This window comes from Bos javanicus, chromosome 7, assembly GCF_032452875.1.
Source record: "Bos javanicus breed banteng chromosome 7, ARS-OSU_banteng_1.0, whole genome shotgun sequence".
Taxonomy (NCBI): Eukaryota; Metazoa; Chordata; class Mammalia; order Artiodactyla; family Bovidae; genus Bos; species Bos javanicus.
In genome coordinates, this window is record NC_083874.1 from 29,642,969 (window position 1) to 29,931,326 (window position 288,358).

At 37.9% G+C, this 288,358-nt stretch overlaps 1 protein-coding gene and 1 long non-coding RNA gene across 10 annotated transcripts; both read right to left on the reverse strand.

The window, feature by feature from the left end:
- Window positions 1-27,729: 27,729 nt before the first annotated feature.
- On the reverse strand, window positions 27,730-117,512 carry LOC133251008 (uncharacterized). The gene is made up of 10 exons (XR_009737482.1): window positions 114,567-117,512; window positions 114,329-114,454; window positions 99,450-99,548; window positions 93,657-93,827; window positions 91,581-91,669; window positions 83,056-83,172; window positions 80,724-80,850; window positions 68,503-68,563; window positions 35,592-38,257; window positions 27,730-29,384 (listed from the first exon to the last, which is right to left on the reverse strand). It is a non-coding gene; the product is annotated as an uncharacterized LOC133251008 (long non-coding RNA).
- A 4,170-nt stretch (window positions 117,513-121,682) lies between these two features.
- On the reverse strand, window positions 121,683-237,700 carry CSNK1G3 (casein kinase 1 gamma 3). 9 transcript variants are annotated; one of them, XM_061422940.1, is made up of 15 exons: window positions 237,612-237,695; window positions 231,795-231,977; window positions 208,522-208,946; window positions 198,724-198,764; window positions 192,958-193,027; window positions 179,197-179,345; window positions 177,136-177,370; window positions 164,073-164,158; window positions 163,872-163,956; window positions 157,556-157,704; window positions 152,372-152,464; window positions 148,685-148,780; window positions 138,643-138,749; window positions 138,113-138,136; window positions 121,683-124,111 (listed from the first exon to the last, which is right to left on the reverse strand). In XM_061422940.1, exons 3-15 carry the CDS (start codon window positions 208,697-208,699, stop codon window positions 124,057-124,059), a joined length of 1,368 nt encoding a protein of 455 aa, XP_061278924.1. In that variant the 5' UTR covers window positions 208,700-208,946; window positions 231,795-231,977; window positions 237,612-237,695; the 3' UTR covers window positions 121,683-124,056. The 9 variants fall into 9 exon arrangements, with proteins under 9 accessions (XP_061278924.1, XP_061278926.1, XP_061278927.1 ...); XM_061422942.1 differs by lacking the exon at window positions 231,795-231,977 and having other exon boundaries at window positions 157,556-157,701; window positions 237,612-237,700; XM_061422943.1 differs by lacking the exon at window positions 231,795-231,977 and having other exon boundaries at window positions 148,691-148,780; window positions 237,612-237,700.
- Window positions 237,701-288,358: the final 50,658 nt, after the last annotated feature.

Genomic DNA, 288,358 nt, shown 5'->3' on the forward strand with positions numbered 1-288,358 from the left:
ATGCTTTCAAAGCTTAATCAGGCTCTAAAATTAGCCCCTAGACTTGCTGGCAAATTACCAAATCACTAAAGTCCTGATTCCAGGACAGAAATATGACCTTATTCAATCATTATTTACAGAAAAGAACATTTCATGCTTTGAAATGCACTGGTGGAACATTTTTCCATACTCTATTTAGTCTCAAAACAATACTTGGCCAAGTGATTTTTTTTTAATCTGCTAGTATGATAGTTCTTATTTTTACAGGCCACTCTAATCATCTTTTTTGCCAGCCTGGGGATTAATGACTGTGTGTGATGTTTAACAGCTATCCCAAACAATCAGGATAGCTGGCAATAACTTCACAGTAATTTAGATGCCTTGAAATCTCTGACTTATGAAACCATCAGCTCATCCAACTCTGACATCATTAAGTAGGACCATTCTTTTTATCTGTAAATTCACTTGGTTCTTTCCAGGCTCTGCCCTTCCAAGTTCTGCATAAAACATTGTTTAAAATGTATGAATTATTACATTTACATGGGATATTATGATCAAATAATTAAAAGAACAAGCAGTCTCTTATATCCTACCATTCCCATGACTTACCCATTTTTGAATTAAGTATTGAATCTTTTCACCTTCATTGATTAGGTTTATATGGAACAGTCTCTTCATCAGAGAGGAAAATCTAGTTCAGACAATGACATTTGCTCATCAATATGTGGGTTAAAAAAAATAAGAAAGAAACAGTTTGAGCCTTAAAATATAACTAAATAAGCTGAAGCCTAAAATGGTATCACCTAAAAGTCAGAATACTAATTCTTATTAAAATCCACTATGTTTAAAATTTGAGTTAAATCAGGTACACTCTTGTAATTTCCTGAGCATTTGTCTCGAACACTAATTAGAAAATCTGGAGATAGTACTTGATATTCCTAACATGTCCCAGAAGCCTTTGTGTTCATTCTTTCTATTCCAACCTCTCATTTGGAAGCAATCCAGAATCTCACAATCAGACAAACTTGACCCACCAAGATTCACTTTCTCAGTGTGTATCACTCAGGGAGACCATGGGAACAATTACTTAGTGTATGAGTGAGAGATAGAAAGTAAGAAAAGGTCTTCTATTACAATGACATATAAAACAGTTTTCCATCAAGAGTATATTCAGCTCTTTATAAAACAAAGGTGTTGTTTCTTTGCTTTTGTACACAGATATATCTTTAAACATGCAAGAGAAACCACACAGAATAAGTAACTGGAAATCAATCATGTCAGCATTATGCTCTGCTTATTTCTAAACCATAGGCTGGAATTGAGCTGACCTAAACTTTGATCAATGTCAATATAACCGCTGGCAACATAATTTAAAAAAAAAAAAAAGGACTCCAAGAGTAATGAAAATGAAAATATAACCTATGACACTGATTTAAGTTTTGACAGACATTTTTGGTCAGCATAACATATGAGCTCAGAAACGAAGTTCTAGCCATGTACCTTTCAGAAAAGACTTCCTCTGTAAATAAAGTTGTTATAGGAAATGACTAGCAGCATCATACCCTAAGCATCTTGGCCAATAATAAACTGAACATTAATGGAAACTGACTATTCCTTACATGTCCCAATGAGCTAATAGACTAAACATCCAAGGCATCTGGAATTACTTGCCCTGTTATGGGCTGTCAGTTTATCATCTCAGGACCTATTTGATGTGGCTGGTGCTCTTAAAAGCCTCAGTAATTCTGCTGTGGAACTAAAATTCCACCTTGAGTAGCCGCAGGATTTGTTGATCATCAGGACAGGTGGAAAGAGAAGGAGCTTGATGAGGAGGGCTTATCAACCTCCAATAACATGTACACAAAGAAGGGGACCGATGCATTATTTTTAAATTGTGTCTGGCTGGCATGTCAGGATTGATTGAAGAATCCAGCAAGAATGAAAGAGAGTCATGTCTGCATTCAGACATGAAGAGGCAGTTACCCACTCTATTTCTTGTCAAGGCTTAGATCAGTCTCTCATTTTTAGGACAAATAATAATAAAAACCATATAGAAAATGTCAATTCCACCCTGCCACAAACTTTAAAATATAAAATTTATTTTAGCTAATAGCCTTCCTCCCTTGCCTCCTGTACAAAGCCAATCTGATGTGAAAACGTTCTCTCCTAAGTGATGGAATGCGCAGTCATGCACCAGCAAACTCGGTGCAGAATATCAACGTGCCTGTTCTGGAAGAAACCGCTAAGGGGTTAGAGGGAGCACACTGTTGGCAAGAGAGGCACTTTCATGCAGGAGGGCAGGTCCCACATCTATTTCAGAAGATGGAGGTTTATCTTCCAATGGAGGGCTTTGATGCTATTCATATGCTAACAATATCACCATTTCCTCACAGCACTCAATACACAGGGAATAAAAGACATCATTTGCTGACATGGGGTGCAACACTTTCTGTTCAGCATACTGATCAAAAATCTGCATTCAGCTTCCATGGCGAAGCCACCACATAACCTTTAAATCGTTCTTTGAACACTTTAAGATTCTGGTCAAAATAATTTCCCATTTTAGAGAATAAAATGATGAAACAAAGAACTCTAACTGTATTTTCCCTCCACTCTGAACGTGTAGCTTTAGTGCCCCGAGGGCTCTTTTCATCTTGTCTAAGTGCTGGCATATGATGTGATTGTTAACAGAGCTGGCCACCAGATGAAGTGAATTATCTCAACTGCCAAAGTTCCCACTTTCTTTCCAATTTAAACATCGGTTTAACACAGAAACTGAAGGGTATTATGAAAGCTTTAATATGAACAAATTCAGACATGAGAAAAACAATACTGCAAGGCTTTTGCAAACAGCCAAACAAATACGTAATTTTTTGAACCTGAAGATGAGTCAGAAAAATGAGTGGTGCAGCAGAGCAGACAGAGTATGTGCTTTAGCTGGCAGCAAGGGAGAAGGACCTCTTTGTCTTAAATAAACATGTTTTATAGAACAGGGCATGCTTTTACTTAAGAGAGTGAAATCGTGAGGTCATTAACAAAATACAGCGATCAACAACAAAGACTTCTGATTTAAAATATTTCAAAATGCATATAATCAACCTGGACGATCTGGAATGTTTTCAATAGGCTCCTCTGGATTATTAGGGTCCTTTTCATTAGACAATTTGCCTTTCTCATGGAAATTTTTCCTCCATTTGGATCACTAGCTGGTAACAGAATGTGCCAGCATATGTCCTGAATGGCTCCTTGAAAATGAGACTTCATAGCTAATTTATAACCATAAAATTTGATGCTTTCTCACACAAAATAAAGCTTTTCCTAGTATATGCTTTAAAAATTAAAATATACACACTGAAGTCAAAAAAATATGAATTATCACTAATCTTTAATCTTCTTAAGCTTTCATAATAAAATAGTATTAATATGCAGATTGTATAAATAATTGTATTCACAATTAGGGAAATTTACCCTTATCAAGATATGAGCTTTGAAGAATTGAAATAAGATTTGAAAAGTCATATTTAAGATTTAATAATATACAAGTTAAATACATATGATTTTGCTACTCAAAAATATTCCTAAAAAGTTAATAACATTATTACAGATTTTTCCCTGAAAAATACTACTCCTTAGGGTCAGTTATCTACATAAGTAAATAAAGTTAGCCCTTTTACTATACAGAACTGTTCTAATCATCATTTCCATCTTAAAAGTATAACTTGGGAAGGTACAAGACTAGGAAATACATGTGCATTGATTGTACAAAACATTAATTACACTCTATTAAAAGTGCAAAAGGGTATCACCATATAAGGATTGCATGGCTGTTCAATATGGAATGCACATTGAACATTATTGACAAATTCAGAACAACCATATGCAATGTTCAATGGCATTTCCAAATATAAAATACAAATACAGTATGTAATACACAAGAGCATGTTGCATACCAAATGATCAAGCAATTTACTGAAGATTAGCCTTTAAGAAACAAATAACACTACAAATACCATATGTACCTGATAGTGATTTATTTTTTACATTGGCGACATTCATCTGATTGATCTTAAGTTAAAAAGAAGTTTTCACAGAATTCTCTGGCTGAGCACTCTTTGTAATAAATTAAAGGAAAATTATAGAACCAGTTTGCCAAAAAGGACCTTACTACTACTACTACTACTACTACTACTACTATTACTACTACTATGTCGTTTCAGTCGTGTCTGACTCTGTGTGACCACATAGACGGCAGTCCACCAGGCTCCCCCGTCCCTGGGATTCTCCAGGCTAGAACACTGGAGTGGGTTGCCATTTCCTTCTCCAATGCATGAAAGTGAAAGTGAAGTCGCTCAGTCGTGTCCGACTGTTCGTGACCCCATGGACTGCAGCCCACCAGGCTCCTCCACCCATGGGATTTTTAAGCAAGAGCACTGGAGTGGGGTGCATTGCCTTCTCCCTTAGAGATTATGTAATCTTATTTTTAAATGGAAAAATGGAAACCTCAAAACATCAAGCTGCTTACCCAAAATTACAAAGCCCATTAATGGCAGAGTTCCAGGTCTCCTGGTTCTCAGGCCAGGCCCCAAATGAAAGCTATCCTAATTCATTCATATTTACTCAAAACACGCATATACTTACTTGTAAACCTCTATAAGCTCACCATGTTGTCCAGTGTATTATATACAGGAACACCCAACTCTGAGTTGTGACAGGGCAACATCATCTATTCCCCGTGTGATTTTCATTGACAATGACTCATTCTTCCCTTGGATTCACTGGGGAGCAGGAGATGATGACCTCAATAGGAAAACAGACATGGCTCCAAGAAAGTCATAACAGAGCCTCAAACTGTTTAATCCTGAAATGGGTTCTGCAGAGAATGCTTTCAAGAGGATGTTCTGTTCTTCCTCCAGAGTGCTTTAGGAAACACCAAACGTGTGCCAAACCTCCCCCCTCACGGCCATCAGTCAGAGCTGTTAGGCAGAGAAAAAGCCTGAAAATTAAAGAAGAATATGTGGCTCCCAACTGCACACTTCAGCAACATGTACTTTCCACCCCACCTCCCTCGACAGCCTAGCTCCTCCAGGCATAGCAGAGAAGAACCTCCCCCAGAGCCCACCACCCATGAAAAGTGTTCAGTCAAATCACTCAAGCAAATTTTCAGATATATACCTCGATATAAACTACCAGCTGTAAGGAGATGTGGTCAGTCACTCAGCATCCACTTTTTTCCCCAACAGAACCCTGGGAACTGTCTTAACACTGAAATGTCAAATACCCAGACAGATTCTTAGTAACAGGGGAAAAAAACAAAAAACAGTGCAACAACTATTTCTTCCTGAACATCATCTTTTCCATTTCCAGGTGAACAACTCCAGCCTACACCATTCCCTCAAAACCAGGATTATAATAGGAATTTGGTGTGATGCAATGGAACACCCTTGAACACTCATGCCAGAAAGCCAACAGTCTAGAAATGGTGAGGAGGAGGGGGAGGGTCAGTGACTGGGGGAAAGTTAATTTTCAAAACATTACCAAAACAGACCATTTTTATGTCAACCACCAAGTATTTCACCTTCTGTGGGCTGCAGAAATTGGAGTCCCCTTATAAGATCTACAACAATACGTGAACAGTGAAATTCCATATGTTCAATCTGGTTTTAGAAAAGGCAGAGGAACCAGAGATCAGATTGCCAACATCCGCTAGATCATCAAAAAAGCAAGAGAGTTCCAGAAAAACATCTATTTCTGCTTTATTGACTATGCCAAAGCCTTTGACTATGTGAATCACAATAAACTGTGGAAAATTCTGAAAGAGATGGGAATACCAGACAACCTGACCTGCCTCTTGAGAAACCTATATGCAGGTCAGGAAGTAACAGTTAGAACTGGACATGGAACAACAGACTGGTTCCAAATAGGAAAAGGAGTATGTCAAGGCTGTGTATTGTCACCCTGCTTATTTAAATTTTATGCAGAGTACATCATGAGAAATGCTGGACTGGAAGAAGCACAAGCTGGAATCAAGACTGTCGGGAGAAATATCAATAACCTCAGATATGCAGATGACACCACCCTTATGGCAGAAAGTGGACAGGAACTAAAAAGCCTCTAGATGAAAGTGAAAGAGGAGAGTGAAAAAGTTGGCTTAAAGCTCAACATTCAGAAAACAAAGATCATGGCATCTGGTCCCATAACTTCATGGGAAATAGATGGGGAAACAGTGGAAACAGGGTCAGACTTTATTTTGGGGGGCTCCATAATCACTGCAGATGGTGATTGCAGCCATGAAATTAAAAGACGCTTACTCCTTGGAAGTTATGATCAACCTAGATAGCATATTCAAAAGCAGAGACATTACTTTGCCAACAAAGGTCTCTCTAGTCAAGGCTATGGTTTTTCCAGTGGTCATGTATGGATGTGAGAGTTGGACTGTGAAGAAGGCTGAGTGCCAAAGAATTGATGCTTTTGAACTGTGGTGTTGGAGAAGACTCTTGAGAGTCCCTTGGACTGCAAGGAGTTCCAACCAGTCCATCCTAAAGGAGATCAGTCCTGGATGTTCATTGGAAGGACTGATGCTAAAGCTGAAATTGAAATACTTTGGCCACTTCATGCAAAGAGTTGACTCATTGGAAAAGACTCTGATGCTGGGAGGGATTGGGGGAAGGAGAAGGGGACAACAGAGGATGAGATGGCTATATGGCATCACTGACTCGATGGACATGAGTTTGAGTGAAGTCCGGGAGTTGGTGATAGACAGGGAGGCCTGGTGTGCTGTGATTCATGGGGTCACAAAGAGTCAGACACGACTGAGCGACTGAACTGAACTATAAGATTTAAGGGGATTCCCAGGTGGTACTAGTGGTAAAGAATCTGCCTGCCAATGCAGGAGAAGTAAGAGACATGAGTCCAATCCCTGGGTTGGGAAAACCCTCTGAAAGAGGCTACAGCAACCCACTTCAATATTCTTGCCTGGATAATCCCCATGGACAGAGGAGCCTGGCGGGCTACAGTCCATAGGGTCACAAAGAGATGGACATGACTAAAGTGATTTGGTAAAGCATCTGCCTGCAATGCAGGAGACTTGGGTTCGATCCCTAGGTCAGGAAGATCCCCTGGAGAAGGAAATGGCAACCCACTCCAGTTCTCTTGCCTGGAAAATTCCATGGACCGAGGAGCCTTGTAGGCTACAGTCCATGGGGTCGCAAAGAGTCGGACACGACTGAACGACTTCACTCACTCACTCAAAGTGATTTAGCAGGCACACATAAGACTTAGGAGGACTTGTTACTGAGTTTTAAAGTCATTCTACAACCATCAAATTTAATAATTCAATATCTAGCATTGTTCATAAAATTCTGAGCATTGCCACTAACCAGACAGATAAATCTTTGCCCATATTCATCACTCTACTTCCTTTTCAGACTCAGTAAACCCCAACTCTTGTATTGATCCAACTATAGTGGGAATTACTCTGTGTTATTTTAACTTTCAGTAAGACTTATTTTTAAATAGAGTCTATGTAGTACATAGAAATGTCTTTATGAACCAAACTATTTACTATCCATGTTGTATTTTATTGTCAGTTTCCTTAAAAAAAAAAATCAATCAATAAAGCTGGGGGTGTAGAGATTATACAACTTAAATATGTACTCACCTTACTCACTACTACAGTGCAATAGCTTCATAAACCAAATTTAATATTACTCATCAGTAATGGCACCCAACTCCGGTACTCTTACCTGGAAAATCCCATGGATGGAGGAGCCTGGTAGGCTGCAGTCCATGGGGTCGCTAAGAGTCGGGCACGACTGAGTGACTTCACTTTCACTTTTCACTTTCATGCATTGGAAAAGGAAATGGCAACCCACTCCAGTATTCTTGCCTGAAGAATCCCAGGGACGGGGAGCCTGGTGGCCTGCCGTCTATGGGGTCACACAGAGTCGGACATGACTGAAGCAACTTAGCAGCAGCAGTATCAGTAATGAGACGTGGATCAGCTTAAAAAACAATGGCACTATTGAAAGGCATTGCAGTCTAGGCCCAGAGGTTTCACTGACTACTGATAGTTGTTATGTCTCTTCTTGATATTGTATATGGTTAGTCATATTGTGACTTCTTCAAAGTCCATCAGGTAACAGTGAGATTAAAGGTTTGCATTTCACCACTCTGAATACAGCTGGTCAAGCAGTGATAGATGACACCATCCCTGACAGAGTTACTACGTGGAGATAAACATCTGGGTAAAGAGAGGGAATCATACTTTCATTAAAGTGTAGCCACAAATATCTTCATAGTGCATTCTATAGATTAATTTTGATGCCCCTTCAGATTAATGATACTAAGGATTTTCTTGAAGAAATACTGACCTATGATTACTGCACTGGCATGGAGAATTGGCAGTTTAGAAAACTCTGAAATAAGACCCAAGAAGAGAACTGCTGTAGACGAACAATGTCTCCCACCCATCATGTTTATCATCAATCTGTACTATGGTTTGATTGACATCATATTGCCTCGAGATAATTCATTCTGCATATTGTTATAATAATTGAACTTTTATTTCTATAGACTATCATGGGATATAGAGAAGAGAAATCTTAAAATTCAACAAATTTCTTAGCAAAAGAGAAAAACACTAGCTAACCTGGGTGCATTCATGCTAAGTCACTTCAGTCATGTCTGACTCTTTGTGACCCCATGGACAGCAGCCCACCAGGCTCCTCTGTCCATGGGATTCTCCAGGCAAGAATACTGGAGTGGGTTGCCATGTCTTCCTCCAGGGAACCTGGTTGGGCTGTATCTAATTGCCTAGTTCTTTGTTACATGAAGTATGTGTTCAGGGATCAGCACTATGGTCTCCACTGGGAACATGCTAGAAATGCAGAACCTCAGATGTCACGGGGCCTCTTAGAGCAGCAACCATATTTTAACAAGATCCCTGCGGGGGGTGGTTAGATGGACATTAAATTTTGAGAAGCACTACTATAGTTATGTTTATGATGATAGAACCATAGAGAGAATGAAACCCAGTGTATTCCCTGTATATCTTTCCTGTAGCCCACAGAAAATGTCAACTTGCATTTGATATACATTGTATAAAGTCTCAGGGCTAAACAACTAAAGGCCAATGAATCTCCTTGACACAACTTGGAAAACATGTTTTCTCAAATCTTTGAATCATCAAATATTTTGAAACAAAAATTAGAAGGATAAGAATCAACACATCCAATTTCTAGCTCTTTCTTGCCTTCATTTGTGTCCTTGGGTAAATGAGTTTTCATCTCTGTATTCATTCTGTGCTCCACACTGTGGTGGGTTGTTGGGATTTAACACTGGACAAAACAGACATGGTTCCCTTAACTTCAGTTTCCTATGGATAAATGGAAGGGCATTTTAGTCAAAAAAGTCGCACAGATATATAAAATTTCACGGTGATTTGAAAGAACAGTGAAAGTGAGCAGTTTGCTCAGTGTAGGCCAGGATATATGGTGAATACACTGGGAAGAGAACGTGACATGAGTATGCTTTCTTTAGGGTTTGGTTTCATGCAAAGGTTAGTCATCACAAATGTTGGGAATGGGAATGACATGAGCCCTGATTTTAGAACTACTTCCCTGGCCTCGACTGGAAGAATGGATTTAAGAAAAAAGAGGCTGAATACAGGAATTCTGTTAAAAGGTCATTGAAGTCATCCAGTGATGAGATGATAAGAAACTGAAGTGCTAGGAAAGGCACAGACAGAACAGGCACAATCTCTAAACCAAGAAAAATGAGTGTGTGTCCCAGTGGTGGGGAGGCAGAATGGAGAAATATAGACAAAGCTGCAACTAATTCCAAAGTGTCTAGTTCAGTTCAGTTCAGTTCAGTTCAGTTCAGTCGCTCAGTCGTGTCTTCCGACTCTTTGCAACCCCATGGACTGCAGCACACCAGGCCTCCCTGTCCATTGCCAACTCCCAGAGTTTACTCAAACCCATGTCCATTGAGTCAGTGATGCCATCCAACCATCGCGTCCTCTATTTTCCCCTTCTCCTCCCGCTTTCAACCTTTCCCAGCATCAGGGTCTTCACAAATGAGTCAGTTCTTCGTATCAGGTGGCCAAAGTATTGAAGTTTCAGCTTCAGCATCACTCCTTCCAATGAATATTCAGGACTGATTTCCTTTAGGATGGACTGCTTGGATCTCCTTGCAGTCCAAGGGATTCTCAAGAGTCTTCTCCAACACAACAGTTCAAAAGCATCAGTTCTTCGGCGCTCAGCTTTCTTTATAGTCCAACTCTCACATCTATACATGACCACTGGAAAAACCATAGCTTTGACTAGATGGACCTTTGATGGTAAACTAATGTCTCTGCTTTTGAATATGCTATCTAGGTTGGTCATAACTTTTCCTCCAAGGAGCAATAGTCTTTTAATTTCATGGCTGCAGTCACCATCTGCAGTGATTTTGGAGCCCCCAAAAATAAAGTCTCTCACTGTTTCCACTGTTTTCCCATCTATTTGCCATGAAGTGATAGAACTGGATGCCATGATCTTATTTTCTGAATGTTGAGCTTTAAGTCAACTTTTTCACTCTCCTCTTTCACTTTCATCAAGAGGCTTTTTAGTTCTTCTTCGTTTTCTGCCATAAGGATTCTATCATCTCCATATCTGAGGTTATTGATATTTCTCCCAGCAATCTTGATTCCAGCTTGTGCTTCATTCAGCCCAGCATTTCTCAGGATGTACTCTTCATATAAGTTAAATTAGCAGGGTGAAAATATACAGCCTTGACATACTACTTTTCTGGTTTGGAACCAGTCTGTTGTTCCATGTCCAGTGTTAACTGTTGCTTCCTGATCTGCATACAGATTTCTCAAGAGGCAGGTCAGGTGATCTGATATTCCCATCTCTTTCAGAATTTTCCAGTTTGTTGTCCATGCAGTCAAAGGCTTGGCATAGTCAATAAAGCAGAAGCAGACGTTTTTCTGGAACTCTCTTGCTTTTTTAATGATCCAACAGATGTTGGCAATTTGGTCTGGTTCCTCTGCCTTTTCTAAATCCAGCTTGAACATCTGGAAGTTCTCAGTTTATTCTTGAAGCCTGGCTTGGAGAATTTTGAGCATTACTTTACTAGCGTGTGAGATGAGTGCAATTGTGCAGTAGTTTGAGCATTCTTTGGCATTGCCTTTCTTTGGGATTGGAATGAAAACTGAGCTTTTCCAGTCCTGTGGCCACTGCTGAGTTTTCCAAATTTGCTGGCATATTGAGTACAGCATTTCACAGCATCATCTTTTGGGATTTGAAATAGCTCAACTGGAATTCTATCACCTCCACTAGCTTAGTTCACAGTGATGCTTCCTAAGGCCCCCTTGACTTTGCATTCCAGGATGTCTGGCTCTAGGTGAGTTATCACACCACTGTGATTATCTGGGTCATGAAGATCTTTTTAATATAGTTTTTCTGTGTATTCTTGCCACCTCTCTTAATATCTTCTGCTTCTGTTAGGTCTATACTATTTGTGTCCTTTATTGTGCCCATCTTTACATGAAATATTCCATTGGTATCTCTAATTTTCTTGAAGAGATCTCTAGTCTTTCCCATTCTATTGTTTTCCTCTATTTCTTTGCATTGATCACTGAGGAAGGCTTTCTTATCTCTCCTTGCTATTCTTTGGAGCTCTGCATTCAAATGGGTATATCTTTCCTTTTCTATTCACAGCTATTTGTAAGACCTTCTCAGACAACCATTTTGCCTTTTTGCATTTCTTTTCCTTGGGGATGGTCTTGATCCCTGCCTCCACTACAATATACAAAGTGTTTAGTAGGGCAGTTGTAAAAAGTGATGAAGCTGTTAACTGGGAATGATACCATAGTGGGAGGAGTGAGTTTGGAACAAGGAAAGAAAAGAGATGATGAGTTTTACTGAGTATGTTTGGTTTAGAGATCTGAGGATATTTAAGTGGAGACCCTGACAGGAAGGAATGAGGATCTGTTCTTTGGACAACATGACAGCTTAAGGGCAAACTAGTCCTCTAGTATCAAAATGGATTTTGCTAACATTTTGAAGGACATAGACATCCAGGAAAAGACTTTTGATGATAGTGTATGTGCACAAACACTTCAGAAATAACATTTAGAAATGCAGTTAGCATGGATTATTTTAATTCTAAAATATCTTTAATCTTTAAAGCAGAGGAGACAGAGGAGTAAAGTCAGAAGTAGAGAGACAGTTTTGACAGCAGTAAGTTACTACTCCACAAACTCCAAAAGAAAAAAATATATATGTTTCATGGACAAAAAGAGGGGTTTATGGAAGGTTTTTGTATATATATAATCAGCTTGACAGAAATCTGTGTTTTTGTAATTTCTACATTTAGGGGGTAATAACTGCAATATGTCTCACCCTTCAAACTTTTTATTAGTGATTAAATATGTTTAGAATGCCCCAAACTCTCATTCCCCAATCAAGTGTCCTATCTGTTAGCTCTCCCTATATTGACTGACATTTGTCCCTATGAATACTAAACACGCATGCACTTCAGTGCATATCAATAACTAAAGGAGAAATGGGAGAGTACTGCAAAGTGAGACTGGACTCTCTTCCCTCTCTGGTCCAGACATGCACTTCTGCCTCACTGTGTAGCCACAATAGGAGAGCCAAATATTAGAATCTTTTACCTATTTGATGTGGAAATTCAAAGGTAAACCCACTTTAGATAACCTGATGATCTTTCCAGCTGCTCACTGCCTCCTTAGTCACAATTTTCTGATGGACAATTAAAGGTATGGCAAAGACTAGAGCTGTACATTTTTATTTAAAATAAGCACTATAATCAGTAATAGAGAGTGTGCTTGCCTTTGTAAATCAGCTATCTAAATGTGCTTGCCTCTGGTTGAAGCAGCCCTGGACTCCCCACTCTTTAGAGAGTGTAATGCGCCCTCCTAGGACAACAAATCCTGACTTCAAAGACTCGGCAGGAATAAATGACTTAAACGGACTTTGAGAAACATGCCATGTTTTATCTCTTGCTTACCATCATTCGGGGTCTGCTTGGACTCTCAAGTAAGAAATGGGTATGTTGTCACTCACCACAAAGCGTTGAGGGTATTTCTGATGGGTAAACTACAGAGAAGACAGTGCAGTGCAATCTGTCTTTCCCTTTCTCTCTCTCCTTCTCCTCTTTCTCTCTCACTCACTTTCTCTCTCTCTCTCTCTCTCTCACACACACACACACACACACACACACAAACACACAGTAAAGAGGGAAACCACAGGAAATGATGAGTGTACAATGTAAGTCAGAGTTAGCTGCTTTAACCTGCTATTCCTGAGAAGGAGCAGACACAGCGAGGGGAGAGAGAAGACAAGAAGACTGAAAGGGTAACAAACAAGTGTGGTGAAAGCAACTGGGAGCAAAGGAGGAGCACAGCAATACCAGGACCCTGAATTCGGGCCTAGTTCAGAAGCAGGGTCATCGTGGCTTAGTGTAGAAGAAAGGGGCTAGAACCCATTGAGATAAACACTGACAAAATGTGAAATCAAAGTCAGCAATGAAACTGGTGGAAATCAATTCAGCAGAGTATTTTTCAGTCTGACACAAAGCTAAGCAAAGGAGCCTCCCTCCTCACTCTGCCTGCCTTTGTCTTCCAGTAAACCCTGCAGGCTGATATGATTTCAACAGAGCCCTGGAGAGAGAGGGTGGGGTGAGAATGGACAGTGGAAGGAGGGCGGGCACGCAGAGCTGGTTCCTAACTAGCATTCGGCATCAGTTCCTTACTAATTGCCATACCCCGGGGGGAACCAGCTCAGCCCTCAGCCTCATTTCCTCACTTGTAAAATGGAGATGATTACGGTACATTCATCGTAGATTCATTGTGATATTTTCACAAGATAATGCAAATGATATTCAGTCCATTTTAACTACTCAATCAACAGTAGATATTATTAAATATTGTTAATTATTATTAAAACCATGGAAGTCAGAATCCAAAATAGCTTACATTTAATCTGTGAAAAGGATAGATCCTTAGAATGACCAACTCATTTGATCCTTAGACTGACCTTTCCACAGATGAGAATGCTGAAGCACAGAGTGGGTAAGCATAATAACAGCTCTAAGAACTTGAACCTCAAGAAGTTAGATCGAGAATCTTTGCTCTTAAAATTATGCTATATTACCAAAGTGTCCTTGGAAAAAATCTGTTCAACTGTTGCATTTTATAGATGAGAAAACTGAGTCTCACAAAGGTCATATCATTTGTTTTATGCTACACAGCCAGTCAGCCAATCAGCCCATTATAGAATTCTGAGAGCCTATTTCCATTGGAAACAGTCTTCAACCCCAAATGTATAATCCAGAACCTGCCCTGGAGGTTGAAATGCTTGTTACGTTTCATTCAGTTACTTTCCTCTATAAAAAATGCAATGAATAACATTATTTATTCATATCAGATTCATAGTGGGGAAGGCATCTTTGTAACAAAACTTGATAAATTTGTAACTGTTGATATTTGTTTGTGTGATGAATGTAAAAAAATAGGAAGAGAAGAACAGAATCAACTTATATTAAGTAATCACTATGCTTGGCACACCACACACCATGAAAACTGACAAGCAACATCTGATCCCACAGATATGCAACAGGTCCTGTGGCCAGAAGGGTCTAATAAGAGTAAGAATAAGATTCTTATTTTAGAAGCTATAAATAAAACAAGCATTTGTACTGATGTTGAAGTAGAAATCTGATTATCACAGCCTTTGGAATTCACTCAATTTGTTGGTATTTGTTGATTTGGTAGGTGATGAAGAACAAGCTTCCTTGGTACCTGGGCAAGTTTCTTCATATGGAACACGCAACCTCAAGCCACAGGAACTCTACCTCAAACTAGCATCCCCTTCCTGGGGTGTTCTCAACGTCAGCAGGAGAACTTGCTGCAGGTCACAACGTAGGCAAAAGGTCAGAGAAAGGAAACAGATTGATAGAAAGAGTTGTATGTCCTAAAACTACCTTTGGACAAACAACACCAAATAAAAGATTGTTCTCTGCTTTAAGTCTCTCCTTCTACTACTACTACTACTAAATCGCTTCAGTCGTGTCCAACTCTGTGCGACCCCATAGACAGAAGCCCACCGGGCTCCCCTGTCCCTGGGATTCTCCAGGCAAGAACACTGGAGTGGGTTGCCATTTCCTTCTCCAATGCATGAAAGTGAAAAGTGAAAGGGAAGTCACTCAGTCGTGTCCGACTCTTAGCGACCCCATGGACTGCAGCCTACCAAGCTCCTCTGCCCATGTGATTTTCCTTTTCCTATGTCCGTATAAATCAATACCCAGAAGAGCAGTGCTGAACCCTCTAAGATGAAAATAGGATTCCCCAAGACAGAGGCACCAAACTTTAATTTCAGATAGTCAAGCAGTACTTCTAAGATGAAGATTCCATGCTCTCTGAACAAATCTTTGCTGGTGTCTTCATACTCAATAGCCCAATCTCACCATTCATCTGGGTCATAAAAGTATCACAATGTTGTAATACCATTCTTCTTCTTTTTTTTTTCATTAAAAAAAAACTTTTTTGAGGTATAGTTGACTTACAACATTGTATTAGTTTCTGGTATATAGCAAAGTGATTCAGATATATATATATATATTTTTTTTCATATTCTTTTCCATCATAAGAAATTGAAAATAGTTCCCGTGCAGTAGGTCCTTCTTGTTTATCAATTTTATATATAGTAGTCTGTGTTTGCTAATCCTCAGTTCCTAATGTATCCCTCCCCCTCCCCTTTCCCCTTTGGTAATCATAAATTTTTTTCTACGTCTGAGTCTGTTTCTATTTTGTATATAAGCTCCTTGTATCATATTTTAGATTTCACATATAAGTAATGCTGCTCTGTCTTTTCCATTCACCTGAAGTGGACACTTTCCCTCCACTGAGCTAACCATTAAAGCTTCTCGATTTCAGTTTATAGGTAACAGCAGGGGTAAGGTGGAAGCAAGATTATAGGTATATGATTCACCAGTACGCTAGGTCTCTACCAATACAGAAGCAACCAATAGGGACTTCAGCAAGGATGCCCTGTAAAAAGAACAGGACAGCTCAATGGTATATGTCTTCTGCACTCTCACACTCTACACCCTGTGTCTCCTACCATGGATGGCTGTCTGTAGGGTTTCTAAGTGCTGACTCTGCTGAAGCTAGAGACCTCAGCGGGACAAGTGTTATGGAGAGTGATTGATTGAAATTCAGAGCACTTTGCAGAATGATTTGTTTGACATTCCCAGTAGGAAACTCTTGTTTGTTGAACTTATTATTCATTCATGTATTCATGAAAAAAATACAATAAATGCATAATCTCTGCATAGTGCCTCAATGATCACATTGAAATGAGCCCAGAGCTTTGCAGTGCTAAGCAAGGTCTTTAGTTTGCAACAGAACAGTTTTACATGGCAATATCATTAACTGTGTCTAGAGTTTACATTATGCTTATAAATCAGCCAGGGAAATTTAACCTGCATTGTAATTTAAGGTTATACAGAGAATCAGACATTAAAAATGCATATGCATAATAATAACTCCTTGTGTGACTTTTTTTTTTTTTTTTGGTTTTCTTCCTACTGAGTGATTTAACAATTACCATGTTGAGATGCAACTGAGTCTGTTCAGCTAGTGTTTGTGTTTTGACTTTTTGACAACTAGAATATAGGCCAGGGGAAATGCAGAAAGTATTTCCAACATCCCTGGGTAACTTGGGAAAATGGCTCTTTAAATAAGCTATTAGAGTAAGGGAAAACATGCTACATTATTTGGAAAACAACTCCTGTTAAATGTTGTGCTTTAAAACAACAGCTATTACTAGACTTAAAACAGTGAGGTCAGAGTACTGTAACGGCACATTGTCGGTCTGGACCTTAATGTTGTATTTACCATTGCTACCGTGACTGTCTCTGGCCTTTCCATTGAAAGCAGGGTAGGGAATACAAGAAAGGACCATCAGAGCACAGGGCCGTCCCTTCAGAACTGAGTGTTTCTGCTGATTATCAGAAAACAAAAAGGAATTCAAAAACTATATCATTATTCTCTTGCCCCTAAGTTCCCTGATAAAGATACTTTAATTTTCAAATACCCCTAAGTGAACCATATTAATCTCCCAGCACATTAAAATTTTTTTAATTTACCTGACCTTTCTCCCACTCACATGGTATGAGTCTCCTGGAAACATCGGGACTCATTCTAATTTCAGAATTGAAAGGAGCCAAGACAGCTATCAATCACATAAAAGTGCTTCCAGAAGCTTAGGGTAGCCAGACCCCTGAGGTCATTGGTGACCTTGATAATGGTCCAATATTTTATCCATGACTCTAGAATGTCCGTAGAACTTCTACACTTAAATATCTCACACTAACTACGCATCCAGAGTTGACTCCATCTAGATCCTCACATCCTCCATTAGGCATCTTTACCCAATTCTTTATCATTATTAATTATACCACTCTCCAGTTCTCAAAATCTTTTCCACTTTGTGGTGTTCTCCTTTTTAAAATTTCTCTTCCCCACCACTGAAACCACACACATCTATTCTCACATGCGTGGTTGTTCAGTCTTATGGTCCTCAATAATCATTTGGGGTTTGTTATTCCATTTTCAAAATAACTCATCTAAATCAACCTGTGTTATCACCTGACCTTCTGCAACAACACCCCAAGAAGATATTTCTGTCTTCAATACCTGTACATGTCAATACACCCAAAGCTGCTGAAAATAATTTCTTCAGTATATGGTTATACTGAAGCTTGTAAACATTGTAATGGTTTTCACCATCTACTGTTTCAACTCAGAAGTTTCTTGCCTAATTTTTAGATGTTTGTCAAAACTCTTCACTTCTTCCCTTCTATCTCATTATCCCACATAACCTTCCATTCTTGCCAGCATGTTTTGCATGTGGTGTCTCTCTCTGCACATAATGCTGTCTTCTTTCCTCAGCCCTTTTATTTTCCTAACCTTCACTAAAAATTTCCACCTACTTTAAAAATAATAAAATGTATTATTTGAAAGAAAAAATAGGTGAAAATTTGGCAAATACACCCAAAAATGTTAAACAAATTTTAAAACATTAGAAGTGAGAAAGGATCATAAATAAGTGGGGAAATTTTCCAAGCAACAAAAGAATTACAGATATAAATATATGAGTACATTTTAAAACCTAGATGAAATGAAAAATATTTAGTAAAATGAAAACTTAAAAAGAAAAGCTCAAAAATTCAAATGTATCAGTCCATATGTACATATATATATATATATATATATATACACACACACACACAGACTCAATTTGTTCCATACAGAAACCAATACAACACTGTATATAAACTAAACTTAGGTTAAAAAAAATTTTTAAGATAGTCCATGATATCAAACCCCCTCCACCCCCTAAAAAAAGCGTTTGATACAGATATCTTTTGGGAAACCTAAGACACAATGTATAAATTCAAAGTTTAAAAAATTTTTCAATAACATGTAAAAAAAATTTTAATGTCCTAAATAAATTTGCAAATTACCAGAACTGATATTAAGTCAAAGAAAAAAAGGATTAAAACATTATATGCAAACCTCACTTATGTATGCAAATATAAAACTCCTAATTAAAATATTAGTGGTATTATCCCAAAATGTATTAAATGAATAATATAAAGCAGGATTTTAAATATCAATGTCACTATTAGTAATGAAATTCACTACATCAACGGAATTAAAAACTAGAAAGAGAATTTCCGATTCTGCAATGAAGGAGTAAACGGTGGCAGACTTGCTGCCCCCACTATAAGTAAATAGAAAATGGGATAATTTACAAGCAGCAGCTGTTTTCAGACATTGGGTACCAGGCAGCACATGACTGTGATCCCCAAAGAGAAGGAAATTACTGAGGCAAGTCTTACAGTCATACTGTCTTTCTGGCTGCAGACCTTTAAAAAACAAAAATCATAGTTCACAGAGCAGGAATCCAAGCAAATCACATTAAGTGGCCCGGCAGTAAAGAATCTGCCTACAATGCAGGACACGTGCGTTCAACTCCTGGGTTGGCAAGATCCCCAGAGGAGGAAATGGCAACTCACTCCAACACTCTTGCCAGGAGAATCCCATGGACAGAGAAGCCTCCAGGCTTCAGTTCACGGGGTTGCAAAGAACTGGATATGACTGCACACAGGCACACATGTTACAAAGCCAGGAAGCAAAGAATTATAGGGAATTTTTAATCTAAGCAATCTCCAAGTTCACACAGAGCTGAGAGTTATGTATGTTCTGCTAAGTCATAATGAAGAGACCTCACTGATAGCCCAGAGTATTAAGGAAAGATCTTCAAAGGGTTGTTTGAATAGCAGAGTCAAATCAGCTAAATAAAAAGAAAAACATCAGGAAACTTGAAAACATAGAGTTGCTAATTATCCAAACTGAAACACAGATGAAAATTCAGAACTAATTATACACTATTAAAAAAAACCAAAAAACTATGACTTTAAATAAAGTTATAGAATGATTGGAGATGAAACAATGGAAATAAATAAGTCAAAATTTAATCTAAAATAATGCTAGAGTAGTAATATCAGAGAAGGCAATGGCCCTCCACTCCAGTACTCTTGCCTGGAAAATCCCATGGACGGAGGAGCCTGGTAGGCTGCAGTCCATGGGGTCGCTGAGTCGGACAAGACTGAGCGACTTCACTTTGACTTTTCACTTTCTTACATTGGAGAAGGAAATGGCAACCCACTCCAGTGTTCTTGCCTGGAGAATCCCAGGGACGGTGGAGCCTGATGGGCTACCATCTATAGGGTTGCACAGAGTCGGACACAACTGAAGCAACTTAGCAGACTTAGCAGTAATATCAGACAAAATAAATTTCCAAGCAAAGGATATTACCAGGAATAAAAAAGATTATTTCAAAAGATAAAGTTGAGGAATCGAGAGGATAACAATCCTAAATTTTATGTCCCCAATAGCAGAGATTAAAAATACATGAAGCAAGCATACATAGAAATGGAAAAAGAAATAGAAAAATCCACAACTATAGACAGAGATCTCAACACCTTTTTCTTAGTAAGTAGATAGAAAAGAGTAAGTAGATAGAAAATCAGTAACGATATAGGATACGTGAAGACTACTATCAATAAACTCAAGCTAACTGATATTTAAGGAAGATACCCCTAATAACAGCAGAATATACACTGTATCCAATTTCACACAGAATACTTATTAAGATAGATCATAATCTAGACTACAAAATGAGTCAATACTTTGAAAAGAATTCAAGTCGTACAAATCATGTTTTCTGGCAAGACAGAATTATATTAGAAACTGACAAGAAGAAATCCCCCAATATTTGGAAATGTAATAGCCACATTGCTAAATAATCCATGTGTCAAAGAAGAAATTACGCAGGAAACTGAAAAGTACTGATACCTTGAACTGAATGAAAATACAACATATCAAAATGTATATACTGCAACTAAAGCAGTGCTTAAAAAGTAATTGATAGACATAAACTTTTATTAGAAATAAAGTAAGCTAAGTTTCTACTTTAAGAAAATAAAAAAGAATAAATCAAACTCAATATAATCAGGAGAAGGAAATTACAAAGATAAAAGCAAAAATCAATGAATTAGAAAACAGAAAAACTAATAGAGAAAAATGAATGAAACAAAGCACTTTTTCTTTGAGAAAATCAATGAAATTAATAAAACTTTAGCCAGGCTGGTCAGGGAAAAAAAAAAAAACAGCTACCTATAGCAGGGAGAAAGAAGGGACATATCTACTAACATTAGAAAAGTAATAAAGGAATATTATAAATAATTTTAAGTCACTAAATTTGACAACCTAGATAAAAGTGAACAAATTAACTGAAAAACAAAAACTATGAGAGCTTACTCAAAAAGGATAAATAAGTCAAACAGTCCTTTATGTATTTTTTAAATGAATTTGTAGTTAAACATCTCACAAAGAAAATCTCAGGCTCTGGGTGGCTTCACTGATGCAATCTATCAAACTTTTAATGAAGAAATAATATAAATTGCTTGCAAACTCTTAGAAAATTAAGAGGAGGTAACATTTTCCAACTCGCTCTATGAGTCCAGAAATACACTATTAATAAACCAGATGACAATATTAAAAAAAAAGGACAATCACTGAACAATACCCCTCAATTATATAGAAACAAATTATTAAAAGCTTAATAAGTTGAATTCAGCAATATACAAAAATAATAAGAAAGTATAACCAAGTGAAATGTATCATGGGAACATAGAGTTGCTTTAAGAAAATTTAATTAATCAGTATAGCTCACCATATCAACAAATTAAAAGAGAACAATCATATGATAATCTAAATGCACATAAAGCATTTGACAGAATTCAAAATTCACTCATGATAAAAAAAACTGTATGGAAATTAGGAAGAGAAGGAAACTTCTTTAACTTGATGAAGAGCACCATTTGAAAATATAGAGTTGAATTCACACATAATGGTGAAACAGAGCAATTTGCCCCTAAAAATAAAGGTGTACGTATTTATTAGAGGTCTCAACAAGATAATAAGGCCATAAAATACTATGCATGAATATAATCTGTATTACAAGTAATATACAACAATATAAAATATTTTAATATTCTTATGTTAGAAAAAGCTTTGCTAAGAAAGACATACAGAGAAGGCAATGGCAACCCACTCCAGTACTCTGGCCTGGAAAATCTCATGGACGGAGGAGCCTGGTAGGCTGCAGGCCATGGGGAATCCCAGGGAATGGGGAGCCTGGTGGGCTGCCGTCTATGGGGTGACACAGAGTCAGACGTGACTGAAGCGACTTAGGAGCAGCAGCAGCAGCAACAGGCAAGACATAAAGTCTAGAAAATTTAAAAGAAAGATAGATAGCTTTCCCTACTTAATTTTTTTTGTTTATATAATAAAGGGTGTGATCAAATGGACATTTCCATAGACCCTAAGTGAAGATACAAATTGGTACTGTTTAAAGAGTTGTTTGGAGAATTGTCCAAGCCAGGCTTCAGCAATACATGAACCATGAAATTCCAGATGACCAAGCTGGTTTTAGAAAACGCAGAGGAACCAGAGATCAAATTGCCAACATCTGCTGAATCATCGAAAAAGCAAGAGTTCCAGAAAAACATTTCTTTCTGCTTTATTGACAATGCCAAGGCCTTTGACTGTGTTGATTACAATAAATTGTGGAAAATTCTGAAAGAGATGGGAATACCAGATCACCTGACCTGCCTCTTGAGAAACCTGTATGCAGGTCAGGAAGCAACAGTTAGAACTGGACATGGAACAACAGACCGGTTCCAAATAGGAAAAGGAGTACGTCAAGGCTGTGTATTGTCACCCTGCTTAACTTATATGCAGAGTACATCAGGAGAAACTGTGGGCTGGATGAAGCACAAGCTGGAATCAAGATTGCTGGGAGAAATAACAATAACCTCAGATATGCAGATGACACCACCCTTATGGCAGAAAGTGAAGAGGAACTAAAGAGCCTCTTGATGAAAGTGAAAGAGGAGAGTGAAAAAGTTGGCTCAAAGCTCAACATTCAGAAAATGAAGATCATGGCATCTAGTCCCATCACTTCATGGGAAATAGATGGGGAAACAGTGGAAACAGTGTCAGACTTTATTTTGGGGGGCTCCAAAATCACTGCAGATGGTGACTGCAGCTATGAAATGAAAAGACGCTTACTCCTTGAAAGGAAAGCTATGACCAACCTAGATAGCTTATTAAAAAGCAGAGATATCACTTTATCAACAAAGGTCCATCTAGTCAAGGCTATGGTTTTTCCAGTGTTCATGTATAGATGTGAGAGTTGGACTATAAAGAAAGCTGAGTGCCGAAGAATTGATGCTTTTGAACTGTGGTGTTGGAAAAGACTCTTGAGAGTCCCTTGGACTGCAAGGAGATCCAACCAGTCCATCCTAAAGGAGATTAGTCCTGGGTGTTCATTGGAGGGACTGATGCTGAAGCTGAAACTCCAATACTTTGGCCACCTGATGAGAAGAGCTGACTCATTTGAAAAGACCCTGATGCTAGGAAAGATTGAGGGCAGGAGAAGGGGACGACAGAGGATGTGATGGTTGGATGGCATCACCGACTTAATGGACATGGGTTTGGGTGGACTCTGGGAGTTTGTGATGGACAGGGAGGCTTGGCATGCTGCGGTTCATGGGGTCACAAAGAATAGGACACGACTGAGTGACTGAACTGAAAGAGTTGTTTGGTAGTGTCTACCAACATTTTAAAATGTGTATGCATTTTGACCCAACTACTATACTTCCAGATATCAAAATATAGAAATAGTCTAACATGTACACAATAAGAGGAATTACTGAGGTCAAGTATACCCAAGGATCTACAGTATGAAAACTTTAGATTCAAATCCTACTTCCAACTCTGTTAACCCTTGGACTCTGAGTATGATGCAAAATCTCTGAACCTCACTTTCCTCATCTATTAAACAGAGGTAATAACAGGACCTATTTTACAAGTTCATCAAAAATAAAGAATCAAATATTTCATGTGAAAGGTTTAACACATGGTATGGCACAACATAGCTTTCAATTAAAAATTTTGTCTTTGCTCTCTGCTGTATTTCCCAGAAATTAAAACAGGTCCATCGTATCACAGCAGCTTCATAAATACTTGTTGAATGAATTTCACATTAGTACTTCACCAGCAGGCCTCAATTCCTCTGGGAAAGCTCTCTGATGGACCCTGTCATCTCTCTGATGGCCTCTCAGCCCCCCACCCTCCAAGAATGAAACACTTATTACTAACACGTTGGGAGTGCAGCCAGCAGTCCACTGTGAACCCTTTCAGGAACTGCCTTAAATGAAGAGAGCCAACTGGTCCGGGGACACACCGCGTTCCAGGGCAGTCCACATCAAGTGACGTGTTGACATGAGGACTGAAAAGCCCAGACGCACCATCCTAACTTAGTAGGGCTTTGAGAAGTCATCCTATCTTCAGAGGATCACCTGAGGTGTCTACTGACACAGCATTGCGAATGCTGCCAAATCTTGTCCTGCTAAATCCCACTTCCCTTCCTTCCCTCTCAGGAGTTCATCCCAAGAACATGCCTTAATAAATGCCCTATATGCTAATCTTTGAAATGGCTCTTCAAGGAACCTAATCTGTGACAGTCTCTGAAACCTAAATATAATTTAGCACAAAATCCTCTTTTTTACTGTCCTAGTGTTTTTTTTAATCACAATCTGTGAATAATATTAATAAAAATAAAATAGCAATTTTGTGATTATTTAATATCTCCTTAGTGCAAGCTAAGCACAGAATCTGCTTTTGTTCAAAATGTCATATTTTATTATAGAGTTTTAAAATTTTATTTTTTAAGTATATTAAAATATTATTTATCTTGATTGCATGAATGCTCAGGCACTCAGTCACGTCCAACTCTTTGTGACCCCATGGACTGTAGCCCACCAGGATTCTCTATCCAAGGGATTTTTCAGGCAAGAATACTGGAGTGAGTTGCCATTTCCCCTTCCAGGAGATCTTTCCAATTCAGGGATTGAACCCATCTCTCATGTGTCTCCTCCATTGGCAGGTAGATTCTTACCACTGAGACACCTGGAAAGTTCCTTGTCTTGATTCAGTTCAGTTCAGTTGCTCAGTCCTGTCCAACTCTTTGTGACCCTATGAACTGCAGCACGCCAGGCCTCCCTGTCATCACCAACTCCCAGAGTTCACTCAGACTCACGTCCATTGAGTCAGTGATGCCATCCAGCCATCTCATCCTCTATTGTCCCCTTCTCTTCCTGCCCCCAATCCCTCCCAGCATCAGAGTCTTTTCCAATGAGTCAAGTCTTCGCACGAGGTGGCCAAAGTATTACAGTTTCAGCTTTAGCATCATTCCTTCCAAAGAAATCCCAGGGCTGATCTCCTTCAGAATGGACTGGTTGGATCTCCTTGCAGTCCATGGGACTCTCAAGAGTCTTCTCCAACACCACAGTTCAAAAGCATCAATTCTCCCACGCTCAGCTTTTTTCACAGTCCAACTCTCACATCCATACATGAACACTGGAAAAACCATAGCCTTGACTAGACGAACCTTTGTTGGCAAAGTAATGTCTCTGCTTTTGAATATGCTATCTAGGTTGGTCATAACTTTCCTTCCAAGGAGTAAGCATCTTTTAATTTCATGGCTGCAGTCACCATCTGCAGTGATTTTAGAGCCCAAAAAAATAGTCTCTCACTGTTTCCACTGTTTCCCCATCTATTTCCCATGAAGTTATAGGACCAGATGCTATGATCTTCATTTTCTGAATGTTGAGTTTTAAGCCAACATTTTCACTCTCCTCTTTCACTTGCACCAAGAGGCTTTTTAGTTCCTCTTCACTTTCTGCCATAAGGGTGGTGTCATCTGCATATCTGAGGTTCTTGATATTTCTCCCGGCAATCTTGATTCCAGCTTGTGCTTCTTCCAGCCCAGTGTTTCTCATGATGTACTCTGCATATAAGTTGAATAAGCAAGGTGACAATATACAGCCTTGACTTACTCCTTTTCCTATTTGGAACCAGTCTGTTGTTCCATGTCCAGTTCTAACTGTTGCTTCCTGACCTGTATATAGGTTTCTCAAGAGGCAGATCAGGTGGTCTGGTATTCCCATCTCTTTCAGAATTTTCCACAGTTTATTGTGATCCACACAGTTAAAGGCTTTGGCATAGTCAATAAAGCAGAAATAGATGTTTTTCTTGAACTCTTGCTTTTTCGATGATCCAGCAGATGTTGTCCTGATTACTGAGCTTAAATTTTGGGCCTAAGACAAATGGCTCACTCACCTCAGCCTGGTTCCAAATCTGGCAGGAACCATATATTTTTATTATTGTTTATTTTGTGTTTTGTGTTCCTTTTTTCCATACCTAAGATGCTATCTGACATGTAATAATCCAAAAAATATTAGATAAATAAATTAATGAATTAACTGCAAGGATTTTCATCACAGTGCTGGTTGTGATAGAAAAGTATATCAGTAAATGAAAGTTTTGATTATGATACATTCATGCTATGTAAAATTTTTCAAAAGGATAAAACACATGTATACATATGCTAACATGAGAAAATTTCTCTAATACATGTTGACAAGTTAAAAGTCATATTCAGAATAATGTATATGGTATATCATAAAACATAGATGATAGATAAAGAGATGTCTGAATAGACAAATAGTGCATTACATAGTAAATGCTAACAGAAGTTATCTTTGGATAAGTAAGTGGAATAGTAAGTTGGAGGAAAGTTATGAGAGAAAATTTACACCCCATACTGTATGTAATTCTGAATTATTTGAACTTTCAGATCACTTGTAATGATAAATTATTTTTTTAAGCTTTTTAGAAAAAAATTTCAAAAAAGTTTACCACCTCCTGAAGCCCTCCTTGATAGAATACTGTTGAATACCACCTCACTGTGAGCCTCCTTAGCCTGGTGCACTGGGCCTCCACTTATCTGCAGGGTGAATTGTAAAGTTCAAGAAACTCACATCTATATATATTCTATCTCACCCACCAGATTGAAAACTCCTTTGAGGATGAAGCTGATACTTCTGTTTCTGATGCCTTTCCAATAAAATATCTCAACAGTATTCTATCCAGAATTGTATCTGACTACCTCAAAAATGTGAGGCCATGTGGGTCTTGTTCACTGTATTTGTATATGGCACACACATTGATGACTATGGGATTTCCCTTTATATACATGCATGAAACTAGAGTGTGTAGGCAGATGAACCAAAATCATAAAAACATTTAGGAGCCATACTTAGATATTCTGCAGGCTACCTTCCCATAGCAGTTTCTAAGCACCAATATTACTTATGCTAAAAGTAATACCATATCATAGGACATAACTTAATGCCAAACTTTAAGAGGAATGACTCTGACACAACATTCAATCTAACATGTTGTCAAGCAATTTCTATTACCTGTAAAATGTTCCTGAAAGTACTGAATCAGATTAAAGAGATAATAACTAACAACAGATTTCAAAGTGAGGTGTCTGGTACAAAGATTTAATCTTTCTTCATCTAATTCCTGACTCTAGAGATCATTCAACACGTTCCTTGGGATCCTGGAATTCCAATGGGGAGTGGATAAGTGATGCCAGTAGGCATGGCTGTGAAGATCTGGAGGAGACAAAGTTCTCAAATGAACTCCAAAAAACCGGGTCCATGGAGGTTTACCATTATGTTTCTCTTTATAAATTTCCTGCAGCTTGTATCTATACTGGATTACATTATAACATATTCAAAGTTGATTTGTGTTCGTGCACAGCCTGAAGTGAATGGAGTATGTGCTGACATGAGTTTAAATCTCTAGATGTGGAACAATTCAATATGTCAGCCTTACTATAGTATTACCTGCTGACACCGCACTGAATTCAGTGATCAACTGCACTTAGAATTTCACTGTTCTCATGCTTGCATTCAGATTTAGAATCTAGTTTTCTCATCTACAGATTGCAAAACTATTTGGATTCTAAGATCTGGTTAGTAGGATGGGGAGGAGGACAAGTGCATTTAGAAAAAGTAAGTGGATATGGGGGAGGTTTGGGAATCTGACATCTGAAACTGATATATTTTAAAAGCTCTTAACTTCCAGCTAAAACTAATCATCTTCATTTAATGCTCCTATTAAAAATGAATGTGATGTAACTGCAAACATGTTAAGATTAACCGATACCTAGGAAACAAAACGGAGAAGGCAATGGCACCCCACTCCAGTATTCTTGCCTGGAAAATCCCATGGATGGAGAAGCCTGGTAGGCTGCAGTCCATGGGGTCTCGAAGAGTCGGACACGACTGAGCGACTTGACTTTCACTTTTCACTTTCATGCTTTGGAGAAGGAAACGGCAACCTACTCCAGTGTTCTTGCCTGGAGAATCCCAGGGACGGGGGAGCCTGGTGGGCTGCCGTCTGTGGGGTCGCACAGAGTCGGACACGACTGAAGTGACTTAGCAGCAGCAGCAGGAAACAAAAAGGAGCTTCCCAGGTAGCACTAGTGGTAAAGAACCCGCCTGCCAGTGCAGGAGACATAAAAGACACAGGTTCAGTCCCTGGGTTGGGAAGACCCCCTGGAGGAGGGTATAGCAACCCACTCCAGTATTCTTACCTGGAGAAGCCCATGGACAGAGAAGCCTCATGGGCTACAGTCCATAGGGTCGCAGGGTCAGACATGACTAAAGTGACTTAGCACACATGCACACAGGAGATAAGAAACATAGTCACAGTTTTCTGGTTTACAATGAAATAAGTATGCTTCAAACTATTCTTTTTTAAAAGAAAAATTATAACTTGGCACTTACCATTTGTTCATTATCCATCTGTCAATACTTCAGTTGTGCTGTGCTGTGCTTTGTCATTCAGTTGTGTGCAACTCTTTACAACCCCATGGATGCAGCCTATAAGGCTCCTCTGTCCATGGGGATTCTCCAGGCAAGGATACGGGAGTGGGTTGCCATGCCCTGCTCGAGGGGATCTTCCCAACCCAGGGATCGAGCCCAGGTCTCCCACATCGTAGCCAGATTCTTTACTGTCTGAGCCACCAGGGAAGTTACTGAGTAACCTGAGTTACTATTTCTCAAATAACCAGAATTTCTTTGTATATTTTATATTTTTTCCCTGAAGGTCATTGAAAATGCATATGATAAGTCAATACACACATAAAAAGCACAAAAAGATCAAATAACATCTAACATACTATTTAATAACCAACACTGCTTGGGACATTTTAGACCTGATGTCAGCTCAGAGAAATACTGATTCATTTTAATAAGATTCAGTGCACAATAAGGCTGGAAAGACACATGAATCATACCAAAAATAAGCACAATATTAATTAACAAACTGGAGACATTCATATCATCAAACGCAAAGGCTGAAAGGACACATTTTGGATGAATCTGTTTTACAGGAGAATAGTCAGTTACTTAAGGCTAGCGGTCCTAGTTTAAGACTGAGGGCTGTTTCAAGTGTCTTTTCCCCTAGAAAACTTAAAATAACAACTGAGATGTTGAAGGTTTCCACCCACTGGGAAGATAATAAGGTCAATAAACAGACACATAAATAATAATACAGGTGAGAAAATATTTCTGAAAACTTCTTCCTCCCTCCCTTCCTACAGAACCCTTAACTTAAATCCAAAAGAGTTACGAATGACTTCATCATATCATCAGAAGTGAATTCTAAGTGCAGAGTAGTATGTTTCTTGAATGGCAGTTCTCCCCCTCCACTTACCAAAATCATTCTGGAAGCATGATGAGAATAAGGGCGGGCTTTGGCATCAGAAAAACATATTTCTTTTCTTTTCATCTTCTTATTTTTCAGCCAGTTATTCACTTTTGTTGAGCCTCAGTTTCCTCATCTGTAAAATGGGGACAGTAACACTTTACTTACATTTAAGGATCAAATGAGATGTCTATACAGCAAAGCACATATGTTGACCCTGTACATGAGGTTGCTCAGAAGGCTTACTTCTTCCTATTGTTTTCATTTTATATGATTGTGTTTTTTCACAGTGGGGCATACTTTATTCATAACAAGGACACCAGTAGTCTCTACCATACTGGGAAATCTTCACAGGTACGAAGGGGCATCTCATATTACTACGTTAACGAATTATAACTCTGAATTACCAAAGAGATGAACAAAATCATTCACTTAGTGAGGATTCAAGTCTCTGAAACCATATTAATATTTATCTCTTCTATTATTAAATAAGTAACTAATTGCGTAAAATGTTGAAAGAAAAGAAACTGCTATTAAAGACATATCATTTTGATCAAATGAACTGAGCTTTCATGATTTTTACTTTATTATGATGTATACGAAATACACATGTCAGTGATTCAGTGTGAGGTTCCTTAATGTTCTATTTTGGAGAGGTTTTTTTTTTTTTTCAAGTGTCCCTTCCTTACAAAACTCTGACTGATTTAAGCTTGTTGCTTAGAACAAAATATCAGAATGACAGTTAAAATACTGAAATTCTTCATATATTAGGAAGACAATAAATACCAGCAACAAATGTATAAATAATACAACCCAGAAAATATTTCTGAAAATTTCTTACTCTTCCCATTCCCACCGAACCATCAGCTTACTTCCCTGAGGCATTTGAAAGAGTGACCAGGGTATTAAAAGTGAAAGTGTAGCAAGGTAAGCAAAAAAGAGACAGCTGATTCCTCTGGAAGAAAAAAAAAAAGGTGTCAGCACTTAACCAAAATATGTATCCCTACGTATGCACACAAAAGCAGACTTTTACAGGGTTCTTGGCTTTATAAATACTAAAAGAAAGGGGAGAAAGCGTGTAATAACTACAGCCCTCTCATTAAAAACGGTTTGGCAGAGAAAAGATGAGTCTCTGCTAAAATAGCAAATAAGACCTTTTGGGGCCCAACATCCAAAGCCTATCTGACCCGAAGGGTGACAGTATGCCACTTAAAGCGATGTGCTTCCTGCCTAGGAAATGATACGGATGGCAGTACCTGACTGAGTGTAACACTAGTGTAATGGCAGGCTCTGAAGGCTGCTTTATTTGGTAATTGTTTGGGAATAGGTCTCTATACTAGCTACATAATTTCTCACAGGGATGCTATATCATCTGAGGGCTTCAAGTTCTATTCACCTGGAAAATGTAATCTACAATGAGGGGGAAAAGTGTACAACAGCACGACTATGATGTCTCTACAAGGCGAGAATGCCTGCAGTAAAGAACAGCACGCTGATTTAACTGCTGCTGTCAACACTGGCTTCCCGTAGGCCCCAAGGACTAATACACTCTTGCAGGGAAGCAAATTTGGGTCTTACAGACGGGCAAAGCTCCTAGAACTGATTATTCAGTCAAGTCCCCAGGAACTCTTAACACATTTCATATTTTTCAATTTGAAAGAATGGTACTACTTATCTAGAAACCTCCTTTCTCCCAGAAATATAATCCATCAACAAATATATGACATCAGCAAGAAAAAAAAAAGGAGAATTAGATGTCTTCTTATTTACTGTTTCCTTTTCAGCATCCCATACACAGATATATGTCTAATAGCCAGCAGCCTGTCTAAAAAAACTTGATTACTTGGCCAGACTATTCTTGCCTGACCCAGTGAACACCTCAGTAAAATGTTGCTCAGTTGAGGTCTCAAACCCTATCAGTTCTGATGACAAGCTTCACAACAGAGTTCATCCCCAGGCACTCTGATTTTAGAAAACTGATTTAAAAAAAAAAAAAAAAAAACAAATGTACTAAGAGAGGTGGATATAAAAATTGAAGTTATTCAGATGGGATTTAGCTCTGGTTAAAAGTTCTGATGTACTGGTAAATTTACAATTTTCACCATGATATTATCACGTGTGATTTAACACATGTTTTAATGCTATAAATCGTCCTGAAACTCTTAGCCAATGATTCCAACTAGGCCAGAACTAGAAGGAGCCTTAAACAAATTATCACTCTTTGAAACTGATATATATACCTAACTCTACCCATTTCCATAAAAATTTCAAAATTCTGAAGCAGATAAACAAAACTCAAAGATTACACACACCAAGCGAAGTAAATCAGACAGACAAAAACAAATATCATATGGTATCACTTATACATGGAATCTAAAAAAGGATATAAATGAAATTATTCACAAAACAGAAGTAGACTAATAAACATAGAAAATAAACTTATGGGTATCTAGGGGGAAAGGGGGAGAGAGATAAATTAGAAGTTTGAGATTAATAGTTACACACTAGTATATATAAAATAGATGAACAAGGACTATCACAGGAAACTATATTCAATATCTTGCAATAACCTAAAATGGAAAAGAATATGAAACTATACATATATGTATTTGTGAATCATTTTGTTTTTCACATGTAACTAATACAACATTGTAAATCAACTACACTTCAATAAAAAATGAAACATAAAATACTTACACATACAAACTGAAGTGAGAGGAAGTTGATTAATCATAGAACACTAGCCTGGGTCATGGGAAAGCTAGTGTAGCCCAGCTAATTTAGGCAAGCTTCTATCTCATTTTACCTCACACACTCTGCTTCCTTGAAGCTCCAGACACTGTGCCAGGCCCACAGCTACAAGAGTGAATAACACCAACTCCTTGCTCTCAAAGACCTCTCTGTTAGTAACTTTCAATTAAATAGAGATAAAACACAAACCTTTACATAACTCATAAGAAGGGTACTAAGTGAGGAGTATATGAGTAGTAGGGGATGGAGAGACACAGGAAACTGACTCTCCCCCCAGATGACCTTGGACTGGTATAAAGATTTAAAGACATCTCAAGCACAGAGGAATTCACGCATCTCATGTCATGTGATAAGTGAAGGTTCTGGCCCCGGAAAATTGATAAGGGGATCAAGTGATGTCATTTGTTGCAACAGATAAATAGATCACTCATTGATTTAAAACTTGTGAACATTTTAACCCATAACATGATCAGATTTCCTGAGAACAGGATGTGTGTGTATATGTGTGTGTGTGTATGTGTGTGTGTGTAGGTGCTCAGTTGTGTCCAACTGTGTGAACAGGATAATCTATCCCAATCCATCCTCTATACTCGTGTGTGTGTGCTTGCTAAGTTGTTCCAGTCATGTCCAACTCTTTGCAACCCTGTGGACTGTAGCCCACCAGGCTCCTCTATCCATGGAATTCTCTGGGCAAGAATACAGAGTGGATTGCCAGGTCCTTCCCCAAAGGATCTTGTCAACCTAGGGATCGAACCCAAGTCTCCTGTGGCTCCTGCACGGCAGGTGGATTCTTTACCACTGAGCCACTGGAGAAGCCCCCTCAACACTATGCGGCCTGTCAAACAGATGCATTGTCACCATACGTGGTTAAAGCACACTGAGGTGACTCCCTGTATCCACAGTGGACACGGAGGGTGTACATTTATGTGCACTCAGGGAAATAGAGTGATTCCATTAGCCAACGCCAAAGGCCACCAAGACTGCAATGCTGCAGGCAGTAGACTCTTCATGAGATGCTGATTTCTCAAACATCATGGCAGTAATCTTATAGGGTAGAGAAATTCAATGAAAGCAACTCTTTCCAACTGAAGTTATTGTTCAAGGTATTTATGCCCAAACTTTCTTTTTGACTCTCCTAGATAAATGGTATTATCTGAACTCGTCAGTGCTTTTTGTTTCTCCCCATGATTTTACACCCAAGAGCCATTATCAAATCACAAGAAGCAGAGTGGAAATTCAAAAAACCCTTCAATTCTAGACCTGAATGAAATCCTGAAGGACAATGTCCATGAGAGTTTCCTAAGGATTGTGACTGCTACCATAGAGCACACCCATCGCCCTAAACTTCCCTCCCTACATGCCGATCACTCCCTTCCAAGACAACCCCTATAGCATTATGATTATATTTCTTAAAAAAAAAAAGAAACAGAAAGTAGGAGTAAAAGTCACTTAATACCCAATCAATCAAATTTTATCCTTTCTTTCTCCTCTCCCATTCATACTTAAATGTTACCACATAATATCTATATTTAAAAGTTTATGTAATGGTTCCTCTGGTATCTATTACTGAAGTGAAACAATTTTTTCTTTTAACTAGAAAAGATTCAATTCATGTAGTTATTGTTCTCAAATGAGGTATTATAAAGTCTCTCTGACTCTTCAGAGACATGGGCTACCTCTCAGAAAGAAGACAGGAAAACACTAAAACAGCTTTAAAGCCCCCAGTTAAAGTCCCTTTATTGAGAAATCATGTTTGCTTATGTTCTACACCAGAAATGCCTTTTGAATATTCATTCATTTACCTATAAATTTAAATAGCTACTATGTGCTATTCTACATGCACTGTCCTAGATGTTTAGCATACATCCGTGAACAAAAAAGACCAAGGTCTTTGGCATCATAGATCATACACTCTAGGGACTTCCCTGGTGGTCCAGTGGTTAAGACTCTGCACTCCCAATGCAGGGGGCATGGGTTCCATTCCTGGTCAAAGAACTAAGATCCCGCATGCCACACGACATGACCAAAGGAAAAGAAAAATCTAATGTTCTTACAGAATGATACCGGGTTTAGGATAAGAGTGATATTACAAAGAGAAAAAAGGATAGACCTGTCAGTAGTGTTTGGGGCCACTGTTCATCCATTTGCAATAAAATAAAATTAGATCTCTACCTCACACCGGACATAAAAATCAGTAATAGGTAGAAATTTTTTAGAATAAAAGACAGAAGAACATCTGTAGGAACTTAGAAAAGAATTTCATAAAAAGGACATAGAGTAAAATCTACATGGTTATATTTGATTATATAAGTAAAAGCTTTGGCAAACAACAACAACAAAAATGGAGCCACAGTTTGGGAGAAGGCATACAATCAAGAAGCAATTTGTACCCAGGATTCACAGAGCGTTCCAACAAATTGATGGAAAGCAAAGACTGAAAAGTCTAGTTTTAAAAATGGGTAAAGACTATGAGCAGCAATTCATAGAAGAGAAAATCCGGATAGCCAATTAATGGAAAGGTGTTCAGCCCCCAAAGTTACACGGAAAATGCTCATTAAAATACTGAGATACAATTTTATGCCCATTAAAGTAGCAAATATTAATATTTTAAAGTCAGACAATATCAGGGGTTGATGAAGTAGTATAGCACTAGGACTTCTCATTCACTGCTGAGGAGAGAGGAGCTTGGTACTCATGCATTATAGAGCAGCTTGGTAATATCTAGGAAACCTAGATTACATGTGTACACAAGGAGACTTGTATGAGAATGACCCTCATATATTACTGTGTGCAAAAGGAAAAGCTCAGAAACAAATTCAATGCTCCGTTACAGGGGACTAGAGAGACTGTAGCATATTCAACAATGGAAAACTGCAGCTGTTAAAATGAATACATGGGGTTTACATATAATTAGCATGGAGAGTTCTCAGAAACAATGTTGGAAAAAAAAGTTGCAGAAGGAAACACACAAAATAACACAGTTTTAAAATCCACAAGTATTTGTTAAACAGTCATGGAGGTTTTGGAGTAGGAAATGGCAACCCACTCCAGTATTCTTGCCTAGAGAATCCTATTGACAGAGGAGCCTGGTGGGCTACAGTCCATGAGATCGCAGAGTCAGACACAACTGAGCGACTGAACATGCACACACACACACACGGAGGTTTAGATTTGTACAAAAATATTTTAAAAACCATCAACATGAAAGACATTAAATTCATGATAGTAGTTATTTCTGGAATGGGGCAAGAGAATAGAGTTAGGGAGTATTCTTAACTCTAATTTTTTTTTTAGTATCTTCAGTAAAGATGGCAAAAATCTTATAATTTCATAAACATGAATCTAAGTGTTCACACTAAACTCTATAATTATCTACAAATGTAAAGTATTTTATAATAGCATTATTGATTTTTAAAGCAGAGAAAAAAATAAAATTAGATGAAATTTGTTCCTTTATACATAATATAAGACAAAAAGAATTTGAGATGGTGGCCTCACATTATTGTCTCTGAAAAAAGAATTTAAAGAATGGAGCCACACTCTTGCCATTTTCCACTTCCCCCCACCCCCACTCCCAAGGTGACACACTCACCTGGTTGTCCCTGCAGTGGTTAACTGCTGGCTGTTAATTACATGCAAAATCCTTTTGCTATTGCCCCCACCACCTAGGATTGTTTGAAACCATGGAGAAGCCCACCTTCAGGAAGAGTCTGGAAGCAGGACAGAAAATACTCAGTATTGCAATCAATAGGGAATAAACTAATAAAATTCACTGATCATTTTCCATCTTTTGATATCTTTTTAGTTTCCACCTGGTAATTAAAAAAAAAAAAAAAAAAAGAATCAAAGTGTGGTTTTGTCCAGAGAGAATAGATATCACTAAATTGTGTTGCTGTTGTTTAGTCATTAAGTCATATCCAACTCTTTGTGACTCCATGGATGGTAGCCCACCAGTCTCCTCTGTCCATAGGAAATTTCCAGGCAAGAATATTGGAGTGGGTTGCCATTTCGTTCTGTAGGGTGTCTTCCCAACCCAGGAATCGAACCCATGTCTCCTGCATTGGCAGGAAGATTCTTTACCACTGAGCCACCATAGACTAGAAATACATAGTAATAATATTAAATCATTATTCCCCCAACTTTTTCCTCACAGGAATGTTCTTAACCCTATCTAAAAGGTTTTTTAAAAACAATGGTCTAATTTATTCAACTGTAATTTCTGTAGTTAATTGCCAGGAGCCAGCGTGAAGAGCTCCGCCCGTGGCAAAGGTTATGAGGAAGGAGGCTTGGCATACGCAAAGGCGGGATCGAGCCTCAGGAGTCCCCCTGGAAATTTTCGAGCATCTACCCCCAAAACCAGAGTCTGCCTACTTTTTGCTTTGTGTTCTCACCTACACCTCTGACTTTACGGGAGGCTGTCCCCCACTACCTCTCTCTAAAAAAAGAGTTAATTTACAGCTCCAGTTAATAATTCCTGGGTGTGACAGTGTTTCAACCTACAAACTCCTTTGGAAGTCCTCTAGCCTGCCTGAATAGGTTTTTCCGGCCACATGTGATTGTTCAGAGCCTCCCAACTGTGAGAGGCACGAGATGTTCTAAACTGTCTAAATACAGATTTCTTTGAGCAGTTAAAAGATTGATTAAAAATTGTATTGGTGAAGGGTTTTTCACCTGTTGGGCCAATGTTTGCTGCTAAGTCTCCATATCTCTTACCTACTGTGTCCCTGGCAGTGTATTGATTGATGTAATTGGTGTATAGAAATGTAAGTAGTAGCTTTAATGTTTGTAATCTTGGACACTTGAGTTAATTCTTTTCTTGATTTAGCCCACCACACCTTTGCCCTATAGGAATGCAACTTTATCTAATGCTTTTGGAGGCTGGCGACTGACTTTAGAATAATCACCTTTAGAAAAAAATAAGTTTCTTAAAATGTTAACAGGCCTCCTGGCCAGAAGATGATGTAAATCACCTAAACTTTTACATATGATAAGTTTGAAAGCCTGACTTCGATTAGGATCAAGGACTGCTGTTCTTGCATGACTCTACCCCTTCCCCCATTATCCTCTATGCACAACTGAAGGTATAAAACTACTTTGGAAAATAAAGTATGCCCTTTTGTTCACCGAAATTTGGTCTCCCCATGTCATTCTTTCTCTCACCTTCTGGCTAAATTTTCCTCTGGGGCGGGGAAGCTCGTCAAGCCTACTAATTTTGCCTGGGCTTCTAAGATCTGACCGGGGAGGCCTTAGTGTCTCCTCTCCTTCGGGAGAACGGGAGGATGCCTGCGGCCTATGTAGGTGATGTAAATTCCTTGCTCTGGAATTTTATTCAGCCTCTTTTCTTCACTGAATTTCTTTGCTGAGCTATCCTTATTTCACCACTCTTTATATCCTTAATTAACGTTTAATTAAGCAGTTGTTTCCTGATCCTCGCCGACGCCGTCCCCGCTTCGAACTCCCTGGATCCACCAACCCCTGCAGTTAATACATTCATGTGTCATCTTGTTTTAGGCACTTCACAGTACTTCCTTTGTGAAACGACACCATCCTCACGACAGTGAAAAAGATGGTGACAAGAAGAAATGACATCATCTTTACCTTTAAAGAATTTAGTACAATCTTATTTCCCACATTATACTGATCTCGGCCAATATAATCTAAGGTTTTAAACATAAATTGTTTTATTACACTTTTACATTACAGATCATATCTTTCAAAGATGATTTTTAATGCTCAAGGATTATCTAGACATCTCTATATGTTTAAATTGTATTAATGGATAATATAGTCTTTTTATAGTCAGGCTTCCTCTTTCTTTACTTCTTATTTTTGACTTTTGATCAGTAAGAGCCAAGCTTTCCAAACTTTAATATGCATATCAATCACCTAGGGATCTTGTTAGAATGCAGGTTCTAATTTCCAGAGGTCTGGGGAGGGGCTTGTGATCCTGCATTACTAACAAGCTCCCAGGTGATACAGATGCACTGCCTTTGATCAGCAAGGAGCCCAAGTAAATTTTTCAATGATGTATGGGTAGTATGTTTTCTGTGTCTTAGCATATTTGAGAACGTTTTCCTATTGTCTATACATATGAATAACATTTTCACTAGGAAGAGAATACTTGAAGCACAGACTTTTATCACAAACCTCTTTGATAGATGCTCTATTATCTTCCAGCACTTTGCGCTTCAGGGAGTTCTGAGGCTTACCTTATTTGAGCCCCTTGAAATACAGCAGCAGTTTTTTCCTGCTAGGAAGCTTGCAAGAGATTTTCAATATCATGCAAGTTCAAATTTTCACCACGAAAAAAAAAATAAACTAGATCAATTTGTATTTACATTTAATTTGGTTTAAAAAAAGTGAGCACTTTTAATTGAAACGTAAGTTTTTTAAGCTTATGAAAAAAATTTTCATTTCCGTATGACATTTGCCATATATTTTTATATTTATTTATTGAGAATTCTTATTTTCCTTATGTTGAATCATCGCCTTTATTCTTTGTACCTATTTATTTCATCAATTATAGTCAGAGATTTTAAAACCCCACTTTCAATACTGATAGAAAGATAGACAGATAGTAAGGATATAATGATTTGAATACTGTTAACCAACTTTATGTAATTGACATTTATACAATGGAATGTTATGCATTCTTGCTATTAAAAACATTTGAACAATGAAAATAAAAGAACTGTGGCTACACTTGTCAATAACTCTTAGAAATAAGGTTGAGGGAAGGGGAAGGCATTTTATAAACAAATACCTTCACTATAATATTGTTTTTGTAAAAACAAGCAAAACTAAACAATATGTTGCTTAAGGGATATGTATATATGTATATATATTTATATATAGACAGATCATGAAAAGCAAACAAAAGAGAAATACAACAAAATTCATTATACTGTTTACTTTTTGGAGAAATGAATACACATACATTTAAAGTTCTTGAATGTTCTACTTTTTAAAATAAATAGATCTATTATTTTTATTTCATTATTATCATAATCATAATCAAATATTTACAATTCCAGTCACAGAACCAGATCCTACAGAGGCTCAAAAACAGGTGGAGTTCCCTGTATCCAGGTATCAAGTGAAAACCTCTATAAATCTACTTCTACATAATAGCAGCGAAAACCTAACAAAATTTACTTGAATTCAATAATTTAAAACAATAATAAATTCAGAACTCTAAAATTTAACCAAAGGTTTCAACAATCTTGGAAATCTCTATTAAAGAAATAATGCCAAATCTCAGTAAAAGCAGAAGACTTTGGGCATTTTAACTTGACCTACTCCCCCAACCTCCTTCCCAAGCTCCATCAGAGTGTGCATGCATGCTCAGTGTTGTCTGACTCTTTGTGATCCTGTGGACTGTGGCCTGCCAGACTCTTCTGTCCAGGGAATTTTCCAGGCAAGAATAATGGAGTGGGTTGCCATTTCCTACTCCGGGGGATCTTCCCAACCCAAGTATCGAATTCATGTCTTTTGTGTCTCCTGCCCTGGCAGGCAGATTCTTTACCACCACACCACCTGGGGAGCCCCCCTAGCTCCATGGGAGCCTTGAAAACCAGCAATCTTTCAATTAACATCCAACAATAGCCTTACAGAAACAAAAGAAAGCACATTAGGTTTGAAGAGCCTCAAAAAGCCACATCCCCAGAGCATTGACACTATTTGACCTCACAGCAAATTTAAAAAGTGCCAATTTGCTGTGTGTTTTTATTATTTGACCTAATTAGTAGCTCATTCCAAAGGAAAAGACCTATCCTTATAGTGTTTGTCAAAAACAATCAGTGATAACTATTTACCATTACAACTTCCTGAGGCCGTGATACCCCTTTGAGCAAACAAGAACCTGGCCAAAATTTTAAAAAGATCTTAGGAATGAGATGTCTGGTGGTGGGGGGAGGCAGGCACAACAAACTTTGACATATTTCTGAGGATTTAGAAAACCAGAGTAATGTGCAGGACTATGCACATGCCCAGAAAAGACCTATTCATGCACCTATCTCTTACCTCTGGCTGACCTTGAGACCCTCTGCAGGAAATGAAGGCTAAGGTGAGAAATGTAGTTGAATAAGGGTTGATGGTGTGGGCCAACACACACACAACTCCTCAACAAAGAGTGGAAGACTTATTGCTCCAAGTCATTTAAGGAAATCTCTAAGCAGTCATTACCTGACCACTAAGTTAACCAAGCAAAGACTTCAGCAGTTGCATAAAACAGGGAATACATACCTTACAGAATTAGTTTAAGAAAGTTGCAGAACAAACATATAAGCAACAACAACAAAAATACAGAAAGAAAAACCCTTGGGTGGCAGGAGGTGGGGATGGAGATGTGATTTCCAGAGTTATAACATTATGTTATCTAAAATATCCAGGTTTTAACAACAAAATTGTTTTTGTTGTTAAATAGCAAGACATGCAGAGAGGCAGGAAAGTATGGCCCATACACAGGAAAAATAGCAGTCATTGGAAACTGATCTGAAGAGGACCAAATGCTGGACTTACTTTATGAAACTTTTCATTTTTATCATCATTAATCATTATAAGTATGTTTAAAACACGGTAATCCCTGTATAAAGAAATGTCAAGAGAATAAGAATATAAACCGAAGACTACTAGGAGAAAATGGTCACAAAAAACATATCTGATAAAGGAAATACATATCTGATAAAGGAATATATCTAAAATATACAAAGAACATTTAAAATTCAACAATAAGAAAATGAATATTCCAACTGAGATTAACAGTTGATTTCCACCAGAAAGACCTCAAGTCAGTGGGTTGACATAAATAACATGCTAACAAAAGGATTTAACCAAGAATTCTGTATTCAGAAAAATTATCCTTCAAAAATGAAGGAGAAATTAAGATATTCCCAAATAAACAAAAACTGAAATAATTCATCAACATCAGATCTGCCCTACAAGTTAAGTTAAAAGTTAAGTTAAATGAAAAGACACAGGGGAGTACTTGAGTCCAAGTGAAGAAATTTAAAAAAACCAATAATCACATAGATAAATACAAAAAGTACAAATGTATTTTTGTAACATGTTTCCTATCTGATTTATAAGAAAAGTTCATAAAGTAATAATTATTCATAATTATTGAATTGTATTGAACTGTATTGAAGTCTTCACAATATGTGAAGATATAATTTGTTAACCAGTAATCACACAAAGGAGCAGGAAGAGAATGAAATTATACTAGAGCAAACTTTTGTGTTCTGCTGAAATTAAGTTGGTACTAACACAAACTAGATTGTTTTTAGTTATGATATTAATGTTAATTCTAGGATAACAACTAAAAAAAACCTCAAAAAAATTAGTAAAAGAAATAGCAAGGTCAGAAATTGCAGAATGGATTTTAAAAATAGGCTCTAACTATATGCAACACACTTCAGACTGAAAGACACAAAAAGTTGAAAGTAAGAGAGTGGAAACAATACCATGCAAACAGGAATCAAAAGAGAACTAGAGTGACGATACTACTATCAGACAAAATATGGCAAAAGTTGTTAACAAAGAACAACATTTATAATGATAAAATGGTCAATCTATCAGTAAAATATAACAATAATAAATGCACACACCTTACAAAAGAAACTCAAACTATGTGAAGCAAAATTGAGAGACCTGAAAAGACAAAGAGCTTAAAATAATAGTTGAAGATGTCATAACTCACTTTTAAGAACAGGTAAAACAACTGATCAGAATATCAACAAGGCTACCAAGTAATTGAAAAACACTATAAGCCAATTCAGAGAAGGCAATGGCACCCCACTCCAGTACTCTTGCCTGGAAAATCCCATGGGCAGGGGTCCCTAAGAGTCGGACACGACTGAGCGACTTCACTTTCACTTTTCACTTTCATGCATTGGAGAAGGAAATGGCAACCCACTCCAGTGTCCTTGCCTGGAGAATCCCAGGGACGGGGGAGCCTGGTGGGCTGCCGTCTATGGGGTCGCACAGAGTCGGACACAAGTGAAGCGACTTAGCAGCAGCAGCATAAGCCAATTAGACCTAACAGACATTCCTAGACCACTCTACCCAAAAACAGCAGAAAGCACATTCTTCTCAAGTACATGTGGAACATTCTCTAAGATAGATTATGTACTAGGTCATAAAACAAATTTAAATATATTTAAAAGGATTGAAATTATACCAAGTATATCCCCTGATAAAAACAGAATTAAATATATATCAATAGCAGAAGAAAATTGGGGAAATTCACAAATATATTGAAATGACATACTCCTAAACAACCAATGAATTAAAGAAGAAATCACAACAGAAATCAGAAAATATTTTGAGATGAATTAAAACAAAACTTAACATATCAAAACTTATTGGATACAGCCAAAACAGTTCAGACAGATAAGTTTTTAACTGTAAATTCCTATATTGAAGAAGAATAACTACATGAATATTTATGAAATATTAATCAATCCTTGGGTTGCTCTTAGTTTTTACTTTATCCTTAGGTTTCCCATCACCCATTTCTCAAGGCAATCAGGCCATTCTGGATTCATCATCTTATCCTTATTAAATCATTTCATTATCACAACCACCCTATTATTATATTATTATAATAGCACAATAATAAGTGCAATTATTGATTCCAATTAACAAGTTATGGAACTGAATCCCAGAGAAGTTGGGTAATTTGCCCAAGGTCACAGAACTTACAACTGATAGGGAATGAAACTCAGAAGTCTGGCATCAGAGATAGGATGAGAGAGTCAGAGAAAGGGCTCAATTACTGGCTACTGAACTTCAAAAACAACATTGAAAATTTTGTACTATATACTAGGAAATGGGAAACATCAGTCCCTGGCCATTTTATATATGGCCGATGAGTTGGGAATTTTTAAATGGTTAAAATTTTTGAAGAAGAATATTTCATAACTATTGAAACTATTGTCAGTTCTTTGCATTTTGTCAGGATAAAAGCTGAATATTCCCATTTGTCATATCATACAGCAGTTTCATGGCTTAGCAAGATAAAATTTTTGCTATTTTTTGAGCTCAAGGGCAAGACTGAAATTTTTCTGAATGAGAAAATTGCCTTCAACTATGATTATTCAATACTGAATGGTTTTAAAATTAGTTTTACTGAAAACTCAATAATGTTTCCAGACTTAAAAGCTTTCCTTCAGATTTCTAGCTCTGGCTGTGACAAGGTAGATGGTATTGGGCTAACCCTCCTGCTGAACATAGTTATGAAAGCTGGACAACATACTTTAAAAACGTTTGAAGGCATATAGAGAAGCCAATGCAGGCAGTGTTTAAGAGGCTTTGTGTTTCTTTAGAAAAGAGAAACACAGGAAGTGAACTCTACAATCACCTTGGCTGTTTTTCCTAAGAACATTTTGAATTTACAGAGCTGGGGAATGAAGGAAACCCAAACAAAAACAGTGGTCGTGCTGGGCTGACAAGGCAGAGGTCCAAATTGGGCAGCCAAAGAGGCTAAAACGTAAAGGCAAAGTCTCAGAGAGCAAGGAACCACAACTCTTCTAAAAATGTGCAAAACAAATTTCTGTTTGGTAGTCAGCTGACAGCTAGGGTCTGTATGCCTAGGATTATAGTACACACACAAAAGCAAACCCACAAAGACAGCAGTTAGGAGACTAGAAGGCTAAGCACAGAAGTGAGCAGCTTCCTGGTTCTGGGGAGACAGGGATTGGACTGCAAGGTTCTAGCCAAGTGAGAAGGACTGGAATTTCTGCGTACTTGGAGAGGAGCACTCAAGGTCAAAGGACTACCCCCTAGGATTAAGGGAAAAAACTTGGGCCCTAACAAAAATGATTTGTTATACTCATCTCTCTGCCAAAAATATTAACCGTCCTTGGTACATTTTTTAGCCCATGGTCTATTTTGGTATGGTCTATTACAATTGTGTGCAGGTAAAAGTTTCACAACTAGCTCTCCAAGTTTTGATTTATAGCATCCGTTTATTTCCACTGTGAACTTATTCCCACCATGGCCAATTTTAAGCTACGAGTATGATATTACTGAACACAGATCTGTAAAGAGATGTGTACAACTGACTCATCAACTGGTATGAGAAAGCTCGAAGACACCCCAGGAATCATGCAGCCCAAACCCTCCCCTTTACATCTTTAAACTTTATATCTTTACATCTTCATATCTTCAAACTTAAAAAAAAGGAAAGAATAACTTTAAACCCAATTACATGTCATAATTTAGCATTTGTTTTAATATTTGAAAATGCAGACTTATTTGAATAATTATTTGTTTGGGGGGATTTTCTTTTCTATTAAGATCAGACTTATAATACAGTATTATTCCTGAACATAATTTCTCTTTTGGGGCTGAAGCATGAGTCTCTCTCATTCAAAGACAAACAAAGGTGGCTTAAACACCAATGAATAATTTTTCCATTGATTTGCCTTTAATGAACATTTGTTCATTAAACATAGTTCGATTCAACAAATACTCATGGAGTGTGTACTCAAGGCACTACTCAAGGCACTCTGCAATGTAATGAAAAGTCCCCCATGCCTTCCATTACTCTTATCAAAACAAACATTCAACAGCCTAAAAGAAAACTCTTTGGAAGAGAATATTTCTCAAGATTGAATGGGAGTGGGGAGGAGAATACCTAAAGCAAAGAGCAGGAACATAAAAGCACACATGATGAGGCTGAAAGATTAGAAAATAAAAATATGATTCTAAGTCTCCATTGCTTGTCCTTTTAGGGGCATGGGAACTCAGTCTGAAGTTATCCTCACAATGACCCATGATGGAAGGGGACACATTTCCATCCTGACTCTATGACTTTGGGATCTTATCACCTTTTTTGTGGCTCTACTCCTGGCAGGGAAGAGTCAGCCAAGTTCTTTTGGGCTGTTTACATGTGTCTAAATCACTTGTTTTCTAGCACTTAGGAAAGCATTCTTTTTCTTCCCAAACCCTTATCTTATAATGAATTTACGCTACAACATAGTATCTGTTTGAAGAGGAAAAATCATCTTTGATCCTCTAGAGGTGATGGTTTCACTTCCCTGTGCATCTTGATATATAAAAATATATATTCTAGTATTATATTACCTATCCTGTAGAAATGCAATATGATGCTTGCCTTGGCTTATTTGATCCCTTTTGTGCCCCCTTATGCTTAGCTTTTAAATTTAGTTTATCTGACCTAGTAATGCCATCTAGTCAAGGCTATGGTTTTTCCAGTGGTCATGCATGGATGTGAGAGTTGGACTGTGAAGAAAGTTGGGTGCTGAAGAATTGATGCTTTTGAACTGTGGTGCTGGAGAAGATTCTTACAAGTCCCTTGGACTGCAAGGAGATCCAACCAGTCAATCCTAAAGGAGATGAGTCCTGGGTGTTCATTGGAAGGACTGATGCTGAGGCTGAAACTCCAATACTTTGGCTACCTCATGCGAGAGTTGACTCATTAGAAAAGACCCTGATGCTGGGAGGGATTGGGGGCAGGAGGAGAAGGGGAGGACAGAGGACGAGATGACTGAATGGCATCACCAACTCGATGCACATGAGTTTGGGTTAACTCCGGGAGTTGGTGATGGACAGGGAGGCCTGGCATGCTGCGATTCATGGGGTCGCAAAGAGTCGGACACAACTGAGCAACTGAACTGAACTGAATATAGGAAAGAATGCTATGACTCCAATGGTAAAGAATTTGCCTGCAATGCAAGAGACCGCACTTCAGTCCCCTCAGCAAGGGAAAGGCAATTCACTCCAGTAGGCTTGCTTGGAGAATCCCATGGACAGAGGAGCCTGGTGGGCTGCAATTTGTGGAGCTGCAAAAAATCGGACACGACTGAGTGACTAAACACACACGTTCATCAGGATAAACCGAGATAAACTCCTCAGCTTAGTCATCTGATCAGCAACCTTAATTCTATTCACAACTTTAATCTCCCCTTGCCATGTAACACAACATATTCCCAAATATCAGGGATTAGGACATGCACATTTTAGGAGGGCAATTATTCTGCCTACTGCAGAAGAGGTGGAGATAACAGAGAAAAGTCAAATAGTATGCAGAACAATTTTACAAGTCCACTTGCTCTCAAAAAACACTGGCACATTGTCATTCTAAAACAAAAATACGTAATTTATAATGATCAGTCACTCTATTCCATATGTGTTTAGTTGAGGCTTACTCTCTTTGCAAATGAAATGCACTTAGTAGAGTCTGCATTTCTACACCAGAGAGGTGCTTAATCTATGGACTTTATCTCAGACATTGGTCCAAATGTCTCCAAAGTAGCACAAAAGTCACTCATTTCACAGATTAAAGACTGAGGCCAAAAGAGGTGATATAGTTCACCCACGTTTTCACACTAAGCAAACCAAAGACCAACTTAGACACCAGGTCACTTGACTTCCAATTCAGGACTCTTTTCCTACACAAAGCTACATGCCAGTGACTGAGGGTCCTTGATAACTTTCTTACTGTCAGCATTAGAGAGAAGTTAACTGTAGAACTCATCACTCTAGGAAGTGAAATGAATCTAATCTTTCTAGTGTGATGAAAACTCATCATACTGTCATCTGAATGCTAGGACAACTTCAAATACAATTTACTGCTGCAAGGGGACCAGAACCATAACTTAGTTCCCAACATTCCTCTGGCAGACAATATTGTTTGGCTTACTCCACAGTTATGCCAAATCGTCTCACAAGGAAGAGATTCAAACACACAAATACTCCTTTTTTCCTCTAGTATCCAATGAGAAAAAATAACTCTGCTAAAGAGACAAAAGTTTTTCTGGGCAAGATTGTGTCTTCATGATAAATGAACAGTCAGACCTTGGTTATGTCTTCCTTTTTATTCCTACTCAGAGAACAAGAATGTTTTTGTTTGCTGCTCTGTCTCCATAAGAACAGTACTTGTTCTCACAGAACTAGAACAGAAAATCTAAAATTTATATGGAATTATAAAAGCCCCAGAACTGGGAAAATTTGGGGGGAAAGAAATCCTGAGGAAAAAGAACAAAGCAGGAGGTATAACCCTCCTTGACTTCACACACTATTACAAAGCTATAGTAACCGAAACAGCATGGTATTGGCCCCCAAACAGGCATATGGATCAATGGAACTGAAAAGAGAGAGTCCAGAAATAAACCCACACATCTACAGTCAATTTATCTTTGACAAAGGAGGCAAGAACATACAATGGAGAAATGACAGTCTTTTCAGCCAGTGGTGTTGGGAATGTTGGACAGCTACATGTAAATCAATGACGTTGGAACACACCCTCACATCTTATACCAAATGAACTCAAAATGGCTTAAAGACTTAAATATAAGACAAGACATCATAAAACTCCTAGAAAAGTACCTAGGCCAAACATTCTCTGACATATGTTTTCTTAGGTCAGTCTCCCAAGGCAATAAAAATAAAAACAAAAATAAGCAAATGGGACCTAATCAAACTTACAAGCTTTTTCACAGCAAAGAAAACCATATACAAAACAAAAAGACAGCTTATGAAATGGGAGAAAATAATTGCAAATGATGAGGCCGACAAGGGTTTAAATTCCAAAATATACAAACAGTTCATAAGAGAAATAATAAACAATTCAATAAACAATAAGAGAAAAATAAACAACTCGATCATAAAATGGGCAGAGGACCTAAATAGACATTTCTCCAAGGAAGGTATACAGATGGCCAGTAGGCACATGAAAAGATGCTTAACACCACTAATCATTAGAGAAATGCAAACCAAAACTACAGTGAGGTACCACCTCACACCCGTCAGAATGGCTAACATTAAAAAGTCTACAAATAACAAATGCTGGAGGAGGTGTAGAAAAAAGGGAACCTTCCTACACTATTGGTGGGAATGTAAGTTGGTTCAGGAACTATGGAAAATAGTATGGAGGTTCCCAAGAAAGCTAAAAACAGAGTTATCATATGATCCAGGAATCGCTCTCCTGGACATATATCCAGACAAAACTCTAATTCAAATAGATGCATGCACCCCTGTGTGTTCACAGCTGCACTATTTACAATAACCATGACACAGAAACAACTTAAATGTCCATCGACAGATGAATGGATAAAGAAGGTATGGTACCTATATACAGTGGAATACTACTCAGCCATAAGGAAAGAAATAATGCCTTTTGTAGCAACATGGATGCAACTTGAGATTATCATACATTATCTGACTTATCAAGTAAAGTAAGTTAGAAAAAGACAACTATCATATGATACCACTTATACATGAAATCTAAAATATGACACAAATGAACAAATATGAAATGAAATTAAGCAAAAACAGAGTCACATATAAAGAGGAGAGACTTGTGGTTGTAAAAGGGGTGGAGGTGGTGGGAGAGGGATTAACTGGGAGCTTGGGGTTAGTAGTCTAAATTATTAGATTTAGAATGGATGGACAACCAGGTCCTAAGGTGTAGCATGGGGAACTATACTCAATGTCCTTGGATAGACCATAATGAAAAGAAAAGAGTATAAAAAAGAACATATATATGAGTGTATATTATATACACACATGTGTATATATATATATATATATATAATATTGAGTCACTTTGATGTAGAGCAAAAATTAACACAACATTGTGAATCAACCATACTTCAATAAAAAATAAAAGTAAATAAATTAAAACAAACAAAAAACAGTGCCTGGAATATACATAAATATTTGTTGAATAAATAAATATTGTTGAATGATGCCAGGAGTTACAGCAACTACTTGAAACTTGAAGGTAAAAATCAGAAGAATTCCAGAGACATAATCCTCGGTGTTATTAATATCAACAGCTCCTCCCTCCAGACTTGTTATGTGACAGCTTAACTCTACTTGATATTCACTGTGTGTCAGATTTTCTGTTATTTGTGGCCAAAAGCATCACTTATCTATAAAGCTGCTTTGTGTACCATGACTTTGCAAATCAGACAAATAAAAAGAGCCTCCTCTCACTTTTGGGGAAATTTTCTAGGGTAGTAGTAACATTTAACATCTTGATAGGAGTGATAATGTTCAGCATCTTGATAGAGATTCAAGCAAGCATTCTTCAAAACTCGGTAGATTTACACTTTTGTTTTTGCATTTAATTGTATCTAAATTTTAACTAAAAGAACAAATAGTGAACTCTGATTAATGAGACGCATGCCAAAGTTTTCATAAGGAACTTTCCTGATATCTGGAATTTACACTAAAATGCAAAAAATAAGATATGAATTGACAGAGGATTGATAGATACATGATAAAGCAAATAGAATGTTTGAGGTAGAACAATGCTCATCCTCAAATATTTTTTAACTTTTCTGTAAATGTTAGAAACATAAGTATTTCCATGTTATAAATACATATGCCAGACATGGAGGAAATGATGACTTTGAAATTTTTATTTATGTGAGATAGAGTAGCTCTCTGGCTATGAGAAGGGGAGATGACTGGAAGACATCTCCTTAAAGTGCATAGCAATCCTAGCACTAATCCACACATAATAAAATTTTCAATGGCACTTTCTTTCAAACTTGACAAAATTAATACTAAATTTCCTTGGAAGAATGAACAGAAAGTAATAGTTCAGAATTAAGAAAAAAAATGAGTAATAAGGAGGAATTTATTCAGCTGCATATTAAAACAAAATAGGAGGATATAAGAAAGCATTTTCCCTGACTGAAATGTAATATGCTCCATTTCGAGAATTATGGTATATATGACACATTTTTTTTAAACCTCCTGGAAATGCTGGATTAAATCTAACTAACATTCTTTAACAGGGATAGTTGAGATGTGAAAAGAGTAAGGGAAGTCTCCAGAGGCCAAAACTCCAGACTTGAACTAAAAACCATTTGCCAACTCCCCCATCTGACATAGCAGAACACAGTGGACCATGATAAAGTGTGAGAAGAGAGACAGCAAAAGAGGAATTATAAAGACAAATAATTTCATTATATAAGTATTATATCAAATATTTGAAAAACAAGTACAGCTTTATGGCCAAGCATCACATGATCAGGCTTCCTAGGTGACTCAGTGGTTAAAGAATCCGTCTGCCAATGCAAGAACTACAAGAGACATGGGTTCAGTCCCTGGATTGGGAAGATCCCCTGGAGGAGGAAATGGCAACACACTCTAGTATTCTTCCCTGGAGAATTCCATGGACAGAGGAGCCTGACAGGCTACAGTCCATAGGGTTACAATGAGTCAGACATGACTGAGCATGCACATACAGGGGTTAGAGGTACAGAAGATCATCTAAATAAGTAATCTCCAAAATATTTCACATAAGTTTAATCAGGAAAAAAAAATAATTGTGACAACTGTGTCTGTCGGGGACCTCCAAGCAAACAGAACAAATAGAATATGTAATATATAGAATACAGAGTTTGGTCAGAAGGGCTTGGCTTGTGCAACTATGGAGGCTGACACGTGATACAATCTGCCAACTACAAGCTGGAGGCCCAGGAAAGCTGGTAGTGTAACTCCAACCCAACCCCTGAAGCCTGAGAACTGGGAGGCCAATGGTCTCCCAGTCCTGGTCTAAGTCTGCAGACCCAAGAACCAGGAGTACCAATGCCCAAGGTCAGGGTAGGATAGATGTCCCAGCTCCAGCAGAGAGCAAATGGATCCTTTTCCTGCCTCCATGTTCTATTCGGGCCCTAAAAGGCTTGATAATGCCCACCCACATGGGCAAGAGCATCTTCTTACTCAATCTAACAACTCAAATGTTAACCTCCTAGGGGACCACCATCACAGACACACCCAAAAATAATGTTTTGCCAATTATCTGGGCATCCCTTATCCCAGTCAAGTTGACACATATATCCATCACAAATTGTTATACATGCTCATTTATATATTGTGTGCATGCTCAGTCGTGTCCAACTCTTTGCAACTCTATGGACTGTAGCCCGCCAGGCTCCTCTGTTCATGGGATTTTCCAGACAAGAATACTGGAGTGGATTGCCATTTCCTTCTCCAGGGGATCTTCCCAACCCATGGATCGAACTTGTGTGTCCTGTATCTCCTGCATTTATAAGCAGATTCTTTACCACTGAGCCACTTGTGAAGCCCCATTTGTGCTAGCATATTATATATATTATAAAACCATACACAGAAATATATGTTTAAAACATGAGTTTGAGTGTGCATTTGTGTGCATGTGTACACATGTTCTAATATAGATTATCTTGAACACCTCCTAGAGTACTCACCCAGCTTTCTCACTTTGGAAACAAATGGTCTATATGAATCTATATCATATAAATTGAAAACAAGCTTGTTAGAAAGTCCCACGGCCTTCCTCTATCTCCTGGCTCATGACTGAATTCCTAATCTTTCCTTTAGTTTTAGCTTTTAGCATAAATAACTTCCAGGACCCTTCCTGAGAACACACTTAATTACAGAAAGTGGAACAAGAGCATGAAGGCAGCAGTTAACTCAGGGGGGCAACAGATCAATATGGAAGGCAGAGGGGAGGGTCAGAAGTCAGAGGCTTGGATAGCAAACATCCCTCTAAGGGATATGAAGCCATTTACTCAGAAAGAATTCACTGCATGTAATTAATAAAACTGGAATATTCTTCAGCTCTCACAAATTTTGTTTTTAAATGAAATATTTAATGACTAGCCCACTTTCTTATTTCAGACACTGTCTGCATGGGGGGATCTGTGCAGCGGGCTGGTAGGACCAGCTGTCTCCCGCCCTCGTCTCTCACATCCTCCCCACGATGTCAAAGAGAACAGCCCCCAAAAGAAGGAAGAGGTTCTCTGGTGAAGAACTTCTGAGTACTGTGCTTCTTTCACACTAGCTGAATTGAGGACCTGGAATATTTTTAATTCTGGAATTTCCCATGCCTCTAATCCTCCTGAATTAAAAGCAATCCTTTAAAAAAATCTTTGGACCACTTCAAATCTACATTCTTGCAACTGTTTTAGTTATTTTCCACTACTCATTTTATACACTTGAAGGTATACATACTTTAGTTTTGAGAAAATGCCTTAAATAAAACTGAAACTAAAACTCAATAATTTTTCTTAGTTTTTACAGAAAATGAAATTCTAGCTAACTGAATGAGGAAAGGAACTGGGGTGGTATGGGTTTTTATTTAGCTTTTTGTTTGAGAATATATAGAAAACTTGTATTCCTCTTTTTTTTCTGTTCTTTTTTTTTTAACTTTACAATATTGTATTGGTTTTGCCATATATCAACATGAATCCGCCACAGGTATACACGTGTTCCCCATCCTGAACCTCCTCCCTCCTCCCTCCCCATACCATCCCTCTGAAAGCAGTCTTCTTACCCATTGGCACAGGCCTGGACTACAGCTGGACTGAGTGACAAACTCAAAGCTTCCATTCCAATGAATCCACACATCTCTAGACCAAATATAAGCCCATGAGTTATAGTTTTCACTCTCCTTCTTAAGAAAAAACTGCTCAGGAAGCTAAGTTTTGCTTATAAAGGAGAATACATCAAAAGGTTTTTAATTATTTACTTATTTATTTGGTTGGCAAATTTTCCAAAATGGGTTTCATGTTCTTAATCAAAAGATAGCAATCATAATTGGATTTTTCTTGGTAAATTCAGGATAATCATGATGAATATCAGTTTCTGTACTCACTCCAGTCACATGTGTTTTTGAGTTCACATTTACCTTCTTTTTTATTCCTGTTACTTTACTTCCCTACAGCTCTCACACTGGAGGTTTCTTTTGTTATGAAACTCCTTGTAGTCAATGTATTTAACTGCAAGAATTCTCTTATTAACCAGAAATCTGGACCTTCCTAATTGACCACATCTTAGAAAATAGAAGCCTCCTTATTTTAAGTGGTAGTGTAGAGGCCTCACAGGAAAATCTGAAGGATGTTCCTATGAAAAGTACAAGATACATGGAATACTATTCAGTCATAAAAAAGAAAGATGTTGCCATTTGCCTCAAAATGGACGGATTTGGAGAGCATAATGCTAAGTGAATAAGTAAGACAGTTCAGTTCAGTTCAGTCTCTCAGTTGCATATGACTCTTTGCGACCACATGAACTGCAGCACGCCAGGCTTCCCTGTCCTTCACCAGCTCCTGAAGCTTACTCAAACTCATGTCCATTGAGTCAGTAATGCCATCCAACCATCTCATCCTCTGTCATCCCCTTCTCCTCTCGCCTTCAATCTTTCCCAGTGTCAGGGTCTTTTCAAATGAGTCAGTTCTTTGCATCAGGTGGCCAAAGTATTAGATTCTCAGCTTCAACATTAGACCTTCCAATGAATATTCAGGACTTATTTCCTTTAGGATTGACTGGTTGGATCTCCTTGAAGTCCAAGGGACTCTCAAGAGTCTTCTTCAAAAGCATCAGTTCTTCGGTGCTCAGCTTTCTTTATAGTCCAACATCCATACATGACTACTGAAAAAACCACAGCTTTGGCTAGACAGACCTTTGCTGGCAAAGTAATGTCTCTGCTTTTTAATACACTGTCTAGGTTTTTCATAGCTTTTCTTCCAAGAAGCAAGCATATTTTAATTTCATGGCTGTAGGCACCATCTGCAGTGATTTTGGAGCCCCCCAAAATAAAGTCTCTCACTGTCTCCATTGTTTCCCCATCTATATGCCATGAAGTGATGGGACCAGATGCCATGATGTTAGTTTTCTGAATGTTGAGTTTTAAGCCAACTGTTTCACTCTCTTCTTTCACTTTCATCAAGAGGCTCTTTAGTTCTTCTTCACTTTCTGCCATAAGGGTGGTGTCATCTGCATATCTGAGGTTATTGATATTTCTCCAAGGAATCTTGATTCCAGCTTGTGCTTCCTCCAGCTCAGCATTTCTCATAATGTACTCTGCATATAAGTTAAATAAGCAGGGTGACAATATACAGCCTTGACATACTCCTTTTCCTATTTGGAACCAGTCTGTTGTTCCATGTCCAGTTCTAACTGTTGCTTCTTGACCTGCATACAGATATCTCAGGAGTCACGTCAGGTGGTCTGGTATTCCTATCTCTTTCAGAATTTTCCATAGTTTGTTGTCATCCACACAAAGTAAGACAGAAAAAGACTAATGTTGCACAATATCACTTATATGTGTAATCTAAAAACACAACCAATTAGTGAATGTAACAAAAAAGCAGCAGATTTATAAATGTAGAGAACTCTAGTGGTTACCAATAGCAAGAGGGAAGAGGGGAGGAACAATATATGCGTAAGGGATTAAGAGGTACAAACTGCTAGGTATAAAATAAGCTATAAGGATATATTGGACAACACAAGGAATACAGCCAATAATCTATAGTAATACAAATGAAGCAGAACTTTTAAAAATTATATATTGTTATGTTGTACACCCTATAAATTATATAATAATAAAAAATGCAAGGTGCTATTACTCAATTTGGTTATTTATCAAACTCTTGGTTATTTATACCTAGCTTTCAGATGTAATGTCATATGTGAATGTTAAATAAGTAAAATACCACTGAAGGACTAATCCTCAAATACTTGCGTAGCAGCCCAGAGCATGTCAGTATTTCAGTAGAAAAAACAAAGCTCCAAGCAAAAATGTCTTTTCCAGATGACACTAAATCCATCAAGGTACTGTAAACTAAATTTCATTGTATGCTAAACAGATCTATTCCAAGTTGGTGATTAACAGATACTCGAAATTCTGATTATGTATTACCCAGACTGCTAGTCTAAGCCACAATCTTTTATTTCACTCTATGCTTGCAATTTTATTCCATTAAGAGTTCGTTAGACATGAATACAGTGCCAGAAATCCAGAATGAGTGCAGGTCAACCCCTAAAATGCAGATTTAAACAAAAGGGACAAAAAGCAATACACACAACTAGGCAGAAATAATCATGTGTCCTTGAAACCAAAGTTTCCTTTCAAAGGTTAAAAAAAATTTTGTTTTGTTTAAATTGCCAAGATCATAACTCCAATTCTTCACTTGTTTTTACTTAGCCAAGTTTGGCTTCAAATTTCATGGTATTGATGTCAAACATGCTAAAGAGACCTAACATAAAATTTAAGCATCAGAAAAGCAATATCACAAGTAAGCAAAAGGGAGCAAAACAAAACCCCAGCAAAAACAAAAAACAAAAAAAAACCTGTTGTACATTCCCAGGATTTCCAGAACACATAATTAGTAAGCAATTAGAAAATCAGAGCATCCCCTCTGTATGGCAGAACTTTTTCCTCTAGATGATTTCCACACATCAAAATAACCCACACGACAAATTAAGACAATAGAACCAGGTTGCTAAATTGTGTAACAGGCAAGAAAGCATCAGGCATCATCTATGTCATTAAGATATGCAAGTTCTTGGGACTGATAATTCTGAACTTTGACAAATGTGTTTTGTTATTTCCATCGCTTTGGTATCGTACTATGTCCCTAACAAAATGCAAAAAAAAAATTCGTATTTATCATTTTTGAAGCCCTAACTTCTGGCACAGAAAAAGCACCTCTTTGTTGTAGGAAAGCAGATGCTGAAGGGTATCTGTTTACATAGAGAGTGGGCCTCAGCCTAGGATGGAAGAACTGCCCATTGAAAAACATATATTGTATTTCTAAAAAGGTGTTCCCACATTTTTTAGAACAAACGTATTAATAATTTCAACTCTGTTCTGCATAGTCTTTCATGTTCTTCTTTCATGACCCAGCTCCCTTTCCCACGCTGCAATAATGAATACACTAAATGTAAGAAAACCATATGGGAACAGAGATGAGCAGGATCAAATAGGTCTAAGAAAGCACAATGGCTGCATTTCAGGAGGTTGGATAATTCAGTTACAGAATATTTGCCTCTGCTTCCCTTCTGCAAAGGGAAGCCAGCCACTTTGTGAAGCAAACCAAGTAAGACCTTTCCTCCTCAAAGAGACTGTGCTGGGGGTAAATCTATTACAGGGTTGGAGTTTCAGGGGGGGAAAAGATGCTTTTCCTAAGTGCTAAAAAACTAAGTGATTTATACATATATGAACGACCCAAAAGAAAAAAGAACTTGGTGGACTCATCTCTGACAGACGAGGAGAGCTATATACAACAATACTGTATTAAATTTGTATTGTGATATGGTAACTAGACCCAAATGTGGAGTACAAACCCCTTGCTCCTCAGGGAGGAGGTCTTTTATTATTAAAAGACCCTTCCCTCTTGGCCAGTTGTCAGTCACCATGCCAGGGGGTGGGACTTTTTGGTGATAGCCTGTCCCTGCCCCTTCTATCCATTTCAGTGTATATCTTTTATCCTTTGTTGTGGAGGTGGTTTTCAGGTTCTTATCAGAGGAAATTGTTTCATATGTAGTTTTATGTGTATTATGTCCACACGAAGAGGTGAGTTCAGGGTTTTCCCATGCCATTATCTTACTTTAGTTCCTAGGTGTAAACTTTGACTCTTTGACCTACTGTATTAGCTAGAATTTACTGAATGCTTTACATATACCCAAAACTGCCCTAATTAACAAACTATAATTCAAAAAGATACGTGCACTCCTATGTTCATTTGCAACCCCATGGACTGCAGCACGCCAGGCCTCCCTGTCCATCACCAACTCCCTCAAACTCATGTCCATTGAGTCCGTGATGCCATCCAACCATCTCATCCTCTCATCCCCTACTCCTCCTGCCTTCAATCTTTCTCAGCATCAGGATCTTTTCAAATGAGTCAGTTCTTCACATCAGGTGGCCAAAGTATTGGAGTTTCCACTTTAGCATCAATCCTTACAATGAAGATTCAGGACTGATTTCCTTTACGATGGACTGGTCGGATCTCCTTGCAGTCCAAGGGACTCTCAAGAGTCTTCTCCAGCACCACCATTCAAAAGCATCAATTCTTCAGCGCTCCTCTTTCTTTATAGTCCAACTCTCACATCCATACATGACTCCTGGAAAAACCATAGCTTTGACTAGATGGACCTTTGTTAGTAAAGTAATGTCTCTGCTTTTTAATATGCTGTCTAGGTTGGCCATAACTTTTCTTCCAAGGAGCAAGTGTCTTTTAATTTCATGGCCGTAGATACCATCGGCAGTGATTTTGGAGCCCAAAACAATAAAGTCTCTCACCGTTTTCATTGTTTCCCTATTTATTTGCCATGAAGTGATGGGACCAGATGCCATGATCTTCGTTTTTGGAATGTTGAGTTTTAAGCCAACTTTTTCACTCCTTCTTTCATTTTCATCAAGAGGCTCTTTAGTTCTTCTTCACTTTCTGCCATAAGGTTTCTGTCGTCTGCATATCTGAGGTTATTGATATTTCTCCCAGCAATCTTGATTCTAGCTTGTGCTTCATCCAGCCCAGTGTTTCTCATGATGTACTCTGCATATAAATTAAATAAGCAGGGTGAAAATATACAGCCTTGAGGTACTCCTTTTCCTATTTGGAACCAGTCTGTTGTTCCATGTCCACTTCTAACTGTTGCTTCCTGACCTGCATACAAATTTCTCAAGAGGCAGATCAGGTGGTCTGGTATTCCCATCTCTTTCAGAATTTTCCGCAGTTTATTGTGATCCACACAGTCAAAGGCTTTGGCATAGTCAATAAAGCAGAAATAGAGGTTTTTCTGGAACTCTCTTGCTTTTTTGATGATCCAGCTGATGTTGGCAATTTGATCTCTGGTTCCTCTGCCTTTTCTAAAACCAGCTTGAACATCTGGAAGTTCATGGTTCATGTGCTGTTGACGCCTGGCTTGGAGAATTTTAAGCATTACTTTACTAGCCTGTGAGATAAGTGCAATTGTGCAGTAGCTGGAGCATTCTTTGGCATTGCCTTTCTTAGGGATTGGAATGAAAGCTGACCTTTTCCAGTGCTGTGGCCACCACCGAGTTTTCCAAATTTTCTTGCATATTGAGTACAGCACTTTCACAGCATCATCTTTTAGGACTCAAAATAGCTCAACTGGAATTCCATCACCTCCACTAGCTTTGTTCATAGTGATGCTTCCTAAGGCCCACTTGACTTTGCATTCCAAGATGTCTGGCTCTAGGTTAGTGATCACACCATTGTGTTTATCTGGGTCGTGAAGATCTTTTTTGTACAGTTCTTCTGTGTTTTCTTGTCACCTCTTCTTAATATCTTCTGCTTCTGTTAAGTCTATACCATTTCTGTCCTTTATCGAGCCCATCTTTGCATGAAATGTTCCCTTGGTATCTCTAATTTTCTTGAAGAGTTCTCTAGTCTTTCCCATTCTATTGTTTTTCTCTATTTCTTTGTACTGATCACTGAGAAAGGCTTTCTTATCACTCCTTGCTATTCTTTGGAACTCTGCATTCAAATGGGTATATCTTTCTTTTTCTCCTTTGCCTTTCACTTTTATTCTTTTCATAGCTGTTTGTAAGGCCCTCTCAGACAACCATTTTGCCTTTTTGCATTTCTTTTCCTTGAAGATGGGCTTGATCCCTGCCTCCTCTACAGTGTCACAAACCTCTGTCCATAGTTCTTCAGGAACTCTGTCTGTCAGATCTAATCTAACAGTCAAGGCATGGAAACAACCTAAATGTCCACTGACACAAGAATGGATAAAGAAGATGTAGTCCATATACAATGGATTATTTCTCAGCCATATAAAACAAAGAAACAATCTCATTTTCAGCAACATGCCTGGACCTAAAGATTATCATACTAAGTGAGCTGAGTCAGAAGGAGAAAGACAAATACTTTATGATATCACTTATGTGTGGAATCTAAAATAGGACACAAATGAACCTATCTATGAAACAGAAATATTCTCGCAGAAATAAAGAACAGACTGGTGGTTGCCAAGGAAGAGGGGTTGGGAGGGGAATGGAGCAGGAGGTCGGGGTTAGCAAGTGAAGCTTTTATGCACAGAATGGAGAAACAACAAGGTGGTACTGTATAGTGCACAGCATTATATTCAACATTCTACGATAAACCATAATGGAAAATAGTATTTACAAAGAGTACACAATATTATAACTGAATCACTTTGCTGTACAAAAGAAATTGATGCAACATTGTAAATCAACTATATTTCAATTTTTAAAAACCAGTCTAATTAAACAAAACAAACATTATTTCATTTAATATTAGTGTAGTCTAAGTATCTTCATTTTACAGGTAACACAAACTAAATCTCACAAATATGATAAAGCCGTATCTAAAGCCACATAGCATTTCACAAATTACCACCAATGAATAATCAGCTACTTCAAGTGATTTCTTCCTTCCTCGTCCATTTGGCAGTATGATACCACACAGAGAAGATTGCTATATGCATTACGCATGGGAAGGAAAGAAGAAAATTCATCTCAGCAGAGCTGAGATTCTTCTTTCCATAACTAGAGTTTGCTTTCCTTGCCTTTTTCTTAACAGTATTTCCAACTTTGTGGCCAGAGACACGGTACAGGAAAAAAAGAAAAAATCCATGTATGTGAACCTGGATGAAGTGGTAGTTTCTTTAATTAGACATGTCTCATATCTACTTCCTAGACTAGCTCATTATGTGGCTAATTCACACGAAAAGGAGTGAATTCTTCCTAAAGCAAGAATTATATAATCAATATACACATTATTTAAAAAATTCTAACATGATGTGATCTGGGTGTGCCATAAAGCTTAATATAAAAGAACTTAATTTTCCTACCATCTCTTGGGACTAGGCCTGGATTCATTGTTTTTCAATGTTCTCCCTTAGAATCCACTCAATCATTTCTATTCCTTCACAGTTCTGAAAACCTTTGCCCACAGCACTTGAATCAGATCACACAGGTTTATAGAAGATACCCGATGCTGGATAAACCCTGCCCAGCCCTGTCATGGAAATTTCATTCTCTGGCTCTTTGACCAACAAGCCATCTCTGAAGCTGAGAAGGTAGGACTGGGTGCCAGCCATCATCTATGAGTCAGAGAGTTAGACTGGCCCAGGCTCAACAGGGAGCCCAGAAACCAAGCTACCTCCAGCCAAGCAGCACCTAATTTCAGTTTGACTGTCCTGCTGAGAGTTTTTAGGGCAAGACTTGCCATGGAACAGGTTCTAGATGGTTGTCTCCATAACTTCTGTGGCCATTGTCAGACTGATGAGCTAGGAATTTTCTCCCAGACAACCAAAAGCATATTTCACTCCAACTTATACATTATTTCTGCATTCAAAAAAAAAAAAAAACCCACAGGAATTCCTTAGCATGTCTTACTTGCTTTTGTTTACTCTCAATCAGTTCAGTTCAGTTCAGTCGCTCAGTCGTGTCTGACTTTTTGTGACCACATGAGCTGCAGCACACCAGGTCTCCCTGTCCAACATCAACTCTCGAAGCCCACCCAGACTCATGTTCATTGAGTTGGTGATGCCATCCAACCATTTCATCCTCTCTCGTCCCCTTTTCCTCCTGCCCCCAATCTTTCCCAGCATCAGGGTCTTTTCAAATGAGTCAGCTCTTCGCATCAGGTGGCCAAAGTATTGGAGTTTCAGCTTCAGCATCAGTCCTTTCAATGAATATTCAGGACTGATCTCCTTTAGGATGGACTAGTTGGATCTCCTTGAAGTCCAAGGGACTCTCAAGAGTCTTTTGCAACACCACAGTTCAAAAGCATCAATTCTTCGGTGCTCAGCTTTCTTTATAGTCCAACTCTCACATCCATACATGACCACTGGAAAAACCATAACCTTGACTAGATGGACTTTTGTTGGCAAAGTAATGTCTCTGCTTTTTAATATGCTGTCTAGGTAGGTCATAATTTTCCTTCCAAGGAGTAAGCGTCTTTTAATTTCATGGCTGCAATCACCATCTGCAGTGATTTTGGAGCCCAAAAAAATTAAGTCTGTCATTGTTTCCCCATCTATTTGCCATAAGGTGATGGGACCAGGTGCCATGATCTTAGTTTTCTGAATGTTGAGCTTTAAGCCAACTTTTTCACTCTCCTCTTTCACTTTCATCAAGAGGCTTTTGAGTTCCTCTTCACTTTCCGCCATAAGGGTGGTGTCATCTGCATATCTGAGGTTATTGATATTTCTCCTGGCAATCTTGATTCCAGCTTGTGCTTCTTCCAGCCCAGCATTTCTCATGATGTACTCTGCATATAAGTTAAATAAACAGGGTGACAATATACAGCCTTGAAGTACTCCTTTTCCTATTTGGAACCAGTCTATTGTTCCATGTCCAGTTCTAACTTGCTTCCTGACCTGCATACAGGTTTCTCAAGAGGCAGGTCAGGTGGTCTGGTATTCCCATCTCTTGAAGAATTTTCCACAGTTTATTGTGATCCACACAGTCAAAGGCTTTGGCATAGTCAATAAAGCAGAAACAGATGTTTTTCTGGAACTCTCTCACTTTTTCAATGATCCAGAGGATGTTGGCAATTTGATCTAGAGCCTGAAATACAGGAATTATTGACTAAATGCTTATTGAATGGATGAATGATAGAAATAATCAGAAAAGCAAAGATGACTATGTAAAAATAGGTTTGATTCATGATACTGGATGCTTGGGGCTGGTGCACTGGGACGACCCAGAGGGATGGTATAGGGAGGGAAGAGGGAGGAGGGAGGAGGGAGGAGGGAGGAGGGAGGAGGGTTCAGGATGCAGAACACATGTATACCTGTGGTGGATTCATGTTGATATATGGCAAAACCAATACAATATTGTAAAGTTAAAAAAAAAATACCTCAAAAAAAATTTTTAAAACAGCTATTCTTTAACCTGACATCACTGTCTACATGCCAAGGAAAGACTGCCAAAGGTCTCAAACTTTAGGCACTTAATAATCACCTGGGCATCTTGTTATAATAAACAACTTTTATTCACTAGGTATGTCATTGAGCCTGAGTTTTGGTATGTCTGAAAATCTCCCAGGTAATCCTATTGACTGAAACCACATTTTGAGTAGCAATTTCCTAGTCAGCATCAACTAATTGGTCTTGCCATCACTAGAATCTTGGTAAGCTTCAAGGGTCAGGCAAACTTATCCATGGTTAATAAAATAACATGTGTGTCTTGGTACACAATAAGCAATCAATTCTAAAAATTCAAATCATAATTTCATCAGAAAGATAATAAATTAGATTTATATAAGGCACAGGGAAATTTACCTAAAGAAAACTTACATCAAAAATCTTCCCATTCCCATACTGCAGAATGAATTTCAGAATTTTCTATCAGGTGAAGTTAGTGTGGTCAGCTTTGAACCATAGCTTAAATTCACCAGCCAAATCTTCAGCTATAATATGTCTTCAGATCAAGGTATAATTCTTCCAAATTTCTTTATGAACTTCATTCTCATGAAAAATGGAAAAAACAGTGAAAAGTTGATCACTATTCCAGAAGTTTTGTTATTCAGTAACAAAACATTTGTTATTGATTTTTAAAGGGGAATAAGAAAGTAGAGAGCAAAATCAAACTTATATTGAGTAAAGTGACAGATGAAGTTGACTGTGGTATTTTACAAACTAAAGCCTTTGAGACCAAATGGAAAAGACAACATATCCCCATTGATAATTTAAAAGTGTGATTTTGAACAGTGGGTGGGAGTGGCTTCGTGGGCACCATGGGGCCGCGCTCTAGGCTGTTCGTCTGCTTTCTGCTCTGGGGAAGCACAGAGCTCTGCAGCCCCCAGCCCTTTTAAAAAAATAAAAAATAAAAGTGTGATTTTGGAAGAAGATAGTCATTTGTTTACAGTGAGGACTTTTATTGGTATACACTGCTTCTACAAATTAAATAATTACTCAAAAGTCTCTATGTAGAGTTTCTTTACAACCAATATTTAAAATAGTGGGTATGCTTAACTAAGAGCTAGCATGCAAAGTAGAATCTTAATAGGAAGGACTTAGAAAGTAAACACATAAACTAGAACACAAAGAACTGAATTGGCTGGAGTCCAAATTCATGACACAGCCATTCAACTATCCATGCAGGGTTCCTGTTTTGCTTTATTTTCCCTCTAATCTTCAATCTCCATTTCTAATCCATTCCTCCACCTGTAAAAAATTACTCTTATTACATTTAGCACCTTTCCTAATAATGCAGGTATATTTGAAAAGTGGTACTGTTTTGTTGTATCTTTATGTTTTAAATTTGCCAGCTATACCATGTTAGAGGTCTTCTGTTATCTTACATTTTCCTCTCAACACCATGTTTGAAAGATTTCTCCACATAGCTCTGTCTTTAATTTGTTACCCCTGTGAATATCACAGCATTTCTCCCATCTGCTCCCCTAGAGATAGATCAGAGAAGGCAATGGCAACCCACTCCAGTACTCTTGCCTGGAAAATCCCATGGACGGAGGAGCCTGGCAGGCTGTAGTCCATGGGGTCACGAAGAGTCGGACACTTACTGAATGACTTCACTTTCACTTTCATGCACTGGAGAAGGAAATGGCAACCCACTCCAGTGTTCTTGCCTGGAGAAACCCAGGGACGGCGGAGCCTGGTGAGCTGCCATCTGTGGGGTCGTACAGAGTCGGACACGACTAAAGCGACTTAGCAGCAGCAGCAGAGATAGATACCTGTGTTTTTGACAATGCCTTGTTCTACAAATCATTTGCAAGTAATCAAGCTTATATATGCCTCCTTAGAAACTAAAAGTTCCACAGGAGTGGAGTGGATGGGTCCTGGGATCTACACACATGAAATTAAACTAAGTATCTCCAGACTATTTTCCAGAGTAGTTGTTAGAATCTATAGTCTCTGCTTTAACCATTGTTCTGTTAAGTTTCTTCTTCTTCTTCTTCTTTTTTTTTTTTTGATCGCTTAGATCCTTTATTTTTTTTTTAATTTTTTTAATTTTATTTTTAAACTTTACAATATTGAACTAGTTTTGCCATTTACTAAATATTCTAGATATCCCTTCTCAGTTTTTGAGTTCTCAGATTAACTTCTCTCAGCCCATTCTCTGTCAGCTGACTTCACTGATGGTTCCCTTCATTGAACAGAAATTTACAAATTTTTATGTAGTCAAATTTCCAAAAGTTATTCTTTCCTGAACTATTTGTAGCAGATATGATTCCCCTATTTTTTCCCAGCTAAAGGAACACAAACATTGTAGCACACATAAATCTCTGATTTCAAGGAAAATTCAGACTCTCTCTCTAGCCCTAGAAGATGAATCTGACTGATTCAATCCAGTCATAGGAATTGCACTTCCTCTACCAGTGATTTCCTTAGATATCAGATATGACACAGTTCTGGACAAAGAAACAAAATAGGGCACATGCTTGGAGTTTCCCTTCCTCTTACATAAGTATCTTCACTTAGGGAAAGCCTTGCCCACTCCTCTTCCTTTCCTTGCTCTAAGTGATAGCATGAGATAACTACCATGTAGCGAAAAAGGCACACTAAAGACAGGAGAGAAGAAAAAAAGTTACAAAAAGCTAGGTTCCAGGTGGCATCACAAAGCACTTGGATTAATCCTATCAGATTTAAGCACTGTAATTTTTGTTGTGTGACAAAAGTAAACCACTATTTCTTTAATCAGGGCCGAGATTTTTTGTGACTTGAAACTTTATTTATCCTATATTATACATTCTTGGAGAAGGCAATGGCAACCCACTCCAGTACTCTTGCCTGGAAAAACCCATGGGCGGAGGAGCCTGGTGGGCTGCAATACATGGGGTTGCGAAGAGTCAGACACGACTGAGTGACTTCACTTTCACTTTTCACTTTCATGCACTGGAGAAGGAAATGGCAACCCACTCCAGTCTTCTTGCCTGGAGAATCACAGGGACAGGGGAGCCTGGTGGGCTGCCATCTATGGGGTCGCACAGAGTCGGACACAACTAAAGTGACTTAGCATACATTCTCAGTCTGATATGAGGCTTCCCAGAAGTAGACCCAAAGATAAGGATTCAAGATGTAAAAATACTATAAAAAATACTAGCAAAGTACAAAGATATTTAAAAAGGATAATATGTCAAGATCAAATCTGGTTTGTTCTAGTAATAGAAGGCTGATTTAACATCTGAAAATCAATGTAATTAACTACATCAAAAGATTAACTTTGAAAAATCATATGATCATCTCAGTAGATGAAGAAAAGTGATTTTATAAAATTAAGCATCTATTCATGATAAAAATTGCTACTATACTATAAATAAATAGGCACAGCTTATTGTGTAAAAGGTATCTATGAATCCTACTGAAAAAATTATACTGAATGGTAAAATAATGAAAACTTTAAATCCAAGAATAAGGACAAAATATGAATGTCTGCTGTTACCAATTCTAATAACACTGTACTAGATATTGCAATAAGGTAAGGCAAGAAAAAAATAAGAAAAAGATTGGAAGAAAAAAACAAAACTTATTTTCCAGGTAGTATAATAAGTATGTAAAAAGTCCAAACAATTCTACAGATAAACTATTAGAACTAATACATGAATTCCAAATAATCACAACTTTTAAAATCTATTCCATGTCTAAATATGGATAAGAAACAGAATTTAAATTTAAAAATTTAAATTTAAAAAATATTTATAAGATCTTTAAAACACCCACCAGCTTGGAAAATATCTAATGAGAACTATGTAGAAACCACAAAATATTACTAAGAGAAATTAAATAAAGAGCTAAATAAACAGTGAGATGTAGTATTTTCACATATTGGGAGTTCAAATTATAAGGATGTTAGTTTTCATGCGTTATCTAAAGATTCAAGGAAATTCCAAACAAAATTTCAGCAGATGTGTGTGTGTGTGTAATCTATGTGTACACATGGAAACAAGCTAACTTGAATACTATATGGAAATTTAAAAGATTAATAATAACTCCGACTTCATTAAAAAAATTGGAAAACTTACACTACTGGATATGCTACTCTAATTAAGACAGTGATGTATTAAAAAATAACAGAATCAAGAATAAGAATAATTGAGAGCAGAGCAGAAAGTCTGATACCCTCTTTCCCCTCAGGGAGACACTAACCCAACAACAATACAGGAACCAATTCCCTTTGTGAGAGACCAAGAAGCCAATTAATCAGATCAGATCAGCCGCTCAGTCGTGTGCGACTCTTTGCGATCCCATGAATCGCAGCACGCCAGGCCTCCCTGTCCATCACCAACTCCTGGAGTTCACTCAGACTCACGTCCATCGAGTCAGTGATGCCATCCAGCCATCTCATCCTCTGTCGTCCCCTTCTCCAATGAGTCAACTCTTCACATGAGGTGGCCAAAGTACTGGAGTTTCAGCTTTAGCATCATTCCTTCCAAAGAAATCCCAGGGCTGATCTCCTTCAGAATGGACTGGTTGGATCTCCTTGCAGGCCCAGGAACTCTCAAGAGTCTTCTCCAACACCACAGTTCAAAAGCATCAATTCTTTGGCGCTCAGCCTTCTTCACAGTCCAACTCTCACATCCATACATGACCACAGGAAAAACCATAGCCTTGACTAGACGGACCTTTGTTGGCAAAGTAATGTCTCTGCTTTTTAATACGCTATCTAGGTTGGTCATAACTTTCCTTCCAAGGAGTAAGCGTCTTTTAATTTCATGGCTGCAGTCACCATCTGTAGTGATTTTGGAGCCCAGAAAAATAAAGTCTGACACTGTTTCCCCATCTATTTCCCATGAAGTGGTGGGACCGGATGCCATGATCTTCGTTTTCTGAGTGTTGAGCTTTAAGCCAACTTTTTCACTCTCCTCTTTCACTTTCATCAAGAGGCTTTTGAGTTCCTCTTCACTTTCTGCCAGAAGGGTGGTGTCATCTGCATATCTGAGGTTATTGATATTTCTCCCAGCAATCTTGATTCCAGTTTGTGTTTCTTCCAGTCCAGCGTTTCTCATGATGTACTCTGCATATAAGTTAAATAAACAGGGTGACAATACACAGCCTTGATGAACTCCTTTTCCTATTTGGAACCAGTCTATTGTTCCATGTCCATTTCTAACTGTTGCTTCCTGACCTGCATACAAATTTCTCAAGAGGCAGATCAGGTGGTCTCTTGTTCCCATCTCTTTCAGAATTTTCCGTAGTTTATTGTGATCCACAGAATCAAAGGCTTTGGCATAGTCAATAAAGCAGAAATAGATGTTTTTCTGGAACTCTCTTGCTTTTTCTGTGATCCAGTGGATGTTGGCAATTTGATCTCTGGTTCCTCTGCCTTTTCTAAAACCAGCTTGAACATCAGGAAGTTCAAGGTTCACCTATTGCTGAAGCCTGGCTTGGAGAATTTTGAGCATTACTTTACTAGTGTGTGAGATGAGTGCAATTGTGAGGTAGTTTGAGCATTCTTTGGCATTGCCTTTCTTTGGGATTGGAATGAAAACTGACCTTTTCCAGTCCTCTGGCCATTGCTGAGTTTTCCAAATTTGCTGGCATATTGAATGCAGCACTTTCACAGCATCATCTTTCAGGATTTGGAATAGCTCAACTGGAATTCCATCACCTCCACTAGCTTTGTTCTTAGTGATGCTTTCTAAGGCCACTTGACTTCACATTCCAGGATGTCTGGCTCTAGGTCAGTGATCACACCATCGTGATTATCTGGTTCATGAAGATCTTGTTTGTACAGTTCTCCTGTGTATTCTTGCCATCTCTTCTTAATATCTTCTGCTTCTGTTAGGTCCATACCATTTCTGTCCTTTATCAAGCTCATCTTTGCATGAAATGTTCCTTTGGTATCTCTGATTTTCTTGAAGAGATCCCTAATCTTTCCCATTCTGTTGTTTTCCTCTATTTCTTTGCATTGATCGCTGAAGAAGGCTTTCTTATTTCTTCTTGCTATTCTTTGGAACTCTGCATTCAGATGTTTATATCTTTCCTTTTCTCCTTTGCTTTTCACTTCTCTTCTTTTCACAGCTATTTGTAAGGCCTCCCAGGACAGCCATTTTGCTTTTCTGCATTTCTTTTCTATGGGAATGGTCTTGATCCCTGTCTCCTGTACAATGTCACGAACCTCATTCTATAGTTCATCAGGCACTCTATCTATCAGATCTAGGCCCTTAAATCTATTTCTCACTTCCACTGTATAATCATAAGGGATTTGATTTGGGTCATACCTGAATGGTCTAGAGGTTTTCCCTACTTTCTTCAATTTAAGTCTGAATTTGGCAATAAGGAGTTCATGGTCTGAGCCACAGTCAGCTCCTGGTCTTGTTTTTGCTGACTGTATACAGCTTCTCCATCTTTGGCTGCAAAGAATATAATCAATCTGATTTCGGTGTTGACCATCTGGTGATGTCCATGCATAGAGTCTTCTCTTGTGTTGTTGGAAGAGGATGTTTGTTATGACCAGTGCATTTTCTTGGCAAAACTCTATTAGTCTTTGCCCTGCTTCATTCCGTATTCCAATAGACTTCTATAATTAATAGACTTCTATACAGCAGGAAAGGGGCTTCCCTGGTGGCTCAGAGGTTAAAACGTCTGCCTGCAATGTGGGAGACCCAGGTTGAATCCCTGGGTCGGGAAGATCCCCTGGAGAAGGAAATGGCAACCCACTCCAGTATTCTTGCCTGGAGAATCCCATGGACAGAGGAGCCTGGTAAGCTACACTCCACAGGGTCACAAAGAGTCAGACATGACTTCACTTTCACACAGCAGGCAAGCTCAAAGAGGGAAGGAAAACTCATGGCACTCACCATAATTCTTCCCCCTGGTCAACATGACACAATCAGAAGATTCCCAGATCTCAGCTTCTCCCTGGTGAGAGAAAGAGAAGACTGAAACATATGTCTCACATTTAGACTTTGGGTAAGGGGGCTACCTGAAAGACTGGTTTCTTGCCTTAATCTAAGCACTGTTAAGAAAGAGCACCAGACTGGAAGTCAGTGAGAATAAAGGCACTGTTTTGAGGCACTCACTCCCCATAGACCATTCCCCAGCTCAGTGGATCATGCAAGGGGTGGGTGGGGGGAGGGGGGGGACAATTCCTGACTTCTCCCTGGAGAGAGAGAGAGTTGGAACATACATCCAGCATTCCATCTTTTCTGTGGGCTGCCTGAGGACTGGTATCTCTCTCCTGCCTCAGAGCACTGATGGGACATGATATACTCTAGATCTCTAGATGCCTGGGGTTTGCTGAACAATACAAGAGAGCTGGGCAGCACATTGCTGCTCCAAAGTACCTGCAGAACAGCAGAAAGAGAGAGGCTGATACAGCTGCACACCTCTCCCTCCAGGGAAGGAGAGAGGAGCATGTGCCCCAAGACTCTTACTGAGAACTGAAAGAGAAAAAAAAAAAAAAAACTGCCAAACAAGAATACTACATCCTGCAAAACTGTGCTTTCCAAATGGAGGATAAACAAAGCTGAGGGAATTCATCATCACTGGGCTTGTCTTACAAGAAACGCAATTTCTTTTCATTTATTCATCTAAGGTAAATTTGTACCTATACACAGTAAAAAGAAAATCACATAGGAAAAAAATAATTTTCATGACATTATTCATAAAATTTGAATAAAAAATAAGAAGTTGATAAAGAGTAGGATGGGTAAATCATAGTTTATATGATAGTATACTGGTGAAGGTTAAATAGGAGAGTGAAAAACTTGGCTTAAAATTCAATATTCAAAAAACTAAGATCATAGTAACCAGTCCCATCACTTCATGGCAAATAGATGGGGGAAAAATGGAAACAGTGACTTTATTTTATTGAGCTCCAAAATCACTGCAGACAGTGACTGCAGCCATGAAATTAAAAGATGCTTGCTCCTTGGAATAAAAGCTATGACAAACCTTGACAGTCTATTAAAAATCAGAGATATTACTTTGCCAAAAAAAGTCTGTATAGTCAAAGCTATGATTTTTACAGTAGTCATGTACAGATGTGAGAGTTGGACCATAAAGAAGATTGAGATGCTTTCAAATGTGCTGGAGAAGACTCTTGAGAGTCCCTTGGACTGCAAGGAGATCAAACTAGTCAATCCTAAAGGAAATCAGTCCTGGATATTCATTGGAAGGACTGATGCTGAAGCTGAAGCTCCAATACTTTGGTCACCTGATGCAAAGAGTCAACTCATTGGAAAAGACCCTGATGCTGGGGAAGATTGAGGGCAGGAAGAGAAGGGGGTAACAGAGGATAAGATGGTTGGATGGCATCATCAACTCAACAGACATGAGTTTGCGCAAACTCTGGGAGATAGTGAAGGACAGGAAAGCTGGGCGTGCTGCAGTTCATGGGGTGGCAAGGAGTCAGACACAACTGATCAAATGAACAACATGATAGTATATTACATAGCAACAGAACTGAGCTTATTATTCTTACATGCACCATCGTGGATGAATCTTATAAATGTAATGTTGATTTACAATAGCCTGACATAAAAGAATGATTTCTGTATGATTCTGTTTTCATAAAATTCAAAACAGACAAAACTAATCTACAGTGCTTAAACTTAGTCATTACCTTTGGAAACGTGACAGGAAGTAGTGAAAGAAAGGGGCACAAAGGGAATTTCTGGTGTCAGGTCATATCCTAGCTTTAATCTGAGTTGTAGTTATGTAGGTGGGTTCATTTTGTGATAAGTCATCAAGATATATGGAGAAGGCAATGGCACCCCAGTCCAGTACTCTTGCCTGGAAAATCCCATGGACAGAGAAGCCTGGTAGGCTGCAGTCCATGGGATCGCTAAGAGTCAGACACGATTGAGCGACTTCACTTTCACTTTCATGCATTGGAGAAGGAGATGGCAACCCACTCCAGTGTTCTTGCCTGGAGAATCCCAGGGATGGCGGAGCCTGGTGGGCTGCCGTCTATGGGGTTGCACAGAGTCGGACACGACTGAAGCGACTTAGCAGCAGCAGTAGCATCAAGATATAAATTTATGATTTGTAAATTTTCCTACGTCAAGAAAAAGGAATACACTAAAAGGTATTCCTGCCACTACTGACTCTGATCCACTGAGCACCCATATCTACAATTCAACCCAGGATAATCACATTTTTCTATTTGGCTCCCTCTGCATTGTTGTTTTATATTTTTTAATTAAGCTTTTTAAATGTAATTTTAGGGCTTTTCCCTCATAGCTCTGTTGGTAAAGAATCCGCCTGCAATGCAGGAGACCCCAGTTCGGTTTTGGGTCAGAAGATCCACTGGAGAAGGGATAGGCTACCCACTCCAGTATTCTTGGGCTTCCCTTGTGACTCAGCTGGTAAAGATTCCACCTGCCATGCAGAAGACGTGGGTTCGATCCCTGGGTTGGGAAGATCCCCTGGAGAAGGCAAAGGCTACCCACTCCAGTATTCTGGCCTGGCCTAATTTTAGATTAACATGCAGTTATAAGAAATAATATAGAAACATCCAGTTTTCCCCAATGGTAACATTTTGTAAAATTATAGCAATATAGTAACCAGGATACTGACACTGATACAGTCAAGATACAGAACAGTTTCATCATCACAAAGATCCCTCATGTTGACTTTAATAATCATATCTACTTCCCTGCTGTCCCAATGCCTGGCAACTGCTAATCTAGTCTTCATTTCCATAATTTTGTCATTTTAAGAGTGTTATATAAGTGGAATCATATAGTATGCAACCTATTGAGATGGGTTTTTTTAGCCGAGCATGCAAAGTGAAACTGAAAATGTTAGTCGCTCAGTCATGCCCGACTCTTTTCAATCCCATAAACTGTAGCCCGTCAGGCTCCTCTGTCCATGGAATTCTCCATGTGAGAATACTGGAGTGGGTTGCCATTTCCTTCTCCAGGGGAACTTCCTGAGCCAGGGATCGAACCCTGGTCTCCTGCATTGCAGGCAGACGCAGGAAATGCATCCAGGTTGTAGTATATTACCAGGTCTTTCCTTTTTACAGAAGAGTAGTATTTCTTGGTATGGATATTCCACAATTTGCTCAACCTATTGTTTCCAGTTTGGGGCTATTACAAATAAAACTACTATAAACATTTGTGTACAGATTTTTATGTGAACATAAGTCTTCATTTATCTGGTTTAAGGGTCTAGGAGTATAACTGTTATATCACATGGTAGTTGCATATTTAGTTTTTTTAAACAAACTGTCAAAACTACTTTCCAGAGTGGTTGTACCAGCTCACATTTCCATCATCAGTGTATGATTGATCCAGTTTCTCTGTATTCTCCTCAGGATTTGCTGCTGTCACAATTTTTTATTTTATCCATTCTGACAGGTGTATACTGATATTATCATGTGGTTTTAGTTTGAATCCCTCCGTTGTCTACTGATGTTGAACATCTTTTCAAGTGCTTAATTTGACATTTGTTTATCTTCAATGAAATGTCTATGCCTTTCGTCTTTGTACTAACTGGATTGTTTGGATCTTTTTTACGGTTGAATTCTGAGAGTTCTTTATATATCCTAGATACTAGTCTTTTGTCTAATGTGTGGCTACTCCTTTGTCAGAAACATGTGTTTTTTCCCATTCTTGAAAATGTCTTTTTATCTTCTTAACAGGTTCTTTCAGAGAGCAAAAATTTTTTAATTTTGATAAAGTCCAATATAGCAATTTTCCCTTTTGTACATTGCTCTTTGGTGTCAAACCTACGAACATTTGCCTAGTATCAGGTCCTAAAGTTTTCTATGTTTTCTTGTAAAAGTTTATAGTTTTATGTCTTATGCTTAAGCTTGTGATTCATTTTAACCTTTAAAAAGTATGGGGCTTAGGTTGAAGGTTTTTTTTTTAACCTATGGATGTCCAATTGTCCCAGGACTATTTGATGAAAATTCTATCTTAATTCTGTTGTTTTTGCAGATTTGTCAAAACTCAGGCATGTTTGTGGGTATTTCTATGTTCTCTATTCTGTTCCAATGTCTATGTCTATCCCACCACCATTACCACATAGATATTATTATTTTAGTTATCAGTCAGTTCAGTTCAGTCACTGAGTCATATCTGACTCTTTGCAACCCCAGGGCTGCAGCACACCAGGCCTCCTTGTCCATCACCAACTCCCAAAGTTTACTCAAACTCACGTCCATTGAGTTAGTGATGCCATCTAACCATCTCAGCCTCTGTTGTCCCCTTCTCCTCTAGCCTTCAATCGTTCCCAGCATCAGGGTCTTTTCAAAGGTCTCAGCTCTTCACATCAAGTGGCCAAAGTATTGGAGTTTCAGCTTCAATATGAGTCCTTCCGATGAATGTTCAGGGCTGATTTCCTTTAGTGTGGACTGGATGCATCTCCTTGCAGTTCAATGGGACTCTCAAGAGTCTTTTCCAACACCACAGCTCAAAGCATCAATTCTTCAGCGCTCAGCTTTCTTTATAGTCCAACTCTCACATCCATACATGACTACTGGGAAAACCTTAGTCTTGACTAGACAGACTTTTGTTGGCAAAGTAATGACTCTGTTTTTTAATATGCTGTCTAGGTTGGTCATAACTTCTCTTCCAAGGAGTCTTTTTATATCATGGCTGCAGTCACCATCTGCAGTGATTTTGGAGCCCAAAAAAATAAAGTCTGACACTATTTCCACTGTTTCGCCATCTGTTTCCCATGAAGTGATGGGACCAGATACCATGATCCGTTTTCTGAATGTTGAGCTTTAAGACAACTTTTTCACTCTCCTCTTTCACCTTCATCAAGAGGCTCTTTAGTTCTTCTTCGCTTTCTGCCATAAGGGTTCTGTCATCTACATATCTGAGTTTATTGATATTTCTCCCAGCAATCTTGATTCTAGCTTGTGCTTCATCCAGCCCAGCATTTCTCATGATGTACTCTGCAAATAAGCTAAATAAGCAGGGTGACAATATGCAGCCTTGACGTACTTCTTTTCCTATTTGGAACCAGTCTGTTGTTCTATGTCCACTTCTAACTGTTGCTTCCTGACCTGCATACAGGTTTCTCAAGAGGCAGGTCAGGTGGTCTGGTATTCCCATCTCTTTCACAATTTTCCATAATTTACTGTGATCCACACAGTCTAAGGCTTTGGCATAGTCAATAAAGCAGAAATAGATGTTTTCTGGAACTCTCTTGCTTTTTCGATGATCCAGCAGATGTTGGCAACTTGGTCTATGGTTCCTCTGCCTTTTCTAAAACCAGCTTGAACATCTGGAAGTTCACAGTTCATGCACTGCTGAAGCCTGGCTTGGAGAATTTTGCATATTACTTTACTAGCGTGTGAGATAAGTGCAATTGTGCAGTAGTTGGAGCACTCTCTGGCATTGCCTTTCTTTGGGATTGGAATGAAACTGACCTTTTCCAGTTCTGTGGCCACTGCTGAGTTTTCCAAATTTGCTGGCGTATTGAGTACAGCACTTTCACAGCATCATCTTTTAGCACTCAAAATAGCTTAACTGGAATTCCATCACCTCCACTAGCTTTGTTCGTAGTGATGCTTCCTAAGGCCCACTTGACTTCACATTCCAGGACATCTGGCTCTAGGTGAGTGATCACACCATCGTGATTGTCTGGGTCATGAAGATCTTTTTTGTACAGTTCTTCTGTGTATTCTTACCACCTCTTCTTAATATCTTCTGCTTCTGTTAGGTCCATACCATTTCTGTCCTTTATTGAGCCCATCTTTGCATGAAATGTTCCCTTGGTATCTCTAATTTTCTTGAAGAAATTGCTAGTCTTTCTCATGCTATTGTTTTCCTCTATTTCTTCGCACTGATCTCTGAGGAAGGCTTTCATCTCTCCTTGCTATTCTTTGGAACTCTGCATTCAAATGCTTATATCTTTTCTTTTCTCCTTTGTTTTTTGGTTCTCTTCTTTTCACAGCTATTTGTAAGGCCTCCTCACAGAGACATTTTGCTTTTTTGCATTTCTTCTTCTTGGGGATGGTCTTGCTCCCTGTCTCCTGATCAATGTCACAAACCTCCATCCATAGTTCATCAGGCACTCTGTCTATCAGATCTAGTCCCTTAAATCTATTTCTCACTTCCACTGTATAATTGTTAGGGATTTGATTTAAGTCATACCTGAATGGTCTAGTGGATTTCCCTGCTTTCTTCTATTTAAGTCTGAATTTGGCAATAAGGAGTTCATGATCAGAGCAACAGTCAGCTCCTGGTCTTGTTTTTGCTGACTGTATAGAGCCTCTTCATCTTTGGCTGCAAAGAATATAAACAATCTGATTTCAGTGTTAACCATCTGGTGATGTCCATGTATAGAGTCTTCTCTTGTGTTGCTGGAAAAGGGTGTTCGCTATGACCAGTGCATTCTCTTAGCAGAACTCTATTAGCCTTTGCCCTGCTTCATTCTGTACTATAAGGCCAAATTTGCCTGTTACTCCAGGTGTTTCTTGACTTCCTACTTTTGCATTCCAGTCCCCTATAATGAAAAGGACATCTTTTTTGGGTGTTAGTTCTAGATGGTCTTGTAGGTTTTCATAGAACCATTCAACTTCAGCTTCTTCAGCATTACTGGTCAGGGCATAGACTTGGATTACTGTGCTGTTGAATGGTTCGCCTTGGAAATGAACAGAGATCATTCTGTCATTTTTGAGACTGCGTCCAAGTACTGCATTTCGGACCCTTTTGTTGACTATGATGGCTACTCCATTTCTTCTAAGGGATTCTTGCCCACTGTAGTAGATATAATGGTCATCTGAGTTAAATTCACTCATTCCAGTCCATTTTAGTTCACTGATTCCTAAAATGTCAACGTTCACTCTTATCATCTCCTGTTTGACCACTTCCAATTTGCCTTGATTCAGGGACCTAACATTCCAGGTTCCTATGCAATATTGCTCTTTACAACATTGGACCTTGCGTCCACCACCAGTCACATCTCCAAGTGGGTGTTGTTTTTGCTTTGGCTCCATCTCTTCATTCTTTCTGGAGTTGTTTCTTCACCGCTATCCAGTAGCATATTGGACACCTACCGACCTGGGGAGTTCATCTTTCAGTGTCCTATCTTTTGCCTTTTCATACTGTTCATGGGGTTCTCAAGGCAGAAATATTTATTTTAGTTAAAAATAACTCTTCAAATAGGAAAGACAGACTCCCTCTCACTTTAGTCTTCTTTTTTCAAAATAGATCTAGCTAATCTAGTTCTTTTTTCTTTCCATGTAAATTTTGGATAATATTGTCTGTGTCTATAAAAGATATTGCTTGGATATATATTAAGCCTTTCATCAATTTGTGAGAATTGATATTTTTATTATGTTGAGGCTTATAATGCATGAATGCTGCTGCTGCTGCTGCTGCTAAGACACTTCAGTTGTACCTGATTCTGTGCAACCCATAGATGGCAGCCCACCAGGCTCTTCTATCCATAGGATTCTCCAGGCAAGAGTACTGGAGTGGGTTGCCATTGCCTTCTCCAATAATGTATGAATAGATATTTCTATTTCTGTACAAGTTCTTTCTTTCATCAGCATTGTATACTTTTCAACATACAAGTCTTGCACAAGTTTTGTTAGATCTATAATATAGTATTTCATTATTTTTATGTGATTATAAATGATAGTTCAATTTCAGTGTCCATGTGTTCATTGCTAGTATATAAACATATAATTGATTTTTATATGTTTATCTTGTATCTTGCAACATTGCTGAACTCAGCTGTTAGAACTTCTCATGTTATATTTGTTTAATCTCACATTTTCTTCTCATTTTTTGATAGTTAAGTGCTTAAGAATCTAAAATATGCTACTTTTATAGTATAAATTTCACATGAATTATATCTGAACCTTTTGAGGGTTAAATTTTACTGACCACTGATTCTTACACATGCATGATTATTTCCATGTGTGTTTTATATTCTGGAGGTTACGATGTCTTTACTGACACATTATAAGCAGAAATTCAACATACCCTTGTGTGCAGTTTATGTGATATTACATTTTCTTCTGAAGCACTCAGGGATAGTATTATCTTAGGACTGATTTTTATGTCAATTAAAAATGTATAGCTGCATTGGGGCATACTCACAAATTAAGAATTAAATGATAAGAATCTTTTCTACTATGAAAAAAAGTTTTTGCTCTATGCTGATGAGATAACAAAGGACTGGGAAAATGCCAGAATTTTTCTGCTCCATTTTGCACACAGCATATAGTCCCTTGAAGGTTTAATATCAGCATCTCTGAGTTCAAATTTCCCACCAATGATAGCCTGTTTTGTTTGACTACCAAGCCCCTTGGTCATTAAAACTAGTATCCAGTCTCTAAGACAACTACAGTGTCAACTCAGATTTATTTCTTTGGAGTTCAATAGCCCTACGCCCCTCCATTTTGGATCATTACTTAATTTCCTTTACTTCTTTAAAGTTTAGTGGTACAATCGAGGTGATTTATTATACTTTTTCTGCCATAAGGGTGGTGTCATCTGCATATCTGAGGTTATTGATATTTCTCCCAGCAATCTGGATTCCAGCTTGTGCTTCTTCCAGCCCAGCATTTCTCACGATGTACTCTGCATATAAGTTAAATAAGCCGGGTGACAATATGCAGCCTTGACATATTCCTTTTCTTATTTGGAACCAGTCTGTTGTTTCATGTCCACTTCTAACTGTTGCTTCCTGACCTGCATACAGGTTTCTCAAGAGGCAGGTCAGGTGGTCTGGTATTCCCATCTCTTTCAGAATTTTCCACAGTTTATTGTGATCCACACAGTCAAAGGCTTTGGCATAGTCAATAAAGCAGAAATAGATGTTTTCCTGGAACTCTCTTGCTTTTAAGATGACCCAGCTGATGTTAGCAATTTGATCTCTGGTTCCTCTGCCTTTTCTAAAACCAGCGTGAACATCTAGAAGTTCATGGTTCATGTATTGCTGAAGCCTGGCTTGGAGAATTTTGAGCATTACTTTACTAGCATGTGAGATGAGTGCGATTGTGTGGTAGTTTGAGCATTCTTTGGCATTGCTTTTCTTTGGGATTGGAATGAAAACTGACCTTTTCCAGTCCTCTGACCACTGCTGAATTTTCCAAATTTGCTGGCATATTGAGTGCAGGACTTTCACAGCATCATCTTTCAGTATTTGAAATAGCTCAACTGGAATTCCATCACCTCCACTAGCTTTGTTCGTAGTGATGCTTTCTAAGGCCCACTTGACTTCACATTCCAGGACATCTGGCTCTAGGTGAGTGATCACACCATCGTGATTGTCTGGGTCATGAAGATCTTTTTTGATGACACCACCCTTATGGCACAAAGTGAAGATGCATTAAAAAGCCTCTTGATGAAAGTGAAAGAGGAAAAAAAAAAGAAAGAAAGTGAAAGAGGGGAGTGAAAAAGCTGGCTTAAAGCTCAACATTCAGAAAATGAAGATCATGGCATCTGGTCCCATAACTTCATGGGAAATAGATGGGGAAACAGTGGAAACAGTGTCAGACTTTATTTTTTGGGGCTCCAAAATCACTGCAGATGGTGATTGCAGCCATGAAATTAAAAGACGCTTACTCCTTGGAAGGAAAGTTATGGCCAACCTAGATGGTGTATTAAAAAGCAGAGACATTACTTTGCCAACAAAGGTCCGTCTAATCAAGGCTATGGATTTTTCAGTGGTCATGTATGAATGTGAGAGTTGGACTGTGAAGAAAGCTGAGCGCTGAAGAATTGATGCTTTTGAACTGTGGTGTTGGAGAAGACTCTTGAGAGTCCCTTGGTTTGCAAGGAGATCCAACCAGTCCATCCTAAAGGCGATCAGTCCTGGGTGTTCACTGGAAGGACTGATGCTGAAGCTGAAACTCCAATACTTTGGCCACCTCATGAGAAAAGTTGACTCATTGGAAAAGGGATTGAGAGCAGGAGGAGAAGGAGATGACAGAGGATGAGATGGCTGGATGGCATCACGAACTCGATGGACATGAGTTTGGGTAAACTCCAGGGGTTGGTGATAGACAGGGAGGACTGGCATGCTGCGATTCATGGGGTCGCAAACAGTCGGACACCTAAGCAACTGAACTGAACTGATTATACTTTTTCCAGCATTTTGATATATTATGTAGTATGAATGTTTTAATTCTACTTAGATATACATAGTAATATCAGCTATTACTTCATTATTATTAGACTTTAATATTTTACTTAGATTCTATTATTTAGGCTCATACATGAAATAGGCTTATAATTTTATATCTTATACTTTGTAACCAAGGTGATAGCACCTTCTAAATAAGTTGGGTGGATTTAATATTTTTCTAATTTCTAGAACAATCTGTATAATATAGAGAGATTCTACTACTTAAATTTTTGGTAAATTCTCCTATAAAATATTCTGGGTCTGAGACTTTACTGGTACGAGGTCTTTGATCACCAGGGCTGTATTTTTTTTTTGGTCAGTAATTATTGGCCCACTCATGGTCTTCCTTTTCCTCATACAAATTTTGGCATTTCAGAAGTCATCCATTTCATCTATGCTTTAAATCATTTGCATATATTCCTTTCTAATATTTTTATTAATTTTTAAACCCTTTGCTACCAGTCGTGATATGGAAGTTTTTTTCTGTATTTTGTCTTCTCTCTCGTCTAGTCTCTATCAGTGCTGGTAGAGGTTTATTTGTCATAAAGCATTTAAACCAGCTTTTAATTTTGTTCTTTATTTAATAAATTTAGATACAAAATAATAAAATTAATGTCTTTCAGACACATTGGTTTGGAGAAGGCAATGGCACTCCACTCCAGTACTCTTGCCTGGAAAATCCCATGGACAGAGGACCCTGGTGGGCCGCAGTCCATGGGGTGGCTAAGAGTCGGACACCACTGAGCAACTTCACTTTCACTTTTCACTTTCAAGTATTGGAGAAGGAAATGGCAACCCACTCCAGTATTCTTGCCTGGAGAATCCCAGGGACGGGGGAGCCTGGTGGGCTGCCGCCTCTGGGGTTGCACAGAGTCGGACACGACTGAAGTGACTTAGCAGACACATTGGTTATAAAGATACTTTCTATAGCTATAAATTCAAAATGCTACATGCTAAGTCGCTTCTGCCATGTCCAACTCTTTGTGACCCCACAGCCTGTAGCTTGCCAGGCTCATCTGTCCATGGGATTCTCCAGGCATGAGTTTTGGAGTGGGTTGCCATTTCTTTCTCCAATAAATTCAAAATATAAAGTGAATCAAAAATTTATTTACATTTAGACAGTGCTCAAAATCAATGATTTCTTTCTTATTACAACCAGTATTTTCACTTGTCTAGCCTTCTTGCACTAATCACCAGACTCTGATCATCCATATGACCCATTGCCACGATGAACAATCCACTGGAACACTCAAAGCATGTGAATTGCTCAGGCAACAGCTTTATTCCAGCAGTTAGCAGATCAGGACAAACAGCATTTTCCATAATATAAACCACGCTTCCTAAGCAAAAACAAAAGTCATATCCACTTTCGTTGATAAAAATGTATGCTGTGGGAGAAGGCCCTGTACTCACTTTTTTTTAAAAAAAAAAAAAGGTAGAAAGCAAGGTGAATTCTTTCTGAATTTTTCCACAAGGGAAATGAAACTAAGAAGCACAGGATTTTAAAATTAAAAGTGACCAGAGAAGTCAAACCATTCATCACCCTCATTCTGCAGGTGAAGAAGTCACGGCCTAGAGAATTGACACATATTAATACTAGATGACACACAAAAACCAGAACTCAGTCAGATCAGTGACTACAACCTGATAACAAAATGAATATTTTTCCCTTACTACAACTTACCAGGAAAGAAGCAAAATTCCAGGAATGAGAAACTTGAGAATGATGAAAGGAGGATGGAAAATGGGAAGTGCAAGATGGAAAACTCTTAGGGAAGAGTCCTACTAAAATTAAAGAGGAATTTTAACAAGGACAGACAAATTTGAGAACACTAAATTCCCACTTGATAATAAATGAGAATTGACTTTTTTATTCATGTCACTTCTATAAATCAAAGCCAAAGGGCCCATTTGTATTTTGTTACTCAAATTGGTATTACCGTTCTCATTGTTCAAACACTGACTGAATATTTACCTGCAAGTTATCTTTGCAGTTATGAAGGACGTGGCACAAGAAGAAAGGCAAACAGAAAGCAAGCATCAATGTTTCTTTTATTAGGAAATGCTAAGTTGTGCCAGTGTTTCTTTGTCACATTTGCAATCTAGGAGGGAGAGGGAAAAAACATATTGCAATTTAAACTCAGAGCCTGATTATCAATGACCTTTAAACTCTGAAACCAGTGTTACTGCCCACATGGTAAATGCAATTATGAAATTTGATTTCCTATATGTTGTAGGCAATGAAACGTTTTAATTGACACTGATATATATTTGTAATAAGTTCTGTATAAATTAAAAATCAATGCCAATTTCAACTCCCTGGGTAATTTTTTATTGAATATGCAAAGATTTCATGGGGGCTGGACATTTGCAAATAGCAAAACAACAAAAAACAAATTTGACACAGAACTCAACTATTCTAAACCCAGAAATGGTATCTGGCTACAGGGCTTACCAAAACCATTAAGCAAACTTGCCAAACCTAAGTTTGCCTCATAGTTTCGGGAGATTCCCACAATGTTATAGCAGGTAGGAGCCCTCAATTGCTTCACTATTTCTCCACTCACAGTCAGACTAAACCAGCAGCACAACCTGATTCCTTCTCTTTGCTGAAACCCTTCTATTCTGCTTTAACTGAGACACTGCTGAATGTAATGGAGCTGCCTTCATTGTAGTCAGGCTGGGTACCTGTATTCAGAGACCACACACTGTCTGAGATGCGTCATGCCTAAAACACTGACCCAAGTTCCTGTGACCAGGGTTTGATGGAACTACACTAACCAGAAAACTCAGCATGCATGGAACATGTTTGAACATGCATTCATCCATGCAAGAACACCCACACATATGCGTGCACACGTGCTCATCAAGTAACTGGTAAGAGGGCTGCAGTTGAGATTGTTCTGACTTCCAGTTGGCATTTCTGGGCAGGCAGTTCTCAGCACCTTCTGGCACCAGTGAGGGTGACAGCATTGTGCTGGGCTCTCAGGGCTTCAGAGCACAAAGTGGAAACAAGGCTCTCCTGAAAGGCAACCAGCCCCTCTCTAGTGCAGCCACTCAAGCGCTTCCTTCCTTTCTCAACTTTTGGCTAGAAGTGAATAGCACATTACATACAGCAAAGCTTGAAGACTGGGAGAGCTGTCAGGGCTATTGTTTTCTTTCTCTTTTCCACATTGATTTCATCTGAGACTGAACATCACAGCAATTATGCCTGTCAGCTCTAGACCTTAACTTCCTATACGATTTTGAAAATGTCCCTGTTAACATGAGGCCATCTGGAGATGGGTCCTCTTTATGAATTCCCATATGTATGCAATCAGACCCAGTGGGTGACTACAGTGGTATCATTTAAATGTTCTTTTTCCAGGGGTCCAAACCAGGTAGCATATCTCATAATGATAAATCTGAAAATGAGGATTATGTGCTTATGTTAAAAAGAAAAGGCATATAAGTGAACTGTGTAGCAATAGAAACTGTGTCTGACTAGGTTGTGAAAACCTGTACAAGACTAAGGTATGACCTAATTTCTATAACATTTTTATATTTATTTGTGATATATATACATATTTATGACTATAACACTCAATAAAGGCATAGTAAGATATAGGTTTTTATTTACTTTTCACATATCTATATTTTATAAGCTTTCTTCAGTAATTTTGCATTATTTTTACTATAGAATCTTCTTTTAATTTTAAGCTGGCATGAGATGAGCTACAGGAAGTATGTATAAGGAACATAAGTCTCCTTTTATAGACGCAGAATATCCAAGCATATATAAACAGAAGGAAATGTACAATTGTATGTAAGTAAACATACATAGAGCTCAGAAAATAGAGTTAAGCTTGTGAAAGTAGCAGAGCTGGAACTGCCTCCCCAGAATATTTATATGCACCCACAAAGATATTTATATAAACTCACCATCCATCCACAACTTCCCAAGTTACTTTTTTGTCATTTTTGCAGTCCTGATGGCTCAGCAGAGTCCCTTTACAATACTGAGTACCGTATCCTAACTCTGACATATAAATTCAGATGGCAAGGAATCATCATATGGGGAATCTTCTCTGGTAAAAGCTTGAAAAACAAAATGCCTATCAAACTTTTCCAAATGCCATGATTTTTTAAGAGAAACAAGGAACCAAGAGAAAACAGGCAATGGTTAAAACAAAACAAAAAAATACTATTTTCTTCTTTCGAGTCAAAAGTGCTAAATCGTAACTGCCTTGTAAATCTCTATCAATTTGTGCTCCATGTAAATCTCAAACGGGAATTCTCTTAGAAAACCTTCCCTAGAAAGTACTTACCAGGATGTTTATACAGTCATTACTGGTAGGTTTTTCTCGGCAGGAAAAAAGTCACGGTTGCAGTTCCAATCTTTAGAGGATACAAAAATGTATTTCAGGAGGCAGTAAGCCTTTTCACTAAAAAAAAAAAAAAAAAAAAAGACTTCAGTTCTAACCATAATTATATTCTCACAAAGAAATTGAGAAATGGGATTTTTCTTTATTGGTAGATCAATGGCTTTATCCAAGCAACAGTTCATGAATAAATCTCTTTTTAAAGATCTAAAATGTGACACAAGCTCATTATTAGAAAATATTCAAATAACTAAGCAGATAGCTTTAAGGGGGAAAAAACTGTATTCTGAACCAGAGCTGCATCCTCAATGATGTATCTTTTTTTTAACTATTGGGAAAATACATTTTTGGTTAGACTAAAGTGTATCCTCTTCAAGATCACTTTCCCTACATATTCCAACTGTAACAAAATAATGCAACACTAATCTGTAAGACTTTTTTCAGTAATAGATGTTTTTCTTCAGTAAATCAATGCAAAGGCTAATTGGGGTGGAAGGTGACTATCTCTCTTGGTTATAAATACATTTGCATTGCTATCAATCTTTTCCACTACCAATGTTAAACGAGGCTGAACAACCTAGGGGAGGGAAAAAAAAAAAAGTTCAATGTTAACATGTAGTAAATGCTGCCATCAAGTGGCCAAATAGAGAGTTGCTCTAACAAAAATAAAGTCAGCTAAATTACTAACACAATGTTTAAAACCTGAATCCAATCTTATTTCGAGTTTGACAAGTATTTTTATCATAAAGAGGGGTTTTATAGTAAAAGTGAAGGTCGTTTAGTCGTGTCCGACTCTTTGCGATCCCATGGACTATATATACAGTCCATGGAATTCTTCAGGCCAGAATATTGGAGTGGGTAGCCTTTCCCTCAGAGAAGGCGATGGCACCCCACTACTCTTGCCTGGAAAATCCCAGGGACGGGGGAGCCTGGTGGGCTGCCATCTATGGGGTCACACAGAGTCGGACACGACTGAAGCAACTTAGCAGCAGCAGCAGCCTTTCCTTTCTCCAGGGGAATCTTCCCGACCCAGGAATCGAACCCAGGTATCCTACATTGCAGGCAGATTCTTTACCAGCTGAGCCACAAGGGAAGCCATTTATAATAAAGAAGTACTTTAAAACTACTACCTGAGGGCCAAAAGTGGCCCATGGTCTGTTTCTGTATGGCCCACAAGCTAAAACTGTGGCCTGCAAAAATCTGAGGAAAAAAAAAAAAAAAAGATTACAATACCCCCTGTAAGTGAACATTCTTTAGTTCTGGGTACATTATTACTAAATCATATATCCTTAACCCAAAGCCCATCTATGATGATACGCTGGTGACATTGAACTTGAACTATTTAATGTTAAAAGTCACTGAACTCTATTTTCTCATATTTAAAAATGTTTTATCTAAAAATCTTAGCACCTTATATGTGCAAGCTTTGTTTTAATAATTCACACTGTCCATTGCTTAAAATTAACTTTGAAGTAGATACGTCTGAGTCATGAGAAATAGCTTCCCTAGCACAGAGCATGAAACTTTCACATATTAGGCTATGGAAAGCACAAATTTTTAACTTATTAAAGATTGGTCCCCAGATCTGTAAGAGTAATTATTTGGTGTTGTTTAGTCTCTAAGTTGTATCTGACTCTTTGCAACCCCAGGACTGTAGCCGCCAGGTTTCTCTGTCCATGGGATTTCCCAGGCAAGAATACTGGACTGGGTTGTATAATGTCAACTGATTTCCATTTTGCATGGCAGAGAATAAAAGTATAGTACAAAGATGAGAATTTTTAAAAATGTATAGTTTTTTTAATCAACAGATGTTAATGATGTGCATGAGAAGCTACTTTTTCTTTCATTTCCATAATGGTAGATGTGAAAACACTGGGCCCAAGTTAGGATGTTTATTCTCACATTTTAAGTGAGGCAGGTAATTAAACAGCTTATCATTGCTCAAAAAACAAACACATTTTAAATATACATTTAATAATCAATAGAATTTTACAAATGGCAGCTGATGAGGTTTTCAAAGTTCTGTGAAAACTAAGATATAAAGTATTCCTTAGAATATGGTCAACAGATGACCCACAACAGGATCATGTAAAATGCTTATTTTAAAAATCAGATTCTTAGATCTGATCTTGGACCTATTGAGTAAGAATTTCAAGGGAGAGACTGAATTTGACTCTTTAACAAAACTCATAGGTAAATTCTATGACCTTAAAGTTTAAGAACCTCTTCACTTTAGTAAATGAGAAACAAAAGTAAACTCATTTTCTTAAGATCACACAGCTAGGATTAGAATCCGAAATAGAAGACTGCCTTCCTGGTCTCCAGGCTAAAATTCATTATCCTATACTATATAAACTGGAAAAAGCTTTCCCATTTCAAGTCTCAGAATCCTTGCAGTATGATTGGGAGCTATTAACAACAAACAGAAGAGTCATTTCTTATGTTAAACCTTATGGTCTTTAATAAGCAAAAAATACAAGGTGCTATATTATTATAAATAAGATATATTAATATTAATCACCATTAAAACTAATAATAGCTGACTTCTTATAAAGGCAACAGTGTAAAACTGTTCCTTTCTTAACCATTAAACATTAAACCATTAAACGAAAATAGGGTGAAGAAACATAAATCAAAAAATGAACCATAATGTTTACCCAAATAGAGGAAAAATATTAATAACTCCTTCTATAACTATATGCCAGTTACAATGCAACTTTGCCACCTCTTGAAACTGGATTGGTCTTCTGACTTGCTTCGAGTAATGGAATGCAGCAGAAATGTTGCTATGAGACTTTCTAGCCTCTGCCATGAGAGGTCTTGCAGCTTCCTGCCTTCTGGAACCCTGAGACCACCATGCTATGAAGATAGCCAGGATGAAACCACATGGAAAGAGAGACCAAAATATCCCAGTTGTCTCAGCCATTGCAAAATGAGTCACCAGCTGACTGAAGCCATGTAAATAAACCCAGATGAGATCAGCAGAACTGCCTGATCAACCAACAGAGCTGGGAGAAGTAACACATTGTAGTTGATTTAAGTCACCAAGTTTTGAGGTGCTTTGTTCCATAACGAAAGATAACTAATACACTTAGAAAGCACCACAACCATAAACCACAACAAATGAAGAAGCAACCACAGTGCTAAACCGCAATGGCTGCCAAGTACAGTAAAAACAACACAAAGACAGGGGAAAACTCCACAAGAGACAGAAGCCACTTCAGGCCCTGAGCACAGTGAGGCGTTCGCCACTGTAGGCGGGATCTGCCAAGACAAAGAGAGTCCTTCTTCACTTGAACAGCCACCTGGGTTTCATGCAGGAGCTGTGGAGCTCTCAGTAAACCTCACTTTATACCGTGGCAGACATTGCCAAGCTGAATATGAAAGCATTCAGACATGTCATCTTTCCATAAGAGTTGCTGTGAGTGAAACATGGTTGTAGAGAAATTATCAGTGGAAGTAGCCCTTCAGAGAATTAGGGAAAAAAGGAAGAAAGGAAGGGGAGAGAAGGGAAAGAGAGAGAGAGAAAGCTAGAGAGAAAAATGAGGGGAGGGGAAGGGAAGGGGACGGGAGGGGAGGGAAGAGAAAGAAGGAGAGGGAAAAAAGACAGAAAGAAAGAAAGAATGAGCTTATGGCTTCACTAGGTGCCAGAAAGACTGCTAGGTTACACAGAATTTGGTTTACTATATACTTAGAATGCTCATGGAAATATGTTCAAAATCCTTGGTCTAAAATCCAAACTTCCTGCTGCAGTCTAACTCTCCTCTATACTATCAAACATCAAACAGCTGATTCATATACATATTAGAGGTAAAAAATAGGAAAAAAAATCAGCTGGGACATATATAAAAATAGTACTAAAAGACTAAGGAAAAGAATATGACAAGCAGAAGGCAGATAAAAATTTCTTAAGACTATAACACAAATCAGGCCAAAAATTATGAAAAATATAGTATTCTTTAAATAAAAATCATTTCAAAAATCACAACCCCTCTGAAACAAGAATCCAGATAAGACATAGTAGGCCTCAAGAGAAAAGATCAGAAAACAAATGTAAAGGGCTGAGTCAAAGTCCAGAAAAAGAAGAGAGAAAAATAAAACTCTACAACAATGAAGTTTACATTAAAGCTCTCAGAAGGAAAAAACAAACCGTTTCCAAAAGCACAAAAATATAGAACAATGACATTTAAGTATCTGAAAGAACAGTACTCTTATGGAGCTAAAGAAGAGGCAACATGGACACAGTTGACGTTCCTAAAGAAGAAATATAACAATAAATATCCAAATATAAAACAAAAGAACATTTCTTTGAAGTAAAGGAAAAATCAAGCATATAGGTAAAATGAGTTCATTGTGTACAGGTAAAACGAGTACACTGTGTATCAGAAAAAGTTGCTTTAGAATGATCAGCACTTAACCTGAGAAACTCTCTGGAGCTTAATGACAGAGCTTTGTTGGGGGCGGGGGGGGGGGGGAGGGTAGTGAGGGGAAGAAAGAATCAATTCCCCTATTAAAAAAAAAAACAAAAACAAAAAACGACTGACTTCAGACTTAAAAAAAAAAAAAAATTACTGTAGGAGGCAATAAAGCAACATTTACCAAGTCCTTGGGAAAGGAAAATATAAACCAAGAATGTTCAATCTGAACAAGTTATCAAGTATAAAGGTCATTGACAGATAATATCAAACATGCAAAAACTCAGAAGCATAGCTTCTTTGAGCCCTTCTTTAAAACAACTACTGTAGTATGATATCCCATAAACTTAGAATTAAGTGGAAAAATCACTATAAAGACACTATTCACCTGTGAGAATAAGTGGAACAAAATATAAATGTTACAGACCATAACAATTTAAAAGATAATAACATAATCCACCTCTGGTGATATGAGAAGGAGAGGAAGTAGAATAAAGATAAAGCATACTCCTATCTACATCACCCAGACATCAAATAAGATTCTTCAATCTTATAGAGATAATATTACATCATGACTAGTATATAACCACAAGGAAAAAGATAAACATCTCAGATATTTAGTAAATAAAAATGATTAAAAACTAAAAGTATATCATAAAAAGCAACAGGTTTAAAACAAAAATTGTTGTCAAAACACTAAATGCAAAGGAGCAAAAAACCTTCCATACGTATCTAAAGCCCTCAGATTAGATTAAAAAGACAAAGTCATCTGCTATATAACAGAGTGATTCTGAAAGTCTTGAAAAAGATTAGGCAAAAATAAACCAATAGGCAAACAGATCTGAAATTGCTGGTTAAGGCTGAGCCAGCCCACATTTCCCTGTAAAGACAAGAGTTTTAGTCTTCTCTCAATCATGATGAGGGCAATGAAGCCCATTCCTGCCTGCAGGAGGTACACTATCTAAAATGAAAAACCAAAATTCCACAAATAATTACAATAAATCATAACCCAATTTCAAGATACCTTGCTGTCTCATTCAACATTTATTGAATAACATCGACAATTATCTAAAACCTTTTAGGCATTTGTATTAGTAAGTATTTTTAAACTGAGAGTTTAGATGGGTCTATTCTAAATTTTTTAAAGATAGCTTCTTTTAATAGCTATGTTTTAGAGTTGCTTTTACAAAAACAGTGCTTCCCCTTTTTCCTGTACTTGCGGTTTTATAACAATCTTTCATTTCACTGGCACATGGGCCAAAAGAGAGCAGAGAAAAATGCAGTTTATCTAAAAGATGATGATGTAACACATCAAGTTTGATTCTCTTTCTTTCATGTAGGAATAACTTTCACAATATGCTTCTGATGCATCTTCCCAATGAACTAAAATGGTTTAACAGCCCTGGAAAGCTGTATCAGAGTCCTCTAGGAAATAATACCCCAATTTTATTCTAAGCAGCTTAGAAGAACTATAATATTCAGAGAAACTATTAATATTAGCTGTTCCTGACACTAAGAGAATTGTGGGACAGAAACAGCTATTCCACTCTCCACCAACTGTGGAGCTGATGAGTAGAGATGACAATCTGTGCCATAACTTAGAGCCAGAACAGGAAGCTACTAGGATGCAAGCAAGGAAAATTTTCACGGGGAGGCAGCAAGTTCAGAAGCAACCATGATTATCACAGGGCTGGATGTACTGGTGAAGAAAGAAATCCTGGGCAGAAAATACAACATACCAATATGCACTATAAATGCCCAAAGATCTCAGTTGATTTAAATAAATAAACAGATATTAAAGTTACAGATACCTGATTGTGAGCTCTTAAAATTATTTCTAGTTAAGCTATACCATTTGAAAGTGGGTTCACTTTTAACCTTTTCACTAAACTGGATCAAAAGGTTTGGGATGAGTGCTTCAGCCAATGAAACAAGGATCAATCCCCAAGAAAACTACTTTCTCAGGTTCTTCTAATAAAATCATTATACAGTATTCACACGACTTTTCTGAGCTGATTAATCATATCTAAACAAACTTTAAAAATGCTTCTCCTGGGTGTTTTCATGTGTGAGACTAGCTGGAAACATGGCACCAATGGCTGTCTCAGGAACAACTGAAGTGGTGCTCTACAGAGAAAAGTGGCTGCAGAGAGAGTAAGGCAGAGAGTAAGACAGGCTTTCCCTGGTGGCTCTGATGGTAAAGAATCTGCCTGCAATGCAGGAGACCCAGGTTCAAACCCTGGATCAGGAAGATCCCCTGGAGAAGGGAATGGCTACCCATTCCAGTATTCTTGCCTGGAAAATCCCATGAACAGAGGAGCCTAGTGGGTTACAGTCCATGGGGTCACAAAGAGTCAGACATGACTGAATGACTAAGGCAGAGACAGGAAAGAACAAAAAGCTTAACACTAGATTAACAGTTTATTTTCCTTATAGTCTAGATGTGCATGGAGCCAACAATTCACTTTTAAGCCATTAACTCTCTTAGCAGAATCACCTACTTGAGAAATTACTTATACCTTAACTTCTTGCAGCTTATCAGACAAAAATGGTAAAGCTAGTCACATTTCACAGAGATTTCAGAACCTCCCTGCCCTCAGGAAGGAGTTAAGAGGTTTTTGTTTTTAAATCCTAAGGAAAGTGGCCAAAAGTGATCATAATGAAAACTTAACCATACTTAACAAGCTCCAGACTTCTCACACATGCTTTCATGTAATCTTCAAGACAACCCAGAAAGATAGACAACCCAGAAAGATAGGTGGGCCCATTTCTCAATGTTTTATAGAAGAAGAAACAGGCCCAAAGATTAAATAACTTCTGTAGTCCCACAGCTACAACTGCAAACTTTTGACAAACCGCAACTCTTTCAAGATTTCCCTCAATTCCTCCCCTCCCTCTAATTAGATGGAGTGGAGTCAGCTAGGCTCCCTCAAGACTTCAGCGTTCCCTTAACACTCTAAAATGTAACTAGCCTATGTGCTTGATCGCCATGCCTACCCTCCCAAAACAGCGTTGAAGGCAGTAATTATGCTTCACTGATCTCCACATCTCTAGAAGAACGACATAGTGGGGTTCAATAAATGCCTGATAAATTTAAGATCAGGTAAGTAAGTATAAAATTGCCCAAGGGCAGAGGTTATCTTTGAGGGCTCATCCACCAGTCCAGGTGTGGTATTAGGGATCTTCTGGTCCTACTACAAGTTCTTATGGCCCCGGCCAGTCTTCTTACTGGGGAATGAGCCTAGATAGTATACTTTAAATCCAGGAATCAGGCAGAGATTTATACATATTGTTGTTGTTGTTCAGTTATGTCCGACTCTTTGTGACCCCATGGACTGCAGCACACCAGCCTTCCTTGTACTTCACCATCTCTAGGAGCTTGCTCTAACTCATGTCTATTGAGTGAGTGATGCCATCCAACCATCTCATCCTCTGTTGTCCCCTTCTCTTCCTGCCTTCAGTCTTTCCCAGCATCAGGGTCTTTTTAATGAGTCAATTCTTCACATCAGGTGGCCAAAGCATTGGAGCTTCAGCTTCAGCATCCATTCTTCCAATTAATATTCGGGATTGATTTCCTTCAGGATTGTCTGGTTTGATCTCCTTGCAGTTCAGTATGTGTGTGTATATATATAAGTGTGTGTGTGCTAAGTCACTTCACTCGTGTCCAACTCTTTGTGACTCTATGGACTGTAGCCCACCATGCTCCTTTGTCCACAGGATTCTCCAAGAAAGAATACTGGAGTGGGTAGCCATGCCCTCCTCCAGGGAATCTTCTCGACCCAGGGATCGAACCTACATCTCCTGTAGCTCCTGTACTGCAAGCAGATTCTTTACCACTGAGCCACTGAGGAAGAACACACACACACACATACATCATATATTTATATTTCTATATCTGATTCTTACCTTCAGTTGTTTTTAGCTAATACTGTGGCTGAGTACAAAATTACATAAATTTGTCCTCCTGAACTATCCCATAATAATTCTCCATGTTTATCTAAGGGAAAATACACCATTTCTAGATAAAGTACTTACACTATTCTTTTGACAACCTACCTTGTTGATAATGTTTCCAGTCATTAATTTCAGACTCAGGAAGAGGGAACTCAGCCATTTTTCATAGTCCTGCAAAAATCATCCACATTCTGCTGAATCAAACACAGGATAATACTGTAAGATGCACTCAGCTGAAACCCATCACCTCAGCCACCATACGTTACTAACCATTAAAACAAAATGGGAATCAGTTTTTCCACCCAATAGTTTACCTAAATCTCTCTCTTAGGCAAGTTTGACCTTTACAATACAACTTTCATTTTGCTGTAAGCTCTTACATTTATATTACTGCTTAACATGCACTCTTCATAGAAATCTGCCCGAACAATTTCTAACTGTATTTATTCATGCTGAGCATTCTGCTTAACTACTTGCCTAAAATGCAATACAGTTACCAGAGAAACAGTATTTCCTGTTATTTCAGGATGGTGAAGGTCAGACCAGTTTCATTCAAAGGGAAATGAAATGTTTTGTGTCTCTAGGCTGTGTAGTATAATTTCAACGTGCTTTCTTGCTGTTTCTGGTAGAGCCTTCGACTGTTCTTCATTTTACTGTGATCACCACTGTTATCCCTGCCCTCTCATGCCTTTTTAACTGAGTGAGGTTACTTCTAACATTCTACCACCTATAGAAATTGTGTAACATGCATGGCATTGAAAATTTAACTTAAAGGCAGCCTGTCTTTGTGACCAGAAAGCAAGAATTATATTCATTAGGTGCTTCTGCAAAATTCTTTAATCAAGTAATTAATCCTCTGGATAAAGTAATTTATTTCATTCTCCATACTATTTTGAAGAGTCAGATGATCTCACAGAGATTGCCTATTTTAGCATTTTATTAATCTGGCACACAGAAGTGACATAATCCCATCCCTGGTTCAAGTGGCTGCTTTCCAGTGGAGCCTTACAGCATAGTGGCTAAATGTTGGGCTTTGGAGTTAGAAGGATCTGGATGTGAAACTTTGTTCTACCAAACATAGGCGGGTTCCCTAACTTCCTCAGCTCTGCATTCAACAAACTGGGGGCCACTGTTCTATTATCACTACTTGTTTACGGAACTGCTGCAAAATGAGTCTAGGTACAACGGCAGAATTTGCAAGTATATTCTTCATTGAAAATGCAGTGTGTACTGAAATCATTCCAGGACCCCCACAATACAGCTGTCAATGTGTCAAACTGATGGTCAAAGCAATGACCAGGCAATGTGTCAAAGTGTAGGCTCACATGGGTGAACAAAGTAAAACGCAAAAAGAATAGAGCAAGTTTAAATGAAGCTGGGGATGAGTATCAACGTTAGGGGAGTTCAGCCTTGTGGGTAAGGCACAACAAAAAGTAAAATCCTGGTAATATTCAAAGACAGACATTTAAGTGGCCTTATGACCATTCATTGATTTTCAACCACGACTGCAATAATTCAGTACGTTAGAGGTGAGTGGGCAGGAAGGAGGTGGGATTGTAGCTTTAACTCTTTGAGAATCTCACATACATCACAGTTTACAATTTTTCTATATATCAATTCATTACTGATGGACATGTATGTCTGTCACACATGAGAATATTCTCCAATACATGTTTCGTAAATGTAGTGGGTTGAATGACAGCCCCCAAAATATATATCCATGTAGAACCTTTGAATATGGCTTTATTTGACAAAAGGGGGATGTCTTCAAAGATGTATTTAAGGACTTCAAGATGAGATCATCCTGATTAACCAAATGGGCTCTAAATCCAATGACAGTGTCCTTGTTATGGACAGAAAAGGAGAAGAGAGAGGCATAGAATAGGCCATGTGAATATAGAGGAATAACAACAGGGCCCCAGATGAGTAGCCAGGTTTGTAGCCTGGCCTGGCCCTTGTCCTAGAAGGGAATCAAAGCATTCATTCATTCAGCAGCTGTTTTATATAGGGCCAGGATCTGATGGGTATGGTCCAATCATAAAATATAAGCTGGGTAGTAGGAAGGTACTTTTGCAATTTGTCAGCACCTGAACACCTCGGGCTTATCCTTGATCTGTGGACAGCACTGCTAACTCCAGGTCTTACCAACCAATGGATCTGGGGCTACTAACATCTTACCTTGTTCAGGATTGTCTCAGGAACCAAGGAAGTACAGATTATTAGGAGAATACCAGTGGCTATCACTGTGAAAGTCAGTGCCTGGAGAAACAAGGCAATACTTCTTCCCTCTTCAATTTCTTCACCCTTCAGGCAGCTGCCGCTCACGCTTCTCTGGCACTTTTCTATGTCCTTCAAAACATGATGAAAATAAATTTGGACTCTGGGGTTTCTAACTTCAAGCGTCACCATGTCATTAACTCAGTATCTTCTTTCTAGAAGGTGACTGACAGTGAGAGAGCAATGCTTAGTCCAGAGGAATGGCTTTCTCATATGACTGTTGTCAAGATGTCTAGTTAACGTGGCAAAGCCTAGGCTCTCTTCTTTGATACAAAGACAAAATGACAAGGTGAATAAAAATGGGAAATATGAAATATAAATGGAAATACAAAATACAAATGTGTATATGTATGTAGCCACAATGTGGAACCATACTTTAAGAAGCCTGCCAAGTACAATGAGTATTAGATCTCACTGAGAAAGCTGAGAGCGGATTATTCACATCTCCAGATGACAGGAAGAGCACCAGATGAGAAGTGAAAGCAAGAAGTCATAATTCACAAAGGCAAGACCTGGGTACATGGCAGAGCACTTCCAAGTCCCTATAGCTATCTGATCAGCAACTGTGGCAAAGGAGATGGAACCACATAAGGGAAAACTGACATGGGGGAAAAAAAAATTCACCTGTTGGGTAAGAAATGAAAAGAGAAACGGAGCTCTTGGCAAGGTAAGAACTAAACACTACATCAGTACATTAAAAAAATCCTGAAACAGGAATTTTGAACGTGACCCAATATGAAGTTCTACTAGATGACAGCAAAATCCAACCTACAGATGAGGTTTTTCCTTAATTTACAAAGCCTACAAAAACAATTAATCCATTCGCTCTTAAAGCACTTCCACTATACTTTATCTTAAGGAAAAAAAAAAAGCTGGTCCACTGAAATAAGGCTTTCCAAGTCTATTCTTCTCATTGCTGACTCTGTTTTCATACTGTTGATTTGTTTTTCTCTCCCATTTGTTTTTGAGCTCTACCAGTTCACTATTCATTTCTCTGTTTCATTTTTCCTATGTACTTTTTCATCTCTTTTCAATGCTCTTATTTCAAAGGGCCATATCTTCTGTTATTGTGACAAATGACTCAGCTTTCCCTCCCCCCTTTTTAAAAAGTCTTAGTTGACTCATTGGAAAAGACTCTGATGCTGGGAGGGATTGGGGGCAGGAAGAGAAGGGGATGATAGAGGATGAAATGGCTGGATGGCATCACCGACTCGATGGACGTGAGTTTGAGTGAACTCTGGGAGTTGGTGATGGACATGGAGGCCTGGCGTGCTGCAATTCATGGGATCGCAAAGAGGTGGACACAACTGAGCGACTGAACTGAACTGACTGAATTCTAATACAAATAATAAAAAGAAATAAACCAGCATAAAATACGTAAGAATATACCCCAAGGGAACAAAAAGAACCAAAATATATAAAGAAATACTTGAAGAAAAAAATTAAGATAATCAAAAACTACATCAGAAAAACTGTACCACAAAACATACAAAGAAAGTAGATAAAGGTCATAAGAAGCTTTTACATAAAACTAATGAAATAAACAGAAAAATAAAATCATGATTTAAATGAATTAAACATTCAGTTCAGTTACTCACTCATGTCCAACTCTTTGCAAGCCCATGAATCACAACATGCCAGGCATCCCTGTCCATCACCAACTCCTGGAGTTTACCCAAACTCATGTGCATCGAGTTGGTGATGCCATCCAGCCATCTCATCCTCTGTTGTCCCCTTTTCCTCCTGCCCCCAATCCCTCCCAGCATCAGGGTCTTTTCCAATGAGTCAGCTCTTCGCATCAGGTGGCCAAGGTATTGGAGTTTAAGCCTCAGCATTAGTCCTTCCAATGAACACCCAGGACTGGTCTCCTTTAGGATGGACTGTTTGGATCTCCTTGCAGTCCAAGGGACTCGCAAGAGTCTTCTGCAGCACCACGATTCAAAAGCATCAATTCTTCAGTGCTCAGCTTTCTTCACAGTCCAACTCTCACATCCATACATGACCACTGGAAAAGCCATAGTTTATAAACATCAAAAAAGGGGGCACCGATACTACTGAAAACAAGGTTGTGAATATGCAGAACAACATTGATAAAACTGAGCAACATAAAATGAAAAAGAGAAAATACCTCAAAAATAGTAGGAAAAAATGAAAGACTATGACAGATTAAAGCTCCAAAATAGGTGTAATTGATGTTGCTGTAAAAGGACATGGAACAAATGAGACAGAAGTTTGCTAAAAGATGTTATAGGAAAAAGCTTTCCTGAAATAAAATATTAAAAAGGTAAACTTCCCCCTCCAAAACTTATATTGAACAGTCAACCATGAGATTTCAAAGATGGACTTAGAAGATACTATGAGCACCCAAGCCAAAAAATCAATCAAGTCATTAGGGATGGGGTACATAATAAACTGAGTTCACTTTCCATGAGAAACTTTCATTGCCAAGTATCAGTGAAGAAAGTCTAGAGGGTTCCAGAGTCAAAAGGATGATGTAGAAATTTTATTTCTATCCAGATACTTTCCACAAATAAAGAAAAATAATATCTCAAACATGAGGGAATGCAAGAAGAATCAGAAAAATAATAGTTGATTCCACTCAAATATTAGAGCCATGGAAATTATGAAAAACTAGGATTGGATGAAAGAATAGAATATGAATATTGTAAATAATAAATATGCTGAAAAACAATCTAATAAATATTGAGAAGAATAAAGGAAATGTAAGCACACTGATTTTCTAATTTTCTAAGAGAGATTATCACTGGATATTATTTAAAGCTGATAAATCAAGCTTATAAATGGAGACAATCTGATTTTAGAATATAAATAGAAACACATGAAGACATACAAAAATAATACAACCATGTAAATAAAGTAATATGTATACCCTGTTATTACATAAGGGAAACAATGATTTTAAGTCTCTGTAAATCAATCCATAAATTAAGTTGAGGGCCCGGGGTGTGGAGGGCGGACTATTACAGGATTTCTTTTTAAGCTAAAAATAATAATAATAAATTTTAAGGACTAGGCCAAAAAGTAAACACGCAAATATAGCTGACCAACCTCTGATCTGAATATAAAAGCTATCATAATTTAAAAAGATGAATAGGTTAGCTTATTGACAGAATAAAGTCTAAATATATATATGGAATATATACATATGGAATTCCACATATATATAAAATTTAGTATATGTTAACTATATATTTCGGAGTAGTGCAGACAGATTTATTAATCAACAAAGAGATTTTGGGAAAACTAGCAGCTATCTGGAAATGTAAAAAGGAGATCCTCACCTTACTCCTATTAAAATAAATTCCAAGCAGATCAAAAGTTTTTAAAAGTTGTAAATACATATTGTTTTTGCTCAAGCAATTCCAATTCAAGGGATATGTCCAATTTATATATTTGCCAATAAGTAATGAAAGTGTGAAAGTCAAAGTGTTAGTCGCGTCTGACTGGGTTCAACTCTTTGTTGAACCCATGGACGGGTAGCTCACCAGGCTCCTCTGTCCATGGGATTCTCCACGTAAGAATACTGGAGTGGGTTGGAGGACACTCCAGGGGATCTTCCTGACCCAGGGATTGAGCCTGAGTCTCCTGTATTGCAGGCAGATTTTATTACCTTCAGAGCCACCAGGGAAGACCTTAATACAGAATACTTGTGCTAATATAGAATAATTTCTAAGATCTATTTTTAAATAGAGAAGCAAGGGACAAAACAGAGTGCCCAGTATGTTTATACTTACATAGAATTATATTGTATGATATATATTTGTGTGTGTGTGTATATATATATATATACATATACATACTTTAGATATATAAATTTAACATTTATATATACTCTTGAGAAACCTAAATGCAGGTCAGGAAGCAAGAGTTACAACTGGACATGGAACAACAGACTGGTTCCAAAGGAGTTCGTCAAGGCTGTATATTGTCACCCTGCTTATTTAACTTCTATGCAGAGTACATCATGACAAACGCTGGGCTGGAAGAAGCACAAGCTGGAATCAAGATTGCCGGGAGAAATGTCAATAACCTCAGATACGCAGATGACACCACCCTTATGGCAGAAAGTGAAGAGGAACTAAAAAGCCTCTTGATGAGAGTGAAAGAGGAGAATGAAAAAGTTGGCTTAAAGCTCAACATTCAGAAAACAAAGATCATGGCAACTGGTCCCATCACTTCATGGGAAATAGATGGGGAAACAGTGGAAACAGTGTCAGACTTTATTTTGGGAGGCTCCAAAATCATGCAGATGGTGACTGCAGCCATGAAATTAAAAGACACTTACTCCTTGGAAGCAAAGTTATGACCAACCTTGATAGTATATTGAAAAGCAGAAACATTACTTTGCCAACAAAGGTCCGTCTAGTCAAGGCTATGGTTTTTCCAGTGGTCATGTATGGATGTGAGAGTTGGACTGTGAAGAAAGCTGAGCACTGAAGAATTGATGTTTTTGAACTATGGTACTGGAGAAGACTCTTGAGAGTCCCTTGGACTGCAAGGAGATCCAACCAGTCTATTCTGAAGGAGATCAGCCCTGGGATTTCTTTGGAAGGAATGATGCTAAGCTGAAACTCCAGTACTTTGGCCACCTCATGCGAAGAGTTGACTCATTGGAAAAGATTCTGATGCTGGGAGGGATTGGGGGCAGGAGGAGAAGGGGACGACAGAGGATGAGATGGCTGGATGGCATCACGGACTCGATGGATGTGAGTTTGAGTGAACTCCGGGAGTTGGTGATGGACAGGGAGGCCTGGCGTGCTGCAATTCATGGGGTCACAAAGATTCAGACACGACTGAGCAACTGAACTGAACTGATATTTATATTATTTATTAGTTTACACATGCATAGAACATTTCTAGACAATATTTTCAATAAACTTAACAGTTGCTTCTGAGGAGGAGGGATCGATGAATTGCTTATCTGGCAATAGAAGGAGACTTTCCTTTCCTTGCATAACCATTCTATATTATTTGGATTTCTATCATTGACATGTATTACTCTTTGTATTAATAAAAAGATACTTTAAAGCTCCAGGTAGCAGAGAAGTCAGAGAAGCTGTGCACAGAACTGTACTTCCCAGGACCCAGGCATCTCAGTAATAATAGACCTATTGCTCAAGCTACAGGTAACATTGCTACAAGTTAAAAAGTGATTGATTAATTATAAAAGATGCACAGAGTCAGAATAATATTATACTGCTGTAGGATATCATTTATTCAAAGAGTTAATTCTAGAATCAATGATCTAATATCTTTATACCAGGCTGTAAAGATAGAAAAGTTATATTCATTACATATGTTCCAGAAAAACAAAATACAGTTTAATAAATTTTTTAATTACTTCAATATTATATCTGGTCTCCTTTATTGGAGGGCAAAGACTCTGATTTCAAGGCATAATTAGAATAAACTGTGGGAACTATATAGTGATGTTCGAGGACCACAGAAACAAAAGTCAGAGTAATTCTTTTCCGAGCCAGTTTAATATAAAAATTTATTTTCCTAACAAATTTACACTTGCTTCATGGAAAAAGATCTCAGTAAGAAGGCAGAGCTTTGGCATATTCTTGATAACTCCTTAAGTTTCAGCACTCCAAACGTGTACTTGTACCCGTAATTTCACGTGAACTTTATTTGGGCCACAAAGAAATTAAGGCTCGCAGTGTAGCTCACCTGAGAATGACATATTCATTCACTCACGCTTTTTTGTTCTGAAAACATTTTGCCATTGAAGAGTACATTTTTAAGGTATACGATGATGGTACATTTGACCTGTGAAAGGTAAATAAAGCAGTTAAGGGTGTCATTGCAATTTAGATGTAGTTACTCCATCAAGAAGGTTCCTGAAAAACCTCTCACAAGTAAACGACCTGTCATTTCATAACTGGACTTTCAGTTTAATTTACTATCCTTATAAAATGGGGAGAAGAGTCAATAGCTTCAGAAAAAGAATTTAGTATACAGATTCTAGGGGTTAGATGCTATAAAATCAACCGAAATTAAAAAGCATTTGACTAAATAGTGCTAGGTCTACTATATAATGTTACTTAAAAGATTAATATGTATACTGTATTTTTAGTTATATAATAGAGAACACAAGTACATTATAATTGTAAAAGAAACAGATTAGGGTAATTATTGGAGTCTAATAACCACTTGATGTTTTGTTAAGTCATCTCAACCTTCCTGTTGATGCAAAAAATATATTTTCTGATATTTCCTGTTTAACAGACTTGTCAATCAACACTTTTCTTGCCCCCCACTTTCCCTGACGAAGTCCCACTTTATCTTCTCCCTACATAGATTAGAACACTTCTTTTTCACTAGGCTTCAACAATAAAACCAAGTTAAAAAGTTATTTCTTGAGTAGTATTTATTTGTAAAACCCTATACTAGGCTCTGTAAAACACCACCATCTTTTAAAATAGCCTCAAGTCTCCTAATGAAAGGATACTAGGGAAAATCTACCTCATTCCTATTAAGATGATTCTTGTCATCTGAGCACTTAAGCACCTATCAGATTCACTCACCTGGTAGAGCCGGAATTAAAACATACACATGGACAGGTAAAACAGCCAAGAACAACAAATTAGATTTAACAAAGTGGTCCTTAGCCTTAAGTAACCAGAGGTTATAAACAATAAGAGAACCATTTTATTCTTCAAAATCCTTAAGAGACTGAGGAGACACCAGGAAGAGGAATCATGAATGAGAAATGAATTAAAAACAGGAAGATGTTTTATAAGCTAATGTAACGAAGAAAAATCCCTTCTCTCACCATCAAACATAGACCATTAGGAACTAGGCAAGTACCCTTCAATTGAAGAGATGAAATATTTTCGATAGATATTAATCTTAGAAGACATCTGCACACCAGTAAGAAAGAATGTCCTCTATAAAACAAACACAACAAATAAACAGAAGCCTCAATTAATTGAGTCAGGAGGACAGAAGAGGGAGCTCTCGGACCCTGCAACAGTAGCAGAGCTCAACTGGAAGGAAAAAAAGACTCTTTTCCTAGCAAGAGATCTCTAGTCTTTCCCATTCTATTCTTTTGCTCTATTTCTTTGCACTGATCGCTGAGGAAGGCTTTCTTATCTCTCCTTGCTATTCTTTGGAACTTGGCATTCAAATGGGTATATCTTTCCTTTCCTCCTTTGCTTTTTGCTTCTCTTTTTCGTAGCTATTTGTAAGGCCTCCTCAGACAGCCATTTTGCTTTTTTTGCATTTCTTCTTCTTGGGGATGGTTTTGCTCCCTGTCTCCTGAACAATATCACCTCTGTCTATAGTTCATCAGGCACTCTATCAGATCTAGTCCCTTAAATCTATTTGTCACTTCCACTGTATAATTGTTAGGGATTTGATTTAGATCATATCTGAATGGTCTAGTGGTTTTCCCTACTTTCTTCAATTTAAGTCTGAATTTGGCAATAAGAAGTTCATGATCTGAGGTCAGCTCCCGGTCTTGTTTTTGCTGACTGTATAGAGCCTCTTCATCTTTGGCTGCAAAGAATATAATCAATCTGATTTCAGTGTTGACCATCTGTAGTGATGTCCATGTGTAGAATCTTCTCTTGTGTTGTTGGAAGAGGGTGTTTGCTGTGACCAGTGCATTCTCTTGGCAAATTCTGTTAGCCTTTGCCCTGCTTCATTCTGTACTCCAAGGCCAAATCTGACTGTTATTTCAGGTGTTTCTTGACTTCCTACTTTTGCATTCCAGTCCCCTATAATGAAAAGGACATCTTTTTTGGGTGTTAGTTCTAGAAGGTCTTGTAGGTCTTCATAGAACCATTCAACTTCAGCTTCTTCAGCATTACTGGTCACGGCATAGACTTGGATTACCATGATGTTCAATGGTTTGCCTTGGAAACAAACAGAGATCATTCTGTTGTTTTTAAGACTGCATCAAAGTACTGCATTATGGACTCTTTTGTTGACTATGATGGCTACTCCATTTCTTCTAAGGGATTCTTGCCCACAGTAGTAGATATAATGGTCATCTGAGTTAAATTCACCCATTCCAGTCCATTTTAGTTCACTGATTCCTAAAATGTCAAGGTTCACGCTTACCGTTTCCTGTTTGACCACTCCCAATTTGCCTTGATTCATGGACTTAACATTCCAGGTTCCTATGCAATATTGCTCTTTACAGCATCAGATCTTGCTTCCATCACCAGTCATATGCACAACTGGGTACTGTTTTTGCTTTGGCTCAGTCTCTTCATTCTTTCTGGAGTTGTTTCTCCACTGATCTCCAGTAGCACTGGGCACGTAACAACCCTGGGGAGTTCATCTTTCAGGGTCTGATCTTTTTGCCTTTTCACACTGTTCATGGGGCTCTCAAAGCAAGAATACTGAAGTGGTTTGCAATTCCCTTCTCAGCTGGACCACATTTTGTCAAGAAAATTAGAGATACCAAGGGAACATTTCACGCAAAGATGGGCTCGATAAAGGACAGAGATGGTATGGACCTAACAGAAGCAGAAGATATTAAGAAGAGATGGCAAGAATACACAGAAGAACTGTACAAAAAGATCTTCATGACCCAGATAATCACAATGGTGTGATTCACTGACCTAGAGCCAGACATCCTGGAATGTGAAGTCAAGTGGGCCTTAGAAAGCATCACTATGAACAAAGCTAGTGGAGCTGATGGAGTTCTAGTTGAGCTATTTCAAATCGTGAAAGATGATGCTGTGAAAGTGCTGCACTCAATATGCCAGCAAATTTGGAAAACTCAGCAGTGGCCACAGGACTGGAAAAGGTCAGTTTTCATTCCAATCCCAAAGAAAGGCAATGCCAAAGAATGCTCAAACTACCTCACAATTGCACTCATCTCACACACTAGTAAAGTAATGCTCAAAATTCTCCAAGCCAGGCTTCAGCAATAGGTGAACCTTGAACTTCCTGATGTTCAAGCTGGTTTTAGAAAAGGCAGAGGAACCAGAGATCAAATTGCCAACATCCACTGGATCATAGAAAAAGCAAGAGAGTTCCAGAAAAACATCTATTTCTGCTTTATTGACTATGCCAAAGCCTTTGATTCTGTGGATCACAATAAACTACGGAAAATTCTGAAAGAGATGGGAACAAGAGACCACCTGATCTGCCTCTTGAGAAATTTGTATGCAGGTCAGGAAGCAACAGTTAGAAATGGACATGGAACAACAGACTGGTTCCAAATAGGGAAAGAAGTTTGTCGAGGTTGTATATTGTTACCATGTTTATTTAACTTATACTCAGTACATCACGAGAAATGCTAGGCTGGATGAAGCACAAGCTGGATCAAGATTGCTGGAAGAAATATCAATAACCTCAGATATGCAGAAGACATGACCCTTACAGCAGAAAGTGAAGAAGAACTAAAGAGCCTCTTGATGAAAGTGCAAGAGGAGAGTAAAAAAGTTGGCTTAAAGCTCAACATTCAGAAAACTAAGATCATGGTATCAGGTCCCATCACTTTATGGCAAAAAGATAGAGAAACAGTAGAAACAGTGGCAGATTTTATTTTGGGGGCTCCAAAATCACTGCAGGTGGTGACTGCAGCCATGAAATTAAAAGATGCTTACTCCTTGGAAGATAAGTTATGACCAACCTAGATAGCATATTAAAAAGCAGAAACATTACTTTGCCAACAAAGATCCATCTAGTGAAGGCTATGTTTTTTCCAGAAGTCATGTATGGATGTGAAAAGTTGGACTCTAAAGAAAAGTGAGGGCCGAAGAATTGATGCTTTTGAACTGTGGTGTTGGAGAAGACTCTTGAGAGTCCCTTGGACTGCAAGGAGATCCAACCAGTGCATCCTAAAGGAAATCAGTCCTGAATACTCATTGGAAGGACTGATGTTGAAGCTGAAACTCCAATACTTTGGCCACCTGATGCGAAGAGCTGACTCATTTGAAAAGACCCTGATGCTGGGAAAGACTGAAGGCGGGAGGAGAAGGGGATGACAAAGGATGAGATGATTGGATGGCATCACCAACTCAATGAACATGAATTTGAGTAAGCTCCAGGAGTAGGTGAAGGACAAGGAAGCCTGGCATGCTGCAGTCCATGGGGTCGCAAAGAGTTGGACACAACTGTGCGACTGAACGGAACTTCCTTGCTGGAACTCAGCCAATAAAAAGCCATGGACTCTGTTTACTACAGTCCTCTCAACTTCCTCTTCCTCTCAGTAAGAGCACTCTCTTTCCCTTGCCCTGTTGGGACTTGCCGGTGGATCGCTATGGTCTTAGCTCTGTAGCTCAGTCACGTCCAACTCTCTGTCCATGGAATTCTCCAGGCAAGAATACATGAGTGGGTTGCCATTTCCTTCACCAGGGGATCCTCCTGACCCAGGGATTGAATCCAAATCTCCTGCATCTCCTCCACGGGGAGGCGAATCCTTTACTACTGAGCCACCTGTAACCAACCCCAAATAGCAATTTTCTGCTCATCTCAAAGAAGTGGCAGTTTGATTTTTTTAGGTCAACATTTTCGTGGCTTTATAGGGACCATCAAAGACTCCCAGCGGCTCCAGGGCTAGTGAACAGGTGCGACATCCACACTGTCCCCTCACCTAAAAGGCTTGCCTTGTCAACCCTGGAGTTTAAAGGCACATCTTTCTCCTGGATCCGAACTTATTCCCACTTTGCATCTGAAGCTCTTCAGGCTTTATTTGGGTCTACTTTAAGGTTTTGTCATTTCTGGTTAAGGCCCTGCTCTGTATGCGAGTGTTCATGTGGCACTCAAGTGTGAGTTTGAGATCAGATTATTTCAACTGAAACTGGCCAAGAAGCATTCAGTCCTTTCCTTCAGCAACAGAGGTGTTTCAGTGAAATTTCACCATTTTTCAGTCTTTACCCTGTTCCTTTGGAATAGGGGCTATTCTATGGGAACTGACTGAGAATGCTGTAGTCTGGCTTCTCTGGGACCAAACTGTTCCCTTCAAAATGGCTCGTATTAAGCCTGCAAGTTGAGTTGTTTCAACTGTTTAAGGTCTTTGAGCTGTAAGTTTAACTGCTTAAAAATTATTCTTTTACTCTGGAGAAAAATCTCTGAGAAATGAGATTTCAGTTATCTAAAATTTGAGGGTGCCCCCCACCACCAAGATTCCCTGACAGCTCAGACGGTAAAAAGTCTGTCTGCAATGTGGGAAAACCAGGTTTGATCCCTGGGTGGGGAAGATCCCCTGGAGAAGGAAATGGCAACCTACTCCAATATTCTTGCCTAGAAAATCCCATGGATGGAGGAGCCTGGCAGGCTACACACCATGGGGTAGCAAAGAGTCTGACAGGACTGAGCGACTTCTCTTTCACTTTCCCCTTCCCCTACCACAAGGGACTGCAGCTGACTTTTAAATGCCTTGACCAAAAATAGTGCCATTGCTCCTTCTAAATCTTAGATCCAGCCTTTTTGTAACTCTTAACCCTTTGAGACAGTCAGAGGATGCCCAAGGCACTTGCCTCTTGCCTCTTTTGACCGGCAATTGACAAAAGGAAACACCATCTGATATTGTAAAGATCTTACTGTTCTATTAACATTAAAAATAACCATGTCTTGGTACTTCTCTGGTAGTCCAATGGTTACAACTCCATGCTTCTACTGCAGGGGCTCAGGTTTGAACTCTTGCTGGGGAACTAAGATCCCCCATGCCACACAGCATGGCCAAAAACAAAGAAACAAGATTGGTAGAACAGTCTTTCACAGTGCACTCTTAGGAGACTTACGCATCACACCTTGCAACCTAGAGGTTTTCTCTACTGAAAATGGCATAGCCAGAGAGACTCTCTTCAACCTTATTGGTACTGCTAACCAACACTGGTTAAGATATATCCATCTGAATGCAGAGTTCCAAAGAACAGCAAGAGATAAGAAAGCCTTCCTCAGTGATCAATGCAAAGATTAATACAAAGAAATAGAGGAAAACAGTAGGATGGGAAAGACTGGAGATCTCTTTCAAAAAATTAGAGATACCAAGGGACTATTTCATGCAAAGATTGGTACAATAAAGGACAGAAACGGTATGGACCTAACAAAAGCAGAGGATATGAAGAAGAGGTGGCAAGAATACACAGAAGAACTATACAAAAAAGATCTTAATGACCCAGATAACCACAATGGTGTGATCACTCACCTAGAGCCAGACATCCTGGAATGCAAAGTCAAGTGGGCATTAGGAAGCATCACTAAGAACAAAGATAGTGGAATGATGGAATTCCAGTTGAGCTATTTCAAATCCTAAAAGATGATGCTGTGAAAGAGCTGCACTCAATATGCCAGTAAATTAGGAAAATTCAGCAGTGGCCACAGGACTGGAAAGGTCAGCTGTCATTCCAATCCCAAAGAAAGGCAATGCCAAAGAATGCTCAAACTAACCTCACAATTGCACTCATTCAAGGCACTGGCACCCCACTCCAGTACCCTTGCCTGGAAAATCCCATGGACAGAGGAGCCTGGTAGGCTGCAGTCCATGGGGTCACCAAGAGTCGGACACGACTGAGCTACTTCACTTTCACTTTTCACTTTCATGCCTTGGAGAAGGAAATGGCAACCCACTCACTCGAGTGTTCTTGCCTGGAGAATCCCAGGAACGGTGGAACTGGTGGGCTGCCATCTAGGGGGTCACACAGAGCCGGACACGACTGAAGTGACTTAGCAGCAGCAGCACATGCTAGCAAAGTAATGCTCAAAATTCTCCAAGCAAGGCTTCAACAATACGTGAACCAAGAACTCCCAGATGTTCAAGATGGATTTAGAAAAGGCAGAGTAACCAGAGATCAAATTGCCAACATCTGTTGGATCATAGAAAAAGCAAGAGACTCAGAAAAACATTTATTTCTGCTTCATTGACTATGCTAAAGCCACAGTCGCAATGAATTGTGGAAAATTCTTAAAAGAGATGGGAATACTGGACCACCTGACCTGCCTCCTGAGAAATTTGTATGCAGGTCAAGAAGCAACAGTTAGAACCGGACATGGAACAACAGATGGTTCCAAATTGGGAAAGGAAAATGTCAAGGCTGTATATTGTCACCAAGCTTATTTAACTTATATGCAGAGAACATCATGTGAAATGCTGGGCTGAATGAAGCATAAGCTGGAATCAAGATTGTCGGGAGAAACACCAATAACCTCAGATATGCAGATGACACCACCCTTATGGCAGAAAGTGAAGGGGAACTAAAAAGCCTCTTGATGAAAGTGAAAGAGGAGAATGAAAAAGCTGGGTTAAAACTCAACATTCAAAAAACGAAGATCATGGCACTCAGTCCAATCACTTCACGGCAAATAGATGAGGAAAAAATGGAAACATTGAGAAACTTTCTCGGGCTCCAAAATCACTGCATATGGTGATGCAGCCATGAAATTAAAAGATGCTTGCTCCTTGGAAGAAAAGCTATGACCAACCTAGGCAGCACATTAAAAAGCAGAGACATCACTGTGTCAACAAAGGTCCGTCTAGTCAAGGCTATGGTTTTGCCATTAGTCATGTACGGATGTGAGAGTTGGACCACAAAGAAGGCTGAGCATTAAAAAATTGATGCTTTTGAACTGTGGTGTTGGAGAAGACTCTTGAGAGTCCCCTGGAGTGCAAGGAGATCAAACCAGTTAATCCTGAAGGCAGTCCTAAATATCCATTGGAAGGACTGATGCTGAAGCTGAAATTCCAATTACTTTGGCCACCTGATGTGAAAAACTGACTCACTGGAAAAGACCCTGATGCCAGGAAAGATTGAAGGCAGAAGAAGGGGACGACAGAGGATGAGACGGTTGGATGGCATCACCGACTAGATAGACATGAGTTTGAGCAAGCTCCAGGAGTTTGTGATGGACAGAGAAGCCTGGTGTGCTGCAGTTCATGGGGTCACAAAAAGTCGGACGCGACTTAGCAACTGAACTAAACCAAAGCTGGTACTACCAATTTCCAGGGAATAGACTCTTGGATTCATGTGATACACCTAAAGTAAGCACCAAAATCGACTGGACCTACACATCATTTTGTAACCTGAAAGTAACGATTTCCTGGAATCAAAGCAGATAGTAACTGATGAGATGGCTTTCTCAACATATCCAGATGGGGCTGATGATGATGATGACATAACACATCAAATGATCTCCAATGTCCATGACCTTGATAATATATGAACTTCAGATAAAAGAGTCTGAGAGTTTTCATGCTTACTCTTCATTATTACTTAAATGTGGCCTTATTAGTTTCCAATATGACCACTTGCTCTTCCATAAGAGACACTATGGACAGAAAGGTCCATCCTGGCACTGAAGGACAACAAGCCTCTAACACTGGAAAACCTGACTCTTACTCATGATGCTTTCAGGTTGAGGTCTTCATCAAAAGGGAAAAATGTAAAGAAATTAATAAACAGAAATCTCATTCAAATACAGTCAAGACACCAGCAGGCAAAGCCCTCATGCCCTGCAACGACAGCAGAGTCCAAGAAAAAGAAGACAGACTCCTTCCCTGGCAAGGACTCAGCCAGTGAAAAGCACTGGACTCTGCTGTTTTGTAGCCACCCGCCTTCATTCTCCCCTGTATAAAACTGCTCTGTTTCCCTTGCTGAGTGGGAACTTGCAGATGGTTCACCATGACAATAGAGCCCAAATTGTGATTCTCTGCTGATTCTAAATAACGTCATTTTTGCTGGAGAACTACCTAGTAGTTTATTTGTTTTAGGTTAACACCTAGGGAAAAATGGCTTCCTGCCTGGCCACCGTAGATGGCTCAACAGCAACAAGACACAGATGGATTTCAACAATTAGAGATCCACATGTAAGATTAATTTGGACCTTCACACCACATATGAAAATGAAATCAAAATGGATAAAAGACCTAAATGTAAGAGATACTACTGTAAAACTTTTAGAAAGAAACACAGGTGAAAATCTTCTTCATCTTGAGTTAGGCAATGGTTTAGTAAAAGCACAGGCAACAAAAGAAAAAAATTAACATCAAAATTAAAAATTTTTCTGCATTAAGGACATTATAAACAAAACAAAATACAACCCGGAATGGGAGAAAATATTACAAATATAAAACTGATAAGGGTCTAGTATCCAGAATACAAAAAAATTCCTACAAGTCAAAAGAGAAATGACTCAAAAATAAGCAAATAACTCAAACATACATGTCTCTAATATATATACAAATGGTCAATAAACACATGAAAAGATGCTCAACACCATTAGTCATTAGATAAATTCAAACCAAAACCACAATGAAATACCACTTCATACCCACTAGGATGGCTATACTTAAAAAATATTCTGAAAAATGAAAAGTAACAAGTGTTGACAAGGATATGGAAAATACGGAATCTTCCTAAGTTTCTGTTGGTGGGAATGAAAAAAGTATGACTGCTGTGGAAAAGTTTGGCTGGCAGTTCCACAAAATGTTAAACATAGTTACTATGTAATGCTGAAATTCTGAGAAATTTGAGAGCTTAACTACACAAAAGTGTGTACACCAGTGTTAATAGCATCACTGTTCATTATAGACAGAAGGCAGAAACAACCCAATGTTCCTTAATTGAAGAATGGATAAACAAAAATGGTACATACATGTGACAGAGTATTGTTCAGCCTAAAAAAGGAAGAAGTACTCTTACATGATACAAGTAGGATAAACCTTGAAAACATGAAGCTAAGAGAAGCCAGTTTCAAAAGGCCACATATTATGTAGTTGCATTTATCTTTTAAATTTATTTGTAATTGAAAGATAATCACTTTACAATATTGTGTGGCTTTCTGCCACATATCAACATGAATCAGCCATAGGTTTACATATGTAATTGCATTTAGATTAAACATTCATTATAGGCAAATCAGTAGAGACTGAAAGTAGATTAGGGGTTGCCAGAGGCTGGGGTCTTGAGGGGGAAGGTAAATGACTAATGGGACAGGATTTCTTTGGGAGTGATGAAAATGTTCTAGAATTAGGCAGTGATATTATTTGCATGATGTAATTAATGGCACTGAATAACTGTACATAGTTAAAATAATAAATTTTTATGGGAATTTGATCTCAGTGTTAGACAGCAGACAGACAGACAACTGTGCTTACACATAATGCAAATCCACAAGAGTTAGCTTATTTTGAGGTTTCTTTTAAAATTAGAGAATAATATTTCTTCAATGATGAAATGCCTACTAGGAAGAACACTTACAGACTAGCAATTGAGAATGTTGCTGATTTACATTCATATTCTTTTTGGCCTCTAAACTTTAGTTAGTATTACACACAATTTATTTACTGTAGGTATACTGTGAAAGCACAAAGGATGGAAATAAATAAATAAAATCTAATTTTTGCCACTAGAGAAATTTCCTAGGTGTATTGATATCTAGACATATGTGCAAATATAACTTGCCTATTTGTGTTGAAATCATTGTAAAGATTCAGACCTTTGCTGGTTAAAACTTTGTTTTCCTCTGAAATAAAATTTATATTTTATATTTTTAAGCAATCTGTCTTGGGAAAACTTTGTCCTTTGTATATAACACTCTATGTAAATATATAAAGGTTATAATTTACAGTCTACATGTATCTGAAAGTAAAATGTTGAGCTGCATTAATACTGAATTTTTAGATGTTGAGCTAACCAGATTTCCATATCTATACCAAGAAAAACGTAGTATGATTAACATGAAGCACTCATAAAATGTCAGCTAAGTGCATAATACAACTTACATTACCAAGGGCTCTTTAAAAGAGCAACTTGCTTATGAAACACTTCTTATATAAAAAGGTCTTTTAAAAGGTCTTTATTGTAACAGCAGGTGAAAGATTTCTTTCATTTTTAACTACTATATTACTATTCAATAATTTCTATGTCATTATACATTGCCTAAAGACAAACTGAAGGTCATATAACAAAATTAAGTTTGAAGTAATTATGCTTGCTCTTTTCTTCAGAAATACATGTTTTTCTGGAACATTCTTCCTTTTTTGACGATCCAGCAGGTGTTGGCAATTTGATTGCTGGTTCCTCTGCCTTTTCTAAAACCAGCTGGAACATCTGGAAGTTCATGGTTCAAGTATTGTTGAAGCCTGGCTTGGAAAAACTTAGAAAACTAAGATCATGGCATCTGGTCCCATCACTTCATGGCAAATAGATGGGAAAACAGTGGAAACAGTGGCAGACTTCATTTTGTGGGGCTCCAAACTGACTGCAGATGGTGATTGCAGCCATGAAATTAAAAGACGCTTGCTCCTTGGAAGAAAAGTTATGACCAACCTAGACAGCATTTTAAAAAGCAGAGACATTACTTTGCCAACAAAGGTCCGTCTAGTTAAGGCTATGGTTTTTCCAGTAGTCCTGTATGGATGTGAGAGCTGGACTATAAAGCTGAGTGCTGAAGAACTGATGCTTTTGAACTGTGGTGTTGGAGAAGACTCTTGAGAGTCCCTTGGACTGCAAGGAAAGCCAACTAGTCCATCCTAAAGGAGATCAGTCCTGAGTGTTCATTGGAAGGACTGATGTTGAAACTGAAACTCCAATACTTTGGCCACCTGATGCAAAGAGCTGACTCATTTGAAAAGACCCTGATGCTGGGAAAGATTGAGGGCAGGAGGAAAAGGGGATGACAGAGGATGAGATGGTTGGATGGCATCACCAACTCAATGGATATGAGTTTGAGTGAACTCCGGGAGTTGGTGATGGACAGGGAGGCCTGGCGTGCTGCAGTCTATGGAGTCGCAGAGAGTCAGACACCACTGAGCGACTGAACTGAATTGAACTGTTCTTCAGGACCACCTCCAGTGTCTAGATGGCTCCATTTTCTTCCAGATAAAAAGCAACCCACAGGCAGCCTCCTTCCAGGTTCACTTTTATCTCAATTCAACATTGATGCTATAGACAATCACTTGAATGATTTTCTCACCTGCCTCACACATATCACCTCTTGAAACCCCATGGACTACAGCCCACCAGGCTCCTCTGTCCATGGGATTCGCCAGGCAAGAACACTGAAATGGATAGCCATTCCCTTTTCCAAGGATCTTCCCAACCCAGGGACTGAACCCAGGTCTCCCACATTGCAGGCAGAGTCTACCATCTGAGCCACTAGGGAAGCCTATATCATCTCTACAAAGCCCAGTTAGCCCTTTCTCCTTTCCACTTTCCTTTCTCTTTGGGATCCTAGCTCATTTCCCCCAGGGATTTCCTTTCTTCCACATCATTCTCTCCAGTAGCTATGACCTCATCTTCACTGAGAGTATTTCCCCAGCAAACAAACCCATTCGAGCTGCTCCAATCGTAAAAACACAAGCAAAACATCCACTTATTCCTCTTTTTTTCTCTCAGCAAGGCTTCGTGAGACAGGAACCTGTTTCCAAAGTTTCTTGTTTTTTCATCTTTTCACTCATTTCATTGATTTTAAATTTTCATTTGCAAAATATTTGAAAAAACCTAAAACAAAATTCATTCACAGTCTGATCACTTTTAAAGAAAAAATATTTAATAAACAAAAGTTTCCCTTCTTTGTCCAGCCCAGTCTTTGTCAGGGGGCTCCTAGAAAACTTGGCCAAGGTTTCTTGGCCTTTGGCCAAATGGCCATCCTTCCTTCCTCTGGGATAAAAAATGAGCCATCTCCTGGATAACAGTGCTGCATAAAACATGCTCTTTTGTTCCCAGGAGTAATTTATATAGCCTATAACCAGGGGAGGAAACAACCACAAGCAATCATTTTTAATCATTTTGTCTTTCTCTGTGGCATGAGAACTTTTGAATATTTCTATTAGAGAAGAGAGAAAATCTACTTCTCAATGCCCTGTGAAAGGTAAAATTGAGCTTGAGTATCATCATTTTGTTGATGTTCTTTGGTGTATGAAAAATGAAGCAGTGACCAGATTACATCATGGAGCTTAAACAAAGATATTTCTCTCGTTTGGCTGTTTTCACTCTTTAAGCTTTTTGAATAATTCAAGGAAAGAAGCTACATCAGCAGAGAATTGAGAATCTAGTAGGGATAGTATCTAGCAACCACGCTGTATTAGAGAAGGCAATGGCACCCCACTCCAGTACTCTTGCCTGGAAAATCCCATGGACGGAGGAGCCTGGTAGGCTGCAGTCCATGGGGTCACACAGAGTCGGATACAACTGAAGCGACTTAGCAGCAGCAGCAAAAGGGCATTTCTGACTGAATCTGTCCCTTGGTATTCTGAACTTTTCACTCTCTGTCTTACAAGAACCTATTAACTACCTTGCGACCTGGTCAAGAGAAGGATTTTAGCCCATAATTCCCCTAAATATCACACTACCTGACTTCTAACAGTTTTTTACTTTTCCTTAGATCTGAACATACTTATCCATGGATGCTCACAAAACAAGACTAAACAAAAATTGTCTTTCAAATGCAGTAAATATCATACAGCTTTTACCATCACAGTCCTGGACCTCAAAGCAAAATATATAGAGGCAAGACCTGTAAGGGTCAAGCAGTGATCATGTTACACAATGATTCAGCCACTGGAATACTACAGGATAATACTGTAACTCTTCTTTCTCGCCAAGAGAAATGGGAAAAATGTCGAGATGTCTCGCCAAGAGAAAGGGGAAAAATAGAAGAATAACTGGATGAGGGAGCACAATCAATGAAGGGGGGTTTGTTTGTGTCAAAACCCCCTTGACTGTATTTGCTCTCTGAGTCAAGAATGTAACAGGAGACTGGACGAGTGTTGGCCCAGGTCTGTGGAGGCAGGCCAGTCAGGAGCTGAAAAACTGAGAGGAGTCAGAGGAAATGGTCTAGGCGGTGAGTGACACGGCCTCACCCCACACAAGTGAGCAGGAAGTACGTTACTCCCATGTGTCTGGACGAGGGGAGAACCAGAAACACTTGACGAACAGTACTAAGGTACGGTACCCCGGAAGAGAATACTTTAAAGGGACATCTCAGTACCCAACTCTCAGAAGTTTACCTACCTTCAGGACTTCCCTGGTGGTCCAGTGGCTAAGACACCATGCTCCCAGTGCAGGGGACTGCAGTTCAATCCCTGGTCAAGGGACTAGATCCCACATGCCACAACTAAAAAGACCCTGCATGCCACAATAAAGATCAAAGATTCCGAGTGCTGCAACTAAGACCCAGTGTAGTGAAATAAATATTTTTTTTTAAAGTCACCACCTTCAAGGACAATTTAGAGCAGTTGTTTCAAAGTAATGCATCCCAAACTTGGTGATATATGAGAATTATTAGAGGAGTCCTTTAAGAACTCCTTAAAGAACTTCTTAACTCCTCTAATTAACTCTTTTCCTTCATCAGAAGCGCTAGGAGTAGACAGCCCAAGGGTTTTCTTTCAAAAAATGTACTATCTATAAGTGACTGTTACACTCAGCAAGGTGTGGAAACCTCTACATTAGACATCACAATGTCGTCCAAATCCATTATTTCATTTGACCATCACGTCCTTGTAAAGATGTCAAAGGCTAACAGAATCACTTTCACAAAAACTAGGGAGTTAGTTTTCTTGAACAGTTCCTATATTAGTCAGTTCAGGCTGCTATAACAAAATACCATGAACAGGGTGGCTTAAACAATAAACATTTATTTCTCACAGTTTTAGAAGCTGAGATGTCCAAGATCAAGGTACCAACAAATTCAGTTCCTGGTGAGAGTTCTCTTTCTGGCTTGAAAATAGCTGCCTTCTCACTGTGTCCTCAATGGCGCAGGGAGAGGGAGAGCTTTACAGAGGAGAGAGATAACACAAACAGAGTAATAGAGAAGAATGTAATACATAAACTATTTACAATGGTGCAGCAGGATTTAGGGAAACCAAAAGGGCTGATGAAATACCTGCAGTGTGGTCACTGGAGCAAGGCACTTTTGCCCAGCTATTGTCCACAAGTGTAACGTTGGCATCAATTTGCCCAGTTTCATAAGACTGTGGTGAGGCTGCTGTTGACTTGCTCATTTTTGGAACCAGAGTCACTGGTGTGATGTTACTGATTCATTTTCAGAGCTTTTGAATTAATTGGAAGTTATCTTGATTACCAGTGGTTACTTGTTCACAACTTGGGACTTTGACTGAAGAACAGCCTTTACCTTTCTTGAATATGAAAAATAAGCACTTTCAATTCTCAGTGCTCCCTTTTGGTCTTCTACCAGCCAAACCTGTAGAGGAGACCACAAGAGATTATCCAGATGTTAATTTTTCAAGGTAGGATTTTCAGCTGGTGCTTCCATTTAAGCAACTTAAGCACCAATTACTGTGGAGAAAAAAATAGCTCTAATTGCCAAATCTTTATAATTATATACATTTATCTATGTGTATAAATATACACACACACACACACAATTTATCATATTAAATTTTTTTAAAAAGTTGACTGTAGAACTATTTAGGACATCCTGACAAAGTTAATATGGAATTCAGCATAAAATACAAGGTATAAGAAGGAAGTGATTTTGTTGCCAATATGATTATTTTAAATGATTTGAATTTCCAAGGCACAATTTAAAATGGGTAGAATGTTATCTCATGAGATATTGGTATGAACATATATGACTCATTAAAGAGATTTTTTTAACTGAATGAGGATAAGGGTGAAAAAATCAGATGAGAAACAAGAAACTGACTGTTATATACACTGTCAGGTTGGAAATGGTCAAGTGATTCACTCCAGAAGAGAACTTCAGAAGTGTCAGACAACACCCAGCTGTCTTCACACTAACATACAGACACAAGCTATAAGCAAGGCTTAGGCAACAAAAGGGCACACAAATGAGGAGAGGCGTAGGGAAGTATCCTGGACTGACAGCACTGGTACTTGGACACCAAACATAAAATGCACTGTAGAAAATATTGCGGAAAGAGAGGAAAAAACCGGGATACAATTATGAAAATACACTACAGAATGCCAGGCCAGAAAATCAGATTTAAGCATGCAACCACTGACTGAAACAAGGTGCTATTAAAAAAAAAAAAGTTGTTAAATACATGAACTTTAAAAGCCCAGAATTGGGAAACATACGGTCATGATAGCTTCAATTGTCTAAAAATCCTATTTTACCAAAACCAGAGCATCTGAGGATTCTTTATACACCAAAAAAAAAAACTAGTCTTCCAGGAAATCAGGTATTCATGCTTAGTCCTGTCGGACTGAGACTCCGTGAGCTGTAGCTTGCCAGACTCTTCTGTCCATAGAATTCTCCAGGCAAGAATACTGGAGTAGGTTGCGGTTTTGTACTCTAGGGGATCTTCCCAATCCAGGGATTGAACCCATGTCTTCTGTGTCTCCTGCAATGCAGGCAGATTCTTTACCCCCTGAGCCATCTGGGAAACCTTCCAGGAAATAGAGGAAATGGCAAATATTGAAACTACTACTCTGGACTGCCAAAATGACCAACAGGAAGTAACTAATTGATAAAGAGGAAGGTTTGGGAACCTTGAGAGAATGTGATCATTTCAAGGCTGGTGATAACTAGTGAAGAGAACTCAGACTGTTGATTCCAGTTCTGCAATCAAAACTGACTCTATAAGGGGAGGGGGAAGGAGCAAGCTTGCAAAAAAATGTCTCTTCTGACAAGCTAAACTCTTAAAAGAATGGAAGTCAAGTATGCATAGCTAATGAATATAAGAAATGGTAAAATCTTTAACCTCCCTCTCCCAATTAGCTGACAATTTCTTAAAAGAAAAAACAAAGCTCAAGTCAATAAATAGGGTTTTATAAACTATGTGTAGAGACAAATGTAAGGAAATGGTTACGAGGATAATATAAGACTTAGCTTTTTTAGAATTTCTTTTTTTTTTTAAATCAAGAATAATCTTCAGCCTAGAAAATTACGTGGGTGATAAGGGGGAAAAGTAAGAAGGAAATGAGGTCCATCATAGGCACAAACAAGTCTCCAAACCCAGACAAAATTCATCCTGAGAGACTTTGCAGATGGTAAATGGAGCAAGGCAAAAAGACTAGATTGGAAATGAAATTTCTATTAAAAGAAAAAAAAAAAAAAGAGTAGACTATACAGCTACAGATTGGTCAATAATGTAGATTCCAAATAAGACTAGACTGAATTAGTCAAAAGTTTATAGTATTAGAAACAGTGATCTTTGAAGTAAACATGGATTCATTAGGAAAAGACATTACAAACTAAATCCAGTTCCTTTTTCAGATGGAATAATGAGAATGGGAGGGCAAAGAAATGGACTAAATGGTTCATTTCACCTAGATTTCAGAAAAACATAAATAGCTCACAGTAGCCAAATGGCAGAGGATTGTCACACATTAGACAGCCCACCTAGGCATCATGTCTTAGGTTAGTGGACTGATACTGAGCTTACAGCAAGCAGGAATACGTGACACAGGGCTTTGTCCTTGCCTCTGTTGTTTGTTATTTTTACCATTAAAGGTACAGAATTAATGATTTTTAACTTATCAATGCTGTTATGAGTCAAAGTAGCCAATTGTACAACGTGATAAAATCAGGGTACAAATATTTTTAAACAGATAGGAACGACAGCTTCAATCTAAGACACAGTTTAATCAATACCAGACCAAAGTCTTGTCTCAAAAAGCGGAAGCACACACTCTGCTTGAGAAATAAAGGTGCTGCTCAGTTTTCAAATATGGTTTATCATGAGAGTAATGGTAGATGGCAGCCTGCATGGAGAGCTCTTATAGATATTACTGCGAAACTTCAGAGACGTGCGGCAAAGAAAGCATTACTCCCATCTGAGGTGAGGAAACTGATGCTAAGAAGTAACCTGCCACGGTTCTCACAAGGCAAGTGAAAAAGTTGCAAATCTTCATGCTCTTTCTAAGACCATACACTGCTTCAACACCTAAGCTCAAACGGGACACTGAATGATCTCATTTATAATTCCCAAATGTACTATGGAGCATTTTCTTTATCATAATCCTTCAGGTTATTTCAAAATGACCCCTCCTTTTATTGTGTCACTCAATTAGGTTAAAAAAATAAAATTAACTTCAAACATCCAAATCTTTCCAGTGTGGTCCAGAATAGAAGTTGGCAAGTCATGGTCTGCAAGCCAGATCCAGTCCAACTCCTGCTTTCATTTGGCCCATGAACTAAGAATGGTATTTGCATTTTTTTAAATGGTTGAAAAAAATCCAAAGAATACTTCATGATACATAAAAACTATATAAAATTCCAATTTCAGTACCCATAAATAACTTTTATTGGAACACAGCCATGCTCATTCATTGACATGTTGTCTATGGCTGCTTTCAAGCTACGAAGGCAAAGCTGAATAGCTGTGACAGAGACCATATGTGGTGCTCACTACTTTACATTGCTGCTCAACACACTACGAATCTCAGGGACACAGTGACCGCATTTCAAGTGCTACACATAGTGTCATACAAACATTTTATTACTTTTATTACTAATGCAGGTTAATCATATTTCAAAAAGTAAAGCGAAGTTTGAGTGTTGTGCTTTTTAAGGCATGGTGGAATGTGGATTATTTTGTTATAAAATTATAATAGCAAAGCACCATGTTTATTAGGCAGTGACACTTCAGTTGTGTTAAAAGAATACAATTTATTTTCACATTACCAGACCAAGCACTCATCACAATATTCCCAACTCACAGGAAAGCAACAGTAAGAACAATTAAAACTTTAAAGCAGAATATCTTATCACAATAGAATTTATTCAAACACACAAAAAATGAGAATGAAGGTGCAACCAAAGTTACTTTCCAAGTGGCTCATTTGTTAGCCAAGCAAAGAAAGTTCTTCAGTGACAGTGAGTTAAAGTTAATTAAACTGTGTTTGACTGCAGCAACTACAAAGTGTGTCCAGAGAAGATAAACACGTTGAAGACCACTAGTTTTTGTGCAAGGACAATTGCTTGAAGACACCAACTGTCAACTAAAAAACAAGGCAAATGATTTGGCTTTTCATGAGTCAATACATGTTACCAATACTGCCTAGTTGTTGATTACAAGAGAAGTCAGTATGGAGCTTAAAGTAACTCAGGAATTGGCCTCTGTGAATAGACTCCGTGCAACAACTCCAATAAGATAATTTTTTTTAAGAGAAAAGACTTTTAAAGAACTTGAGAAAACATCAGTGCTAACTGAAGTGGTGTCTGCAAAGATGTGTTGTAACTTAATGGTGGTAAGGGCATATGGAGTAGAAAATGGTTTACTGGGCAAATTTACAAACCTTGTGAAAGTATAAAATGTTTAAAATCAATCTTTATGCATTACATGATTCATCAGCAGGTATTCTGGGGGAACTATTTGAATCTGTCATGTTACTGAACTAGTTAAGTCAGTGGTGAATTTCATTTACTCTTGCAGTTTTAACTATCATTACTTCCAGTAAGTTTTTGCTAGGAATGGAAACTGAATATCCTGACTTGCCCAGCTACACAGCAGTCTGATATTTGTAGGAAAGTTTTATTGCAATTTTTCTTTTAGCTCAGAACCAACACTGAATTTTCTCTGAATAGGTATCATTTTTACCTATTATTAATGAAAACTGAATAGATTTGAAAATTAGGTTTGCAGCAGATTTGACGTTCCTTAGTAAATCAACTTAAAAATTGTAAGGCAAAACAGCACTTATATGTGAAATTTACACTGCAACAAAATCATTATGACAAAACTAATCTTATTTAAATCACAAGTAATGTCAAGCCACTTTATCCACTTCCTATGCTGTCAAGTTAAAACAAGAAGCCAAGATATCCATTCCTACACAATTTGCAGTGGGTATGTTTTTCAAACTCAACTGCTGTTTCAGCTACATTTTTGGATCCACTTAACTGTACAAATGAGGAGCATCCATCTAATCTTCAATACAAAGTAATTAATCTGCAATGTAATGTTATGTCCATGGCAAATATCAAGGGCAGAATCTAAGAAAATTGTATAAAACACCCTCCTAATGGTGAATACACTGTAATTAAATCATACGTATGGACTGATACAGTATTTGGTAATATCTATCTGAAGACATTTTCAAAGATGAAATATATAAAATCACATTACAGATCAGCATAACAGACGATCAATTTCAAACTCCTAAGTGAAATATTATCCTCTCAAAATATCTCAATTCTTATCAGGAGACCTGTATTACAAAAAAATTGTACTCAAGTATTCATATGTATTTTGAACTTCCTCAATACAAAACTACTGGAAATTTGTTTTCTCATTATGCAAGTATATAAAAACTTCAATTTTGCCTTTGGTCCCATAAAACCAAAGTTTGTCAACCCCACTCTAGAGCAGTGCAGGACTGTTTTTCATATTAAGTAAAGTCACAGTATGGTAAACATTCCTGTGAACAACTGTTCCTTCTAAAACCATTTTCATATCCCAGCAGTATTACCTGATAATACTTGTATATGTAGTCCTTTCTTTGGTTATGATCCATGTATTCCTATGAAGTAAATTTCCTAAGAAAATAATGTGGGTCCATATTAGAGATGGGCAGAGAAGAAACTCATCATCCCAAACATCAGCAAAACTTTATAATTCCATTTACTTTTTCTCTAGAAAGATCAGCTTTTCACTCTACTAATCCAATGGTAATCACAAAAACCTTTAAAAACTAAACAAAAACACATCAAATACGGTACTTATGATGTTCATTTTTACCTAAGTCCAAAACATTTTTCAAATGTGTATTAGTGATTTTCAATAATATATTCAGACTAATATGTCTCAGGAATACAAACGTTTTCTAATTTAAAGCAATTATTTTTCCCTTTACACTCTATTTTGTTTTTCTCACCATAACAGCAAATATCTAGATTTTGCCTGCACTGAATCCATTCACTTTCCTTCTGATAACACTACCCTCATTTTCTTTTGGGAACACCCCTTCTACCTCATTTCTCAGTCCAATGTGTCCTGTGAAGATGGGAGAACAACATTTCCTGGGCCACAGTGGCTCTGGGGTGGGCATGTGAATCAATGAAGGAATAAATGTCAGGATTCTGTTAAAACTGTTGAGAGAAACTGTCCTTTGTTGAGGTTATGAAGCAGGCAGTAGTCTAAAGTTGTTGCGTGGTCATTTTACCATCACACACAAAAAATCCCCTTGACAACGAAAACAGAAGAGTAGGAAGCAAAACTGAGAAATACAAAGTCAGATTCCTAAACTTTACACCAGGATCAAGCATGTCCGAAGCCACTCCTATGAATGTATGAATGGACTTTTCAAATGCAATGATGTGCATGCCTACTGCTGAAGCCAAGTTAGGTTTCTAGCACTTGCAAAGCCAAGGGTACTGACTAATGCAACTATATAATCATTCAGGTCAAACTCTAATCTTAGGTCATTTATTTCTAGATAGGGCCTTTTAACCCATGCTTAACCTATGCTATGTTTGATCTCCAGATCTTCTTACTGTTTCTGAATGGTGGTTCTTAGTGGACACATACAGACTTAAGACTGCTGCTTTGACTTACCTTACCTTTGCCATCTTTCAGTAAGCACAGCAGCATCTTGTAAAACCCCCTAGAGTGAACAGCACAATGAGGAACTGTGAGATACTGCCACAGATATGTGCTCTGCATCTGCAATGATCTTAAAGTCATTCACTTCAAACTGGAGCAATAATACTTCATTTCTGGAAACATAATAGTATGACTTCATTTTTTAAAAGGGATGAAATGATACAGTTTATTTCCTTTGTTTATTAATGGCATTAGTTCTAATTAATTGCTCTATTAAAGAGTTCGGAGAAATAAAAAATTTGTTTAAACTTTCATTAAAGAAAGCTTGGATACACCCAGCTACATACTGCTTACAATAGAGTTCCAACAAAGCAAAACAAAAATCAAAAACACAAAAGAACGTTCCTTCAGCTCTGCTTTTCACATATACTAAATTTATTCACATAAACTGAATTTTAAAAATTTCTATCTTCAGTTAGTGAGTGGCATTATTTTACCCATGATCAGAGGAAAGGGGAAAGAGCAAGTTTAAAAAAACTACCTTTATTTTTTATTTCTTTTTCAGTTACATACTTTTAAACAGGGATGTGTTTCATTATTCAGACATTCAGGCAATGTTGACTTCATTAGTGTTGACAGAAAAGAAGCATAAAAATGCAAAACATCGTTGGCTTAACCTGAACATACCTGCATTACCTATTATTGACCAGTTTGTGTCGCCAAAAGACTTATTCCTTGGCATTAAAATGGAGCACTTAAAAATATTGCTAAAAAGCAAATGTCTACACACTGGTCTTTGCAGCAAATAAGGGTATTTATACTTTTAAAATATTTTAAGTCCATAATTGGATTAATATACACACCTTCTTATGTATAAGGAGTTCAGATCATATAAACACTGTACAGTCCAAAAACCCTACTGAGAATAAAACTAAACAGGCTTATGATAAGAAATACAGATATCGCATGTATTTACAAATATCATAGACACACAAATTTGGTCAAATACTGTAAAGAAAGAAGTGGTTTCACATTATAATGGCTAAAACATCCATCTACCTTGCTCAAAGCAAACAAAAATAAAAACTCAGTATGTAACTCCTGTAGTTTAAGACATCATGACAGTATACAAATATAAAATGGAAACTGTTGACCAAATTATACAGTATATGTTTTCTAGGCTGAGTGTAGATCTTTAAAATCAAGAACTTATAAAGATCATTTATAGGATTCCAAGCGATGATGACAAACAACATCCTGATCTGCACTATTCATATGGGTGCCTAATTCATCAAAAACAACACACTGAACTTTTGGCTAATAAGAAAATAAATTACAAAGTACAAGCAAATTTCTGGAAATGCAATAAGGAAGTCAAAAATGTAGATTTATTTAATTACACATTTTAAATGTTACCTTGAAACAATAAAAATAAATAAGCTTGCCCAGAGGCACGCACTTAAGAGACAAAAAGGGGCTGCATTGAAGGAGTAGGTAACAATTTCATAAACGAAAGGTGAATATGAGATCTGAACAACACAATTATCTTTCTAGCCAGTCTTTTTATCTTAACTCTCCTTGAAAATTCTGGCTAGGAAAATGTGACAAAAGTATAACCTGTGTCTGTATGGCTTAAAACAAAACATTCTTGAAAAATGGAATGGGTTTCCTATTTTTTTAAAACAGAACCGTTTCTTTGTTCATATGCAGGCACTTCAAAAGACTATGGGGACAAAGCACCTGACCCATCCTTTCCAAAATAGTCTTCAATCATCAAAATTATACTAAAAAGCAGGAAAATTCCAGAGAACCAGCAAAGTTGAATACAAGAGACTAATGTGAGCAGATGGCAATAGGGGGACCCCGGTTTTATTGCTGGGGGGTGCCCTTCTTTTTAATCAAAGAGCAACTAATTAATAAACAGACACCATTGCGTGGCACATCCAAAGTTTTCTGCTTAAGGAGAATGTAGTCATTCAGCAGCAGGTTTCAGTGGGATCTCCTTCAACCTCATATGATGTGGTGAGATTCACATTTATTCCTTCTCCTAGTGTATTTCTCCAAAAACTCCATCATATCTCATTTCTCAAAGTATTCATTTCTTGCTGTCTAACATACATCATTATCTGGAAGCATAAAGTTACATTACACAAATAGTTCGCATTTTTAAAAAATAAGCGCTTTTGCCACTTCGGCAACACTGTACTTCACATAGTGGTGCAACAAAAGCAGAGCTCGTATTAACCACGCTATTTTATGATTCATTTTACCAACTACCATCGGCTGAACCCATAGAGCTTTTTCCTCAGTACCTCTGGGCAGTGACTGTACCTTGATTTCACAGAGAGAATGTTAACGTGATTCATGAATAGCAGTACCATCGGTAACAGTGAAATCAATGCAGATGTCACACAGATAATGAACTTCTCAAGGGATAACTTCTTTTAAATATCTGGGCAACTGTTTTCTCTGTTGCTTTATCCGCCGGGGAGAAAATTCCTGTTTGATTATGCTCTTACAGAAGTTATAAAAGAAAACCAGGTTAGGTATATAACTGGTTGACATTTCAGATACTGTACTGCTTTCTATAACTGGAGGAGAGCTTCTTAAAAATGTTCTATAGAACTGTGTAAGTCATCAATACCACCTCATTGGTCCATTCCATTCACTGATGGGCAAAGCACTCATGTTTTGACAAAACTTTAAAGCTTCCATAAAAGTTAAATTAGAAAAAAAAAAAAATGACTGTAAGACAACCACAAAATGAAGTATGAAAGTATGACATTTTCGTTTCTAAGAGTGAGTCTTTGAAAATATATGTGGTCACTACAGAGATGATTTTAATCACGAGACAGCAGGTGAACACGTAAGTAACTCCCCATGATCTGTCCGTGTCCAGAGTCATTTGTGGCGCTGTATGGTTTTCCTTTTCCTTCGTTTGAAAAAACAGCAGCACCTGCAGATGGAGAGAAATACTTCTTTTATTATAAAAATACTAGGGTATTGCAAAATAAGGTTGAACTCTATTGCGTTAATGTAAGTGATCATAAAAGCCATAGGCTGGTGCAACAAACAGTGAACACACCAATGAAGCATATATATTAGTGAGATAATGGCAAGTACTACTATCATTTCATCAATGTGCCTTTTTAGAATAGCAAGACATTCTATGCAATATTAAAAGGAGCCACTAAACTGAAAAGGCTCTGCACCAAGACTAATTAAAAAGCCATAAAGCTCTGAACCCCAAACTGACCCACCACATCCTATTTTAGATACTAATTTCTGCCAATTGTATGCTGTATATAAAGTTGATCTTATGTAATCTTTCTCTTTTTTCCTGATTGTGGAATATGATTGTGGAAGCCAATGTTAGAACAGCAATAATGAGCCTAATATTGGGGGTTTTATTTTCATTAAAAATTAGATTTCAAAAATGAAAAGAGAAATTCCCAAAATACTCTTCAACAAACATTCTCCATCATGTTTACAAAGTAGAAGAGAGAAAAAAATACATTAACTAGAATAAAAACGCTAATATTGGCATTTTTAATTCTTTAGGGGTTAAAGAAGGTCAAGCTTATCATGTTACCTTAATTAAGGTAAAAATTATGCTCAACATTTAAAACAACATAATCAAGGTGATTCAGTTTCATAATAAAAAACTGATTCCGTTTTTGAATTCTGTTAAAGAAATATCTGGTTTTCATGCCTAGATGAACAAAATCTAGATATGATCCCTGACGGTACTAGTTTTTCCCACAGTGAATTCTCCTAATTATGAGAAGAGGCATCACATGCAGAGATATGCTGAGGCTGGTATGAAATGAGAGTCAAACGAGAATCACTGATTACCAACTAACAAAACAAACGCACACATGTATTCCAAAACTCTATCGTTCCTTCAGATAAAGGTCTGGCTTTCTCCCCCTTCCATACTTAGAGTCAATCTATCAAAATACCAAGATGACAGGTGCCACATACACAGAGGCTCTTTTCTTTGCCCCACTCAAGTCCTTATACCAAGATACTCATTTAATTCTTACCAGCCCACCTTCCGCAAAGGATATTAACTGAAACATTTTCAAGCTAAGCATGAAAGAGACCATGTAGCTTCAGGAGTCCTATCCAGCAAAAGATCATTGCAGATGAAATAATGGCTAGGTATCTTTTATATATTTCTGTGAAATAAATGTAAACAAAGCCCCACACTGTCCAGTTAAATTACACACTCTCTCAGCTCACATTATGTTTAGAAAAAATAATTTCAACGTTTACTGTGATTTATGCCATGATTAAGAAATCACTATGGAGCATTCAAAACCAATTTTTTAAATTGCATTCAAATAGCACATAACGACTAGACTAGGGAATGAAACTAATTTAAAACTGTATATATCAGCTGATAAAGATTCAACTAGAAATATGTGTTGTTATCAGTCTTTATGAGTTTTATTATTATTGAGATAACTACCAGACAGAATGGAAATAAATTACTCAATCAAGGGTCTTAAAAAGAGACACTACTGTAAAAGAAGACTTCAGGCACAATACATTTAGAAGAGAAAGTCAAATTTTTCTGTTAGCTACCTAATACTTTCTCAAATATGTTACATATATTTTCTAAAATAAAAAAGCAAAGCAAAAAACTACTAGGAATACTTATGGTTGATTCATGTTGATGTTTGGCAGAAACCAACACAATACTGAAAAGCAATTATCCTTCAATTAAAAATAAATAAATTTAATCATAAGAAAACTACTAGGAGATAAAAAATCATTATTCTAAAAAGAACTCTTCAATTAAAGACTTAGAAAGTCTTTAATAGAAAGACTTCAATTAAAGAGTTAGAAAATGTCCATATTGTAAACAGCAAATGTTAAAAAATCAGTATTTAAAAGAAACAGACCAAATATTTAGAAGATTAAATAATATGATCATAGGTCAATGGAAATTTATTGTTTTTTTTTTTTAAGTTTTAAAGGCTTGAAGAGTTTTAATTTGGAAAAAGATGGGTAGGATTTAATAGGGAGATACTTTACAAAGAATAACAGAGGTGTTTGGAGCAAGAACAAAGATACCGTTGAGAGCTTAAATTACATGCCAAAAATTAGGTAACCTGGCAGAAATGAATAAATTTCTAGAAACAATGGAAATGTATTGTTTAATATGAAGTTTTATTAACAATGTTCACTATTTTTAATAAGGTTGTCTTTTCAAATTCCCAAGTATGTCCTTCTAAAAAAGTTTTCTACTAAAAAAGTGTTGAAAGGTTTACATAATAAGCCTTTTAGAAAGGGGGCTTTCATAGATGTTTTGATAAACAAGTTCAAGGCTCAGATTTTCCACACTTGTATCAGCAATTCGCACTGTCTGACTTACTTATTTTTTTACCATTATTAACCTGCTTTCAGTTCTGAGAGTTGAATTCTTCCTATTTCCTAGGTAATCTTTCTTTCTATTGTGTAAGTATTGTTGAACACAGAAAACTATTGTAAGCATTATTTAAGATTAAATAAGATCTTCAAATGCATGATAACTGTAGAGACCTTTTAAAATCAAAGCAATCTAAAAAAAGACATCCAATTTTTAAAAGTAAAACCCACTAGAGTACACCCTTGAAATAGATTTGCCCAAGTACAGCTGGCAATGCTATTAAACTGACGACCACCAGAGGACAGCATTGCTTTATCCGATATGAATGCATCCACATACAGAGAACGTAGATGTTCTCAAAATATGATATATTTACAGAAGAAGAAATTGATATTAAGCTTCCAGCTGATTTCTTAAAAGTCACTACCAAAACAGCTGATTTATAGTCTTAGTGATTAATAAATCAGGACTCATCTCAATTGTCCTCAGCGCTCAGTCTAAAACACTTTTAGCATAAGACCACTCTGACACGATTGTTTAATTTTCCTCTCAGTATGTAGTACTAATCTTAATTTATTTTATTTATTTGCTTATTATCTACCTCCACATTCCCCTTCATGGATCATAGCCTTATCATGGTGAAAGGGCTTGTGAAAAGTTCTGACAAAACATACACTGTCTGTGGTCTACTTTCTGGAGGAGGAATTACAAACCACTCCAGTGTTTTTGCTGCAAAAACACCATGAACAGTAGGAAAAGGCAAACATATATGATCCTGGAAGATGAGCCCCCAAGGTCTGGAAGTGTCCAACATGCTACTGAGGAAGAGTGGTGGACAATTACTAATAGCTCTCAAAACAATGAAGTGCCTGGTCCAAAGTGGAAAGGACACTCCGCTGTGGATGTGTCTGCTGGGGACAGTAAAGTCCGATGCTGTAAAGAATTCTGCATAGGAACCTGACACATTAGGTCCATGAACCGAGGCAAACTGGACGTGGTCAAGCAGGAGATGGCAAGAGTGCACATCAACATCTTAGGAATCCGTGAACTAAAATGTATGGGAATGGGCAAATTTAATTCAGATGACCACTATACCTACTACTGTGGGCAAGAATCCCTTAGAAGAAATGGAGCAGCCCACACAATCAACAAAAGAGTTCAAAAGGCAGTACTTGGATGCAATCTCAGAAGCAACAGAATGATTTCAGCTCATTTCCAAGGCAAACCATTCAACAAGTAATCCAAGTCTAAAGAAGGGAAGCGAAAAGCAAAGGAGAAAAGGAAAGATATAAACATCTGAACGCAGAGTTCCAAAGAATAGCAAGAAGAAATAAGAAAGCCTTCTTCAGCAATCAATGCAAAGAAATACAGGAAAACAACAGAATGGGAAAGACTAGGGATCTCTTCAAGAAAATCAGAGATACCAAAGGAACATTTCATGCAAAGATGAGCTTGATAAAGGACAGAAATGGTATGGACCTAACAGAAGCAGAAGACATTAAGAAGAGATGGCAAGAATACACAGAAGAACTATACAAAAAAGATCTTCACGGCCCAGATAATCACGATGGTGTGATCACTGACCTAAAGCCAGACATCCTGGAATGTGAAGTCAAGTGGGCCTTAGAAAGCATCACTATGAACAAAGCTAGTGGAGGTGATGGAATTCCAGTTGAGCTATTCCAAATCCTGAAAGATGAAGCTGTGAAAGTGCTGCACTCAATATGCCAGCAAATTTGGAAAACTCAGCAGTGGCCACAGGACTGGAAAAGGTCAGTTTTCATTCCAATCCCAAAGAAAGGCAATGCCAAAGAATGCTCAAACTACCACACAATTGCACTCATCTCACACGCTAGTAAAGTAATGCTCAAAATTCTCCAAGCCAGGCTTCAGCAATATGTGAACTGTGAACTTCCTGATGTTCAAGCTGGTTTTAGAAAAGGCAGAGGAACCAGAGATCAAATTGCCAACATCCGCTGGATCATAGAAAAAGCAAGAGAGTTCAAGAAAAACATCTACTTCTGCTTTATTGACTATGCCAAAGCCTTTGACTGTGTGGATCACAATAAACTGTGGAAAATTCTTCAAGAGATGGGAATACCAGACCACCTGATCTGCCTCTTGAGAAATTTGTATGCAGGTCAGGAAGCAACAGTTAGGACTGGACATGGAACAACAGACTGGTTCCAAATAGGAAAAGGAGTTCGTCAAGGCTGTATATTTAACTTATATGCAGAGTACATCATGAGAAATGCTGGACTGGAAGAAACACAAACTGGAATCAAGATTGCTGGGAGAAATAGCAATAACCTCAGATATGCAGATGACACCACCCTTATGGCAGAAAGTGAAGAGGAACTCAAAAGCCTCTTGATGAAAGTGAAAGTGGAGAGTGAAAATGTTGGCTTAAAGCTCAACATTCAGAAAACAAAGATTATGGCATTCGGTCCCACCACTTCATGGGAAATAGATGGGGAAACAGTGTCAGACTTTATTTTTCTGGGCTCCAAAATCACTACAGATGGTGACTGCAGCCATGAAATTAAAAGACGCTTACTCCTTGGAAGGAAAGTTATGACCAACCTCGATAGCATATTCAAAAGCAGAGACATTACTTTGCCAACAAAGGTCCGTCTAGTCCAGGCTAGGGTTTTTCCTGTGGTCATGTACGGATGTGAGAGTTGGACTATGAAGAAGGCTGAGTGCCGAAGAATTGATGCTTTTGAACTGTGGTGTTGGAGAAGACTCTTGAGAGTCCCTTGGACTGCAAGGAGATCCAACCAGCCCTTTCTGAAGGAGATCAGCCCTGGGATTTCTTTGGAAGAAATGATGCTAAAGCTGAAACCCCAGTATTTTGGCCACCTCATGCGAAGTGTTGACTCACTGGAAAAGACTCTGATGCTAGGAGGGATTGGGGGCAGGAGGAGAAGGGGACGACAGAGGATGAGATGGCTGGATTGCATCACTGACTCGATGGATGTGAGTCAGTGAACTCTGGGAGTTGGTGATGGACAGGGAGGCCTGGCGTGCTGCGATTCATGGGGTTGCAAAGAGTCGGACACAACTGAGCGACTGATCTGATCTGATCTGATCTGATGCCTCAATCACCAATGCCGAAGAAGCTGAAGCTGAAAGGTTCTATGAGAACCTCCAAGACCTTCTAGTATTAACACCAAAAAGGATGTCATTTCGTCACCAGGGATTGGAATGCAAAAGTAGGAATTCAAGAGATACCTGGAGTAACAGGCAAGTTTGGCCCTGAAGTATAAAATCAAACAGGGTAAAGGCTAACAGAGTTCTGTCAAGAGAACACACTGGTCATAACAAACACTCTCTTCCAACAACACAAGAGATGACTCTACACATGGACATCACCAAATGGTCAATATCAAAATCAGACTGATTGTTATTCTTTGCAGCTGAAGATAGAGAAGCTCTATTCAGTCAGCAAAAACAAGACCTAGAGCTGACTGTGGCTCAGATCATGAGCTCCTTATGGCAAAATTCAAGCTTAATTGAAGAAAGTAGGGAAAACCACTAGGCCATTCAGATATGACCTAAATCAAATCTCTTATGATTATACAGTGGAAGTGACAAATAAATTCAAGGGATTAGATCTGGTAGACAGAGTACCTGAAGAATTATGGATGGAGGTTTGTAACACAGTATAGGAAGAAGTAACCAAAACCATCCCAAAGAAATGCAAGAAGGCAAAGAGACTGTCTGAGGAGGCTTTATTGAGGAATGTCTGAGGAAATGTCTGAGGAAAGAAGAGAAGCAAAAGGTAAGGGAAAGAAAGGGAAAGATACCCAAATGAATGCAGAATTCCAGAGAATAACAAGGAGAGGTAAAAAAGGCCTCCTGAAATGAACAAGGCAAAGAAATAGAGAAAAACAATAGAATGGGAAAAACTGGAAATCTCATCAAGAAAATTGGAGATATAAAGGAAACACTTCATGCCAAGGATGGGCACAATAAAGGACAGAAATGGCAAGGACCTAACAGAAGCAGAGAAGATTAAGAAGAGGAGGCAAGAAGACAAAGAAGAAGTATACAAAAAAAGGTCTTAATGACCAGATAACCACAAAGGTGTGGTCACTCACCTAGAACCATACATCCTACAGTGTGAAGTCAACTGGACCTTAGGAATCATTATTACAAACCAAGCTAGTGGAGGTGATGGAATTCCAGCTGAGCTATTTCAAATCCTAAAAGATGATGCTGTGAAAGCGCTGCATTCACTATGCCTGCAAATTTGGAAAACTCAGAAGTGGCCATAAGACTAGAAAAGGTCACTTTTCATTCCAATCCCAAAGAAGGGCAATGTCAAAGAATGTTCAAACTACCAGACAATTGTGCTAATTTCACACGCTAGTAAGATAATGCTTAAAATCCTTCAAGCTAGGCTTCAGCAGTATGTGAACAGAGAACTCGGAAATATACAAGCTGGGTTTAGAAAAGGCAGAGTAACCAGAGATCAAATTGTCAACATTTGTTGGATCATAGAAAAAGCAAGAGATTTCTAAAAAAAACCTCTACTTCTGTTACACTAAAGCCTTTAACTGTATACATCACACAAACTGTGGAAAATTCTTAAAGAGATGAGAACACCAGACCACCTTACCTGTCTCCTGAGAAATCTGATTACGGGACAAGAAGCAATAATTAGAAATGGACATGGAACGATAGACTGGTTCACAACTGGGATAGGAGTACCTCAAGACTGTACACTGTCACCTTGCTAATTCAACTTATATGCAGAGTACATCTTGGGAAATGCTGGACTGGATGAATCACAAGCAGGAATCAAGACTGCCAGGAGAAATGACAACAGCCTCAGATACATAGATGACACCACTCTAAAGGCAGACAATGAAGAGAAACTAAGAAGCCTCTTCATGACGGTGAAAGAGGAGAGTGAAAAAGCTGCCTTAAAACTCAACATTAAAAAAGTTAAGATCATGGCATCTGGTCCCATCACTTCAAGGCAAATAGATGGGGGGCAAGTGGAAACAGTGACAGATTTTATTTTCTTGGGCTTCAAAATCACTGCAGACAGTGACTGCAACCACAAAATTAAAAGATGCTTGCTCCTTGGAAGGAAAGCTATGACAAACCTAGACCGCATGTGGTTTTTCCAGTAGTCATGTAAGGATATAACAGTTGGACCATAAAGAAGGCTGAGTACTGAAGAACTGATGCTTTCGAATTGTGGTACTACAGAAGATGCTTAAGAGTCCCTTGGACAGCAAGGAGAACAAACCAGTCAATCTTTAAGGTAATCAACCTGAATATTCATTGGAAGGATGGATGCTAACGCTCCAGTACTTTGGCCACCTGATGTGAAAAGCCGACTCACTGGAAAAGAACCTGATGCTGGGAAAGACTGAAGGCAAAAGGAGAAGAGGGTGGCAGAGGATGAGATGTTTAGATAGTATCACCAACTCAAGGGACATGAATTTGAGTAACTCCAGGAGATAGTGAAGAACAGAAGAGCCTGCTGTGCTGCAGTCAATGGGGTTTCAAAGAGCTGGAGATGACTTGGTGACTGAATAACAAAAACCTTAAATTTCCCAAGGTCCTGATCATGATACATTCCACAAATGGACACAAAGTTGGTGCTTTTAATTTAATATCTACTGAATAAATCAAATTTTTGCCTCATAAATGGAGCTAACTTCTAAAGTAAGAACCTGGTCAAAATCCTAAACCATGTTTTAAAGCCAAAGCTCTTAGCCTTAGGTCACAAACTCTAGTGAAATATTACAAAATATAGATCTCAGTGCCCATGGAAACTTTTCTGGAAATAAATGGTCAATAAAGGAATTAAATTAATAAAGGAATCTGAATCACAAGAAGCACTGCTTTCCAGATTCAACTACCAGGCCAACTTCCTACATCTCCATTTCCAATGAGGACTTGTCCTGGATGCAAGGAGCTGAGCGATAGAGACACCGAGTGGACACCATGTCATCAATTTACATGAGAGCAGGCCAAATGCATAAAATGAAACCATATAATTTTAACTTGGTACAGCTGAAGGGGGGGGTATAGAGGGTAGTTATCGGAAATAATAATTGTAATGATAGCAAAGATTCCAGGAATTAGCACATATAGAAATTTTCACAGATGATATGACCAAGTTATTCTATCAATAAGTCCAATTATTTGGTCTTAGAATATAACTTATATTTTCAAAAATTTTCAAAGACATTTTCTCTCCTGTTGTTCAGTGACTACATTTTCTTATCCATTCATTCATACCTCATATGCAATCTCATATGCATACCTCATACCTCAATCTCCTCAGATTGAGACTGACAACTACCCTGGGAAAAGATTTAGGCTGTGCAGACAATTAAATCATGTTCCTGTCAATGATTCTATTTTTCTCAGCTCTTTTCTTGATTATCCCTTGTATGGTTCCAGTGAGCCAAAATGTTCTCAAAAGTCAAAGTCACGCTTCTGACCAGATCATTCAGAAGGCTAGCCTAGAATCTTTGAAGCAACAACGCTACTCTTAAATCCTTTGGGAATAAACATTAAGTTCTATTTCTGATGAACACTGTTGCTTCACATACTGTTTACACAGGAAATAAGAAATGATAATGGATCAAAGTCCTAAGCTCTGTAGAAAACATAGATGGGAACAACCAAGATTTTGCTACTGACATCACACCACCATTTCCCCATTACTGACTTCCTTTTTCTTCTTGTAAAACATGGCTTGTCTTCCTGGATCTCTGTCAAAAACTTTCTTCTCAAAAGTCTACCCAGAAACTGAAGCACATTCCTCCGTCTGGATCTGAAGTGCTTATCTGCCCCTGTAACTCACTGGCTCGTCAGTATCCAGTTGAGGGACTGTTGGTACCTGCCAGACCCTCTGCACTTAGGACCCCAGAACCTAGCCTATCCTCCGCTGGTTGAAGAGGATATAGGAGGTATCTTTCATGACATCTGAACTTTAATTCACTGCCAAAGGATTTTTTTCCCCTTAAAACTTATACTTGAAATGTAATTTCATTTCTCTAGCTTTCTCAATGATAAAAATGAGAAACTATTTGGTTAGACAAGTGGGGTTTAGATCAGAGAGCAAGATCATGTATGTAGCCACTCTAACAAAGCAACTGCACCTTCACTTTCTTCCTTTCCATCCCCACGCAGCAAGTATCACAAACCTGAAATGACTTTCACAATTTGCCCACCCTCTCATGCTGGTTTAGTTTATACCTTCAACTGCCTCCATCACTGCTAAGAGCCTTTTAACTGACTTTCATGTAAGACTCACCTCTCTCCAATCTGCCATCCAAACTTCCCTCATCATAAATATGGCCATGCCCTTTCTTCTTAAATCTCAGCAATGGTTCTCCACTGTCCTAAGGCATCAGTTTTAAAAATTTGGTCCCAATGTATTTCTACTCTCCTCTCACTCTCATCCTACATTAGGCTTCCTTTCCCAGACAGCCTGTATCTTAGAAGGAAGGAAGGAAAAGAGGGCAGGAAGGAGGGAAGGGAGATTTCCTGAAGCCCAGGAAGTGACATAAGCCTCAAAACTGGCACCAAAATAATTTTCTTAAGGTTCAATCTGATTATACCATTTCTTGGCTTAAAACCCACAGTGTGCTTTCTTGGGCTAAGAAAGATAATGTCCAATTTTTTTTTTTTTAAACCTTGTTACTAAAACCTTTTGAGATTAGACACTCAGCCTGTCTCAGTTCCCATTAATATAATCATACTCTACTTGCACGGGTCACTACTCACACTTACCCATTCTTTCCTTGCTTCACGTTGTTACGCAATCTCTTCTCTCTGACCCCCATTCCCCTTTTCAAATCACATTCATCTCTGAACTTCGGCAAATGTATCCTTACCCACAAAGATCTCTATGATCTTCAGCTGGAAATGCACACCCAGTCTCTGAACTCCATAGTGTTAACCCTATAACACCTTGTTTTATATCGGTGATTCTCAATCCTGGTTATTCCTTAAAATCAGCTTAAAAGCATTTTAAAAATACTGGTAACCAGACCCCACCACTACTGAGAATGCACAGCCTAAGTACTGGCATATTTTTAAAACTGCCCCGATGATTGTGATATCAAGCCAGGTTTGAGAACCACTCTACATGAAAGTCTCTGGTGTACTTAATACTTTCTCTAATGGAACAACAGGGTCCTGACTTAGCTTCATAATCATCGTATCACCATACACACAACAACTATTCAGTAAATGACAGAAAATGGGGGGTGGGGAGATGGCGCAGAGAAACAGAGAAACAAAGGAAAAAAGATGAATTCATAATATTTCAAAACTCAGTAACTAAACTTGAAGCCTTAGTCTCCTAAATTCCTGGAAGAAATGAGGCTGCTGTCATTTCGATCACCTGTTTAAAAAAAGTCTCCACTACAGTTAAAAAAAAAGGGGGGGGGGGAGGCAAAATCTCATTACTATTGAAGGAGCCACTTTGTCTTGGGGGAAGAGATTATTTTCCATCATTTGGAAATCATACATTTACATAAACTTGAGATTCTAAAATATTTGTTGTAGAATACATTTCAGTTTATGAGATGGGGTAAGAAAGACCTCTGCCAATCACAGGTAAGAAGAAAAGAAGGAAGTAGCAAACAGATTCTGAAAAAGAATTCTAGGCCAGTCCCTAACTACCCAGAAAATTGTGGAAAAGAGAAGAGAAGCATTAGCCCCAACTTTGGAAAAGAAATTATGCTCACATTTCTTAATCACAGACTAAGAGGGTATAAGGAATACAATAATAAGGCTGTAGGAACATTAAAATAACCTTGATCAAAGACAGGACAAAATGTTGTGTGTTTAAAAAGAATTTCCAACTAATGAACAGTTTGGGAAGTTCTGAGAATTTCTGTAACCCATATGGAATAAAAAAGCTACACTGAACTCATGGACTGCTATCAATTTTTCTAAAGAAACTGCTGTATTCAGATATAATTCACATACCATTAAATTCACCTTTTTAAAACATATAATACAATTTTTTTTTAATATAGTCAAGGGATTTTTCAGCTCTCACCGCTATCTAAGTTCAAAACACTGTCTGCACTCCATAAAGAAACCACATAACCTATCAGCAGTCACTCCTCTATTCCTCTTCTCTGTTCCAGGCCTTCACTATTTTCTGTCTCTGTATATTTGCTAATTCTGGACATTTTACATAAATGGACCTTATAATGTATAGCCTTTTATGTCTGGTTTATGTCACATTGCATCATGTTTTCAATTTTATTTTTTTATATTGTCAACTTATAGTACATTGCATAGATACACTACATTACGCAGTCAATCATTTAGTAATAATTTATTGAGGCTTTGCGGATCTTACCAAAAAAAAGGCCTGGTTTTTAAGAAATCCTGATAGCTCAGTTGGTAAAGAATCCGCCTGCAATGCAGGAGACCCTGGTTGTTCAATTCCTGGGTCAGGAAGATCCCCTGGAGAAGGGATAGGCTACTCACTCCAGTATTCTTGGGCTTCCCTTGCGGCTCAGCTGGTGAAGAGCCTGCAATGTGGGAGACCTGGGTTTGATCCCTGAGTTGGGAAGATCTCCTGGAGAAGGCAAAGGCTGCCCACTCCGGTATTCTGGCCTGGAGAATTCCAAGGACTGTATAGCCCATGGGCTCGCAGAGTTGGACACAGCTGAGCAACTTTCACTTTCACTTCAAGAAGTTTTAAAAGGTGGGAGATAGATAAAGAGAATAACATATCAATGACAGACTTAAGAAACTAATGGAACACAGAATTCAGAATGGAAAATGAGGCTGGGAAAGACAGACCAGAGCAACCATGAAGGGCCTGGTGCCATGCCAAGTGATCTGGACTTGCTGCTCTATGCAAAAGAGAACCTCCCTTCAGAAAGAGTCTCCCACCCCTCCCCACCACTTCCTTTTTTCTTATCTTCCAACACCTACAGATAGAAACCCAAACCATAAACATACACACTCACACCCATCTCAACTAAATAAATTACTACCCATTCTTCAAAGCCCCCTCCACAAAGCATTCTCTGACCATCCTGTCAAACAACTCTAACAGGACCTTTTTCACAATATTTATCATACACTGATAAATGGTAATACAGCTGCAATTATCCCTGCTGAAGAGTGAGCTTCATAAAAGCAAGGATAGTATCATTAGTTCTGAAATCCAAGCAGTGTAAACGCTGAATGAATACATGGAAAAAATGCAATAGATTTGGCGGAAAGTAGATCTCTAGGAGGATGAGAACACAGAATGGCCGGTTTCGGTGACGAATCTGGGTGTGGAAGTAAAAATAGAGAATGTTGATGGAAGAAGCACAAGTCTGGCAAGATGAACGAGGTCACTGGCAGCGAGTAGAGAAACAGAAGGAGTGATAATGGCAAGTGAGTACCTGCCACGCCATGTGCCAGACAAAATACCAGCGCTTTAGTACATTTAATTTTTTCAACAGCCCACGAGGTAGATATTATTAGCCTCATTTTACAGGAAAAGAAACAAGCTTGAAGAAGGAAACAAACAGTGGCAGAAGTAGGTTTCTACAACTTACGTTTCTTTGCAAAGGCCATGTGCGTTACTATCTGCCTTACGTCATCCCCTTTTATAATTGTGCTTGGGATTGCACCAGCACATGTAACTGTTTTTTACTTTTGACATAAAAATACAGAAGTATGTAGCTGACTGATTATATCCTGAAATCCACCAAAACTAAGTCACAGTGGCTATGAATAAATTCCACAGTCAAACTGGTTAAAAGGAACACTTGCTCATTACTCTCTTAAACAGAAATATCCACAAAAGTGTCCTCATCTTGCAGTCAATAAATGAACATTGTCTTAAAAATTATATAAGGTTCCTTTTAGACATGAGTAGAATGTTACACAATTTACTAATCTAAACAACTTTCGTTATTTACCCCAAGGCTTGGGGTAAATTTGTCCTAAAATCGAAGGAAGCATTTTAAACACAGCGTTATAACTAAAGGCAAGTGTCAATAAATAGTTTAAATTCAGTATTACTGCAACAGATAAGAATATTATTTTTCATAATATCTGTATTTAGCAGTTACTATTTAGATGAGGATTTTTCATAACACTCTCTTACTATAGTTTATCATGAAATTTAATAATGCATAGTATGTGTATTTAACGGCAATATAATTAGCAAGTGAAGTACTGGTTTAGTGATGTTATTGCTAGGTGTATTTAACAACTACAAATAGGAAAAAAAGTTTGACTCAAAAACTTGCCTCTTTTAAAAGCAAATAATGCATTGTGTTACAAAACAAATGCACAAGCACAAGCAAGACTGGTGTATCATCTACTCAATAAAAAGTGCCCCCAAATGTTTCATCTGTGTCACTTGAAACAAAAAAGCTGCAGCAGGCAAAAGAGCTCCTCAATTATTTCTTGCTTTTCAGAGTTAATGTAAATGATATTAAAGACTTTTGTATGACTTTTACCAATTATAATTTCTATGTTGAAAAGTTTGTTTTTAAAGACACAAACTGGTGCTAAATCTTTGAGATTATAGTCAACGGAGCTATTTCTGCCTGCCTACACTTGAGAACTCACCACATGTTCAACACTTTCTGGCAGCTAAACACAAAAAAAATAGAAGGAAAAAGAGAGAGAGAGATATCATCAGAAACTGCCCACACTGAAATTATCACATTGTTTTCATGCTTAATTTTTTTCCAAGCAGAATTATAATTTTAACAAACAACTAATTTAAAACTAGTATTAATACATGCAGTATACCACAAAATTAATATTTTTATGTTTACAGAAAAAAATATGCCTCTAAAGTATAGTAGTAATTTTCATGCACCAACATTCCTAAAACTAATAAGCTAAAAACATGCTGTTAACTCTAAATAAGAATCTGAGCACAGTTCTTAAATAACTATTTTTATATTATTAAAACATTTACTGAAATAGCACTATTTAAAACTTAGTGGTTAAAACAATTAAATATACCAATTTGTTTTGCATGCACCTACTCCTTGAAAAAAATTTCCTTAAATAATTGCACATGACTGTAAGTCTCAAACATGCACAGTTTAAGGAAAAAAGTGACTAAATCAAGCAAAACCAATACATACTTGGTTTCATCCATCACCTCTACTTCTGTAGGGGCTGTGATGGGTGCATTTGAACGTCCTGCAGTAGGGTCATCTGTGTTTAATTCTCCATTTGTAGAACTTACAACCTGCAAAAGAGAAAAAAAAAAAAAAAAATATATATATATATATACACACACACACACACAAAAAGTAATAAGTTATACAATGATAAACATAAAGTATTTAAATTAGAAAGTTAATATGAAGACCACAAAACAATTAGTATGTAGTTGTTCATAACTAAATATACTAACAGGTCTACATTAAAGATAAAGTCATTCAACACTTGCTTTTCAACTTACTTCCTGGTCATCTTGAAATTTCTGTCCTGTCTGCTATCCTCTGGTTTTTAAGGCTAATGCAATCAGTTCCCTTTTGGGTACCCAGCTCCTTTGGTACTCTGCTACATCATGAATTATTTGCTTTGGAAACTTTAATACTGTCCTTCCAACAGACCCTCCGTTTCATTCGGTAATCACGCTCAGGTCTCACCCTCATTTGTCCATTCATTCACCCAGTTTTTCAAGCCCTAAATCTAGGCATCACTGTGATTCCTCTCTTTGACATAAACCATCAGCAGATTATGTTAAATCCTCCCTGACACAAACCCCAAACCTAACTGGGTCCTCCCCACTCTTAAGACTACTAAAACCAAGAGATAATGGTCCAAAGCACTCTTGAATGAAGTAGAGCAAAAACTGATCAACTGGTCAGCTTTTATTTGTATCTACCGCCCATTAATGGATTGTCCACACAACCACCAAGATGTTCCTTTAAGATGTAAATTAGGTAACACATAACTCTCTGCTTAAAACTCTTATAATGTCAACTTTATGGTTTCATTTGAAATAAAGATCTATATTCTTTACTCCAATTTACAAAGCCCCACAAGATCTCAATCCTGTCTACCCCTTTGATCTCATAGCACTTTCCCTTTCTTCACTAGCCTCCATCCAACATCAAGCTTATTTCCACCTAAGGCCTTGGCATTATCTTTTCTTACTCCCTGGAATTCTCTTCTTGCTTAGTGGCTATTTTCTTGTCTTTCAGATTCTCAGAGAATAGGATTTTTTTTCAACATATAATCTAGAACTTTTGTGCAGAAACACTCTTATATGTTATACTTCATTTGTAATTCTTTGTATAGCATTTATCAATATTGATGTTTTTCTGATTGACTGATTGATCAGTTTCTTAACACCCACCCCAAATTCTATTAAAATTAAGCTCCATAACAGCAAGAGCCTTCTGTTATTTCCTGAGAGATCTCCTCACCTCAATGTGGCACAAAAAAGGCACTCAATAAATATTTGTTGGAATAAATGAATATATGCATGCATATATGAAAGCTTGAAGCAAGATAAAAATCATAACACTCCCAAATTCTTGGTCCAACAAAGTCTCTCTACTGTCCTATCTCTTGTTTTCCTCTAAAGTTAATAAAAAACAATCATCTTAATTTACCATTTATATTTTTATAAAATTCCCTATTTATTCCTTAACTCCTCCCAATCTATACTCTGACCCTATATCAGAACTCAAATTGAGGTTTTTCTTGAAGGTTACCAATAGTTCCTAAAAGGTATGTTAGTAGTCTTTGCTCAGTCTTCATTTGCCTGTACATCTCTCTATCACTTGGCACCAGCTAATGACTTTGAAGTGAGACAGAGCTAGATACAAAACCTAGTTCTACCACTTACCACTTATGTGACTCTGGGAAGACACCTTACCTTGCTAAACCTCAGTATTCTCAACTATGAAATTGGAAACAGAAGTTATCTGTTTAATAAGGTTGATATGAATAGGAAATAAAGTTAATATATAAAATACAGTGACTGGCATATAGTAAGAGTTCAACAAATGGTGGCCATCATTATTACCATCAGTCTAACCTAAACAATGGCTTCAACTATTACCTTTACAAAAAGGATTCCCCAAGCCTAACTGCTCACCTACATGGTTAGTTAGCTAGATCAAGTTTGGCACCTTGTTATTTCTAAAACCAAATTTATCATATTCCTTCTTAAATCTGTTACGTTTCCTATAGTCCCTACTTTTACTAAAGCCCTACCCACTTCCCAGACCTCCAGGCTCAAAAATCTCAAAATCATTTTTGATGCTTTCTCTACATGATCTCTTTATGATGTAACAAAAGTCTAAGTATCAGAGCTGACAGGTGTCTAGTAGACTTAACACTTCCATTTACAGAGGCCGGTTTCTAAAACTTAAATTCCAGGCTTCCGTGGTGGCTCAGTGGTAAAGAATCCACCTGCCAAAGCAGGAGATATGGGTCCAGTCCTTGATCCCAGGAAACTCCCACATGCTGTTGAGCAACTAATCCCATGCGCCACAACTATTCAGTTTGTGCTCTAGAGCCTGCGAGCTGCGACTATTGAGCCCGTGTGCTGCAACCACTGTTGTACCCGTGTACAACAAAGACCCAGCACAGCCAAAAACATTAGATAAAATTATACATAAAAAGTTTAAGTTCTAAAAGACAATATTACGCCAAGCACTGTTCTAGGAACTTGGAATACCACAGTAAACAATGCAGAAAAACATCTCTGTCCTTGTAGACTTAATAGTCAGTGTAGGGAAATAGGCCCTCTCCCTGCAGCTCAAGCTAGATAACCAGAAATCAATGTGTCTAGACTAGGTCATGATTTATACAAGTTCAATTTCCTATAGCCTATATGGAACAAGTACTTAAGAAATGAGCACTGCATTTGTCCCTTCAGCTGAAAACACAAAGCTGCCTTGATCCTCTTTAGAGGCAATTCAATGGGAGGAATATTCCTAAGTCACCCTCTCAGCTTCTGGGGCACCTGCTTCCTCCTTTCTGTCATACTTTGAGCTCTGTGGTACTGTGCCAATTTTCTCTCTTTCTGAAAATGTGAAAAGATACTTATTTGTTCTAATTACTGAATATAATTGGCTTCTTTATTTTTAAAATGTCAGAGCCTCTACCTTGAACTGGAAAGAAGCTAAAAAGCAGAATTCTTATCCCATACTTTTCTATTCTCCATCACTTTTAACTAGCAGAGTGCCTTGCATGTAGTAGATAACTAACAGTTCAATGAACTATTTCCATTTTTATTTCCTTAACATGATAGTCAACAGGTTTCTTCCCCATCCCTTTTTGTTCAATGGCCCTACATAGTTGGAAGGACACTCCTTACCCCATCAACTTATAGGCAGTTCCTCTGATGTGTCTTCCCTTTCTTAAGCAGCATAAATGAAAATTTGAAACTCTAGTACTCTAAATTTCCAGCAACAGTACCTATACATGCATTATAATTATATAATCTGATTTACTTCACTTCATATAATTTCATCACAAAGTTATATCAGACTTCAATAAATTTTATTTTAGTGAAATGCTTCAAATTTCATTCTACATGGTTGATCAGAACCGGATTAAAAAGAAGTTAACATCTGACTTTATAAAAATTTTAATGTAATTTTTCCTGGGCTCCCCAGATTCCCTAACCCTCTGAGTAAAAGCCAATAGCCCAGGGCCAGAACACAATCAATGTGGTAACAGAGTTCTGTTAAGCTGACCCACTTAACAGCAACGACCTAAGAGTGAATCAGGCATTAAAAGTGTTTCCACTTAAGGAAACGAGTGGTCTTTTCTAAACAGATTTTACAAGAAGAAACAAAGACATGATATTATAAACTGTGTCAATATCTTCTTGGAAACCAAAGGCAATGGATCAAACAAAAATTATTTTTGTAAGCCAAATTTTGAGGAATGATTCCACTTAAGTGACTTTTCTAGAATAATTCAAACTAGAACATAAGAATCTCTGCAATATTAGTGTTTATCAGGCTAGTTTCTTCAGAGGATGAGATGGTTGGATGGCATCACCAACTCAATGCACATGAGTTTGAGCAAACACCAGGAGATAGTGGAGGATAGAGCCTGGCGTGCTGCAGTCCATGGGGTTGCAAAGAGTCAGACATGACAGAGCGACTGAACAACAACAAATCTAAAAATCACAAATGCTTTGAGGTTTGACATTTCAAAAGAAAATACAGCTATTTTATAGGATTTTTGTTGTTGCTGTTCTTGTTCTTAAAGAAATTTTCACTGTTATTCCCACTTGATAAGAAACTTAGTGTAATTCTCATTTTAAGAGGTTTAAAAAAAAAGTAACTAGGTTACCGTTTTACTCTCACAATATCAGAGTTAAATGGGAGGCAGTGGGCAAAAAGCCTGTAGCTAAGAGAGGGCGAAAAATAATGGTTCATTTAACGCCTGCCTGCCCCGTCTAATTCCAAAGAAATCATTATCATAGACGAGTACAAAGACAACATGTCTTTGTACTGAAGGATGTTAAAATGCCAATTAATTTACTTTCCGTATAGAATGAATTCAAATTCGTTATACTACTATCTTCCTAATTTCTATTTGAAGTTTTGTGAGCATGTTATCAAATGCTCAGTAGAGGCACACTATATTAATGAATTAAATCATCTAATCAAAAAAATATATTAGAAATACTAAAAAAAACATATATTTCACTTAAGACACTCAGCTTTTTCTAGAGGCATCTATAAGAAAGCACACTAGTAAAAGAGATACAGTTAAAAGGTTCAACATGACTGTATGAAACCAGCTTTCTAACATATTCTAAAAGCTACAGAAATATAATTAATATTCCAACTGATGACCCAAAGGCCCAGTGATTTTCTCAGTGACTTTCACCAAAGAAAAACCAAAATGGATTCTCTATTCAATCTCTGAGTGATCTAATATTCACTTAGACTAATAGATTCTTTGAGTACTCCAGTCTTGCAAGATGTTACTGCAAATGACACTGGAAAAGTGTTAAATTCCTTAACATGAGATATCTGTTTGTCTTTCATTTCCTGGTGACTCAGACAATAAAGAATCTGCGTGCAATGCAGTAGACCCGGGATCAATCCCTGGGTCAGGAAGATCCCCTAGAGAAGGGAATGGCAGCCCACTTCAGTATTCTTGCCTGGAGAATTCCATGGACAGAGGAGATTGGCAGGCTATAGTCAATGGGGTCGCAAAGAGTCAGACATGACTGAGCGACTTCACTTTCAATGTTCAGACTACCAGCCCTTTGCTGCAAAACTCCTATTTATCATATCCTAGCTCTCCCCCTCCCCTTCTCGGAGCAGTTCTTAGAGTTACTTAAGATACTGCCTTCAGGCTTGACATCCTGAAAATTCCCACTCAATAAAACATAACTCTCAACTTTTAGATTGCGAATATATTTTTTAGTCAACAAAATCCCAACCATTCAAAAAGTCCCCTGCCTCTTGTTTTGGGTAGAGCAAGCTCAGTTTACACTATATTCTCTTCCCTACTATATATAGTAGCTATTAAAATCTTTCTTTACTGCCAGAAAAGAAAAAAAAAGAGTATCAAAACAAATGTGTAATGCTGATTTATCCCAATTGTAACTAAACAAGGGATTTCCTAAACTAAAAAAAAAAAAAAGAGGAACTGGAAATTATTTATGTAATAAAGGCATGTAACTTCTCTCATTCCACAAACCTCTCTTTTCCAGACTTTAGTACCCCCCAAAAAAATAAAAGAGATGACTTGTAGTTACTCAATTTTTTTTTCCTTGTTAGGACCTCAGTATTTTCAAAGATTTGACAAAGAAAACTAAACTTGGTTATCTGAAATGTTTTGAAAAGGCCTGCATTAACAATTAGCATAAAGCAGAACTGACTCAGATATGACATCTGTTACTCCTCTGACTTTTAACCACATATGTTTTATCATTTCAAGATATGTTTGTCTGATTCTTTTTCTGTTACCATCACCTGTATCTGCATTTCTGAAGTGATAATAACTAAAATATCAGACTGCTTATTATAACAATTAATATTATTGTTTCATTTCATCAACAGTGCCTGGCTGTAAAACATATCTGCACCACTTGCAATTCTGCCCTTTCTCCCCAGTGTCACACGGTTCCTTACATGAAAAAAGAAAGGCTGGACAAGCAGAAGAGCTTTCCAACAGTCAGAAAGTATGCCACACCAAGTAAAACAGTTCTCTGAGTAGTTAACACCTGTCTTCTTCCCTCTGCTTGCCATGACCTCTCAGCGTTTACAGATCAGATGTTTAGTTAACATAGAGCTCGATGTTACAGTGAAAAGTTCAACACAGTGGCATTAGAGACTAGTACTATCTGCTGCCAGTGGTACATTTTAAAACCCCATTTTGGAAATTCTGATTTGCCAGGTGGAAACCTACCAAAAAGGGTTACTGACCCCTCCCCTTCCCTCAACCCTCATACCCAATTAAACTGTATCTTCTATCTTTCAAGTCCTTTTGTTTCTCTTTATCTCCACTACCCATCATCACTCCTCAACTGTGGACTTTTGAGAGTTGTGGCCCTGCCTTAGACTTGTCTCCCTTCCATTTGGTCTCAAAAGTATCTCTGTAAATGCTAATCTAATCAAGTTACTTCTAATTCTCTTTATGCCTACCCAATACCCTTAGACCAAAACCCAAATTTAATAACAAAACTTTCAGGTCCTTCACAATTCCCCTCCTGTCTGCCTGTCAGTCTCATTTCTCAATACATAATAGCTTGACAGAACTGCATTTAATTCCTCCGTCTGTCACTCTCTCCTCCACAATCTTACACACACTTTTCTCTGCCTGGTACACTCCTCTCTTAACCCCTTCCTTCTACCTTCTTCAAATGCTAAGTCCTACTGATTCTTCACTTTGAAAACATGTGAAAAAATAAAGAGTATAAATAATATTTTTTTCAGGAAACTTTAACTTGCTAAATCCAAGTTAGATGCTTTTCCTACATATTCTCATAGTACCCTGTACTTCCTCCGCTTATCATACCACCTGCTTATTAGCTCTTTCCATTAACTGAAAGCTCCATAGGGACAGACACCATATCTGTTATTCTTTCCTTTATTCAAAGAACCTACTAGCACAGTGCCAAACACGTGGTAAACATTTATATATATTTGCTGAATAATGAAGAGCCAAGAAACGGAAAATGGTAGGTCTAGGCTTCTCAACCATATTTATTACCAGCGATTCTCAGAGGAGCAGGGGGGGACACACTTGTACCCCTAGGAAATTTTCCAAATCACATACAAGCCAAGAACAGATTGAAAATACAGACTTCACGATATCTGAATATTATTCTCAATCTCTTAAGTGGGGAAAGTTTATCAAATAGATAGCATTATCTTTCTGATGAGTAAATTAACTGAAGAGACAGAATAAAATTAGATAAATCCCATTTCACAATGCATTCTTTTGGCTACATCTCTATACTTCACTTTTCAGAGATGGATAAAAATACTAGTCAAGCTTCTTAATTTGCCAAAGCAATAGACAATTCTACTATTTAGTACTTCTTTGTCCCAGACTCTATACTAAATACTTTTTTTAAAAGTTCTCACAAAACCATGAATAAAGCTATCATTAATATCCCCATGTTATGATGAATAATCTAAGGCACGAAATTTGAAATTATGCAGCTAACCACAATTAAATCAACTTGGTAACCTATATACCTGACCTATAATATATATATAATAATTCTGAAAAGATAAGGAGTTCAAATACAGACTCCAAGGGGCATATATGAAATAGTGAGTGAGGATTTTTCTGTAGGTCGAAAAGGCAAGAGGTGTTCGTATACCAGATAGCAATCTATCTATTTTGTAAATGTATTTCCTGAAAACTATTTGATGATACGCCCTTGGTATTTATTGAGGAAAACTTTTTAATTGCCATGTAAGATCTTTGTCGCTCAGTCGTGTCCGACTCTTTTCGACCCCATGGACAGTCCATGGAATTCTCCAGGCCAGAATACTGGAGTGGGTAGCTGTTCCCTTCTCCAGGGGATCGTCCCAACCCAGGGATCAAACCCAGGTCTCCCACACCCTGCAAAGCCAGTGACTGAAACTTTGTCCGACAGGTGGTTCAACAACCACGGAACAAAGAACCTCAATGCAAATTCTTCTCATACTTGTGTATTAGTAAAGTGATCTTTCTATCTTCCCTTTATCAAATAATGAGAAAAAAACACACTGCTTTCCCTTCTTCTTTCATTCAAAGTAAAATATAGCATTCAATTATTGGAATAATCATATTAGCTCAGATTAAGATACCTTTACTTCCTCTCACTATTATTAATTTTTAAACTATTACTTCATCAGTCCAATTATGCCAGTGTCATAACTTTTCAAATTTTAAATTATACATAAATTCAACATTTTTGGATGGAGCAAGATTCACGCATGATCTTACTACGCTGCTAGCAAATTTTTCATGACAGTAAAACTACCTTAATGTTCATCATATCAAGTTAATTCAGGAAGTAACTGAAAAATAGTGTAAAAATTTTTACTCACTTATGTATTTACCCAAATAGTAAAGTGATCACTTACTAAATATTAGAATGAAGTCAGATGCAATCTTTATAAGGCAGAAAAGTTTTAAAGAAATAAGAAATAAGCAGATTTAAAATATATCTTTGAGAATATGTGAAAAAATAGAATAAAATACTGGAATGATTAGCCAACAATGAAACTCATTCACCCTTTGACAGTCCAAAGAAATTCCATGAGCCATCTTTAGGAATTCCACAAAGTGAAAAAAAAAAAAAAAAAAAAACTACTGATAAATTTGTGGCATTGGTACAAATCTTAATTGTTATAGATTTCCCTGAACCCTGAGCAAGACACGTTATAAAAACATACAACACTTAGAAACACGTAAATGTATACAGATACATACACAATTCAGCTTGTGTTTATGCAAATTAAACATAATTTCCTCAATTAACTTTTCCAATGATATGAATTTAGATCACAAAAAAGTTTTACCTCTCAGGCTCCCTTGCCTCTGAATCCCTCACTCCAAAATTTGACAGCACTATTCAAATTCTTCTGTTAATACATGACTGAAAGTTCCACAGACTACAAAATTCTATAAAAGTTGGTTTCACAATTTAAACTGTCTCTAAAATCTAACTGTGGGAAAAACATGATAACTCATACGATTTAATTAAGAATTGGCTTTTTAAGAGTTCAAATCAAGACAGAATAAAATCCAAGCATAGATTCAGATTAATACATATGAAGAAAAAATATAAATTTGGTAAAATATAACAGAATATTGTTCAAGTTGAAGTATGTGGAGAAAAAAATTTAAAAATAGGTTTTACACTGAAATGGACTGAGGAAACATTTCTCATCTCAATTACTTTAAGCCAGCATTCAGATTATCTAAACTGACATTTTTAAAAGAAATAAGAGACTCAGTAATCTTTTCCTATTTTTATAATATATATATAAAAGATTAAAATTTAGGGGGGCATTTAAGGGAAGAATATAGTAGCTATCTGCAAATGTATAGAAAAGGGGGGAAAAGGAACACATCAAAAAAATAAGGGACAACTTTAAATTTTTCTTAATATCCAGAAAATAGAGGGAAATGTTTTATAAATATCTGTCTTTGAAATTATTTTCTCCATGTTATACTTTATCCAAATAAAACAAAATATGTCATTGTAAAACTGGGGTCATATTTATTTGACCAATTAATCAGAAAATACATTCTAAGGACTGAGAATGAAAATGTTAGATAACTGCTTAACTAAGTTTAAAGGAAGCAAAGTAATGAAAGGATAAGGTATAAAAATGTTCTATTACTTAAAGCATTAAAAAAGACTGAGCTCATTACTGGACAATCAAGTTTAACAGACAGTTCAAGTAATACATTTTATTTTTCTAATCTGTTCTGAGTACAACTTACTTAAATAATGTTGCATGTGCTTGCAAAAATGAACAAAGGCAAAATCTTAGTATCCCTTAGGTGGTCTTGCTAGACCATGTTAATTTTTCTCTTTTGGTTAAAGTCAAAGGAATAGAATTATGGAGAGTTCAGCAACAAGTCTTTCATTAGGATAAGAAATCATGCCATGAGTTCCAAAAAGGGTTAGTTGTATAAATCTGGGAAATAATCACTCATGCAAAAATCAGAAAATACCTGTACCGAGCCACCATGTCTGTCTGCTGCAAGGTGAGCTCTCAAATGATGGGGATTTGCCTGCTGGGAGTCCCAAGCTGCCCTGTGGTCTGTCGACTGCCATTTATTTAATGCATGTGGCATGCATGGAAGAAGAAAAACCCAAAATGTTAAACATCGCATCCTTATAATATAGAAAACAAATGTATAAAAGGAAATTTTAAAAACCCTTACTATTCTGAGTCACAGATGCAATTATCTTTGCATAGTGAATGTGGAGAGATTTCAATGAAAACGCTACAATTATGTAATGATCAACCACAAAAATAAAATAGCACCACAGAATTTTAGAAGTGAAAGGACTTTAGATATCATAGACTCCACTTTCTAATTTTATAAATAAAGTTAACAAAAACTAGAGAGGTAAAAATGACATGGTCAAGAACACACTCCATAAACCATGAAATGTTCTAAAAAGCCATTCACTATATCTTCTTACAATAGAGGTCCCCACTGGTTTTCTGATAAGAAACTACTTCCAGTAACATTTAAAAAAAAAAAAAGACATTACTTAAGCAGCCACACTTAAGGTCTCAGAAAACTTAAAAATTTTTCTCTTCTTGCTTAGTACCCTGTTTCTGACTGTGAGGATAATACAAGAAAACAGAAAAGTTCCTTGAAAAATAAGAACTGCTATACAGAATACCAAGAGGATATGACAAAAAAACTTTTTAAGTGACAATCTTTCATATATGAATCCCTTTGTTTCCTTCATCTATTTTTTTCATCTGGTTCAAATTAAGAGACCTATTTCCAAGAAACAGGCCGATAATTCTTAAAGATTTTAGATGACCTGGCAAGCCTGTATGGCAATAACCACAAACTATATAATAATCTACTAAAAGAATTGAGTAACGGCTTAATAAGGAGCAATTTCTGCGTTTCAGGAAAATGTGGACAGTACTAACATGGGGGAAGGCATACAATATTTAAGTTTCTATCACATGTTTGGTTCTGCACTGGCTGCTTTATATGTGTTATCTCATTTTTGAGACATAAAGTATTATCCTCATTTTACTGATGAAGACATTAAGACATTAAATACTTCTCTCACATCACTGAAGTAGCAAATAGTACACCTGGGATTCAAACTGAGAGCCTACTATTTTCCCAACATTACTACCAGGCTCATTACCACAATTACATTATGTTCTAAAGACTTCAGGGCTCTTTTCTTTCTTTTTCAACTAAAGTCACGAAAATCTTGCCACAAAGTGTCAAGTACACCAGGCTATATGCAGACTAAGAATATCAGTGGCCAGAGAAACCCTTTAGGAGAAGAGATGTTAAAATCAAGTAGACACAAAGAATACATGTTTTGGCACTAAGCTTCCTGAATTAAATTGTACAATACAAAACTACATACTCTGTGGCATAAAATATGTCATCAAAACAATTACGACAATTCTAATGTCCCTTTATTAAATCCTCCAAATTTATCACCAGAATTCAGCTGACTTTTAGGTTAAAGTGAAATAAATTAGATGAGACCATGGGACAGCAGGCAACATTTGGGAATCGTGGACCTTTTAAGAAGACACCAAAAGCTATGCAACCTCTCCTCAAAATAAACATTTGCATCCACCCAACATTTCCTGTAAAATTTCAGGATCCCCTGAACTTCAACCATTGACTCTAAGATAAAACTGTTTATCTGGGGATATTACAAAGGTTTCAGACTTTTAAAGAATTAACTTTTCGTCTTTTGGGATTATGAACTGTGGGTTTATCACATAACTTAAGCTGTTTACTGCAGCACAGATAGTTAAGAAATTTTTTTCTAGATATATAATGTTTCTATCATGATAAGAATCTACATATCTAGGTTGAAAATTCAATAAGCTATCGTAAAGGATTTCCTGAAAAAAAAAAAAAAATTGATTCCCTACATTTATTCCAAGAAGGACTACATCAACGAAATATGGTTCCCACCCTCAGTGAACTAGCAATGACCTAGCAAGACATATCTGAAACAGGTAGAAAGTTAAAACTTTAAAATATTTAAATTTATTTCAAGAAAAATTTAATTCAACAATAAAAGAAGTTTCATTTATTACAATACCTAATAGCTCAAGTAGAGATCCTCACAGAACATGAATTACTGGTCTTGTTCCACATACGTTTGAAAAATTAACTGATTTAAAAAACACATACTCCAAGTCTTCACTTCTCCCATTTCTTTCTATTTACAGCATCTTATCAGAGTACTCAAGCTATCAATGTCTTTTAATTTATACTGGAAGTAATTTATATATAAGACCCTTTACTGCCCAGTTTTTCTAAGGCAAAATTATAAAACTAATCTTTTTAAAACTGTCTATACTTTAAAGCATAAAATTATAAATACTTCCTAAATGTAGCATTTTATTTGACTACGATATTTAGTAAGTTGTGTTTCTTCTTTGATGTCATTTTTTTAACCCTCACCTCAACCCTGATGGAATACAAAATAGACAGCACACTACCCCTCTCCAAAAAGGGTTATAACCAAAAATTCTAAAGATACCGTTTAATTCAAGGTAACAGCAAAAATTCTCTGTCAAAAATGGATTCAGTAAGGTTTCTTTATATAAAAAAGACGAGTGAAAATGTTGCTCAAAAATTTAACAGCTTCCAATTTATCTTACCCAGAAAATACAACTCTTCAATGAATCTTCTATATCTTGTCTGGAACCTGCTCTCTGCTCCAAACCAACTGCTTATTTCTCCTCAGACATATTCCACATTTTTAAACTTTTGCCTTATTTTTTTAATGCTCACTCTCTCCAAAATTCTTATTCCTTAGCCTGCCTTTAAAAATTCCATTCATTTTTCACGCTCATCTCAAAAACCACCTTTGCATATAGATCCTACATATTCCAGTGATCCTCTATGGCACTTTATTAATGTATCTCCCATGGTACAGTTTATTCTGCATTGTTATGTAGTTATTTGTGAACTTGTTGTAATAATGATAACAGGAACACCAGCCACAAGAGTTGAGACTTAATGAATGCTTACTATATGCTAGTAAGAATTAACATGCATTATTTCTTTTATAGATGAGAACTGAGGCTTTGAGTGAATGAGTAACCTGCCATATCCAGGTCTGATTGATTCCAGAGGTTCAGTGAGCTCTTAGCCACTCATTACAAAGTCATTTCTCACAGGTTGTATGTTTTTCCTTACTTCTGCATTTCTGCAATGTGGAGAGCAGTAGCTTTCAAATAACAGAACTCAGTAAATAATTTATTACACTAAACTGGACTAAAGTTAGAAAGAACAGCTACTATTACAATTCATTCCAACAGGGTATCCAAATACTTCCATTCTAACAGAACAATATTCTCAAAGTTTATACTAACACCACTAATCAGGATTTGTGATTAAACAATTTTAATGTGACCATTAGGGGAAATAGCCTATGCATTGAAAATATGTGCATTTTTATCCTTAATATGTCTGTATATGGTCTGTTTTCTAGAAGAAAAGGATATGTATTTCAATCATTCAATATGTATATATAAGTATGTATACACATATGTGCAAAGACATGCACAAATTATAAAGCTTCATCTGGGCATGATAAAACACCAAATACATTTATAAACAGTGAGAAGGTAACACAGAAATAAATCAAGACAGTTCATATCTAAAAGGACAGCAAACCTGATTTTTGGATTGTATCTTATCTCTGTGGGGATGTGCTTCTCTGTTTGATGACAGAGCAGGATCTTGCTGAACTGCACCCACTGGAGTAGGCTGTGACACAATAACAATTAGCATCAATGCATTCTATTTCAGAAGTCTTATTTAAAATTATTTAGCACCTTAAAATAATAAAAAAAATAATAAAAGATACTATTACATAAAGCCTTAATTAAGAAAAGGTATCTTCCCTAAAATAAGTTGTTAAATATACCAAATTAAAGCAAAGAAATTATAACTACTATTTAAAGTAGTATCAAAATATTTCAATAGTTTATCAAGTATTTATTTTTATATCAACAAAAGACCTTTTAATGTTACCATTACGTTTTAGGTTAATTCTTATAAAAAAACAAAATGTATTTGTTTATCTCTCTCATTTCCAAAGCCAATATATAAACAGAAAAAATTATGTTATGAAAATTAAGGGAATAATTTTTTAAATAAGCTAATAAAATTGGTTACTGTCAATATTTTAACTCAGAAGAGACTTTTATAAAATTTAAACTATCAAATATAATTCATAAACTATCAAATATAATTCAAAGTTTCATAATAAATGCATTAATCAAAGTTTATTCAGGTTTGCATTTTAGATACAATATGTATTCAAATCACTTTGGAGCTAAGAAAAATACAGATTAAACATTTAAGTAAGTCAATTGTTCAAAAGTACTTGAACCTGAGAGCTTGGTAGTTCCAAATATGGACAAAATTTGGTATCAGTGAACTGAAATTAAAGTAAATTTTGTAAGGCATTCTTATTTATTTAAAAAGAAGACTAGTGAGAATAAATATTTGATTTTTTTTAAGTCATCTCTTCAAAGAAAGAACTTAATGTTGTGTTCATTTAAGTAATGACACTCATCCCACAGTTATGATCAAGACAAATTTTTTGGGCAGTTTTTATAGTTAAAAAAACCTAAACTTGCTCTGATACGTAAGTATCAGTCTATTGCAAAATAAGCTAAAACTGCTAGAATAATTAAAGTATACTCTAAAATTACAAATATCTTGAGCAATGACTAAAGAAAAAACTAGCTGATCTTTTAAAGTAGTCACTAGAATACTATATTTTTAAAAAGTATATTTGATATTAAGAACTAAATCAAAAGCAAAACATTCAAAATAACCCATTACTCTAAAAAGCAGACTCCAAATTCTCCCTTTTTACAAAACACAAAGAATGAATCCTTTAAAATTATTTATTCTCAATACTAAAATGTATATGGAACCACAAAAGACCCTGTCTAACAATCTTGAGAAAAAAGAACAAATCTGGAGGTATAACACTCCCTGACTTCAGACTATACTACAAACCTGCAGTAATCAAATCAGTACAGTACTGGCTTAACGACAGACATATGTCAACAGAAAAGAGAGCTCAGAAATAAACCCACATATGTATGATCAATTAACCTAATTAATCTATAACAGAGGAAGCAAGAATATACAAATAACAAAAGACAGTCTCTTCAATAAGTGGTGCTGAAAAACTGGACAGCTGTGTGTAAAAGAAGGAGATCAGAACATATTCTAACACCATATACAAAAACACACTCAAAACAGATTAAAGACCTTTATTATGAAACCACAAAATTCCTGGAAGAAAGCATAAGTGAACACTCTGACTTAAATTGTAGCAATATTTTTTTGGATCTGTCTCTTACGGTAGAAGAAACAAAAGCAAAAATAAACAAATGGGACCTAATTAAACTTTAAAGCTTTGACACAGCAAAGAAAACCATCAACAAAATGAAAAGACAACCTACTGAATATATTTGCAAATGATATGACTGAAAAGAGGTTAATATTCAAAATTTATGAACAGCTCATACAGTACCAAAAAAACAAACAACAAATAAGCAGATCTGAATAGTTTTCCAAAGAAAACACACAGATGGCTAAGAGATGCATGAAAAAATGTTCAACATTACTAATCATCAGAGAAATTAAAATCAAAACCATAATGAGACATCATTTCACACTTGTCAGAATGGCCATTATTAAAAAGACACGAAATAACAATTGTTGGTGAGGATATGGATAAAACGGAACCCTTGTGCACTACTGGTGGAAATTTAAATGAGTACAGCCACTATGGTAAACATTATGAAGACTCCTCAAAACACCAGAAGTATAACTACCATATGATCCAGCATTACACCGCTGGGTACATATTCAAAGAAAATGAAAAAAGTAATTCAAAAGGTTTATACACCTCAATGTTCAAAACAGCATTATATACAACAGCCAAGATATAGAAGCAACCTAAGTGCCCAGCAGCAGATGAATGGACAAAGAAGATATGGAGAGGAGCTTCCCTGGTCACTCAGTGGTAAAGAATCCACCTGCTAATGCAGGAGACATGGGTTCAGTCCCTGATTCAGAAGATCGCACATGCCTTGGGGCAATTAAACCTGAGTGCTACAACTACTCTAGAGCCCACGTGCTACAACAACTGAAGCCCGCAAGCCCGAGAGCCAAGGAAAACCACTGCAATGAGAAGCCAGCACACTGCAGCTAGAGATAGCCCCTGTTCTCTGCAACTAGAGAAAAGCCTGCACAGCAATGAAGACCCAGAACAGCCAAAAGTAAAAAGATTAAAAAAAAAAATTTTTTTTAAAGAAAAGTTAAGGAAGAACTATGGACGGAGGTTTGGGACACTGTATAGGAGGCAGGGATCAAGACCATCCCCAAGAAAAAGAGATGCTAAAGGTAAAATGGTTGGCTGAGGAGCCTTACGAATAGTTGTGAAAAGAAGAGAAGAGAAAGGCAAAGAACAAAAGTAAAGATATACCCATTTGAATGCAGAGTTCCAAAGAATAGCAAGGAGAGATAAGAAAGCCTTCCTCAGTCATCAATGCAAAGAAAGAGAGGAAAACAATAGAAGGGAAAAGACTAGAGACCTCTTCAAGAAACTCAGAGATTCCAAGGGAACATTTCATGCAAACATGGGCACAATAAAGGACAGAAATGGTATGGACCTAACAGAAGCAGAAGATATTAAGAAGAGGTGGCAAGAATACACAGAAATACTATACAAAAAAAATCTTCACGTCCCAGATAACCACAATGGTGTGATCACTCACCTAGAGCCAGATATCCTGGAATGTGAAGACAAGTGGGCCTTAGGAAGCATCACTACAAACAAAGCTAGTGGAGGTGATGGAATTCCAGTTAAGCTATTTCAAATCCTAAAAGATGAAGCTGTGAAAGTGCTGCACTCAATATGCCAGCAAATTTGGAAAACTCAGCAGTGGCCACAGGACTGGAAAAGGTCAGTTTTCATTCCGATCCCAAAGAAAGGCAATGCCAAAGAATGCTCAAACTACCGCACAGTTGCACTCATCTCACACGCTAGTAAAGTAATGCTCAAAATTCTCCAAGCCAGGCTTCAACAATATGTGAACCATAAACTTCCAGATGTTCAACTGGATTTAGAAAAGGCAGAGGAATCAGAGATCAAATTGCCAAAATCCACTGGATCATCGAAAAAGCAAGAGAGTTCCAGAAAAACATCTACTTCTGTTTTATTGACTAAGCCAAAGCCTTTGATTGTGTGGATCACAACAAACTGGAAAATTCCAAAAGAGAGGGGAATACCAGATCACCTGACCTGCCTCTTGAGAAACCTATATGCAGGTCAGGAAGCAACAGTTAGAACTGGACATGTAACAACAGACTGGTTCCAAATTGGGAAAGGAGTACGTCAGGCTGTATACTGTCACCCTACTTATTTAACTTATATGCAGAGTACATCATGAGAAACGCTGGGCTGGATGATGTACAAGCTGGAATCAAGATTGCCGGGAGATATATCAATAACCTCAGATATGCAGATGATACCACCCTTATGGCAGAAAGTGAAGAATAACTAAAAAGCCTCTTGATGAAAGTGAAAGAGGAGAGTGAAAAAGTTGGCTTAAAACTTAACTTCAGAAAACTAAGATCATGGCATCTGGTCCCATCACTTCATGACAAACAGATGGGAAACAGTGGAAACTGTGAGAGACTTTCTTTTTGGGGGCTCCAAAATCACTGCAGATGGTGAATGCAGCCATGAAATTAAAAGACGCTTACTCCTTGGAAGAAAAGTTATGACCAACCTAGACAGCATATTCAAAAGCAGAGACATGAGTTTGCCAACAAAGGTCCGTTTAGTCAAAGCTATGGTTTTTCTAGTAGTCATGTATGGATGTGAGAGTTGGACCATAAAGAAAGCTGAGCACCGAACAACTGATGCTTTTGAACTGTGGTGTTGGAGAAGACTCTTGTGAGTCCCTTGGACTATAAGGAGATCCAACCAGTCCACCCTAAAGGAAATCAGCCCTAAATGTTCATTGGAAGGACTGATGCTGAAGCTGAAACTCCAATACTTCGGTCACCTGATACAAAGAACCGACTCATTTGAAAAGACCCTGAGGCTGGGAAAGATTGAAGTTGGGAGGAAAAGGGGATGACAGAGGATGAGATGGTTGGATGGCATCACCAACTCAACGGACGTAAGTCTGAGTAAACTCTGAGAGTTGGTGATGGACAGGGAAGCCTGGCATGCTGCAGTCCGTGGGGTCGCAAAGAGTTGGACATGACTGAGTGACTGAACTAGACTATATGATAAAATATTACTCAGCCATAAAAAGAATGGAATTCTGCCATTTGCAACAATGTGACTGGAACTATAGAGAATTATGCTTAGGAGAAATATACTCTTGTTATCATTATTATGTGGAGTCTTAAAAATAAAACACACAAATGAATATAACAAAAAAGGAACAGACTTAAAAATATGGAGAACAATCTTGTGGTTACCAGTGAGGAGAAAAAACAGAGGAGGGGCAAGACAAGAGTAGGGGATTAGGAGACACAAACTGCCATCTATGAAATAAATTAGTAAAAAGGATATACTGTACAGCACAGAAAAATATAGATATTATTCTGTAATAACTTAAAATGGAGTATAATCTATAAAAATTTTAAATCACTATGATGTTCACCTAAAACTTATACTGTAAATCAACTATATTTCAAAATAAAAAATTATTTGTTCTCAACTCTTTTCAAATAGAGGATCTCTACTATGAAAAAGGAAGCTAAGTACTACAAATAATCTTTTGTTTTTCTTATACAGCCTGGAGTACTCACCAACTGTTTACCAATCCAGTCATATTCATAATCAAACATATATCCTTTTCGATCAAACAAGTCAGTAAAAAGTTTTCTTAGGTAGTCATAATCTGGTTTTTCAAAAAAATCTAGCCTTCTTACATAACGAAGATATGTTGCCATTTCTTCTAGAAAGAAAATAAAAATTACTCTGATTAAACTTTTCTATATACATTTTAATAAAATTATAAATATCTAAAAGGACAAGTATTATAAGAACACATGAAAAAGTAGCAAGATTCTACTATCAGTGAAAATATTATGAACTTAATAACAATAAAATTAAAAGGGTGAAAAGGAGGAAAGGAAATAGAGACAAAAGAAAAACCTGAGATTTAACAAGTATTATTTTTGCTTCATTTCATGAGAAAAGGCTGAAATTTTTTTAAAATAATATTTTTAATAGAAACCTTGGCTAGTACTGAAGGTTGAAATAGAAATTTCAACAATGCATAATTATTTAATCACAAAACACCATACTCAGCTCATACTGTTAAAACTGATGGGAGCTGATTTATATAGGAAAGCATTTGCACTAGTTTGCTGGATGTCCTTTAGAATCTGCGACACAAACTAACTGCCTAAAAGAGGATTCAAATACTTAACCTAGGCTAAATGGTATTCTACCCAAAGGATCTAGCAACATTGCCATTTGATATTGGAATACATTCTTAAATAAGTATGGTTATACATCATTTTAATGCACATTTCTCACTATTTTTTTGCTAATGACTAATTACTTGCTTTTTATTATATACATATTTTAGACTACAGAAATTATGTTAGACAAAAAGCCAATTCAAGTGATTTTCTTATTTAAGTTCAAAATGGGTCGTAAGCAGCGGAGACATCTTGCAACATCAACAACACATTTGGCGTTGGAAATACAAAAACATACACTGTGGTGGTGGTTCAAGAAGTTTTGCAAAGGAGACAAGAACCTTGAAGATGAGGAGCCCAGTGACTGGCCATTAGAAGGTTGACAACAACCAATTGAGAGCATCATCGAAGCTAATCCTCTTACAACTTACACGACAAATTGCCAAAAACATCACCGTCGACCATTCTACAGTCATTCAGCATTTGAAGCAAATTGGAAAGCTGAAAAAGCTCAATAAGTGGGTGTCTCATGAGCCAACCGCAAGTCAAAAAAATCACTGTTTTGAAGTGCTGTCTTCTCTTCTTCTACAACAACAAACCATTTCTCGATCAAATTGTGACATGCAATGAAAAGTGGATTTTATATGACAACCAGAGACAACCAGCTCAGTGGCTGGACTGTGAAGAAGCTTCAAAGCACTTCTCAAAGCCAAATTTGCACCAAAAAGAGCTGTCACTGGTTGGTGGTCTGAAGCTGGCTGGTCCATTACACTATAGCTTTCTGAACCCTGGCAAAACCACTACATCTGAGAAGTATTCTCAACAAATGGATGTACTGAAAACTGAAATGCCTGCAGCCCAATGGCCCAATTCTTCTCCATGACAATGCCTGACTACACATCATACAAAAAACGCTTCAATGGGTCAACAAACTGGGCTAAGAAGTTTTGCCTCATCTGCTATATTCACCTGACCTCTCGCCAACTGATAACCACTTCTTTAAGCATCTCGATGACTTTTTGCAGGGAAAATGCTTCCACAATCAGCAGGAGGCAGAAAATGCTTTCCAAGACTTCATCGAACCTGGAAGCACGTATTTTTATGCTGCTGCTGCTGCTAAGTCGCTTCAGTCGTGTCTGACTCTGTGCGACCCCAGAGACAGCACCCACCAGGCTCCCCTGTCCCTGGGATTCAGGAATAAACAAACTTCTCTCTAGTGGGCAAAACTGTGTTGTCTTGGTCTTGTTCCTATTTTGTCCTGGTTGTCTTGTAATGGTTCCTATTTTGATTAAAAGAGCCTGGTTATAATGATTTAAATTCACAGTCTGAAATCACAATTACTTTTGCAGCAACCTACTTTGGCCACCTCATGCGAAGAGTTGACTCACTGAAAAAGACTCTGATGCTGGGAGGGATTGGGGGCAGGAGGAGAAGGGGACGACAGAGGATGAGATGGCTGGATGGCATCACCAACTCGATGGACATGAGTTTGAGTAAACTCCAGGAGTTGGTAATGGACAGGGAGGCCTGATGTGCTGAGATTCATGGGGTCGCAAAGAATTGGACACGACTGAGCGACTGAACTGAACTGAACTGAATATAAGCTCCATCTTCTACCTTCAAGTTTGGTTCTCATTTACTGTTACTGTATAAATCACAACCCCCTTCATGGATCACAGCCTTGTCACGGTGAAGAGGCTTGCGTAACTCAATGAAGCTGTGAACCATGCCATGCTGGGCCACCCAAGACAGATGGGTCACAGTGAAGAGTTCTCACAAAATGTGATCCAATGGAAAAGGAAATTGCAACCCACTCCAGTATTCTTGCCTGGAGAATCCCATAAACTATATGAAAAGGGAAAGATACATGATGCCAGAAGATGACCCTTCCAAGTCTGAAGGTGCCCAATATGCTACTGGGGAAGAGCGGAGGGCAATTACTAATAGCTCCAGAAAGAATGAAGCAGCTGGGCCAAAGTGGAAAATGATGCTCAGTTATGGTTGTGTCTGCTGGTGAAAGTAAAGTAGATGCTATAAAGAACAATACTGTAGCTAGCACACTGAAGCAACCTAGATGTCCATCGGCAGACAAATGGATAAGGAAGTTGTGGTACATATACACAATGGAATATTACTCAGCTATGAAAAAGGACACATTTGAGTCAATCCTAATGAAGTGGATAAAACTGGAGCCTATTATATAGGGTGAAGTAAGTCAGATGTTAATGCATATATATGCAGTATGTTAATGCATATATATGAAATTTAGAAAGATGGCAATGACTACCCTATATGCAAGACAGCAAAAGAGACACAGGTGTAAAGAAAAAACTTTTGGACTCTGTGGGAGAAGGCAAGGGTGGGACAAGTTGAGAGAATAGCATTGAAACATGTATATTACCATATGTAAAACAGATGACCAGTTCAAGTTCAATACATAAAGCAGGGCACTCAAAGCTGGTGCTCTGGGACAACCCAGAGAGATGGGGTGCAGGGGGAGGTGGGGCAGAGGATTCAGGAAGGAGGGACACATGTATACCCATGGCTGATTCATGTCAATGTATGGCAAAAACCACCACAATATTGTAAAGTAATTAGCCTCCAATTAAATAAATTAAAAAAAAAAAAAATAGAGACCAATACTGCATAGGAACCTGGAATGTTAGGTCCATGAATCAAGGTAAACTGGACATGGTCAAGGAGATGGCAAGAGTGAATATCAACATTTTAGGAATCAGTGAACTAAAATGGACAAGATTTGGGTGAATTTAATTCAGATGGCCATTATATCAACTATATGGGCAAGAATCCCTTAGAAGAAATGAAGCAGTCCTCATAGTCAACAAAGAGTCCAAAATGCAGTACCTGGGTACAATCTCAAAAATGACAGAATGATCTTGGTTTATTTCCAAGGCAAACCATTCAACATCTCATTAATTAAGTCTATACTCCAACCACTGATACTGAAGAAGCTGAAGCTGACTGGTTCTATGAAGACCAATAACACCTTCTAGAACTAACACCAAAAACAGATGTCCTTTTCATAATTAGGCTGTGTGTATGTGTGCTCAGTCATGTCTGACTCTTTGCAAGTCTACCCCAAGGACTGAGCCTGCCAGGCTCCTCTGTCCATGGGATTTCTCAGGCAAGAATACTGGAGTGGGTTGCCATTTCCTTCTCCAGGGGATCTTCCCAACCCAGGGATCGAACCCACATCTCTCGAGTCTACTACATTGGCAGCTGGGTTCTTTACCACTAGCACCACTTGGAAAGCCCTTCATAATCTTGGGGACTGGAATGCAAAAGGAAAAAGTCACGAGTTATCCACAACAATACACAAGTATCCACAATAATACACAAGTTTGGCCTTGGAATACAAAATGAAGCAGGGCAAAGGTTAAAAGAATTTTGTCAAGGGAACATATTAGTCATAGCAAACACCTTTTCCAACACAAGAGACGATTCTATACATGGACATCACCAAATGATCAACAGCAAAATCAGACTGATTATATTCTCTGCAGCTGAAGATAGAGAAGCTCTATACAGGTAGCAAAAACAAGACCTGGAGCTGACTGTGGCTCAGATCATGAGCTTCTTACTGCAAAATTCAGGCTTAAATTGAAGAAAGTAGGGGAAACCACTATACCTAAAACAAATCCCTTATGATTATACAGTGGAGACGAAGAACAGATTCAAGGGATTAGATTTACTAGAGAGAGTGCCTGAAGAACTATGGATTGAGGTGTATAACACTGTACAGGAGGCAGTGAATGAAACCATCCCAAAGAAAAAAAATGCAAGGAAGCAAAGTGGTTGTCTGAGGAGGATTAGGAAGCTAAGGAAAGCAGAGAACTAAAAGGCAAGGGATAAAGGGAAAGATATACCCAACTGAATGCTAGCAAGGCTATGCTCAAAATCTTTCAAGCAAGGCTTCAGAAGTATGTGAACCAAGAACTTCCAGAAGTACAAGCTGGGTTTAGAAAAGGCAGAGGAACCAGAAATCAAATTGCCAACACTTGTTGGATCATGGAGAAAGCAAGGGACTCCCAGAAAAGCATCTACTTCTGCGTTAGCCTTTGCCTGTGCAGATCACAACAAACTGTGGAAAATTCTTAAAGAGATGGGAATACCAGACCACCTTAACCTGTCTCCTGAGAAAACTGAATGTGGGTCAAGAAGCAACAGTTAGAACTGGACATGAAACACTGGACTGGTTCAAAATTGAGAAAGGAGGATGACAAGGCTGTATACTGTCACCCTGCTTATTTAAATTCTATGCAGAGTACGTTATGCAAATGCTAAGCTGAATGAATCACAAGCTGGAATCAAGACTGCCAGGAGAAATATCAACAACCTCAGATATGTAGATAATACCACTCTAACAGCACAAAGTGAAGAGGAACTAAACAGTCTATTGACGAGGGTCCAAGATCAGAGTGAAAAAGCTCTCTTAAAACTCAACATTCAAAAAAATAACATCATGGCATCCAGTTGCATCACTTCCTGTCAAATAGAAGGGGAAAAAGTAGAAGCAGTGACAGATTTTATTTTCTTGGGCTCCAGAATTACTGTGGACAGTGTCTGCAGCCATGAAATTAAAAGACACTTGCTCCTTGGAAGGAAAGCTGTAACAAACCTAGGAGCATATTAAAAAGAAGAGACATCACTTTGCTGACAAAAGGTCCATACAGTCAAAGCTATGGTTTTTCCAGTAGTTGTGTACAGATATGAGAGTTGGACCATAAAGAAGGCTAAGTGCCAAAGAACTGATACTTTCAAACTGTGGCAGTGGTGAAGACTTTTGAGAGTCCCGTGGATTGCAAGAAGACCTAATCAATCAATTCTAAAGGAAATCAACCCTGTTTATTCACTGGACCTAAAGCCCTATATTTGGCTAACAGATTTCCAAAGAGCCGACTCACTGGAAAAGACCGAGATGCTGGGAAACATTGAAGGCAAAAGGAAAAGGGGGCCACAAAGGATGCAATGGTTGGAAAGCATCACTGACACAACGGACGTGAATTTGAACAAACTCCAGGAGATAGTGGGAAACAGGGGAGCTTGGTATGCTACGGTCCAACGGGTCGCAGAGTCGGACATGACTTAGGGACTGAACAACAACAAAATATTCTAACAGGTATTTTAACACATTACAGACACATTACTCTTATCCGTTAATTAATTTAGAAATCTTAAGTAAATTTTTGTTGATTGATTTCATGTGAGTTGCCAAAAAACTACATAAGAACAAAACTATCTTCAGAAAATAAAAAATTAGCCTAAAAGCAGTAAGGTTAGCAGATTTTGCTGTACTTGGAAAACTAGACTACATCATATATCACATACCTCCTTTGAGATTGATACTGAGTTTCAAATGACTAAAACTGGATACCAAAACTTTACAGTTGGTATTTCTGAGCAAATATTTCAACTTATTGAAAGTATGCTGTTGAAGAAAATACTATTTTAGCTGGTACTAGCCAACACTATAAGAAGGATTTTTTTCCATTAATATCATCTTACAAAGCAAACACATAAATTGCCCCTGTGGTCTGTGTATCAAATGCTGACATCTTTTAAATCATATTTTTTAAGCATGAAAAAAGTACTTATAAACTTAAGTAATGACAATTAACACTTACAGTTTTCTGTGTATAATAAGCACATGTATCAGTACAGCATTATTCATTACCTGGAAAATTTTCACATAACACTTCTATTGGTGTGGCTCGTTTTGTATCTCCAATTTTCTGATACCTCTCCTTTAATGTGTCAGCCTAAAATAGAAAGTAAAAACTCTTGAAAAGTAATTTTAAAATTAAATACTTGGAAGAAAGTATCTTAATAAATTAATAACTTATTAAACTCAATAAAGAAACACAAAAACAATTACCTTTAAACCTTGCCAAGGAAGACTGCCTCTCAGAAAATACATGAACATGTGACCTAACGCTTCTAAGTCATCTCTTCTACTTTGTTCTGAAATATAAGAGAAACATAAATTTAATGTTCCTTTCCCAGTAAAGGATGGAAGAATGGAAAAATGATTCTTTCCTTACATGTAAATTAATTCCTGATAATTCCTCAAAGTCCAGCATATAAAATACAAATCTAATCATGCCTAAACAATAATGGTTTTACAGTAAAATTATCATGCATTTAAAAAATATGACACTATGATTTCTTTACATGCTACTGGAGATTTCTTTCCTTCCCTAAATATTAATATCTATTCCTACAAATAAGGTAAGGAGGAACGGGTTCCATGATGAAAAACAAGAGTCACTGTGTACTACAGCTCCACTTTACAAGATATACAATATAACATATTAAAAATTTTGAAAATACCTAGAACTAACAACGTTTAACTTTCTTTAGTCCTCCATTTCCTAAACTTAAATGAGCACAAAAATTCCATCCCACATACCATACTCTCCATTACTATTAAATACCATTAATATATTGCAAAATATATTTTTAAAAGCACTTGCGTTTGACACATTCCAATGGTAGTAACTCCTCCGGCAGCACCAAAAATATGCTACCAGAACAAATTGCCATTTTCAAGTTTCTATTGTTCTAGTAACAAAAGGTTGTATAGCATATAACTGAATGATATAATAACAGACCAAGACTCAGAGAGGTACTTACAAATATTTGCTGAGTGAATTTTTTTTTTTCAATTTGTCACTTGACCTAAATGCTTAATTTTTGTTAGTATTTTAAAATAATACAAAAATTCTAAAAGTAAGAGGAGATAATAATAGTTTAATAAGAGGATGTTCATGTGCAAGATGTTTCATCCAAATGAACACGAAGACTATCCAAGCAGTACTAAATGTTTTAGGAAAAGCAAACCTTTCAAAGGACAGATCTGAACTAGAGTGAAAGGGTCAAAAATGTTTTAATTTTTACTACGCAACCTTAGAATATTCTGTAATTGTCTTCTGAAACACTTGTTACAGTTTTAATAAATATGTATGTGCTTTTATTTAATCAACATCTATCCTCTCACCTGACATTATCACAGGAGAACAGAGGTCTCTGGCTCAATAGCCTCAGGGCCTAGTGCCCCAGGGCTGCCACAAAACAGGCAATCAAGGCATACTACTTAAATATATAAGTGACTATTTAAAAATATACTAGATTTGTCCCTATTAATACTAGATTATATCTCTTTTCTATAAATATAAGGAAATATCTAGAAGAATAGGCATCAAATCATTAGTAATCAGGGGTAGGAAACTGCAGGACCAGATAGGATATTTCAATAGCTCACTTCATAATTTCAAAAACGTGATATAATGGGAATTTTTCCTTATATTTCATATTTTAACAATGTAAGCATATTTTATTTTTAAAAAAGCAAGCTTTCAAAATAAGTAATATAGACTTTAAATTCTTCTAAAACCCATTAATGAAAGCAGGATATGAATAACATGAAAAAAGTCCAGTAATGACTTTTTAAACTAAAATTTCACTTTATTAGACCCGAGGAGTCTTAAAGAATGAGAAGTCAAGGAAAGAAAAAAATATTATTTCTGAAGTCCCCTGAGAATCAGAATCACCTCTGAAGCTCTTAAGAATGTCAGATGAGCACACCTAATGCTGGATGTTGATTCTCTGGGGACGACACAGAGTAGAAGAATGTATACTTAAAGTTTAGCAGATGATTCTGAAGTATAACCAGATTTGATAAGCACTAAAAACAAAGTTCTTTTACTCAAGTCTAATTTTACATATAATAAAATACACTTATTAAAGGGTACAGTTTGATAAATATTGACAACACATACATATAAGTACTACTACAATCAAGAAGTATTTCCAACACTCCAAAAGATTCCCTTTCACGCCTTGCCTGCTATTCTCCCCCTCCCCTGGCCTCAACCAGGCACATGTTTTCTGTTACACTACAGTAGACTTGATTTTTTATAGAGTTTCACATGCATAGGATCATACAGTATGAACCGTTGTGTCCAGATTCTTCTGCTTTACTCCTGTTGCTGTAAGCATTAATTAGTACCTCAATACTTTTTATTGCCAACATCATTTATCTATTCGGCTCCTGACATACCTTTGAGGACCTTCCAGTTTTGAGTTATTGTAAATAAGGCTGTTAGGATCATTCTTGCACAAGTCTTTGTGCGGACACATGTTTTCATTTCTCTCACATATCCAGGAGTGGGATTACTCCGTTATATGGCAAGTGTAGGTTTGACTTTATAAGAAACGTATACGCTATTTTCCAAAGGGTTTGTCCCATTTTATGTTTCCATGAGCAATACATGAGACTTCAAGTTGCTCCAGAACCTATCATTTAGTATGTATCTTTCAAATTTAGCTACGCTAATGGCCATGAAGTATTACCTCACTGTGATTTGAGTTTCACTGGTGACAACATTTTGAACATTGTTTCATGTTGTTACTGGTCATTCACATCTTTTTGTGACATGTTGTGACACGACTGAACGACTTCACTTTCACTTTTCACTTTCCTGCATTGGAGAAGGAAACGGCAACCCACTCCAGTGTTCTTGCCTGGAGAATTCCAGGGATGGGGGAGCCTGGCGGGCTGCCGTCTATGGGGTCGCACGGAGTCGAACACGACTGAAGTGACTTAGCAGCAGCAGCACCAGTGACACTGTACCCATGTTTTAAAAAATTATATTATTTGTCTTATAATAAATCTTAAAGAGTTGTTTGTGTATTTTGGATGTAAGTCATTTTCAGATACAAGCTTTGCAAATACTTCCTCCCACACTGTAGCATATTTTTTTCATTTGCTTAACAGTATCCTTCAAAGAACAGCAGTTTATATTTAGATGAAACCAAATTTATTGGACGTCCTTGTTGTTGTTTTATTGTTTATGCTTTTTTGTCTCAGCTAGAACATCTTTGACTCCCCTAAGGTCACAAAGATTTTCTATCTTTCCTTTAAGAAATACTATAGTTTTGGCTCTAACATTTAAATCTATGAATCATTTGAAGTCTTTTTCTCCTGTTTTCTTTTGTTGTAAGGGTTTAGATTCATTTTTTCAATACTGATGCCTAGTTATTCTCACAAAGTTTCTTGAGAAGGCTGTCTTTTCCCCTTGGGTATCTTTTGCACTATCCTCAAAAATCAATTGGAGAAGGCAATGGCACCCCACTCTAGTACTCTTGCCTGGAAAATCCCATGGACGGAGGAGCCTGGTAGGCTGCAGTCCATGGGGTTACAAAGAGTCAGACACGACTGCGCGCCTTCACTTTCACTTTTCACTTTCATGCATTGGAGAAGGAAATGGCAACCCACTCCAGTGTTCTTGCCTGGAGAATCCCAGGGACGGGGGAGCCTGGTGGGCTGCCGCCTATAGGGTCGCACAGAGTCGGACATGACTGAATCGACTTAGCAGCAGACTTGGCAGCAAAAATCAATTAAGCATCCATGTATGGGTCTATTTCAGAACTGTATTATGATTCAATTATCTATGTCTATACCAACACCACCCAAAATAAGTAAAAGAAAGGAAAAAATAATGATAAATTAGAAAACCAATAATGACAAAATGGACAATCAGTAGAGAAAAATATTGAAATCAAAAGCTGGTTATTTGAAAAGTTCAATAAAATTAATCCTCTCATTAGGATAAAGGAAAGAACACAAATTACTATTATCTGGGGGCATCAGGACAGATCCTACAGACAGTAAAAGGATGATAAAGGAATGTTACAAACTAACATTAAGCCAATACATTCAACAACTTAGATGAAATGGACAAGTATTTGAAAGCTATAAATTACCAAAATTACCTCAAGAAGAAGACAACTTTATATTAGTTAAACAAAATGTAATTTATAATCTCCAAATATAACTATGGGCCCAGAAATGATCTAGTAAATTCTATTAAACATTTAAGGAACAATACCATTTCTACACAAACTCTTTCAGAAAACAGAAGAGAAGGAAACCCCTCCCAACTTGATTCACTACCCTGTTACCAAAGCCAGACAAAGGCATTACAAGCAAAGAAAACTACAGGAAATATCTCTCATTAACACAGATGTAAAATCCTTAAAAAAAAAGTAAACCATGATGAAGTAGGGGTCATCCTATGACTTGAAGTTTGGTTTAACTTTCAAAAATCAATTGATATAATTCTCCAAAATTAAAAGAAGATATGAATCATAAGAACATCTCAAAAAATATAGAAAAAGTATTTGAGAAAAGCTAACATGCATTTATGATTAAAAAAAAAACACCTCTCAAATAAAAAGAGAAGGAAACTTCTTCACATTGCAAAAGGACTTCTATGAAAAAAACAAAAATTCTTATGTAAGTAAAAGGCATCCCTAAGATCCAGAACAAAGCAAGGATGTTCACTCACATTTTCTATTCAATATTGTACTAGAAGTTCCTGTCAGTACAACAAAAGAAAGAGAAAAAATTAAAAGATATTCAGATTGTAACTGACGAAGTGAAACTATTTTTCTTTGCAGACAATATGACTGCATATGTAGAAAATCCGAATCCTAATCCACAAAAAAAAAAAAAGTGTTAGGACTAGTAAATGAGTTTTAGCAAGGATATATGATACAAGGTCAGTATATAAAAATTAATTGTATTCCTATTCTAGAAATGAACAATTGGAAAATGAATGTGAACAGTAATAAAATTTCCAATAGCATCAGAAAACATGAAATGTGGGGATCAATTTATCAAAATACAAGCAATACCTTGTAGTACTGATTGTAGTAATTATAGTATATGGTTTTCAAGACTAAATGCTAAATGTATATAAATACAGTGGGCCCACCATATTCATGGGTTCTGCCTCTGTGGATTCAACCAACTATGGACTGAAATATCTGTAAAAAATAATTCCAGAAAGTTCCAAAAAGCAAAACTTGAACTTGCCAAGGGTTGGCAACTATTACAAAGTATTTACATTGTATTAGTTATTATAAATAATCAAGAGATGATTTAAAGTATATGGGAGAATGTGTGTAGGTTATATGCAAATACTATGCAATTTTATATTAAGGGCTGAGCATCCTTGGGTTTTGGCATCCTCAGGGTCCTGGAACCAATTTGTGGATACCAAGGGACAAGTATACTGAGCCCTACAGTAGGATTTTTATTAAGAAGAACTGGTCATAAAGGCAATTCTCCACTGAATTCAATCCAAGAGGAGGTTTAGTTATCACAGTGAGAAGAAGTCAAGATCATAAGGCGATCTTGCCTACATGCTTATCTCACAGAACAGTCTTATAACCTACAGAGTATTTAAAAATTCAAACCATAAATAGGAGCTATTAAAATAAGCCTATTACCAAAACTTGGTCTGAAATATTTCTTCCTCTGATAATTCCTTTCTGTTTTATCACCAACTGACAAATTTGAAAATAAATTTCACTGTGCAGTAACAGAAGTCATGAAGAGGGCTTTCTTTTTGAAACACAGTAACTAAAGAATACCTCCTCTGGTCTTTAACAGTTGAGTTAGATGAAAAAAAATCTCCCAAAGGTAATTTGGCCCATATTAAATCTTGTTCACAATCTTTAAATTAGTTCACTACAAAGGATCATTTGAAAATGTATGTTTTTGTCAAAGGCAGAATCTTTACTATAGGAACTCTTGCTTTGAGCAATTAAAACATTAAAAAGTGACAATTTTCTTTACAATAGAATAACTATAACTTATTGTTATTTTAACAACTTATTGGCCAGAGACATTATTAATATTAATACATCTTTTGTAACCTGAACATTATTGACCAGAGAGTTTCAATATTCACTTAACTAACAAATCACTGGCCACAGCTGTTAGTTTCTGCAAAAATCTCCCAGTGAATAATGTGTTAAATAGGTTCTCCAATAAATTTAAAGGTTATGTAAAGAGTCAAATTAAAATTCTGCTCTTCGGGAATATATGTATCACATAAAGTAACACAACCAACACATACTACAAGCCCAGTGTGTGTCAGTGCTTCATACAGATGATCTTTTAAAACTACAGTTATACTCAAAGTGTCAGTTATCCCCCAATAAAGAAATTAAGGCTCAGAATAATTGTGACTAGCTCAAACCTATGCAGAATTTCAGATCATGTGTCTGTACTTTTTTTCATTTCAGAAAACAAGGTTGCTGCTGCTAAATCGCTTCAGTCGTGTCCGACTCTGTGCGACCCCATAGACGGCAGCCCACCAGGCTCCCCCGTCCCTGAGATTCTCAAGGCAAGAACATTGGAGTGGGTTGCCATTTCCTTCTCCAATGCGTGAAAGTGAAAAGTGAAAGTGAAGTCGCTCAGTCGTGTCCGACTCTTAGTGACCCCATGGACTGCAGCCTACCAGGCTCCTCCGCCCATGGGATTTTCCAGGCAAGAGTACTAGAGTGGGGTGCCATTGCCTTCTCCGAGAAAACAAGGTAGAGTCAATCAATTAATTAAACGCTTATTACAAATCTCTACAATGCTTTTCTATTTAAAAATTCTACTCATGCAACTCAACATTATTTTCCTCTTTTTAAAACTGACTTATTACCTAGCATTGTTTCCACTGCCACTGAATTTCTATTCAATTTTCAACAGAAAAATACCACCCCAAAATATCAAAAGTCCCACTAAAAGGTAGGAAACCCTCTAATATATCCACGTATATTTTTAAAAGTAAATTTATTACTGCATTTCCCTGCAAAAATAAAAAATGAGGCTAAAAACATGTTAGTTAAACTAAATACAAGCATGACAAGAGAGCTGAACAACAAAAATTCTCACCAAAGAAAGTTTATCCTTTATATGTAACCAAAATATAAAAACAAAAATCACTACAAGCAAATAAAGTTTCACTTTATATTTCCTTCTAAAAGGATTAAAGTTATTTTTCCTTGGCATCTCATAAAAAAAAAAAAAAAAAAAACTCTTTCACAAGATTCACTGAGCTTATTCACATTTTTCAAAATCACATAACTGAGTTTCTTAGAAATGAAAACACAAACTCAAAAGAAAAAGAATAAGCATAATTATGCAAGACAATTCTCAGCAACAACCCACTAATCCAAATACCTTATCTAGAAATACCAAAAACTCAGAAAGAAAAAATATGTTTTCTGAGCAATGGAACTCAAAATATGCATAAATCTGATTCCTCAAAAAGTCCTCTTAAAAATCTAGTTATCTTAATTTAGATATAATTCCAATGAGTTTGGCTATCAGGTTACAAGAAGCAAAACAAAAGATGAGAAAGTGCTGCCAGCAGTAGCTGTACTATACACAGTAACAAAAAGTAATCAAACATATAGTTGATGGGATAAAAACCTGTTTAAAAAAAAAAACACTGCTTCAAGACCTACTGCATGGTAGTGGCTAAGGAACAGACAAATAGATCAATGAACAGAATAGAGCGCCCAGGAACAGACTCTCATTAACAGTCAACTGACCTTCAACAAAGAAGCAAAGGCAATACAACGGAGCAAAGACAAGTCTTTTTAACAAATGGTGCTAAGACAGCTGAACATTCATATGTAGAAAAATGAATCTAGACACAGAACTTACACTGTTCACTATTCAAATTAACTAAAATAGATAAGAGACCTAAACAGGAAACACAAAGTTACAAAGTTCTTAGAAGATAACACAGGAGAAAATCTAGATGACCTTGGGTTTGGTGATGAGTTTTAAGATGTAATACTATAAGCACAATACATGAAAGAAATAACTGATAAACTGGACTTCATTAAAATTAAAACTTCTGCTCTACAAAAAATACCATCAAGAGAATAAAAAGATAAGCCATAGACTGGGAGAAAATATTTGCAAAAGACACATCTCATAAAAAACTGTTATCCAAAAGAGACAAACAACCCTTAAAATTCAACAATAAGAAAATAACCACATTGATTAAAATGGGCCAAAGACCTTAACAGACACCTCAACAAAGAAGATACACAGATGACAAATAAGCATATGAAAAGATGCTCCACATCACATGGCATCAGGAAATGCAAATTAAAACAAGATAACACTACAGACCTATTTGGTATAAATCCAGAACACTAACAATATCAAATGCTAGTGAGAATGCAGAGCAATAAGAATTCTCATTCATTGGTAGCTGGAATACAAAATGGTAGTCACTTTGGAAGACAATTTGGGGGTTTCTTACAAAACTAAACATACTCAAACCACATGTTGAAGCAACTGAGCTTTTTTATATTTACACAAAGGAGCTGAAAACCTTATGTCATACAAAAACTACACAAGGATGTGTACAGCAGTTTTAGTCATAATTGCTAAAACTTGAAAGCAATGAAGAGGTCCTTCAGTAGATGAATGGATAAATAATCTGTGTTATCTCCAATGGAAAATTATTCAATACTAAGTGAAATGAGTTATCAAGCCAAGAAAAAACATGAAGGAAATGTAACTACGTATTACTAAGTGAAAGAAGCCAATCTGAAAAGGTTACATACTGTATGATTCCAACTATATGGAGTCTGGAAAAAGCAGAACTATGGAGACAAGAAAAAGACCAGTGGTTGTCAGGGGCTGGAGAGAGGAAGGGATTAAGTGAAGCATAGAGGATGCTTAGAAAGTGAAACTAACGTCTAGGATACTACAGGTAGATACATGTCATTATAAATTTGTCCAAACCCACATAATACACAACACCAAGAGTGAACCCCAAAGTAAACTACAGACTCTTGGCAATAACGATGCATCCGTGTGGATTCATCCACTATCAAAAACGTACCACTTTGGTGTCATCGTATTACAGTGAGCACATGCGGGGACAGGGTAAAAAGGAAACCTCTGTACTTTGTGCCTAATTTTGCTATGAATTTAAAACTGCTCTAAAAATTAATGTTATTTTTTAAAAATACAGAACTATTTAAATGCACTTTTTCTAAACTTATTTAAATATACATCCTAACACTCTCCAAGTGGCCTTGAGGGTATCACTTTAGAACAACAATCATAAAAAAATTATGACACTGAAATATCAAGAAAACACCAATTAGGTTTATTATACTTTGTTTCAAAAAGCAAGGAATTGTGCAGTATAAACTGTTAAAATGTAACTGAAAAATGAAAATGCGAGCTTTTAAACTGTTAAAAAGCTGTTTGGAGAGGCTTCAGGAGTAGGTCTCAGGATTTGGGGCAATTAGCTGGAAATCATATGCATCACATCACAGAATGAAAAAATTATGATTTTTATAACACCATAATTCTGTGATTGCTTCTCTCCCATTCTGAGCACTTTCCACTGAGGGAATTAAAATACCATTCTTCTTTGGAACACAGATTCTTCTTAACAATTACAAAGCAACTGGCAACTTATTCCTCAAATCCTAGTCTTTTTACTCATGAATACTCAATAACAGTTAAAAATAAAAGACAAGTTTATTTCAAGACACTTGCTAACGAGAAATACATAGTATTTACTTAATTTCAAATGACTCCAATAAGACAAAAAAGAAAAAAAGTAATCCAAAGAAAGATTATAAAATGAGGCTCAAAGCACTTGAGAAAAAAAAAGTCTTTAAAAACTATTAAAAAGAAGATACTTGATGAGATGCAATTAAAAATAATTCAACCTGATAGTACTAAAGAATGCGTCCATTAAAGCAAACCAAAGAAATCAACATTTGTCACATGCAGCTTCATTGAGATTTCATCTTGATCAGTGACTGCTGCAAGTACAAGAAAAATATTATACAAATGAATCACTATATCTTCCTTCTAGACATAAATCTTCTAATTAAGATCAATAGACATACATACACCACAGAAATAAAGATACTAAATTCTATAATGTGATCTTAACACTATTCCTCCATATTATATTAAGGGACAACTTTTTCCCTTAGTTGGGAAGGTCACTTTTTCACTGTCCTTAATCTCTTCCTGATTCCTCACAAAGCCAAGTGCTCTAAACTCAAAACACCACTAACTATTGCCTGTTCACAGCCTCTCAAACATATAGAATGCTTTAACTCTAGCACTCAAACTCACTCTACATTAGCTCATTCTTAATTTTAAAAAAACGGAACTCATATAACCTGTCAAACAAATTTTCTATTTTTACCATCCATTCCAAAATTCTACATCAAAACTGAGAATAAGAGCTTTTACAAATGAGAGAAAGTAAGGTTTAAAGCTTTTGTTCTTTGCAGAACTTGCCAAATAAATAATTTTGTGTTTGCTTCCTGAAAGAAGAGTAAAAAAGAGATTATTACAATAGTTAAATGCCATTTCCCAAGCTCTGAAGGCTTTTCTAACAAGGAAAAACATATCAGACCACTTTGCCATTTCTACAAATAGAATCCTGTTACATTTACCATTGTTCAGATAAAGAACACCAGGCCAGAAGGAAGTCATGACTTCATGTCTCATAATAAAGCGAACCTTTGTTAGTTGTTATAAAATAGTCTTAACAACTACCATGAAATGAAAATTTCTCAGACACTGTTCATATAAACATAGATGTGCCTGGTTTTAACAGAAGACACAACCCTGAAAGCTGTGTATCTACCCAAGCATGTTTTAAAATCTATCAGGAAAAGTCTGTTATTAAAAGGCACTCACACAAATACCACCTGAAATATAAATACTACTGACTTTAAAAAAAAGGCAAAGTGCTCGCTTCGGCAGCACATATACTAAAAAAAAAAAGGCAAAAACCTGAAAAAAAAAAATATCAAGAGTCTACTATCAGGTAAGCTGTCAGGGAAGATGCCATGTGCTATTTCGGCTGAGAGGCAGAAGCAGGGAACAACCGTGGATAGCAGACAGGTCTGGAGAGAATGGTTAAAGAAGAAGCTAAGACCTAAGCTAGAGGTTGGATTAGATGACTTCTAAGGCTCTAGACAAATTGTGATTGTATTTTAAGGAACATTGAGCAGTGATAGTGGATAAATACTGATCAATTTACATTCCTGTCTCTCCTCTCTGTGAGTAACATGGTAGATGTAAAATCTAAAAGCAGAAACTTAAGTTAAACCTGACCAAGGTTTAAGACTTAAGAATAAACTATTGTAAACACAACCTAGAACCAATTTTCTTCAGAAACACACAAAAGTAATCCAATGGGAAAGAATATCATAAAAAGAATACCTCAAGCCTATCTCACACCACACAAAAAATGAATTCTAGGTGGCATACAAAATATTCTCATTATTAAAGGGCAAAGATTCCTTAGGATTTAAAAAGTAGTAATCAGAAAAAATTGATAAATTAGACTTCATAAGTATTTACAACTTTTGTTCATCAATTGTCAACACTAGGAAAATGAATAGACAAGCCACAGATTAGAAGAAAATGTTCACAGGGCATACATTTGCCAAAAGACTCACATCCGGAATATATAAAAAACTCCTAAAAGTAAACAATGAAACAATGTGCACACCACAAAAGAAGATATGCAAATGGTCAATAAGCACATGAAAAGTGCTCACAACCATTAGTCACAGTAAAATAAAATAGCACAACAGATATTCACTAGAATGGCTAGGATGAAAAAGACAGACAATACCAAATGTTGTCAAGAAGGTGAAACAAACAGAACTCCCACTTGCTGCTGATAGAAATCAAAACAGACACACCTACACATATTTCCTAGTTTTATTATTTGTGTATGTTTATTATTCAATAAAAGGACCCAGGGCTGCTTAGAAAATGTATCTAGGCTAGAGTAGAAAAGCTATAACATGAGCCTGGAACAACATACTGCATAAGAAAGGAAAGAAGTTTTCCAAGAGTCATGAGAACATGCCAAAGAACAGCAGAGCCAGCATGACAGAGCAACCAGAAGCCAAATATGGGACAATCTGCACTTCAAAATAAATGATGATATAAATAATGATAGTAATGGACTATAATGCATCCAATTATATCAGAATCCATGAGTCCATGCTTATATAAGTTAACAAACAAGGGAAGAAGGGACAGCTTTTGCCTACGTTAGAATGTAAACTAGAATACATAAGGAATCAGAAAGGAGTCAGAAAATAATCTAGTGGGTATAAATTTGATGAGAAACAAACCTATTTACAAAATCTCAAAACTCACCTTAGAAAATGTTTTCTGAATACAAAGGAAAAATAAGAAACTGTTAAGTGGAGAAACTTAGAAGTCACTAGCCGAGGCAAGTGATCAAAGCCACTTGGAACCAAGGTGACATCATGTCCCTTCTGACGTGATGCACTGAGATCATATCACTTCTATGATATGTGTGCTTAAACTGCATACCCAAATATAATCATGAAGAAATATGAGACAGCCTCAAATACAGGACATTTTACAAGAGAGCCTGCACTCCAAAAAATATCAAGGTCATGAACCATAAAGAAAGGCAAGGAACTGGCCCAGATGAAGAGAGACTAAAGAGATTAACGACAAAAAGATGAAATATGTGATCCTGAACTGGAACTTGAACCAAGGGGAGAAAAAGCTGTAAGAAATTCTGTGCAGTTGATATTATTTTATCCTTTATACAAATAAGGGACGTTCTTTAAAAGGTTAAATTATAGTACAAAGTAAACAGTTACCTCTAAGATACGTATTCTCAGTATTCAATGTATTAGGCAGGTTGCTATCTCCCTGGCTAGCTGTATCAGAGAGCTAAAGTCTCAATCCATAATCTTTATACACATTAAATTCAGTTAAAATTAAGTATTTTTTGACATTCTTTTAACAGAAATAATCAAATGGATCACCCTAAGTGTATCAAAGTTGAATATTTCAAGTTACCAAAAAAGAAAGATACAGTGAATATAAGGATATCTGTCATCCATTTATTTTAAACAAGTTACTTTAAAAGACTTATCAAATACAAATGAAAGTACACTCTAGATGAGATAAATAAAAATTACAATAGAAGCAACTGTAACCTGCAAAAACTGAACCATAATAAGAGATAAAAACTCACACTGTCAGCATACTGAGTTCAAACATCCATACTTACAAAAGGTACACATACCTTTCCCTAAATGTGTGTTTATGCTCATATATCTAGCTGTTCCTGTAAGGCTCTTGTGTTCTCTGTATGGTATGTGTTTCTTTGTTTCTGGATCAATATATTCCTTTGCCAAACCAAAATCTATAATATGAATAACTTGCTGGGTTTTGTTTCCCGGCCGGCCTATTAAGAAGTTCTCAGGTTTTACATCTCTGTATATCAAGTTCTTTGAATGGACATATTCCATGCGAGAAATCTTGATGCAAAAAAGAAAAAAAAAAAAAAGATAAATTTTATTTTAGGCTTGACTAGCATAAAATAGGATGAGAGCAGCAAGACAATTTTCACAATGAAAACAATGTAAAGAAGGAAAAAAAAAAAAAAACAAATTGTTTTATCCCCTTAAAAGCAACATGCTATCACTCCATAGTTTCTCAAAAACATGTTCAATTATGATTAAAAATCTCAGCTTTTTCTATTTTGGGCACTTATAAATGGAAGTGCTTGAATTTTATGAATTCCTTTCATATCAGGAAGACTGATTTGATCAAAACTTTCAGATGATGCCACCTTATACAATCAAACAGATTTACCAATACAAAATCTTAAAAATATAAACAGATATATTCGGAAAACTGCAATTTATTTTTCCTTTTCAGGTCAATAATGGAAAACCTTTTACAATTACACTAAAGAAACTTAGAGAGTCCAACTGTTAAAAACAGCTAACAGAGTACCCTTCGGTCATATTTTTCTTTTTCATAACTTGTTTACTTTTCTTACGTATTAAACATTTAAAAAGATATCGAAACTAGAAAACTTTGGAATACAACTCTAATAATAATATAATACATTTTTATTCCTTGCTTTACAGTTACTCAATATTCATTGTATAAACTGTCACAAAATAAAACATTACAGATAAGTAAATAAAAGTGCTTCATTCAGTAATAATCATGGTCACAATACAACGTAAGTGAACACAGTCACTCAAGCCATTTTAGTTTGTTAACAAATTTTGGGTCATATATATATATATATAACATTCTGTGACCTACACTTTTCATTAACAATGTGTTATGAGCATTTTTCAGGTCATGAAATATTCTTTTAATAAACACTTTTTAATGACTATATATTATCTTATTGTTATTAATAATTTACTCAACTAACTTATTTCTGTGCATCTGGGTTGTGTCCCACTTTATTATGGACATCTCTGGACAAAAAGCTTTAAGTACACCTGAATACTTCTACAGGGTAAATCTGCAGAAGTGAAAAAAACCAACAGATAAAAACAATTCTAAGACTTCTGCAAAATATACTTATTAATAACATTTGTTTAGAAACTTCCTTAAAAATTACCCTCTAAGTTACTTCCCCACAGGCTCCCTGAAATTTAAATGATGTCTAAGACTCCCTCATTAGTTTGCTTCTTTTCCTAGGCCATTTTACATTAATTTACTGAGATTAAAAACATGTGTTTCTGAGGGTTCTCTTCTCTAAGTATTCATTTTTCCCCCCCCATATGGTAGACCTTTTTTTAGTTTTATTGAGAAATCTCCATACTGTTTTCCACAGTGGCTATACCAATTTACATTACTACCATCAATGTTTGAGGATTCTCTTTTCTCTGTATCGTCACCTATGTTTGCTATTTTCATTCTTTTTTAATTTATTGTTTTATTGAAGGATAATTGCTTTACAGAATTTTGTTCTTTTCTGTCAAACCTCAACATGAATCAGCCATAGGTATACATATATCTCCTCCCTTTTGAAGCTCCCTAAGCATTCATTTTTGACATGAAAAGAGTGCTGGAAACAACTTAATTCTCAAACTAAGCATTGTGATCTTAAAGCAGTAAGATACTAATTTTTTCATACAAAAAATTATATCTGAATCAGTTATTTTAAGCTACTTTCATCCTAACAAGACAATGATATGAAAAGTAGACATATTTTTTATTAGGTTGAATGCTGTGGATGACAATGTTGCAGAACTTTTAACTTTTAATGTAACTTAGTAACCAAACGGAACCATACAATTGTTCAAGCAGCTTCAAAACATCCTGCTTTACTTACCAGTTGGATAGCTATCATGAGAACCGTTTTAAGAGAAAATGTTCTGTCACACAAATCAAACAAATCTTCCAAACTAGGTCCCAGTAGTTCCAGCACCATAGCGTTGTATTTACCACAAGGGCCAAAATAGTAAACTTGAGGTATACCATCTAGGGGAAAGAAGAAGGACTTTAATAACTTCCTCATCTTAAATATCAAACTTTGTTTCCTAGAAAATCAATACACAATTTTTTAAACATTCTGTAGTTTTAAGAACTGTAGCAGGCATTTTACTTTTTCTGTACAAACTTTTCTTGACCCAGCCTCCTCCCTCGTGAACCACAGGGAGCCGGGGTCCACCTCTGCTCCACCTGCACCGCTGAACTACATTATAAACACCGCTTCACTGCTGGTCTCCACTTCACCACAGAAAGGAGCTGTGCATTTGAGCCTTATTATTTCCAGGGCCTACAGAAATGCCTGGCACACAGGAAAGCTCTAATTTGTACTGAAAAAAAGGAGCCACTGCACTCTTTGATAACCTTGTGGTAGGCATAATGTTAAGATCAACCCCAAGATTCCCATCCTCTGGTATACACATCCCTCTGGTGTATAATCCTTCTCCTCCAATTGTGGGCAAGATTCCCAGATTTTCCTCTAATCATTAGGCTGTATTATATGGCAAAGGTAACATAGTTAAGGCCCGTGTCACTGGAGTTTAACATCAAAAGGGAGATTATTCCGATGTGCCTGACCTAATCAGGCAAGACATTTAAAAAAGCCATTCTAGAAGTCAGAAATATTCAAAAGCAGCAGAGCAGTTCTGTTAACGTTAAAAAAAAACTACCATGTTGCACAAGATGGCCACATGCCAGAGAATGGTGGGCAGGCTCTAGGAACTGAGAGCTTCATCCCACAGCCCTGAAAAAGTCAATTTTGAAAATACCAATGAACCTGTAAGAGGACTCTGAGCCTCAGAAAAGACTGCAGTCCAGGCTTACACCTTGATCTAAACCTAGAAAGACTCTCAAAAAAGGACAAAGCTAAACTATGCCTGTACTCCATAGAAACTGGGAGAAGACAATAAAGTCTAATATCACTAATTACTAAATAATTCATTATGAAAGAACACAAAATAATACAAACTCCAAATATAAAGCCTACATGCACAGAAATCAAATGTACTTTACTTTTACTTTTTCATGTATTTTTTTTAATTTATTTGTTTTTAACTGGAGGATAACTGCTTTACAATATTGTACTGGTTTCTGCCATACATCAACATGAATCAGATACAGATATACATTATGTCCTTTCCCTCTTGAACCTCTCTCATATACTTCATTTTTAGAACTAAGACTCCCAAAAAATTAACATATAATAGGTGATCATTTTATTTTAATACTGCATCTATCTATTTGTTTTGAGGAAATGAACAACTTCCATCTTAAATGCCTCAGTTTTACTTACAAGTGTTTTCTGTTTTGTGTAATGACTTTGGAAGGGAAAAATCTTTCTAAAATATACTAAAACCTTCCCCCATTCTTTTAAAATAAAGAGCATGAGGAATGCAATTTCACTCTTACTGTTTATTCTATCATTTTGCATAGTTAGTACTGCATGGCAAAATAAAACACTGGACTGGAAGCCAAGATAATTAGGCTCTTAGTCTGTCTTAATACTAACTATTCAATCTCTCAAGTAGACTTCAGTTTATCTATAATATCAATAGTTTAGAAAAGACCAATTTTTCCTGAAATGTGAACAAACGTAAGGGAGGTGTTAGGACAGCTGAAGATAGGAAGGTAACAAAATATAGTCATGATAGGCACAGAGGAAGGAGACACAGTCAAACTTCATACATGGTCCCCTCCTCAAAAACAGAGATTCTCATACACTCCCATGGGTAAAGATACACTCCCATACATACGCATACACTATGTGTATGTATCATCACCCTGCACCACACACCAGACACACACACACATTTTCCCCTGCCAAAAGAATCATTATAGCATGAGTTAAGGTTGGTTGAATGGGAGGATGTGGAACCACAGACACAGAGGATCCAAAACATGTATGTGGAGGGCCGACCATGAGTTGCATGTGGATTTTTCACTGTGCAGAGGGTCACTGTCCCTAACTCCTGTTTTTCAAGTGTCAGTTCAACACTGCTTAATTCCAAAGAGCTCCAAAATGAAGCTCATGGTTAATAAGAATAGAAGTAAGGCTATACAACTTTGAATATTAGGGAGAGCATGAGAAATACTTTAGTCAGTTATAGTTAATACTTGGATTAAATAAATGTGGCCTAAATCTTTTTCCAATTCAAGTTTTTCTTTGTCGTCCCTGAATCGTTTTTGTTGTTGTTGTTATTAAAAGTTTCAAGTGTGAAGCATTATAATTTGACATCTGTACAGGCATTCCTTGTTTTGTTGCACTTCACCAGTATTTTTTTTTTTTTTTTATTACAAATTGGAAGTTTGTGGCATCCCTACAAAGAGCAAGTCTTTGGCGCCCTTTCTCTAACAGCATCTGCTCACTTCATGTCTTTGTGTCACATTTGGACAATTTTCACAGTATTTCTGACTTTTCCGAATGGGAGCTTCCCTTGTAGCTCAGTTCGTAAAGAATCTGCCTGTAATGCAGGAGACCCAGGTTCGATTCCTAGATCGGGAAGATCTCCTAGAGAAGCAAATGGCAACCCACTCCAGTATTCTCTCCTGGAGAATCTCATGGACGGAGGAGCCTGGCAGGCTACAGTCCATGGGGTCACAAGAGTCAGACACGACTTAGCAATTAAACCACCACCTTAGCATGAGTTCTTACTAGAGTCACTCATACCATATTTGAGTTATATCTACCCATATGATGTGTAAAAAAGACAAAAGGCTCAGAAATAGTGGATAAGAGACTCATTAATGTTTATTCTAACTCTGACATACGGCTTTTACTATGCTATATACATTAAGAGCCTAGTGATACAATTAAGATTTATCAATAGCTCTTAGTTACTAACTTTTAAAAAATATTTCTATGATATTTTCTCCTGCCTCTGTGCCACTGAAAAGTATTTTTATGTTCTTAATCTAGCAATCTCTAATAACCCATTTCCTGTTGCTTCTAGCCATAAAGATGCTCACCGAACTCAGGAGGAGAATGGATTAACATAGAGACAGAAATATAGGAAAGTACCAAATAAATTATAACTGAATTAAAAACATATATATACTAGAGGAGTTCAGTGGTAGACTGGATGTGGTCAAAGACTGAATCAGTGAGCTGCAAGACAAAACAGCTGAACTTATCTAGACCGAGAAGCAAAATGAATCAAAAAACGTGGAATTAACTTAAGAAACCACTGAGACAGCATAAAGCAAAATAACATTTGCATTACATAGATCCCAGAAGGAGAGAGAGAAAAAGGGCCCGAAAAATCATCTGAAGAAATATAGCTAAAAATTTCTCTAATCTGTGGAAGGAAACAAGACATCCAGGTCCAGGAATTCCAGAGAGTTCCAATAAAGATTAACTCTAACAAACATATACCAAGACATGTCATAATTAAAATGATATAAGTTAAGGATAAAGAGAGAGTCCTAAAAACAAGAGAAAACCAACTTATTACCTACAAAGTAAATCCCATAAAATAATCAGATTTTTCAGTAGAAACTTTACAGGCCAAGAGTAAGTGGCATAACGTATTCAGAGTGTTACAAAGGAAAAAACTTTCAACCAAAAATTCTCCATCTAGCAAGTATATCATTCAGAATTGAAGAAAGGATAAAGAGTTTCCCAGATAAACACAAGCTTAAAGAGGTTCATCACAACTAAACTGGCCCTATAAGAAATACTGAAGAGGTTTCTTAAACTGAAAAGAAAAAGAACTAATTAATAATAAGAAAACATACACAAGTAAAAAATATTATTGGAAAAGAGGTAGTGTATCAATCACCTATAAAGCAAACATGATAGTTTAAAGACAAAAAGTAGCAAATTTAAATTAAATTCCAATAACAACGGCTGCATTAAGAGACAATATATGTCATTAAAAGCATAAAACATTGAGAAAAACCTTATTTTGTTAGATAAAGCTTTGGAATTTAAGATGCTACCAGTTTAAAACAGGCTACTACTTATATAAACAGTTCTATGTGAATCTCATAACAACCACTGGGAAAAAAACTTGTAGTAAATACACAGAAGAAAATGGAAAGAAATGTAAATATAACACTGAAGAAAACTACCAAAACACAAAGAAAGAGGAAAAGAGAAGAAAGGAACAGAGAGGAACTACAAAACCACGAGGAAAAAATTAACAAACTGACAGTAAGTACGTATTTATCAAGAACTACTTCAAATGTATATGGACTAGAACAGCCAATTAAAAGACACTGAGGGACTGTTTGAATTTAAAGAGGAAAATTAAAAAAGACGTATCTACATGCTGTCTACACAAGACTCACTTCAGGAGGAAGGATACACACAGTCTGAAAGTGAAGAAATTGAAAAAATTTCAATGCAGACATAAATGAAAAGAAAGTTGGACTAGCTACACTCATATCCCCTGGAGAAGGAAATGGCAACCCACTCCAGTATTTTTGCCTGGAGAATCTCATGGACAGAGGAGCCTGGTAGGCAACAGTCCATGGGGTCTCAAAGAGTCGGACACGACTGAGCGACTTCACTCACTCTTCACTCACACTCATATCAGAGAAAGAAGATTTTAAAACAAAGACTATAAAAGACAAAGAAGAGCAAACATAACGATAAAGATGTCAATCCAGGAAAAAGGTAAAACATTTATAAATGTATATGCATCTAGTAGAGGAGGACTAATATATACAACTCAAATATTAACAAACCTAAAGGAGAAATTGAAAGCAAACAATAATAGCAGAGGACTTTACCACCCTACTTACATCAATGGATAGATCACCCAGAAAAAAATAATCAGAAAGAAAACAAATTTAAATCATGTATTAGATTCCATGGATTTAATATATAGAGTATTCCACCCAAAAATCACCAAAATATACATTCTTTTCAAGTGCACACAAAACATTCTCCAAGACAGATCAGATATTAGGTCACAAAGTCTCAGAATAAATTCAGAAAAGCTGGTATCATATCAAGCATATTCTCCAACCACAATTCTATGAAACTAAATATCAACCACAAAGCACAAAATCATAGAAATTAATAAACAACATGTACCAAACAACCAATAGGTCAATGAAGAAATGAAAAAATACCTAGAAACAAGTGAAAGCAGAGTAACAACATACCAAAATCCATGGGATGCAGCAAAAGCAGTTCAAAGAAGAAAGTCCATAGCAATACAGGCCTACCTCAAGAAGCAAGAAAAATCCAAAATAAATAATATAACTTTACACCTAAAGGAAACAAAAAGAATAAATGAAGCTCAAAATTAGAAGAAGGAAATAATAAAGATATGAGGGGAAATAAATGAAAGACATTTAAAAAACAATAGAAAAGATAATGAAACAAGAGCTAGTTCTTTAAACAGATAAAATTGGCAAATCCTTGGTTAGACTAATCTTAAAAAAAAGAGGACTCAAACAAAATCAAACTGTAAGAGGAGAAATTACAAATGATACAACAGAAATACAAAAAATTATGAAACCACTATGAACCAATATTCAATATCAATAAATTAGACAACTTAGAAAAGAATGGAGAATTCCTAGAAACATACAAGCTCCCAAGACTGAATCATGAAGAAACAGAAAATCTGAATAGAATAACTACTAGTAAGGAGACGGAAAGATTAATCAAAAAGCTCCCAGCAAACTCAAGTCTAGGATCAGATGGCTTTCATCGATAAATTATTCAAAACATTCAAAAAGATTTAATACCAACTCTTCTCAAATTCTTCCCAAAAATTGAAGAGGAAGAAAACCTTCCAAACACATCTCATGAAGACACCATTACTCTGATACCAAAACCAAACAATGACCCCCATTAAAAAAAATAAGAGGCCAATATCCTTGATAAGGGCTCCCCCGGTGGCACAGTGGTAAAGAATCCACCTGCCAATGCAGGAGCCACAGGAGACTTGGGTTTGATCCCTGGGTCAGGAAGACCCTCTGGAGTAAGAAACGGCAACCCACTCCAGTATTCTTGCCTGGAAAATTCAATGGACAGAGGAGCCTGACGAACTACAGTCCATGGGGTCACAAAGAGTTGGACACACTCAGCGACTGAGCACACACATCCCTGATGAACAAAGCTGCAAAAATCCTCAACATTAGCAAACCAAATCCAGCAATACATTAAAAGAATCATCCATCATGATCAAGTGGGATTAATTTCAGGGATGCAAGAACATTTAACATCTGCAAGTCAATCAACATGATATATTATATTAACAAAATGAAGGATAAAAACACATGATTATCTCAACAGACTCAGAAAAAGCATTTGACAGAATTCAATTTACGAATTTGAAAAATTCATTTATGATAAAAAAAAATGGGCAGAGGATCTGAATAGGTATTTTTCTAAAGACACAGTAAGAGGCACATGAAAAGACGTTCAACATCACTAATTATGAGGGAAATGCAACCAAAACCACAATGAAAGATCACCTCACACCTGTCAGAATGGCTATTATCAACAAGAAAAAAAATAACAAATGCTGGAGAGGATGTGGATAAAGGGAACCCTTGTACACTATTGGTGGGACTGAAAATTGGTGCAGTCATATGGGAAATAGCATTGAGATTCCTCAAAAACTTAAGAACAGAACTACCATCTGACCCAGCTATTTTCACGTCTAGGTATTATCCAAAGAACACAACACAATGTGAAAAGGCACAAGAACCCCTAAATACTGCAGCATTATTTACAATGGCCAAGAAACAGAAATAACCTAAGTGTTCATGGATGCATGAATGGATAAAGAAGATGTGGTACACATACATGAAGGCATACTACTTCACCACAAAAAAAGAATGAAATCCTGCCATTTGTGACAACATGGATGGACACTGAAAGTTTTATGCTAAGTGAATAAGTTAAGCAAACAAGACAAATACCACAAAAAGTTACTCATGTGTGGGATCTAAAAAAAAAAAAAAATGAATGAATACACAAAATAAATAAAAAAACAAACTCAGATCTGATGAGTTTGTTAGAACTCATTAGAATCAAATTCTAACCTAATGTAGAAATTAGATTAGTGTTACCAGAGGGAAAGGGAGTTGGGGGAATGAGTGAAATGGGTAAGGGGAGTCAGCTGTACAGTGATGGACAGTAAATAGAAATGTGGTGACGATCACTTTGTAGTGTGTACAGGCATACTTAGGACATATTCTGGGTTCAGTTCCAGACCACTGCAATAACAGGAAAATCAAAATAAATGTAAACAGAATTTTTTGGTTTCATGGTGCATATAGAAGTTATATTTACACTATACTGAAGTCTATTAAGTATGCTGTAGCATAATGTCTAAAAACACAATGTACATCAGATCAGATCAGATCAGTCGCTCAGTCGTCTCCAACTCTTTGCGACCCCATGAATCACAGCACGCCAGGCCTCCCTGTCCATCACCAAGTCCCGGAGTTCACTCAGACTCACATCTGTTGAGTCAGTGATGCCATCCAGCCATCTCATCCTCTGTCGTCCCCTTCTCCTCCTGCCCCCAATCCCTCCCAGCATCAGGGTCTTTTCCAATGAATCAACTCTTCGCATGAGGTGGCCAAAGTACTGGAGTTTCAGCTTTAGCATCATTCCTTCCAAAGAAATCCCAGGGCCGATCCCCGTCAGAATGGACTGGTTGGATCTCCTTGCAGTCCAAGGGACTCTCAAGAGTCTTCTCCAACACCACAGTTCAAAAGCATCAATTCTACAGCTTAAAAACCCTTTATGGGTAAAAAATGCTAACCATCATCTGACCCTTCAGCAAGCTGTGACAGTAACATCAAAGATCACTGTACATAGTTCACCAGAACAAACATAATAATAATGGAAAACTCTAATGGTGGTGGTTTAGTCGGTCAGTCAGGTCTGACTCTTGAGACCCCCATTGACTGTAGCCTGCCAGGCTTCTCCGTCCATGAGATTCTCCAGGAAAGAATACTGAGTGGGCTGCTATTTCCTTCTCCAGGGGATCTTCCCGACACAGGAATCGAACCCAGGTCTCCTGCATTACAGGCAGATTTTTCACCAACTGAGCTACAAGGAAACTCCCATTCAGAAAAGTCAGAAATACTGTGAAAATTGTCCAAATGTGACACAAAGACATGAAGTGAGCAGATGCTGTTAGAGAAAGGGCGCCAAGGACTTGCTCTTTGTAGGAATGCCACAAACTTCCAATTTGTAATAAAAAAAAAAAAAATACTGGTGAAGTGCAACAAAACAAGGAATGCCTGTACAGATGTCAAATTATAATGCTTCACACTTGAAACTTTTAATAACAACAACAACAAAAAAGATTCAGGGATGACAAAGAAAAACTTGAATTGGAAAAAGATTTAGGCCACATTTATTTAATCCAAGTATTAACTGTAACTGAGTAAGTATATCTCAAACACTCTCCCTAATATTCAAAGTTATATAGCCTTATTTCTATTCTTATTAACCATGAGCTTCATTTTGGAGCTCCTTGGAATTAAGCAAAGTAGAACTGACCCTTGAAAAACACAGGAGTTAGGGGCACTGACCCCACTGCACAAAAACCCACATATAACTCATAGTCGGCCCTCCATATACATGTTTTGGATCCTCTGTGTCTGTGGTTCCACATCCTCACATTCAACCAACCTTACATCATGCAGTATTGTAGTGAAAGTGTTAGTCATTCAGTCTTGTCTGACTCTTTGTGACCCCATGGGCTACAGCCTGTCAGGCTCCTCCGTCCATGGAGTTCTCCAGGCAGTAATACTGGAGTGGGTAGCCATTCCCTTCTCCAGGGGTCTTCCAGACCCAGGCATGTAACCTGGGTCTCTTGCATTGCAGGCAGATTCTTTACTGTCTGAGCCACCAGGGAAGCCCACCAGGGAAGTAGTACTTACTATTGAAAAAAATCCATGTATAAGTGGACCCACACTGTTCAAGGGTCAACTGTATAGTGTTCAGACTCTGTCGTCATATAATTTTGCCTTCCTCTCCCTTCCCGCCATACCTCCCATTCTAAGGCCCAGATTTACTCTGTCTTGCCATTTTGTTCTAAGGCTGCATTTCAAAGTTTTCTACCCTAGTTCTGCTATCCAAATCACCAACTTTTCTTTTTTTCCCTACCTTTAAGTCTCCCCTCTTCAAACGTGTCTATTAAGCATAACTCAAAATTCTTAACTATTCACATAAAATTTCTGAATTGAAAAGACGTATACGTAAGTGAATTCATATAAGCCAACTCATTGTTGGCAGTTGTACATGTACATTCAAGCAAGGTATACACGTAATATATCTGGCTTTCTAAAATAATACTGAGAAAGAGATCAATAAAGGAACAAGTAAGAACTGCTTCCATTTTCTTCAAAACTTCCTTGCTTTAATGGTTTCAAAGAGTCTCAAAAATATTTATCTCTACCTTATCCAGATGGCTAAATTCCATAAAGAGCATTACATTTCATTGAGTAAATTAAATATTTAGTCTCCAATATGAATAGAAATACCTCAGCTTTACCATTCAACATAATTTTACCTTAAAATGACTCAGCACAGATCTCTGGTGAAAAAAAAAAAATGATCTAACTCTAAATAACTCTTTGAAATACATATTGCTTCATGAGTCAATGAATGCAAAAACTTCTTACATAACTACTAATGTAATAGATAATGTATTTCAACACAAATTCTGTCATTGAAGTACAGGATCAGAGTTAGATATCTTTTTAAAATCAAGAGTACAAAGCAAGCACTGTAAAAACCAAACTAAAATTCCATTTCCCAGGTCATGGCTGGGCAGTTTTCTAACAATGAGCAAACAAATCAAACTGCTATGAATTAGGAAGAGCTGCAACTAATAAACAAGGGATAGGGAGTACCCGAAACAAGCACCAAACAAAACAACACGACCACAGCAATATGAATATGATACGCAAGACCAGAAGGAGAGGCGAGGCACAGGAGGGCAAGAAAAGAGAGGCTCTGGGGAGATGGTTGAGAACAGAGAGTAATGAGGCTTTAAGTTACTAGCTGTGTCTCTTGATCAAAGTTTTTTGGCTACTAAAAAGCATGAACACGATCCAACTCAATGGGCAAAAGCAAGCTTTTGTATTTGTTTTTGTATCCAGTGAACTTTCAACTATATAACTTAAGAGTCTACCCAATTTCAATTGTTCTAAATGCATTTTTGATACTACTACAAAAAGTCATTGATTGTGGGCTGACAAGTTACTCTGATAACTTCTAACATCACTAATTTTCAGTGATGCTTATTAGCATCCCCAACACTGGAGACAAGTATATTTTTTCCCAAGAAACGCTCAAGAATGGGTAAGAATACAAAATTCACACACTACATGAAAGTACAATTGTACCATCTCTCTCCCAAAATAAATTTACCACTTCATTTTATATTTCAGCATTTCACTTATGTGATAAAACACCATCAATTAAGCCACAAAATAACATATGGAGATCCTACACTCTTGATACTGCTTGGTACTTCAGTTCCTTATAGGTGGGCAACGGTTAAGCATGTTATTGAAAGAATCATTGTCATGATGTTTCTTTCCATTTTCAGGTCCACTATTGTTCATGTACGAAGGATTAGAACAGAAGTAGTGGTAAAGAACCCATCTGCCAATGCAGGAGACATAAGAGACATGGGTTCGATCCCTGGGTCGGGAAGATCCCCTGGAGGAGGACATGGCAACCCACTCCAGTATTTCTGCCTGGAGAATCCCCATGGACAGAGGAGCCTGGAGGGCTACAGTCCACAGGGTTGCATAGAGTCAGACATGACTGAAGCAACTTAGAACGCATGCACATCAATATTAACATTCTTATCACGAAGTTTAAACTCTACAGATCTGATCAAGAAAAACTAACTATAGAATTAGCACATAGGTTATGTTCTTTTCCAAGGAAATTTTTTGCTTTCAGGCATTCTTCACTTTTAGCACAAATGCTTATACTCCTAGCTCAGCAGTTCTCAACACATGGTTCCCAGCATCCAATCTTCCTTCTTCTGGTAACACCTCAGTTTCCCATGAGACATGGGAATATCTCCCTATTCCCAGCCCCTGGATTTCAGGTAGTATCTGAGATGAGCACAAGATGCAAGTCTGGGTGATCAAATTCACAGTGATTAAATCACTAGATACGAAATAAGTATGATTCAGTCCTAGAACTTTTATTTTTTTGGTGCTATTAACTTTTCTCCCCAAAGCTTAAACTTTTACCCAATTAACAACGCTGTGGTAATTTCAGGTGAACAGTGAAGGGACTCAGTCATATGCATATATGCATCCATTCTCTCCCAAACCCCCATCCATCCAGGTTGGCACATAACACCGAGCAGAGTTCCATGTGCTATATAGTAGGTCTTTGTTGGTTATCCGTTTTAAATACAGCAGCATGCACATGACCTTCCTAAAATCCCTAACTATTCCTCCCTCCCCACTTCAGGAAACCCTTACAATTCAGTTCTAGAACTTTTGCTGAAATTTTTAGTTAAGAGATACTTTTATAAGTGCTAAGCTAGGCTGTTGGTAAGCTTCTCTGTCATTTCATAAGAAGGGCCAGAGAACAAAGCTTACACATATGCTTACACACAGAGAGACACACACAAACAGCATACAAATTAAAGAATGTCTCTGGTGACAGTATTGCAATGTCTTATAAACAAGTCTTTTCCCTGAATTTACAGTACATGGTCAATAAACTACTTTTTTCCCCCCACTTAGCTTCTTAGGGCTTTCTGTCACTTACTGCTGCTGCTAAGTCACTTCAGTCGTGTCCGACTCCGTGTGACCCCCATAGACGGCAGCCCACCAGGCTCCCCCGTCCCTGGGATTCTCCAGGCAAGAACACTGGAGTGGGTTGCCATTTCCTTCTCCAATGCATGAAAGTGAAAGTGAAGTCGCTCAGTTGTATCCGACTCCTAGCAACCCTATGGACTGCAGCCTACCAGGCTCCCCCATCCATGGGATTCTCCAGGCAAGAGTACTGGAGTGGGGTCACTTACTAGTCCTAACTAATATGTATAGTTTCATATATAATTAATTGTATCCCCTTATCATTTAAATCTCAATTGTCAGTGATAATTTTGATAAGTCCTGGAGGACTGTATCAGACTCAAACACGCACTATAGAAAGATTATAATGATAAAACCATTATTACAAAATGTCAACTTAGTGTCCCCACAATGATGACTCATTTGGAAAGCATGCTCTAAGGAAAAAGAAAAGAATGCAAAATTGATAATGTATTAAGAAATGTACAGCTCTACCAAGCAGAAGGTAAACATGAGCTTACAAAAAGACACATGAAAAAATTCCGTTCTACTGAACCTGGGAAAACAAAATACCCTTACTTGGTAAGACACTGTACATATAAAAATCATTACAGTTAGTAGAACAGAAATGAAAAGTGGAGCTGAGAGAAACGTTAACATAAAGTAAATACAACGTAAAATAGGAAATTTTCTCGTTAGTTTTTTTCCAATGGAACAAAATATCCATTCTCACTTAGAGTTTATGTTAAACTATACTGGTATTAATTTCTTACAGCCACTGTAATTACTACACATTTGTGGCTTAACAGAAATTTATTTTCTCACAGTTCTGGAGGCCAAAAAATTTGAAATCAGTTTCAACAGGCTGAATCAAAAAGGTTCTACAGGACAATCCTACACCAGGATTTCAAGATTCCTTGGCTTATTGACCATATCACTCCAATCTTGGCCTCAGTAGCCACTAGGCCTTCTCTTCCGTTACGTAAATCGTTCCTCTGACTCTCTTTTACTGTGCATTTGGGGCCACCCAGATAACCCATGTGCTGTAGTCCAGGGGGTCGCAAAGAGTCCGACACAACTGAACAACTGAACTGAAGTGAGATAACCCAAAATAATCTTTAATCTCAAGATCCTTAACTTACTCATACCGGCAAAGTCTTTGCTATAAGGTCACATTTATAGATTCTAGGGCCTGTGATATGGATATCTTTTAAGGGGCCATTTTTCAGCCTACTATTATGTCCTAAGTCATTTCAGTAACTATCAGTTCAGTTCACTTCAGTTCAGTCACTTAGTCATGTCCGACTGTGCGATCCCCATGAATCGCAGCACGCCAGGCCTACCTGTCCATCACCAACTCCCGGAGTTCACTCAAACTCATGTCCATCAAGTCAGTGATGCCATCCAGCCATCTCATCCTCTGTTGTCCCCTTCTCCACCTGCCCCCAATCCCTCCCAGCATCAGAGTCTTTTCCAATGAGTCAACTCTTCGCATGAGGTGGCCAAAGTACTGGAGTTTCAGCTGTAGCATCATTCCTTCCAAAGAAATCCCAGAACTGATCTCCTTCTATCACCAAAAAGGCTAAGAGTCTGGAAACTATATGAACTTTATATTCCCCAATTAAATTTTTTCACAATGTTCTCTATTTCTATTGGTACCAACACAAAAAGCTCTAAAAATGGCATATTTAAAATAAAAAGGAAGACTCTAGTAAGAAAATAACCTACTAAGCATAGCCTTAAGAAGTATTACTTTTAACTAAATTTAACATAGTATTCCTTGAAACTTAGAGTTACTATCATGACAATTCATTTTATTACAAATTTAAAAATTAATATAAGACTTTACCTCCAGATCCTAACTGCTTGTAGAATCTGTATTCCAAATGTAGCTGTGGTGCTCTGGATTTCATGGGCTCCTGTTTAAAAAAAAAAAAAGCAACAATAAAAAATATACAAGTTATTAAAGTGTCACTAGGCCCCAGTTATTACGAATGTTACAAATCTTGATGTCAGCTCTTATATAGTGTAACACTCTATTAGGTATCCTTGTCTCCCTAAGGTTAAATCCAGATAATAATCAACTTTAAGTACAATGTAAAATAAATTAATGCCATAAACATATACAAGGTTAAGTGGCTATTACACAAGCATTAGGGAAGTCTATGTTTGACTCTTTGACCCTGAAGAAAAGTATACTGTTAACATTCTTGACTAAGGCAATGATGGCCCTGATTCTACTTCTGTTCCCAGGAATTACTGTGCCCTGTACATTATATATTTCTGATGGAAAGGTTCTGGGTTAAAGTGACATTACAGAAAAGTAAAAAAGAACAACGATGGAAATGGGAAAATTTTGACAGTAGCAACAACACATTTTTAAAAAATTTTAGGTGGAGTACAGCTTACAGTAAAACACACAATTTCTAAATATTAGGCTCATAAGAGGAACTAAAAAGCCTCTTGATGAAAGTGAAAGAAGAGAGTGAAAAAGTTGGCTTAAAGCTCAACATTCAGAAAACGAAGATCATGGCATCCGATCCCATCACTTAATGAGAAATAGATGGGGAAACAGTGGAAACAGTGTCAGACTTTATTCTTCTGGGCTTCAAAATCACTGCAGATGGTGACTGCAGCCATGAAATTAAAAGACACTTACTCCTTGGAAGGAAAGTTATGACCAACCTAGATAGCATATTCAAAAGCAGAGACATTACTTTGCCAACAAAGGTTCGTCTAGTCAAGGCTATGGTTTTTCCAGTGGTCATGTATGGATGTGAGAGTTGGACTGTGAAGAAGGCTGAGTGCCGAAGAATTGATGCTTTTGAACTGTGGTGTTGGAGAAGACTCTTGAGAGTCCCTTGGACTGCAAGGAGATCCAACCAGTCCATTCTGAAGGAAATCAGCCCTGGGATTTCTTTGGAAGGAATGATGCTAAGCTGAAACTCCAGTACTTTGGCCACCTCATGCGAAGACTTGACTCATTGGAAAAGACTCTAATGCTGGGAGGGGTTGAGGGCAGGAGGAGAAGGGGACGACAGAGGATGAGATGGCTGGATGTCATCACTGACCCGATGGACGTGAGTCTGAGTGAACTCAGGGAGTTGGTGATGGACAGGGAGGCCTGGCGTGCTGCGATTCATGGGGTCACAAAGAGTCAGACATGACTGAGCAACTGAACTGAATTGAACTGAACTGAGTTTCGTAAACTGCAACCACTAGCTCAAAAAGCCTTTAGCGCTTTTCTATCACCCTTCTCTCAGACTTCTATCATCTTTTGATTTGTTTTGTCTGTTGTTGGATTTCATGCAAATGAGATTGTATGATATATGTCTTATATGTATGTATCTGACTTTTCATTCAACATGTTTTTGAGATTTATACCTACACAGACAAACACACACACACTCATAGAACATAAACAGAAGCAAAGTAGATTTAAGATATAAATGTGTAGGAAACAAAACTATAACAGAGCAATAACACAGGAAAACTGAACAAGATCCAACAGGAAAGTATATAACAAGCTAACAAAATTTAAACAAAACCAACAAAACTTCAAGAAGTACAAAAAAACAAAAATAACCAAAATTTAAAACCAATCTGTCAACACACTAACACAACAGCAAAAAGAATTTGGAAACTGGGAGACAGAAAAATACCTAAAGAATGAGAAAATTTTGTAGAATGCATCTACATAAATTATACAAAATGCATTATGCAGGAAGAAAAACAGAAAACACAGAAAAAAGATTAAAGAGCTGGACAATACAATGAGGACTAATACGCATTTGATAAGGAAAAGAGAAAGAAAAGTGAGCAGAGGCAACAACTGAAGAAATAAATGCGAGAACTGATGAAAGACAACAAACCAGAGAGTCAAGAGGAATGTGAATCCCAGAGTAACTAAAAAGAAATTTATACTTGACATATCATAATGAAAGAGCCAACGACAAAGACTTCAAATAAGGAAGCTGTAAAATCCCAGTGGAACAGTTATAATCATAAAGATTATTATAAGAGAAAACAATCAACTTAGTTCTTGAGAGGCAGGATGGCAGGGTAAAGGCAGAGGCTGGGTGTGAATCAGAAATTCACTACTTGCTAGACTTACTTAATCTTTTTGTACTTTTCAGTTCCCTTGTTTACAAAAGACACATAAAATATTTTCTCATTTTATTTCTATACACATATATATGACTTAAAACAGCCCCTTCCATACAGTGGAATTCCTTAGTTAACTATATTAAAGTATATAACCATAAGATACAATAAAAAGATACCCAAGTAGACAATCACAAGTAAAATACATAATTCACTCAATCACTAATATTCCCTAGGTAAAAACAGAAACCCAGATCTATCTACTCTCTAATTTAGCAGAGTCACTTCAGCTTGATTCCAATACTTTACTAGCACTAAAATTTTATTGTGCCACCATACAAGAAAAGTCACCTCACCATAGGATGAATTTTTCATTATTCATGAATGACAGGTTATTATGTAACTATAATATAAACAAGGTGCATAATAACCTGTCATTTGTTGTATGGCAGGAGGCAGGAGGAGAAGGGGGTGATAGAGGATGAATGGTTGGATGGCATCACCAACTCAGTGGACACGAGTTTGAGCAAGCTTCGGGAGTTGGTGATGGACAGGGAAGCCTGGCATGCTACAGTCCATGGAGTCGCAAAGAGTCATGATTGAGCGACTGAACTGAACTGAACAAACAAGATATGAGAGCGGTGGCTGAGATCAAGTTAACAAATTAACCTGAAGCAAACTATCAATAGGAACCAGGGTAACATTAAATAACTGTGTAAACCTTTATATGGGATATATAACAAAACTGAAATTAGTCACTAAAGTTTGCTCTCTGAATGAACACCACTGTCATCAAATAACGACTTTGTACCAAGGTACAAAAATAAGCGAGTACTGAAGGTATACAGATACAACATTTTTCAAGTGGTTACTTTAAAGGCAGGTTCTGAACAAAATCATGAGGTTTTGTATAAACAGAGACAATAGATACAAACAGACAAACATATAAGATAGAAAAAATATATAAGGACATTTTATATATATGTATATACATATAATACACATATAAATACATAAATACACACACATGAAAATATTTAGGAAACTAAATACCAACCATGGCTTAACAGTTTATATGAAAAATTTTTTATCTTGCCAATACACCTTTGGATGAATCTGAGGCAAGTATAACTCTATACCATACTTCAACCTCAAAATGCCACATATAGATATAAAAATACTCCCAGTTCTCCCAAAGAATATTGAATAACAACATTATTATATGTAGTTCTGATCACTGTGCTTTAATAAGGGACAAATCAAGGCAGAAAAATAATGTCAAAAAACAAAAGAAGAAAAAAAAAAAAAAATAAGGGGACTTCCCCATTGGCTCAGTGGTAAAGAATCCACCTGCCAATGCAGGGGACGTGGGTTCGATCCCTTGTCTGGGAAGATCCCACATACTGTGGAGCAACTAAGCCCACACACCGCAACAAAAAGGCTGTGCTCTGGAGCCTGGGAACCACAACTCCTGAGCCCACACCCCACAGCTACTTAAGCCTGCTCGTCTAGCGCTCATGCTCTGCAACAAGAGAAGCTACCACGACGAGAAGCCCACGCACCACAACAAAGAGCAGCCCCTGCTCACAGCAACTAGAGAATGCCTTCGCATAGCAACAAAGACTCAGTTTAGCCAAAAGTAAATTAATAAATAAATTTAGGTTCCAGAATAAAAAGAAAACCAAACTTAACATTTAAAAAAAAATACGGGAACAGTGATACAGCATGAAAGTAAACTAAAACAAGTGACTTGTATGTGTATACACAGGAAGGCTAACAGATGACACAGGACATGTTTAGTAAGGTAGCAAAGACGTCAACAGGGTCAACAAGTTTCAAATCTGAAAATAACTGGAGCTAAGGGTCACCAGTTAATGACTGAAACTGACAAGTAAAGGTGAGCCTAGCGTGGCTCATATTTTGACATCAAGATTTATTTGCCCTAACCTCAGTTAAGTATTATTCACATGCTCCCGTGAGTGGAACTACTCATTACAAGCCATCAATAACAAAGAATATAGGAACTGCCATCCTAGTGTGCCATGTCCACTCCCAACACCATTCAATGTCTGTATCTCAGACCACTGGCCTAGACCATGCGAAAAGAAAAGTCAGCAATGCCCGTTCCTTGCATCCTGGCCTCCCTATTGTGATTCACACAAACTAACTCCCCTTGTCCTGACTACACACTCATGAGGAAACCTTGCAAATTTCTTTTTGTAATTTTAACTTAATATTCTATGTAGATCAGCCTACAGAAAGAAAACATGATTTATACTGTTGTGGGCATTCTGGACCCATAATAGTAAAATACCTTCACTGTAAGTTAGAAATTAACTCTTCTGACTTACACCTGAGAACTTGACTAAGTGAATTGATGGATACTGTGAATCTAGTTCTGATTAACAGCGACAATTTTAATGAGACAACCTAACCAGATTTTCTGTCATAAAAATCAAGGACCAGAACTAAACCTAGGTGAACTCATGCCAGGTAAATGCCAGTCCCAACTCACATGTCAGTGAGCCCATCTCAGTAGCACCACAACCCCTACTGCACATTTTTATTTTCCAGTAAAAATAGACAGCATTTGTTCCAGTGAAACTTGGTTTATACTCACAAAGATACTTAAACTGTGCTTTTTAACTTAAAGCACAGTTTTCTATCTTATCCCCAAAGTTTTGTTTTTCAATTTCTCCAACTTTCCTCTTGCTTGAATAGGCTCTTCTGTAGTCACATTACCCTAATAACAGAGGTTATATTGGCACAAAGAAGATCAAGACTGGCAGGCAGGCTGGGAAAACCAAATAAGCCATGCTCAACCTCAGGGAAACCTGGCTGGCAAACCAAATAGTAAAGCTGCACCAGAACAAAGTTATATGTCATAAAAATTCCCAGATCCCAACTATACAAAAAAAAAAAAGCTGCCTTACAGATGTCATACCAAGCTTCTTTAGGACTTCAAATCAGTCCCTTGGGAGTTTGCTTTCCTGGCTAACCTCCACCCATATCAAGAATTTCTGAATCCCTGAAGGTCAAGCAAGACCCGGTTTTACCAAACATAAAACACAAACAGAAAAGATTTTGGAAGCTACCTGGAAATACATTTCCAAGTAATGTAATCCCTAAACACTAAAGACACTTTTGTCCAAATGCTTGAATCAGAAAGAAAAACCTTGCATTCTAACTTCCAGCATATTAAAAAGGCCAGTACATCAGCTTCCTCAAATTTGAAGCAGTACCAAATTTTAAGAATTCAGTTCTATAATGCTGCCACAGTAAAAGAATTAAGTTGTTATAACACAGAAAGACACAGATATCTTATACATTACCATACACTTGAGGGCACGATAATGCTAGAAGCTTAGTAACAAAAGATCAGTTATGCCTCATACTTTCCAAATAAACGCTCAAGTTACAAATGATATGGAAAAAACTAGTGAAAATGCAACTTAATCATTAAAGAAATAACAAGAAAATGATTGAAGAAAAATAAGAAACATGAACTTACCAATTTAATGGCCACATATTCATTTGTATACAAATTTTTCCCTTGAAAAAGAAAGAAAAATGTCAGATTCTACCAAAAGTGAATTTTTAAAGATATATTATGTAAAACTGCTCTGGAGGGATAGGAGAAGCACAGAATACATTTAAATAAATTATAGATTTTTGCTTCCAACTACTTAGCAGAAACCTCAATAACAGGGATATATTTAAATTTATGATCAACTCAGTAACATTTAGTATTTCACCTGGACTCAGAGAAAAAAGTAAGACTAAGAAATACTTTAGCCTATAAAAAAAAAATAGAAAAACTCTTTATTTTGTTAGAACACTGTGTACCACTTAGGAAGTAATCAATAGGCAAACACACTACGTTTCAAAACCAGAACGGTATATTGAAACAAGACTACACAATTCCTTTTTCAATCACCACCTCATTTTAAATCCTTTGTTATTATCGGATGTGATCTTAATAGGGCTCTTACATAATCTAGTAAATATACAGAAAAATCCAGAATACATTTAAAATAAAACAAAATTTTAGAAATACTATTCAATAACTGGCTTTGACAAACTAGTTATTTACTTTGAGGGGAAGAAGTGTTATTAGCAACTTACCTTAAAACCAAATTAAATTCCAGTTATTTTAAGAGTTAGATATAAGCCATAAAACAAGAAAAAATATTTATCAGGCCAGTATATAGAAGCCTTTTGAGCATTAAAAAAAAAAGAAATGGAAAAAGATTGAGATCAGAAGATTTTATACCGATTTGATAGCTTAAAACACTTTAAACTTTTTTAAGTTTAAACCTACACAAAGAACAGATAGAAGACAAATCAGAATAAAGATTTAACATAATTAATATGTAAAGAATCCAAGTAAATTACACTAATCATTTGCACCAGCAAGTTGAAAATAATCTAGAAAATTCCACAGGGTCAGTATCTGTAGTTCAAGTAAAACACTATGGAGAATTAAGTATGTAAAGATAATGTGATACATAAATTCATGTGCTTCTTTACAAGTATAGCTAAAAAGATAAAAAATATAACAATATTTGATTTCTGAAGAAAGAACAATGACAGTTGTTGTGTTTAACTATGATAGTAAATGGCCCTGGTTACACTGAGTACTGAATAAAATAGGTAATCATCAACTTTCACACATGCAATTTTTTCCAACATAATACTCCTAACTTCATTTTATTCAATGAATGGCAGGAAAACTTCTAGACAAAATTTCAGTCTTGGATATGTTGCCACAGTGAGCAGTATTTTCACCATAAGACTCTTTGCCACAAGCAATTTCATAGCCCAGCTAACGGCCCATAAGGCAATTTTGCCATAAAAAACAAGGAAAATAAAATTTTAAATAAACATTAAATAGGACACAAAGACACATGAAAAACTAGTAAAAAAAAAATCTTTTAAAGACTTTATTGTGAAAAATGAAAATATAAAAAACATTTAAAATTTGTGAAGATTCATGATAATAATGGTATATCTGAGAAAAGGTGATACTTCCTTTGTCAAAGTCAAACATTAAGGATTCAGGATCTCATACTGGACCTAAATTCTCTATGATATAAGAAAAATTTTGCACTAAGTCTCTCCAGATTTCCCTGGAAATAAAATGAATAATCGAGGGACACTCCTATTGATTATCAATACATGTAACCTATATAAAGAAAGTGAAGTCCCTCAGTTGTCTCCGACTCTTTGCAACCCCATGGACTGTAGCCTCCCAGGCTCCTCCATCCATGGGATTTTCCAGGCAAGAGCACTGGAGTGGGTTGCCATGTCCTCCTCCAGGTGCAACCTATACAACTGGTAATAAATCACTGCACTGCATTTAAATGTTCCAACACATGACCACTCCTTATATCTCACCAAATTCACTAAGCTAGATGCTGTACCAAATACAAAAACTCTGTCTCCATCATGTTCTCCACTATCAAACAGCAAAAATTTTGACCATTTTTAAGAAACTTACACTCATCAGGAATTGTGTAACCATTTCTTTTGCGAGGGACACGAAGAGCTTGATTGTTCTTTAGCATCCAATTTCTAACTGCATGATAAACCTGGTAAAGATGTCATTAGAGAACAAGCAATTGTATCTAAATTAGCCAAAGTTGTTGTTGTTCAGTGACTAAGTCGTGTCCAACTTTTGCAACCCCATGGACTGCAGCACATCAGGTTTCCATGTCCTTCACTATCTCCCAGAGTTTGCTGAAATTCATGTCCATTGAGTCAGTGACGCTATCTAACCATCTGATCCTCAGCCGCCCTCTTCTCCTCTTGCCCTCAATCTTTCCCAGCATCAGGGCCTTTTCCAATGAGTCAGCTCTTCACATCAGGTGGCCAAAGTATTGGAGTTTTGGTTTCAACATCAGTCCTTCCAAGGAATATTCAGGGTTGATTTCCTTTAGGATTGACTAGTATGATCTCCTTGCTGTCCAAGGGACTCTCAAGAGTCTTCTCCAGCACCACAGTTCAAAAGCATCAATTCTTCAGCACTCAGCCTTCTTTATGGTCCAACTCTCATTTCCATGCTTTGATCATATGGACTTTTGTTGGCAAAGTGATATCTCTGCTTTTAAATACACGGTCTAGGTTTCTCACAGCTTTCCTTCCAAGGAGCAAGCATCTTTTAATTTAATGGCTACAGCACTGTCCACAGTGATTTTGGAGCTCAAGAAAAGAAAATGTGTCACTGCTTCCACTTTTTCCCTTCTATTTACCATGAAGTGATGGGACTGTAAAAATAACTAAATCACTTTGCTGTACACCTGAAACTAACACAGCATTGTAAATAACTAGAATCCAATATAAAATGAAAAAAAAATGAAAGCACTGCATCCGTGGAGAAATGAAACCAAACTGTCAACCATTCAAGATCAAAACTGTCAACCAGGTTTTTTTTTATCTTCTAGAGCACTGAAACCAAACTGTCAACCAGTTATCTTACCCTTGAGGGCAAAACTGCCTTACGGTCAATGAGCTGCATGACCAAACAGCAAGACTACTTTTGACAAAGAATGTCATGGCAAAAATAGTTACAACCACTGCCAACTGTACAGCAGTGTTTGTTCATATAAATATTATAAAGCTCTTCTGAGTTTTGTTCTTGTTTTATAAAAATGAGTGGGGGGAAAAATGTTCATTCTAATGCTAAATAGCATAAGTCTCATAAACCTATTACACTGATCACAAAGACAGAGATTAATAGGAGTACCTAAGTGGTGTAAGCCAAGCTGTAGTCAAAGTACTCACTGAGCCCATAAATTAAAAATCATTTTAGAAAACATACCATTTTTTAGCCAATTAGTTCAGCATTTAGATGTGACCATATATATTTTAAGAATACATGATGTATAAAATTGGCTTAGTGAATACTTTAATGATACAATTAAAAATTTAAATCTTGAGGAACATTTAAATCCTGAGTGTCTAACAAAAGAAAAATTTTTAACTTAAAAATGGAATTTATATTTCATCAAGACATTATCATCTTCTCAGAATTTTGTACTGTATATGATATTTATTCATAACCACATAGGTAAAAAATATTTATAGGACAAAAAGTTAGTTTAAACACAGATTCCATACAATGAAAATAAAATACTTCTAAAAATATTGTTCTTGTTTTCATTTACATGGTCAAATGTTTACTTTTAAGTCACAGAAGAAAGAACTAAATCCTAAAAGCATTTTCTTTTTTTGAATATTAGTGATTTCACTAAACTTTGAAGGTTATAAAAATGAGCCATGATTGAATATTACTAATGCATTTTTGTCACTTTGCATAGTTCAGTTCAGTTCACTTAGTTGGGTCCAACCCTTTGCTACCCCATGGACTGCAGTACACCAGGCTTCCCTGTCCCTCACCAACTCCTGGAGTTTACTCAAATTCATGTCCATTGAGTCAGTGATGCCATCCAACCATCTCATCCTCTGTTGTCCCCTCCTCCTCCCGCCTTCAATCTTTCCCAGCATCGGAGTTTTTTCAAATGAGTCAGTTCTTCGCATCAGATGGCCAAAGTATTGGAGTTTCAGCTTCAGCATCAGTCCTTCCAATGCATTATGGACTGATTTCCTTTAGAATGGACTGGTTGGACCTCCCTGCAGTCCAAGGGACTCTCAAGAGTCTTCTCCAACACCACAGTTCAAAAGCATCAGTTCTTCGGCACTCAGCTTTCTTTATAGTCCAACTCTCACATCCATGCATTTCTGAAAAAACCATAGGTTTGACTAGATGGACCTCTGTTGGCAAAGTAATGTCTCTGCTTTTGAATATCCTGTCTAGGTTGGTCATAACTTTTCTTCCAAGGAGCAAGCATCTTTTAATTTCATTGCTGCAATCACCATCTACAGTGATTTTGGAACCCCAAAAAATGAAGTCTGTCACTGTTTCCCTTGTTTCCCCATCTATTTGCCATGAAGTGATGGGACCAGATGCCATGATCTTAGTTTTCTGCATGTTGAGTTTTAAGCCAACTTTTTCACTCTCCTCTCTCACTTTCACTAAGAAGCTCTTTAGTTCTTCTTTGCTTTCTGCCATAAGGGTGGTCTCATCCACATATCTGAGGTTACTGATACTACTCCCAGCAATCCTGATTCCAGCTTGTGCTTCATCCAGTCCAGCATTTCTCAGGATGTACTCTGCACAGATGAACAAGCAGGGTGACAATATACAGCCTTGATGTATCAGTACTCCTTTCCTATTTGGAACCAGTCTCTTGTTCCATGTCCAATTCTAACTGTTGCTTCTTGACCTGCACACAGATTTCTCAGGAGGCAAGTCCAGTGGTCTAGTATTCCCATCTCTTTCAGAATTTTCCAGTTTGCTGTGATCCACACAGTCAAAGGCTTTGGCGTAGTCAATAAAGCAGAAGTAGACTTTTTTTGCAACTCTTTTGCTTTTTCAATGATCCACTTTGTATAGGCATGCCCTTAAATAATCGGCTTTTCAATCCACATTTGGTATATATATGAACAAACTAACAATGTATGTTCAATGCACAAAGTATATGTTTGTGGGTACAGTACAAGCAAGAGAGAGAAGTGTGTGTATGAAGGAAATCCAAATAAGGAAAGGCTCCAAGTAAACTGGTTCCAGTTCACTGAAGTTTTAATCCAATTTCAAAAGATGTTTCCAATAGTACTTTGAGCCATACTGAACTTGAAAAGATGGGTTTACCAATATTGGGATATTTGAATAGTCATTATTATAAAACTATGTTCTACAGAAACTCCATATATGGTTATATCAGGGACAACTAATCAACTGAAATATCCCTGTTCACCTTCCTTAGTAAAAGAACAGCCTAAAATAGTTGCCCAGCTAGACTACATTTCTAGCCTCTCTTTCAACTTGGTGCAGACGTTTGATTTTAAGTTCTAGATATGAGTCAACAGAAGGTATGTCACTGCCCACTTGCGAGAATGAACGTATTATCTTCTGGCCCTTTTCTTCTTGCTGGCTGGGTGTCTGGGAGACAGCAACAACGGGAGTAAACAACTCACACACTGAGACTGAAGCCACATACTGAGGGTGCAGAGATACCCTGACAGCCCTTGGTGCTGCTCTTCCGGCCTGTGTCATGTGAAAAAGAAAGAAACTACTTTGCCTAACACTGCTGTATGCTAGGGTCTCTTTCTTATAGCATCACAGCCTACTCCTTGTTACATTTTTCAGAAAAATTTTAAGCTTCAGCTAATAAATATAGAAAAATCAATAAACATAAAAAAGATGAATCCACCCAAATCTGTATATTTACTTGATACATATGGTTAAGACCTGAAGAATTTTCAACAAAACAATTCTTGAACAAAAATAAGAAGTTATAAAAACTTCCATGTCTACTTAATTATATCAAAATTTATAATATCTTACTTCAGATATGTTAATTCATAAAACAATATATAACACCCTTGTTCTGTTCTTTCACGTGATGGTCAGTCAGGCATAGCTACAAGAGGAGACACAGAAGAAACACCATGTTTTGGTCAAGCGGTAGAAGACAGGAGCAAGGGAAGAGCTTTGGCCAAGATCTTTGGTATTTCTGCAGGAAAAGCAAGATAGGGGAGGGTAAACAGCTTAGGAGTGACTAGTTTGAATAACTCTTAACCTTCAGGGCAGTTTCTCTGTCTCGTGCTTTGCCACGGGATGCCTTCAGGAAGACTGCCTCCTGGAATGCATGGGCCAGAGAGAGGAGGGAGGTATGGCTCTAAATTGGTTAGTTTGCAGATCAAAGGCATGCTCTCAATTTTTTTTTTTATCTTGAAGAACTGGCTATCCTGTAGAGGAGCAGTCTTTCCATAGAGTGAAAGGATTTGAGGTTTTTTGGTTTCTTTTTATTATTAAAGCAATGTTATATTAGCTGGTTTGTATTCCACACTTCTAGAATACATCCGCAGTCAGAGGTCTATATGGTTGACCAGAAAGGTTTTTCTTCAGATGTTAAAGCCTCATAATACATAGGAAAATAAAAAATGTATACAATATAACCCCACATTTTAGCTAGCTTTGTTCTGTCTCATTCTGTACCTGTTAAAAACATTTCTGGGGGTTTTGGTTAATTGTCTAAGCTAGGAATATATCCAACATGCTGGATACAAGCCTTACCACCAATACAAGGATAAAATAAAACCAAAAATATCAATTCATCATTTTACAATTAAAAATACAGATTAAAATGATAGTAAACACATTTACTTAAACTTAATTTTAGATTTTTTAAAAAGATTAACTATTTTCTTTTTAATCTCAAGGCAAATTTTTTATGTTCGGCTTTCTTTCTTTAGTGTGTGTGTGTCTGTTAGCCACTCAGTCGTGTCCAACTCTTTGCAACCCCATGAACTACAGTCTGCCAGGCTCTTCTGTCCATGGAATTCTCCAGGCAAAAATACTGGAGTGTGTTGCCATTTCCTTCTTTCTTTAGCAATCCTCTATAAAAGTACTTTCAACAGAGGGTAATAGTGTCTCTCCTTGGGGCTTTTAGAAATGGGAGTAGGGGCTGGAGGGAAAGAACCTGGGGCTGCATGTGGAGATGCAACTCCTGTTCAGTGTCCCAAGAGGTCTGAAGTTCTAAATACCACACAATGCATGGGACAGTCTTCTAACAAACAAGCAGACAAAAACAAAACACTGTCCAGCCCAAAATCCTAATAGCATCTTTTTTGACAATCACTTACCTATAACATATATACTCTGTATTCTTTCTTACTCAATACTAATCACAAAAAATTTAGTGCCAGAAATCAATGTCTATTAACATGGTTTTAAAGAAGGCAGTTTAAGAATTCAAACCAGCTTTTAACATTAGCATGTTTATCCAGATTAAATAAACATGTTTATTCACATTTATCATAGAAAAAACTGACACTTTCTGTACAGAGAGATCACCTGGAACCTTTTTAAAAGGGAATAAAACCTCCCTTTATTTAGTAGTCTACTAAGAAAAAAAATGACTAAAATAATTATGCAAATGGACATGTTACATATATAGTAAGTACTGAAACAGTAACATGTATAGATAAAACATTTAAATAAAATCTACAAAAATATACAATAAAAACACACAGGTAGATTAGATATAGATAGATAAATAGAAAGATGATAAAGGATGGATGGATGGACAAACTAGTAAGTCATCTTACCCTATTCCTGTTTATTCACAGACTGCAAAAGAATGGGGGTATTTTGCTGTTTTTTTCAGTATACAGCATGTTAGTTTCAGTTTATAGGAGTAATACAGTTTTCTCATATGCCCTGGCTAAAATGTTCCACTAGATTCTTTTGTGTATATACACACATATACCCACACACACACATATACATGCATACACACACAGATGTGTGTGTGTATATATATATATATATAGTTATTTTGAAATAAATTATATGAAATCAATTCTGAATAATAAATGCCAAAATACTTTAGTACTATAGTCATATACAAAGAGAGTGACAAAGTACAAATATATATGTCATAATATACAGCTAGAAAACTAATTTATATTAAATTTAAATATACATACAACATGCTATAATCTTAATTAAGAACAAATATCTTGATATCCTTTAAAGGAGTAGAACAATCACTGCTTTCCTGAAACAGGCAAGGATAATGTTGGTTCTTTTATATTGCTATCTAAATTTAATCTTCACAATAATTCAGGAAGCAGAAATAATTCCATTTTAAAGTTGACAAATTTGAAGCCCCATGTGGTTAAATGACTTATGCGTTCCATAATGGCAGAGACAATTTTTATATTTTTCCAGTGTATCATCAGTGTCTAATCATGCTTCATACATAATACTGTAGACATGTGATAAATTTTTAATGGATGGCTGGGTGTAATTCAAGGTCAGACAAGTAAATAATCTGCTTTTTAATGCCAAAATCAAAAACAGTTTAAGAATTTCAAAGTATCATTACAATATCTTTTAAAAAATAAAATATAAAACATTCACCCTTTCAAATATTTGAGTCCCTACTAAAATGCAGAAGAGTCTATCAGACACATCATATGTATTTTAAAATATGTCATTACCTTTTATTGGATTGCTTCATTCAAAGATTTAATGTACACTAACTACATAAAACAATAATGAAATGAAGGAGTAACTAAAAATTAGAATGTTTTTGGCCCAGATGGTAAAGAATCTGCCTGCAATGCAAGAGACCTGGATTCGATCCCTGGATTACAAAGATTCCATGGAGAAGTGAATGGCAACCCACTCTAGTATTCTTGCCTGGAGAACTCCATGGTCAGAGGAGCCTGGTGGGCTACAGTCCATGGGGGTCTCAAAGAGTCTGATACTCTTTGAGACTAAAACTTCACTTTCTTTCAAAGTGTTTTACAAGATGATAAAGAGAAGTAGCTGAGTAGATGAACATACAATTACATATATTTTTATAACACCAAGGTTAAATCTAATGAAAATTGCGAAGCTAAGTTTTTTCTTTTTATTTAAAGAAGTTTACACTCATGCTGGTGCATTAACCAGCTAGCCCTCAAAGAACCTCAATACTGACTCCCGTAAAACCGTGCTGTCCTCCTTCTTGTTTCTCTTCAATGAAGATAGCCACATCTTCATTGCACTAGGAGAGTTTAAAAGGCCATCATTAAATTGATGGGTTACATTTGTCAAGAAACCTTCCCTGAGTTTCAAATGTCTTAAACGTAGAGTTAGGAGGTTAAAGTAGATCAATGTTTCCCAAACTTACCTGATTATAAGAATAAAGTGAATCAGTATTTTGTGTCCCTTGGTAAGAATATAGATTTCTAAACCACTCTGGACGTACATGGGGGAAGAGGAGAATAAATTATAACACTGCAAACTGCACTGATTTCTGACATAGTTTGAGGATATTACCTTAACTTTAAGCCATACAGTTACTAAATGTTTTCTAATCAGAAAAGGTAGTAAGCAGTTACTAAAGTAACCAGTTACTAAATGTTTTCTAATCAGAAAAGGTAGCCTAAATATCATTCCTAAAGAGTATACTGCAAAGACTCCCCTGGTATCTCTTTCAGCCTGCTAGGGCTTTTTCATTTACTTTCTTTTTTCTCTTAATCTGGATGGCTAATCTCAAGAAAACAGACACTGTTATACTAAGTAATGACCCAAAAATGAAAATACAAGTACACAGAAATTCTTAGTATCTGTGTTGTTTAAAATTACCACAACAATGAAACAACAAGTAACTAACTAAATCATTTCATTAAAAAGTACCCTTCATTTAAAAAAAATGCTCCCATTATTATGGAATAAACAAAATAGTCTTACCTAATCGTAGTTCTCCAAAATTCCCACATCCAATTTTTTTTCCAACTCTAAAGTTAGGTCCAACCATTAAAACTCCAGAGGATGAAGAACCAGTTCCTCGAGTGTTATGTCCCAGCCGACCACTAGGTCGTGCCATTCTATCATCTGATTTGTCCTTGTCTTTCTTTTTATTTTCCATATCAAGTTTGCGGTACTCCACTTTGAATTCTTTAATCAAGACAAGCACACTGAAATAGGGTATTGTGAGAACTGGTACATCACTAGGTAACTGTACCAGGTGGGTGATGTTAACATTCAAATTGCAGTAGGTAGTCAATGAACTGGCGCGTGTTCATCCCATTCGTAAAATTTTTCTCAGCTGTCTTTTCAGCAAAACATGTCTTCAGAATTATTTTTCAATGATGTGAGCTGATATTGACAGAGAGCTAAAATATTAAGAAAAGAAAATTAGTCAACTTACAGAGAACTAAAAACCATGTTTCGGAAATTAATAACGTAACAAAAGTTCAGGCAATGGACTTATTAGTTAATGCCCACTGAAATAAAACCTCAGCAGACTCTTAATCATTCCCCTTTATTCCTATACTTCAACACCAAAGTGATCACAAAAACAAAACCAAACGAAATCAGTGATTTTGCTTACTTTTTAAAGAATAAATAAAAATAACAAAAATGTATTGAGTATTTCATAAGCCAATATACATTCACCAGCTTAGACCTTCCAGCTTAGAATCATTCCAATTAAAAACAAAAAATTCAAAGAATTCAAGTAAGTCAATACAGGAATATCAATTTAAAAGCAAGAAAAGAGAATACAGTTTGCAAATTAGTAAAAGAGTTTAATATCTTTCACATGTTCATACATTTAATAATTTTCAAGGGCTTTTCAAGTATACATTCTTATTTGATCTTCATTTATTCAAATATTTATTACTTGTAACTACATAGGGAATGGAGCAATCATAACAAGGTTTGAAATAAATAGTACATTTCTGATTAATTTTAGCAACCCACCAAATATGCAATTATTCCTAACACCCAATCTATTTATAAAGTTTCTTATTACATTCTGCCATGATCTTAATATTGCAGATGAAATATAAGCATCCATTTGGTATAAGTAAAATTTAATGAGTTTTACATATACTGTTTACTTTCTACGATAGGGTAACTAATATTGAACTTCCCCCCTTGCTGTAAATAATTATGAATATGGACAAATATTTTCAGGCATTGAATAACAGGTAGAGTAAACTGCCATTTCTGAGAAAATAGAAACACAGAAGGTGAATTCCACCTTCACTCAAGATCTCCAGCTAGGGACAGTTTTCTGACTACAGCACAGCGAAGTGGAGACTCAGGCAGTGCCCAGTGATCACAAATCAGAGTCTGGGGTATTTCAGGCAGTGCCCAATGATCACAGCTCAGAGTTTGGGGTGTTGAAGCTAGTGGAATTTGCAGGCAGTACTGAAGGTGAGGGAGCTGTCCAGTTTGCGGGGTAGGAGGTGACAGGGCTGAAACAAGGCTAGCAGACAAACTACTCTGGGGTTAAATAAAGAATGGAGATACCAAAGGCTGTAGAGTGCCAGGATATCTTAAAGTTCCTACCTAGTCATGGTGGAGGAACTTCATTAATATCCCAGAATTCAGTTGAGATACCAGAAAGACCAAGTCTTAACAGTAAGGATCATACTGTAAAGTAAGGACTATTTAGAATAACCCACCTAAAGCTAAAACCAAGCCTAGAGAGGATTAAGAATATCTCCAACTACACTAACTGCATTCCAGAATGAAACTTGACATAATTAAAAAGACAGAAGGGAAAACAAAAACAAAAACAGACTTTCAACAACTCTGAATTCATAATGTCCAGCATACAGTTAGAAATTACCAGACAAGAAAAATCAGTAAATGTGACATGCAGTCAGAAATAAAGCTACCAAAGGAAACAGACACCAAGATGACCCTGACACTGAAATTAGAAGACAGGACTTCAAAACTACTAAGTAGCTATTAAAGTTCTACTACATTAAAGAAAGAGAATGGAGCAGAAAAAATATTTGAAGAAATAATGATGGAAAATTTCCCAAATTCACTGAAAAACATTAACCTACAAAATGGGGAAACTCAGCAACTCCATGAAGAATCAATACAAAGAAAATTAAACCTAGGTACATCAAAGTGCAAAAACCCAAAAATTAAAGCAAAGTCTTGAAAGCAGACAGAGGAAAACTCCACAACACACAGGTGAACTTTATCATCAGAAATAATGGAGACCGAAAAGAAAACGGGAGAACATGTTCAAAGCAATGGAAGGAAGAAAAGAAGTCTCAACCAAGAACATGACACCCAATAAAATTAGTCTTTAAAACTGAAAATGAAAGAAAGTCATTTTCGGATGAAGGAAGCTAAGAATAGTCACCAGCACACTTCCACAAGAAAAACTTTTTAAATAATCCATTATGCTTAATTAAATCACATGATACCAGACAGAAATGTGAAACTTTAAGAAGAAATGAGGAACCCTAGAAATGGGAAATGCATGGGTATTCATTTCCTCAAAAGATAAATTACTTGTTAAAGCACAAATAATTTCTTAGTGTCATTTATAAGATACGGGAAAGTAGAATAAATATATGATAACAGAAATGGCAGGGGCAGCAAGCAAATGCAATTATATTAAGATTCTTATATTTGTTAAGAATGAAGTAGTTAAAAATTAATTTTAAATGGCAGGGCAGACAGTAAATGGAACTTCGTTGTTTTTTAAGATTCTTGTATTTGTTAAGAATGAGTGGTTCAATATTAATTTTAAGCAGCCCATGACAAATTAAAAATGCATATTGTAATACCCAGACCAAACACTAAAAATTAACTGCAGTAGAAACAGCTAAAAAGTTAATATAAGAAATAAAGTAGGATGATAAACATTTGATTAAAACAAGAGAAATAAACGAGATATGAGACAAAAAGGAAAACACCAAGAGAATAGACTTAAAAACACACATATAATGAAAATGGACCATATTCTCCCCATAAAAAGCAAAGACTTTAAAAAAGAAAAAAACCAAGATCCAACTATACATTGTCTCTAAGAAACAACTTTACATTCAAAGACGCAGACAAACTGAAAGTGAAATAACAGAAAGATATACTACGCAAACATCCTCAGATTTGCAGACGACACCACCCTTATGGCAGAAAGCGAACAAGAACTAAAGAGCCTCTTGATGAAGGTGAAAGAGAAGAGTGAAAAAGCCAGCTTAAAATTCAACATTCAAAAAACTAAGATCATGGCATCCTGTCCCATTACTTCATGGCAAATAGATGGGAAAACAATGGATACGGTGACAGACTTGACCTTCTTGGACTCCAAATCACTGCAGATGGTGACTGCAGCCATGAAATTAAAAGACTCTTGCTCCTTGGAAGAAAAGCTATGACCAACCTAGACAGCAATATTAAAAAGCAGAGCTGTTACTTTGCCAACTAAGGTCCATATAGTCAAAGCTGTAGTTTTTCCAGTAGTCGTGTATGAATGTGCAAGTTGGACCATAAAGAAGGCTGAGTGCTGAAGAATTGATGCTTTTGAACTGTGGTGTTGGAGAAGACTCTTGAGAGTCCCTTGGACTGCAAAGAGATCAAACCAATCAATCCTAAAGGAAATCAATTCTGAATATTCATTGGAAGGACTGATGCTGAAGCTGAAGTGCCAATACTTTTGGCTACCTGAAGCGAAGAGCCGACTCATTAGAAAAGACCTTGATGCTGGGAAAGACTGAAGGCAGGAGGAGAAGGGGACGACAGAGGACGAGATGGGTGGATGGCATCATCGACTCAATGGACTAGTTTGAGCTAGCTCCGGGAGACAGTGAAGGATAAGGAAGCCTGGTGTGCTGCAGTCCACGGGGTCGCAAACAGTCGCACATGACTGAGCGACTCAACAACGACAATGCAAACATCAAGTATAATAAGCCTTAGAGGCTATAATGTTATCATACAAAGTAAACATCCAAACAAGGGAGAATCTCCAAAGATACAGAGATCCATTTCATAATAACAGAAATAACTCAACAGAAAAATTTGAAAAATCATTAAAATGACATATAAATGAGCAAAATAAGGGAAAGACTTTAAAAAACAAGGATTAGTTTGAAATAACTGTTTGAAAAAGACAATCATAGTTGAAATGTTAACACTGTTGTTTCACTGTTGTTTGATTGAGTAGAAGACAAAAATAACAGTATGTATATTGAAACAGTAGACCTAAATATCATCAACTACCCTGAACTGACATTTATAAAATACAATAGCCCAAAACTGAAGAATAATATTTCCTTTCAAAAAATGTTCATCAAGAAAGATCATATGCTATCATTATTTGTCTCAAGTAACTACAACATTAAAGTATACTCTCTGATCTCGTATTTCTCATATTAGAAATGTTAAGATTTAATATTTGAAATAAATTCAACAAATTAACAGGAAAAAAAAGAAAGTATCTCAACAGACAATAAAATGCATTTGACAAAATTCAACCCGTTAATGTTTAAAACCTCTCAGTAATCCAGAAAGAGAATCAAACGTCAACCTAATAAAAGAGTTTTTCCTTAAAAAAAAAAAAAAAGATAGCCAACATCATACTTATATGGTAAAACACTGAACTCTTAATCAAGACTAAGAGAAAACAAAAGAATGTTTGATCTCAGATCTTCCATTCAACACACTGTACAGAAGAACTAGCCTGTACAATAAGTTAAGAAAGATGCAAAAGGCATGAAAAGTGAAGAGGAAAAGGCTAAACCACTGTTATTCAGAGACATTATAACTGTGTGTGCAGAAAACCTTATAGGGAGACACCATCAAGAGAGCAACATAGGTCAGTTAGCACAAGACACCACTGAAACAAATCCCCAGAACCCAGGGCTGAGGCCAAAGCACCCTCCTGAACCAGAGAGACAGAGAAGGGCAAGAGGAGTGGCTATACTCTGACCACACTGGGCCTCCCCCAAGGCTGGCACAGCATCACACCCACAGGGCCCTCAAGCCTATGGTTTCCCCAGCGGGAAAATGAGACTCCAAGGTGGACCTCCAGCTTCCTGGGAGGCCCACTCTGGTCTTGCCTCACCGTGATTACTGTGGGAATCATTAGGGAAAAAAAAGAAAAACCTCAATAGAACAATAGTAAAGATATGCAATCAGTAATCAAAAACCTCCCAAGAAAGAAAAGTCCAGGAAAGAACGAGGAACAATTAGAACTCTCAATTCCTAATGGGAATATAAAATAGTACAACTTTGATTCTAAGGAAGTTTGATAGTTTATTCTAAGTAAAATATACACCTATCTGATGTCCTAACAATACCACTCTTAGGTAGTTACTCAAGAGAAATTAAAACATATATTTAGAGAAAGACTTGTACACATGTATTTAGAGCAGCCTAAATCAGTAACAGCCAAAACTAAAAACAATCCTAATATCTACTAACAGGAGAACAGGTATACAAACTGATATATTCATTCAGTGGAATATTACTCAGTAAATAAAAAGGAAAGAACTGTTGATACATGTAACCATATGGATGAATCTCTCAGATATGAGATTGAGGTAAGTCAGGCACAAATGAGTACGTATCATACAATTCTCATCAAATGAAGTTCTAGAATCAGCAAAAATAAGTTGTGGTGATAGAAAGCAGATCAGTTGTTGCCAAGAGTGGTTGAAAGCTTGGAAAGTGGCATAAGGGAACTTTACCAGAGAAAGGAATATTCTCTACTGTGCTTGGGAGGGGATTATACAAGTGTATACATGTATAAAAATTCATCAAACTAAAAATCTATGTGTTGTATTATATGTAGATAATACTTCAAAACATTATTTTTAGAAATAACCCACTCCAAAAATAATGCTACATCTCAAAGTTCATATGTTTTCTCTACTATAACTTTATCCCAAAACTCATGTGAAAACACTACAGCTTTTTAAGGTTAATGAACATGTAAGTATTTTAGAAGGTTTTCTTTAAAAGAGCCCTTTCAGGGGACTTTCCTAGCAGTCCAGTGGTTAAAAGACTCCACCATTCCAACACATGGGGGTGTGGGTTCAATACTTAGTTGGGGAACTAAGATCCCACATGCCACAAAGTGTAACCAACAACAGCAACCAAAACAAAAAGGGCCCTTCTACATTTTTTTCTATTTAGAAGAAAGTAATTTCCTTCCCATTTGCAATTTTTCATGCTATTTTCAATATATACCTTTTCATTTACCAAATATCCAAAAGACATTCTACATGTTGTAAGAATTCAAATACAAAGTAAAAATATCCTTGGGATGCCCATACGTCTTGTCCTTCATCCCACTTGCTCTCCTCAGATGTAAACATTACTTTCAGTTTGTTTTATATGATCCAACTCTTTTTTGTAATGCCTGTGCATGGATATATTTATGTATAGCAATACTTGCAGGTCTGTTTGTTTGTTTTACAGAATAGGTCAGGGTACAGCCTCTGATGAACTAAAACTTCCTCCCAAAAGAAAGAGCATTTGAAAGCATGTCATGCACTGAAAAACTTTTGCCTTTTCCCTTTCATAACCCTCCACTCACATGGACCCTGGAGGATCAAGGGCCAGCTTAATGAATGGCTGAGGAGGCAGTAGGAAAAGTCAAGAGACGGCCCCAAATTCCTTCCCCAGAAGAAATTTCAAGAGACAGGAAGAAGTGATCGAATAGCTTAAAACTGTACTTGAAAATGGAACAAGTATTAACACCCCAAAATATCTCTTGACAAACTGAACTTATTCCTATTAATATATGGTAAGAATCAATGGAAACCGGCCACTTATATCATTTATGAGTGGGGAAAAAGGAATAATCAAAGTATACAATTTAGTGGTTAGTGAGAAACGAAGCTGTTTCCTATTTTACTCCATCCTTTTCACCACATTCAAGAAACTGCTCACAAACCTGTCTTACTAGATTTCTTTAGTCTTTTAATATAGTTAACAAATAGAATTTTTGATTAAATATTTTTTTATTAAGGATCCTAAAGAGTGCTAGTACTTTCCCGCTTGTTGCACCTATCAAACAGTATTAGTATAGACAAGTCTGTCTATAGTCACGGTCAGCAAACTCCAGCCTGCAGGCTAAATCCAGGCTCTTGTCCACTATACACAGTCTACAGACTAAGAATGGTCTTTACATATTTACATGTTTGGAGAAGAAACAGTATTTTGTGACACATGAAAATTATATGAAATTCAAATGCTGGTGTTCATAAACAAACTTTCATTAATAATCATCCATGCTAAGTCACTTATGCATTGTTAAAGCTGCTTCACGCTACAAGACAACAGTTGTGAGACCGTGTGGGGCACTCTTATCATTTCACAGTGCTGCCAGAAAACCACAAACTGCAGTGATTTTCATGCTTCTAAGGCATAGTGGAGTGTGGATTATGTATTTCAAATCAGATGGCAAAGTGCTGTGTTTATTATGTAATGACAGTAAAGAATATAATATACTTGGATATGACCAAAAGTACTAGTTTTCTGTTACTGTGGAACAAACTACCAAAAACTTAGCAGCTTATAGCAATACATTTATTAGTCCAGAGTTTCTGTGGATTAGAACTCTGGGCACGACTCAGCTGAGGCATTTGCTCAGGGTTTCACAGACTTCATCAAAAGATCAGTTAGATGACATTCTTATCTGGAGGTGAAAATGGGAAAGAATCTTCTTCCAAGTTCCTTCAGATTGTGGACAGAACTCACACCCTTGCAGTGTATAACTGATGGTGTGAAGGTGTCAGCTTCTTGCTGGCTCTCAGAGGCCACCCTCGGGTCCTAAAATGGTGTCGACAGTTCCCAGCAGCTACCAACAGTTCCTTGCCACACAGGCTTCTCTAAAATGGCCACTTCTTCACACCCCTAAGAAGAACCTCTAGCTCCAGTCTTTGAAGAGTAAGTCTTAAATGCAGCAACGTAACCTTCTTTCACACCCAAGTCCCAATCTTTGTACCATGCTCCAATAAATCAGTTCTCCCAGGTCTTGGAATCCCTACTAGCTGCTTCCAAACCTCTTTGATGCTGCCTGCCTGGCTATGTACTAGAAAAAGCATTGTATTAAAAAAAAAAAAAAAAGTCATCTTCGAGTCTCAACTAGTTGTAAAGCCTTAGGCAAGGCCTAATCTGTCTAAGCTTATTTTAATAATTATAAAATAGGAGGATTAGATTAAGAGACTTCTGAGGCTATTCTTACATTATACACATTATTATAATTGTCTGCTGTATTTGATGACAAGGACTCATTATGTAACCTGGTGATCTCTGAACCTAGCATACTGTCAGGCACCTAGGACAGTCAATAGCTACTACAGATTAAGAAATGAGTTTTTTTCTATCTCTAAACATTTTCAGGTTTTGGTGGTATGATTCGTACCTAGAGCATTCCCAGTTACATATCACTACACCCCCCAGCATCAGTCTCTCCATTCACCTGATGCACTCGCTGAACCTCACCAACCAGTATGCTACAAGCACTGCCAAGAATTTCCTGTATGTGATAGCATTCCCTTGCCTGAATTACTCTTCTAATCTGGTCTATGTTTGTGCCTTTGGTGCTGATTCGTTCTACACCAAAGAAAAATCAGTTTTGAAAATTAAAGATATCCTTTTAGCTACAGTTGATAACTGGTACATCAGAAGTCACAAATCCAAATGGCCACAGAGGTACCATAAAGAGAGTGAATCAAATAGAGTGTGAGACAATAAGTAGTACTGGGGGCTACAGCAATCTGGAAAGCAAATACTCCAATTAGAGGCGGCTACCACTCAGCTGTAAACAACTGCCACCATTCAGGACCATCAGATGTCCAAATTTTTCAAGAAAAATCCAGAAACCTGGATTTTACATAAAATCTCTCCAGTTGCCATTTGCTAAGCACTTAATTTGCTACATATTTTAAAGAGATCAGCTCATCAGTTCCCACAATTATACTATTTCAATCCCTATTTTTACCAATAAAGAAAACTAAAACATAGAGCAATTGTACAACCTGACCAGCATCATCAAGTTAATAAATGGTATAGTGAGAACATGATCACAAGGAGTCAGATTCCTGAGTTCACATTCTTATCCACTTAAACTCTGATGGTGTTTCCACTAATTCTCTGGCCTCCCAAAGTCTAAAATGTGTCTGCCTTTCTGTCTGGATCGGCAGGTACAGTCTGTCCCTTCCTGCCAGCCTGTACTGTCTCTACAGTACCTCAATGTTGTCAGATCCTAATTTGAGCCAAGGTGGCATTTTAAAGAAACCCCTGCCAAAAGACTAGTTCTTCAGTACAATGTAGAATGGAAGATCTGAGAACAAACTTCCTTGTGTTTTTTCCAAGTCTTGATTAAGAGTTCATTGTTTTACTCTTTAAGTATGATATTGGCTGTGGTTCCCTGAGTGCCTACCCTATGTGAAACATGCTGGTCAATAAGCCCCATCTGTGTAGACAGATTCAAGAGGCTGATACAGAAAAAGACAGCAGAGCAAACAGAATGGCAAAGAAAACCCAAACCATCTGCCCAGAAATAGTAACCTAATCACTCCTTCACAAATATGAACTGACAGAATCACTAATTCATGAAGAAAAGTAACAACAGGATAGAAAAATGCCCCCCAAAAAGCAAATTTTTAAAAATACAGGGAGGTACACCATTCAGAAAAAGGAAAACATTAAAAAAAAAAAAAGATCCTCAGTGACTTTTGAGAAGGACAATAATAAACACTGAGTTAAGAAAATAATGCCATACTATATAGAATAACCAAAGTAGGAAAACAATCCTATTATGTGAAAGAAAAATTAAAAAGAAACAAAAAATAAAGGAACAGAGACAGAAAGAAGCAATTCAATACCTCTGACTTCCAACTAATAAGATAAATTAGCATTAAGGACAGAGGAAATTAAGAAAAAGAAATTTTTCCTGAGCTACAGCAAAAAGGGCCCTGGGGGCTCATCAAGGAAGAAAACTAGAGAATTCCCTGGCGGTCCAGTGGTTAGGAATCCATGCTTCCACTGCAGCAGACACAGCTTCAGTGGCTGTTTGGGAAGACGATCTCACATACTGCAGATGCGGCAAAGAAAAACAAAGAAAACCTAACACAGGCATTCCACTGTAAGTTCTAAGAGTGTAAGCAAGGTTAATTGATTTTCAGCTTTTAGAATCAATTTTATCCCCCCCAAATAAGATGTTATTGATGAAAATGTAAATTTTTCCAGGGTTAAAGTAACACTGCAATTGATAGACACTCAGCTGTTAAGGCGGAGTAGAAGTAGTAGAGGGAAGGACAGGGATATGAACACTTGCAACTTAGTAAGCACAGATTAAAGAGATAATGTAAAATTGCTAGAACAAACCTACATAGCATATTTAAAAGCAGAAACATTACTTTGCCAACAAAGGTTCGTCTAGTCAAGGCTATGGTTTTTCCTGTGGTCATGTATGGATGTGAGGGTTGGACTGTGAAGAAGGCTGAGCGCCGAAGAATTGATGCTTTTGAACTGTGGTGTTGGAGAAGACTCTTGAGAGTCCCTTGGACTGCAAGGAGATCCAACCAGTCCATTCTGAAGAGATCAGCCCTGGGATTTCTTTGGAAGGAATGATGCTAAAGCTGAAACTCCAGTACTTTGGCCACCTCATGCGAAGAGTTGACTCACTGGAAAAGACTGATGCTGGGAGGGATTGGGGGCAAGAGGAGAAGGGGATGACAGAGGATGAGATGGCTGGATGGCATCACTGACTCGATGGACGTGAGTCTGAGTGAACTCCAGGAGTTGGTGATGGACAGGGAGGCCTGGCGTGCTGCGATTCATGGGGTCGCGAAGAGTCGAACATGACTGAGCGACTGATCTGATCTGATCTCTGATGATTCTATCATAATTCTCAGCATACTAACTTATTTAAATATCTATATTAAAAAGACAGAATTTATCTAAGGGATATATTTTCAAATTATCCTTGAGAACAGATTAATAATCAATTGCTTTTCTTTCATAAACAATTATAATTTTCATGGAGTATCATTCACTAATAAAGATAAAAAATGAGCTGCTAAATACAGAAAACATTAGATATAATCTGATTATATGAGTGAAAATGTAGGTCACAGGCATACTTCTAATTTGATGATCACTGATGAATCTTCAAAACAGAAAACAGAAAATCAGATTCTCTAACCTGCATGGCCCAATAATTTAGGACATTACAGAGCCAACTGACCTCCTTTAAGTTGCAAATAGATAAATCAAAGTAATCGGAGAACATATTAGTATAGTATGTTCTACTTCATAAAAAGCCATACAGCTAGCTAAAGCTTTCCAGTAAACATTAATGATCAGTTCTAAATTGTTTAAAATAATTATTAGTACTCTACCTATCTTCCCTTGGACTGCAAGGAGATCCAACCAGTCCATCCTAAAGAAGATCAGTCCTGGGTGTTCATTGAAGAACTGATGCTGAAGCTGAGACTCCAAAACTTTGGCCACCTGACTCGAAGAACTGACTTATGTGAAAAGACCCTGATGCTGGGAAAGATCGAGGGTAGGAGGAGAAGGGGACGACAGAGGATGCGATGGTTGGATAGAATCACCAACTCAATGGACATGAGTTTGGGTGAACTCCAGGAGTTGGTGATGGACAGGGGGGCCTGATGTGCTACAGTTCATGGGGTTGCAAAGCGTCGGACACGACTGAGCGAATGAACTGAAACTATCTTCCAAAATAGGTTGTAATCAATATAGAATTTTCATGTACCTATAATTTTAAATATTAAAAGTATCTATAGGTATCTTTTCACATGCTGTTATTCAATATTCTTTCCAAATAAAAAAATCACATGCAATAGAAATTTTTAATTAATTTTTTCACAAGTTAGTTGTCATAGCATTGATTTCTCACTGCTTTATCTTAAATTTTAAAATCCATACATAAAATGAGCCATTCAGTGTTTTAAATGCCCAATGCAGTCTCTATAAAAAATGACACTACTACAAGTCTCCAAGCTTCTCCAAAATCTAAATGAGTAAGGATATTCGTGATGTGATGGCTAGCCGTTACATCACATGCTTCTGTTAGCAGCAAGTGTCCCAGTTACTGGTTTCTGGCATGAGCTCAACTGTGGTTGTCTAAGAAAAGACTAAACACTTATTTTTGAAAGCTAAATCATTAACTGTAATGACAAAAATGGAAATCAATTCTCTAATTACATACCACAGAAACTTATTTTATCTCAGAAATGTTTAGTAACTATCATCTACAACACTTTAGATTTTCAAAACCTGATTTCAGCGATGTCCCTTGTATATTTCTGTTAAGACCCAGAAAATTCTAGCCTTTAAAATTTATCATCAGTTTTATTAGACAACAGTGTTCCCCAAACTGTGGATAATGACCCATTACTGGGTGTTTAAACAAATGGGTCTTAAGCAACAGTTTTTTAAATAAAATAGTATCAAAGAAAGAAAGAAAATAGAGTGCTCAAATGTAGTAAGAATAGTTTTGTTTAATGAGATTTTGTTTTGGCTCCTTATATGAATATATACATATCACTAGGATACAATGCAAAATATATTTCTCTAAGTTGTGGTAAATATTTTTCTATGCGCTGTAGTCAAAAATATTTCTAAATTTGAAAGCTACTGCATAATACATAATAGCAAAGGAGTAGCAAAACATACTATATTCAGTTATAACTAAGTCAATTTTATGGGAAATTATATTAAAATCTCAACTTTCATAATATATGTAAGTATTACTGAAAGCCTAATTAAGTAAATTTTCTAATTATCCACATCTAATTGTTCTCTAGGTAACTAGGATATGACCATTCCATAGGCCCTCAAAATGTCTTCTGAGGACATGTGCCTCCTCTTGAATTTCACAGTTGAACTTATACTCCCGTTGGTAACATCCCTTATCACTGCTAGTGAGTCTCCATGTTTGAAAGAGGAGGGAATGTTTAATTTGAAAACTAAACCCCTTAACCCCTCCAGCCCCTTAAGCACTTATAAACACATCCAATCACGCTCATCTCCTGTACGATGGAAATCAAAAATCAAGTAGACATCATATTAAATTTATACTAAGAGCAGGTCATCTCACTATCTCTAAGCACAGACTTGACTACAAATCTCAATCACAGGAATGATGTTAAACTCCAAGCCATCAATGAAAAAATCATGTTCCATTTGGGGGCACTTACTCTCATCCAACAAATACTTGTTGAGTATTTACCCTATTGTTGCTGTTGTTTAGTCACTAAGTTGTGTCCAACTCTTTGAGATCCCATGGACTGCAGCCCACCAGGCTACTCATAATTTATATGATCATCTCTTTTCCAAATAAAGGAAAGAAAAAGGTATCAGAGGACAGGCAGGCCACGTATGGCTCTGAGATACTACAAGCAAGCGGAATAACACCTCACAAGTCAAAGATCATTGATACTGTAATTTCAGCTCTCCAAGACATAGCTATGAGTCAGAAGAAAAAACAAAAAAATTCACCAAAGGAGGTCACAAAATGCATATTCTGTTCACTTAATAAGAGCCCCTGAACTCCATTTTAACATAATTCTAACAAGTTTACACTAGAAATCAAACTGGAAAATTTGAGGTGACTTATAAAAACATGACAGAGAACAGGAAGAAGGCAACCTTATACAACTTCAATCAATTCTGGCATCTACGCATGACAGCACAGTTTGTAATTGATGTTTAGAATGAGAACTGGGCATCAGCAAGATCTGAATATGCTTAGAAAACACTGAGAAAAACAGTACTACTGTGTAAAGTTTACCATTTAAAACAATGTTAATAAAATATTTAACTATAAATACAAACTTCTAATTCATCTAACAGGTTGTTCCCTAATAATACCAGATAAACGAGAAAACACTTCAGGAAAGTCAGCAGCTATTTCATGCATGGTTCCCATAACAAAGTTATATTCTTTCTTAACTACAGTGCTTGTTTCCTAATTTATAAAAATGTTATTAAAAACAACAGTTTAATGTAGGCAAAGGCCTCAGATTTAAAACAGTCATTCAAGGGTATTAGCATTTGAAAATTCCAATTATGAAGTTAATATTGTCAACCCTCATTGCAGAAAGGGCTTATCAGTATAGTTAGTGTCGGCTGCTTACTTGTGTCTGACTGTAGACCGCCAGGCTCCTCTGTCCATGGAATTCTCCAAGGAAGAATACTGAAATGGGTAACCATTTCCTTCTCCAGGGGACGTTCCCAATCCAGTAATCAAACCCAGGTCTCTCCTGCACTGTAGGCAGATTCTTTACTGTCTGAGCTACAAGGGAAGCCCCTAACTAGTATAATCGACAGTAAATCATAAATAAGTTGACTTCTACAAAACTGTGGAATGGAACATGTAACAGGTGACAGAAACTGGCTGAAAGGACAACCACTTCTCCGTGAGAAGGATTTTCTTCTGCCTAGTTCAAACCAAAAGAATCCGTCCCCAAAGTAGTGCTATAAACCTGAAGACAGAGACAGAATTGATCCAAAGGCACCTTAATCCCCAATATGAACACCAGGGTTAAGGCCTAGATTTTTGCTTTTTGTTTTTTTTTTTTTTTTTTACAAAGATCAGGGCTGCATGATCTTAGCAAGAAAAAATAGTTCCAAACCATACAGAAGATTGCATTCACTGAAAAGTGAGACTCCCCAAAATCACTCTAACAGATCTACAACTATAAAAATATCATGTTCAGAATTAAATGTTATTGTCAAGATATTCTGGTATACAATCAAACCAACAAATTACTAGAGTAACTCAATACAGCCAATTTAAATTTTAGGAACTGATTATTAGTGGAACTCTCCTACATTACTGGTGGGAATACAAAATGCTTTAGAAAATAGTTTGACAGCTTGCTATAAAGTTAAACATACACTTGCCATCTGTGTGTGTTAGTTGCTCAGTCGTGTCTGACTCTTTAAGACCCCATGGACTGTAGCTTGCCAGGCTCCTCGGTCCATGGGATTTTCCAGGCAAGAATATTGGAGTGGATTGCCACTTTCTTCTTCAGGGGGTCTTCCCAACCCGGGGATTGAACCCAGGTCTCCCACACTGCAGCAGACTCTTTACCGTCTGAGCCACCAGGAAAGCCATACTTGCCATATGACCTAACAATTCCCCTAGAAAGCTACCCAAGAGAAATAAAAACTTAGATTCACACACAAAAACAAAACCACATACAAAGTTTTGTGGCAGCTGTATCCATGATCACAAAAACTAGAAACAAGTACTTCAACTGGTGAATGGATAAATATGCTCAAGTATATCCATTATGATGGATTATTGCTTAGCAGCAAATAGAAACCACTGATACACACTACAACATGGATGAAACTCAAATGCATTCTGCACTGTGGAAGAGAGATTTAGAAGGCTACACACCACATGATTCCATTTACATGGTATTTGGCAAAAGTATAGAAAGAGAGCAGTGGTTGTTGGGGCTAGAGTGGGAGAAGGGCTTAAGTACAAATGGGCAGCATGAGAGAATACTCTAGGGTGATAAAATTGCTTTCTAATTTGCCTGTGATGGGGAGTGAAGTTTGCTGTGTGAACTTAAAAGAGAGAGAAAAACTTTAATATAAAAAATATCTTAAAATCATAATTAACTGAAATGCTCAAAAAAACAGAATATTTCCTTTAAATTGTCCAGCTAGCCCATGAATGCTTTTCATTTCAAAAATCTTTCTATAATGTATCTCTCTACTCTTAAGCCTGAGAAAGTCAGTCAGAGGGTTGGTTTATTACTTTATTTAAACTAGGCCCAATGTACTTGTTTGAAGTTTGTCTTATACAACTGTGATGATGCAAACTAAACTGGTCTGGGATGAGTATGGTGCCTCAGGAGGGATTTAATTAATGAAGGTTCTTCCATGTTAAAATTCTCCCTACAAAAAAAAAAAAAAATTCTCCCTAATAAAAGATGAAATGATTAATCTATTCAACAAAGAAGCAATCATTAGAGGCCTATTACATACCAAACACAGGAAATACAAATGGCAAATAAAACCATCACAAACCCTGACATCACATAGCTTAGACAAACCATACACAAGGTTAAATCTGTCCTCCAGGAGAATCGCAGTGCTTTCAGGGGACACAGCAGATGCACCATAACTAAGCACGCTGTGTGTGCTTAGCCCCTTGGTCGGGTCGACTCTTTGAAACCCCATGGACTGTAGCCCGCCAGGCTCCTCCGTCCATGGGATGGGATTGCCCAGGCAAGAATACTAGAGTGGGTCGCCATTTCCTTCTCCAGGGGAGCTTCCCAACCCAGGGATTGAAACTGCATCTCCCACACTGCAGGCAGATTCCTTACCAGTGAGCCACCATGGAAGAGGTCTAAATTTCCCATTAAGATTTACACCTTAAGGTGTCTAGTGTCATGGCAAACACAAAAAGACATGGACCACAGTGCTCACCATTACCCTTCAGTATCTAAGGATGGAAAGAAAGCAAAGATTATACACACAGAACACTATCCATGCACAGCAGTGCAATAATCACTCCCCTATAGAAAGGTCCTCGTTAGGGAAAGAGAATGTGCACATTTACTTCTGTCACCTTTTCAGCAAACAAATTTCTGTATTTTTCTGATACAGAATACCGTAAGTATAAACTTCTCTGGCTGAGGAATATTGTTTTAAAGGGAAGGGGGCAGGGAAGTAATCAAGAAAAAAAGAAACAGGATGGAGGGGGGGGAGAGAAGCCAGAGTAGGTATGAAGATTTTTGCAGTGAACTCTTAAAAACAAATTAAGGAAGTTTAAGGAAACTAAAACAGAGGCACTGCAACCACACCCCTTCTACTTTCTGTTATGAAAAAGGAAGCCAAGATATAAAAAAAAAAAAAAAAAAAAGATGGGTGCCTGCAGGTGCTGCGGCATGAAATTACCATGAGTTACAGAGGTAAACTTACATAATGCCAAGGACCAAAGAGAGTGTGATGAATGCTCAGCTATGCTGAAGTTACCCGAAACATTGTCCATCTCAAGCATCCTAATTACACAACGCTTCTGGGACCACAATGGGCCCCACAAGACTCGGTTGTCGAAAAACCAGAAAAGCTTTCAACAACTGCTAAAGAAATAAACCCAGATTAAAACAAAGTGCCTCTTGGTATCCACATACTTACAACTGTAAAAAGCAAGAGAAGTCTACCAGGATCTTACTCAAACTCCATCTCAGAGGAGTAAGATACTGAGTAGTTCCTATCCTAAACAAATGACAGAAGCAAATCAATGCCGTTTCACAGTTCCTTTTCCAAAGTTCTTGCAGCTAATCATTCTGGAACTCAGAATTTCAGGGCATTTTTGACAGGTGATACAGTGTGTAAACACTATGTACTTTGAAATACCCACAGAGAAAGCAGAATGGCACAGAGAAGTCTGAGACAGCACTGTGACTAAACATTTACTATTTCTGCAGTGAAACCCACAGTCACGTGAAATAAAAGACAGTTAACAAGATTTGGGAATAAAACCAATTTGTGTCATATATACCAAAAAAATTTGTTTTTGTTTTCAGGGCATTTGGGATGTCAAAACTATTGATAAGAAATTGTGGTCCTGTTGAAGAGTACCCATTAATCCATTACTAATTATATGTGCAAGATATAACTGGTAACCTCTTTATCATGGCTTTTACTGTAGTATATTGATGAACTCAAAATAATTCTAAAAGTCTCCCAATGGTTCACACACAATATCTCCTCTACACTCTGCTGTGCTGTGCTTAGACACTCAGTTGTGTTCGACTCTTTGCAACCCCGTGAACCATAGCCCACCAGGCTCTTCTGTCATGGGGACTCTCCAGGCAGAAATACTGGAGTGGGTTGCCATGCTGTCCTCCAGGAGATCGTCCCAACCCAGGGATCCAACTCAGGTCTCCTGCATTACAGGCAGATTCTTTACCAGCTGAGCTCCCAAGGAAGCCCCCTACACTGTACCCACTCTTAAATTTCTCTACCACAAATTCTCCTATCAGGGCAGTTTACAAATATCTAACCATTGACATTGATAGAAAAAAATGCCACATCCAAATTTGCCACTATGAAAAAAATGTTCATTGAATGGAATTTAATGTATTAAACTCACAAAATGGCTTGCTCTCATTCTGTCATAAGAAAAATGCTATAACCAGTAACAGTGTTCCTGACCTAGGGAGGAGCAGTAAATGAGTCACCTTGGAACCTGATTTCCCATAAATGACAAGATACAATAACCATAAAACCCTAGTATCATAGTGTACTTACAAGTATACATTTACTGACTATATCTGATATAAGTAATATACTACATACACAATATACTACAACTGAAGTACTAAACTATCTCCACCACCGGGAAAAACAGAAACAATACCTCATCAACAATGGTAAAAAAGAGTAAAGCAGAAGTACAATTACACTAAAATACCATTAAGGCTCCTTCCATGCTTATGTTCCATGAAAAATACAAATCAACAATATTGCAAATATGATAAATATAACCCAAAACTAATCAAATTTTGATGAGTAACATTCTTACACTAACTTTAAAGACAGGATTGCTTTTATCACTTAGGTTTCTTAAGATTTTGAGAGGAATAAGGACACTACACGTAATGACCAAGGGTTCAATCCAAAAAAGAAGATGTAACAATTATAAATATATACCCAACATAGGCTTCCCACGTGGCTTAGTGAGTAAAGAACCCGCCTGCCGGCGCAGAAGACGCAGGAGATTGGGGTTTGATCCCTGGTCAGGAAGATTCCTGGCGGAGGGCATGGGAACTCACTCCAGTATTCTTGCCTGGATAATCCCATGGACAGAGGAGCCTGGCGGGCTACAGTCGACAGGGTAGCAAAGAGCTGGACACGACTGAAGCGACTGAGCATACACGCACACATGCACCCAACAAAGGAGCAGCTCAATATGTGAGGCAAATACTAACAACAATAAAGAGAGAAAGTGATGGTAACAATAACAGTGGGGGACTTTAATACCCACTTTCACCAATGGACAGATCATCCAGCAAAAAATCAGTAAGGAAACACACTTATATGACACTTCAGAAGAGTTGGACTTAATTGATATTTAAAGAGCATTTCATCCAAAAGCAGCAGACTACACATTCTTTCCAAGTACACATGGAACATTCTCCAGGTGCCTTAATTTAATCTGATAAATTTCCTTTAACAAATTTTCCAAATGTCAAAACTCCACTAATTGTGGTGCCATACTATTCAAAAGATGCTAATGAACAAGCAATACAGTAGCCTAAGGATTCTGAGTGTGAAACCCTAAAGAGAACTCACTTCACTAACCTGTTCCTCTTGCATATATTTTCTATGCATTTCTTTCTTATCTTTACACCTCCATCCCTGATTAAAAAGACAATCTGAAAGTAAAAGGAAGTCATTTTTTCAAAAAGAGCTAAGAGATACACATAAAAAATGAAATGAGTCATTTTTAACCCTGAAGTACATTGGAATCACCTGTAGAAATCCTAAAATAGATCAACACCCTGGCCCCATAGCCAGATTCAACAGCATGGGTAGAATCCCAATATCTGTCATTTTTTGAAACTCCACAGAAAATGTTAATGTGAAGTCAGGGCTGAGAACCACTGGAACAAGCTGCCTTCTCTACAACCTCTTTCTCTCATCTACTCATAAGTATTAGCACTCCCAGCCCTATAGCAAGGACTGAAAGCACCATCTTTAAAATTGCCCAATTTTGTTCTCTTCTTTATTCTGTCACAGAAAAAAAAAATTATTAATTTTCAGTTGGGAGATTTTTTAAAAAGTGAATATAGTAAAATTTATTTTAACTTATTTGATGTTCTCATTCCCAGTGCTCAGAACTTTATTGTTCAGTCAGCCTTCAAAAAACAACTTTCATTAGTAGAGTATTTAGATTAACAGAATATAAACACACAACACGTATTTCAATAATCAACTTTCAACAGACTATCAGAAAATACTCAAAAAAATAAGTTTCAAGGGCTGATTACATTGCTATTTTAACTACCCTAATATTTTCAGAATCTTAAATATATTAAGAAATACTATCAATAATATGTCCTGACATTCATATGACAGAAAACAAATTCAGTAAATAGTCTACCATTTTTTAAAAATAAAAACTGGCATTACATGATTCCACATCTTTAAGATTTACACTTTGGGAGGTGGGAGGGTGGGCGGTGCGGAAATGTTAATATTGTTTTCAGATCCCTGGAACAAAAGAATATAAAATACTGTTTCATAAAAATATACATCTACAAATACCAGTTTCTTTTTCAAATGTCTCACCAACTATTGATACCTACTAGTTTCACCTCCAAAACAATGCTAGGTTATTTTTACATGCCCAACTAGGATTGTATGAAAAGGCTTTATAGTCATATATATATTGAAATATCAGGCATTTTCTCTTCCTGTAACATTACCTACTATATTCGCCTGAAAGTATTCATTGCAATAAGTATTTCACAGAAATAGAAAATAAACATGACACAGACTGGGTGTAAGGGGAAAAATAAATTTTCACTTCCCTTTTTATTAAAGGAAATTCTGACTGTAACTTTGACTCCAATATATCATACTCTGATACCCTGCCAAGTATACCACCTGAAGTCAAAAACTAAACAAGTTTAAAATAGATAACACAATTAATAATTACAAAAATTCAGAAGTCTACTTTTATAAAATGTTCTTGTACCATATGGTATCATACAGCTAATTTCAACTTAAAATTTTAAGAAACATAATTTTAACAAGCCCAGTTTTTTAAATAAAGGCTATTACAATGCAACAGTGCATTCAGTGCATACTCTATTCAAGGTAATTTACAATGAAAGTGGACTATGGTAAATTCTAGGTTGGAGAAAACATCCCATCCCCAAATTTTATTTTCTTCCCTCAAATGAAAAACTCAGTATTTTTTTCTGATGGTCAAATAATGCACAATCATAGCTGAAAACCCAAACGATACAGAAAAGTATAAAAAGTGTAAAAATAAAAATCATCCCAAATCTATTTATAAATGTCATTAACATCCTTCCAGGGGATGGATGGATTTACTCTGTATGTTTACAACAACAATGCAGGGATTAGAATTACCATAATTAATGTATACTAATTATGTATTTATACATACATGTATTTCCATATATGTCCCCATAAACACACACACACACACACAATTTCTTTCTTTTACACATACAATAAGAAATCTTTAAGATAACTTTCTTGAAACTAAAAATACAAGAACTGTTCCAAGCACTCAGTCTGCTTCTGCCTTTCCATTTCAGCAGGCCAGGTTTGAGGTTACTTTGTGTGGGGAGGCGGGGGGAGGGAGGGGAAATCCAAGTGTGCTGTTTTTGTGGGCTGCTAGAGGGAAGATTAAAAGATTTGTCTGTTTGCTTGTTTTATTTAAACACATATGCACACAAACACACACATACATATACACTTCAACTCTGGCTAAAATTTTCCAAACCCTGAGAACTTTAAAGGTTCTTGGCTGACTGCTTTATATAACTAGCCCATGGTCCTGAGCAAAATTGCAAAATACACAAATTTTTTCACAGCCTCTCCCCTTTTGGTTAGAAAGAGAATCAACCTATCAACCTATCAATGAGGATAGGAGGGTTCTATTAACCAGGTACGTGACAAGCATTTCAACCTTCCACAATTCAGTTATAAAAGTCTGTGATTCTCCTCTGGCCCTATAATTTTCAGGGGGGCGGCAGAGGGTGGGTGGCTGTAGTCAAGATAATATAACACCCATCTTTCCCTCCTACTTCAAAGAGATTCGTTGACTCAAAATAAACCAACCATTTCTGACTGATAAATTCCCATTTCCTCAAGGCATCTTACTCTCCTCCAGGTGTCACAAAGAAGTCTGATAAAATCAAAGATGTCGGGCAAGTTTTGTCCAGGAAGGAGGGCAACAACACACCAAAAAATTTAAATAAGCTTAGAGGTACAAGTTTTTAAAGTTAAAATAGCCCTATGAAAGTTAAAATAGCTTTTTTCCATGAAAAAAGTAATAATCAATTTTACTGACTCGAAAGTCAGTAAGAAACTAGCAGTGTTTTCAGCTCCTAAAATATTCATACCTGAGCATATTTAAGACAGTCACATAGAAACAGCTTTCTAATCTTTGATCTGTTACATTTGCACAACACTTTAAAGTTCAAAGTGCATTTGTATGCATTATTTATTTTCATCCTTTAAACAAGTAGATGTGGTGGTCACTATTGATTGCCTCTATAACATCCATTTCCCCCATATTCTTCCTTCCCACAGTTTTTTAGAACATCCTCCCTCCACCATGTAACTCAGGGAAATGTGACCCCATCCCCAACTGCAGGGACTATATCCTGAATAGTAGAAACTCACTACAGTAACCCTGTTCCCCGTGTCATAACTGGTTTAGAAGTGTATGTGATCTAATTCCGGTCAATAAAACATGAAGAGGGACTTCCCTGGTGGTATGGTGGATAAGAATCTGCCTGCCAACGCAGGGGACACCAGTTCTATCCACAGTCCAGGAACATCCCACATCCCGCGGAGCAACTAAGACGGCCGCTGCGCCACAACTACTGAGCCTGCGCTCTAGAGCCCGAGAGCTGCAACTACCGAAGCCCACGCATTTAGACCCGGTGCTCAGCCACAAGAGAAGCCAGAGCAATGAGAAGCCCACGCACTTAGACCCGGTGCTCAGCCACAAGAGAAGCCAGAGCAATGAGAAGCCCACGCACCGCAACGAAGAGTAGCCCCTGCTCACCTCAACTAGAGAAAGCCCATGCGAGCAACAAAGACCCAACACAGCCAAAAGAAACAAAAACTTAAGGGAAAAAAAAAAAAAAACAGGAAGGCGAAAGTATGCAGGTAGGCTTGTGCAAAAGATGTCCTGGCCAACGCACCAGGATCCTGCTACCAGTAGCAGGAAGAACCCCATACACAGGGGAAAGCAGAGGCAAGTCAATTACACAGGAGCTAGCCAACACGCTGAAAAACTAGCCCTGCCTTCATACTTCAGTGTTCCATTTCAGAAGCTACTGCATTTCTGGTGTTGTCATGTGTGACACCAAGATAAATAGTATACCCCATCTACCTTTCCTTCTCCAACTTGGACCTTCTTCTCCTACACCTGCGTGCCTTCCTCTCCACTTGGGCTGAGCTAGACAGGAAAGGCGAGTAGTTACCATAAGCTGTTAAACCAGCACGCTTTGCACCAAGCTCAACAGCTCCTGGTATACATCAAGGGGATGGCATTTCCTCTTCCAAAGGACAATTTCCTCTACCAACTCACTCCTGCAGTCCCCACTCAGGTTGAGGAGATGGTGGAATTACAAATGGCTCTATCCATCCCTGACACTGTGTAACAGCTGAAAGAGAACACAGAAAATCAGATGAGGGACTGTATCAGGAAACAAGTGGATATCATGTGACTGGATAATTGAACAATTCATCCTAAAATATGAATGGCTGTATGCTCAGGAAGACCAGTATTTCTCTCTTTTTTAAAAGAGGATGCTGTTAAGTAAATCTCTGTGAGTATAAAAGAGGTGTTATTTCAGAAGTAGATACCTCTTTAATATATTATTGTTAACATACAGTTCATAAGTGAATTTTAAAAGGGAATCACAAAAAATCTACATACTTTAAACAGTTTAATGCCACCAACACTAAAACAATCACAAAACAGTCTTTAAATGCAGGTTGCCAAGGCCTTTCCTTCAAGCATAAGTCTACAGATTGTAGTCCTACTTTATTTTTCTTGCAAAAACCACACCCATAGTACATCACCTGTGATTTCCAGCTTCTGTCTCTTAAACATGGAAAGACATCTCACAACACTGAAAAGCAATTTTGCTGAAGAATCTTACTGTGAAATCTAAGATCTTTAGGGTTTTTTCCCCTAATCATTTAAGTTATTTCACCTAAAACTATTTTAACTATAATTGACTTCAACCACTCAATTACTCAACTGCTTTTCAAAGCAGCCACTGGGTCTCAAGATAAACACCTTTTTGCCTTCACAGTTCACTGAATAATGTTTCATTAAACTATGTAATTACAACAAGACATACAACTGCCATTAACTTGTATTCCCATCAGTTGCTGTATACCTTGTATACCTACCAAGAATCATTTGTCTTTGTAACAATTTGTTGGGTACAAAGATAAATGATTCTTGGTAGGTATACAAGGTATACAGCAACTGATGGGAATAAAAGTTCAAGAAACTAGAGGGTAGTCTACTGCCTTTTAATGTAGCATGGACATCAAACAGTAAATGAATGGAGAATACAACAATCTTCTGAGTGGGTTAGAGAGGCGAGTTCAGAGATTCTCCTGTAACAGGCTATCCCTAATAGTCTTTGCTGATTCTACACACCAATCAACCCTCTGACAACTCATATACATCAGCAACTTCTACATTTATGAGAAGACTTTCACAGTGCCTACTGTGTGCCAGGCATCACATCCTGGCACTTCATACGAGTTTTCTCAATCCTGATGAAAAATATAATGGCAGAGAAACTATCCGCACTCTTTTCAGCTAACGAAAGCAGTTCAGCACCTAATCAGCTAAATATATGTAATAAATTTGAATACAGTTAAAAGTCTGACAACTCACTGAAGAAAAAAAACGTTAGAAACTTGTGTTTAAGAAAGAGGGCATCTATCATGAGATTTTTACCTAATTACAGTAAAAGCTGTAAAAAAAAAAAGTGGATATGGTATAGTCATTGGATATAACAGTTATAGATTTTCATCAAATTAAATTATAACTATGTGATATGTCATTAGTAAAGAAAATGATCAAAATGTGTCTTATCTACCAAATACACAAATACTTCACGTTCAGAACTAAGATGATAAGGGATAAGAAGGAGAGACTATAACCAGTCACTTAATATGGTTAAAGAACAAATCACTATGCATCTTTCTTACATCCCATAATAGAAAGGAACCCAAACATTCACAGTTCCTAAATCTCAACTTTAAGAAGGGAGCTGGAAAGACCATGGCTAACAGCAGTCTCCACTGTCTCTAAAACTTACCCATCTCCACGTTTCTGTCTCATTCCATGTTTCCTGACTAGTTCAGAGGCTCTCCAAAGTCACTTTACATTAATAGATAATACACACTTGATTTCTACATATTAATAATCCCATGTATGGTTCTTTCCTATAGATTATCACAAAAACGATACTCTGCAGTAGCTTAAGTTACTAGAACCATATCTTCTGCTCCTAGAGACTCTATGATTAGAAAACTACAGATATCCCCAAACCACCATTTCCAAAGAAATTACATCTTAGAAAAACAACACCCAAACACATATTAAAAACATTACTCAGTACCGCTAAATGCCAACTGCATAAGAGAAGACAAAAGGGAAGATGATAGAAGATTAGGGAAGATATCACTGGTCTAACACTGCAAAGTCAGAAAAAAAAAATGATTTAAATACGCCCTCTGCTACTTCCAAGATACACCTTAAACAGGATGCTTAAATTCTAGAAGACCATTTCCTACTGTCGAAAGCAAGCGGTATACCACCTAACTCATAGAGCTGTCTTATAACAGTATCATTTAAGGTCCACAGACAAAGTGAGCATTTAATAAAGTGTAACAGGTACTGCTATTATTGGGAGATTTGAGATACAAATTCAGTTATAAAGTTAAGTCCTTGTTGAACACTAAGAAGGGAACAGTTAGTAAGAACTATCAATCTCCCCTGCAACATGACTAGATGATTAAACACTGGTGTCGTAAGGGTGATATTTTTTAAGTACCCCTTTGATAATGATTAAATTGGGGGTTAAATTTTTTTAGAGTTGTTGATACTTAAGATGACTAAAAACCTTGTACATATTGATCCAGAACTGTGGAATTTTCTCATGTTGTCATCTTACTATTACAGCCAATTCTCGTCCTATATAGATTCCTCACATTTCACTTCATCCATAGCAAATCTCACCTTAAAATGTATTAACAATAATATAACTATCCAAAGACCTGTATTTTGTTGGTTATTATTTTCAAATTCCCTCTATGTAGTCTGTTATATTCTTTTAGCAAGCTCTTGGAAACTAAACCACTTGTTCCATTCTGAAAAAATATGAACCAAAAACCCATGCCAGAATGATGGTCTATTATCAGCATGAAGGGGATACAGAGGAGACCCAGAGAAGAAATGCAAAGATTCCCATTTCTTTCCAAGTCACATGTTTAAAAATCTAGCTTTATTTCATATAACCAACTGCCAGATTACCACACACTCATATCCAAAAGCAAGTAAAGAAATATGACAAAGCCATGTATAAACTGTTTCATATACTCTTCTGGCTCTCCTCTATTAGCATGAAGGATAACAAATTGACTATTCTGCTATACTTTGTTTCCTTTAAACTTACTAGCCTTATTTTTGGAGAAGGCAATGGCACCCCACTCCAGTACTGTTGCCTGGAAAATCCCATGGATGGAGGAGCCTGGTAGGCTGCAGTCCATGGGGTCGCACAGAGTCGGATACGACTGAAGCGACTTAGCAGCAGCAGCAGCCTTATTTTCATAGGTATTCCCTAACACCTTAGAATCTATACACTAGGATCTTCATATGGTGAACTGACTCATTTTAAATACAAGGCATTCTAGATGTCCATGGACTGATCACCACCTAATTTTATAGCTTCATTTCCCATAAAGACTTCCTGGCACAGAGCCTTGCCTCCAGTTCAACAGGCCCCACCATACCAAACCAACATGTCCGTGCTCAACTGCTCCCTTCACCTACAAAAATACCGCCGCTACACACACTGAACCATTTTGACAATTAAAATATTTTAAGGCCTAAATGGAGTATTACCAGCTTTAAACTCATTTGTAATTCCCAGTCAAAAATTAGTCTCTCTGTCTCACACACACACACACCATCACCACCACCCCCACATTTCCGTACATCTCTAATAAGCCCCACAGGAGTCCTGTGTTGCAATTATTTCTGTGCATGTCTGCTTCTCCCTTAAAGGTAACTAACTGGATCTAATTCCTCTTCATGTGTCAACCCACTCTTTCATCCTCAACACACAGTAAAAGTCCCTTGCACAAAGTAAAGTTTCAGTCTGAACTAAACTATTCCTTTGTTTGAATCCTAGTTCTTTTATTTGAAGGAATAAATGCATTTCATGTGCTGAAGATTTTGTTAAAAGTTAATGCTTGCAAATCTAACAATGAAAATGTCAATAATTATATAATTCATTAATTTTTAGGTTAACGACCTCTTGGTCAATGAGCACACTAAATCATAGTTAAAAAAAAAAATCATTTTCCAAGATTCCCCCAAAAGTCTCATACACATCAACATTAAAGTTAAACTTTCTGTTCCCCATTCTAAGAAGAACTACTTATACCTGAGGCATATCCAGAAAAGGAAGCTCCCTGAATACCAAAGTGTCTATACACTCTGCTCTGAATCTATACAAAAGCTACGCAATTTATTTTATTACATCTTTCTTCCAATTCCCATAAGTATGATTTTCATGTTTTGTACAAAATATATGGTTAATGTATATAAAATATGAATATAATCTTAGCTCAGAATATAGTTAGACCAAAAGTTTGAAGTTTGGGAATAATTATAAAATACACTAAGTACATCTCTCCACTTCCCTCCCCCCCCAAAAGTTACTAAGAATGTCACAAACCAGATTTGATTTTTGGTGGGAAATGTTTTCTTAAACTGGCCTCACATCTTGCAACTTTTATGATACTTTTCTTTCACAATTTGCTTATTTATAGGGAAAGCAAATATTCTTCAAAAACATACACATGCCTTTACTAGATATTTTTAATTTTAAAAAGTATTCTAAGTCAGATATAGCTTAACCTCTTTTACTATCTGTGTGGGCCAATGTCAATTCCTATCACAAGAAGTAACTGCAAACGTAAAAGAAATTAAGTACTGACTTTTTCTTAACTTACTAAAAATCAGTAGGTTTTTAACTGTCCAATTAAAGTCGATGTTCTAAAACCAAAGGTTAAAAAAGGGTCACTTGCTGACCAGCCTAGGCACTCATTACAACAGAGTTAAAACTAATTCGCACAATGGCAGCAACAGTAGCCATCTCCCACACACACTCTCTCCCACCCATTAACTTTTCCTCCTTCCCTGGGAGAACTGGAACCATCCTAACACAGGCCTAACTACCCCCACCCCAGAAGCAAACGCACATCTCCATCACCACCCCGCAGAAAAGAAACGTGGGGGCTGTGGACCAGGAGAGCCGACGCTTCTGTGTGTCACTTCCCCTAGCGAGTGGGATAAACAAACAAACCAGCACCCTAACAGTAACCATCAGAGTAATTTTGTTCCCCCGACTAATGCCTTGGGTAAGTTTTGAGCAAAGTCAAAAGCTCCAACAAATAGGTAAATCCCTGCCCCCCACCCCAAACCTGGAAACAAACACCCTATCGGGAAGTTTCTCCCCGAAATGAATGCTAGCCCCTGATCCCTCCCTCCAGCCGACCGATAGCTCCCACCCTCTTGCCTAAAATGCCTACTCCGAAGAGAATTGTCTGGACAAAATCGAGGAGCGCTGGGGGGCTGCACTCCCGACCTCTCAACCCTCCTCGCAAAAGCCCCTGCCTTTTCCCACCTCGCCCACATCCCCGCGGTCCCCACTCGCGCCGCACCACTCGGGCAACTTCTGCGGCCAGCCCGGCCCGCCGCCCGCGGCCCCCTCCCTGCCCAGCAAGCCCGCGGCGCCCTCGCCCCCCGGCCGCGGCCCCCTCCGGTCCCGCGCCTCCACGCCCCAGCCCGGGTCCTCTTCGCCCACCCCTTCCCGAGGCCCCCGCTGGCGGCGCCGCCCCCGCCGCACCCTACCCAACCCCACTCAGCCCCGGACCCCAGCCCGCCCAGCCCCACCCGGGCAGGAGGGCGCCGCGGCCGCGCCGAGGCTGCCGGCGGGCCGGGGCCGCCCAGCCAGGCGCCAACGCACAGGGGGCTTTACCTCAGAGGCGCGGCCGCCAGCGGCGGGTCGGTCCCGGGCGCGGGCGGCGCCCCCCGGTCCGTCAGTCAGTGGCGGCGGGGGCAGCGGCGGCGGCACATTGCACCCGCCGGCGGCCGGAGGAGGAAAGCGAGCCACGCAGGGAGGGAGCGAGCGAGGTAGAGGGGGAAGGAACGAGCGAGGGAGGTAACGCAGCTCGGCTCGGACTCGGTCCCCTCACTACTGCCGGTGCGTCCTACCGCCGCCTGTGGCCGGAGAGTCGCCGCCCGGGCCGCTGCTGTCGCCACCGATGCAGCCGGCAATGAATGCACAGCGGCGCCTCCTCGCTTATCCGGAGGTCAAACATCCTTCTGCCTCGGGCATCCGGATCGGCGCCGGACCCGGAAGTGAACGCTTGGGGAAAAAAAAAATAAAAAAGGGAAGCGTCTCTCCAGCGGCGGCCGCCCCTTGAGCCGCCCGCATCAGCGAAAAGAGCCGAGTACAGCCGAAGGTTACACCGACTTGCTCAGATTGGTCGGCTTGCCGACCGGAAGAAAAGCAGATTGTTCATTGGCTGGAAAGGCCTATAAAAGTCAAGCCACGCCCCCTCCCTACCTCCGCACCCGTGGTGCGTGTAGAGATCGTGGAGTAATTGTGGTTACGCGCCTGTTTCCCTGGGTGAGGCCTTGGGAGAAGAGGCTTGGGTAGGTCTGTGGCGAGAACTGGGAGAAAATCGCTCATGGTTTAGAGGAGGAATGAAAAGTCCCCCCTCTGCATGAATGAGCAGAGAGCCTAAGGACGCCATTGTGCCAAGTCAGGTTGCCGAGGCTTTGCTGGGTGTGAGGAGCACACCCCTCCAGGTGCCAAAGAATTTGAAAGCCTGGGCTCAGGGAATGACATCACTGGATTGACGTTTCCCCCCACTTTTTTGTAACTCCAGTGCTATATCAAGGATTCAGACGCTTAGAAATATAAATTGTGGCTCACGTTTGCATTCCATTTGCTGTCTATAGAGAAGTAATTTGTGAGCTCAAGTAATCCTCTCAACTATATAGTGTGGTAACTATTATAATTACTGGTATCTATGTATCTATCTATCTAACCAATCTCCTGAAATTCCTAGAAACCAAACATCACTCAACTCATCAAATTGAAACCGATTCTAAATCTGTTCTCCATCCAGTCCACTCTGCCCAAACAGGGAAGGCAGATTACATTCTTTTTCTAACGGTTGGTTATCTGGGATGAAAATACTTTATTATAGGAGACCTCTGTGGAAATCAATCCACCATGAAGGCATTGTAGAGGATTCTGATTTCTTGGAAACTGTCTAAAGTCCTTTCAAAAGTCAGACATAAAGGTGTGCATGAAGAAAAGTCAAACTTATTTTTATATTTTCAGTGTGCTTGCTGCATCAAGGAAGCCTTGAGTCAGTTTCTGTCTCACACACACACACCACACAAAATACTTGAAAGGCTTCAATGAAACAAATGCACTTTAAAATGATTGAGAATTTATCTCATTTCCCTTTCTGCTTTAGCAGACTGCTGATAGAGTCGATGTGTAACGTTCAGAGGGGTAGTTAGTATGGAAAGAGGCCATTTTTGTTTTTGTAGTACAACAGTACCTCTTTTTCACCTCTTTACTTTCATGGTTTCCCAGACTGGAGGTTATGAAGTGACTGGTATCACCTGTCATAGAGGAACAGTGGTAGTAAGGACTGCTTCTGTGTTTACCACGCTACCATCATTCTTTTAGAGGCTCAAAAGCAACTACAGTTTGTGCATGCTCGGGCTTGGGAATAATATGCCTAAAATAACACATCTCCACAGTTCTGATATATTCCAGGACCAGATACTGGACAAAAAACAGAATTAAGCATATCTCACTAAATGGAGAAGAAATGTCTGCATTTCGGGAACTGTAAATATTGTCATCAGTGATCAACAAACCATTTTATACTCCGCACCTCAAAAACCTCAGTTTAGATCAAGAACACCTCTACATCAAAGTCTGATAAATGTTTAAGAAATACAAGTATTTAATTAGATCAAAATGTTTATGTTTTTAAACACTTCAGTAAAGACTGTTTTTGTTAAAATTTGACCTAGAAGCTCCTATAGATTAAAATTGGCTGGTAAGTAAGAAGTCAATAATGTTTTCTTACAGTTCTATTAACTTCTAAGAAAAAATTGGCAATACAAAAATATGTTAAAGAGAGAATAATCAAATTACAGGCATCTTAACCAAAACTCTTTGTTCTGTAGCATGATGTCTCAGCATAAGCAGACAGATCATCATTTTTATCTGCTACGTTATCTATAGTTAATTTCACCACGTTTCCTAGCATTTGCTACTCATTAGGTGTTTATATTATTATTAATATTTTTCATGTTTCCCAAAGCAGTGTCACATTTTTATCACCCGGAACTTTATTTTGTTGAATTTATATCTCTGTGGTGGTGGTGATCCAACTCTTGTGACCACATGGAATGTCGCCTGCCAGGCTCTTCTGTCCGTGGGATTGCCCAGGCAAGAATAGTGGAGTGGGTTGCCATTTTCTTTTCCAGGGGATCTTCCTGACCCAGGGTTCGAACCTACATCTCCTGCATTGTAGGCAGTCTCTTGCATTGTAAGTAGACTCTACTGCTGAGCCCTTATGTCTCTATAGATATAAGCAAATGTTCATCCCATCATTTGGTCATGCAACATCTGTTATTATTATGAAAAACAGGATAAAAGCAGATTTATCCACACATTTTAGAACAAGGCCGGAGGTTACTTCACAATGACTTCGGTCTAAGACTATCATGAATTCCTCAGGAAAAAAAAATTTATCAAGTGGGAATTTGGGAAGGAACGAGAAAGCAAAATTTCTGGGTGCCTTTAATAGTATAAATATTCCAATATCTCCTTTACATCTTTTGAGTCTTTATTTTTGTTACTGTATCTCTTCTCACCTCTTTTCACACTCAGTGTGTTACCTAACCATGCCAATTTACACACACAGACACACACATACAACCAGAATGGAGAGAGTTTAGGAATAAGGCCTTCAATCAGGGTCTTAAAAGCCGGAAAGCTGTTCCATTTCATTTTTTGTCTCAGTTAAAATCTCAGAAAAAAATGGCCAGCTTTACTTTCCACAAAATTACCTACTTTTCTTTCTCTCAAGCAAAAAACTTGTAGGACATGATAAAAAAAAGCATTTGTCAAAAGATAAATTTAATAAATACAAGTTTCCAGGATATCATTAAAGATTATAAGCACTAACATACAGATCTGTGTTATAATCATTTTCTCCTCTGCCCCTCATACATACTATTAAAATATTCTCCAAAGCCAAACTTGTTTTGCACATATTGGTCAAGAAATACCCTAAAAATATAAATAAGCACCAAAGACTAATTAATCTACACTCTACTTTGGTGTAGTGTATCAACTGTGTAAGGCTTCCCTGGTAGCTCAGCTGGTAAAGAATCCACCTGCAATGCAGGAGACCTGGGTTCAATCCTTGGGTTGGGAAGATCCCCTGGAGAAGGGAAAGGCTACCTACTCCAGTATTCTGGCCTGGAGAATATCATGGACTGTATATTCTTGAGGTTGTAAAGAGTCGGACACAACTGAGCGACTTTGACTCACTCACTCACTCATCAACTATGTGGCCAACCTGACTGAGTTAAATACAGACAGCTATTTTCCAACTAACAATGTAACAAGCAACGTTTGCACAAACTCTGATGTATATGATTCTTTCTGTTGATTCTGACAACAGCTTATGAAGTAGTATAGCAGATATTATTTTTTTCCCTCTTGGGAAAGAAGAAGGATGGTCTCAAAAGATAAATTGATTTGCCCAAGATGTACAAGTGATAAACTGTTAAATATAAACTACAAAATGAGATTAAAATCTTTACCAGAACTTTTCAAAATAAAAATAGAGGAAACATTCATTTATGTGGGGGACAGATGTAATTAAGGAAAAATAAATGGAACTTCCCTGGTGGTCCAGTGGTTAAGAATCCACCTGCCAATGAAGGGACAGGGGTTTGATCCCTGGCTAAGTTCCATGCCATGGGACAGCTAAGCCCATGTAACACAACTGCTGAAACTCACAAACTGCAACTACTATAACAGGTGTGCCCTAGAGTCTATTCTCTGCAATAGAAGCCACTACAATGAGAAGCCCTCGCGTAACAAGAGAATAGCCCCTGCTCATCACAGCTAGAGAAAGCCTGCACATGGCAACGCAGACCCAGCACAGCCATTGATAAATAAATATAATTTTAAAACATGAAAAAGTAAATAGTCTTATTACTGGAAGTTATGTGATAAATAACTGCCAAATGTACAGCGTAATTAATACAAGTAATACTTCTGTATGTTGTATATGAAAGTTGTAAAGAGAGTAAATCCTAAGAGTTCTCATCTAAAGGGAAAAATTTTTTTCTTTTATTTTGTATCTATATGAGATGATGGATATTCACTAAACTTAGTGTGGTAATTATTTCCTGATGTATATATGAGCCGAATTATTGTGTTGTACTCCTTAATCTTATGCTCTACATCAATTACATATCAATAAAACTAGAAGGAGAAAAAAATTTAAGGTATGTGGCCTCAAAAAACATTTATTTTCTTAAAAATTAAAAGAGGAAAAGAAACATTAAAATACGATCAAGTAGAAGCAGGAAGAACGCAAAATGAGACACTAGCAATAGCCAGAGCCTGGGAGCAAAGGTGCATGTTCTACTCAGAATAGAAAAATAACCTCTTCCCCAGTCAAGCCTGCAGTAGGGGGAGCAAGGGAAGGATTCTGGGAGAAAACCAGTCACAGACAGCAGCTAGGTCAGGTTTGGGGAAAGCTGTCACTTAGCAACCTTTCGTTTAGATTGTTACATGAGTAAAGTCAGAAAGGGTCAAGGCACCGGTTTACACAGCCCAAGAAAATTATTTTAAGTATTCTGTAGTTGGCAAAAATGAAAATATAAGAATCAACTTTTCTGAGAGGTTTTATTGTATTTTATAGTCATAATCTTCAGCATTGTATTTTATAATCACATCTTTCAGATTCCTTGTCTTAGCTCAGGCTGACGTAGAGTGTCTTAAACAACAGAAATTTTTCTCACAGTTCTGAAAGCTAGAAGTCTAGCCACCAGGGTGCTAGTATGGTTGATTCGTGGGCTTTCTTCCTGGCTTTCTGATGGCTAGCTGCCATCTGACGTACATGATGATGTCATCATGTATGCATATGACCTTTTCTCGATGCATGCAATCTGTCATCATGTACACATCATGTACGCATATGTACATCATGTACTCAGGTACATGTACATCATCATGTACGCATATGACGTTTTCTCGATGCATGCAATCTGTCACTCTTCCTCTTTTTAAAAGGGCACCAATCCCATCATGAGAGACCCACCCTCATGACCTCATATAAACCTAATTACATACAAAAGGTCTCATCTAGAAATGCTACCACATTAGGGGTTAGGGTGTCAACATTCCCTTCTCCAGGGGATCTTCCTGACACAGGGATCGAATCCAGGCCTCTTGCATTGCAGGCAGATGCTTTACTGTTTGAGCCACCAGGGAAGCCCAAGTGTGCTTGCCTAGAAAATCCTATGGACAGAGGAGCCTGGTGGGCTAAGTCATGGGATCACAAGGAGTTGGACATGACTGAATCAACTTAGCATGCAAACACGCACAGGGTGTCAACATATGAATTTGGGTGGGGAGGGCGGGGGGCTCACAATTCGGTCTGTAGCACTCTTGAAAGGAATACTTTCTATATATAGTGTATCATCTGTAAGTCAAAGAGAATCTAAAGGTTAGACAGGATGTAAATAAGAAAAAACAATTTGTAAACAACATAACATTGAAACCTCACAGAGGAAAAAATGCATTTGTAAGAGAAAGAACTTCAGTAAATAAAGAGAGAACCTCTTCTCTACAGAGAAGAGCTACAAAGACCCTGAAAAGTGTTAAAAGTATCTTGCCAAAAAGAGCAGTTAAATCCCTAGGCAGGCAATTTAATTTTTGTTTTTTCCATTAACAGACCTGAATTTTGGCAGCTTTTAAATAAGTTTGGCTATTCAAAGGATGCTGTAATGTGATAAATGGGAGAATTAACTAAAGCTATGTTTGTTTGTGTGTTTTTTTGTAATATTCTCAATAGCAGTTTGAATTCTGGATCGCATATGAAGCCAAAGTTTAAAGATGACCATAATCATTGATCCCCATTCCATTTTCCTCACCCTGGTCTCCTTTTGTTTTCCGTGGTTATGTTTGTAGAAAGTGATAATCACTTCAGTCATGTCCATCTCTTTGTGACCCCATAAACTGTAGCCTGCCAGGCTCCTCTGTCCATGGAATTTTCCAGGCAAGAATTCTGGAGTGAGTTGCCATTCCCCTCCGCGGGGGATCTTCCCAACACAGGGATTGAACCCAGGTCTCTTGCATTACAAGCAGATTCTTTACTGTCTGAGCCACCAGGGAAGCCCCCTTCCATGTTATATTCCCCAATATCTTCCTCAAGAGCCCATCCCAGCTCATGGGCCAAATGTGACCAATACTGAGTGTCTCATCAGCCCCACCCACAGGAATCATGCAGTCCTCCAGCTGAAGATGCAGAATGCCAAGGAGGAGCTCTGCATTAGAGAGCAGCCTTCCAACTGTGCCACTTCTCTCTCTGTTACCCCTATAATGGTTCCCAGTCTCTAGTCCTGGACTTCTCCTTTGGTTTCCCTTTATAATGAAAACCGTACCCTTTCCCAGAGCCCCACCCGATATAGAAAAGGTATAAACTTGGTGTGGAAAATTGTTCCCTAAACCAAGTTCAGGCTAGACCCTAAGTCACTGGCTATGGTCCCACTCTGAGGCTCCAACGACTCAACTTCTTTAAATATCACCTCCTGACTGGGCTTACTGGATTACTGTATCCTTCTCCTGCGTAGCACTACATTGTTTCCAAAGCTCATCTAAGCCATGTCTGAACTTCATGTGCCCTCTGGACAGTGAACAAAGGACTACCTTGAGTGGGGTCAGAATCTGTGTCTAATTATGTTTCTTGAGTCTCTGTCACGTTTGGCTGCACCTGATCTTCGCTTTATCCTTCTCTTCACCAAGTAGTACTGCTGAATTCTCTACATAGTTTCATCCTCCCACCTGTTCCTATTATGCTGCTGATACCATATCTGACTGAACAAGATCTCAAGGTCAACAAAAGTTAAAACTGACGTGGGAGGATACCTTAGTTAGAACCTCACTTTCCTTTAGCCCTCATTCTAACTCTTCTACAATTTGAATTATACTACTTTTCAATTTCCATTCTTCTTCCTTGAACAATTTAAGTTGTCAGAAACCCCAGTTGGCTCATCTGTAAAATGAATCTGTAATATCTGCATCATAAAGATATCAGGAAGATTAAATGCAATGATATATCAACTTACCACAGTATCTAGCATACAGAAAGCACTAAATTCATGGTCATTGCTAGTCACCATGTGACCCTTAGGAAACTGCATTTTCTAGGTCAACATGAATGATAATCAGTTGTTGAAAATATCAGACCTCAAGTTGTTTTATAGCTTTAAGGCCCAAGAATCATGTAACTGAATTTGTGGTCCAGAGCAAATCATTATTTAAATCTGCTCCACGCCCTATTTTTCTTGATTTTACCATATATACTTGGACATTGACAGTATATTAGCTGTCCAGCGTCTGCTTACCCTTTCCTGTGTGGGTGCCGTTGTTGTTCATAGTGAAGGACAGGGAAGCCTAGCATGTTGCAGTTCATGTTGGGGGGCGGGGCAAAGAATCAGACACAACTTAGTGACTGAACAACAACAATGGCACCCAGATTTCCTTTTGATAACTTTTCTCCATCTCACGGTATTCTTTGACCTGGGGCTCTGGCTCCCTGTAGGTGTGTTATCAGGTGGGGGAAGAGTAAAAGAACACATTGCCCAAACAATGCCAATGGATGCCCTGTTTAAATCTTGAGCAGAGAGACGAGGACTCTAAAAACAATTGCAATCACACTCCATCTAAATTCAGCATTCTGGCCATACAGTTAAGGTTAGGGTTAGGGTTAGGGCTGTGATCTATGCTCTCGAACAGTGGTTATGATCCTACTTCCAGCCTTTGGAGCATTTTAGATCCTACCCAAACCTGGCCCTCCTGCTTCCCACTTCCTGTTAATTCTGTCAGCCCATCCTTACCACCCACGACAACCAAACCCCCTCCCCACTTGGCTGGCAATGCTTTTCATTCAATTCTGTTTCGCTTGCTTTACCAGAATGTTTCCTTTGTTTGCAACTGAAGAATCCTGACTACTAGGCGTTCATTCCTGTCTTTTGGTTCAGCTCACCACTGTCTCTCCTATTTATATTCTTTCTTGTGTGGCTTGGCTCTGTGTCCACGAGAATACTTGAATTCTGAACTGTAGTTCAGTCCTGATTTCACTTCTTTGGCCTTGCTCTAATATAACCTCTTGACTATCTCACTGTTGTTGTGAGGCTCCCTGGCTTCAGGTTTGTATTCTAATTGGCAAAACTGGCCACACCCTGCCAGAGCTTTGTATTTCAGTGCAGCTGCTCCAGTCACCAGGCAGTTCTACCTAAGCTTCTGGCTGAAACCCTGCCAATTGCAGACCTAACCCTTTGGACTGTGACTTAATGCTTTGTGTTCTGTCAGCTTGGGTGACTTGATATTAACTAAGAAAAAACTTCAACCAAATGCCAATACTTGCTGCTTTCTAGCCACATTAGTCTGATATATATTAGTGTGTGCTTGTCAGTTTATATTTAGGACAATGAAAGCCAGAGTCATCTTGTATCTCATTGCCTTTCCATATTTTACCTCTACTCTTCTGTTCTGGACTCATATGAGCAAAGAGACATTAATGTGGTCTCTTCACAATGGAATAGATTCTGTAGTCTAAAATTACTATAGCTATTGGAGTCCTTAGTGTTGGGATATCCCTTGTTTTCGTGTGTGTGTGCATGTGCTCAGTCTCTTGGTCATGTCTGACTCTTTGTGACCCCATGGTAGCCTGCTAGGTTCCTCTGTCCATGGAATTTTCTAGGCAAGAATACTGGAGTGGGTTGTCATTTCCTTCTCCAGGGGATCTTCCCAACCTAGGGATTGAACCAGCATCTCCTACATCTCTGGCATTCATAGGCAGATTATTTTACCACTGAGCCACCTAGGAAGCCTCATCCCTTGTTTTTGGAAGCTATCTAATCAACTTAATCCTAGTTTTGGAATACTAAAAAGAGCCTAGTTGTGGAGTGTTTGTACTCCAAACCAAAGCTACAGTCCTCAGCTTCCTCCATCATGCCTTTAAACCAGACCTTGACATCTCACTAGAAATCTTGTGGTGTTGAAAAGGAAACAAAGTCATGACCAAAATTTCAAAACAGAAAATAGAATCTGGCTTTAGAATTCATTTCCAGATATCAGAAAAACCCAATTACATACAATTGTTATAATAAAGGCTAATTATTAATAAACTCAGTAGACTAAAACATCATCCAAAGAAACGAAAATAATTATCTGGTAGATTTTGGGGTCATGATTGGTAAACAGAGGAAAAGAATGATGATTTTCATTCTGTACATATAAACTGATTTTTTTTTAAAGCTTGTAATCCCACGTGATTTTAAAATAATCTGACTATACATCCTTCATAGATTTTATCCTAAGAACAAAAAAATGCAAAAAGGTTTCTTTTCTTCTTTTTTAACTTTCCAGTAACCATGTTGTTGGTAATAGTTGCTGTTTTTCTAAGACTGTTATATGTGTAATGTGGGATAAAGCAAAATGAGTGATTACGATATCTTATTCTACCATCTCTGATATTGATACAGATGAAAAAAGATACCATCTAAACAGCCAATAATCTAAATCTAAACAGCCAAAAGGATGAGAGATGTCGTCATGAACTCAGAGGAATTTTGTATAAATATTTTTTAACTCCATCCACTGAAAAGTCTCCAAATGAGCCCAATTTAGTTGCAGTGAGTTCCTTTAGCCTGCACACTTTACAAGCAACAGAGCCTTTGGAAGCAAGACAAGCAGAGAATAGCCAATATTAGTTTCCTACTGCTGTGTAACAAACGACCACAAACTTAGTGGTTTAAAACAACACATTTACTATCTTACAGGTCTGGATGTTAGAAATCCAAAATTGTTATCTTTGAGCTGAAATCTCGTCGTTGGCAAAACTGTGGAGTGTTTAGGGGCAAATTCCTTTCCTTGTGTTTTCCAGATTCCAGAGGCTTCCTGTATTCCCTGTCTCTTGGCTGCTTTCCACCTTTAAAGCCAGCATCACGTAACACTAAATTCTACTTCCATCTTCACATCTCCTCAGATTCTCTCCTGCCTTTCTCTCTCATTTATAAGAACTCTAGTGATTGCACTGAGTTCTCTGGGATAATCCAGGATAATCCCTGTCTCAAAATCCTTCACTTAATGTGAAGCCCCTTTTGCTGTGTGAGATAATACATTTATTGGTTCTGGGGATTAGGATGTGGACATATTTGGGAGTACGATTATTCTGCCTGCCACAGGTACTAAGTCAAATAGAAGGATCTGAGTTCTTTTTACAGAAGTAAAGCCTAACCCCAGTTGCTGAGATAAGGATCCACTAATAAATGTCACTTTTAATATAATTTTATCAATATTGCCTATAAGCTTTGGTGGTTTAGTCGCTAAGTCATGTCCAACTCTTGCGACCCCATGGACTATAGCCTGCCAGCCTCCTCTGTCCATAGGATTCTCCAGGCAAGAATACTGGAGTGGGTTGCCATTTCCTTCTCCAGGGGATCTTCCTGACCAAGGAATTGAACCCAGGTCTCCTGTATGGTAGGCAGATTCGTTACCAACTGAGCTACAAGGGAAGCATAATAATAAATGGGAGAGAGTGAAACTAACAACTACTGAGTGCCTGAACAAAGAGAGTCAGGCACTTTCTAGAAACCACCTCTTTTATTGTAGGTAAGTATCACTTTCTCCTTTTCATAGATGAGAAAAGTCAGACTCGAAGAGAAGACAGTCTAGGCAATGCTCTGATCACTCAACTAGTGAATGGTGGAGCTAAAATTTCAATACATACGTCTGACTCCAAAGTCCATGAATTTATGCCGCTTTTCATGATGTAACAAGAAGTAAACAAGGAGATCCCGGCACAAATTGTCCAACTGCTGCTGCTGCAGATTGAACCTGTCTAGGCAAAGAAAGAAAGAAGGAGGAAAGGAAGAAGGAAAAGAGGAAGGGAGAAAGCAAGTAGGAAAAGTGGGATCCTAAATTAGTGATTTATATCAAGCTGAACTAAACCAACTCTATACATATGAAGGATGGATAGAAAAGGGCAGAGAGAAAATCAAGACCTATTTCTAAGCACAGCTTTGTGGATTTTAACACTCACAGACACAGCACCAGTCAGAGAATGACTATGGTCTGTAGTTAAATACTTCTTAATCCATTCTTATTCCAAATGTCAAGTCCCAGTGAATGAGAGGATTTTTAAACCAAAAAAACTAATATTTACTTGTGTACAATTGGCTTTCTTATATATGCTGGTCTTTTCAGCCATGTAAGTACACAAATAGTTATTAATAATTACTTTTAGTAAACATTTTCCAACTGTTAACTGTTAACACTGATATATCCCAGGAATTCTTTTCAATTGAACTGGAATGGGCGAATTTAACTCAGATGACCATTATATCTACTACTGTGGGCAGAAATCCCTTAGAAGAAATGGAGTAGCCATCATGGTCAACAAAAGAGTCCAAAATGCAGTACTTGGATGCAGGCTCAGAAACGACAGAATGATCTCTGTTCATTTCCAAGGCAAACTATTCAATATCACAGTAATCCAAGTCTATGCCTCAACCAGTAACACTGAATAAGCTGAAGTTGAACGGTTCTGTGAAGACCTACAAGACCTTTTAGAGCTAATACCCAAAAAAGATGCCCTTTTCATTATAGGGGACTGGAATGCAAAAGTAGGAAGTCAAGAAACACCTGGAGTAACAGGTAAATTTGGTCTTGGAATATGGAATGAAGCACAGCAAATGCTAATAGACTTTTGCCAAGAGAATGCACTGGTCATAGCAAACACCCTCTTCCAACAACACAAGAAAAGACTCTACACATTGACATCACCAGATGGTCAACACCGAAATCAGATTGATTATATTCTTTGCAGCCAAAGATGGAGAAGCTCTATACAGTCAACAAAAACAAGACCGAGAGCTGACTGTGACTCAGATCATGAACTCCTTATTGCCAAATTCAGACTTAAATTGAAGAAAGTAGGGAAAACCACTAGACCATTCAGGTATGACCTAAATCAAATTCCTTATGATTATACAGTGGAAGTGAGAAATAGATTTAAGGGACTAGATCTGATAGACAGAATGCCTGATGAACTATGGACGGAGTTTCGTGACATTGTACAGGAGACAGGGATCAAGACCATCCCCATGGAAAAGAAACGCAAAAAAACAAAATGGCTGTCTGGGGAGGCCTTACAAATAGCTGTGAAAAGAAGAGAAGCAAAAAGCAAAGGAGAAAAGGAAAGATATAAGCATCTGAATGCAGAGTTCCAAAGAATAGCAAGGAGCAATAAGAAAGCCTTCCTCAGCGATCAACAGAGGAAATAAATAGAGGAAATCAAGGAATAGAGGAAAAGAAAAAGAGGAAAACTACAGAATGGGAAAGATTAGAGATCTCTTCAGGAAAATTAGAGATACCAAGGGAACATTTCATGCAAAGATGGGCTTGATAAAGGACATAAATGGTATGGACCTAACAGAAGCAGAAGATTAAGAAGAGGTGGCAAGAATATACAGAAGAACTGTACAAAAAGATCTTCACAACCCAGATAATCATGATGATGTGATCACTCACCTAGAGCCAGACATCCTGGAATGTGAAGTCAAGTGGGCCTTAAAAAACATCACTATGAACAAAGCTAGTGGAGGTGATGGAATTCCAGTTGATCTATTTCAAATCCTGGAAGATGATGCTGTGAAAGTGCTGCACTCAATAGTCCAGCAAATTTGGAAAACTCAGCAGTGGCCACAGGACTGGAAAGTCAGTTTTCATTCCATCCAAAGAAAGGCAATGCCAAAGAATGCTCATACTACCACACAATTGCACTCACCTCACATTCTAGTAAAGTAATGCTCAAAATTCTTCAAGCCAGGCTTCAGCAACACATGAACCATGAACTTCCTGATGCTCAAGCTGGTTTTAAAAAAGACAGAGGAACCAGAGATCAAGTTGCCAACATCTGCTGGATCATCAGAAAAGCAAGAGAGTTCCAGAAGAACATCTATTTCTGCTTTATTGACTATGCCAAAGCCTTTGACTGTGTGGATCACAATAAACTGTGGAAAACTCTGAAAAAGATGGGAATACCAGACCACCTGACCTGCCTCTTGAGAAACTTATATGCAAGTCAGGAAGCAACAGTTAGAATTGGACATGGGACAACAGACTGGTTCCAAATAGGAAAAGGAGTACGTCAAGGCTGTATATTGTCACCCAGTTTATTCAACTTATATGCAGAGTACATCATGAGAAACACTGGGCTGGAAGAAACACAAACTGGAATCAAGATTGCTGGGAGAACTAGCAATAACCTCAGATATGCAGATGACTACACCCTTATGGCAGAAAGAGAAGAGGAACTAAAAAGCCTCTTGATGAAAGTGAAAGAGGAGAGTGAAAAAGTTGGCCTAAAGCTCAACATTCAGAAAACTAAGATCATGGTATCCGGTCCCATCACTTCATGGGAAATAGATGGGGAAACAGTGGAAAAAGTGTCAGACTTTATCTTTGTGGGCTCCAAAATCACTGCAGATGGTGATTGCAGCCATGAAATTAAAAGATGCTTACTCCTTGGAAGGAAAGTTCTGACCAACCTTGATAGTATATTGAAAAGCAGAAACATTACTTTGCCAACAAAGGTCCGTCTAGTCAAGGCTATGGTGTTTCCTGTGGTCATGTATGGATGTGAGAGTTGGACTGTGAAGAAAGATGAGCACTGAAGAATTGATGCTTTTGAACTGTGGTGTTGGAGAAGACTCTTGAGAGTCCCTTGGACTACAAGGAGATCCAACCAGTCCATCCTAAAGGAGATCAATCCTGGTTGTTCACTGGAAGGACTGATGCAGAAGCTGAAACTCCAATACTGGCCACCTCATGCGAAGAGTTGACTCATTGGAAAAGACCCTGATGCTGGGAGGGATTGGGGGCAGGAGGAGAAAGGGACGACAGAGGATGAGATGGCTGGATGGCATCACCGACTCGATGGACATGAGTTTGGGTAAATTCCAGGTGTTGGTGACGGACAGGGAGGCCTGGCGTGCTGAGATTCATGGGATTGCAAAGAGTCAGACACGACTGAGTGACTGAACTGAACTGAACTGATCCTTGGGAATTCACTAGGAAGTTACATTGTTTGAAATTAGTGTTTGTTCTAACATGTACTGATTAGCCTTAGCTTTGATAAGAGGACGTCCATCTAATTAATATGTCTGCCATTAATTAGCAAGAGAGACATACATTTGATACTACAACTTTAAGCCGCTTGTTTGCATGACACCAAAAATTCATCTTAAAAAATACTTTTTGGAGGCTTTTCTAAAAAATATACCATTCAATTTCTACAGATACCCTCAAATTTATCACTGGATTTAGTCAGATGTATCTGGCCCATACTATTTTGTGTCTCTTCCACTGCCCCCTCAAAAACACCTTCATAGACTTGTTTTAATTACCAAACTCTTCTTTCTATTTTGATATTGAGGGATATTATAAGAAAGAGCCTTATGAAACTCATTAGAGTAGTTACTATCAGAATATTTTAAGGATGATATTTACTATACCATATGATTTCATTTCGGAGAAGGCAATGGCACCCCACTCCAGTACTCTTGCCTGGAAAATCACATGGACGGAGGAGCCTGGTGGGCTGCAGTCCATGGGGTCGCTAAGAGTCGGACACGAATGAGCGACTTCACTTTCACTTTTCACTTTCATGCACTGGAGAAGGAAATGGCAACCCACTCCAGTGTTCTTGCTTGGAGAATTCCAGGGACAGGGGAGCCTGGTGGGCTGCCATCTGTGGGGTTGCACAGAGTCGGACGCGACTGAAGCAACTTAGCAGCAGCACGATTTCATTTATAAGAGGGCCGAAGAAACAAATTCCTTTTATGTTACAATACCAGGAAGAGCCATACTTCTTTTAGAGAGCTGGTTTGTTTTCATCTTACAGATGTCATAAATCATTTAACTCTTATATTTGCTTCCAGCACTGATTTCTAGGAAGACTAGAACCAACTTTTTAGCCTATTTCTAGGGAGTCCATGTACCTTTTGACAAGCATGTTGGTGAACCAGCTCTGGAATAATCTTATATCGTGTATGTTATCATATGTTATCTCCCTTTTATTTTTATCTTGTTATACTGTGAGTATTTTTGTAAACTGCCTTGGTTCCTTGGATAATGAAACAGAATATTGAAAATATGTGGAAGAATTAGGATACTGCCTGTTTATTTATTTTGCACATTCCATGAAAATTGTTAGTTTTTTCCAAAATTTGGAGAGTATATTTGTGGGGGGGGGGGTGGTGTGCACTAAATTGCTTCAGTTGTGTCCGACTCTGCAACCCTTTGGACTGTAGCCTGCCAGGATCCTCTGTCCATAGGATTCTCCAGGCAAGATTGGGTCATTCTGATCTGAATGTGGCTCTCCTGAATTTCACACTAGGGTTTCCTGAGGGGCACCTGGAAGAGAAATGTGTTCATCTTCTGGAGCAGATGAAACTGAGGTACAACGAGACTCAGTTCAGTTCAGTTCAGTCGCTCCGTCGTCTCCGACTCTTCGCGACCCCATGAATCGCAGCACGCCAGGCCTCCCTGTCCGTCACCAACTCCCGGAGTTCACTCAGACTCACGTCCACCGAGTCAGTGATACCATCCAGCCATCTCATCCTCTGTCATCCCCTTTTCATCCTGCTCCCAATCCCTCCCAGCATCAGAGTCTTTTCCAATGAGTCAACTCTTCGCATGAGGTGGCCAAAGTACTGGAGTTTCAGCTTTAGCATCATTCCTTCCAAAGAAATCCCAGGGCTGATCTCCTTCAGAATGGACTGGTTGGATCTCCTTGCAGTCCAAGGGACTCTCAAGAGTCTTCTCCAACACCACAGTTCAAAAGCATCAATTCTTCGGCACTCAGCTTTCTTTATAGTCCAACTCTCACATCCATGCATGACCACAGGAAAAATCATAGCCTTAATTAGACGAACCTTTGTTGGCGAAGTAATGTCTCTGCTTTTGAATATGCTATGTAGGTTGGACATAACTTTCCTTCCAAGGAGTAAGCGTCTTTTAATTTCATGGCTGCAGTCACCATCTGCAGTGATTTTGGAGTCCAAAAAGTAAAGTCTGACACTTTTTCCACTGTTTCCCCATCTATTTCCCATGAAGTGATGGGACTGGATGCCATGATCTTTGTTTTCTGAATGTTGAGCTTTAAGCCAACTTTTTCACTCTCCTCTTTCACTTTCATCAAGAGGCTTTTTAGTTCCTCTTCACTTTCTGCCATAAGGATGGTGTCATCTGCATATCTGAGGTTATTGCTATTTCTCCCGGCAATCTTGATTCCAGCTTGTGTTTATGACTGTAAATGTTGCGTAATGTGCTCTTAAAGTGTTTTACAAGAGAAAAAATAGTATATGTGTGCCTGATGAGTCTCTTCAGTCGTCTCCAACTCTTTGTGACCCTGTGGTCTATAGCCTGCCAGGCTCCTCTGGTCCATGGGATTCTCCAGGCAAGAACACTGGAATGGATTACCATTTCCTTCTCCAGGGGATCTTCCTGACCCAGGGATTAAACCCAAGTCTCTTACATCTCCTGCACTGGCAAGCAGGTTCTTTACTACTAAAGCCACCTGGGAAGCACCATCTTCAAATACAAACCCAAACAAATAAGCAGGATCAGGCAGTCATTTGCATATGAAGCTGCTTTCCACATATGCATTCTGTGTATACAGCATTCCAAAATGTGTAGTAGCTGGAACTAATTTATTTAGCAGTGGTTAATGATTCTTCCAAAAAATTATCAACTGAAACATCACAAGTAATTCAAAAAATGTTTTAAGTAGCAAATCACTATCAACTCATTACATTGAACAAATATAATAATATTAGCAATGATACTACTGAACATTTATTGAGTACCTACGATATACCACATACTTATTTAATTTTTAGAACCTCAATGAGTAGGCATTTTTGTTAAATCCATTTTTACAAATGAGAAATGTAAAGGAAAGCCACTGGGGGATTTATCAAGGAGCTTGGCATAATTCAGGCTTCCTGGGTGGCTCAGACGATAATGAATCTGTCTCCAATGCAGGAGACCTGAGCTTGATCCCTGGGTTGGCAAGATCCCCTGAAGAAGAGAATAGCTACCCTCTCCAGTATCCATTGGGTGGCAAAGAGTTGGACACAACTGAGCAACTAACACTTTCACTTTTCACTTGGCATAATCCAATTTACATCTGAAGAAGTTCTCTCTGCCTGCTCTGAAGGAATTAGGCTAAAAGGGAAACCATTAAGGAAGCTATTGTAACAGTGCATGCACAGCATGATGACTAGGAGCAGAGAAGTAGTAACGAAGGCGCTGAGAGCTGTGAGAGTCAGAATATAGTTTAATAATCTAGGTGTGTTTGTGTTACGGCATACAACTTTTCTTTCTCAAAGACAGTAGCTTTCAGTAGGCTAAGTGAAGGTTGTCAGGACTTCCCTGGTGCTCCAGAGGTTAAAAGTCCACTTTTCAATGCAGGGGACCCGGGTTGGATCCCTAGTCAGGGAACTAAGATCTAACATGCCAAGGGGCAACTAAGCCCATGAGCCAGAACAAAAGATCCTGCGTGCTGCTACTAAGGCCCAATGCAGCCAAAATAATAAATGAATCAATATTAAACGAAGGTTGTGTTTGCATGCTAAGTTGCTTCGGTCATGTTTTCACTCTTTGCTACCCTGTGGACTGTAGCCTGCCAGTCTCTTCTCCAAGAACACCGAAGTGGGCTGCCATGCCCTCCTCCAGGGGATCTTCCTGACTCAGGGATCAAACCCACGTCTCCAGCACCTCCCGCTTTAGCAGGCCAGTTAGTGCCACTTGGGAAGCCCCTAAATGAAGGTTATCAAATGTCAAATGATCAGAAAATAAAGTCCCCCTGTCTTTGCAGTCGATGCTGAGGGTAAAGCCAGAGCTTTTTTTATGGCGATTTGATACCACTCAGAGAGACTGCCTTCCAACAAAGGGGTATGATTTCGTTGTGGGGAGAGCTGGAGAACACTGCCACCTTCTTCATCACGTTTCCTTTTAGTGAATGCCACGTCAGCTATCCTTTAAACAGACAGCAAACCCCTGGGTTGAGAAACATGAGGGAACAGATGTTAGGGAGCCAGAAACTTAGAAGTATATTAAGATCTAAAATTGTCCTCTACTTAATACAGAGTTTCCATGTGTAAAGTAAATGAAGCAACAAGGATTCTAACAGCCTGAAAAGTTTAAGGTAAAAAAATGCGAGAATCAACTTAAATCTTTGTCAGGTCTCAAGCCTAAGAAATGTGAGTAAAATGAATCTATTGTAAGTTAACAAATTTTCAGCTCCTGAAAAACAAAATGTATTTCAAATGACCTAGCCTGATGATGTTGACATTCCAGTCCCACCAAAGGGCTAATTCTTACCCTCTTTTACCTCAAACATAATTTCTCCCTTTACGATCTCTGCATTGTGGTCTCACTAATGTGAGTTTCCCATATGTCTCTCTAATGTCTGCAAGTAGATTATATGTTTTATGGATTCTCTATTGTGGCATGAGACTGTCGCCAGGCCATTGGCTGAGCCTGGACAAGATCAAGGGTGGGGTCGGCAATCATAAAGGGTGCCAATGTGAGTTTATAGCTATCTACATTCTAAACGTGTGTGTATGTGTATAATATCATATGCCTTTCAATAATATATAATCAACAAATGTCACATAGTGTATATAATATGTATGCATATAATATGTAATATATATGCATATAATATGTAAATATGTTTATGTATATGATATACAACAGAAAAATAAGTAGTTGTTTTGTTGTGAAGCATTTTTGCTTTGTATCTTATCCATCCATCCTTCACAGGCATTGGCTGTGCATTGCCTCATGTGAGCAAATAAATTCAACCACGTTGAACTGTAAAAGGCTTCTAGACCAAGTTTTGTTGATCCCTGGTGTAGTACATGGCTCTTTTTCACCTTTAATTACATCTCTCTATACAAACTGTAGACTCCCAGATCACTTTGAAACCGATCCTGAAGAATATCACGCATTCTCGGACAGGAAGCGAGGGCACCTTTGTCTTTGGGAAATAAATCAGATCTAAATGTGTTGAAACTAATTCCACTTTAAATCTCACTTCTAGACCTTGAGCTAATCCTAAAATCATTCTTTGGTTCTAATCAACCGCACTATAGATCTTTTTGCCTGCAATAGAACAAAGTTGGTAGGATAACTTCTCCCTGACCTCTTTAGTACCTTTCCTATTCTCCTACCTGACCCACCCTAAAGTGTACAAACCACTAATTGACTAGAAAAACATGAGTTGCTACGGTGACTCTTGAACAAAGCTAGCTTTCCAAATATCTTCAAGATTGAGAGTGAGAGCAACTTCCTACAGTTACTGATTTCTAGATATCACCTTCCTTATTTTATCTTCCAGACCTTATAAAATTTTCATTAAAAAAAAAAAGCCTTCATAAAGGCTAGAAATACCTAGAAGGTGAAAGTGTTAGTTGCCCTGTCATGTCCAACTCTTTGGGACCCCACGAACTGTAGCCCGCCAGGTTCCTCTGTTCATGGAATTCTCCTGACAAGAATATTGGGGTGGGTTGCCATGCCCTTCTCCAAGGGATCTTCTCAACCCAAGGATTGAATCTGGGTCTCCCATACTGCAGATAGATTCTTTACTATTTGAACTACCAGGGAAGCCCTGAAATATCTAGAGTGGTTTCTAATTCCCTGACTGCTACTGACAGATAGAGGTCTAAAGCAGCACTCGAGATGAAAGCAAACCCCTGGGGCTAAACTGAGCCACCAGGGAAGCCCGAAACACGGCACAGTGGAAGGTATTCTACAGTTAGATATACAAGGTACAGTGTAAGTTTATCGGTTCCATCACTGGTGTGTAACCTTCAAAAAAGATACTAAATCCATTTGAGCCTCAGTTACCACACTTATAAAATGAGAATAGTAATGAAACCCGCTCTCTTGGATGGTTGTATAGATCAAATGACACCAACCATGTTGAGAGTTCTGTAAATTGTACAAGTCAATATAGAAATGTATTATAGTTTTCTAGGTTGTAATTCACTACAGACTGACTCTCTGGATATAATTCTCTATCTAACAATGGTCTAATGCTTATCATGGCAAACTAGTTAAGAAGTTACTTTAAGATGTGTAGGACTTCCCTCAGTTCCTCCTCAAAATCACAAATGAATAAGCCACTTTCTCTACCAGTGTGAATAAACTCCAGTGGTATGCTGGTAAGTATTTAACAACTGGCTCTCTGGGGAGGAAAAGGGAGCTCTCAGTGGTTTGTAGAATTTGCTAATTTTCATAACTTAAATATTCCCACCATGGCCAATTCCAAGTTATCAATGTGACATCAGCTGTCTTACAAAAATTATTCATTATTTGACAATTGGCTGTCTACCACATTACTGTTTCAGTCTGCCTCATTACCATAATAAGAGTATGCCTTGGTGCTAATATAAGTTATAGAAAATAATTCTGGATATTGATGTTGGTCAAGATCAGTTTTTTTTTTCCATTTACACTTTATCAGTTGCTGCTGCTACTGCTGCTAAGTCGCTTCAGTCGTGTCCGACTCTGTGCGACCCCATAGATGGCAGCCCACCAGGCTCCTCCATCCCTGGGATTCTCCAGGCAAGAACACTGGAGAACACTGGAGTGGGTACTTTATCAGTTAGGAATCACAAAATCATCCTTCCTTTAATTATATCCTTTTTATAACGAAAACCCTGAAAATAAAGCCCTACTTTTACTTTCCTAACTGATGAAATTGTTCTCTGCTGCTGAGGATACCATTTAATTGTAATTTAATTAACTCTCAAGAGTTTAAAGGCTATGGGGTATATTTTGGAAAGATTAAAAGGTAAAACAAGGCCTGTTAAAAGTCCAAATAGTAATAGAATTTATAAAATCAATAAAATTAACACCAACTACAAAATATCTAATATGCATATGTATTTTCAAAATATTAACCAAGGTCTATGCATTTTACATATTAAAAGATCTCTTTGCATTTGCTTTGTCTTTCATGGGCTGACAGTTGTCTTATGGTTGATGTCATAACAAGATGATCTCTACAGAGAGACTGTATTTGCAACATGCCCGCCCCTCTTGTTGCAAACATGCTTCGGAGAATTGATTTGGTTTCCACTGGCTCTTGGAGGTGGGAGTGCCCGGGGAATTCTTGCTGACTCAGACCATTACTAATCTGAAGGACTCTTAGGCATGTAATTTCTGGTCTTCCTACGACTGAGCAACTAACACACACACAGATCTGAATTAACTCCATTACATTCTTACACATTAATTTAATCTTGCTGTAAAGGTGGTTTTAGGATCCTTATTGCCACCACAGACCTACCCCAGGTTAGAATCAAACCCTTAAATAAGTTTCTATACATGATGGATGAATGGGGCCAGAATCTCAGGAATAAGCCCAAGTGAAAATTGTTCCACATAGTGGTGAAAACCATATTGGCAGGCAAGAATATTGGAGTGGGTGGTCATCTCCTACTCCACGGGATCTTCCCAACCCAGGGATTGAACCTGCATCTCTTCCATCTCCCACATTGGCAGGCAGACTTTTTTTTTTGCTACTGTGCCACCTGGGATTCCCACAGTCAGGCATAAATTGATCTATTTGTGGTCTGAGCACTTCTATGTATTCACCTTCTGGAGAAAAAATGAGAATGTTAGCACAAATTGATATTTTAATCTTATCCACTTTGAGCTTTCTTCAAATCCATACTCAGGGAGACAAGGGAAGATAAGGTATCTTATAAAGCATCACCCCAAAAATTCAGATTTGAAAGTTGCTTTATGGGAAGCCTCTTGAAAATGTGCTGAAAATAGCTTTGAACAGGCGATATTTTTTATATCTTGGAGTGATTTATATTATACATTCTTTACAATGACCTTAATTATTATAAAAGGATAAACTTGGCAGTGTATTGAACGTAATGTCTCAGAGGACTACATCATGACTTGGTTCAGGACAAAAATGGAAAATAGCTGGAGTATAGGCTATGCTTTCCTTATAATTTATACTTTAATTAAAAATTATGTTTTCTGGAGAAGAACACAAAACTTCAATACAAGGAGAGATTACTCCTTGCAAATGAAAAATATTTGGAGGAAATTAAATTTACACAGGAATTTTCCCTTCAGAAACACCTGAAAAAATTGCCAGTCACTGACATTAAAAATTATATCAACCAATTTCCAAGCACTATTGAATACATTCAATTTCAGAGGCATCAAAGAACATTGTTGGAAGAGCATGAATTCCACTAAAGCTTAGGGGTAGTGATGAATATCTTAATTACCTTATGGAATCCCTTACGGATAGAATCTCTATGTAAAACTATCTCAAGTTATTCTGTTCATGTTTTTCAGTATCTAAAATTAGATCAATAAAATCTATAAATCTGCAATCAACTTCTTCTGATTGTCCCATATTTACCAACTTCAAGCTTCAAGTTATAAATCTGACTTTTACTTCTTTTAATTGAAGTGTTTATTCAAATAATGATAGATTCATACACAATTATAAGAAATCATATAAGAAATCATGTCCCAGTACATGACACTCAGTTTACTCCAGTGATAACATTTTGCTAAATTATGGCATAATATCATAACCAAGATATTGACATTAATAAAATCCACCTACTTTATTCAAATTTCCCCAGTATTACTTGTACTCATTTGTGGTCTGTGTCTCTGTGTGTGTGTGTTTGTGTGAAGTTTTATATGACATTGTATATATACAATGTGTGGGTTCATATAATGACCAGTTATAATACCAAACAGCACAAGGACCTCCCTTTTTTTAAATAAAATTTACATTTTATAACATACTCATCTCTCTCCTACCTTCTCCTTAAAACTACCCTCCTCACTGTAATCCCTAGCAACCAGTGATCTGTTCCCTACTTCTAAAATTTTGTTATTTCAGAAGTATTTACAAATGTGATCATACAGTATGTAACCTTTGGGCATGGGCTTTTTTTTTTTAAGGCAAATATGAGTTTGACATGGAAACCTTCATACCAAGAATTTATAGGACATTACTATTCCCACCAGAGAGAAAACATTCATCAACTAGATGCCTCAGGAGAATAAGTGAAAAGGCAGGCCCAGGAATGAACACCTGGGACAGCACCAAGGAGCCAGGAACCTTCTGACGTACTGAGTGATGTCTCCTCTTTGCTCAAAGGTCTCGATTCTTGAGACTGCCATTGATTAGAAAAACACCTTTTGGGAATGCTCTGTTTTGTGACTGCTGCTGCTGCTGCTGCTGCTAAGTCACTTCAGTCGTGTCCGACTCTGTGTGACCCCATAGACGGCAGCCCACCAGGCTCCCCTGTCCCTGGGATCCTCCAGGCAAGGACACTGGAGTGGGTTGCCATTTCCTTCTCCAACGCATGAAAGTGAAAAGTGAAAGTGAAGTCACTCCGTTGTGTCCGACCCTTATCTTGTGACTACTTCCTAAAATTTCAATACTCAGCAGAATTGGGCTTCTCAGGTGACTCAATGGTAAAGAATTCTGTTAAGCAGGAGACGCAGGTTCAATTCCTGAGTCGGGAAGATTACCCTGGAGAAGGGAATGGCAATTCACTCCAGTAGTCTTGCCTAGGAAATCCCATGGACAGGAGCAGCCTGGCAGGCTATATAGTACTTGGCGTGGCAAAGAGTCAGAGACAAATAAATGACTAAAAAACAACAGCAGAACAGCAGAATTACCCACTAAACAATTCACAGAGGCCTTCCCTACAGCCCCCTCCAATAAAGAAAGTCAAGACTACTGAGATGGGCAACAGGCACACATGTGTGTGGAAAGGGGAGGAGGTGCTACAGTCATCACTAAGGCTCACAGCTGTTTTGATTAGCAAATTAACCAGGCTTGCTCATTATCTTGTCCTTTGATGAAGGAACATAGGTTAGGATAAAGGTTTTTCTAAATACTATGTTGTTTACTTGCTAAATCGTGTCTGACACTTTGCGACCCCATAGACTGTAGCCCTCCAAGTTCCTCTGTCCATGGGATTTTCCATGGAAGAACACTGGAGTGGGTTGCCATTTCCTTCTCCAAGTACTATAAGTACCATACGTTTCAGTTTTTCCGCTGGATGAGAAATTAACAATGACCTCCTTCTTCCAAGGATTTGGAGTAGTTTAACGCATTGCAGGGATAAACCCCAAAAGTATGAGATGTCAGTGAGCTTGGGAAAAGGCTGCTCACTGTAATTTCTAAATTTTTTTTTTAAGTGCCTTTTGAACTTGGGTGAGTAAACTTCAGGTTCTACATTGACAAGTTTCAATGTCCCACTAGAAAAGTAGAGGATCTAGAGTTATTTATTGAGACTAAAGGCTAGAAGTCTCTTCAAGAATATTATATAATAGAATAGCATATGTTTCTCTTTAACACTTTTCTCCTCCCCTTTCAATCATCAAAGGTCTTCACCTGAAGAAAAGAGGTGATTTAAATAGGAAAGGAAAGCGTGGAGATCTTTCTAGTACCGCCAGTTAACAGGCCCCCTCTGGCCTGTACGGGGTTCACGCCCTGGAAAGTCCTCACAGGTGTGAGTGCCCAGCGGCAGCAGTCCACAGAAAGGAGTCTGAGCGGGCCAGGGCAGGACGTCACTCGTTCCCAGGCTCTCAGCAAGGAAAAGCCGGGGGTCCTGAACTGCCTCTTGCGTCACAGCAGGATTAAAGACGTGTGGTTTCCAAGGAGACGCTCGAGTGACTTCTAAGGTAACTTGCTGGCCCTTCAGACCCAGGTTGTCATACTCCAGGCGGTGAAAAGGAATCTGAGCAGCATAGTTGCTCGCATTCTTGAGGCTTATTTTCAACAGGCCCGTCCAGTCCACCCTGCTGCTGCCTGCTATTCTCTAGTTGGTCAGGACAGCTGGTTCCGGGTCCTCTCTTTCCTCTTTACAGGCCCGTAGGCTGACCAGTACTGGACTTTTCCATCACAGGTCACTTCTGAGATCTCAGGAAAGGGAGCCGCCAAGTCCTTCCCTCACTGCAGGGAAGGATCCACCAGGACGGGCTTTTTTTTGCTCAGCCTAATTTCTTGGTGTTTCGTTCAAGTTGTTGCATCTGTCAATAGTCCATTTCTTTTTTTAATACAAAGAAAATATTTGTATTTGTATAGCAGATATTCTAAGAAATGGTGACATAATAAAATTAACAGAGTTGACGTCAAGGCACAAGTAGATATGAAATGCTATTGATGATAAATTGTTTTGTTTCATCCAACCTCCCGCTGATTATTTTAGAGAGCATCTCTGGTATATTTCTGACTGAATCTCACGCATGATATCTCCAGGTGATTCAATTATGAAGTCTTTGAAAGAATGGCTCCTTCCAATAGTAGTCATTAACCCTCTTTTTTTTTCCTTTTCCTTCTCCGGGCCAGCAATTGCTGTGCCGGAGCATGGTTCTTCCTCAGAAAGTGGTTTTTCATTAATGCTTTTTTTTTTTTTTTCCCATCCTTTTTCTTCTACTTCACGGATGTCTCCTGTTTTTTCCACTACTTGTACTCCTCCTCCTTCTCCTTCTACTACTTATTTAACTTTAACTGAATAGTCCATTTCTTTTTGTTGCTAAGTAGTACTGCTAAGTCGTGCAACCCTATAGACGGCAGCCCACCAGGCTCCCCCACCCCTGGGATTCTCCAGGAAGAACACTGGAGTGGGTTGCCATTTCCTTCTCCAATGCATGAAAGTGAAGTCGCTCAGTCGTGTCCGACTCTTAGCGACCCCATGGACTGCAGCCTACCAGGCTCCTCCATCCATGGGATTTTCCAGGCAAGAGTACTGGAGCGGGGTGCCATTGCCTTCTCCAAAGTAGTACTCTGTACCATATAATATTTACCACAGTTTATGTAACCGCTTATGTATTGAAGGACACTTGGTTTGATTCCAGTTTGTAGCTATTATGAATAAGGCTACTGTGAACATTAAGTACAGGTTTTTATATGATTGTAAGTCTTCATTTTTCTGGGATAAATGCCCAGGAATACAACTGTTAGGTCGTATGATATCAATAATTAGATGTTTAGTTTTTTAAGAAACTGACAAGCTGTTTCCCAGAGTGGCTGAAATATTTTACATTTCCATCAGTATGGGTGATTCATACTCTAATTCTCACGCACATTTGGTACTGTTCCTAGTTTTTTAAATTTTAGCCCTTCTGAGAGGTGTGTAGTGGTATCTCTTTATTGTTTTAATGTGCGTTTCCCCCAAAGCCAATGATGTTAAATATCTTTTCATGTGACTACTTGCCATCTATATACTTGTTTGATCACATAACTGTCCGTGTCTTTTGTCTACTTTCTAACTGGGTTGTTTGGTATTTCACTATTGAGGGTTTTTTTTAAAAGTATTTATTTGGCGGCACTAGATCTTAGTTGGGGCATACAGGATCTTCAATCTTCACTGCGGCATGAGGCATGTTTTAGTTGGAGCATATGAACTCTTAGTTGCAACATGTGGGATCTAGTTCCCTGATCAGGGATTGAACCCAGGCCCCCTGCACTGAAAGCACGGACTCTTAGCCACAGGAAGACCAGGGAAGTCTCAGTATTGAATTTTGAGGGTTCTTTATATATTAAAGATACCAGTCTTTTGTCAAATAAGCATTTTGCAGACATTTTCTCCCAGTCTCTCCCTTGTCTTCTCATTTTCTTCACCGGATCTTTCTCTGAGCAAACTTTAAAATTTTGATGAAGTTCAATTTATCAAGTTTTCCTTATATGGAAAATGCTTTGGTGTCATGTCTGAGAAGTCTTTTCCTGCCTTGAGATCCTAAAGATTCTTTCTGCTGTTTTCTTCTATAAGAGGATTGGGATTTAGAAGATTCCTTGGTGGTCCAGTGGTTGTTAGTGGCTCAGTCATGTCTGACTCTTTGTGATTCCATGGACTTGCCAGGCGCTTCTGTCCATGGAATTCTCCAGGCAAGAATACCAGAGAAGTTTGCCATTTCCTACTCCAGAGGATCTTCCCAACCCAGGGATCAAACCTGGGTCTCCTGTACAGCAGGCCGTCTCTTTACCAACTAAGCTACCAGGTCCAGTGGTTAGGACTCCACGATTTCACTGCTGTGGCCCAGGGCTCAGTCCCTGGTCAGGGAACTAAGATCCCACAAGCTGCGGGACACAGCCAAAAATTGATTGACTGATGTTGTGCAGTTTCACATTTTACACGTAAGCCATGATTCTTTTTGAGTTGATTTTTATATAGGTATTAAGTTTGAGCTTTTTTTTTTTTTTTGCTTTACTTATTCAAAAAGTACTTATTACTTATTGTGTATCCCTCTGCCAATACCATATTCTTCATTACTGTGACTATGTAAAAAGACTTAATACCAAGTGGAGTAATTCTTCCCACTTTATTATTTTTTGTAGTGATTTTAAGCTATTCTAGGGCCTATGATTTTCTGTATGAATTTTAAAATGAGCTTGTCTATGACTACAAAAATTCTTGCTGGAATTTTGGTACAAATTGTACTTAGCCTGTATATGAATTTGAGGAGGATTGACATCTGTACTCAGTTGAGTCTTTCAATCTATAAATATGGTATTTGCCTCCTTTCAGTTAGTTTTGCTTTGATTTCCCAGCATCAGTGTTTTATAATTTTCAGCATACAAAGTCTAGACATGCCTTTAAGTATACATCTAAGTATTTTCTTTGGAGAAATTATAAATGGTATTGTGTTCTAAATTGTGACTTCTGCATGTTCATTTTTGTATATAGAAATGTGATTGGTTTTTGTGTATTGATCTTGAATCATCTTGTTGAACTCTCTTTCTAGTGCTAGGAATTTGTGGGGTTATATTTTATAGACTTCTTGTTATTTTCTGTGTAGACAATCATTTCACCTGACATTACAGATTGTTTTCTTTTACAAACTATATTTTTTTGCCTATTACAGGGGCAATAACTTAGGGGGAAAAAAAAAAAAAACTTCCAGCAATATGTTGATTAAAATGGTGAGAGTCGACCTTCTTACCTTGATCTTAGTGCTGTGCTCAGTCGTGTCTGACTCTTTGTGACCCCATGGACTGTAGCCCACAGAGCTCTTCTGTCTATGGGATTTTCCAGGCAAGAATACTGGAGTGAATTGCCATTTCTTCCTTCAGGGGATCTTCCCCACCCAGAGACAGAACTCATGTTTCTTGCCTCGGCAGGCAGATTCTTTACCACTGTGTTCCCTGTACCAGCAGGGAAGCCCCAACCTTGACCTTAGTCTTCTACCATTAACTATGATATGAGATGTAGGGTTTTTGTAGATGCTCTTTATCAGGTTGTGTTAATTATCGTCTACTCCTAATTTGCTGAGAGTTTTAATCATAAACAGGGTATTAGATTTTGTAACCAAATGCTTTTCTGCATTAATTGACATGCCATTATGAATGTTGGTGATAAACAGTAGATTGCATTGATTGAGCTTTGCATGTTTAACTAAGCTTGCATACCTGGAATAAGAGCCACTTGATCATGGTATAATTTTTTTAACATATTGTTGGTTTCCCATATTTTGTTGCAGATTTTTGTAGAGGATTTATGTTCCTGAGAAATATAGGTCTGTACATTTGTTGTTTGCTTGCTTTTTGGTGCTATCTTTGTCTGGTTTTAGCATCAGGATAATATGGCCCTCATAAAATTTGTTGTTCTTCTTTCATCTATCGTCTAAAGAGAAGTATCACTCCTGCCCTTTCCCACCCCCACCTGCTCCCCTGCAGAGGGGAGGAAGGAGAGGACAAAGAGACTTCCCAGACCGTGCTACCGTCCTGGGTCTCTCCTGCTAGCTCTGCCTGCCTGCCTTAATACCTTTTGATGGAAAATGGGCATCTCAAGCCCAGCAAAGGAGGAGGCTACCTCCTCTGGTCACCTATTCCTAGCAGTGTTCCCAATACATCTCACTTGCTGGTGGTGTCAGGCTAATGTGGTGTTGTCAGAGCAAGTCTGGGAAATGAATGAGCCCACTGAGCTGCCTACTATTGCTAGGTTGAAAATCAGGGTATCCTGGGTCTGGATGGCCCTCCTTTGTTGGGTAGCGGGATTCTATTGTTCCTACAGTTATATTGTTTCTACAATCTTAGGGTCACAAACCACCTTGCTTTCTTCTAAACACATTTCACATGTCTCTTTCAGTTGTCTCATGCACCATTTCTAGGGTTTATATTTGTACTTAGCAGGGAGGAGTGAGAAAAACAGGTCAACACCATCTTATCTTATCTGGAAGTGACCTTCACTTTTAATCATAAATACACAAGGACTGACTCAGTCCCAGAAGTCCTTGAATTACTTGAATTCTGCATGAGCAGACAAGGATTTAATATGACGATGAGGAAGAGGAGGAGAAAGAACCATTCATCTTTGGAATTGACTTCAAGCTGATACAGTGCGAATGAGAAAAGAGACAAAAACCAACCAACATTGAAACAGGGAACAAAGGTCTTTCCTTTGTAATAGGTGCTGGCCAGCTTGTCTTTTCTTGGTATTTACCTCTCTGCTTCATACTTTTAATATAAAACAAAGTTTTAAAATATCCAACATTTAATTATCGATTATGAAAAATCGGTGAAACTTGGAGAGCAACTGTACTGTCAGTCAATCAATCAGCAAATTCAAAAGGAAGTTTAGCTCAAACTGCTGGACAAGCAAACAACACTTTGTCGTTCATCAACAATAGATTGAATGACACATCAGGTGGTAATAAAATGTTTGCTTCTTGCTGCCTTATCTTCTTTTCTTTTAATCATCATTTGTAGAAAACATATATTGCTTCCTTAGGGAGCATGACATGAATTTATTTCCTACCTTGAAGAGAAACTATTTTGAGTGCGTGCACGCCTTATTGATTGACTTCTGACTGTGAAAGTGAAATCAGATACTACTCATTGAAACTCCTCATTGAAATTTCAATTAAATAGGCCAACATTTGAGATTGCTAAAGAGAGTAGTACATTCTTTGGCTGAAATGGATTGCCTTGAAATAATAGGGAAAATTATTTTAGACATAGCTTGTGTCCAGCACTTGTTTTTGAAACCAGTCCAGTTGCCATATCATTAATCAATTTTAAACATTTTATTGGTACATTTTAACTCACTTTTGAGAATAATCCGCCCACTTAGAGTAGGTGCTCCCCTTTGCAAAGAGTGATATAGCAAAGGAAAATTACTATGATCAACTTTGCAAAGTTATACTGCATAAAATTATTATAATACCCAATTCGATGTGATGCTAGTGTAAGAATAACTTAAAGAAGAATCATAATCATATACCATGTATTGTTCCCCAAACTATCAAGAAGCAAATTTAAATCACTTCAGAAGCCAACCAAATTTTAAGTAATGGTCATTGCTAAGTATTACTACTCTTAAGAAAGCTTATAATAGCAACTGTACTCTGGCTCTAAAAATAGCACTCTCCCACTCAGAAAATACTAGCAGCAGTAGCAACAGAAGTCCAGCTGGAAATCCTAGGAAAAAAATGCTTCTGCATTTATGAAAGATCTACAAGTTCTTCTGAACTATAATAAATTTATACTTAAATGAGACATACTAGAAATTGTGCTATACTTACTAGATTACTTTCTGAGTTACAGAAGAATGCTTATATTTTTTAATGATACCAAAAGGAACCCTAAAAGTTATTGATATTTGTAAAGAAGTGAAAAGCATAGCTAAAACCTAGTTGCTGCTGCTGCTGCTAAGTCGTTTCAGTGGTGTCTGACTCGAATCAGCCCACCAGGTTCCCCATCCCTGGGATTCTCCAGGCAAGAACACTGGAGTGGGTTGCCATTTCCTTCTCCAATGCACGAAAGTGAAAAGTGAAGTCACTCAGTCGTGTCCGACTCTTAGTGACCCCATGGACTGCAGCCCACCAGGCTCCTCCATCCATGGGATTTTCCAGGCAAGGGTACTGGAGTGGGGTGCCTAGTTAACATTGATTGTATGCTATTTATCTGTTTATAAAGAAATGATTAGATTACCTTACTATAGTCAATATATTCAGATAACCTAACTTTTTAGTCAATATTTCTGTATTCACAAATTAATTTCTAGGTAACCTAACTTTGTATCCTAGATGAAAGGACACAGTTTCTGATTACTTACACTTTTCTAGTGACATCCAAATATTATTGAAAGACTAGTATATACCACTTAATTGTTCATAAACTCCTTAAGAGCACGGACCCAGTCTTATTTATCTTCATAATCCTAGAGCTTTGTGTCATGTAATACATGACATTCTGGATGTTCACCATATATTTGTTAATTTAAAAAAATAAACTAGTAGAGAGGTGTTAGTTTAATATTTATATACCAAGCACTATGCTAGGCCACAGTCCTCACAAAAGACCTATCAGATCCATGTATTGGTTAGCAATCTTTTGGTGGCAAATAATAGAACATGTAATCAAAACCTAGCTTAAGTAATAAAAGGAATGTACTGGCTTGTATAACTATAATATCCAGTAGTAGGTGAGTCTTCGGGTACAGTTTCAACAGTGCTCTGGCTGAATTTCTTTTCAGTTCTCTCAGCTTTGCCCTCTTTTGTGGATCAAATCCTTTTCAAAAAAAAAAAATCCTTTTCAGCTGGCTTCCCTTATGGCAGCAAAATGGCTGCAGTCATTCCACGACTCATATCAGCACATCACACCATATGTAAGAGTAGTGAGAGTCTCTTACTATTGCAGACGTCTTAGAAGAGTTAGCATGTATCCCAGAAGCCTCATCTCCACCCCCTGAAGTCTCTCTAAGCAACCCTAGCCTACATTGATGAAATGATTAGTTTGTCCTCATCAAAGCCAACTATTAGAATTGTGTTTAATCCTTCCCAAACTGTGGAAATAGGGGAATTTTCTTAGGAAAAGGGAAGAGAGAACTGAATGCCAGGAAGGCCATCCACATATGTTCACTAGATGTATTGCTAGCCCCAGTTAGCTTCAGAGAGTTTAACTTGCCTGAAGCAGAGTGTTTAAACCTAGATTATGATTCTAAAGCTTGTGTTCTTTACACCTTAAATTTTATCAGGTGTTTAAAGAAACTACCAGATACTATAAAGCATCATCCCTGCGCTAACTTTAGAAAGCTAGAACTAAAATAGTCTTATCCTAGGAAAAAATGAAATTTAAATGTCTTTTCACACTTCTCTAACTCCCACCATCCTCATTTCCCTGTTTTAAGTTCAGAATCCTTCCCATTGTTTCAGCACCAGTCTTGCGCTCTCATACTCCCAGGTCAGTGGTATCTATTCCAAAACTATCTCCCTCCTCTTCATTCTTGCAGAATTTCCATTCCTTTGATGAAATGACTCAGCATTAATAATAATATACTGCTTTAGCATGTCAGGAATATTTGTAGTTTGTATCAGAGAACTTTTTGGACACAATCTAACACTCTTGCTCCCAAGATCTCTCTAGAATGCATTTTAAGGGATGGAAATACTAAAGGTGGGTGAGGATCTGGTTGCAGACAAACCTTTCCAGAACTCCTGAGTTCAGACTCTGAAAGTGATGGTTCCTGTTGCTTTTGTGACTGAGTTGAATGGCCTGCCAGAGAGTCCTTTTCGTAACAATTGACTCTTGAACAACACAAATTTGAACTGCTCAGGTCCACTTGTATGAAATTTTTTTTCAACAGTAAATACTAAAGGAACTAAAGTTGGTTGAATTCACAGATGTGGAAGCTTGGATGTGGAAACCACATATGTGGAGGGCTGACTATAAATTACATGTAGATTCTTGACTGCATATAACTGCACTGAGGGTTGGTGCCCTGAACCAACCCCTTCCCTTTGTTCAAGGGTCAACTGTATTGTCTTTTTCCCTAGAGCCCTGTTTTTTCCCCAGAGTATTCCAACTGGCAAATGCTCTTCTTTCCCACCCCCATCATACGTTTTCAGGCCCATTTTATATTTAAAAGTTGTTATTTGATTGATATTGCTTATGTGGCGGCTGTTCCATTTTCAGATTGTTCTTTTGTCTACTACACTTAATTTGTAATTATTCTCATTTAAACATTACTCCCCCCAAAAAATAAAATAAAAATGACTCCCAGATTTCAATTTGCTTTTGAATGAGATTTTATCCTCCCCACCTCCCAAAAAAGTAAGTTTCACTTTCTTAAGGCCTTTAAACTCCCAAGAACTTATAATAGAAAAAAGAAAAAAAAAAGCCTTAGAAAGTTTAGAAATTCATATTTTAAGAATGATAAATTTTGGAGTTTATTCATCAAAATATCAGCTACTTCATAGCCATATAAAGCCAACCCCAGTTGAATTCTAAATTCAGGAAACCAAATGAAGTTGAGTGGTACAGTGTTGGTTAGGAAAAAGGAAAGTTACATTAATTCAAACTGCCAACATATGTCCGGTCAGATCTGGTTTGAGCTGGTGAAAGCTCCACCAAGGATTTTTAAAACTCTTAAGTGAGCCAGAATTAGACCATGCACTCTAGGTTACTGACCCTTGCTGTAATGCATGCAGACTGACAAGAAAGTCTCTGTGTACTTGTTTTATGCTCATAAGCTTTACCAATGTTTTCCTCTGCGTTGCAATCACAAATGTTTGCCACTTAGCTGCCTGCATATAGGACATCCCTTCCCGCCTACTACCCACGCACAGAAACACTGCTCTTTCAATAGTCTGAGCTGTTCAGCCACTGCAGCATCAACCCACACACAGTAACCATTAAAGTGCTTATTATGTCCTCCTTAGAATCTGGTTTGTTAAATTCTGTTGTTTTCCCTAATCAGATACAACATTTTACATATTTACAGACTTTTTCCTAAGTTGAATTTTAAAAGATCCCTAATGATCTTTGCAAGACAATGTCACAACTGTTGAAATTTTGAATAATTTCTATGGCCAGCAGAATGGAGTTTCTTTTAAGAAAAAAAAAAAAAAAAGCACCTGGTACTAGAAAAATCAGGGAATTTCAGATGTGGGTGGCAATTCACTTGGACATATCCATTTAAGCTGAAATTAACTAAGTTATGGGTGTGATTCTGTCTGTCAACATTTACAGAGCTTTCCTACACTCTTAATGTGATACTTAGGACCCTGGGGATGGGGAATATGGGCTGTGAGTTGAGGGGTAGAGTCAGTGTGCCCATTAACAGTTCCTGGTCACTGCTTCAGGCTGAATATAAAATATTCTCCCTGCCCACTCAATAACAGACAAGGTCAGCCTGAAGCAGAGAATCTGAATTGGGGAGTAGTTAATGTAGAATATTAGTAAAGTAGAAGTTTGGAATATAGGCTGAGGGCCTTAACATTTATGTATAAAAAGGCAATTTGGCACCATTGTATGTTTCCATGAATTGTGTGTGCAAATTTGATTGTTGGTTCTTTTCGAGTATCAGAGCAGCAATCTTAGAGCTAGGTTCTTTGCACGCATACTACTTAAATGTTATTTTTAGATCAAAGTTATGTTAAAGACTAGCAAAGCTGAACTCTGCCTCTACACCTTTCATGAAACACACATTTATTGAGTACCTACTAAGAGTGATCAAGGTGCTAGATACAGAGAGATAAAAAGATAAGAAAAGCAAGGAAGATCCCTGCATTTGAGGAGCTCTGTCTAATGTGAAGGGATACATTTAAACAAATAATAACCATCTGGCATAATTAATTCTATAACTGAGACATATACTCATGGAAACACTGACTCACAGGGAAAATGATTTGGAAGGCTGGAATAAACACTGATGTTAAACAGGAGGGATATTCAAATGGGATGGATATTTAAGTGGTCAAGTTAGGCAAGAATAATTTCCTACATGAGTGAAAAAGCTGGCTTAAAACTCAACATTCAAAACACTGACATGGCATCTGGTCCCATCACTTCATGGCAAATAGATGGGGAAACAATGGAAACAGTGATAGATTTTATTTTCTTGGGCTCCAAAATCTATGGACAGTGACTACAGCCATGAAATTAAAAGACATTTGCTCTTTGGAAGAAAACCTATCGCAAATGTAGAAAGCATATTAAAAGGCAGAGACATCACTTTGCTGACAAAGGTCTGTATAGTCAAAGCTATGGTTTTTCCAGTAGTCATGTACAAATGTGAGAGTTGGACCAAAAAGAAGGCAGAGCACTAAAGAATTGATGCTTTCGAATTGTATTGGAGGAGACTCTCGACTTTTGGGCTTCCCTCATAGCTCAGTTGGTAGAGAATCTGCTTGCAATGCAAGAGACCCCGGTTTGATTCCTGGGTCAGGAAGATCCCGTGGAGAAGGGATAGGCTACCCATTCCAGTATTCTGACCTGGAGAAGAATTCCATGGACAGTATAGTTCCATGGGGTTGCAAAAAGTTGGACACAACTGAGTGACTTGCACTCACTCAGACTCTTGAGAGTCCCTTGGATAGCAAGGAGACAAAATCAGTCAATCCTGAAGGAAATCAACCCTGAATATTCATTGGAAGGACTGATGCTGAAGCTCCAATACTTTGGCCACCTGATGTGAAGAATGGACTCATTTGAAAAGACCCTGATGCTGGGAAAGGTTGAGGGCAAGAGGAGAAGGGGGTGACAAAGGATGAGATGGTTGGGTGGCATCATCGACTCAAAGGACTTGAATTTGAGCAAACTCCGGGAGATGGTGAAGGACAGGGAAGCCTGGCATGCTGTAGTCCGTGAGGTCGCAAAGAGTCAGACATGACTTAGTGACTGAACAACAACAACTAATGATACCTTTAGTTTCTTATGTAATCTTGTAACTTAGGGGTATTGGTAATGAAATCTCAAATAGTGTGGCTCTCTGTGCAGCCTTCTTTCCCATGGTCATAGAGCCCTAGGTCTCTGTTGGGCTCTGCTCTAAGGCACATCTTGTATTCAACTGAAAAGAATTTAATGATCTCTGATTAAAGTATCAGTGAGCATCCTGCTGCAGGACAAGTGGGCTTATGGAGGTTGGTTACAGCTATGTGGAGCAGGTGTAAGAAGAGGGGTCAGAGTGCTAGATACTCACTGAGAGCATTTGAATGAAGGACATACATTTCTATTTATTGACTGGTAAATTAAAGCTCCAGTCTATTAGAGCTGAATTTCTAACACAGTTTCCCTGACTTTAGAGGGGAAATGAACTCATGCTAACAGCTGAACAAAGATTTACCTTAAGAGAGAATGACACTGCATCCTGTCTCTTAAACTGGGTGGGGAGTACATTGGAAATTATTTGGTATTTTTTAAAACCTTACATATGTTATCATTAGTGTGTTGGATCTATTCAATATTTACTAAAATAAACTTAAAAGGTAGAATTGGAAGGGAATACCGGATGAGCCAGAACTATATGAGGAGATGATTCTTAATCGGAAAAAAGAGAAAATTTGGCAGACAGTCAATTGGCATCATTAGGACCCCACCAGGAATATCAAAATTACTCTGATGGAAGAAGTATGGTGCTTGGAAATCCAGAAGCAATCAAATAGGGAGCCCCAGAGGAGTCTGATATCAGGGAACAGGGTACCAGGGATCCACTGGAAGCAAAGCAAAGCAGCCAAGCCTGTTGTGGGGATGAGGGCATGGCAAGAAACTTAGCAGGGGCCTGGGTCAACCCAGATCCAGGAAATAAGATAAGTCCTGGTCCCTAGAACAGGAATCTCAGAAACAAGAAGTCCTCAAGAACAAGGCAGAGCCTGTTCTAGAACCAAACCCCAAGGCAAAGCCTAACCAACAAAGGGCTCTTTAATGCACTTAATGCTGTCAAAGCTGAACTAGAGTTTTTCCGTTCTTTCTCAAGAATAAGAAAGGGAAGGGAGGGCTGAAGACCATGTCAACAGCATAGGGTTGTGGAGAAAGGAGGGTATTGGGACAATGATTATGAGAAAAATACTGCCTTTAAGGTTTAGCTGTCAGTTTTTCCTGGCTTTCTTCTGGTAATAGCCTCCTAGTTTTCTTTTCCGATCTCTCCACATCCCCCATGAATAAAACCATAGCAGTTTGTCCATCAGAGTCTTGCCCACCCAGATCTAGGAACCTAGCTAGATAAATTGTCCTCTCTCTAACTCAAACTTGAATCTCAAAAGAAGAAATGAAGAGAAGGAAAATAACTGGTGCTATTTCATTCCTTGGTCTGGATTTCAGTGAGCACTTGGATCACCAAAGCTGTTCTGGTTCCTGTCCTTTCTGAAGTCTGTGTCTTTGGTATTTCCTGGATCTTGGAAATATCAGTGATTCCTCTAGTGAATTACTTTTTTTCGTTTCAGTAACTAAAGTCACTTCTGTTGCCCACAACCAAAGTATCATAAGTGATTCTTTATTGAAGATGACAGCAAGATTCTGGCTCTTTTCTCAATCAACCTTCCCAAAGGTAAAGTCAGGATCAATGTCCCTGAATTTGCAGTTTGGAGAGCCTCAGAGTCATATTTCTCCAGGAGACTACCAAGCCCTGCAGACTCTTGCATCTCATCCTTCTTCCACCCCACTTTCTGTCAGAGAGTGAAATACATTTTCTTAAGCCCCAAAATGCTCAAAGGTTGACCGGGATCTCTGTGATTTTCCTAAAATTTAAAACATTTCTCATAGGTGTGCTAAATCTTTTCTTTCATGGTCAAAGTTTGAAAGAAATATCAGATCTAAAATAAATACATCATACTATACAAAAAATTTATTTTTCAATGTGCTAAAATTGAGTGAAGATTTTAGTGGACAGCAAATATCTTTAACTTACATCAGGCTGAACATGACCATTTTATTATAAATTTGAACAAGAAAATGGTCAAATTTTTTCTTATTGAAAAGCCTAGGAGGAAAATCATCCTTTTTATGTCCATGATGAAAGATTAAAAAATAAAAGCTTACCATTTAAGAATTTACAAACTTGTGTAGACATGACACTTTTCCTTCTAAGTCTTTATTTCAATCACAACAATTTCATTATAAAAACTCATAAAGCCATAAATGGGGAAGATAAAACAATGAGCCTTAAATACAAAGAGGTATCAGAAGTTACTCATAATATTTTCACTGGCAATCCGTATGTTATTGATTTTCTCTTCTTATAACTCTTGCAGTAATGTCCTTCGCTTGAAATTCAACCTAAGCTAGGAAGTAGTAGCAAATAAAACAATTCCAGCTTAAGGAAATTGAAAGAGAAAACAAGACAGCAGAAACCTGGATATACTTCAGAGATGAAAATAACTGTCAGCTGACAGTTAATTCTGCCGGTTAGAAGATGGTGCCAAGGCGCTCCAGGCTAAGAGTGAGCCTCTGTGGACTTCCGGATTTCACTCTGTTCTACAGCTAGAGACTAACCAGTATCGTCACCAGTCAGGAGCATCTTTAGTCAAAGAAGTGACTGAGAGTCTCTACAACTCCAAAATCTCCTCAGTGTATGCCCTACTGATTGCCTGTCAATAGCATTATTTGAGTACACGAGGAGAAGCAGAATCTCATTCAAATTTAAAAGGAATTTGATCAAATTGGAAAAATTTTTAACTATCATGCATTAAAGCACAGACCATTAAAGCAGCCCTGGGGAAATTCATTCCAGAGTGGAGTACAATAATTTCTTACAAAACGAAACATGCTGAGGCCTACATTGAGTAATTCACAGTTAAAGATCAAAGCCCAAAGTTTAACTGGATTCAAAATAAAGGTGCATCAAATCACAGAACTTTAAGTGTAATTTCAGTAGTTTTGAAGGATTCAATAAAAATAACTTTCAAAGGATAAAATATGCTTTCCTGACCTTGCATGCTTGTTAAATGGCTTCAGTTGTGTCCAACTCTTTATGACCACAAGGACTGTAGCCCACCAGGCTTCTCTGTCCATGGGAGCCTCCAGGCAAGGCTACTGGAGTGGGTTGCCATGCTCTCCTCCAGGGGATCTTTCCAACCCAGGGATAAAAACTCAACGTCTTTTATGTCTCCTGCATTGGCAGGTGGGTTCTTTTTACCACGGGTGCCACCTTCCTGATCTCACAGTATTGTTTTTCATCATCATTAATCAAATCTGAGTCATATACAGAAAACCAGCAAGCATGGTAGAAGATGAACCGTGTCTGCCTCTAAATTACGAGAGTAGTTATAAGACATTTGCTTCTAAATATTTATTTTCTTTCAGCTTCTTTTTAAAATTAAATTTTTTGAGACCATTTACTGTTCTTTGGAAGGAATGATGCTAAAGCTGAAACTCCAGTACTTTGGCCACCTCATGTGAAGAGTTGATTCATTGGAAAAGACTCTGATGCTGGGAGGGATTGAGGGCAGGAGGAAAAGGGGACAACAGGGGATGATATGGCTGGATGGCATCACCGACTTTATGGACATGAGTTTGAGTGAACTCTGGGAGATGGTGATGGACAGGGAGGCCTGACGTGCTGCGATTCATGGGGTTGCAAAGAGTCAGACACGACTGAGCGACTGAACTGAAGTGTCTAATAAAACTTACTTCCAAAAGAAGGCAACCATTATTTGGCATCAAAGGTACAAAGATAGGTAATATAAATAACTCTTAGAAGACTTTTCAAAGTAGTAATACGAAGCATCATTTAATTTTTAGGAGTGCAATGTGTGGGACATGAGTCACATTTATTTTCACAAAGTTTTCACAAACTTCCTGTAGCCCCATAGGAAATGTGTACCTGGTTGGAAATGGCAGAGTTCCATAGTGGGGCAGGTGTGAAATCCATGTTGGCATGTAAGGGGTGTTGCTGCTGCTGCTAAGTCGCTTCAGTCGTGTCCGACTCTGTGCGACCCCATAGACGGCAGCCCACCAGGCTCCCCCAGCCCTGGGATTCTCCAGGCAAGAACACTGGAGTGGGTTGCCATTTCCTTCTCCAATGCATGAAAGTGAAAAGTGAAGGTGAAGTTGCTTAGTCGTGTGTAAGGGGTGTAATCTGTGGCAAAAAGAAGAAAGTCCACAGCATCACGCCCAAGCTAAAAACCTGCAGTGTCCATGTGGGTGGTTCTCTCAACCTCAGCATGCTCACGCTCTTGTCAATCTTCTTCTCAGGATCTTCCAGACTCGGTCGAGGGGTTTCCTGAACTCTATCTATACTGATTTCTTTCTGCTAAAGCATTGTGCAGAACGTTTCCCCTCAGCTCACCACTCTTGTGAGCAGGAAAAACAAAAACAAACAATACACCCTAAATTTTGTAAGCACCTATCCTTCTCTAACACTGAGGGATATTTAATTATTCAGGTGTTTTTCCAAGCTAATGTTTTATAAACTCATAGAATCCTGGAGCTAGAAGCTGCTATATAGTTCACCCAATCCGACTTTTCATTTATTGATGAGACAAAATTCTGTCCTAGAGCCAGAACATTGGTCCTAATCTCTGTCTCCAAAGCATGAAAATGATACTTTTTGGTCACATTTACCATTCTGTTGGGATTGGTTTTTATTCTCTTGTTCCACAGCTTGGAATCACTAATTTATTCTGGGTGTTGAAAGACTTAAATATATTAGCTCTGCAAAATACACAGTGCTCACCATTTGAAGGACCGATACTATGTGCTCATTATGCAGAAAGCAAATGCTTAGTGTAAATTTTTTGTATAAGCTATAGCTCATTAGAACACATGATTAATTAGATGTCCAAAATGTACCCAGGGAGAGCTTTTATGCTGTCTTTGTGGTGATCTGACATTGGTATCAGATTCTACTGAGCATCCATCAGATCTTCTAGATGCTTCCGAATACACCATCCTAGGAAGTAAACAGTTACTTAGTGGGAATCCAGATGGCCCAACACTCCTGTTAGGAATCAGTTGGTACTAAGAATGCTGACTGATAAGAAGTTGGTAAGATGAGTGGGTACAGGGAAACTTTGACAGAATGCAATGAATCTGGGATTGTTTATCGGGCATGTCTGGACATAAAGACAATATTTAGCTAATATTAAGGCATGGTAGTCTGTCAGCTTATTCATTAAGATTTAATCAAATTATCATCTAGAATGAAATATCTATTGAAAAAAGGACTTTGAGCAACCTCATGGCTAATAAAATAACCTAACGAGCATGGCTAAAGTGATTATACATCTAGTTTCTCCTGGATATTTGATGTCTCTTGTCCCAGCACAGTTTTCTTTTCTTTTTTAAAATTTATTTCATTGACATATAGTTGGTTTATAGTGTTAATTTCTGCTGTACATCAAAGTGATTTAGTTGTACATATAGACACATTTTTTCTGTATTCTTTACCATTATGGATTATCACAGAATATTGAACCATTATAATTCCCTGTGCTATACAGTAGAACCCTGCTGTTTATCCATTCTGTGTGTAATAGTTTACATCTTTGAATCCAAAACTCCCAATCCATCCCTCTCCCACCCCGATCCCCTCTGGCAACCACAAGTCTGTCCTCCATGTCTGCGATTCTGTCTCAAAGATAAATTCACTTGTGTCGTAATTTAGATTCCACACATAAGTGATACCATACAGTATTTGTCTTTCCCTTTTCAACTTTGTCTTTCTCTTTTCTGACTCTCTTTCACTTGGCGTGACGATCTTCAGGTCCATTCATGTTGCTGCAACTGGCATTATTTTGTTCTTTTTTATGGCTGAGTGTATTTCATCATATACAGGTACTACATTCTCTTTATCCATTCCATCTGTTGATGGACATTTTGGTTGTTTCCATGTCTTGGCTGTTAGTCCCAGGATACTTTTCATTAGCATATCATCCCCTTTCCCACTCCTGGTGTGGTCAATAAATCCTATGTTCAACCTAGAGCAGTTATTGAAAAAGAGTTGATTAGTAAGAATAGGAATAGGGATATTTGGAAGGAATCGAATGTCTCAAAGGTATCTTCTCCCTCTGGGGATAAATCTGTCACTGCCTTGCTTGAAGACTCTGTAATGGTCTTACCTGAGGAAGTTATCAAACAAGGAAAATCCTAGTCATGGGCCTGACCTCTGCTGACCCTGACTGTCTCCAGGCCTATAATTAGAATCCCGAGAGAAGAGCCACCCAGGCCCTGTTTGACTTTTGTAACAACAACAGGACCTCTCTCGACTAGGAGAAGCCTGTGTTCAGCTACCACAACAGTCACAGTTCTTCACTTAATTCTCAGACCTGAGTCCCTACAGAAACATCCCTAAAACTTTGAGGTGATGCAGGTTGCATTTTTGCCTTATCATATTGTTCATGGGGTTCTCACAGCAAGAATACTGGAGTGGTTTGCTATTCTCTATTGTGGATGGTGACTGCATCCATGAAATTAAAAGACACTTGCTTCTTGGAAGGAAAGCTATGACAAACCTAGACCACATATTAAAAAGCAGAAATACCACTTTGCTGATAAAGGTCCACATAGTCAAAGCTATGGTTTTTCCAGTAGTCATGTATGGATGTGAGAGTTGGACTATAAAGAAGGCTGAACACTGAAGAATTGATGCTTTTGAACTTTGGTGTTGAAGAAGACTCTTGAGAGTCCCTTGGACTGCAAGGAGATCCAACCAGTCCATCCTAAAGGAAATCAGTCCTGAATTTATTCATTGGAAGGACTGATGCTGAAGCTCCAATACTTTGGCCACCTAGTGCAAAGATCTGGTTCACTGGAAAAGACCCTGATGCTGGGAAATATTGAGGGCAGGAGGAGAAGGGGCCAACAGAGGATGAGGTGTTTAGATAGCATTACCGACTCAATGGACAGGAGTTTGAGCAAACTCCGGGAGAGAGGCAAGGACAAAGAAGCGTGGTGTGCTGCAGACCGTGGGGTTGCAAAGAGTCAGACATGACTTAGCAACGGACCAACAGCGCAAGGATGCATTTAAGGGGACCTTGTAATACTTCATGAATATGTTCTATGACTTTCTTTCTAGCTTTCCACAAAGGAAAATCTTCATTTATCAGAGGAACGGTGCACTGGGAAAACAGAACTACCCAGGACTCTCAGGGGCGTTTGGACGTTGCTCTGAGCTAACACTAATTCCGAGAGATGGAGCTGACTCTCAGTGTGGTTCACTAGTTAGAATGGAGACTGAAAGCGCCGAGGTTTGGAATAAAATCGTGAACCAAATCCAGCTCATCAAGGCCTAGTATGTTCCTGAACCTACCTGATAGTTGTTCTCCTGGTTTCTAAATGTAGTACCAGTACAGATAACCTCAGCAAATGGCCAAATCCCCACACTGGATTCCTGGTTCCTAAAGGATCAGTCTGTATCTCTCTTTCTGGCATATTTATTAATAATACTCCTTTTCAAGGGGCTTCCCTCATGGCTCAGCTGGTAAAGAATCTGCCTGCAATGCAGGAGACCTGGGTTCAATTCCTGGGTTGGGAAGAGCCCCTGGAGAAGGGAATAGCTACCCACTCCAGTCTTCTGGCCTGGAGAATTCTGGATACTTTTGGAATATCTGGAGATATTCTGGATAGTCCATGGTGTCACAAAATGTCGAACACAACACAACTGAGCACTTTGACTTCACTTTTCACTATCAAAAGTAAACTGGTTTTGATGATAAATTATACGGTCATGCTAGCTATTATGGTAGGAAGGTTCAGAGAAAAAACTCTTAGAGCTCCCCATCCCCATCAGAAAGTAGATCAAGAGCTGTATCTCAGAAAGTATCACATCTGTGGGAGGAGGCTGGGAGGGGTGGGGGTGGAGATACAAAGTTAAATCCTACCTTCAAAGACTTAAAAGATTCCAAAATAGTTTGTTTGGCCTAGGCAGAAATACCCTGTTGCTGCTGTTGCTGCTAAATCGCTTCAGTCATGTCCGACTCTGTGCGACCCCATAGATGGCAGCCCACCAGGCTCCCCTGTCCCTGGGATTCTCCAGGCAATAACACTGGAGTGGGTTGCCATTTCCTCCTCCAATGCATGAAAGTGAAAAGTGAAAGTGAAGTCGCTCAGTCCTGTACGACTCTTCACGACCCCATGGACTGCAGCCTACCAGGCTCCTCTGTCCATGGGACTTTCCAGGCAACAGTACTGGAGTTGGTTGCCATTGCCTTCAGGACTCCAAAATATTTCATAAACATTCACATCTAGTTGATTATCGTAAACTGAATCGGTTTTTTCAGGGGCTTGCCTGATGGCTCAGCAGTGAAGAATCACCTGCCAATTCAGGAGACTCAGGTTTGATCCACAGTTTGGGAAGATCTCCCGGAGAAGGAAATGGCAATCCTCTCCAGTATTTCTTACCTGGGAAATACTATGGACAGAGGAATCTGACACGTCCATGGGTTGCAAAGAGTCAGACACGACTCAGCGACTAAACAACAACTGTTTTTCAACTTGGAGTGGCCAATCCAGATTTAGTTTCTTTAGTGGAGCAAATAAAAGCAGTTTTTGGTTTGCATCTATTGGTCTGACAAATGCTTTCTCAATAAACAGAAAAGCTCAGAAGTTTATCTTCACTTTCTGCAGTAGTATACTTACCTTGTCTCAGGATTACAACAGCTCTTGTACTCTGTGCCACAATTTGAACCAGAATGTCTCACCATTTTGTAGGACCTCATGCTAGTCTAATACACTATTACTCCACGCTGTAAATACCCAGGAAAAGAGGTAGCATTGACTTTAGATAGGCCTCCCACTTATCTGAACACATAGGAATATTGTTGTCACTATGAAGGACAACTTTGCCACTGAAGAGAGAGTCATGACACTTGAAAGACTTCATCAGATTTTGGAAGCAACATAAGGTAGAGCTTTGATTCAAAGCTGTCAAATTCGAGTGGGGCTCAGAACCTGTGAAGGCAGACAGTTCCAGCTGTACTGCAGGCAGCTCTGCTCCTTTATGACCTGGTGAATCCAACAAGGTTCAAAGTTTCTATAGCAGATTGGAATTCTCTCTAAATTCTGTGAAAATTTCAGTACACAAATCATAACAGAGGCCTGTAGGGTGCTGGCTTATAAGCACAGTCTCTTTGCCTAGTTAATAATTCTCCTTTTGAGAAACAGCTAGTAGGTCCTAGCAGAGATTGAGCACCTGTCCTTAGGGTTCAACTCATGAACTTACTGTCATAAATGAAATATTTGCAATAAAATCGGGTGTGCCCTGAGACACTCTGTGCTTGCTTGGAGAGCACATTAAGTGGTCACATTGAAATAAGTAGAACCTAGGCCTGGGCTTAACTACATGGACTCCCATCACTAAGGCTGGCCTGCCTACTCCCAGCACTGAATGTCCACCTTGACATTTGCATTAACTAGATCTGAGCCTCTGATGTGGTTCGCAGCTCCAAGGGGACCAGACAAGCAATTAGTGTCAGGCAGAGTACACTGTTTCAGGAAGGGACAGTTTTTGTTTTCGTTAGAAGGATATTTATTTTCGATTTGAATTTGCCTTTCCTGGCTACTATACATCGGCAAGTAACACAGTCTATGGATTTAATGAACACTTTGTTCATTAGCAACTTCTCTTACAAAATGTTACCTTTTAAACTTCTATATTGCAATATAATTTAGTAACAGTGTTGTGGTAGTTTCACCTGTACAGCAAAGTGATTCAGTTATAGATATGGGTGTATCTAATTCTTTTTAAAATTCTTTTCCCATTTAGGTTGCTATATAATATTGAGCAAGAGCTGCCTGTGCTCTACAGTAGGTCCTTGTTGGTTATCCACAAAATGCTACTTTTAATAAGTTTACTTTTTAGTGAAATAATGCAGTACTGATACCTTCAGGGTTGCAGGGCACCACGTGACATCACTTGATAGTTTGCCTTATAGAGTAAGAGAATACCTATTGAATATTCAGTTGTGTAGCTTAGGGAACTCCTCTGGGTGCTATTCTGTAGATGCCGTTTGTACTCTGAACCAGAGACAGATACTTGGTGCTTTTCCACGACAGCAATAATATATGAGTCCAAGAATCAGGGCATGGTATTGGGAGTGGCACCTCTCACTCTTAAACCTAATGACCTACTTGTCCTTCCTTCTTAGGGCTTTGCTGATTTAACAGTCTTAGTGCTCAAATATTTCTTTCAGCAGATGAAACAATTATGGTTTCACTGAATTGGAAGCAACAACCTTGATCTACCATTTGGGGGTTCTCATGAAATTGGAAGGGCTTCCCTGGTAGCTCAGCTGGTAAAGAATCTGTCTGCAATGCAGGAGGCCCCAGTTCGATCCATGGGTTGGGAAGATCCCCTGGAGAAGGGCATAGCGACCCACTTCAGTATTCTTTCCTGGAGCATCCCCATGGACGGAGGAGCTGGGCGGCTATAGTCTATGGGGTAGCAAAGAGTTGGACATGACTGAGTGACTAAGCACACCACATGCCATTGGAAAACAAGCCAAGAATGGGACTATAGTCATGTCTGTGACATATAAGATTTACTGTTTATGTTATGAAATCGTGTATAGAAATTAGTTTGGCAGGCTTAATGTATTAAAGTGTCTTGTTCTAATATAAATGGGTAAATAATAACAATTTTCTGTTACATGTCAGTAAAGTGTCTTGAAGAAGGAGTATTTCTTCCTAGTTTCCACAGAAGCACTGTATTTTTGGTGATGGTTACAGTGATGTCCTAAGTTACAGTGATGTTTAGCAGAATTGAATCTATCAAAAATAAATGTAGTTACTACCTTGCAAAAGGGTAAAGAGGTGTTTAGATACACAGAGGATACAGCTGGGATGCTTTCTAGTCATGCAAATCTTTTGTTGTGTTGGGCTTTTCCTTCTGTGTACATCCTTATAATCCTTCCAAAGCATTCTAAAACTTCACTCTTTTTACAAGTATGGAGAAATGAGGAAAGGAGGATGGCACATGGAGATGCAAGAGACCTGGATTCAATCCCTGAGTCAAGAAGATCCCCTGGAGGAAGGCATGGCAACCCACTCCAGTATTCTTGCCTGGGAAATCCCATGGACAGAGGCACCTGGCTGGCTACAGTCCATGTGGTTGCAAAGAGTCGGACATGACCTAGCACACACTCATGCACATGATATATGAGGAAAATTGTCTTCCTCTTTTAAGATAAACCCCCCAGATAAATCATGTGAATGACTTTCAGATGTCCCCACATTTCTCAAGAATAATTTCTGATAAACACTCTTGGTCACATGCCTGAGTATAAGGAACATGAAGATGAAAAACATTTGACTACTGTGGCTTCTACAACAGATGATATTGCAAACTGGGGATTCTGCACAAATAAAAAGGGGTTGGAGATGGTGGGACCTCTCTCTCACCTCATGAAAAGGCAATAAAAATGTCAACTGTCTTATATCACTATAATTAGTATGTGGTATATTTATAAAAATAAGTCAATATATAAGTAAACAGAAAAATCTTTTTTTTTTTTAATCTGTAATTTCTAGGAATTCAATTGTTGGAAACAATGATTTGAAAGCCTTGATTAAAGACAACACAATTTCAGGGTTACAAAAGACTTTTGATACCCCCTTGCAATTTAGTGACATGAGATTTTCCTTTTGGGGACAGAATATCATATGATGCTGACAAATGCAGTGACAATTTGAGTGTCATAGTTTCTTGTGATACTGGAGGTGACCAATGATAGAATCTTTGGGGTACAGTCTCCTAAAGTCTCCTGTTTACTTGTCTAGGTTCCATTGGAAGGATCGGGGTATACACTGCAAGGTGCCTGCAGGAGCCTGCAAGGAGATGAAGGCCGAGCAGGTCAAGGTGAAGTGATTCCCTAAGCAGCCAGAAGCAGCAGCATCAGGGAGTGAGTACAGATCATGATGGGGTCAGGGTGCCAACAGCAAGGAAAACATTATGAATGAGGTCAGATGTTGGGAAAGCAGGAATAAATCTAAAATTGGAAGGGTCAGGGTGAAAACCGAAGTACCAGCTGTGTGGTGTGTGAACAGCCCAGAACATGCTGAAGCAAGGCAGGACCAAGCACCAGTCAGAAATCTTCTGGGTCAGAGGAAGGAAGCTGAGTTACAGGTAGATGCTCAGCATGTGAAAACCTCTTGGTTTCTGCCCAGGCATCCTTGGTTATTGAACCTAGTCACCCCTAGAATCAGACAGGCTTTTGCCTGCACCTACACTCATAGCAGCATTGCTGGCAGGCAGAGTTCTGCAACTGGGCAATGCCCCCCATATCTCTTTCTGGGTCACTGGGCTACCTTTACCTGTGAAAAAGAAAGGTGATCTGCTCTGCCTCATTGAGTTACGACAGAACTCTCTGCACCTCTTCCACTTTTATTTAGAGCAAATACTGGTCTCCTTACATGTAAACGGGTTCCTCCAAAACCAAGCAGCTTCTTGTCCTCTTCCCCATGTTTGAGAGATTAGAAATCACTCTATGACACATGGTAGACTACTATATGTTTTATACAGTTAAAATATCTTTAAAAATCTCAAGGAAAAGAAACGTAATTGTTCTTGTGAGCAATGCTAAGGCAATGGCAACCCACTCCAGTACTCTTGCCTGGAAAATCCCTTGGACGAAGAGCCTGGTGGGCTGCAGTCCATGGGGTTGCGAAGAGTTGGACACGACTGAGCGACTTCACTTTCACTTTTCACTTGCATGGATTGGGGAAGGAAATGGCAACCCACTCCAGTGTTCTTGCCTGGAGAATCCCAGGGACGGGGGAGCCTGGTGGGCTGCCGTCTATGGGGTCTCACAGAGTCGGACACGACTGAAGCGACTTAGCAGCATACAAAATTCCAGCAAATCAGAAGAGAAGACAAAGAAACCAAATGTTAAATCTGTTATGCAAAACTTGAAACAAATGAGTGCTATTGTTTGGAAGTTAAACAAAATATAGAAACAGATTTATATAAATGCTATCATACTTTAAGCCAAGTTATTTTCTATAAAATGATGACTGAATTCTCAAACAGCTTCAATTCTTCTAGACCTTTGAGTCTCAACCATTTAATATTTGATAAATGTGGAGGCATTATGTATGACTCCATATTTCCATGGTCTGATTTTATCTTTTTGTTAACATATTCTTATTAAATAGCTATGTGGAGTTGAAGGTAACAAGTAGGCCAAAATAAAAGTAAAGGAATAACTTATTGAAAGTTTATTATGTACAAAATGAAAAACATTTCCTACTTCAGAATGTAATATAAATTGCAAAGGACAAAATTATTTATTCCACATAACCATTATTGATGTATAGTTAATCAGTCCCATACCTACTACCAATGAAATTAAAGAAGCCAGTGTAAGTTCTTGCCCTCAAGGAACTCATGTTACAGCCATCTCTGACTTCTACCTTTCCCTTATGCTTAATATCTGGGCTTCCTTGGTGGCTCAGACTGTGAAGAATCCACCTGCAATGCAAGAGACCAGGGTTTGATCACTGGTTTGTGACGATCCCCTGAAGAAGGGAGTGGCTACCCACTCCAGTATTCTTGCCTGGAGAACCCCATGGACAGAGGAGCCTGGTGGGTACAGTCCGTTGGGTCTCAAAAGAGTTGGACACGGTTGGATGACTAAGCAATATGCTTAATATTTACAAGCTATCAAATCTTGTCAGTCTGATTTCTGCATGATTATTCAAACATTTTTTTTTCTTTCCGATCCCCTAACAACCAGACAATTTAGACTTTTGTTATAGCTTTTAAAGCTTATTTACTGTGACCAAGTAATCCATGCACATTTATTATTTTAAAATATTATTAAATACTAAATACATTAAAATATTCCAACAGTAAAAAATCTCTCTCTCCCACACCTGTTTGTCCTCTTATCCTCTTCTCAGAGGCAACCACTCTTAGCAGTTTTTTTTTGTACCTGGGCAGGTATTCAATGTCTATGTGAATGTTTATTTGTATTTTATACAAATGATAACATGCAGTATACTGCATTCTGTGTCTTGTTTTTTATTTTATTTTTTAAATTGAAAAACGTATATATTTGTTATTTATATGTCTGACTATGCCAGGTCTTAGTTACGCAAACTCTTCATTGTGGCATGTAGGATCTAGTTCCCTGATTAGGGATCGACCCCAGGCCCCCCTGTATTAAGATTGTGGAGTCTTAGCCACTGAACCACCAGAGAAGTCCCATTGCTTTCTAAAGTAAATGTATTTGGAAGGTTTTTCTATATCAACATGTATTAGCCTCATTAAAAAAAAAAAAATAGCTGTGTGATTAATGGGTATATCACCACCCACTATTTGATTAAATAGCTCCCTACTGTATTAGTCAGGATAGACCAGGTTACGTTACATAAACAAATAATCCCACAAATCTCAGTGGTTTATTTCTTGCTTACAAAATATCTGTTGAGGTTCTGGGCAGCCGTCCAGGGAAAATGCCTTCCATATGGCCGTTCAGTGATCATCTGTTGAAAGTGCCACCATCCTAAAGCTGTACCATCTGGAACAAGTGGTCTCCTTAGTTGATGCAGCAGAAGAGGAGAGAGCATTTGTCCAGAAGCAAACCTGCAATGCTTCAGTGTGAGACACACACATTCAACTTGCAACCATTTGCCAAAACTA

Bases quoted from the DNA above. Each gene is read 5' to 3' on its own strand.
- CSNK1G3 (XM_061422938.1), bottom strand. From the start codon at position 208,699: ATGGAAAATAAAAAGAAAGACAAGGACAAATCAGATGATAGAATGGCA. The intron at 138,750-148,684 runs GTATTTTCTGAT...TCTCTTTTGCAG, and splicing joins GACATGGTGGCTCGGTACAG to GTTGTAAGTTCTACAAATGG. The intron at 124,112-138,112 runs GTGAGTTCTCAA...CTCCATCTGCAG, and splicing joins CAGAAAGTGTTGAACATGTG to GTGCTGCTGTTTTTTCAAAC.